The sequence below is a fragment of the Ruditapes philippinarum genome, unplaced genomic scaffold (genome assembly GCF_026571515.1).
Source record: "Ruditapes philippinarum isolate M1 unplaced genomic scaffold, ASM2657151v2 ctg670_1_1_1_1, whole genome shotgun sequence".
Taxonomy (NCBI): Eukaryota; Metazoa; Mollusca; class Bivalvia; order Venerida; family Veneridae; genus Ruditapes; species Ruditapes philippinarum.
This window is the reverse complement of record NW_026851756.1, coordinates 33,137-257,969: the sequence shown is the minus strand read 5'-3', so window position 1 is coordinate 257,969 and position 224,833 is coordinate 33,137. Positions and strand designations below refer to the sequence as shown.

Genomic DNA, 224,833 nt, shown 5'->3' with positions numbered 1-224,833 from the left:
AATAATAATTATATTTTATCTTTCCAATTTTCTGTTTCAGATGGTCGGCCTACATGCCAGATTTTTGTAAATGTGAAGAGCACGATATCGATTTTAAGGATGCTTTAGGGTCAAGGAGGATGAAATAAAATGTGAGACTGTCAATCTGACAAACTTTGCAGTGAATAAATGGTAAAATGTTTCTTTCAGTTGCATGGCATTTAAGGAAGCGTACATGATGATTTAGAAGTGGTTGTATATGATATTTCTTAATTATTATATTCTAATAGCTTTTTTTTCTTGACTTGTTTAAAGGCTGACACAGGATAGTTTATTTTAAGTCAGTGAGCTTCTGTCACTGGATAGACTATTGTCACAAAAATCCAAATTTATAAAAAGGAATTAAAGTGAATTTAAATATCATCTTATAGAATAGAAATTAAGAACAAAATTAATAACAAGAACAATTGTGACATGTAACATGTATTTAGGAATTCAGCTTTCCTTTCCTTTCCACCTCAGGAGAATTCACATTAATTTAAAATAATGAATATTTACAATAAGCACTCCGACATATCTGACATATATGATTATCTTATCTTCACTTAGCTGTCTATAGCTTATCAGAATCACTCACATTTATAAATTTAAATAATTTTGAAAAAAATGCTGCTTAGCAAGTAGATAAAATACTTGGGGTGTCTGTGGCGATTGGTTGACTTTAAACCTTTAAGCCTTGAACTGCTGTAGGTTCGTGCTCTGCAAGTGTTTACGGATCATTTCATGTGAGAAAGCTATCCAGCTCATTTATGGAACATTGATGGTACCCAGGTGCCTGAAATCATACACATAGGTGCACCAAGGTCTTCCTCAAGCAGTAAAGCTGGAAATTGTGCTTTAAATTGCCCCCACCCCCCCCCCTCTTGAAAAAAAAAAAACAACAAAAATAATGGAATTTTTATTTTGCAATTAACTTTTTCTAAACAAATATTTCAGGAAACAGTGGCGTTTGTATGATAGAACAGTAATAGCAAGAGTGATAAGGACAGATGCATGTAGATGTGTCTTCATGTCGGAAACACTAGAGAAATTGACACATTTGGGTTTTTCAAAACTTAAAGAAATTGGAATACCAGGAGACTGCTTGCCCTTTGCAATGTTGGATGATGTGATGTCGAAAGCCTCATGAATATAGTAACTTGACTTAATCTAATAAGAAAAAGAAATGACATTGAGGAGAAAACTAGTCACCAGTCTTTCACCAAGAACATGAGATAACTTTCCAATATTTGAAATATCATTATATGTATAGAACTTGAATGAGCGACATAATATGTATAGATATCGAATGAGCGACCAGTTTTTCACCAGGAAAATAAGATCACTTATCGTTTTTTGAAATATGTATGAACAGAACTCTATCAGCTTCAAGGTGAGAGTTTATCACGAAGAACATGAGATAACTTATGTATGAACAGAACCACATTTGAATATAGAGGCGCCAGTTCATCACCAAGAAGATGAGCTAACTTATCAATGTTTGAAAACTGTTATACCCCCGCACAACAAAGTTGTAAGGGGACTACACTGGAATCAGCCTGTTCGGGCGTCCGTCACTTTTTAGCTCACCTATCACAAAGTGACAGGGTGAGCTTTTGTGATCGCTTTTCGTCCGTCCGTCCGTCGTCCGTCCGTAAATTTTTGCTTTAAATGACATCTCCTCATAAACCACTGCGCCAATTTCATCCAAACTTCACAGGAATGTTCCTTTGGTGGTCACCTTTAAAAAATGTTCAAAGAATTTAATTCCATGCAGAACTCTGGTTGCCATGGCAACCGAAAGAAAAATCTTTAAATATCTTCTTTAAAACCACCCTAAGAGACAGAGCTTAGATATTTGGCATGAATCATTTTCTAATGAGTGTCTACCAAGTTTGTTCAAATAAAAGCCCTGGGGTCAAAATTGGCCCCGCCCCAGGGGGTCATTGATTTTCCCTATATGCATATAGTAAAAATTTAAAAAATCTTCTTTTAAAGAACCCAAAATGCTAGAGCTAAGATATTTGGCATGAAACATTTTTTAGTGAGTGTCTACCAAATTTCTTCAAATAAAATCCCTAGGGTCAAAATTGGCCCCGCCCCAGGGGGTCATAGATTTTCCCTATATGCATATAGTAAAACCTTAAAAAATCTTCTTTTAAAGAACCCAAAGAGCTAGAGCTAAGATATTTGGCATGAAACATCTTCTAGTGAGTGTCTACAAAGTTTGTTCAAATAAAAGCCCTGGGTTCAAAATTGGCCCCGCCCGGGGGGTCATTGATTTTCCCTATATGCATATAGTTAAAACTTAAAAATTCTTCTTTTAAAGAACCAAAAGAGTTAGAGTTAAGATATTTAGCATGAAACATCTTCTAATGAGTGTCTACCAAGTTTGTTCAAATAAAAGCCCTGGGGTCAAAATTGGCCCCACCCTGGGGGTCATTGATTTTCCCTATTGCATAAAGTAAAAACTTAAAAAAAATTCTTTTAAAGAACCCGAGGAGCTAGAGCTTAGATATTTGGCATGAAACATCTTCTAGTGAATGTCTACCAAGTTTGTTCAAATAAAAGCCCTGCGGTCAAAACTGGCCCCGCCCCAGGGGGTCATTGATTTTCCTTATATGTGTATAGCAAAAACTTAAAAATCTTCTTTGAAAAAACCCAAATGGCTAGAGTTTAGATATTAAGCATGAAACATCTTTAAGTAAATATCTACAAAGTTTGTTCAAATAAAAGCCCGGGGGTCAAAACTGGCCCTGCCCCATGGGTGTCATTGTTTTTTACTATATGTGTCTTCTTTTAAAAAACCCAATGAGCTAGAACTTAGATGTTTAGCATGAAGCATCTTCTTATGGGTGTCTACCAAGTCTGTTCAAATAAACAAATAAAAGCCCTTGGGTAAAAATTGGCCCGGGGAGAATGGGGGGGGGGGCTATATTCAGGTGAGGGACCTCAGGGCCATCATGGCCCTCTTGTTTCTTGTCCGTCCATAAAATATAAAAATAAGATTCCTTTGACCCAAAGTATACATATTTGGCATGGAGGTAAGTCATGATTAGTAGATGACCTCTATTAATTTTGAGAACACCAAGTCAAAGGTCAAGGTCACAGGGGTCTTGACTGAAGAAAGCTTTTCTGCCCAATAACTTAAGAATCCTTCGACCCAAAGTCTTCATATTTGACATGGAGGTTAGTCATGATTAGTAGATGACCCCTATTTATTTTCAGGTCTAAGGTCATGGTCACAGGGGCCTTGACTAATTAAAGCTTGTCCGCCCAATTACCTAAGAATCCTTAGACCCATAGTCTTCATATTTGGCATGAAGGTTAGTCAAGATTAGTAGAATACCCCTATTGATTTTGAGGTTACTGGGGCAAAGGTCAAGGTCACAGTGGCTTTTATTACAATTAGCTTGTCTGCTCAAATGGTCTCATATATTCATCATAAAACACCTCCAGGCAAGGCTGCATGAAATGGGTGGGGGTGTTATTGAAGTCATTCAATGGCAGTTTTAGTTTTAAGGTTAGTAGGTCCAAGGTAAAGTTCACTTTGATCTTTTCCACTAAAACATGTAGAATATATAACTTAGCAATGCACTGGCTTACTTCCCTCAGATTTGGCTGAGCTGTCAATGACTACTGTTGATTCTGACAAATTGGTATGTGGGGGTATTCACGCCATGACAATGGCAGTTATAGTTTGTACAGAAAATATCAAGGTGCAAGTTTCTTTTATTAAGAATAGACTTATTGATTAGATAACTTACAATATTTACAAACATTTATAATACCACACTCATTTAAAGTATTTCAGCTGAGAGTGTATTATCCAAAATACATGTATTGTTATAATGTACTTTATTTACTGTACTGTATATTTATTGATATATTTATTGTAAAGTTTTGATTCTATTAGATTTTAAAAACATTTAGATTTTACTAGATCTTGAAAATATTTTGTTCCATGCTCTTTCATTTAATTTTGAATAATGAATCCAATAAAAACCTATAATAAGTATAGGATTAAATTTGATAATGTTTTCTATCTTTAACTTATATAAAAAAAAGTAATGTTTAAACTGCTGGTTAGATTTCAAACATGACTAAACAGGGGTGTACAGTGCCATCCTTAGTTGTGCACATTCTTGGCATGTACTCATTGTCGGATACCCACGGCCGAACCATTAACATTCATCATTGATTGCATGTTATGTGACATGTTTATCAATTGTGGGTATCCAACGATGGCAGCCATGTTCTGTTTCTCTGCACAAAATGGCCCAAGAGTTAAAAAAAAAATCTATCACATGTAAAACTGCCAAAATTCAAAAGAGTGATCAGAACCATACACAGTTTTGGGAGACATATTTTTGTGACAAAAGCCCTTCAAGTTCATATATGACCTTGACCTTTATTTGAAATAAAATATCTTTGCAGTTAGCTGGAATTGTCATTACTTTGTTATTTTTTACAGATTTGAATCATGCTTGAACAAACAAACACAGAACCAACATGTTGAATTTTTCTGATATAACTTTGACCTTTAAATGACCATTACATCCAAGGTTAAACAATTGAAATTCACTCACATTGTCATAACTTTGTTTTTGTCTATGATTTGATTCATTCTTGGACAAAAGAACAATTATCATTCAACTATGACCTTTACTATTCAAATTTGATTTTACTTTATACATTTATATTATGTTTTCTAGGAGAACTCTAATAGATATTACAATATTCTCCTACTGCTGTGTTTGACTTCCAATGTAAGAAAAAGCCAAGCATGGCCCAAGCTAGATAGTGGCTCTTGTTTTCAATGCCAACTTGATTATAGGTATCCATTCCAATTTACATTCTCACATGTATTATCTATTGTGCTTGAAAGGTTTCTACAAAAATTAAGTTTGTTCTTACTGTCCTGGTTTTTTTTAGAAATATTTTATAGACAGTTAAATTTTCTGTTTATTTTCTATCTGCATAATCATTTCTTGGAATAAATATAGTAAGTACACTGATTTATGTGTTATACATTCACATAAGGAAGTACTTTACATGAAAATTGGTTAAACAACTATAGTTTCCCAACAAAATCCAATGTCATAATTTAAAATGTTTATTCATGATATATATGAAATCAATTATGCAATTTCCCTGGGTTTGTTAGTATGTTCTTATTACATGATTTTCAATTTTGACAAGAGTTTGGAGGCGATACTATTATATTGTGTACAAAATGAGCACTTATTCAACTTTGAAAGAAGAATGATATCACATTGGAACACCTAAAGTAGATTGCTATACAAATCTCGAATTTAGCACATATTGCGCCCCCATCAGTGCTTTCAGCACTTTGATTAATTATATGGGTTATGCCTTGTTATCTCAAGAGTATGTGTCTTTACCTGCTATGATAAAGTACTGAATGGCATTTTTTAATTTTAAGTGTTTAATATGAACGATGATCATTAAAAAGTCTATAAACAGTAAAAGTACACATTTACATATTATAACAGTTATTTTTATAATGAGCTTATATTTTTCGAATTCTGATAGGCCTAAAACATTTCGTATACTTAAGAAATAATATCGGTCTCAGCGGTGTTTATCGGCAATTCAACACAGTTTTGAGGTTTGATTCGTAGGAATTGACCATGGAGGTCGTAGACCAGAGAAGAACAAGTATACTTTCGGAATAAAACGGCAAAGAGGTATACAATAGCTGATAAACAGCGTTCATGTTTGATATGGGAATAATGTGACGCTAGTTAGAATTATTAATTCAACATAATGTTGTCGTCCCAAAACTGCATTTCCTTTTTAAATAACTTGTTCACATTAGTCTCGCAATGGTACAAAATTGTTTCTTATTTGCATGGCCCAGCAGCATGGAATTCATTTATAAATTATACAAAAACTACACACTTAATATCCTGAAGGGAACACAAACACAATTTAGCCATTCACCACAACGAGTGGCACACGTTGATGATGTTAAAGTCTTCACAACACCGAATCTGAACCGAAGCTTTATTAATAGTTAAGCAACGGAGTTAAACATAGTGTATAAGTAAAAAAAATTAGAATCTTTGAAAACCCACTTTAACTACATGATCATAGTCATAAATAGAAAGACGCAGGATATTAAGTGTGATCTTTTGATGTATTAAAACATTATTTGGAGCATGCAAATTAAAGGGACATTTTGCTCTTTTTTTCATGTTCAAGTTCAACTGGAATGACTATATATTTCAATAGCTTGAACGTTAAATGGTGATTGGCTATCAGTTAATATTAGAAAATGTTAAGGATAAAATGTACATCTGACTAAAATATAAAAAAAAACTGCCACACTTTTTTTAAATAATTTAAATTAACTTTCGATGGATTTACTGAAGTTTCCGTGAACCATCAGATTCATTTATGGTTCTAAATTACAAGGAATATTGGGAAACTTCTTTTACTTTCACCTGTCCCTTTGAATGGGCATTACGTCACTTCAAGACAATTATACAGTATTGTAGACATATTCTGACCATATTGCTTGTTATATGATGAAATAGACAAAAACCCTCAAATTTGTAGCAATACCTCATGCTGCTATTAATATGATTTACATTAAAATCAGATATTTGATGGCGTGGTATAATATGGACACTGACGCCAATTTATTTCGTACAGTATAGGTGATATCTTAAACAAATGATACCCGTTTGTTAACGAGAGTATAAATATACGTCTTTATGGTCACGCAAAAAATACACACTGTAATATAATATGTATTCATATAATTATGTCTTATTGCATTGATTACACATTGTTAGCCTTATCCTGATTTCAATTTGCGTTATGTAATTTTTATTGTAGTAATAAATTCATGCATAATTTATGATACACATGTTAAATTCAATGCCATAATATGAATATGATCACTAAAGCCCCCATCTAAGAAATCCACATTCGGATGCCAATAAACAATAACTGCATGAAAGCGGCAAGAAGATATTACAGCCCATATTGAAAACATATCTTTAGGCATAGCTTTCTACAGTCTTGAAGCACATTCTTGTTCCTACAACTAAAGTATAAAGTAAATATCGCAGTGAATAGGACATTAACAAAACTTTTTTAAATGTTTTAATGGAACCAGATTAGCAATAGGAAAAGATTTTTACCTGCATTTCCGATTATTCGGACTTTTCTCGTTACCACTTTTTATACGCCTGAAAGAATTTTAGATCAGTATGCTTATAGCGGTCCGTCATTCTGTTAGTAGTTACGTGTCAGCCCCGTATCTTTTCAACTGATGCAAGGAAACTGACTACTTGGCAGAAATGTTAACCATAGTGATGAGAAGAGCGCAGGTTTGACCTTCTTGAAGTCAAGGTCAATGCCACGTTTAGTCATTATAACTGTGTGACGTTTAGAAATTCGTGTCCGCTCTGAACCGATAGAAGAATATTAAAACTTTTTGGCATAAATGTAACTTATAATGAGACGAATTGCAGAATGCATGTTAGGCTTCCTAAAATCAGACAAAGCCAACCCCGAGGTCGCTTAATTTGTATAGACTTGTGTATAGGAAACACAATAGAGCTAAGATATTTGGCATATAGCATTGCCTTTGCGGACCTCTATCAAATTGGCATTGATTATCTCATTATATATCTAAACTTTTTGTAGAAAATTATACTATTAATACATAAAGCTTATATAAGGGCATGTAACATTTGCTTACAGACCCCTATAAAAGGAACATAAGGTCAAAAATAATTGTACCTTCTCGGGGGATGCATTAAGTGTAATATGAGTAATGTTTTTTTGTTGTTATTTTCATGTTTAATGTTTGGTGGTCCAATCCATCCCTAATTGAAAGAAATTGCTTTCATCGTGACGTATATTGACTCGCCTCACCTTTATGATATCACACTACATGGAATGAAAAGAACAGAAATAGAAACAGAGTTAAAACATATTATACGGTTTGAAACACCTTTGATTAGTTTATACAAGTTTATTTTAGTTCGATTGTGTCGGAAGTTTAGCTTATTGAAACACTCTCGAATCCGTTCCTGGAACCAACCAGTACTAAGCAAAGTTTCTTGCTCAAGGAAACACCGGCTTGCCCCTCCTTACATCTTACAACGGCTTACAACTCCTTTGATTAATACAAAAGTAACAAATTTACTAATGAAGATTTATTAAGTATGCTTTATATTTAAACATCGCTTTCTAACGCTAATCGGTTCTCCATGAAAGCATTAAAAGCGTTTTATTAATGTCCTATTTACTGCTACCGGAAGATGATACACCATGCCCCGGAAATACTTCTTATTTATTATTTTATTTTATATACTCGTTTTGATTTTAAAAAAACAAACAACATATACCATTAGTATCATTTATTTACGACCAGAAATTTGGATTAAAATACAAACTGTAATATAATATGTATTTGTTTTATTTATGAATAAGTTCTTTGCATGGACTACACATGATAAGCTTTATCCTGATTATATCGTTTTTATTGCAGTCATAAATTTATAAACAGTTTATGATAAATTCATGAATTCAATACCATAATATTAATGTGACACTTTTATAAACAAAGTGATGTAAAACACGGATTATACTTAACAATAGGGTTTGTATGTTGGTTTGATTTTTTTCTTCAAAATATGATACAAATTAACATACCTGGACAAAATCCAAGCACACGTTATAAATTTTCATGACACGGGCGCCATTTTGTCAAATTTGCAACCATTTCGTTCGCGCAACCACTTCACGTCCTGCACCTTGCTAAATACAAGGGCATATATATAACAGGACTAACTGAGGGACTGACATGTGATCAGAGAATAACAGTCTGAGTGTTTGTGTATCAAATGGTTACATTTTCAGCATATTGTAACATCTTTAATTTCCATTTTAAAACCAAAGATTTTAACAAAATGAAAGAGAACGATGGAACATGACCGTTGTGTGGTTTAGAAGATTAGTCAGTATTTTGTACATGGGATGGATGTGCGAGGGGTGGCCCCGAACATAGATTAAGAAATTTTGAAATCTGAGGTTAAAAATGGTGTTATTACCCCGAGTTTCCAATGTTTTAAATGAAAGTCTTAAATAATTAAACAACGCCATTTTTCAGTTTTGTTTATTTATTATTCACGTCATCTAGTTATCATTATGTAATTATGAATCTATTTTTGATATTTATGAGGACATTATAATCAAGATTTATTCAAGGCTAATACATAACACAGCCATATAAAAGATTAAAAACAAGTGAATCATTGCAAATGATCTCACAGAGGTTTCTTAACTTACCAATGCTGATGAAACCTAAGAGTTTAAAAGGTTGCTTGTCATGTTTACGGACATACGACCTTAAAATGAAGGAAAAACTCAAGTTAAAAGTAGTCAGTAAAGTCCTTGGTAAGAAATTCACATTCAGTTAACAATTATACTTAAATATTTTGATAGACCAATAACTGCTTGCTACGTACAGTCCTGAAGCCCAGGCTTGAATCTACAACAGAAGTATAAAGTAAATATCGCAAGTATATTGTATCAAGTTTTCGTTTACTAAGAATAAAAGCTGTTTCATAGGATGAGCTTATTTATTTTGCGTGACCATGAACACGTATAAGGAAAACATAAATGATTATACATGACCTCGCTAACACACGGGTATATAAATAAATTTGCTTAAGGGTCCATATGACACCATACAATAAAATATTTGATTTTAATGTAAACCAAGCCCATTGCAGCATTACCTATAACTACAAATTGTAGTGGTTTGTCTATTTCACCATGTGGCAGGCAATATGGTCAGTTTTCAAATACATTATTATATTTAAATTCAAATAACTTTCAGGTTTTTTTCTTAATTTTGCCTGACGTTAGCGGCTATTGTCTGTATGACTAACGATTCTATAACAGTTCGGCATTTATAAATACTTTAAACTACGAACGTCTGTTCATTGGACAGGACGTGAAATGGCTGCACACTCGGTCCAAGGGAGAGAAATGCTTGCAAACTTGACAAAATATCTATCGAGTCATGAACATTTATGTATTACGTATTTTCTCCAGGTTGGTGTGTTTGTATATTATTTTGATTTTTTTTTCATACGGCCATGCATTAAGGCAATATTCATGACACACTCGATTTTAGAATTCAGCTTCCTAGCTTCTGATTTCACGAACTAATTGAAGATATATACTGGTAATGTACATATTGTGAGATTTGAAATGCGACGTTTTAGGTCTGTTTTGAAGTTTACCAAACAAAACAATATATGTTTCTGTCAATACTATATAAATGTGTTAATTTGCATGTCCCATATTATAATGTTTTAATACACAACAATATCACAATTTACGTATTGCCCCTTGGTATTTATGACTATTATTATGTATGGATTTTCAAAGATTTAAATGTCAGAATTTTATTTTAATTCTATGATTAAACTGTTAATATGGTTTCGGTTCAGATTCAGTGTTGTGAAGACTTAAACACCATCAACTGGTGCCGTTCGATCGTTGTGGCGAATGCAAAATTGTGTTTCTTTTCCCTTCAGGATATTCATTGTGTAGTTTTTGTATAATTTGTAAATGTAACCCATGCTGCTGTGCATGTGTCATGCAAAGAAAGAAACAATTTTGTAGTGTGAACGGGATTGCATTGTTTTAGGCGACAACATTATGTTAAAATGAATTATTCCAACACGCTTCACACTATTCCCCTATCAAACAGGTATGGATGCGAGTGCCTTATTTCACGATATATATGCAGAGCATTACAAAATGCTTACACGTCATACGACGTCAGATATGAAGTCAATAAACAAAATGACGCCAGGAAAGTTTACTTCTACGCTCAATGTAGGTCAACATATTTTCTTTAATTCTCTTTTTTATTAGCATGATAGAATAAAAACATTTATCTATTTTTATTGCAAATTAGTATACAAATGCACGGTTTATCATTGAAATGCTTTGTAATTAAGCACTGAGGCCTATCGGCCTTTGTGTTAATATTCTTACGTATTTGAACCTAAACCGTGCATTATTCTGCAACAATGCATCCAAAATTGATATCTATTTCCTAAACAATGTACAAACGGATCATCAATTAATACATTTTCATGAAGCGTAACGTTTTCATTAACGAATTTTAGACATTAACCTTATTTTTCTTCTTCTTGCTTTTACTAATTAACACAAAGTTCTTTATTTAAGCACACGAGTTGGAAACTAAACCAAACAAAGCCACACTTGTAAAGCTTTATTTAGTAGAATAATAAGGGACGTGAATACTTCTTGTACGATTGTCATGGACTAAAATAATACAAATATTTGATTTAGATCATCACAGAAATCATTTATTTTATGATAAACTAACATTTTAGAAATGGTGCCAAGATGGAACATTTAAACTTGTTAGACCACTAATGTTGGATTAAAAAATTTACGAAAACATGTGTTTCTTCAGCGTTCTATAGCAGAACTTTTATTCTCAATAGAGATAAGTTCTTAGGAATAAAATTCAAACTTTACAATAACACAACTATAAGGAACTACATGTTTGTACTTTTCAATATCTGTAACGCAATGGTTTAGAAAGTGAAAGGAATCATAACGTCATAGGCAAGTTTATATAATATACTTCTAAGAAAGACAAAAAAATAGCCAAATATCATAGCTATTTTTTTTTAATACTGCACCAATCATGGCTATTCCTGGTGCCAAAACAATATCATTTCAATGCCTTTAATCATTAACAACATCAAGTTGTTGATACATCTCAGCACTACAATTTTCATTATCATACATGTTTAATCGTTCATATGTGTTGAAACATGCGCTAGCAACTTTTTCTTCTTGACTTGGGACTTGATCTGAATCTGGTAGTGTCTCTATTACTGATATATGCACTGTATGGGGAGGTTTGTCCAATTGATGCTGGCTTTCAATTTGACTTCTTAATCTGAATCCATATTTATGTTAGTCGAAACTTTTACAAATAATTTGTTATTAAGGAATGGTAATATCTGACGAAATAGGAATCAAACAAAATACATTTATTTATTACAAACACGTTTCTTTAATTTGCATTTGATAATTTTCAAGAATAAATTCATAATTTATGAATACAATTGCATCAAAGTTAGAGAAACTTCAATATAAAGATAACGCCTGACTTACAAACGGTTATTATAATCATGTATAAACCGCAGTCGATTACAAAACATTTTAAAATGTGCTTACCTTCTAATGTAAACGAGGAAACATACTATAATCACAAGCAGCATGGCACAAATCACACTTGGTATTATAATGGCTATAAAGTGGAGGGAAAACGTTGAATTATTTAAAAACAAATGACAATTAAATGTTATTTTGTGAAATTTATACTAATATTTAAATAATTGCTGTAAGATCATTCACATTAAGCAATACAATTACAAAATGTTTAATTGTCTATTTTAAAGACATAAATAATATAATACTAAAAAAAACAGTGAAAATCGGGCATTAAGTATCGGTCAAGAGTTATGGTAACATAGAGGCTCACTATGTGTTCCTTATACGAATATGAATCACATTTTTCAGTTTTCTGTAAATCTAACACTAGTCTATTTCATTACACTAGAATTTAGATGTAAATCCAACATATTTTGTAACAAAGAATACTTTACTTGTAACATTGTTTTCTCCACAATTATTGTCTGCTGAAGGCAACCCATTATCATGATTTGGCTCTAATGTTATCTCTGCTATGTCACTTCCTTGGGTAACCGTTACTGGAATTTTTGTCTCATTTGTGGCTTTCGAACAAGAAATGTTGAATCCAGTTCCATCTTCTATAATATATTTATTGTTCATTCATCACATCTATACTGCTTCTTAAATTGATTCCCACAAGTGATGTACAAGGAGACGTTTTGGCATTATTAACGTTAAAATAATTACCTCAAATTTGAAATCAATATTAAAGCGTGTGGAAAAGTATATTCTAACACGACCCGCATTTTTCCGTATTGAACATGTAGAAGGATTAAAACTATTAAAAATGCGACGCGCTGAAAACTTTTACTGAAACATCATGCTGAGTTTAGGTTGATACCAGGTATGCAGCCAGTTTTTGTTGATGTCGTGTTAGAATCGAAAAAACAAAAACAACATATACAAAGCAGTCATTTTATCGCTTTATAAAATCAATGTTTGGAGTTCGGATGCTGGAAACTATATAACGAGGACTGTGAAGGCCGAGTGATATAATGTTGCGCATCCGAACGACAAAAAGAACTTATTTAGCAACAAATTCACTGTTTGGGATTTATTATTTCTTAAAAAATGAATATACTTCTATACTAAAAGTTCACTTAAAAGAAAATATCCCAATTAAAGTATACAGGCTTAAGGAACTATGAGATTTCAAATAAAGGCAATAAATGCTCTCCTTTTGTTAAGAATCTATTGCAATGTATTGATTGAATTTTGTTGATGTGTCTTCTATCAGTATGTTTAACGGGTAAAGACAATAACAAATTGTCAATTACATATAATAGTTTTCAGTCAGTATAAGTTCAAACTGAATATTTATCAATTATAAAAAAATAGTTTTTAAGTTTTAAAATGATATAATATTTGTTAATTGTTTTTGTTTTCTTAATCGAAACACAACATACAACTATTAGAAACAAAAATGTAAATACTAGTAACCTTTGCATGTTACTATGAGGCAGTACAGAAAACACATACCTGGATAAACCAACAAGCAAACTCTGTTGGATCTATAGAAACCATTTGTAGAAAAATGAAGTTTTGTAGCTTCTGTTAAATTTACAACAGCATATGCTTGATGTCTTTTTATTGCAATATCCTTAATTTCAAATCGTGAATTGTCTGTTTCGGTGAAATGGAATGCATTGAAAACAAAATGACGTTAAGGATCGGTTTCTCATGCTGACTTTCTATATATATGTTATTGTATCATAAAATATTTTAAATGTATTTTTCCAGAAGTTAACAAAAATAAAACAATAAAATGTATAAAAATAACTGTTCATAGACACAACTACCACATATTGTTTTCTCTTACATATAGAATAAAATAGAAGAAACATGAAGTACACTAGTCCTGAAGACATGGGTGCCCAGCAATCAATGTACTTCAGCAAAAAGGTAGACCAAGAAATGAATGTTAAAAAAGGCATAACTGAGCAAATCTAAATACTATGATAACATGTCCTTTAATGGCACATGTTGTCACATGTGAAAATAGAGAACATGTATACCACATTTGATTGAAGAGCTTTGATATTTTAGAGAAATGGACTTTGATAAACGTAAGACAAATACTAAAACACAAAATCAGATCTTCTGCAGTGACTTACAAGCTAGGTTTTACAAGTGGAATATTATCTACTTATATGGTGATCATGTACAATAATTTTTAGAAACGAAATACTATCATCTATGCTTAAGTTATTGTTGCACGAGTGCCGATTGCACTTCATACTACATAACTTACATAATAACTGCAATTACCCTTTGTCATCTTCACCTTAACAAGATGCATGCGTTAAATCGCGACACATACCTTCTTATTGTGACACTGTGTAAAGTTTGAACTTCCAGCATGCAGGTTATCGACATGACACAATTATTTATCACACATACACACATTATGAACTATGCCACCATCCCATCATGTTGACATAAAAACATTTACACCATCTACATTGTTAATACATATATAACACCTTAAATATTTTCAAATATTTCGCAACAGACATGTTTAACAACAGTCCTAAGTTTAAAAAACATTAGTATAGTGACGTCCTTACAGGTAAAAAACATAGTTTTACTTTAAAGCAATGAATTTTACCTGCAACGAACCATAAAAGACAGCAAATCACATAGTTGAACAAATCCATAACTGTCGTAGTCTCTCAGTTGTTGATTTCACACTCAGATGCTTGTAAAATTTTTGCTTTTGATTAAAGATATGTTACTTCACTTTAAACTCTATATTGTGCACCAAATTGCATAGATAAATGATTATGACAGGTTCCGGTGTTCGAACAGGACGTTCAACAAGCTACTAACGTTTTATAGTAGATACCAGTTTCCTATAATTTACAAGATACTATGGAAAAGAAAGTAATTATCATTGTACGATGAAATGTACGAAAGTCCGGTAGGGCCATTTCAACTTCATGAATTCCCGTTTTTCATCTTCACGAATTCACAATAAACTTTGTTAATTCCCGATTTCAAAATACGGAATTCAGGAATTCACAATTCAGCTTCATGAATTCACGACCTCAACTTCACGAATTCACGATTTCAACTTCATGAATTCATAATTTCAACTTCACGAATTCACGTTTTCAACTTCATAAATTCACGATTTCAACTTCACAAATTCAACTTCGTGAATTCACGATTTCAACTTCATGAATTCACGATTTCAACTTCATGAATTCACGATTTCAACTTCACAAATTCACGATTTCAACTTCATTATTCGTGATAACAACTTCACGAATTCAACTTCGTGAATTCACGATTTCAACTTCGTGAATTCATGACTTCTACTTCACGAATTCGCGATTTCAACTTCATGAATTCACCATTTCAACTTCATGAATTCACCATTTCAACTTCATGAATTCACCATTTCAACTTCACGAATTCACGATTTCAACTTCATTAATTCACGAATTCAACTTTACAAATTCAACTTCGTGAATTCACGATTTCAACTTCATGAATTCACGATTTCAACTTCATGAATTCACGATTTCAACTTCACGAATTCACGATTTCAACTTCATGAATTCACGATTTCAACTTCGTGAATTCACGATTTCAACTTCACGAATTCACGATTTCAACTTCATGAATTCACGATTTTAACTTCATGAATTCACGATTTCAACTTCATGAATTCACGATTTCAACTTCACAAATTCACGATTTCAACTTCATTATTCGTGATAACAACTTCACGAATTCAACTTCGTGAATTCACGATTTCAACTTCGTGAATTCATGACTTCTACTTCACGAATTCGCGATTTCAACTTCATGAATTCACGATTTCAACTTCATGAATTCACGGTTTCAACTTCACGAATTCACGACTTCAGCTTCACGAATTCACGATTTCAACTTCATTAATTCAGGATTTAAACTTCGCAAATTCGCGATTTCAATTTCAAGACTTCACGATTTCAACTTCATGAATTCACGATTTTAACTTCACGAATTTACGATTTCAACTTCATGAATTCACGATTTCAACTTCGTGAATTCACGATTTCAACTTCACGAATTCACGATTTCAACTTCATGAATTCACGATTTTAACTTCACGAATTCACGATTTCAACTTCATTATTCGTGATTACAACTTCACGAATTCAACTTCGTGAATTCACGATTTCAACTTCGTAAATTCACGATTTCAACTTCACGAATTCACGATTTCAACTTCATGAATTCACGATTTAAACTTCACGAATTCACGATTTCAACTTCATGAAGTTGAAATCGTGAATTCGTGAAGTTGAAAAAGTTGGACACTACGCTTTCTTCTTTTGATTTCAAAAATACGCTTGCCTCTTTCGATTACATCTGACATTTCAAACATGATCAATTCTGATTTTACTTATTTCACCTTTAGTTACCATATCATCAGTTAGAATTTCACTTGGGGGGCATTAATTTTATTTACATTGCATCATTTTAAAAGGAGTATGTTGGGTCTAAGAGTGAGGTTTGGTGCACTATACCATACCAATCAATTCTTATCCTGCTGATTGTTTCAATGCCTCTTATGTTCACCTGTTTTATGTATTGTTCATTGTAGCTTTTGTGGTGACATTATTGAGCCCTTCTTGTTTCTCTCGTTTGTGATAAGTATCATGAGATCTTCCCCTTGTCGTTATTCTCATTTCCCCCCTAACTTTCCCCCTTTCCAGTCCTTCTGACCCCTTCCCCTTTGCCCTTGTCCTTTTTGTAGGCCTTTTCATAAGTTTTCTTCTTTTACTGTCTTGTAGGTTTCTATCACTTAAGCGTCGGGTGATTTAAATTGACATCCCGTCCATTGTTTGCCCGTATGCCATGTTCTGTCTCGTGTCCTGCTTGGCGACTTTCCGGTAGTCATGTGTCGAGGGATGCGTTTATTGATTGTCTCCCTTCTTTGTTGATTTTGTTGTTCATATTTCATCGTCTGTTTTTATCGGTTTGCCGTTTTGTTTGTAAACAGTTTCTTCTTAGGTTTACGGCTCGCTTGGTCAATTCATTTGCATCAAAACTCCTAAATCGGTGTTCAGTTGCCGAAAATACCGATTGGACCGATTTAATATCATAAGTATTCAAAATGTTTAGGCCTTTCAGAATGTGAAGCAATAATTGCATTGTAATTACTGTTCTTATATGTTAATAAAATAACATTTACTGTTTATACACTCAGTATTATTCTTTTATTTTATTCATATTTATTCTAGTATTCATTTTATTCTTAGTATTATTATTTTTCTTTTATTCATATAAAAATCTTAGAAATAGAAAACACCATTTAGTACTTTAATGTAGCTCTCAAGAACCATATCATTGAGAAAACCACTGTCTTCGACATAAACAACATTTGATATAAACTTTAAAAAAGACACACATGGAAATAACGGGATATAATGGCTCAATGTCAGGTATTGTATTTTCATTTATAGCTATTTTTATTTCGCAAATTTACAATGAGTTTAAAAGGGCGACAACTACAATACACTGTCAGTTGAGAAAGAAATGAAATTCATTTTATAAATTTATAAATTTAAAATAGCTTTGTACAACGGGAAGGAATCTCATTATATGATTTTAAATAAATCATGACAAACTCTTAATTTATCAACAATTTCTTAAGTACTTTCATTTAATAATTGATATATCAGCAGTTGAACAGGATGCGGAATAATTAAGTAATATATATCGTATTTGAGACAAGTTCTGACTGAAGGGCTGAGTATTGAAGATTTATAATCTAACATATTTCTTGCACCGGGATCTTTGACTTAAAATGAAACAAAGTTTCGGCATTTCAATTGTTACTTCTCTGATTCCTTCCGCTCGAAGGATCTTCCCTTTTCAGAATTTGTTTTGCGTTTCTCGATATATGACACTTGTATCAGGAAATAATAATCCAACTAATTAACACTTAAAAAGCACTTAACTTTAAACTTTCATAATTATATTTCTAAATATATGATATTAAACGTCCGCTTTATTATACAATGCAACCGAATATTTCCGAATCATTTATTTCGCAGAAGGACATACAGAAAAGATATTCCCGTGTATCGCCAAATTATAAGATAAGCATACGAGAGATGGGCTTTACATATTTTTCTTTGATTTGACGTTGTTTCTTCCAACAAATTTCAGAATTTTCAGAAATTCAGAACCGAGCCTGCAACATTTTCAACTTTGTCGTGTTTGGCTTTCTTTAGGCATTCTGTTTTTTTCCTTTATTTTAGGTAAATTCTTCATTATCATTTAGTTTTTTTACTCTAATGTTTAGACTAATGATGGGTTTTGTTACTTATATTTCGTAAAAACAAAGAGTCATATGCCGCGTGGCAGAAAAACCACCAAAAACGACATAAAAAGTTACTGCAATTAGTACATAATTAACCGCGACCACAGACAATCTGTTCGAGGAATTGCAGCAAAATCTAGAATAAGTAAAATTTAGGTTTACGACTCAGTTTTTCCCACTCAATCCACTCACTACTTATGGCCTAAACAGGCATCTAAATACAATCTACCTATTGTGATTGATTGAAATTTAGGAAGGATTCATTAACTGGGTGAATTGTCACAAGTACATGTAGTACCAAGAGGCGAAAAGAAAACTATTTTAGACAATCACCTTCAAAAACAATTTTTTATATTCAGTCTATGTCCCACAAGATATAATCTTCTACCACAACCTGTGAAACCACTTTACAATAACCACTTTGAATCATAAATCTCCAAACTATCCTCTAAGCTCCTCAAAACAAGAAAACACATTTTCCTTGACAGCAGTTTTTTAACTGAAAGGACTTTGTTTCTTCCGTAGCTTTAGAATGATTAAATTAGTGAACTCATTGATTGTGTTCTGTTGTGTTATTTTACATGAATGTGACTTTTTTTCGACACTCATTTTCCTGATGGATGGATGGATAGATCTTTGATCTCATTCACATAATCATTGACCATTCACTTATCAACTCACTCACTCACTCACTCACTCACTCACTCACTCACTCACTCACTCACTCACTCACTCACTCACTCACTCACTCACTCACTCACTCACTCACTCACTCACTCACCCACTCACACACTCGTTCACACTCGTTCACACATTCATTTACTCACTCACACACTAATCTAATTATCACTAAGGTACCCACTAATTAATTTACTGGCAAGCCAATTGCCACTTATGTTTCTCACATACAGACAGGCCTGAATCACTCACACATTTGTAGACTGACGTCACTAACATACTAACTTTATAACTCTTTCACACACCTGACCACATTTCAAATCACGTACTATTTCACATACCAACTCTTGTTACTTGTAAGACTTTTCATCACTCACTCACTCACTCACTCACTCACTCACTCACTCACTCACTCACTCACTCACTCACTCACTCACTCACTCACTCACTCACTCACTCACTCACTCACTCACTCACTCACTCACTCACTCACTCACTCACTCACTCACTCACTCACCCACTCACTCACTCACTCACTCACTTCCCTACTCACTCATTCTCTCCCTCACTTAACCACTCTCCAACTTACATATACTGCGAAAACCTGAAGAGACACTTAAATATTCTAGGAAGATGTATAATGCAATATATATTACACTACGGTAATGATAATTGAACATGTACATGTATTCGAGCCGAAACATTGAAGGAAGTTAAACTGATATTATGATAATTTTACATTGTCAAGTTGACCTAAATTGACCAAATATTATGAAGGATTGGCTGTTACAATGGTGATTTACCAACAGTTGATATTGATAAATGTTTACAATAAAAAAATAAAATCTGCCTTAAATATAAAATGACTTCCCAATTCTCTTTTATATATTGAACGTTAAAGGTATTAAAAGAAATTTTCTTGGTCAATCTGTGCTATTTATTGTATATGTGAAATGAATTTTAAAATTGAAAGGAATGATGGCAAAATGCAACTTATTTTGATTTTTATCTGTTCACTCACTTTATTCCTCTGAATGTACATAATGCCACTTAAACAATATGAATATAACTGCATCAGTTGAAATTCAGGAACAACACAAAGCTCTTGTATCAAAACCATTTTTACATCCGTAGTGAAGTCTAAATTTATATATACACATATATACAATGGGTTTCATTTGTGATAGTGGTTGACAAGGATAGCATTAATACATTTTTAAACATGTATTTTCTTCATTTGTTAGCGTTTAACATTTTGTTATTCCTGTATGGTAAGTTTATTTGATGATAATTTTATATGGAAATTTACATTTCTTTTATTTATAGATCTGTATTTTGTTCTCATATCAAGATTATGATCTTAATATAAAGACGTTTATCAGATAAAGGGGGTGTTTATATTTTTATGAAATATTCATGTGATACTTGATTAATAAGATTACTTTTTCTTTAGGATCTATTGAAAAAAAATCCATTTACATCATGGATAATTAATGGCAATGATACAGCAGCTATACTAGTATTCCCTGTAGATCATATTCTTTTGTTATTTAAATATTTGGTATCTTGAGATGACTACAATATCATTGACATAAATATGAGTGCTTGATATTGTTTAAAATTTATTTTATCACAAAGTCTCCAGGAAGAATTTTGTGGAAGTAATGAAAAAACATCGGGTAAGTAGAATATTTGTGAACGGTATGTGGAGATTCATAGAATTAAATAATCTAGTAAGTATGGTTTCAAACGTTTACATAATAACACTGGCCTGCTGTCATACCAAAAACACATCCATCAATGTCTCCGCAGTCAGTGTTATACCTTCGTGACAAACTCGTTTCCTATATTTTAACTGTTTTATCGCAATTTAATTATTTTTTGAAACAGAGGTCAGCAATAAATAAAAAGTAAATGATGAAAAAATGTTTGAAAGGTACACCTCCCAACAAAAAAGATAAATAAAATAAATAAAATTTAAAAATGAACCATTACTAACTAATGCTATCGTAAGCTGCCCTAAAGCTATATATAATGAATCAGTTTTTTCCGATATGAATTGAGGAGAAAATGAGCACTGTTTTATATCTACACAGGTTTCAAATCCTTATCAAATCCTCATTGAAGGAGTACTTAATATGAGGGGTTAGAAAGAGCAAAGAAAAATCTCCAAACCATGCGATTATACGATATATGAATGTTCATTTTAACATCAATAGATTATAGTTACAGAATCAGGATAAGCATACATATAGATAAAAAAGCATTAAAAAGCAAGTCGAGAAAAAGTAAAGACATGTTTCAAATGTATATAAAGTTTTATTTCTGCATCAAAAATTATTGGTTAAATTTTCCAAAAATGCATGTATGGAGGAAATATGATATTATATTTCCGTATGCACAAAATCATTGTTGAATGGTTAAAAACCTACTTAAGGTAACACCATAGATATTTTCATCCGGAACTCTTTACTCTTTTAACGCAAAATAGTATTATTTTTAAATCATCTGAGCGCAAAGTTTTAAGGGTGAGCTTTTTGGGACGTGCGTCGTTAATCGTGTCAAACATTTCTTAAAACAACATACATGTATCCTCATATACTAATAGGCTGATATGAGCTGGGAATGTTCCTGGATTGAAGCGTTTTAAAACTTGCTAAATTCTGGTTGCCACGGTAACCAAAAGTAAAAACGTGAAAACTCTTCTTCTAGTGTGTGTCCTAAATGTCTTCAAATAAAAGTCCTAGGGTCAAAATTGGTCCAGCCCATGGGGTTTGTTGAAAAATAAATTCGAGTCGCAAGGCTGCCAAAACTGCATAATGACCTAAATCTTGCCATAATTGCAGTAAAATACCCTAGATGTTGTTACTATATATAAAAACAACAGTATTAATTATATGTTAGAATATGTATACCTGCAAGCTTACTAGCAATTTGTGTTAAGCAAATATAAATAAAGGTTGAAAACGCACTAATACATGTGACATACATGACATTCATGTCCATTTTACTTTCATCGTTCACTTTTTACTCTGTTATTTTGAAATTTTGCTGTGGATATATTTATTTAAACAACCTTAAATTTGACATTGATATGTTGGGTATATCCTTTAAGATCGAAACTGTCCACGATTTCCTGGAACAACCCTAGCAAATCTTAATAAATTCAATGTCTTTATATCAGGAAAAAAAGTCACAATTGCTAAGATATATTTTCATAAACATTTCTACTGTAAATTATATAAAGACTAAATAAGTGTATTCTTAGAACAAGACTGGTTTATAAAATTAAAAGCGGTTTACAATTGCTTAAAAAGTACATATGAACTGAGCTACAGTAAAATTTCTATTTGCTGAGGGATGATAATTTCTACTGTAAACACTCATAACTCTAACACTAAAAGTAGATTTTGAAATATTTAATACTTTTCAGTCAGGAAAATCCATGTCTTCGTTAACTGTTTTATAAAAATTTAAGCTGTTAAACCATGATAATATGCTAAGATTTTTAGTGTAGGACAAATAAATTTCGTTTGTTTATCAACATAACATTTTCAATTACTTGTGTATTTTTAAAGCATTGCGTTTTTCAAAGCTAAATAGGATTCTGCATATTATAAAATATGCTTCATATATTTAATATGTTTAGTGATGCAGAAGTTAATTTATCACAATGTAATCAATAATTGATTATGTATCACCTCTTGAATTATCCGCTTACTAGTCTATTTCATTGCCCTCTGTAGACAATTTTCATTACTTAGCCTCTCACCAAAAATTAAATTTTTGATGGCAAAGCTTGTTGCCAATAATCTTCCTATAAACCTTACTTGCCATTAACTTATACTACTAGCATTACTCATTCGTAACCTCAACTCTTAGTCACTCACCCAGAAGTTATTGACCTCACTCACGCATTGACTCATCACTCACGCTTACAAATGTTCGCAGACTCACTGACTGACTATTCGTTCACTCATTCACTTCCCTTCCTTTTCAATCACTTACCCACTCGTTCATTCACCCACTCTCTCGCATACACACTAATTTATTTACTGGCAATCTTATAGCCACTTATGTCGTTCAGTCATTTTTTACTGACTTTACTCAATAACATACACACAAACAAACCTATATCACTGACATTTACAGACTTACCTTACAAATAGACTTATTCTCTAACTCATTAACTCACTCCCATTACGTACTCGTTCATTCACTCAACTCAACTACTCATTCACATACCCACTCACATATTTAACGCAGATAAGCCACATCATCACAATACATATGTACCTACGCAGTCACGAGCTAACACTTTCATCACGCACGATTTACTTATCTTTTCACTCGCCCCCTCTCCCACTTACATAAACGAGACACTTAAATATTATTAGTATTGAAAGATTTATAATGCAATATACTAGAGATAATATCAGGGCCATAGTATTCAAACATCTATTTGAATAATTAACAATATAGATATATTTGCATCAATTTATATCAATACTTCACTTGTGATGGTGTTTGACAAGGATACCATAAATCATTTTGAAACATGTATTTTCTTCAATTGTTAGCGTTTATCATTTTGTTTATCATGTACAGTAAGTTCATTACATGCTAATTTTAAATGCAAATGTACATGTTTGTATTGTTTCATCTTTTGAATCTTATTATCTAAATTGTTTACTTTTTTCATTAAATGAATATGTTTTATTTGATCAATAACATGAAATCTTGTAGAATAATTAAAATCAACAGGTTAAAAAGTAAAGTGTACCATCATTAAGTTTAATTATATGGCAGCTACCTGTAAAAATATTGTTTACACTTGTTATAAGCCTGATGTGTTGTTTCAATACAGTTGAATTATAATGAAAGAGCTTAATATTGTTAAACAATTACATTTGACAGACTCACATAGTTTCCCAGAAGGATTCTGTAGCGGGCCCGAGAGTACACAGAGTAAGTAGAATATATTATGTTAACAGTTTGTCTAATCTAGAAAGAAAAACGTTTATGTTTCAAACGTTTAATAAGATACATTTAAATTGATTTTAACATCATTGTTTTATTTTAAAATAATCAGGATGCTGATACATAAACATTAAAATGCATTTAAAAGCAAACTCAAAAAGCGTAGAAGTTGTGAAACATGACAGCCATATTTAAGATTTGAAATCGAAATTAAACAGCTAAATGTCTAGTATAGAAAACTGCTCTTCTATGATATACACCACCTTCTGATAAAACTGAAAGATTTGGAAAATGATTCATCTCTGTTATTTTCTTATATTTGCTACCTCGTTATTATAAAATACTTTGTTTAATATCCATAAACTTGAACATTTATAATAAAGCACATATTGTGATAAAATAATCATATTAATTTTCCTTACAGTTTTGAGAATATGTACAGAGGACTGGATGAATGATACAACGACTGCTTATATTGATACTCTCGATGCTCCTAAATTAAGAAACACATCTTGTGAATGTCACATATCACGGATTAGTCACAACGCTTTTTTGGTGTTCAAAATGAGAAATATCACTCAAGGGTCACCATTGAAATTTGAAATAAAAGGAAGAGTTCTTGATAAAATAACTAGCTCACATAAATTACGTATCGAGGAAAACACTAAGCTTATGTTTATTACTAATATAACTCGGGAACAAGAGGGAGCTTGTCTCGCCATCTATCAAAGTATGTACCGCATATACATTACAGATCATTTTGATACATTGTAGATATTGATTTTAAATTGAACATAACCCTCCAAACCGTTATCATTCAATGATTCTTGTTATATGTTTTAGGTAGGTTGTGTGTGTGCGTGTGTGTGCGTGCGTGCGCGTGCGTGTGGTGGGTGCGTGCGTGCGTGTGTTTTTTAACTTTAAATCTTGAGATGGCCAAACATTAAGCATAACAAATAAGCTTTAAATCACTTTTAAGACTTATTTTCTTTTTAGAAAACTTAAATCAAGAAGCCACTTTCAGTATTCATTGCAAAAAAGTTGTTACAACAACAACAACAACACCAACAACAACACCAACAACAACACCAACAACAACAGAATCAACAACAGAATCAACAACAGAATCAACAACAGAATCAACAACAGAAACGGTACCAGTTTCAAATTTAACAAGTCAGGTGACTGAAACAATGTCTTCTCTTTCATCATCATCTAAATATCATACATTGTCAACACAAAAACAGAAGTCAACTGCTCAAACAAAAGTCGATCCTGAAAATTCAACAGACAAAGGAAGTAATGGCATTTTAGGTATATTCTAACAAACTGAAATACAATGTGTCATTCAAATTAAAAAATCGCAGATGATTATTATCAGTTAATGTCAAGACTCCAAATTAATATGTTTAACACATTTTTTTAATAAAAAGAAACGGCATTACTTATTAATTACAATACATGTATATAATATATGTATATGATTAATAGCAACTTTTGTTAAGCAAATGCCATGTGACATGCCATGTGAAATACATGAAAACGTTGATTTTGAATTTTGTCATCCAACAATTATTACAGAGTAGTCTTTAGCAGAAAATATATTAGCTCAAACAATAAACAGATAAAATTGCCATTGTTTACATGTTTGCTGCCCGATCTTTACAGTCAAATGATTTTGTTTATTTAGACCTTGCTTTTTGTGTTTGAAATAGGACACAAACAGAGGTATATAACATTCCTCTACATATATCAATGAGCTTAAAAGTTTGAACATATTTGTTTCAGTTCCTATGGTGTCCGGATTATTGGGACTTGGATTTGGTTTAGCAATTGGCTTTCTTGGCATGTTTTTCTGCAAAAGGTATGTTGAATATTTCTATATAAATACTACGTTATTCATAAATTCGGGCAACTTTGTCATGTGTCCTTTCCTTCCCGTGTTTTATCAAATTTAAATAAAGATACTTATATACCCAATAGGATGTAAAGGTTTTAAGTGTTATCACTATATATATTTAAACTGTTTTCTTCTTTAGGTAACTCACGGTTAAGTAACCTTTTATTCTGAATGATATCTTTTAAAGAGATTTTACCCATAATGGAATGACTTCACTACTATAAATAATTAGGTTGATAATATATATACGTGGCAACAAACCACGAAATAATTACATATGGAAGGTGTTGTTAAGTGTTATATACTTGTGTAAATTGTGTATATTCTTTAAATATAAAGATAACAAATTGTTCCAAAACAAACTATTTTCATAAATATGTGTACTTAGTCACTTTAAACACTATCAACATTTTATTTATAAGAAATATTTTATATAAATATCCATGTAATGTGAATGCCTTAACAGACACAATTGGTAAATTTGTACAAATTGTGATTAAGAGAAGGGGGGGGGGGCACGGGGATTTGAAAAAGAAGGTTAGATATCAAGTGAATTAAGATGCTTTGAGAGACTTCTAATATTAATTATGGTCGATGTACTGTGCCAATCTTTTGGTTAAATACTTTTCTTGTTGTGATATATTGTATGCCATGTCTAAGTGAACATTAAATATGTATAAAAAGTGCACATACTATGATTGGGAATCTGCATTCTCTTTTACAGGTATATTTAATTTGGTTCTTATTTACAAAATTGCCAGTTTTTTTTATTGAAACTATGTATTCACACTGTGTTTACAAATAGTGTGTAGCATTTAAAACGTACGAAAATATTTTCTCTGTGTGAACTTAAATGATCTTTATTTTACATTTAAAAAAGAGAGTGTATAGCAGTTGTCATGTATCAAATATCATATTTGAGCATATATATCTTTAACTACAAACAATAATCGTTTGTGTAAGAAGGGACTTTTATAGGATTATTATCCTATTAGAAGGGGACCATAACATTTATTTTATTACAGAATTAGAAAAACACAGATGAAAGATGGATCAACTGGACAAACAAATCTAGCTGATAGTCAGGTGGTGACAGAAAGTCCAAGGAACAAAAATATTGGTGAGACGCGCATAATAGAACAAAGCACGGAAAGTTTATACAACCAAATAGAATATAATGTACATGCTATCGAGGTTCCAACATGTTCAGAAAACAAGAACCTGTCTGATAATGTATTAAACTGCAATTCAGATTATGATCACTGTGGTACTTTTCCAGCACATCAGCAAACTAAAGCTAGCACAGGAGAATACAGTGCAATTAAAAGTATCGTTGGTCAGGATAAGCAAACATCTCACCAGGATGAAGAGGATTGTTCTACATATGACAGTACTGTAAAATCGACAACCAAACATTTTCAGGAGAATAACTTATACCATCATTTGAGTCCAAACGATGTTATCATAAACAAGCCTGATGACACATAAAATATAACTGGAAGTCCAGTATAAAAGATGATAAAACGTCGTTGAAATGTCTTAAAATATGTTCCAATCGTGTCAAATCAGCTTCGTGTTATGTTTTCAATATTGTACTATTGTATTGCATTGTTAATTTGAAATATTACAAAAATCTTTTCAATGGTTACTTATGATAACATTATTTTGTAAATAACTGTCTATTTTTAGTAAACTGCTGTGGTGAAACCAAGTTCGGCATTATGTTTATATTACCTTTAAGTCATACAACGTCTATGAGATAACGGCTTGTATATAGATTGTTCTCTTCGTCGTATACAAAAAAACAAATACTTTTAAGGTCATAAACAATGTAAAATCTTTCATAATAGATGTATCCTAGACGAGAATATAAAAAGAGTATTGTATTGCCGTGGTAAAATAAAAAAAAATGTAATAAAGTATTTAACTTTTTAATTAACTTAAAATGTGTCTTGATGAAACATCTTTATATGCCGTGTCAGTGTCATTTTTAATTATCTATGCATATTTCAAAAAAGCCAAGGGTTACATTAATAATAACAGATTATAATAGTATTATAATTAATAAAGTTCACAAACATATGTCTGTTTAAACTCTTGTCGTCTTGTTTGTTTGTTTCAAATTAAGCCTTTTCTCATCAAGAGTATTTCAGTTATATAGGCGGGTAGTTTCCTAACCATCGTTCCTTGAGAGTTACACCAGTACTAGACTACCTTCCTCCACGCTTAACTACCAAAGCATCTCCCGCGGATCGAACCCACGCCAGAGAGGTTACTCGATTAGAAGTCATCAACTCTTAGCCCTCGACCAGTGGACATAAATACTCTTAAAATCGCTTGCGCAAGTGACTTCAATATAGCAACTTCGAAATCGATTGGGGCCTCATACAAGTCACCGAAAATGCCCCTAAAAAGTTAAATAATTGAAGGCTTGGATGAGTGGTAAGTTGATGACGTCAAAATGAAAAAAAAATGCATATGGTCAAAGTTAGTATTTAATTTCAATACTTCGCTTTATTAATCTGTATTATTTTCTGTCGCACTGGTCCATGCCATTGTGACCTGAAAGACGATAGGTCTCTTCTTCTAGTCATGCCCAACATACAAACGAAACCTTAACCGTTAGGTATCAGTCGAACAAGATTTCAGTGGTCAAGGTCACGATGAACTTGACATTTGACCTAATGACATCAAAATAAATAGAGGTCATCTACTAGTATTGACCAAAAGAAGTCAATGCAATTGTGACATTAACATTTGATCTATTTACCTCAAATCCGTAGTTGTCGCCGACCAAATTACATTAGAGAACTTAGGCGAAGAAAACTATTTCTAACTATTGGTCATTTTCGTGATTTACGATTTTAACTTCACATGTTCACGATTTCAAATCTTCAACTTCATAAAAATGGATCTTTGTATTTTTCAAAAGAAAACTGACTGTATTTTCATAAACACCCAATCCTTGTATAATTGTAAACCAATAACCATTAATTTGAGAGGTTTTTAGGATTTGCAGTGATCTATCCATGCGTGAAGCAATGACCTTAATGAACACTTATCAGTGCAGTTAATGAAACTTATCTCAAACGTTATGAAATAGAGAAAATAAGAAACCCTAAAGAAAGCCCAACTCGTCAACATTGAAAATGTTGCAAACTCCGTTTGATTGAGCCTGTTCATGTACGGTACTGTCACGCCCCTAGCACCGGCATAAGGAGAATTCAACATTTAAACATGAAATGGTAAAATGTAGAAACATCCGCAGATGTGTTCATACGGCGGTTATCATGGAACCTTCTATGTGACACAGTAGTGCTATTCCATTTAAAGCGGCGTATGGTTCCCAAGTAATGAAAATCTAGTGCCCTAAACGAGAAAACAATGGGCGAAACAAAACAAAATGGAATTTTGAAAGGGGATCAGAGGTTATGAAGCCTGCATATCATGTTGAAGTATGATGCCATATATAGGCAGGAGTAAACTGATACAATATGTCTATGATCATAAGATGATACACTACTATGTCTGAATACCTATAAGAATTTAAAGTGATCAAAGTTATCAATTCAAGTGCACTAATTATAAAACTAATTATTTGCCTATATATAATTACCTACATTTCCTAAAATACTGGACAGCTATATATTCAGTGTTGTTATGTTTTTCTTATCCTTCGGGATCATTGATTCAAGCACTTACAAGTGTACTCTCCTGCGCATCGGTCGAATGTTCCACTATCACTCACTTTCTTACTGACGTGAGTGTATTTAGTGAGTAGCGAAGGGAGCGTGTTTCAAGTATTGACATTTGAGTATCGCTAAGCAGGAGCTAGGGGTCGTGAGGGATGTTGAACTTTTACATTATCCCTCATGTACAGACTCAATCAAATCGAGTCTGCAATTTTCACGTTTTCTTGGAGAGATTAATGCTTCCAAGGCATCCTTTTTTTAGATTTTTACATGTAATTGCTTGCATTCAGTATACATTTGATATGCTTACATTTCATGGTATAAAAGTGTGTTGCCTAGTAGAACTGAAATACGAAAACGTATTTAACTGTCTTTTACTGCCATACTGTTTTGATATGTGGTTGATTTATGTCAAGCTGACAATAAAAAAAATTGACAAATGCGAAAGCATAAAGTTAAACTTTTTTGCATCTTCGTCCTTCCTCATTCCTACATTTTCGCCTCGAATATGGCACGAACGCTGTTACAGAAAAGCTTGACCCATTGTATGCGTTGAACTTTTTTATGACTTTGTCGTCCTTTATCATTCCCGCCTAAAATATGCAAAAACACTAATATAGACAAACTAGATCAGGCACATACCATTGCAAAATAGCGAAAATGTCACATGACCTAAATCATCTCCTTTACATCATCCGTTGTAGTGTGCTGGAAGAACAAAAAAGTAGTTTTATTTTGGATATAAAATTTTGTATTTTTCAGTGTTAACTTGTTGTTTTTGCTAAACAGGTTTCGGAACTAAAACTTTCAAATGATGTATTTCGCTTGTGGATTGCAGATCACGATGTCGTAGTAAGTCGCTGAAAATCTGAGCTTAGCAAAAATGTTGGATAAATCAATCAAAGTATCGATAATATAATTTGAAAAGTAATAAAAACTGGGTATATCAATCATATAATTTTATGCAATCGGAAATGGATTATATTTGGTAGAATATTGGAATAGATAGACATTTAATAAATATATCGAACTTTCTTTGTTGTTTCCTTTGTGTCTTCGAGTGAACGAATAACCTTTTTTGCTAACATTTATCTGTTCTATTACTTGTATCATACCTTGGATTAACATATATTGTGAACGATGGAATATTTAAAACAATCTAACGACTAAATGACACCTGATGTCAGTAGAAAAAGGAACAATATGGAGACTGTAAGTTCCCCAAATCCTGTAAGAAGGAAAGAATAGAGCTCGTCGGATGCATGCGGCGACACAAACTTTATTGTTGAATGTAAATCTTTTGATCTAAGTGAACTGGTAAAATCTGCAGTATGCAGCCAAGATGTCATGGGTGCAATTTCCGCAGCAATTGTGCCATCATTAACGGTTGTGTTTAACAAAATGCTCAAACCAATCAGTGATAAACTCGATGATCAGAGTCGTCGTTTGATAAACTGATACGAAAAGCACGAAAATCAAAAGAAAACTGTGGCAGATCTAGGATGTAAGAATCGTCAATCACGCTCCGAGCTCCATGAAGCTGATGAGAGAATAGACTTGCTAGAAAGAAGTCTCGACGATCTGGAGCAATATGGAAGAAAAACCTTCATTCGCTTCCACAGGGTTTTTTACCCTCTGGGGATTCCAACTCTTAAGTCCTGTCAGTAAAAAATCGTCTGGTAACCCTCAAGGCTCGAACCCAGGATCCAATACTAAGACTGCCAACAAGCCAGACACTGACAAAATAGTACTGGATATCTGCAATAATTTTATGAAGGTCACCCCTCCCATATCAGTGGACGACATAGAGAGGTCCAACATAATAGGTCCGGTGCGTGGCGGCTATGGACAGATTCTGTGTAAATTCAAATGCTGGAAAATAAAAACTAGGGTTTTACGGCGAATATGATAAACAAGATCAACAAGGAAAGGCGGCGTTCATTGAACGCAACCCCCATATGACCCAGCAACAAGAACCAATGGCAAGGAGCCCAGGCGGACCCAAAACAAAAACAGGACAGGGCAAAGACAGACAACGGACAGGTTAATCATTAAATGATAAATAATTTGTAACTGATTAGGAATTCAAAGAAAATAATGATAGGCCCACAAAGGGGAAGGGGACAGGAGACCGGGGGAAGGGGGGTGATAATCAAAGAAATAAAAACTAGAGGCAATGGGGAAGATACTTACCGTAGACGAGAAAACAACAAGGGACACAAGCAAAAGTGTCACCAAAACAGTATGAAACAACTTAGACATTCATCTGAGGAACACAGTGGGGCGCCGCCTTGGAACGGTCAGCAGCATAATAATGACTGCTGGAGAATTTAAACCGGTTAATGGTGCACCAAACCTCGCTCTTAGCCCCACCATGTTCCTATAAACGAGACAGTGTCAATAAAATGAATCCCGCCAAGTGAAATTCTAACAGTTGTCATGGTTACAAAAGGTTTTTTGTTTTTTTTTTGTTTTGTTTTGGGTTTTACGTCACATCGACACAGTATAGGTCATATCGCGACGTTCCAGCTTTACTGGTGGAGGAAGACCTCAGGTGCCTACAAAAGGTTTAAATAAGTAAAACACTAAAATGATCATGTAGAAACATATAAAAGTAAACCCAATGACCATAACAAATGTACTCAATGTCCTAAAGGAAGACAGAGCAACAAGAAAATCACTAACAATGGCCCGACGAAGCAAGGCAGAAGACGAACATTAAGACAATTCAGTCCCAAAGGGCTGTACGAACTATCCATTATAGAGTCTCCCACTTGGTCCGTCAGATGCAATCAAAAGAGGAAAGCGTAGTGTCCAACTGTAAAAGGGTTGAACACTAAACATGCAGTATGTCTTAAAATAGTAGGGTCATAATTTCTTTTAATAAAACGTTTAATGATTTTAGTAAAAACAGCAGAAAAATTACCATGACCCAAAATCTTACGAAGTTTGTAAATCACATCGCAATAAAAAGCAGGCTGGCTAATCCCTTGTAGCAGAAGAGTTTTTAAATCACTATTGAATTTAGAAATTAAATCAAAGTTACGATTGTAAAATTTAGTAAAATATTTCCGTAATTTATGATAGGGGTAGCCCTGTTTTAGAATATGATAAACAAAATCGACAAGGAAAGGCGGCATTCAATGAACGCAGCCCCCACCCGACCCAGCAACAAGCGCCATTGGCAAGGAGCCCAGGAGGACCCCAAAGAAAAACAGGACAGGGCACATGGCAGAGTACGGGCAGGCAAACCACTACATCAGAATACATAATTAGTAACTTATAAGGAACTAAAGCAAAACAAATAAATGATTTAATATAAGGCCCATAATGTCAAAAGGCAGGGGAAGGGGACATGAGACACGGGGAAGGGGGGGGGGATAAAATAAAAGCTTGCAGGTAGTAAGAATATTCCGCTCGTTGAAATCAAGTCGAACCTTAAACATCATAGGTCCACGGGGTTCAAAGTCTTTTTAACAGAAGATATAACAAGAAAACGACAGTTCATGGTAAAACAGCTGGACCAAGTTAGGAAAGATAAAAAGACTGACAGTTTCTGGAACTCAGATGGTCGAATTTTGTATAAAAACAATCCAAAAGACAGAGTTCGATCTATTAGATCAATGAATGACATTGACTATTTGCTCCCGGATCCGACGGACGAGATACACGGTGCGTAATCGTTCCGGGCTGATTTGGAATATTTTCCCGTTCCTGAACTGATTTGGATTTATTGGCACCGGTTGATTAAAAAAATGGATTTTTAGCTTGACAAGGTAAGAAAATATATAAAATAAACACATTTACATCTTTTAGTCTTTGAATATTCTACTTGCACGGAACATTGCAATGGTTAAGGAATTCATACACAACTTTATAAGGTTTTTTAATTGTCTTTTATGAGTTGGAATCGGAAAACAAATTTCACATGTCAGTGAAGAAGTAGCAAACATGAGCATAAAATTGCCCAAAAAGTCATTATTATCTATGATTTTCCGGGTATTTCATGATCAACTATAGAAAAAAATCATTCCGCGATGATATAATGGTTTTTGTTTAATGTTTTATCCAGTAATAAATTTGTAGTACGTATTTTTATGACATCTCTGTAGACTTATTAGGGCACCGGATTGATTCATATTAAGGTAAAACAAGGCAACGGGCTGATTTTAGACTTGAAGCTCACTGCAACTCTCAATCAATCACAGAGGCACTTCACTAAAATTTTAAAATCAAGATGTATATACATATTTAAGGTATAACTTATACATGTAGTTGCAAATACCAGTAGTCAAAGTCGAAGCAACATACGTTTATATATAAAATGATTGGCAGATTCATTGTCTTGTCAAAGTGTTTTATTATACAGAGGAATTGGAATATAAATATATAGTAAGTGTAGCGATGGTACATGTGGAACCAACGTTTATGGATGACCGTAATGTGCTTCTATAGAAAGTATTAAGGCTTCCTTTTATATATGTACATACGAATTTACAATCAATGTATGGAGCGAATTGTCGAGAAAATGAACATAAAGGTTTTCGATTTCGAGTTATGTTTACCTACAAATGAATTGGAAAATAGGAAAAAAAGTTTATTCGGCTCTTCTATATTTCATTGATAGTTAATTTTAATGTCATGGCATTTAATTATCTGATTATGACATTTGCAAATATTTGTTTTAATGGATTAAGTGAGTGTCAAAAGCAGACTCAAAACACCAAACAATCTTGAACCGTAACTGTGATATCATATATACTATATATACATGTTTTGATTTACTACTTCTGAAAGGAAATTTCAGCATAAATATTTAGCTACCAATATGTGGGAATATGCCTTAATCTAATAACGGAATATCCTATAAATTATAAACAGGAAAATGCTTTTACCTGGATATATCAATCAAATCTACCATCACTACTATATAGTTATATCCCATTCATATATTTACGTATGTTGCTTTGACTTTGCAAACTGGCATTTGCAAACTTTAAAATAATTTTTGACGTTACAGTATATATATTTAATATATAATTTAATATAATTATAGTTTTAATGTTTCAATACTTAATTACAATTTGTATTTATGTTAATACAAATTCATAGATTATAGAAAAATGTCTTTGTTAAACATGAGAATTCGACGATTGATTAAGAGTTGTAGTGAGCTCTAAGCGTAAAATCAGCCCGTTGCCTTGTTTTCCCTTAATATGAATCAATCCGGTGCCCTAAAAAAATTACAGGGTTGTCAAAAAATACGCATGACAAATTCGTTACTGGACAAAACATTTTACTAAAACCATTAAATTATCGCGGAATGATTTTTTTCTTTAGTTGATCATGGAATTCTTGAAAAATCATATATAATAATGACTTTTTTGGCAATTTTATGCTACTGTTTGCTACTACTTCACTGACATATGAAATTTGTTTTCCGATTCCAACTCATAAAAGACTATTAAAAAACCTTATAAAGTTGTATATGAATTCCTTAACCATTGCAATGTTCCGTGCAAGTAGAATATTCAAAGACTAAAAGATGTAAATGTATTTTCTTACCTTGTCAAGCTAAAAATCCATCTTATCTGAATCAATCCGGTGAAAAAAATCCAAATCAGTTCAGGAACGGGAAAATATTCCAAATCAGCCCGGAACGATTACGCACCGTGAGATAGTGGAAAACGCGTGGAGCAGGGGCAATCCATTCCTCAGATCAGCGGCGGCGAACGCAAGTGGTATGGACTTAAATTGATGTAATCATTACATGTTATTAAGGCGAGACAATCTTAGTCATTTTCTCACCATTTGTCAGATTGTCTCCCCTTATGTATCAATGTCACTTACATAGCATGTTATAATCCATCTAAATTATATTAGTACCATTATTAGCTTATTTATCGATACACTAGTACAAAAGTACTCCCTAAATAAAAAACTTTCAATAAGCCCTTAGTATGTACACTTCGTGTATAATCCTTTGTGTTTTTGTGCACGACCAATGTCCGAAATAAAAATACTCCTACACTTAGATATGCCCTTCGTATGTACATACCCAATATATATTTGTACTTATTGTCATGCACGAGTCAGCGAGCTGACCTATTCTGGTTTTAGTCAAACTGCCCCTGTTTACCGTACGCTACTTTTATTGTTATCAGTTAAACAGACAAAACGAATATTTTACATAATCATCATGTTGTATGAATAACTGGTCCCGTACATATATATGATCTTCGGGTAATGGGTTAAGTTGTTGATAAACAAACCGTCCGATTGTTTTTTGAGGAAAGCAATCTCTGAATGAAAACTGATTAATACTTCTATATATATAGTGATATCACATGTATATAATTAGAAATACGTGTTTTCCAATTTGTGTATAGTATGATTTATTTTGATTTAGTTGGTGTTTGTCTTATTATTTTAATACATAGTATACGAAAAAATTACGTTAAAGTATCCTTTGTTTCGTTTTCGATGTTATTCACACATCATGTAAACCGATTTGTGATTAAGAAGTATATAATTATCATATTATGTGCTACTTCTTTCCATGACACCAACTGCTTTGTCAATGGTGAATGATGTAGTTCATTTAAAAACCTATCACGCGTAATATAAAACAGCGTCTGTCACATGACTGCATTATCGCGAATATATGTTTGTTTACAAAATAGTTTTCTGATCCGCCCACGTATCGCGTCCATACCTATAGTCTGTTTCAAAAAAACATTCAACTTTATTTGAAATTGTTAAATGCACCGGTCGAGATATGTTTTATGTTGTTATCGTTACTGTTAATACATATATTTTTGTCATGGAAAGACGTATACATGTTTATCAGGATTTTGTTGCTGTGTATTTATGTACATGAATGTGTGTTTTACTGCTTATATGTGCATTCATTAAAAAGTATCAATGATTAAACTGTACAAATATTAGAGGCTTAAACAATTAATAATTGACTGTATTAATAATAGGTTTGACTATTTCTCATGATCTTAAATTGGCATGAAAATATCGAAAATATAATGTTATCAGCGTCAAAAGTTTTAAGTACAATGCGTGCATTAAAATTCAAACTTAATAAACGATCTACTATGAATAAAATATACATCTCTTACATGCGTCCGATTTTGGAATACGCCTTAGTAGTGTGGGACGGTTGTACATTAAACGAAAAGCAGTCACTTGAACAATTACAGTACAAAGCTGCGCGCGTCGATACTGGGTTAACTAGGTCTGTATCGATAAATCGGCTGGGTATCTCTTTCAGACTGACGTACAATTAAAAGGTAAGTCACTGTTTCCACAGCAAAAAATGGCCTTGTCCCTTATTATCTTGAAGATCTCTTCCCAAGTACTGTTTCAGAAACATCAACTATCCACTTCGAAATAATAACAATTATGCAACCGTCGTACTGAAACGTATAATAGATCTTTCTTGCCTTCTGCAACTGAACTTTGGAATTCACTCGATGCTAGTATTCGTAATGCGGAATCACTAAACATATTTAAAACTAGAATGAAAGAAACCCAATATAAAGTAAATGCACATAACAGCCTTAACGAAACCCGTAACATTTAGGGGTTGGGGGAGTAGGTGATACTGAATCCTTGGATCATCCATATTTATAAATTTATGAAATACACGAACGTTGATTTCTATCTGTTCAATTACTTTATTGTATATTGTTAAAAATCGTTTCTTACGATTCATTCCATCAGCAATTATACATGATATACACTATGTTTATGTCATATGCCATTAAGTATTGAATATAGTTTTTTTCGTTTCATTATCTACCGGGGAGGGCCGACCGCTAATGTTGTAAGAACTTGGGCCCAACCCGTTTGCTTTTGCTGTTAAGAAATTAGAATACATATGAAATTTGTATCTGTATTGTATATACATGTATATAGCAATAAAATATGATAAAACCAAAACATTAACCTTACTTATTAAAAACACAATGTGTTCCTGTTTGCATGGGCATAAGTTACGAGCAGTTTACATGTACTGTTCGCACTTACGAAATTATAATTATGCCGTTTGATAATACGCTTATTTTTAAAATCGACTTTAAATTGATAATGGTGTGTCTGTCTTTGTGATAATTTTATACAGATTTTGACGTTACTGACCGTGTATTCATAGTTATGTGTTTGTCTTTGTGAGCATCTTAGTAGAACCACCGATAAACCGTCTTTATAAACAACATCCGACTTATTAAAACGCTCGCACTACAGATGTAAATACACAAAACAAGGTGCATTTGCCCTTTCTAATGAGTGTAAAACATACTTGTTTTATCCTGTCAACTGAGTTTACTTATAACTATTTGGAAATAACGAAATTAAACGTGTACTCTTTATATATTCCATTATATCTTTGAGACAAAAAAATGAAAACAATCTTTAGAGATGTGTAAATTTTTTATCACTGAATACGTTAAATTAATTGATTAAATTAATAATACAATTTTTCATGTGTCATTACACCCATAGTTATTTTCGTACATCAACGTATAAAAATTAAAACTTCATACACAACGGCGAATTAACGTCATCCTAAGCATGCCATTGTATAGCACGCGACTCATATGGCACTCCATGACTGATTACTGATATGAAAGAAATACTCTGTCAAATCTTTTTTATAGTTTATGCTTATAAATGAAAGTCTGGGTTTCTATCTAGTAATATAAATCTCATATTACTCAGAAAATATCGCTCATAGTGTTGTAAATATAGCTTTGCCGATCTTTTGTGGCCTATATTTATGATTCCGTAAATTTCCTTATAAATGTATTGTGTATGTTGATCTTTAAGCATATTTCTCGATTCAATGACAATTACTGCACTAATATTTTTCTCTACCGCGATGATAGTTGAAACTCATTTTTTAAGTAACACTTGATATATTTTCCTTATAACGAGGAACACTTTCAGGACTCACTGACTTAAAGTAATTTAACAATAATTACATAAATTTATTCTTCTATTTTGATTTTATTTCCAGTGTCAAGATTTTTTCCAAGTATTTATACATTATGAAAACCAGAATAAACACTTATATGCAAATAGAATAAGGATGATTTTATATCCCGTGGGTATCAATGTTTAATTTAACGGACACTAAATAAGAGTATATAATTAAGAGACACTTGTTCTGCTTAGTGATTGTGTGTAAGACACTTGTAGTTGTTAAAATCCCGTCCTGCTTAGTATTAAATTTAAAGGGAAAAAATAAACTGAAATAATTATGTCTTATTTTACAATAATTATTTCTGATAAACTCTTTTATTTAAAATGCTAGTTTTGGCATATGACATTTCTTAAGTTGTGGAAAGAATCGTGAAATAGATGATAATCAGTGATACGCGCTCGTGAAAAATAATTCTCTCACTTCTTGGTGTGATATAACATGGCATACTTACTAAGAACAACTAGAAATGCTCTATTTACATGTACGCACATTTTTGTGGTAAAACATTTATAACTATTAACGTTTATTACGCCGTCGTCTTAGGACTTAGCAGATGACCCTCGTATCGATTCTAGAACAAATTCTCGAAAAGAAGACAGACATTACCGAAGCTTGACCGAGCATTAAGATTTTTTCACCATATTTCTACTGTGTAACTTACACAGCAAGGGCTAGTTTTGCATATTTGGTCCTTTTTTGGTAATTTGCATGTGTAAATTATTTTCTTTGTTCACTTCACATTATTTTACTTAAATATATGTTTTCAAAATTTTCATTTAAACTAGAGCAAAGACCTGGAGCGTGCTGCTTTAAGGAAATGCTGGTCATAGTCACACAGTATTTAAATTGTATGTTTATATCTTGTCTTGGAAATACGATGATTGTTGAATCTGTTCAAAAAGTGATATCTCACTTTTGTAATTTTCTGAAATACTAAGCTGACATTCAATCTTGACACAGCGGTTCACGACAAGCCTAACAACAAATGAGCCGTGACACGACAAAACCAACATAATGGGTTTGCGACCAGCATGGATCCATACCAGCCTGTGCATCCGCGCAGTCTGATCAGGAGCCATGCTGTACGCTTTCAAACCCTATAACAAGTAGAGAAACTGATAGCGAACAGCATGGATCCTGATCAGACTGCGCGGATGCGCAGGCTGGTCTGGATCCACGCTGGTCGCAAACGCACTATGTTGGTTTTGTCGTGACACAGCTCAAATAGTTCTTAAAACAGCTTAAAACTAGTGATTTAAAAGAAAGAAATATTTTTATTTTGTTACAACAACACGACAAATTACAACGTATTCAAAATTGAAAAGAAGCTTTTGATTATAGAATTGTCAATAAATAAACAATCACAAATTTCGCGGATGAATATAATTTTAATCAATGAAAATGCTATGTTTAGCGATATCGATCAGTACTTATTACACAAGTAAATCTGACTGTCGAGTAGTTTAATATATACATGTTGGACTGTTTGGCGAGAAGATTTTTGCTAAATTACATCAATGTTAAAAACAGGTTTATCGTGAACAAAATACCTCGAAATTAATAAGGATTACAAACCCGAAATGCAATAGAAGTTCTTAATTTAGTATTACTTGATTTTATTCAGGCTTTCTTCGGATAACCTCTCCATGGTGCAGGGGTAACGCTCTCGTTTAGTGTGTTAGAGGTTTGGGGTTCAAATCCCATTCGAGGCAACATAAAAATAAACTTATACAGGAAAATGCATACAGATATACAGTACGATTTAGATTTCAATGATCAAAAAATACCACAGAGCTTGCATCCCATTGATTTATTTATTTCTGCAGACATAAATGTTTGTCTTTCTGTGCACATTTATTACATAAGTATTAATGAAAGCCTGGCGACTTTCCAATTCTTGATTCTTTTCACATGGTCTCATTTATGAAATAATCTTGCGTAACAGCCGCGCTAACCTCATCGGTGTCACATGATCCGAATTCTGCTATAAGTAAAATAAGTATGATGCACCATGCGTTTCCAGACACGAGGTAATAAAACTTAGTACGAAACAAAAAAACGAACAAACAATAGATCGATTAATCGAACATATAAATAAATAAATAAATAAATAAATCAATTAATTAATAAAATTTGTGGATGTTGAATTTGCAAGTTATAAGAGACTATACAAGCGCGTTTACTAATTATAACATCATTCTGAGACTCCAAATGTGCATTTTTCTGTCCCAGGTTCATTAGAAGAAAAATTATAAATAGAAGATAAAACGAAAACAAGCTTAAAAACTAACTTGATTTCTGCTTATTTTGTACAGCTTTGTACCAGTGTTACAATCCGTCTATGAAACTGTCTGATTTCAACTGAAACCGTGTTTCATAAGGTTATGTTGGCAATTCTGTAACAACTTTAATGTTGAGAACCTTATCTCTTACATGCAGGCAAAATTCTGGAAACAAAGTGATCCCTCGGAAGCATTAATCACATCAAATGTGATGTAGATTCCTTGCTTGATATTATACAACCCTACCTGTCTTGTACCGCAAATGTATGCTAAGATGAACATGTTTTAACTGGAAAACATTCTTTAACAATAATTACAAACTGCTACAATGTATTGTATCATATTAGCAGTTCAGAATTCAACATATGATATACATTGTACCTGTACTGGAACCTTCTTATTGCGTTCCAATGTAGTCTATTTCTACTTACCTGTGCTACGAGGTATTTTATGTTCTTTGAATTTTTTTAATTTCTCATTGTATTTACTTGAAATAAGGAGGCATTTTTAGCCGTTTTTTCATCAATTGTAGCCCCCACAGTGTAGGTTTATTGAGTCAATTGACTTCATTTTAATGTAATCTTAATATTTTAAATTCCCTGTACTTAGTTTTCAGAACTTCATCGCGAGAAATTTTCAGTAATGCTGATGCGTACTCAAAACTATTCGTACCTTTTCTACTGTTTTTAGATTTTTTGGAAATTCTTCTTTATTTTAGAAATAATAATGCTGCAAATTATTTTTATTAAAAAATATGTGTGTAAATTCAGAACAACTGTATCTTTGTATTTTGAAACCAAGTCATTTTTATACTTTCAGTCTTTTACCACTACACTTCCACTACCACTATTCACGAATAAATGGTTAACTGACCACCTCATTGTTTTATGACTTATCCAAGACATGGGCCTGGCACAGTAAAAGAACTGTTGAAGAAAATTGCTACACTAATCCACATTTGTGATGATGTGTCCACATTTGTGAAGATTTGAGAATTATACAATTATGAATAATAGTTTAAAATGACATCTCGAATTAAAAAACATTCGGAAAAGGGCAAATCGATTTTTATGGAACAAATTGCCAAGTATAAAAGTGCTGTTTGCGTGACATGGGATGAAATAGATAACCTTAAGAACTATGAAATAGAAGGAAAGAACATAACTGAATTAAAAGAAAGAAAATATCATTTGACAAAAATAAATGATCATAGAAAGGAACTTGAAGCAGAATTTTCCAATTACCTTGAAAGGACCAACACAATTGAGAGCAATCTCGAACTCATTGAATTAAACAGAAAAATAAGAGATATTGATAACATTGTTGCCGAATTTCTATCAAAACTGAATAAAACATGTGAAGTTGATTTCAGCGACACCTGTTCCCAACGTTCAGTCATGTCAACGACATCTCGGGTATCGACGATCACCGTTAAGCTTGCCCAGGATGCCGTAGCAAAAACGAAGGCAGATTTTGCCTTAAAAGAGGTTGTTATTATCAAGAAAGAGGCTGAATTAGCAGAAAAAGAAGCAATTGAAGAAGCTGTACGGAAAGCTGCTGCAGCTAGGAGAAAAACAGAAATTGATGCAGAACTTATGTTACTAAAACCCCAAGAGGAAACCGAGACCGCAAAGGTCGCTTTTGAAATTCATGAAAACAGCTCAAGAGGATCAAATTCTTTGAAATCAAAAAAATCAATGTTAAGCACGAGTGAAAAGGTAAACAGATACCTCTCCTCTCAAGAAAAACAGACACCTAATGAAATAAATCCATATGTAACTGTTGCAACTGAACCTGAGAAAAATTGTATTGAAAATGACTTTAATAAAATGAAAGCTGGATCGTACCTCGTACCTCCAGAATTTGCTCCGCCTCCATCACAAATTATTCAAAATCAGAGTGTCAATGACCTTTCCAAATATCTGTTAAAGAAAAAACTCCTGTTAAATCGACTTTATAAGTATGATGAAAAACCAGAGAACAACCTGATGTGGAAAGCCAGTTTCCAGACTGTTATAACAGATTTAGAAGTAACTGCCTTTGAAGAGCTGGATCTTTTGATAAAATGGCTAGGTCCAGAATCTGCACGACAAGCTACCAGCATTATGGCATCTTGTGTTGGCAGTTCAGATACAGCGAGAGAACGGATTTGGTCGCGTTTGGATGACAGATATGGTATCTTTGAAACAACGCTTGGATGCCTTTCCTAAGATTGGAGTCAAAGCTTACAAATTACTTTATAGCCTTTTTGATACCGTTACTGAAATTAAATTCCTGAAAGAAAACCCAAGATACAAAGACATGTTGTCTTTCTACGACACTTTCAGTTTCTTCATGCAATTTCTAGATATCCAATGCAAAATTAAAAATGATCCAAGTTTCGTCTATGATTCGACAAATACGCCTTCCTACCCTAGACGTTCGCCAGGGGGTGTTAGAGTGAAGAAACTAGACATAGGAAGTCACAGTGATGAAGGACAATTGGTAAAAAATCAAGAAAAATCTGCTCTCAATTTCCAATCCACAAACACACACCAGTTTCCAGGACAAAAACAAATGTCTTCGAGAATTCGATTTGTGTTACAGATGTTTTGAACCATATCATGGGAGATGCTCAAAGGTGTTTGTATGCAGTGTCTGTCAAAGGAATCACCTTACATTCATGCATATCAATTCTACAGCTGCATCAAAGGACGACGGGGAGTCAGCGCAAGGATCAAACGCTTCATCTTCAGATGGTAGGGCCCCTTAAGTAGAAAACAACAGATGCACCATGCTTTGCTGGCATCCAGGGTTTAAAAGGAAATAATGCGCAAAAATTGTGTTGGAAGTCCAGCTTTGCTGGATAAATTGAATATAAAGGGTCAGCTCTTTGAATTGTCTATTACCACTTGAAACGGAGTGCTAGTAAAAAATGGAAGGCATTCAAAAAATTAATTATCCGTGCAAACCACGGCAGTGGAAAATTCTTTGTTGATGAAATGTTAGAATGCGAACTTCCGCAGAACAGAGAGGAAATCCCGACGCCAGAGTAGGCTTTGGCGTATGAACACCTTAAAGACATAGCCCAACATATCCCACCTTTAGATCAGTCATGTAGCATGGACCTCCTCATTGGTCGTGATATAATCGGAGCACATCATATCGAAGAACAACGCCTAGGTGGCAGTAGCATGCCTTACGCTCAGAAATTGCCACTTGGTTGGGTTATTGTAGGTGAAACGTGCCTTGGTGCTTCGCACATGACAAACTACATTAGTGCTTACAAAACGTATATAGGTGACGATGGAAGGGCCTCTTTGTTACCGCTCTGTCCAAGCATTTACCATGTGTCTGAAAAGGCAGACAGTGCTGATCTAGTTGATTGTGTTAAGAATAATTTCTAGTACCTACATTATTGACAATGGTAGACATACTCTGTTTAAACAATGTAATGAAACATGTACCCATGATCATAGCAAAATCTTTTGCTACGATTCTGTGTTCGCTTCTGATGTCCGTGATGATAAAGTGTCCTTGTCCATTGAAGACCGTACCTTTCTGTCCATAATGGACACTGAGTTCACCTTAGGCACAGACAGTAAATGGTCTGTTCCCCTTCCCTTTAAGGAAAATCGACCAAAACTTCCCAACAACAAGGCCCAATCACTTCAAAGAGCCAGATCCCTCAAGGTTAGCTTAAATAAAAACCCTATAAAGAAGCAGCACCTCGTAGAGTTCATGGAAAACCTGATAACCAGTGGTCATGCTGAACTTGCCCTATCGCCACCCAGTGGTAAAGAGTGTTGGTACCTAACTATCTTCGGGGTATACCACCCCAAGAAGCAAGGGAAAATCCGTGTCGTGTTTGATTCGGCTGCTCAGTTTGAAGGGTTGTCTCTGAATTCTGTATTACTTCAGGGCCCAGATCTGACAAACAGTGTCCTTGGTGTCTTACTAAGATTTCGTAAGGAACAAGTTGCGCTTTCAGGAGATACAGAACAGATGTTCTTTTGTTTTAGTATCAAAAAGTCTGAAAGGGACTATATCCGTTTTTTGTGGTTCGAAGATAACGATCCTTCAAAATCCCTAGTAGAATATCGCATGTGCAAGCATGTTTTTGGGAACAGTCTTTTACCACTACACTTCACTTCACGAATAAATGGTTACCTGACCAGCTTGTTGTTTTATGACTTATCCAAGACATGGGCCTGGCACTACCCATTTGCTACTTTTCTTTATCCCATATTTACATCTACAGTATGAAATAAACTGAATGAGACAAATGTATATATTATAATTTTTTTCTTCTAAACATAATATCATTATTTCGATATATCTTCAGTTATCGTTGTCAGGAGCACAGAAGACCATGTGTGGTAATTGAGGGAAACTCCTGATGGTGAGACACTATTACGTTACCTGGATACTGCGTGCTCTCAATTTGCTACCATTACTTTGAGGTCTCAAATGACAAACACAAAAACATACTTGTATAGGTCTATTCGTGAAATAAGCTGTTTCAAGTTCTTAAGGTGGCTTAATTTTATTCCTTAAATTATGCCTCCTCCCCGAATCTCCTATCCCTCACCCCTGTGCCCTTTTACTTAGTTGGCCTTTTTATCAATAATTTATTTGTTGTTTTTTTATTTTGATTTCATTGACTGTAACTGTTGTTTCTTTGTTGTATTATCTTAGTGATAAGCCTGTTCGTGCTCTGCCTTGCACCCTGTCCTGTGTATGTATGGATCCTCCTAGGCTCCTTGCCGATTGTTTTTGTTGCTTGGTCGTGTCGGGGATCCGTTAATTGAACGCCGCCTATCCTTGTTTATCTTTTTTACATATTTTTACTACCATTGACACGGAACTCTTGAACAATAAAAATGTTGAAAATAATTTTACGTAAGATACACACACACACACACACACACACACACATATATATATATATATATATATATATATATATATATATATATATATATATATATATATATATATATATATATATATATATATATATATATATATATATATATATATATATATATATATATATATATATATATATATATATAGGAGTATATGTCAAGCATTTAATAGCGTAGCATTTTTATTAACGTCGACATAAAAACGACGTCACTAATAATGTTCAAAAGCGTTAAAAATCAAGTTTTCTTTGTCCACAACTAATAAAATTATCTTCAATGATTTAGAAACATTGTATTTTGAGAATCTTTGAAAAAAGTAAAATATCTAATTTGACCACTTTGTTGGAAATGTCATGTCACGGCTCAATAATAATGCGTTAATAATATTTTATGCATGACATTTACCATCTAAATATTCATAAAGGCAATGGTACACGTCGAAATGCACCACAATCGCGTAGAAATGCGACAAAGAGAAGTTAGTGAGAAACAGGATAATCCACTAAATTGGTCACCACGACCCTAACAGGACCCTCTAGGAATTGAAACTCGACAACGGCGTATTTCTTCTTATATTCATACCTCTGCTGATTCTACTCAGGTTAACCGGGCGAGTACCCTTAATTTTAATTATGAAAATGTCACTCTCAGTTATTTACATTCAATAAAAATGATACCTTATTACAAAATAGTACAGTGGTCTAAATAACAAATAAGACAACGTTCTTGGTACAATACAGCAAATGAAATCTAGTTTTAACAATTTAAAGCAGGAAAATATAGATTTACAAATACAACTTTCTCAACTTCGAGAAAAATCTAACTACAAAAAACAATTTACGATTAAGTGGTACACCCAAGTGTAATAAACGAGAAATGGGAATGAACGGAACAAAAACTTGGGCTAAAATTCGGTGAACAAGATGATAATTTCGACATTGAAAGGGCACATCGAGTAAAATTAAATAACACATATATTGTGACATTATTGATTTAAGTTCATTTGACATTTTTTGCTTATGTGAAACTTGGATTAAATTTAAGGGGGAGAATGAAACAAACAAACAAACATACATATCACCTGAAAATTATGTGTACTATGTAGAATGCTTGTGAAAAATGGCGTTTTACAAATGAATGATAATATTGAGAAAATTAAATTTGATAGTCCAGAGCTTGACCTATTTTGGGGTGATTATTTCAGTTCTATGACCCGAGATTTTTTATAGATTTCATTCCTCGGCATAACAAATTACTTACTGAGCAGGACATAGTGTACATAATTATGCTTACCTTCTTCGATTAATATAAAAGTGCTCTTTGATTCTTTATCTCATTGGTCTTGATCATTGTGTTAAATTGCTTTATAGCCGGTGGCTGCACGTTCTTATATCTCACATCGTAAGATATTTAGAGCATCCTAGTGATATAAATTCAAAATACTTTTGATAAGTTACCTGGAAATTTTATTCACCAGAAAATATGTTAAATTAACTATCATATGGCTAATTAAGCAAAGTTTTTATCATGACATCTTAGAAATCTTATAACTTCCATATTTGTATTTGACATTCTACTTATACGAACTTATCTAAACTTTAAATTTGTCATATTTTCTTTTTTCATTAAACTACCCTTATAATTACTATTCAATAGACTATTCAGTCCTTAACTAAACATTACAAACCGGAAGATAAGTTTTGAGTCAAAGATAATTGATGTTATCACTTGCATTAATTGACACAAGTTTTCTTTAATACAATTCCATCAAAAAACATCATCGATTATTTGAAAGAGATAACTTTGTATTCAAGGATCTGATTGGCTCTTTTTAATTATCATTCACAAAGTTTTACATAATTTTTTAAGCCTATTATAGCATTCGGCATGATAAGGCCATTTATGTGTTGACGTGCCGTAAAATCCAAACAAACAAACAAAATCAGTTACATTTAAGTTTAAGGATCATACAAATATTCTTTATCGTTCCAGTTATTTAAATGGAAATGTACCGGTATTACATTTGCATGATACATATAGTTGATCACTTATTCTTGCATAAAAGCTACGGGCGCAGCTATACATTAACGGAGAAGAAAACAAGCATAAGCGAGCACGGGCAGTATTTGCATGTTTTTGTTTTTTGGTTTTTTTTAGACTCATGGTGCATTTAAATAGTTAAATGCAGTGATAGACCCGTTTATTTCACTTACAAAGTATAACTGTAAAATAATATCGCATATGAGAAGTATGACGAGACTGGTTTCTTTCGAAAAACAACGAAACTTGAATTTCGAACAAACGTATATTTTCATGTCAGCATAGCACCTTCTTACGTGCGAATAACACTTTCTTACACTTCTTAAGTGCATCTATAGAAGACCCTTCAAAACATTTTGTTTTTAAATCCCACCTTGGCACTGTTGGTTCGATCTTCAAATGTGTATTCATGCTGCAGCAGATGCACAAAAAGTTGCTTTAATCCTCTAATGTGGTCATTTGTTAACCCCCTTCCACGTAGCCAGGGATTATAGGAATGACTTCCGTCTGTCAGTTTGTCCGTCTGTGAGTCCATACACTTTTGTGTCCACTCCATATATTTAAACATTATGAGATGATGTGCAGGTTGCAATAATTGGAGTGCTACCCCTAAGATCATTGTCCCACTTAAAGGTCCACTGTAAAAAAGTCTACATTTCATGCCCGTTTCATAACTTTTGAACCGCTGATTTAAATAACAACAACTTGGCACAAGTGATAACCATTATGAGATGATATGCAGAGAGCAATCATTGGGTTGCTACCCCCAAGATTAAGGTCACGCTTTAAGATCAATTGGTAAAAGTGTACATTACATGTCCGCTCCATAATTTTTTTAACCGTTAAATATTTTTCAAAATGATTTGACAAAGTGATCACCATTATAAGACGATGTGCAGAACGCAATAATTAGGTTGCTTCCTATAAGATCAATCTCACACTTAAATGTCAAGTGTTAAAATGTCTACATTTCATGTCCGCTCCATAAATTTTAACTACTGAATTTGTTTTGAAATAACTTTGCACAAGTGATCATCATTATGAGACGATGTGCAGGGCACAATAATTGGATTTGTTCCCCCAAAGGTCAAGTTCACACTTAAAGGTCAAGTGTTAAAAGTGGACATGTTGTGTCTGCTCTATAACTTTTCGACCGCTGCAAAAAAAGAAAAAAGAAAAACAAAGACTTTGCTCAAGTGATCACCATTATGAAATGATGTGCAGGTTGCAATAATTGGGTTGCTATCCCTAAGGTCAATGTCACATTTAAAGGTCCAGTGTAAAAAAAGTCTACATTTCATGTCCGTTTCATAACTTTTAAACCGCTGATTTGAGACAAACAACAACTTTGCACAAGTATTATGAGATGATATGCAGAGAGCAATAATTTGGTTGCCACCCCAAAGGTTAAGGTCATCAAATGTTCTTCTCCATTACAGTTGACTTTATGGAAGATTTTAAATAACTTACACAAATAATTACTGTCAAGGTCATAGTATGTTAAAGGTCAAGAAGTACACATTCATGTCCGCTGCGGAATGTGATTTAGCTGTCCTTCAGACTGCCTTGTTTTATGTGTATATAATCTGTTATTTGCATAGCGCTAAAACATAATTATGTTGATTTATACTTTTAGGGATCTGTCTTTTCACATTATTTTTAATTGTTTTGTTGAACACAGTTATAATAGCATTGTCATTTATTTTGTTTGTTATATTTGAATTCTATTTCATGATCATTAACTTGGCAAGTGGCGTATGTTGATCTGAAAATATCAAATGAGGAAAAAAGATGTGACACATCAATATATTATCTGTGCCTCTTAATTTAAATAACATTCTCAGTTTAAGAAATTCTGCGAAAAGATTTTTCGTATAATAATGAAACAACCGCAAACGTCTCTACTATTACTGTGTTCAACAAAGTAATAAAAGATAACAATTGAAAAGTGATATTTATCATTTCGTTGTAATTCATGTTGATGACTAAGTGTACTTGAAAACAGCTAATTATCTTCCTTTCTAGATGTTTAAACAGTTGTCTAGTTTATTCGGCATATTTTATAATTCAATTAAAGTGTGAAAACAATTGTTTTATATTACTCTCAAAACAGTATGGCATTTCTAACGCGAGTCGGTGTATTGTGTCTTTTATTATGGAATATGACCGGTATGTTCATTTTTGTTAGAACGACAGCTCAAATCAAAGATTTTAATTGTTTAACTTAGAACTTTTTTATTGTTCGGCAGTTTCATTCTACTTTACCGTTACCTTTTTTATTTAAACAAATATCAACTTTGCTCTTTTAATTGCACACATGTTATTTTCAATTAAAGTCTTCCATCACCTTTTAATCATTCTTTACTAGTGAAATTCTTCTTTCATATATTCTAAGCAATTGTTAGTTTCCATGATTCTGAGTAATGTGCGTATTTTTTTTAAGTTTGAAATGTTTTTATTCTTTAATCTTTTACGAAAATCAGTAATTTGCCAATGTTCCTTTTAACTAAGAAAACAAAAAAATGTATTACAAATAATTCTTTATTTTATGAATACCATGCATTAAAATATGATAAAAGATACTATGAAACATAATGTTGGATCCCAAGTCATTTAGAAATACTAGTAGAATGAAAAAGTAGATATCGGCTCAAGAATCATTCACTTCTTATATAATTTTACGTAAGCAAGTTACAAAATTTTAGGAAATACAAGAAGATAACAAACCAATAAGCACAACACTCAGGACTATTTTCCCTTTTAATTTATACCTAAATTAGGAATTTAAATGACTCAGTGTGATTTTGACTTCAAAAAGACAAAGGAATTGTTTTGTATACCGTCTAATTATTACTAACATTTCAAAAAATTTCCCAAAACAAAAAATAATATTTTAATTCATAAATAAATGGCATTTCATAGTACAAAACGAAAACAATATCACATATTAATTGTCATGATTGTAAGCTACAACAAAAATAGCATAATAAAAATAAAAGTAATCATGACTGTAAACAAAAACCCTTAAGACAAGTGATAAGAAGAAAAATATAAACACAGTAAAATAATAATCATTTTGAAAGACTTTATATAAAAGATACCAAATACCCCAAGTTTATATTAATATAATGAAATATGTACCAGGACATTTATTAATCTACACAAAAGTTAACAAAAAGTGACAGTGAAATGACTTGTTTCCATTGTGGACCAGGATGTATAATGACATGTCCCAGGCACAAGTTCTTTGTTTTACATTCTAATTAATCAAGTTAACTCTACAGTACGCTCAGCGCGGCTTTTCCAAAACCCGCGTGACCCCGCGGATGAGGTTTACCACGGACGAAAATTTGCTCAGATATTGTCCGCGTGACCCCGCGGACAGAAAATTTTCACCACCGCGGACATAAATCGGCGGCTGAAACCGTCCCCCCCCGGAACGCAGTGGTAAATTGCGGAGGAACGCGGCGGTCAAATACCGGTCAACGCGGTGGAAACCTTAATTTTAAAAAAAAATAAACACTGTATTTAAACATCAGTATACGTACGTACTGTAACATGTACTGTACATATAACTATATGTAAAATTTGTTTGTTTGTTTTCTTTTTTGTTGTAATAAAAGTACATGTACAAATGCAGTGTATTTCTTGTTCTTCTTCTTGTTATTGTGTTGGGTAATGTATAATATGTATTCGACATCAAGATAAATAATTGTCGTTGCAATTTCATGGTAGTGAGAAACTTGAAGTCAAATAATGAAAAATTCGGCATATGACATTTATGAAAAAGATACTGCAAAAATTTATATGCCAGCTTTTGTTTCTTATTTAAAAACTTTGAAAACGTAACCCTCAACAATTCATTCAGGCAATATTCCAGGACGTCTCTTTCAATTGTCAGATGCGTTTTACTGTTTCTGTTTATTTGCATGTTGATCATAATGTCTTATACTTATTTGGAACATTAAAAGAAAGCGTTTATTTCACCAAAATATACATTAAATGATATTCTTGATTTATCTAATTACAGGTGTGAGCGTAATGTATATGTTTTAAAGTTTGTATCAACTGTTGAAGTTTATTTTCATTTTTGTTTTAGTAGTATGTTTGTTCTTTTTTATTTTTTGATAGATTTTTTTGGCAAAATTTTGTTAAACTTGACGTTATACTTTTTGTTATTTTATTATGAACAGTATGCATGTACATACATGTATATAAGGCAAACCAGCACATGGCAGTTATTTTCTAAGAACTTCCATCGACCGATCTTCAAGTTAAAATGATGATGTTAGCCACGAAACCAATTCAATCGGTTGGTCTTTCGATTACCCCCCCCCCCAATTCTCGAAAAGTATTTTCTGTAATAATAAGGGCTTTTGCGTCTATACAAGTTCTTTTGCACATAAGTGTATAAGCAGAGACGATACTGAATATGCTCGATATTTAATAGAGGCCTAATCGTTTTCAGTCCCAGCAACTCCCCCACTGTTCCTGTAACAAGGTTCTTCTCCTCGACCAGAATATTTAAGGGGCTTAGGTTCAACGTCAATTAATATAAGTTGACAGGTTACAATAAAAACGATGCTTGTTTTTATTTAATCACTGGTTTAAATTAAATTATACTGATCCAAGAGCACCAATCCAGCAGTTTTAAATAACAATTATATAAGGACAAACATTTGGCTGGATTGTCGGACCATACAAATAACAACTTATTTCCAATTTTCAATTTAATGCTGCTTGGCTCGTTCCAAAAGTCGCGGGTGCCCAATTTTTTATTTTCACCAAGTAACAGCTTAAATGAATTTATCGAACCAGTCTATTAGCATGTCTAATATGCACAATTCGACGGAGCATCCTTGGTTCAACGTATAGGAAAATATGTCTGTTGCAAAACTGGAAAAAAAATCAGCTTTTAACTTGTGTCCCTTTAAATAATATGGCCAGGTGACTTAAATCTGACTTACCTGGTACATTGTATTACCTAGTTTAAAAAAAAATATATAAATAAATAAATAAAAAAATGTTACCTCAGGGTTCCGCCTACCCCTGTTTCATTTTGAAAAATTTGTTTCTTTCTTAGATTGCCTTGTTAAAAAATGATTTTTATGGCAAACGTTAGCTTTTGAATCCTGTTTATATATTTAACGTATCCAAACACGTATGTTTAGACCTTGGGGTATCTCGATCTGCGCAGATCTATTAAAAACTATCGATTACTCGGGGGTTGAAATAAATGCGGAGAATCAAACCATTCATGTACCCGCATAAAAGCCATAGACGAGCTTTTGCGGCTTATATCTTCAAAAATGTATATCTTTGAAGGAAATTCAGTCTAAAGCATGATTACTTAACTTTATCACAAAGGCTATTCCTATTGGCAGAGCTTTCTTGCGAATATTTTATGATTCTATGTCTAAGATTAAAAAATATTTTTATTTTATGCATGTAAAGGGAAATGCGCGAATGCGCCATGACCTGGCTCTTATTTCTTACTGAAACTAATGGACTCGCAATGTTACATGGTAAGAATTGGTCAGAGAATACATTTATTGAACCCTACACCGATGCGTCTGGTAGCAGTTATTTAGGTTGTGACTGCTACTTTAAATGTCAGTGGTGTGCCTTTAAGTGGCCAGCTCAATGGGAGGAGCTTATTTTTAAGGACATCACATATCTTGAACTCGTGCTATTTTTCTAGCACTCCAGTTATGGGGCAATGAAATGAAAAACAAAAAAGGTTATGTTTCCGTCTTCTAATAAAATATTCGTAATCAATATAACACTGCCATATTCTCAAACTTTTGAAGTATAATTGGCGTATTACCAGATAGAGAAATATAGCTTTCATGTCCTTGTAACAGTACGCTTATAAGACTATAAATAGCTACACATCTGATATAACGTATGTCAATAAGCTTGCCGATATGGTTGAAAACACACGCACGCACGCACGCACACACACACAAAAGAAAAAATATTAAGGTTAAACGTATGCTTGAAGGTCTAAAATAATGACACGTCAGCCTGTAACATAACATAAAAAAGTTAATTTCAGCTTTACAAAGTTTCTGTCGCTTTCTGTAGGAATACATGTTATTTGAAGCTGCATTTTCACTCGCGTATATTTGTACTTCTTAGAGTAAGTGAATCACTTGACGGAACAAGAGGTCATCAAATCATTTCCTGTCAACACATGACATTATCATGGGTTCGAAACATGAAACATTTGAAAACTGACCAAAGAGGTCAAGGGGCTTCTCTCGATATCGAAATTAATAATAATAATAATAATAATTATTATGATAATGATAATAATAATTAACTGCTACAAGTTTTGTTATGATAATATTCACTCTTATCTGAACTATTGCCAACATAATGATGACCCCCTTTTTTCCATTTTGATGGGTCTCCTGTCTTACCAGTTCAATGTTGTTTTCAAAAAAACTGTTAAAATTCATTGGTCTGCATAACAACAGGATAGGATGAGCTTTAGGAATGTATAGAGTTGGATGTCTTATAAATACTATCAAAACACATGATAGGTGGAGGTCTGATACCTATAAGTCATATACATGTACATGTACATATTCGTTAATTTCAGACAATATTATGCAAAGTATCTCTATGGGTTTTCCTGAAGCCGATGTCGGATCATTTAATCGCCTTTGTGGCCTGTAATTCTTTAAAATGACATAAATAAGTAGTTCATAATATTGAATTCTTCTCGCTAGTTCCTCTCTGTTTTGCATTTTAAGATGTCTTTGTGCGAAATTATTTTTCGTGTTATCTAATGTGTCTTATAATAGTTGAGTCGCGGAGCTTAATTAGTCAAGTGATAGCAGTTACTTATTTTTTCTAAATTATAAAGATATTGTGAAGGATCTGCCAAATGCCAAATGATAAAGATAAAGTTGTGTGATGAAATGATAAAGATAATGATGAACTAATAAAGATAATGATACCAAATGATAAAGATAAAGTTGTGTGATGAAATGATAAAGATAATGATGAACTAATAAAGATAATGATACCAAATGATAAAGATAAAGTTGTGTGATGAAATGATAAAGATAATGATGAACTAATAAAGATAATGATACCAAATGATAAAGATAAAGTTGTGTGATGAAATGATAAAGACAATGATGAATGTTGATTAGAACATCAGAATGTTTGTGTTGTTACGATAATTATTTCAGATTAATGATTATTTGATAAAAGATAATGATGAAATGATGGTGATATCATCAGAATGTTGGTGTTGTTATGATAATGAGTTCAGAATTATAATGATAATACTATAAAGATAATGATGATGATAACATCATAATGTTTGTGTTGTTATAAAAATGATTTCAGAAAAATAATGATAATTTGTTAAGATAATGATGATATGATGATAACGACGAAATGATGATAGTCGTCGCTGTGTGATAATGATAGTTTGATAAATATAATGATGAAATGATAATATGATTTAAGAATGATAATGGTAATTTGACAAAGATAATGATAATAATAATACCAGATCGATTCGATGGTATACATATTTATGTATTATTTATGTCATAATTGGTGAGGTGATATTTGCTATAAGTCTAACAAACGCAATGTCAATTATAATGTTGTTATTGGTCGGCGATCCGCTTTTGGCAACTTAAATGTAACATTTGCTATCACAGTATAGGTAGACCGCTGGCGGATACCTTTACCTTAATATTGACGATTAAGCTCCAAATTTCCAAGTCTCTTTAAGGTATTGATAATTGGTTCCTTCTTTATACTGGTTCCTTCATTTTAAGCGGTGCATATCAGAGACTGTGTTCAACACCAGACGGTGTTAGGAACACTATTGCTGGGAACATATGGGTGGTATGAAAATCGAGGATCTCGAACAAAGTATAGCCTACTTAACGTCCTTTAAGCTAAATGAACCCAAACCTGTATTCGTATTCATTGCGGAGGCAAGGATATAGGCCTTAAAATATCTGCGGCTATTATTGCAGATCTCAAAATAATCATAGATATTATCAGAAGTAAGTTTCCATATACAAAACTAATTTGATCACATAATCTACCATGGCGATCATGGCGTTATATCACGCTGACCGAGCAAGAAAACGTATAAAACAGCTCTATAGTCACCTATGTAATAAATGGCGGGGTCACTACCTAAAATACCGGTATATAAACTCTAGCCCCAATGTTCTTTAGGTACGACGATACACACTTGTCTCCCAGTAGCTATAATATACAGTAGAATCCCTCCTTAAGACCACCCCGGAATTAAGACCACCCCGCTATTAAGACCATTTTTAAAAGAATGGAATTTTCTGTTCTTTATATCAATGGTTACATGATCCAGAATTAAGACCACCCCGCTTATCCACTTTTAAGACCACCAGATTCGGTCCTAATTCATTGTTTTATTCTTAATTTGACCTCACTATTTAGACCACTGATATTAAAGTCAGCACCTACCTAGATCTTAAATTTGTTGTCATTGTCTGCTTGAATGCTCATATGTATGACCTGATGCTAAATAATATTTCCGAGGCCATTTATTCATTCAGCCTATCTTCCCGATGTGATTTAGTGACGTAAAGACAGATTTGTCACTTTTATCAGTATTGGTTGTTAGTTATTCCTAAACAATTTATATATAAATCAGGTTTCTAATATTAACTTCTAGAGTTTTCAACGTGGCTGGGTTGAGTCGTTATGTTAAACCGCTTTGGCGGAAGGTACTCTAATTCTTCGAGTCCCTTTTTGGCTGAAATTTAACATAACGTTTTTTCTATTTGCGACCGTTGTCGGAGCAAATATGATGTGTATTTAAAGTTCCTAAATTGCTTTTATACCCAGTCATGATGGGAATTATTCGCCAAAAGGAATAAAAAAGTTATTACAAAAAAATGTTGTATTTTCTTCTTGTATAAGACTGATTTGCGATGTACAATGGCCTCTCGGGTTCGAACCAGCAACCTTCGTCCAGAACACTCTTTATTATGCATTCATTGGAAAATAATATCAAAGTTTAATCATTCAAGATTAAACTCTTTTATTTTACATGAATGACACATGTCTTAATCTATCGATCAGTTGTACTGCGTATCAATACGCATGCTCAGTCTGAGAGCTATATTTAGAACACTATATATAAGGAGCTGCGCGAGCCCGCTGCTTCCTTTTCGTTCTGGAACTCTATGAGAAAGGTAGCTGCTGATCATATTTTAAAATTTTTGTTAAAATCTTAATCTAGGTTTTTAATTTCCCGCCCTCCGCAACCCTTTTTTCTGCTGTGCTTGTTTTACATTTCAGGAGTCAGCTATCACAACGCTTCGTCATGATTGGGACACATGTTTTATGCTGGGCGACGGAGTACCTAAATATCAGTCAATTGCTAATCGAATAGACATTAGTCAATCGCTTGATGCAACCGTTGTCGGTGCTCTTGCAACACTATGATATGATTCAAAGGACATCAAAAATGTTTGTGTAATTATTGGACATACATAACACGTGAAACCGTTGTCGGTGCATTTTAATTGTATTAATTTTGCAAAATTTCCTATTTGACTACTCCTCTCAGCTGAAATTTAACATAACGTTTTTTCTATTTGCGACCGTTGTCGGAGCAAATATGATGTGTATTTAAAGTTCCTAAATTGCTTTTATACCCAGTCATGATGGAAATTATTCGCCAAAAGAAATAAAAAAGTTATTACAAAAAAATGTTGTATTTTCTTCTTGTATAAGACTGATTTGCGATGTACAATGGCCTCTCGGGTTCGAACCAGCAACCTTCGTCCAGAACACTCTTTATTATGCATTCATTGGAAAATAATAACATTTAAGGGGACGATTGTGGTCAATTTTCAAGTCATTGTGTAAAAAAGATGACGTTAAAAATAATAAAACGTCTATTATTTTTGGAGGTTAATTTATACTGACCAACTGAACATGGCGTTCCCCCGCGGGAAACGGGTGAGTGATTTTATCGATGAATGAAGAACGGTCGTCAGAATTTTGTCCGCGGTGGAAACAACTGAACACCGGGGATCGCGGGGGAAATTAGGCTTCTCATCGCGGACGAACCTCCGCGTTTGTCCGCGATAATAAAAAATCGTCCGCGGTGGTATCGCGGAAAAAGCAAAACCCGCGGTGAGTGTAATGTAGTTAAAAGATGTTGCTTTTTACAGAAACCTTTGAACAGTTGCAGATTGGTTGAATTCTTTATATCTTGTGGTAGTATATTCCATTTGGAACAACCATTGCAGAAAAATGACTTTTTACCAAACCCTTAAACTTAAGGAATTCTGAAGCAAGACTCTTTACTTTACCTGGTACTAATGATTATGTACAGAAATGGCTGAACTAAAAAGTTCATTCATATTTAAAGGGGCAGAATCATTAGGTATTTTTTTTAAAAAAAAACATGATTAAGAATGATTTGCTAGACCCTCCTTAAAACAGGTAACCGGCCTAACTTCTAAATGTGCTCTATATTGATCAAGATTAAGCACACATTTAATAATATTTTTTCTGAATAGCTTGGAGTCTGTTTTTCAGATTCTGAGAACTACCATTATACAAAACCGAGCACTCATAGTCAATATGACATGAGATTAAAGACAATATTTACATTTTCTTGGTATAAAAAAGATAAAGCATTTATTGTCAACAATGAAACTTAAATCTTGCATTTGCCTTTTAATTACTGATATAACAATAGTCTCAAAGCTCAAGCTTTAGTCTTAGGTGGTTTTAAAATATTTGACCGACTCAAAGTGTGATTAAGAAGTACCATTACCAATAATATTAAGGTTTGTTTCTTTTTTTAACATGTGACCCAGATAGAATTGATTCTGTTTCCCTAGATGTAATGACAATTTGTTATCAATAGCCACTTACTAACTTGCTCAAGGTCTTTTGTTAGACAACATTCAATTTTAGATTTATATATACCAGAAACTAAAAAAGTAAAACAATCTGCGTACAATAAAAGTGTTATTTTTTTGTTCAACATCTTCCATGTCATTGACATGTTTAAAAATATTGTGTGGTCAACAGTTTCGATAGCTTTCCTGCAAATCTAATAAAAGTACCCCATCAGTTTACAGTTTAAAAAGTACGCAGTTGTAACACAATTTCAAACTTAATTTTTAACGAAATTTATCGATAAAGGTCAAATCAAATTCCTACACATTGTATCATTACCATTAATATTTATATCAAATAATTTTGATTTCCTTCGATTGATTCAAAAGATATACAGTGGATATGAAATTGCTCACGGCTTTGCCAACGATTTTAACAATTTTTTCATCAAAATTATTTCAGGAGTATTAAAAGCAGCTATCGAAAATTAATTAACAAATTTACTTTATCACTTTTTGAAACGGTTCTGTGTACTCATTTTGATTTTACATTTCGGATGCTAAAATGATTTATGAAAATTTACTGTGAAGTAATCACTACTTCTTTGTACAAGAACTGATACCTCTACTAGTATATAAGTGATAAAAATATACTATCTATCCTTTATAGCCCAAATTGGATGTTTGATTTATAGGTAAAAAGCTAAATTTGCGATTACAACATGGGAGTTTTTATGTGAAAAATGGTTAGAAAATATTCTGGCATTAGGTAAAAGGTAAAAAGTTGAATATGACATTGTTTACAACATAGAAGTAGTGTCCTTGATATTCAAACAAAGGCACGTTCAAGTTGCCATTATCTTTGAATGATGCATGTTTTAGAAAAATGTATTCAGTAAATTTTCAACATATGTCCAACATCTTTTCATTTTCAGAAGAAATTGTTGGCACAGAGATATGTTCAAATAATGACTTTTCTTGTGGGGATGGTTTTTGTATCAGCTATGATTTTATATGTGACGATGATATAGATTGCTTGAATAGCGCTGACGAACAAAATTGTAGTAACACCTACCTCCCTATACCATTTTTTATTTCATTTGTCTTTTTTGGATAAAATTGGTTTACGTATGAATAGTACAGTTTTAAGTGAGCGTTCTAGGACCATGATAGTCTAGACACTCCACTACTTAGGAGTGATTTACTTTGGTATCTATTAAGTTATAATGGAACTTTAAAATTTACCATCATTATGTTTAAGCATATTATTCAAAACCGTTCATGTTTAACAAAGGTAAATGCATGCTTTGTGTTTGTGAGCATGATTGTTTAGACTATGTATTAGTCTATGTCATCAAATGCTCATACAAAATGTTGTCACTAGCCTAATGTATATATGTACTTACTAAACATGACATTTCATAGTTTTTTATGTTTTTTTTTTCTTTTAGTAACAATTGTATTACAATTATCTACTTCATAACATGTTTAAAATAGATTTTTATCAGAAAATCATACCATCTGTCTCCTTTGTAGCGAGTAAGCAAGTATGTACAAGTAATGAATTCAGATGTGATAATGAAACCAAATGTATTGACACCTTATGGAAATGTGATGGTGACTTCGATTGTGATGATCATACAGACGAAATTATCAAATGTACAAACATTTATCAAGTCTGCCCATCAACAGATTTTGAGTGTCTATTGTTTGGGGAATGCATTTCTTTGTTCTGGAAGTGTGATAATGACCCGGACTGTGAAGATGGCTCGGATGAAGGCGAACACTGTAAGTACATATATACAAATAATGTATAGATACATGTACAATGTATATTGTAAATATCTACTTATTTTACACGTCCTACAGTTAATTTTGATCAATTAATAATTGAAAATCAATTGCCCAACAAAGTTTGTCTTTCCCTTGTATCAAACACTCAATTCTATTTGAAAATATTATTTCGGTATACATGGGTTTTATTCAAAATGTCAGGTCATGAATATGGCAGAGATGGCCAGGTATATGTGTGAAAAAACCTTGGAATGCATATCAAGTAAGTTTTGAAAAATGTGATGGGAAAAACGATTTGTTTAGAAAGGGTCTGAATGAAAATGAAATTGTCGTAAGTTGAAGTTTTTGTGAAATTAAAGATAGATGGGTTAAATTAATGCGTATCTTTATATTGTAAGCGAATTATTTATTTGGCAATGTAACCCTCATGATTATGAAAAACTTTAATACTTAAATCAATTTATTTGGTATAGAAAATGTCCGAGCTTTTAAGGTTTAATTTTACCAAAACATCAATTATTAAAAATTTTTGCATTTTGATATTTTAAATTTAGATATCTCAGATTCTATTAAGATGAAATTTGCTATAACATATTGTTGTTAAAACCTCAGGAAAAACATTATCAATTTAACTAGAAAGATTTGTTTCTAATTGAAAAAAAGATGTTTGTACAGTTATTATTGACACTATCATGTATGATTTTTGAAATAGTGTCGTTCAAATGACCAACACAGCCCTATTACGAAATTTTAGATAATACTGGATAAAAGTGCATTTAAATACATTGTAGCTATATTGGTGTTTTTCGAACTTTTTCTTTAAACTGATGGAAAACATAGTAAACATTCGTAGATTTTAATATAACTATGCAATAATCAACATCCATATATGTTAAAACGTTTGTAAAAAAGTGATCAAATATTTATAACAAACAGAAATTTCCCATTTAAAGGGAATCATCCTCCATATTTATAATCACAATTAAAAATACGTGTAACTTCCATTATTAGAAATGCAGGCAGTACATCTCTGTCTTATCGACAACACAATACAAGTTTTTGTAATGTGTTGTTTGGCAATGTTGTTCCACACCTAAAGCAAATCTTATTGACGTTTCTATGGGCTTTTATGTCATAAATTTTAAATACCAAATAGAATCAAGGACAATGATATAGTTATGAAGTGTGTTCCATTAACTCTAACAATATCAAAAACAAAAATGATATCAATCCACCGTATGGAAGTATGAACTTTCTATAGGATGGTAGTTTGATCACGATAATGTTGTACTTAAGTAATTACAAATAATCGAATGAGTTTATAACGTATTAGTACGTCCTCTCCGTGTCCAGCAATATTCACCCTCCATCTCTTGATGTCCTGTTTGGGGTCTTTGCGGTCATCCTGTTTAGCTGAATTTCTCGGGGCTTCATTCTGTGAACGTGACATTCCTTGTCGTATTTTGAAAATTAATAGCAGTTACACTATAACCAATATTAATCTAATTAATTTAATGTGTTTCTGTATTTTGAACGGAAATAATCTTTTATTTACTATGTTTATTATTATTAATTAGAAGAGACACTTACGATATTATTTCAATGTGTACTGGCAGGCAAACTTAAACGAGTTTTTAGATAAAATGAAGTAATAATAATAAAAAGAAAACTTATTACATGAGATAACCAACTTTGGTGTTCACGTTAACAATTTTTAGAACGATATGTAACTATACAGAAGTGTTCCTATGCAGATTCTATTGCAGCAATGACAACTTTATTGTCAGACCCTGACCCAAGCTCTAGTACAAGCACGAGCAAGTTTATTGCGAACAAAGTGGATACTTATAACGACAGCAGATATAGCACCGATATGCGTGCAGATCCTGCTACTGAAATAACAACTTTATCGTCAGGCTCTGAGCCAAACTCTAGTACAAACACGAGCAAGTTTATCGAGGACAAACTGAATACAGATAACAACAGCAGATATAGCACCGATATACGTGCAGATCCTGTGGCCGAAATGACAACTTTATCGTCAGGCCCTGAGCCAAGCTCTAGTACAAACACGAGCAAGTTTATTGAGAACAAACTGAATACAGATAACGATAGCAGATATAGCACCGATATGCGTGCAGATCCTGTGGCCGAAATGACAACTTTATCGTCAGCCTCTGAGCCAAACTCTAGTACAAGCACGAGCAAGTTTTTTGAAGACAAAGTGGACAAAGACAACAAATGGATATTCAGTAATGTCATCACTTATCAATTGAAAAATAAAATCCGCAGGAAACTGCAAACAATTGTAGAGCATTAATAGATATAAAAACATATTAAAAAAATAGCTCTAGAAATATTTTTATCGTTCATAACGGATGTAGCTATGTACAAAATTAAAACATCTCAAAAAATATCAATATGAGACAGCAGAAGAGCAAAAACAACAACAACATAAAATCATATGTAAATGCACCTTTTCTAATATTTATATAAACATTTTTCTTTTATTATAGCCCTGGTTGTGTAACTTTCAGTTGGTGGCGGTTTAATCGTGATAAGTGCAGTCACTGTCGTCATTTGTATTATAAAGTTAGTTTATGTTACACGTATTTCATCTCTTAAGCTGTCTTAGTGAGATACATGACCTATACACTTTATACTGATAAACTAAGTTCTTCAAACAAGGATTGTGCCTTTTCTTTAATCTTGCAGTGAAATAATGTTCAAGCATTTCCGTATTCCATTGTGGATTTTTAACATTTCTTTGTTGCTGATTAAAACTGCATTGTCAGTACCTTAACTTATCAATGTAGTTACAAACGCATCCTTAAGTAACACGTCTTCTGCTGTAATAAAAGTAATATTACTTTATCATGTTTTGAAAAAAGCGTATGGTGTAATGTTGAATTTATAACAAGGTATTATATTTTAGGCGCCGCGCAAGAAAAAGACAAATGCCAAACAATAAAAACAATTCATACCCAATGTTGGACGTAGTACCTAACACACACAAATGTGCAAGTAATGATCCTACTTACGGCATAACTGACACAAATATGTATGAAGGCCTTGACAGGCGTGGAAAAGCTTCATCGGAAGATCTGTACCAGCAGCTTGGTTATATCAATCGAGATATTATGTCTGCACATCTAGAAAGGTAAATATACAAGAACGTGTTATCAAAAGTCGATTGTGATATAAACAGTCATCGGTTTGATTAGTATGATCATTTTTTAACAAGAACACGTGGGCTTTATATTAAATCATTTATTTGTTTTCTTTTAGTTCCTTATCAGTTACTAATTATGTATTCTAAAGAAGTGGTTTGCCTGCCCGTGCTCTGCCTTTGTGCCCTGCCCTGTTTTTCTTTGGGGTCCTCCTGGGCTCCTTGCCGCTGGGTCGGGTGGGGGCTGCGTTCATTGAATGCCGCCTTTCCTTGTCAATCTTTTTTATCATATTTTATCATTTCTTGATTGCTTCAAGGGCTCGTGAAGAATTAATTCTACAGAGCTCGTGTAAGCGATGCTGTATGCAACACCGTATATGGATCAACACCAACAAAAAATGACAATTCAAATCTTAAGAATATCTTTACTTTTATTTTATTCAATTAAGAACATAACTTAATTGTCCGCTTGTGTCGGAAATAATGCAGAGAGGTAGACTGGAGAAAACTAACTGATTACTTACTTTTACATATTTCCCGATGCGTATTATCTTTAATTCAAGCCGTTTTAGCAAACAATTTAGAAACACTTTCTGTTGATTATTTGTAACAATAACAATGGTTTGATTAATGACAAATAGTTCATTTACAAGTAATTACTGTGTTTTCTTTAGGTAACGCCTAAAAGTCCCCGGTCCAGCACCACTTTCAATAAAAGTAATATATCAGTCCTCGATATCCAATAAATAATGTTTATTATACTACATGCGGCACATAATATATTTACAAAGACGAATTCTTGTTTATCTTGATGAAGTTTTCGTATTTTTTCTTTTGTTTTTAGTCAATATGTAAATACTGGTACATGTTATTAACAATCACATACGGACAGACGAGAGTGTAGCAAAGATAACAATTATGAAAACGTAACTCAAATGCATCCATCAAATGAATATGAAAGTTTGTAAACTAATGCAATAGAGAGAATGCATCAATTGAGAAAATAGAAAAAGATAACGTAATGCTAAATACTTTCATTCTGTGGACAAAATGTTAAAGTGTAAGCCTTATCCGGTAATCACCATGTACTTGTAAAATGGATTTCATGATGTTTATTCGCTGTAAATAGATTTCCTTGTAACAAAGCTCATATTTCATCCTTTCTTTAATAAGATAAAGTTGATACAATTTAACAGTCAGGAGATTGGATAGATACGGGATGGTATTCCTTGAATATCTTTACCCGTGTGTTATTGATGTTAAGATGACGTCTTTACACTGTTATGTATGCAACATATTACATGTATATAATTTATATCTGACCAGTTGGTATTTCCAATATTATCATTGTTCTATTTTTAGAACATAAACTACATGTATGTACTAGAAGGTTCTTACCTGTTGTAGAAAAACTCATGCATTATATTTAGATAGAAACTTCTGGAATGATCTTTATTGTTGAAGTTGCTAGATTATGATTACTTGAGAACATAATAGACCTTTCTGGAAACTTCTTAGTTAATATATATAAGGAGACATTTTTCATTAATCTTACCTCTTTAAGTCATCAGTTACCATTTTAGTCATCAGTGATCTTTTAAGTCATCAATATATTTGGAGTATTATTCAACTTGTAAATTAAGTGATTTATTGGAGCTTGGATTATTAATTATTCTTGTGGATTTTATTGTGGGAATTTATTTTAAAGTGTTCTTGGATTTAACTTGGATTTAACTGTGCTATTAAAAAAAGATCATTCCAGGATCAGATTAGACATTTGTAATTTTTATTTGGACTTCAGGTATTTGTAAAGATAATTTGTTATTTTATTTTTTTTCTTTAATAATTTTTCTGTAATAAATTTGTTATTGTTAACAAGTTTGTTGCTGGCTCTTCTTTCTCGTTACGCCTGGCTCGTAACAGAAATTGGGGGCTCGTCCGGGATTGAATATTTCTTTTTTTGCTACATTATTGGAAATTATTACTGTTTATTTTACATTTTATTATTACCGTATTTACTCATCTGAGTTGATATCATAGTTGTTCTATTAAGTGTACCTTTCATTTTGAAATTTTTGAAACACATCACTTTCTGAGTTTAAAACCAGCAGCAAGCAGTCATGTCTTTTAATTTAGAAAAGTTTGTAGCTGAACCTTCCCAGGAGGTATTAGATTTGGCTAAGAAAACTGATTTGCTCGATCTTGCAAAAAAGTATAATTTATTAGAAATTAAATCTTCAATGCGTAAACAAGAAATTAAAAATCTTCTGATTCATTATTTTGTAGATGAAGATATTTTTGGACAAGATGCACTTTCTTACATTGTTGAAAAACACTCTGAAATTTCTGAAATAAAAATAAAAGAGCTTGAACTTCAATTTAAATTTGAACTAGAAAAAATGCAGTTTGAAAAAGAAAGGGAAGAAAGACAGTTAGAAAAAGAAAGGGAAGAAAGACAGATGGAAAAAGAAAGGGAAGAAAGGCAGTTTGAAAAAGAAAGAGAAGAGAGAGAATTTCAGTTTAAAATGAGAGAATTAGAAATCAAAGAGAGAGCAAATCAGTTTGAACATAGAATGAATACAAAATTTGATGTCACTAAAAATATTAGGCTTGTTCCACCTTTCCAAGAAAAAGAAGTTGATAAGTATTTTCTTCATTTTGAAAAGGTTGCTGAAAATTTAAAATGGCCAAGAGAGCACTGGACATTACTTTTACAGAGCGTTTTAATTGGTAAAGCTCGTGAAATCTATACACAACTTACTGTTGAGCAAAGCTCTAATTATGATAATGTAAAAGAATTAATTCTGAAAGGTTATGAATTAGTACCAGAGGCCTACAGGCAAAAATTTAGAAATTCTAAGAAAGAAATTGGTCAAACCCACGTCGAATTTGCTAGAGAAAAAGAACAACTTTTTGATAGGTGGTGTCTATCTAAGAAAATTAATAAAAATCATGAAAAGCTCAGACAGCTCATGTTAGTTGAAGAGTTTAAACGTTGTATTCACTCTGATGTTAAATCTTTCTTAGATGAAAAACAGGTAGAAACTTTAGAAGAAGCTGCCCGTCTAGCTGATGATTATTCTTTAACCCACAAAGTCTCATTTATAAATAAAGGGAAGTCCACACCCTCACATTTTAATTCCAAGTTCAATTCTGGTAATTTATCTGGCTCATCTAGTCAGTCAAATACTCCCAAACCAAAGTCATCTGATGAACATAAAGGTCATAATCCCTTATCTCGTCCTACATGCAATTATTGCAAGAAAACTGGACATCTTATTTCTGATTGCTTTACCTTAAAAAGGAGGCAACAACAACGTGATGAGGCCAAACCCACAGGTCTTACCACTTCAAGGTCTGAACCTCAGTCTTGTATTGATAACAATGCAATTTTGAAGGTCAAAGAACCCAAGTCTGATTCTATAATGGAGATTTATGAACCATTCCTTTCGGAAGGTTCCGTGTCACTTATCGGTGATACTTGCCCACCTACTCCTATTAAAATTTTAAGAGACACAGGAGCTTCTCAATCTCTTATTTTAGCAGATACACTGCCTTTTTCTGAGAAGACTTCTTCTGGATCTAGTGTCCTTATTCAGGGTGTAGAGTGTGGTTTTTCTAATGTCCCTCTCCATAATATTTATTTGTCCTCAGATTTGGTAACTGGGCCGGTGGCTGTAGGTATAAGATCTTTCTTACCCTTTAAAGGTGTTCATTTATTGCTAGGTAATGACTTAGCTGGAGATAAGGTAGTGGTTAATCCACTTGTAACTGACACTCCTTGCGTGGATCAGATACCTGACCCCATTGAGCAGGAAATTCCTGACCTTTACCCTTCATGTGCAGTTACTCGAGCTATGGCTAAGAAGGCCATTCAAGAAGATAATTATTGTTCAGATATTGACTTAGCTGATACTTTTATAGGTCAGTCTTTTGATAATGAAATGAATTTTTCTCTCACTCCTACTCTGCCTGAAACTCAGACAGATTTTTCAATATCTGATTTTTCTACACCAAGATCTAAAGATCAAGGTCATGATACGCTGTCAAGGTCACAGCTTATCCAGGAACAACAAAATGATCCTGAGATTTCAGTCCTTTATCAAAAGGCTTTTAGTGAAGATGAAGCTTTACAAGTCCCTGTTTGTTATTATGAAAAGAATGGGATTTTAATGAGAAAATGGCGACCGCCCGATGTCCCTGCTGAAGAGGAGTGGACTGTAAATCACCAAATTGTGGTCCCTAAATCTTATCGCCAGGAAATATTACACTTGGCTCATGAAACACCCATGGCAGGTCATTTAGGTGTTAATAAAACCTACCATAAAATTCTCAGTCATTTTTATTGGCCTGGCCTTAAAGCAGATGTATCTAGGTACTGTAAATCTTGTCATACTTGTCAGATGGTTGGAAAACCTAACCAGACAATACCTAAAGCTCATTTACAGCCTATTCCTGCATTTGATGAACCTTTTAGTAGAGTTATTATTGACTGTGTAGGTCCATTACCAAAAACTAAATCAGGTTCTCAGTACTTATTAACTATCATGTGTGCTTCTACGCGCTTCCCTGAAGCCATTCCTTTAAGGAATATTAAAGCCAAAACTATTGTTAAGGCTCTTGTGAAATTTTTCACTTTTGTTGGTTTACCTAAATCAGTACAGTCTGATCAAGGGTCAAACTTTATGTCTGGTATTTTCCAGCAGGTCATGCACGAGTTAGGAATTACTCAATATAGGTCTTCAGCCTATCACCCTGAAAGTCAAGGTGCATTAGAAAGATTTCACCAGACTCTGAAAAATATGATCAGGTCATATTGTTTTGATACTGAAAAAGACTGGGATGAAGGCATTCATTTATTGTTATTTGCTGTAAGAGAATCTGTTCAGGAATCTCTTGGCTTCAGTCCTTTTGAATTAGTATTTGGTCACACTGTCCGAGGACCCTTAAAACTTCTTAAAGAGAAATTCCTGTCTGAAGATGACATATCTTTAAATTTGCTTCAGTATGTATCAGATTTTCGAAATAGGTTGACTAATGCATGTGAGTTAGCTAGACTTAATTTAAAATCAACACAAAGTAAAATGAAATCAAGGTATGATGAGAATGCTCATGAAAGAAGTTTTAACCCTGGTGATAGAGTACTTGCTCTTTTACCTATACCTGGAAAACCATTACAGGCAAGATACTTTGGTCCTTATACTATTGAGAAGAAAGTCAGTGACCTTAATTATATTATTAATACTCCTGGGAGGCGAAAGCAAAAACAAATGTGTCACATAAATATGTTAAAAGAATATTTTGACAGAGATAGCGAAATTAGTAAACCTATATCTTTTGTAAACTCTGTTCCACAAAATCAATGTTCAATTGAATCTAATAGGTGTGAAAATTTTGAAAAGTCTGATCCTGGTTCAGCGAAGCTTGAAAACTCTGATATTCTGAAAAATCTGGATGAAAAACTTGCTCACTTAGAACCGTCGAAACGAGATGAACTGAAACAGCTTATTTATGAATATGAACACTTATTTCCTGATATTCCCACACGGACTGACAAAATACATCATGACGTCATTCTTGAAAACTCTGAACCAATAAAACAGCATCCATATAGAACAAATCCTGTAAAACAAAAGTACCTAAGACAAGAAGTTCAGTATTTATTGGATAATGACTTTATTGAACCAAGTCAAAGCAATTACAGCTCTCCATGTATTCTTGTACCGAAATCAAATGGAACATATAGAATGTGTACAGATTATCGTAAAGTGAACTCTGTAACAAAAACTGATTCATTTCCTATACCAAGAATTGATGACTGTATTGACAAAATTGGAAAAGCAAAGTATGTAACAAAGTTTGATCTTCTAAAAGGATTCTGGCAAGTTCCACTTACTGATAGAGCTAAAGAAATATCAGCCTTTGTAACACCAGACGGCTTATATCAATATAAAGTCATGCCATTTGGTATGAAAAACTCACCAGCAACTTTTCAGAGACTTATAAACATGGTAATATCTGGTCTACACGGATGTGACGCATACATTGATGACGCAATCATCTATTCTGATGAATGGGAGGAACATCTCAAAACAATAAGAGCATTCTTCGACCGACTTAGTGATGCTAAATTGACAGTTAATCTTGCAAAAGTGAATTTTGTCATGCAATTTTAACTTTTTTAAGACATGTAGTGGGACAGGGTAAAGTTAAACCAATAGAAGCTAAGGTCAAAGCTATCTCTGAATTTCCTGTGCCAACTTGTAAAAGACAACTGATGCGATTTCTTGGTATGGCAGGGTATTATCGTAAATTTTGTAATAATTTTTCGGTTATTGCAGAACCATTGACAAATTTGTTAAAGAAAAGAAACAAATTCATTTGGAATGACAAGTGTCAAATGGCATTTGACAGCCTTAAAGCCATACTTAAGAGTGCACCAGTTCTCTTGGCACCAGATTTTAATAAAAACTTTAAGTTAGCTGTAGATGCTAGTGACATAGGTGCTGGAAGTGTATTGATCCAAGAAGACAACAATGGTGTCGACCATCCTGTTTGTTACTTTTCTAAAAAGTTTAATGAACATCAGAAAAATTACTCTACTATAGAGAAAGAGTGCCTTGCTCTTATTCTTGCTATTCAGCATTTTGAAGTTTATCTAACTTCTTCAAAGTTGCCTGTTGTTGTCTTTAGTGATCACAATCCCCTCACTTTCTTGCATAAACTTAAAAACAAAAATCAAAGGTTGTTGAGGTGGAGCTTATTTTTGCAAGAATATAGTCTTGACATTAGACACATTAAAGGGAAAGATAATTTGATCCCTGATGCACTTTCACGTGTCTAAAACTGTTATTTGCAGTATTTTAAATTTAACATTTATATGATATGATTGATTATTTTTTGTTGTTGTTTGCTATTGTTTGTAATAGCATTTATATGATATGATTGGTTTTTTTTTTTTTTGTTGTTGTTTGCTATTGTTTGTAATACACATATATATGAATGTATAAAATTGTTTAACATTTCTCCTATGTTATTTGTTAGTTAATTGTTTGAATTTATGTAAAAGAAATATTCATTTCATTCATATTTCTTTTTCTTGAAGAGGGGAAGTGTTATGTATGCAACATATTACATGTATATAATTTATATCTGACCAGTTGGTATTTCCAATATTATCATTGTTCTATTTTTAGAACATAAACTACATGTATGTACTAGAAGGTTCTTACCTGTTGTAGAAAAACTCATGCATTATATTTAGATAGAAACTTCTGGAATGATCTTTATTGTTGAAGTTGCTAGATTATGATTACTTGAGAACATAATAGACCTTTCTGGAAACTTCTTAGTTAATATATATAAGGAGACATTTTTCATTAATCTTATCTTTAAGTCATCAGTTACCTTTTAAGTCATCAGTGATCTTTTAGAAATCAATATATTTGGAGTATTATTCAACTTAGAAATTAAGTGATTTATTGGAGCTTGGATTATTAATTATTCTTGTGGATTTTATTGTGGGAATTTATTTTAAAGTGTTCTTGGATTTAACTTGGATTTAACTGTGCTATTAAAAAAAGATCATTCCAGGATCAGATTAGACATTTGTAATTTTTATTTGGACTTCAGGTATTTGTAAAGATAATTTGTTATTTTATTTTTTTTCTTTAATAATTTTTCTGTAATAAATTTGTTATTGTTAACAAGTTTGTTGCTGGCTCTTCTTTCTCGTTACGCCTGGCTCGTAACAACACGCAGAAAAGATACAACTTTTGTGAATTTTCTATCAGAGGATGACTATGGAATCTTACATGTCTATGATAAAGTTATGAAATGTTCGTTCAAACGGTCAACAAAAGGAACTGACTAAAATGCCTTTTTTCTACTTTATTCACGCAATTTATTTCTAAACAATTCGAAATTTGAAAAAAAATGTTCTAGATTATGTTCAAATTGATCCATGTTGAGCTTTTGAATCATTGATGAAGCTGTACACAGATATATATTGTAAAGGATCATACTGCTAAATCTAGTATCATTATTATTGTTGTTAAAATAGACATAAAGTTATGATATTTTATATTATGTTTAGCCTGAGAGATGGTGTACACAATACATGTATATATGAATTTGAAATAAAATCAAAACAATAATCAGGGTTTTTTTATTTTTTGTATGGCCGAGTAAAATATCCCTGCTAGAGGATGTTCTGATTTTGCTGTTTTTGACTGATCTTGCATTTAACGCTGCTAGGAAGGAAGTTTTCCATATCTCAATACATATATATAAATATTTATATATATTCAAAATTATGAAATTGAAAATTTTATTAAATCAACAGTTTATAGAATGTAATGAGATAAATGAGTTTATTTTAATAGGGCGGCCCTTTCACGTATTTATTAATTTTTCTCTCTGTTTGTTGTTCCTTTATCATTAGATTAAATTATTTTGTTGTAATGGTTTTCCTTCACCCCTCTATTGTGACAAAATATGTCACACACGGCTCATACTATTATTATGTTTCTTCATGTTAAATGACATACCATGATATATTTTGCTTATATTTTCCCGGGACGTTGTGTAGGAAATAAATATCAATTTTGAGTGCATAGTTGTAGAAAAATGCACAGTAAAATTAAAAAAGTGCATTATTACAGTACAGTGCACAAACATGAATATATATTTCCATTCTAACATGCTATTAAAAAGGGAATCAATAAAGATGTTGATCTACATTAAACGTAGAATTATTTTTAGGACGTAATTTGGTATAAAGATGTCATATCTGACGTCATGTGACGTGTAACCATTCCTTTTAATGCTGCGCATAAATTTTGTCATAATGCACTTGTTACCATATCTGCTTGATAGAAGAACAGCGTGAAGCATGTTAGAATTTATAATACATGTCACACTTTCTATGAATAATCTGGACTATCTTCGTCCAACTTTATATCACACTTTGATTTGGTACGTTGTTTATTGTTTGTAAAACTTTATGTCACACTTTCTTTTGATACGTTATCAATACTTTTGACAACAGAAAATGCTTCTAACATCGGTAAGCTGTCAACTGTTCAGTCCTTACAATGTGTGAGTTTTCTCCATGAAGAGCGAATTTAAAATAATTTCCTAAAAGCTCACCCTTTCTAATTATTTTAATACACAAAAGAATATTTCAAGATACAAGGAAAGATAAATATAAGATGATAATTTATTTAATATTGCCGGCCATGTAAGGTACTATGTTGAAAGTTGCATTGATTGGAGCACTTGTTGAATCCAAACGTCATTCAGATAAATATTCTGAAAAAGGGAAATGATTCGGCAGATTTTAAAATAAAAATTCTAGCTGGATTAAATTCATCTTTTTATGAATATGAATAGGCTAGTTCTAGGTGTGTTATGTGATATATTAAAAACTTGTTTAAAACTTATTTGCACATTCAATATTGCAGTTAACGAAATAAATGTGAAAATTGAAACACACATCAAATGAAAAGCTTGTATATCACTGTGGTCGTTAATGTGTAGACACTTCAAAGATGTCGGACCGTCAAAGTGGGAAAAGTCTCATTTTACAACATTTTTATTGAAAAAAATCTGTTCTTAATACCTATAGAAAATGTGCATGAAGAACGTGCTGGGCATCGGTACCATGTAGAAATATTCATATGTTATTATGAGATATCGTGCACTAAACATTGTCATTTGGTAAAATTGAAAATTGAATCGAGTATATCGCATTGTTTTTAGTTATAATTTGTTTAAAAGACGAAAGTTTTCGGTGTTATTTGTTGTGTCTACACATTTTAACTCATTCTTTTCGATGGTTGGAGTTGTTTTTATGACTGACATTTGTGTATAAACAGTCGAAAAAATGTAGACCATATGAACAGATTCGCACACAGCGGTGTAGATACGTTATTTTCTGAATAGTTTAGACGCTATTTCTGTTGTTCTTTTTATATACAACAAAAATGTTTATTTTGACTCTTAACTTCAATGGAGTAAAATAGCGCTTTGAAAAATAGCTCTTGGTAAAATGTTACTGAATAGAAGGCTTAACACGCCGTGAAAATAAAATATAACCCTTGGGTGAAATAATTGTTTATATGTAACGTCTTATAAAATTGGAGCGTTTGCATAGCGTTATCATCCAAGATAAACCATTATTGGATACAATGTTATATTTTAAGCCTCGTTTTCATGTTCTGAGTAATAAAACAATCCATTTAAAATTTGTGTTTTGTCATCTAGCCTTTTTGTTCATGCGGGCCTCAAAAAGTCTTTATTACGTACATATTGGACTTGTAGAAACAAAGTTATGTCCAACTGTTGAAAATATTGATAGCGTGAACAAAAGAGGTAATTGCTCGAACGAATATTCGTTCTATTGGACGGTTGACAAGCGCGTCGTGCAATATTAGTTTGACAGCTTTGTAATCGTCCAAAAATATATAAACCTCAATGTCTCTGGTATATTTGCTATTTAGTGTTTTAAGGTTTATCTAGTAATGCACACAAAAACATTTACCTTTTAACTGTAAAAAGTTGTTTTAGCATTTAATTATATATCTTGTTTTCGATGTTTAGATAAGAAATATGTTATTTATTATTGTTGCCAGAGACCATGCATATAATCTTCAAAAGCAAAGACTTGACAAAAAAACTTGGAAGTATGGGACAATTAAGAAACCAACCAACCCCGTTCCAACTATTTTTAAAGCATCTGAAGCAGAGCTACTTTCCAATATTCAGGCGTTGACTGTTTCTTCTCTCTCACTTGTAATAATGGAAGAATATGTTGTTTTATTACCCTTCCAGATTTTTTCCTCGTTTTTGATTGGATATTGATCCGCCGAACGAAATTGATATAACCGAGCCAGGCGGGTAATATACACACTAAATTTCCCCGTTGGGTACCCCACATTGTAAACAATATGCGCTGTGAAGATGCGCGTACGGTTCAATTTTGCGCAATGTAAATCCCGATATTAAAGCACTTTTTAACCGTCAAATATAAACAATTACCAAGCTTAAGTAATGATAAACAATCTCATCAGCATTTAAAACAAATATAATCTCGTCAAAGCTTTATATTAATTCCAAAAAAGTGTCTTCAATAAACAACTCATTTTCTCTTGTTTACATTCGTTAGGTACCAAAGTAAATTGTACATGTATACATCTACAGACGAACTTTTGAAAATAAATAAACAAATAATTAAATTAAAATAATCTGTACTGAATGCAAATTTTAACAAAAATTCATGGCTTTCATTAAAAATCTAAATAAATTTTTCAAAATTAAATAAAAGAAATAACTTTTGGAAAACAGTAAGTGATTACAATCAGCTTTTAAACATTAATAACATTTGTAAACAAATTTACTTATATTATAAAGGGAATAAAATTTACATACTGTAATTGATGTAAGATAATTATGGAACAAACACAACAAAAGAAACGTTTTGCTACTCTTTCTGAAAATGATATAGAAAACAAAAAGCTTAAAGTAATAGCAAAGAATACAACACAATGTAACAAACTGGCAGCAAATACCTTTAAAGAATACTTGAAAGAAAAAAACATGAATGAAAATTTTGAATTATTATCAGCAGAAGAACTTGCTGAAATGTTACAACATTTTTATCTAGAGGCACGCACAAAAGATGGAGAACTGTATAAGAAAAAATCATTAGAAAGTTTACGTTACGGTATGAACAGATACCTTAAATTACCACCACACAGTAAACCTTTTGACATAATAAATAGCCCTGCTGAATTCGCAGTTGCTAATGAAGCGTACAAGGCTGCACAATGTGAAATAAAAAGACCTGGAAAAGCATCTGTCGACCATTATCCTAAAATTGAAGACAGTGACCTTGTTAACTTGTATCATAGTGTCTACCTGTCTCCGAATACTCCGACAGGTCTACTTAATCGGGTTCAAATGAACATCCGTCTCTACTTTTGCAGAAGAGCAAATGAAAACATGTATTCAATGACAAAAGATACATTCAAAATAAAAACGTATCCCAACGGGAAAAAGTATATCTGCAAGGAACTGGATGAATTAACAAAAAATCATAGAGATGACAATGAGCTCATCTCTGGCCATATGCCAGAAGACACTGACTGTGGTGATCTCTGCCCTGTTAGGTAGATACATTTATATGATAATATTCTGTTTGAGGACTATACAGTTATTTTGAATAATAAGTTCAATTACATTTACAGTTCAAGTAAACATTGTATATTAAAGCTCCGCGCCTCCAGATAAGCCAAAATATTTCAAGAAAATCAATATTTAGAAAAAATACGTTATAGATCTACTAAAATTTAAAGGAAGGTGAAAACATTCAAGATCCAAATAATATTTACATGCTATATTCTGTTTAAAACTTAATTTGCAGTATTTTATCATCATATTTGATTTCTACAGCGTTACTAACGCAATAAAGGTTGTTTTTGCACTTTTTGGTAATTTCCTTGGAATGTAAGTACCGATTGCAATATGTAAATTGCTTTTTTTGCTCACTTTACAATATTTTACTTTCAAATACAATTCCAAAATTTTTATGAAAATTAACATGAATCTGGAGGCGTGTTGCTTTAAAATTTAACTTAAAAGAGTTTTTGGTTCCTGGTCCCCCTTCATGCAATGAGAAAAGATATCTTATAATCATTTTCATGGCATGAAGTATTATCTGCTTAATTGCAGGGGTATCATTGGATGCCATCCAACTCATTGTCGCCAGGTTTAATCTAAGATTTCTATAACTAAGCAACACTACTTAACCTACCAATTAAAAATAACCATAGCCAAAGCAAACATTTGTATATTAAAGACTCTAGTGTATATTCATCATCATGCTTAAATTTTGTTTCCTTTCAATATTTCTTTTTTTTTCCCAAACAGAGTATATGAAAAGTACATATTGAAACTAAACCCTGGCACAAACCGTCTCTGGCAATATCCAAAAGAATGCTACCTAACGGATGATGATGTATGGTTCCAGAACAAGCCGATGGGAAAAGACACACTCCAGAAATTCATGACAAAACTCAGTAAAAGTGTCCCTCTATCAAAGGTATAATGCCTTTTGCCGTAAACCATACTTTATATGAATTAAATAGTTTTCCAAAAAACACTATCATATGTTGAACTCTAGTCCTATATGAATTATATCTAAAATTTTAATAATTTTCTAAAAACAAATACTGAAAATATGTTTAATTTATTGAAATATTAAAAATAATGGATAATCTAAAATTTCAACTAAGAAGTTTAATAAGTAACTTTTGCATACTTCCATGTATTAAGAAATCCTGAAAGTTTTGCCACAATCCTAAATTCGAAATACAAATTAATAAAGCCAAGATTTGAATTTTATAGAAAATACATAGTTGATGTCGGGATGGAGAAGTTTTATCCGGTGAGCGAGAAAGTGTATCTTGGCGAGCTTTAGCGAGCCAAGATTCACTTTCGCAGCGAACCGGATAAACCTTCTCCATCCCTACATCAACCATGTATTTGATTTATCCCGCTTTTTATCATGTTTTTAGAATAATTAAATGGTTTCATTCTTCTTTTTCCCCGATAAAATCATCTATATGCACCTTTGTTTTGCTGCTAAATATGTGACGTCATCATATGACGTAATGACTGGAGATAGATAAGTTTATCCGGCAAGGCTTTACCCAGCTGATAAAATAGACAGTAGCAGGATAAAAAAAAATTCATAATTAATAATGGCTGAAATTTATATTTAATGAGAAATATTCCACCACAATTAATTTTTAACAAAAAAACTTGAATAATATTCAGATTTTTCAAAAATAAACCAAGATGTATAATATATTTCGGGAAAACCTTTATATGAAAAGAAAATGGATCAAACAGAACAGTAGCTTTAGATAAGCCTAACAAAATTAATAATGTCCCTTATAAGTTATATAAATTTTCTTTCTCTGAGGAAACTTTCAGTAACAGTAGGTAGAAAAATATGAGTTTAGGTCACAGTGATTGTTCTCACTTTATTGGAAAGAGACCTTAGCCTCTTGATTTTGGGAAAAATTATTGCTAAAAATGCTGATTTGGGAAGTAAAAAAGCATGTTTCAGTTCAAATCTTTGTGAAAACTGCATGATTTTAAAGAAAATTTCAATTGGGAAGAGGCCTTTTATCGGAGTATGTTATATTAAGAGGAATTTCATTGAATCAGTACACATTTTTGTCACTTTTCAGGTTTACACTAATCACAGTGTACGTGTTACTGGTGCATCACTTCTGGGAAAATACAGCTTTTCGCCAGCACAAATTATGTCAGTAACCGGGCATAAATCTTTGTCAGTCCTTTCAGTGTACCAAAGGGTAACTGATGAAGAGAAGATAATGATGGGAGCAGCAATCGGTTCTATTACAAAAGAAAAGACAAAAAGTCTCCCTTATGGTCAGGCTGAAATAAAAGGAACAGCAACATATGCCCTTGAAATGGCACCACGCCCTTCATCATCTGCTTTGTTGCCAATACATTCAAATGTTTTACCAGGGCCCAGTATAAATGAAAGCGTATCTCAAGCTGAACTTGCTGATCTCAATTTGGATGAACTGTTCTGTGACTTTGAGTCTGATAATCACGCAATTACAAATACAATGAACTCCCAGACAAATCTCAGTGTCCGCAAGGCCCCAGTCTATATGAACTGTACCTTCAACATAACAATAAATAACAATAAGTAAAACCAGCACCACATCCTTGGTTCTGACTTCTGGCAACTTTTCTGTTTTTCAGTTTTGAAATACTTACTGTAGACCTAGATCTACTCATAATTTAAAAAAAAAAACAAACAAACAAACAAAACAAAAAAACAGATACATTATAGATCTAATTATTCTTATTAATTTAAGCTTGAAGGTGAAAAAATGATTTTCTTTCAAGATAATAAAATAAATAAATTGCTGTCCTGGATTCTGGACTAAAAAATGTTAAATAAATTTTTCATCACTTTTTAATAATGATTTTAATAAACAGTTATGAACTGTCCCTTACGATTTTCCCTTAAATTGACTGAAATTGTATATTTTTCCATCTCTTCTACAGTACATGAAATTGATGAATCATTCAATGAAAACTTAATGTGTGCCTGTTGTACATAATAAGTGTAAAACAATGTGTATAAAGTTATTTTTTTTTCTTTGAAAACTATTTAAGTTTTCGATTCTTTTGTTGAAATAATATGTGTATCAAATGTTTCATGTTTAATTTACTTGTTCACTTGTTAAATGTGTTGTTTATCAAATTATTTGTTCCCTTTTCCCCCATAAATTGGTGTATTTCCCTTGTTCAAATTTTGTAACATATCTTATCTAGATCAACTTTGATCTAGATATAAATCCATGCAGATATATTCAATAAAAAAAACATATTTAAATTGATTAACTTTACTTCGCTGCATAAACTGTGAGGATAATTGTTATTATTAACTATGTTCATTTGTTTAAAAGTTAGGTTTAAAATGAATTGAACAATGTTGAACTGTTGAAATATGAACTTGATTCACACCACAGGTATTCGGCGAGTGTCAAAGACCATAATGACCACCCCTCCCCTCTCCCACCATCCCACATGCTACAACCCAACTGCCTTATTAATTAAAAAAAAATTTTTTGTTATTGACTATATAAATTGTCAATTTATATAGTCATCAAAAAAAAATTTTTTTCCATCCCACATGCTACAACCCAACTGCCTTATTAATTAACGGCTCGGGTGATATAAAATCTTAACAGGTAATATATCCACATATATCACTCCAAAACCAAAATAACATATAATATTTATGTAGAAATGAAATAAGTAAACAACGAGTAGCATTAGATTTTCATTTATTTGTTATATTTTGTTTTCTTTAACATACTTCAAATAACAAAGATAATATGTAATTACAAAGACAAGAACATTTATATTTCAAATCACAGCCAAATCTCATACATTTTAGATGTTTATGAAATAATCTAGTAATATTAGTAAGCATTTAAACTAGGTACTATGCATTTTGACTCCTCGGGTGATTACTTACACACCAATTATAATTGAAATAGTAAGTTTTTCTTTATGATCTGGTATCCTTGATGTCTGTACAGGCTTTGAAAAATATTCATTTCAAATACTTGCATCAAATAACAAGTAAAGTAAAATAAAATATTATACCGTAGTTAGTTAAATGTTGATATATTATTATTGACTACAAAATATGTATTACATAAATACTGATTCAGTTAGTCAAGTGATAGAGTAATCAGTCCAAAATCATCTTTTCTTATATCAATATGTTTGTTACTTCGGATTCGATTTTCATCAATCGGTAAAGTGCTTTTGTGTTGCTTTTGAATTAAGTTACATTATGTTAAAATATAAAGTTCCCCTTATCTCCGATGAACTCTTACGATAGCGTCAGAGTGAACTGACATGCGATGAAGAACTAACATTTTCAAAAACTCCTTCCAAAGAATAGATACAGCTGGCGACAGGTATTGATCTGAAATAGACAGGATATATATATATATATATATATTCACACATATCTTCACTTACGGGGCCTATTTATAAGACCGAGTTGAGTGGCATTATTTCATGCAGTCAGTTTTTATATATGCCACTATGTAGGCATATAATGACATTTCCAAACAACAGAACTAAGGGGTACTAAGTTATATATATCAACTATATATTTAATTTTACCATAGGTGAAAACATATTGACCAATAACATAAAACCCCATTAAAAATATATACATTTGTGGGACATATATCATTTACTACTAAAACCGGCCTACGGGCACTATGTTAGAAGGGTAGCCTACGCCCCCATACATCGTTTTAAACATGCCAGAGTTGCGAGGCCTTATGTATGCCCCACATTAAATATAAACCCCACAAGTATGGTCTAAAAACGTTTCTACAACGCTGTGGTTTTCGTGTGGTCTACACCGCTGCATTGAATACTTGGAAAATCAATTTTATAGTGCTTATACACAAATGTCATAAAAACAACTTCAACCATCGTAAAGAATGAGTTAAAATGTTTAGACACTACAACTTACATCGAAAACATGAGCCTATTAAACAAATCATAACTAAAAAGAATGCGAGATCCTCGATTCAATTTTCAATTATACCAATTGACAATGTTTAATGCAAGATGCAAGATATCTCAAGACAAAATAACAATGGAATATTTCTACATAGTACCGAGGCCCAACACTTTCTTCATGCACATTTTGCTGTAGGTATTAAGGCCAGATATATTCAATAAAAATGTAAGAGTCGGGGAAATGAGACACCTACTTTCCCCACTGTGACAGTCCGACATCTTGGAAGTGTCTACACAAGTACGACCGTACAGCTTGTCACACAGTGTATATTGGGCTATGGGTATAAACAAAAATCGCTCAACCATTTAATATTTTAACATATAACTTAAACTTCGAGGTATGTCGTATTGGAAACAATTTTATGTGAGGTACATGTATTTTGAAATGGTTTAAAACTGTTTAAGAAAAATAGTTATATTATTTGTCGAAAGAAGGATAACATTGGTGATTTTTTTCTTTTTTGTCTTCCTTATCATATGCTGTATTTATGGTAAGTAAACTTATGTTATTTATGCCATAACTATAAAAATGGGTAATTTATTAAGTTATTCGATTCAAAATTTCCATGTGGAATAATAACTACAAAATATCCTATACAATGTTTTGGGAAATGTTTATGTATTCAAATATCATTGCATTATAATGATTGGTTTGAAATGAAAATTGTAATTAATTAACTGATAGCAAGAAAATAGTTTATACTAAACATATAGAAAAGTGGGCGTCAAATGTGACACGGAACTATTTCTATATTGCGATATGTATTTCAGATTTTTAAAACGGCAAATCGGCAGTTTGTGGTCGTCAATATAAACCAGTTACGTTAGCCATATTCTATTTCCTTTATATAAGCACAAAGATATATACATCAGCTGATTTTTACTTTTCTTTAAAAGGCCCTCTATGCCGCAGAAATGCTATCATTTTTATTTGTTAAAACTTTTTTATTGTATCTTGTTGCAATTAAAAAAAGTATATATTCATTTGCTATATAGATGAACTGCGTTTGCTTCTTTTGCTCTGTTGGCAGTATAATGGAAATAGTCAAGTGAGTATTGTGTATGGAAGTAGAAAACAACTTGTTTACAGTTTGCTACCTTTGATAACATTAACACACATTCAGTGCTAACATTCTCCAGCTGATAAACATCTAACATGCTCTAAGTAATAAAAAGAGCATCGAAACACGAGGCTATCTGATTTGTACGAGGTGGGGGCGTCCTTTTTGTATAATAAGCAAAAATAAGAACACGTTCCCTGTTGTAACAATATGAAACCCAAGAAAAAGGTGATCATAGAACGAGCATCTAAATATGATATATCTATTGATATCACTTTCCCAGTCGTCACATTAAGTTAATTTAAGAAATGAAAAAAGAGCCAGTGAATGATCATGCTCTGGAGTGCGGGCAGTAAACCCTGAATCTCCAGTTAACGCACTGTGCATGTAAATGTATATGATTTAACTCTGACATTTTCAACAGAAAAGTCCCCAAACTATTATATAAGTTATTTTAAGATCATGTTTGTTGTGATTTAGGTTGTAACCACATTTAAGTGAAATTTTATATATGTAACTATATAATTATGCTTCTAAAACAATTTTCAAACATCAAAGAATATGAAAAATATGTACTGCAAATATGTGTTCCCCTTGTAATCATTAAAAGATATGCATTCATTTCTTATTGAAAAATTTGACTTAGACTTTATAGAAAATAAATTTCATAATACCTACCTTAATATGTATGAAATGTAAATTCGTTAATATCTTTACAAATAATGCTTTTTAGAGCATACACTATTGATAAATTTTCATTTGAGCGTTACAATTATGATATTTAATCATAAAAAAATGACTAACAGGATTTTTAAACACTATTTAACACTTGTTTGACATTTCTAAAGGAGTGTTTGTTAACATTATTAAAAGACGCATACATGCTTGCTAAATAGAAAGGACACGATAAAAAAGATTATGCACAATATAATAGAGATGTATCCACTTCATTCAAATGCGTCAGTTACGACTGATGTGGAACAAGATAATAACTTGACATAATGTGCATTATTATTCATGAAATGTCCGTTAAAGAAATACAAATATTGCGTGAATCGTGGATATCAACTTTAATAGTTATTGCTAGTAGAGTGATAATTTAATCAATGATGGAGTTCAGAAAATAAGTGTGTATATAAATTCAATTAAGATCATTGTCCCCTCCAACTCTGTTTAATGCACCCAAAAGAATTTCGGCGTATAATGTCGTCTAGTCGTTATATTAGAAATTGTGTTTCCTGTCGGTATATTTAAAAAGAAGGAAAAATCGAAACTACTCCGCAGACATGTTAATCATAATGGGGCAATATTCAAAGTATAAGTTTGGATTCCTTGGTACAAATCTGATCGGCAACATTTGGCAAAAACAAAATCATAATGTCATTCAAAAGATTATTAAGTATATATCGGAGAGAGAACACAATGTACAATGTTTTCATTGTTTATGTAAATTATATTAAAAGGGATAATTTTTTGTTAGCACTCAGATTATCATTCCATACTATGTATACTCTGTCCATACAAATGATAATTACACATATGAAGGTGCTTGCTTAATCGTTTCATCAGGTATGATAATAGAGAAAGATTTACTTCTACATATTATTTCAACTTTATTTCAGTTTTGTGTAATTAGTAATAGATGTCTTGGTTATGAATTATGGAAATCACATGAAACAAAACAAAAGAGTCTTAACCATGCTCTGTGATGAGATCATGTTTCGCAAAGTAATGCAACAAGAATATTCACTGAACATTTTATACAATGACGTAATTTCTAGTATCATTTTTGCCTCGCGTAAGTAGATACCGGACGTGAATGAAATCAAGTCGTACAATATCAATCAATCAATCAATCAATCGTAAATCATATCTGCGGTGAATCGTTATATCTGACGCGTTATTCGATTATTACGATTGGTTATGTGGCGAATCATTACATTACCATTCAAAATGTTGGTTCGGTTTAGAACACCTTTGAAAAATAGAAATCTTATTCGTGTCATAAAAATCATTTCTGTGTGTTGTATTCACTTTTTATTTCTTTCCATTTTACGCTAGGCAGCATACATTTGATTCTCATCTTTGATTGTTTTAAACTTTTGAGAATAGAAAACATTTTATGAAGATCACTCAGAACTGTGTGTTCTGAACACTTTTTGATCCACCCTTTGCCATTTGCAGTATAAATTTGATTCTCATCTATTTGTATTCCTTTTCAGTATCATAATGCCTTACTATGTCATCTTCTTTTTCGTCAACAAGAGTTATTAGGAAATGTGAATTTACCCAGTGGTTATTTTTCTTACACAATGCAAACGTTATTTAAACTTTATTTCAGATATCATTTTCAATATTGTATGCGATTGTATGCCGGTAAAGTTATCAACGATCTATAGCATACGTCCATCAGTCCAATACCCTCCGTCCTAATTAGTGATTTCTCTCAGTCCCTCTCGAAACCTAATATGATTGGTAAGACACACAATATGTCACATTGAGAGTCAAACCTCTCAAGTATGTATTCACTGATAAGAGTTATTATCAGCTGAGAAAACTAGCATTTAATGTGTCATGTTTATTTCCTTATTCATATTTCAATAGTTCAGGGATAATCCTGCAAACATCAGTATTGCTTCAAGTTTTCAAGATTTTATTGTTCATTCATATACACAATGCAAGGGAATATGAGGTTAATTACAAATTACAAACAATTTACGAGGTATAATATAACCCACACACTTTCTACATAGACAGAAGACAGTAAAACATTCAGTCAAAATGGAACGAGTTATTTAAAGAAAACAATAATCAAAATTCAACACAATGTTTAAGTCAATACGTTCCTAAGAGTAGTCAACACTTTCCCAGCATGTTTATATACCACATAATTGGAAGGGTCAGTGTTCATGTTTTAATGATTTCTAATGTAAGCTCTTTTATAATTTGTTACAATTAGTTTTATTACCAAAAGTTGACATCATCATTTACGATTACTTAACTTTCATTTTTAAATGTAAAAGTATAGTAGAGTTATCTTACCCTTGAAAAAAAATCAAGAACTTTATTTAAGAAGAAATTTATCTAAGTTTCCAAGCATCACAGTAATCAGCGGAGATATTAAAAAGGTTTTGCAGTTTTTCCTGCAATATCTGTCATTAAAATGGTGTCATCTGCCTAATGTAGCATGAAAAGCTTATAAAATATATAGCAACAGTGTCGAACTCATTCTGTTGGATTGAATTTTACACCTGATAAATTATAACTGATGTTGATAAAGTCACTAAATATACAAGAGAAAAAAACAGGAGAGATAAATTTTCACCCTGTCTAATACCCACATTAGAATTTGAGTAATGTGTTTTTACTCTATTTACAAATATGCATGACTGAGCGTTTTCATACATATTTTTTATAACCTTTAAGAAAGATTCATATATTGTTAAGAATAAGTATTCCCCAACGATCATTTCTCCAAATAGTATCTAAGTGTGTATTTATACAACAATATTGAATTTATAAAGGAAAGTTTCAAAATCCATTACCAACACTGAAGTTACCACTGTATTATATTAATATATTAATTATATTCAAAATAATCATAATAGTAATGTTTTGTATTTCAGGACAAATTGTGGCTGCATGTATCGCTGCTTTCATTTGCTTGGCAGCATTTGTAATTCTTATCGGTATAATTTGCAGAAGGTTAGTTCGATAATTGTTTATATGATTTATGTTTTGTATTTTTTATATTTATATACCAACATAGGTTTATGTGTTGTTTGACAAACGAAGTAAAATAAAAGCCCATTGGAGGTAAGATCAATCAGACCTAATTAAGCTATTTCTTGCATGTTGTCAGGAGAATGACTGCCTTGATGTTATTTAATTTAAGGAAAGATTTAGTTGGAAAAAAAAGATATCGAGGCTGGGAAGCACCACCTAACTTAAAATTGAAAACATCCCAGTTGGAAAACTAGCATGTAATAGTTTAGTTAACACTATTTCTTATGTGTTTTTATCTTTTTCTATCTCAAATCCATATATACATTTAAACAACAAACTCTGATTATTATTTATGCCCTAAACAAAGAACTCTGTTCATTATTTTACACCCAAAACAAAGACACACCATTTATCAACCACTCATACACATTGTATTTTCACGTGTACGTCTTGCATTCGAAACAATACTAGACACCTGGCGAGCCCAAAGTCTTAACAACTTATGATCAAACAAAACGATAAAATATCATCAAAAACAAATCATCAACATTTTTTTGACCAGTTAGAATCACTCCATAAAACTCAACCAATATCAACAAAGTATATCTTACCAAACAGATATAGCTCAACAACCAAATATAACACAACAACCAAAACAACTTATTACAACCAATTAACCCTGTTTAATTAAGAACACCAAAATTAAATTCAACCATTTTTAACAAATCAACAAAATTCCCTAAAAAATAATTTTCTCTTCTCTTAAAAATAAACGCTACATACTATAAGTGTGCCTTCCCTAACTGATGTAATTTTCCCCAAAAATTCACATATTTGCTATCTGACATTCACATGTACATAACGTTTATACCACAAAAACAGGTTTAAAAATAAACTTTTCATTGAAATATGATACAATTCAGTGTATCGCTGTAGGAGGACATTAACTAGTTGCAAAAAGGAATTTACCGTGAAACTGTTATTATTCTGAAATATGAAGTTCTGATTATCACTATATTTGTTTTGCCTTTATTGTGATTCGGATTTCCCATGAAAGCTATTTTAGCCATACAATCAAGTTCGCTTTACAGATTGACATTAGACGAAGTATCAAAATATCGTTTTCTTTGGAAGTAAATTTTTATTTTTGTATTTGTTATATTTTTGTAAAGTTTGAAATATTTTGAAACAAATAAACTGGAAATAATAGACTCAATTTGAAACAAATAAACTGGAAATAATAGACTCAATTTCTAATGGGATGATTATTTTGCCGGCTATATGTTAAACGTTATGTGTTTGTTTTCGAAATCGTGGAAATAACCTACTCAGTATTGGCCAAAACAAAAAAAAAGAAAATGTTATAATACATCGATTTTATTAAGTCAAAATATAGATAATTATTATTATCATTATTATTTTTATCATTATTATTATTATCATTATTATTATTATTATAAATATTTCTGTATCAATACAACAAAGTAACTATAACGTCGTCGTGGAGAGAAAAAAATATTCATAAATAATGACAACATTCCAAATCTTACAGTACACTCACATAATATGAATCATGTGATTTGCGAAAACATGTTCAATACAGATTGTCTTACAGCATCAGTACATGTACCAGACTAATCCATAGGCCAGTGTTTTACAGTATTGCACATTTGTTGCCATCATCGGATGCCCTCGGCCGAACTATTCACATTCATCAGGCCGATATCCAGTCGATAAGAGGTATGTCAAAGACAGCTTTTTAATTGGTTGCCTCACGATTATAAGGCTCTTTTTATATGATTTTGGTGAGACATTATTTCTAGGAAAATTATTATAACTATTGTGGTCTCTGCTTGTGGAATAATTTAGTTGTGGGAAACTTTGCCTTTTATATTAGCAAGACATGTGACAACGTAGACATTGCTATTTTGTTTTTGATAGTTGCTTACCTCCTTGTAGAAGAATTCAAATTTTGCTGAACACGATTTCATTGGCTGATATTTTACGCGCATGTTGCTGTATATCGACGAAATTTACCAACAGATGATTACATGATGATGACTACATGGTAATTAACCGTGGGTATCCGACGATTATTACATTGTTTGTATCGTAACTGTGTAGTAACTATTTGGAATTACATTTGCACACTTGTTAATAACATAATTACTATTACAATAATTGCATGTACTAGAATGTTTTTCATTAAAATGTTATTTTCAATATTGCGTAGAAGTAAAAATTGTACACGTATTGCTAATATTAAAGTTACGACCGATTGTCGTATTGATGGATCTGGATCTAGTGTTTGATATATTTCAGGCATCGGTCTGCGAAAGACAAAAGAAACGATCAAACAAATGAAGTCACAATGTCTGACTTAGAACTTAACACAGAACAAAACGAGTGTGTTACTAACACTTACGAAATACCTGACCAAAATGTTTATGAAGGTCTAAATATAGACAAGACAATGCTCCATCGGGTGAAATGTACCAGCATCTGTATACAAAAACCAATAATTCAGATTGCGAAGTTAAATACACAATAATTCGATAGAAATAAAAGTTTTGTTAATGTCGAGTGTTATATATAACAGATCGGTATTAATTGATATAACTTCCTTTGAATAAAGAAAGAAATAAAACATACTCGTTGCATACAATAGAGATTACATTCACTATCTTCCAAGCTTGATATACAAGGTGGTAAATTTTCCGTCCTTGGAATCGCGTGAATGTACTTTGACTGTGACAAAAGACACATGGGATTTCTCCTGTAATTTTAACCAGACAATTAATACAAAACATAACGGAGTAACAAATGAATCAACAATGGAAAAAGATTTACTTCATTTCATTTTGATAAAATGTTAGTAGCTATTTTGAAAATTCCCCTGATGGTTTATTTGTAACAACACCATTTAATGGTAAATTCAAATATTGCCTTTTCTCCTATGGTTAAATTAAATAATGTACATTTGCACCACCATTCTGTTAAATTACAGTATAGGTATTTCATATTCAAAGTATATGGCAAAATATTTTTATTTCTTTTACCTTAGTCACCGACAGTCGGACACAGACAGTTTGGAAGAAGAGCATAACAATACGCCTGATCATAGTATTTGTGACCCCATTCATCGTGAGAACTCGTCAAATGAATATGAAAATTTAATTCTAACGCAACTGATCAGACGTACGAAAATATACATAAAGACAAGTGACATAAACTTAGAACTGCGTTACCTAAGATTTAGGAACATGAAGTTTTTTTCATATCTTTAAACTACAAATTACGTGAACGCTAGAACTTGTGAAACTATAGGGCTCATATACATATGTTTAAGCTAAATGTGTTGAGAAAGATGTAATCAAGAGTTTTGTTAGAAGTATTCAGCAACACCTTAAATAATCTGATAGATTCCATGCACACCTTATGAAACATCTATGATAAATTGATATGATGAAGTTGGATTTAAAATAATTATATCCTTATCTAGACAAAAAGGGAACATGTATACTTATTTTTATGACGGCCTTATGATTAAACAATGTCAAAGAAAAAGAGCAAATAATTTGTAACAAACAAAGAAAAGTACTTGTAGATCTATACAAAATTTGAAATTCTTTTTGGTTCAAACAAAAAAGTCTATGTATCTTTTTAATGTAGAGTTAAAATATTTTTATTCATTCAACCGATTGACACTTGTATTAATCATAATACTTATAGATAAACTTATTATAATAAAAATATCATCATACATAGCTTACAATTTAAGATTTGAAGTAGTTTCAGTTATCATCATATAAGAAAAAACACTTTTACGGCTGGTTTTGAAAGATAATAATGTCAAATAAGGCTTAATAGTAAAATGTTCTTTGTTCCAGACCAATGCTTAAAATACAGATAATAATTATTGGAATAATAAGTATGAGGTATATTTTTCAGTACAAATTCCTTATGAGCGATAAAGCATAAATAATGCAATTCATTGTGAGAGAAACTTACAATTTCACTACATATAGAACGATAGTTATGAGATTTATGCACCATAATTGTAGTGTAGTATTACACCCTAAAATTGAGAAAGATTTTATTTTGGTGAACGTATCGGTCGGTTAAGTTTTATTTCTATTGTTACAGAACAAATCTTGCCATTCAATGAAAATATAATAACACATTTTATTAAGATTATCAGCATATTTATGCAGAACTATTGAGTTGTTTTAGGGTATTTCATTATTGTATTGTAGATTACTTTGACAGTGTTATTTAATTCACAGTTTTTGCAGTGATAACTTTGTACAAGTTGTAACATTTTAAAGGATGTGATTGTTATATCTAAGATTTATACCAGTTCTTTCATATATCATTTTGTTCTTGGTATCAAGCCATCATCCATAATTGCTAAGAAGATACAAAATTAGTAACAGTTATTTGCGTTTCCAATCAGCGGATGACTATGGAATGTAACATTTCAATGATAAAGTTATGAAACGTTCATATAATCTACAAGAGGAACTGATTAAGATCATCATATCTCTTTAAGTACGCGATTTATTTTTGAAAAAAAAAATGAAAAGCGGCTTATTCGAAATTTGTAAATATTTTTGATGTTCTAGATCATGTTCAAATTAATTAATGTTGAGCTTTTGAATAATTGATGAGCATACATGATTAAGTTTGAAATTTTTGTAGTATGTTAAACTGCATATTGATAGCACGAATAAATTTACAACAACAATCACTTTTATTAGAAGCCACATCAAATAGTAAAAATATGACTGATTAACATAAAATAAACAGTAGGTAACATGAAACTTTATACAAATTCTACTTTAAATGTTATTTTCATCACATGGGGACAGTAATTATATTGTCACAAACTGCTGCATGTTTCGAAATATACATTTTTGATTAATTGATAAATAATAAGTACATGTACATACATGTATGTCAAAAATATATATGTATACATCTAGAAGAGGTGTAACAAAAGATAGTAATAGAGCATTACGATATTTATAAACAGTTCACAAATTTTGTTATTATTTCCTCTAACAATTGTGTATTTATTATATATTTTACCTTCATTTAGCACAGTTATACTACATATTTAGATATTGTCCTTTAAATAAAATCAGAAAACTAATCAAGGTTTTCTTTAAAAATCTTATTGCCAAGTATCCTTTCCCTGCTAGAATTGTTCTGATTCTGCTGTTTCAGACTTTAACTTGCTCTGACATCAGTTTACTGAACTTCGTTTTTACACTGCTAAGAAGGATGTTATTTTTCTCCATTAAAAATTTAAATAAAACAACAATTGATAGAATATAAAGATATAAATGAGTTTATATTTAATAGGTCGGCCCTTTCATCTTTTAATTTACTTTTCTCCCCAATCATAAGGTTTAATTAACTCCAATCGTTTTTCAATACTACACAAAAATCGCTAATTTAAAGAAATGTTTAAATTTTCTCTCTTTTATAATTTTCCTCCCTGTCACTCTTGCATTGTGACAAGTCATGTCACACACGACTCATACTGAATCTTTATTTATTACATTTCTTAATGTTAAAAGACATACCATATACATTTTGCTTATATTTTCCGGGACTTCGTTTAGGAAATTAAAAATGATGTTGAGTGCATTGTTGTAGAAAAACGCACGGTTGCATTAAAAAAACCGCTCATAATTATAGTATAATGCACGAAACATGAATATCTTTTTTCTATTCTAACATGCTAATTAAAAAGAGAAAAAATAAAAATATGTTGAACTATATTAAGCGTATAAGTAATTCTCTTGACCTCATTTGGTTTATAGATGTCATATCTGACGCCATATAACGTGAAGTCATTCCTTTCAATGCTATGCATATATCTTGTCATAACTGTTTGTCCTAAATGTTTGATAGAAGAATAGCATGAAGCTTGTAAGACCTTTTATTTTATATCACATTTTCTATGCCTATGTTTGTCCAACCTTTAAGTAACACTTAAGTTTGGAACGTTGTTTTTTGTTTGTTTGTCAAACTTTATGACAACAGTCAGTCCTTACAATGTTTTGGTATTTTCCAGGAAAGAGTAAATTCAAAATAAATTTCCTGGAAATTCACCCTTTCTAATTATTTTAATACACAAAAGGATAATTCAAGATACAATGAAAGGAATTATAAGACGATAATTATTTAATATTGCCAACCATGTAAGGTACAATATTGAAAGTTGCACTGATAGAAACATTCGTTGAATCAAAACGTCATTCAGATAAATATTCTGGGAGATGACCCGGCAGCAATAAAATGAAAAATCTAGCAGGATTTAAATTCGTCTGATTATGATGAAACAAGTAATTAATTTAACTTTATTTATTTATTTATTTTTTATGAATGTATGAATAGGCTAAGTCTAGCTGTGTTAGGTGATCTATAAACTTTTTCCTTTTTCAATGAAATGCACAGATGTTTACAAATTCAAAATTACATTTACCCGAAGTAAATGTAAAAATAGAAATACACATTAAAGGAAAGGAAGAATATAGGTATAAGCAAAAATCGCTCAACCAACCAACTATTTAAACCTTCAAACTTAAAACTCGAGTCAATTTGTTTTTCGCATAGGACACAATTTATGTTAGGTATTAAGTTATATTATATGTTGAAACAAGGATATCAATGATGAGTTTATTCTTGATCTTCCTTCTCATGTGTTGTATAGATGGTAAGTAAACTCATATAATTTATATCATGGCGAATGGGTAATTTATAAAGCTAATCGATTCAAAACTTCACTGTTTAATGTTAACTATGAACTATCCCACGAACTATTTTGGGAAATCTTTTTACATCATTGCATCATACTGACTAGTTTACTCATAATACTAAAAATTGAAATTGTAGTTAAGTAACTGATAATGAATATGGTAATACTAACTATGTAAGAAGGAACTATTATTACACTACGATATGTATTTCAGATTCAAACAGTCAATCACGACATTGTGGCGATCAATATAAACCAGGTACGTTCGCCATAAATACACCTTAGTTTATATAATTATACAGATATTACTTAAGTTTGAATCTCAATGAACATCAATAAATGTATATCTCTTGAATGTCGTAGTGTATCGAGTTTGTCTCAGGTTTTGTAAGCAGTACATTATCAAAAGACGCATACATATATGTTAAGATAGATAGGACTCGATATGGAGATAAGTCACCCGTTTACACTTGCTTTAGAATACTTACGGCATGTACATCCTTGTAATGCGTCATTTACGACAGTTGTAAAACAACATAGTTACTTATTTATAATTAGCATAATGTGTATATTTTTATGAAATGCCCGTCAAAAATATATAAATGAAAAGCCAATTTTGTATATCGACAAATATTAGGCAAGTTCAGTTAGAATTTCATAGATTTCAATAAAGTTCTGTGATTAAAATATTTTACTTAAGGATGAGCAGAGTATGTCTTTAATTAGAGTGGGAGGGGACAATGATCTATATCGATTGGACATTCACCTACATCATTAACAAAATTATCGCTCTGCTATCAATAGCTGATTTGAATAAAAGAATTAATAAACTAAGAATTGGAATCTGCGTTCCCTATTACATGTCAAGTAAAGTTGATTTTCTCTTAAAAACTGCCAGTTTTATTTAAATGATACATAATATAAATATTCATATTATATTGTGACATCCTATAGCGTATAAAAATTTAAACATATCCTCTTTGTACGAAGTCAAAACATGTATTTTTTATATTAACAAAAGGATTTTGTAGTATTTATGTTTTTTACAGAGCAAAGAATGTTAGCGTAAAATTTTATGCACTTGGTCGTCCGCCAGTCCCTTATCATGTTTGTGTCTTCACGGAATTTTTAAAACGATGGAAGGAAATCAAAACTTCTTCCCATAATACGGCAATATTCAAAGTACACAATTTAAATTTTGTTTCCGCTCTATATTTGTTAAACATTTTGCAAAAAAATTTAATCATAATGAGACAATGTCATTGAAAGGAATTTTTAAGTATATATCAAAGTGAGAATACTATGTTATCACTGTTATGTAAGTTATATAAAGGAATAATATTCTGTCAGTAACCAGATTACAATTCCATAGTATTTATAGCTATCTTTCAAATATCACAGTCCTTAGGCAGCAGATCAGGCTTAACACAGAGAAAGTTTTTTGTTGTTGTTTATGATATTATAATTGGTGTTAAATGTTTGTTTCCTTTCCTGAAAAAAAACGAGAGTGAACTTTTGCAAAAACGAATTAAATAAATAAGAATGCATAATTAATACACTACTAATATTTCTATTAGAAATACGTTTACTGCTGGATAAATTTACATTCAAAAGTATGATAACATATCGGTTGTAATATTTCTTAAACGTTTCTTGTTTTGTTACGTCTAGTTGTAGAAATATGCAGCAACGACAACTTGACGTCACAAAAACTTGCTTACATAACTACAACTAGAGTTCCAAAATTTCAACATTCACTTTGTGAGTGTTCGATGACTACAAAGACTTCAGAGGTCGATATTTCATTCTCTTTTGTTGATGATATGGTTCCTCAAAGCTTAAGCTTTGGAGTCAACGATAATGAAATAAAGTTAGAAGAGCAACATACATTGACAACAGGAGATCGAAGTCTAACGCTTTCTGTCCTTACTCATGATAATTACACATATGAAGGTGCTTGCTTGATGGTTTCGTCAGGTATGATGATAGAGTCAGATTTACTTCTGCATATTATTAAGTATATGTCAGTTGTGTGTAATAGGTGCTAGATGTCTGATTTTCTAATTATATTGAAAACGCATGAATAAAAAGTAACCACACTCTGTTATGAGATCATGTGTTGCAAAGTAAGACAACAAGAACATTCACTCAACATTGAATATAATGACGTAAATCAAGTCGTTCTAAATCAATCAATCAATCAATCAATCATTCAATCAATCAATCAATCAATCATAAATCATATCTGCGGAGCATCGTTATATGTTGCGAATCGTTTTATCGTTATTCGATTATAACAAATTGTTATGAGGCGAATCATTACATTACCATTTAAAAATGTTGGTTCGTTTTAGAACACCTTTTAAAAATAAAAATCATATTCGTGTCATGAAAATCATATCTATTTGTTATGTTCACTTTTTATTTCTTTGCATTTTACCCTCGCCAGCATACTTCCGATTCTCAGCTTTGATTTTTTTTTAACTTTTGAAAATAGAAAACATACCTGTTTTATGAGAATCACTTAGAATGGTGTGTTCTGTACACATTTTCATTTCCTCATTTTGATGTTTGCAGTATAAATTTGATTCTCAACTATTTTATATATTTTTTTAGTATCATTGTTCGTAACTATGTCATCTTCCTTTTCAATAACAAAAGGTATAAGGCAATGTGTTTATTTTTCTTACACAATGCCAATGTAATTAAAACTTTTTTTAGATACTACTTTCAACATTGTATGCGATGGTATGTCGTTTAAGTTATCAACGTCTCTAGCAACGTCATCGGCTTACCCTCATTCAAGTGTTGTTACAGACAAGTATGTCGGAAAAACACCTGACAAAGACGACCGTAACATTATTAGTAAGTATTCAATGATAAGAGTAATTATCAACGGAGAAAACTAGCATACAAAGTGTCGTGTTAATATCCTTATACCTATTTCATTAGTGCAGGAAATACCGTAAACAACATTATTGCTTCAAGTTTTCAAGATTTTATTGTTCACTCAATACACAATTCAATGGAATATGAGGTTAAAATAAATTACAATCAATTGACAAGGTAAAATGTATATAACTCACATACGCTATTTTACAATATTCTTTCTACATGGACAGGAGACAGTTAAACATTCACTCAAAATGAAACGAATATCCCAAAAACAATAATAAAAAATTAACACCGTGTTTAAGTCTATATTTATGTGATTATTTATCACAAATATATAAACATTTTTAAATACCACATAATTAAAAGGGTCAGCGTTCATTGTTTAAAAGATTTCCGTAGTAAGCTTTTTGTTATTTGTTATAGTTAGGTTTACAAAAATGACATCATCCTTATTTTAATTTCAATTGATAATGGTTTGGTACGAGCTTCACCATATTTTTTTTATGCCTAAATATGCTTTAAAACCTTAAGTTGCACTCATGTCTAAACTGTCAAATCCCCAAATTTCACAGCCATGCTAAAAGAAAAATTATTACTTGCTTCTTAGTTTGGAAATTTCTTGCTTTGTATTACAAAAATGAGCCAGACACCTGTATATTTGTATTCCTTTACAATGCCTAAACTTTCATGTTGGAATGTAAATGTATAGTAGCGCTGTCTTACCCTTGATGAAAAACTCAAGAACTTTGTTTTAGAAGAATCTAATTTAAGTTTCAAAGCATCATTGTATAGACCTTTTTACGACGCGGTCCGTTGCTATGAAAAATTGACCGGAAGTAGTATTTTCTCGCGCATGCGCAATCTGCGTAAGGCAAAAAAGCGTTTCCCTACATAGAAATGTAGTTGAATTCATAGATTATTCCGAGTTAGTTTTAGGTAAAAAATAGGAAATCATATAAAATAGTTATTTTTACACAAACATGAAAGATACATTTATAGCGTTGTGACCAAAATTGCCACAAAAAGGCACTGAAAGGACGACTGTTTAAGAATTCCCATTTACTATCACGGACATGACAATGAGATTAATGTGAAAAATTGTCGAAATATATACATTATCAAATAAAGAAGTCAATTTTATTGTTGTTGAGATTGTTCTTATACAAACTAAAGAAATTTTATAACATATAAAATAGAGGTTTATTATTATTCTGAAAGTCAGAACACGTGATAATTAATGCATTTTAGTTTTCAGCTTACCTAATATTATCCTTTATCCGACTTGACTGTGATGCTAAGCAGAAACTTTTTAAGACACATAGATATATTTAAATAATGTTTCAAACTCTTGATAGGTTAAGATGGGTTATGAAATTCCACACATTTTGTCCGGTTTCTCGTAAAACATTAAAATGCACGTCACGTACACTAAATGTCACTTCACAAAATTAATAAACATTGATGGTATGAACTTAAAAAGTAACTTAAATGACGATAATTTCATAATTTAATGTGTTTAACTGTGTCATGGTTGAATGATACTAAAAAATATAGAGCTGGCAAAAAACATTTAAGCGGTCACTCGATCACGTGTCAATCCACTTTCAAAGGAATACCGATTGTGTAATATTATGTTATACATGGGTAATAAAATTGTATCTTTAACACATTGCTGTTTCAATTTAAATAACTGATGAAAAGGTCATTGTATGATACCTTGAACAGGACTTTTGGTCATTTAATTATTAGTCCCGCTAACTTTGTATATCTGTTATAAATATCAATTAACGTTTGAAGTACTTACCGCTTTAATTCATCACAAAAATTTTGTTTTCTGGTTGACATAACTTATAATCACGTCTTTTATAGTCTTTAAGTACGCTAAATGTAGTCTATCGTTATTGCGCTTTTCAATACGAAAAATGTGCATGCGCGAAATGCAACATCGGTTGCTATGGAAAAATCATATTGTACAAAGGTCTATTCAGAGTAGAAATTTAAAGGTTTGGCAGTTTTCCTGCAATTTCTGTCATTAGAACAGTTTCATCTGTGAAAGTAGCATGAAAAGTTTAGAAATATAAAGCTACATCTTCGAACTCATGTTTGTTGCAATTTATTCCGGATGCGATATTACTGATGTTGATGAAATCATTATAAGCACTGAGAAAAAAACAGGGGACATAAATATTCACCCTGTTAGTTTCCCATATTAGAATAGGAGTAATCTGTTTTTACTCTATTTACAAAAATGCATGACTTAGCATGTTTTTAGAACATTCAAGAAAGATCAATTTATATTGTTAAAAATAAGTTTTCCCCAAAGACCATATCGTCAAATAGTATCGAAGTATGTATTTATACAACACTATTGATTTTATGAAGGGGACTTTCAAATTTTATTACTAACAATGAAGTTATCACTGTATTATCTAAACGTTCATGCAAATTATCATAATATCAATGATTTGTATTTCAGTACCAGTTGTGGCGGCCTGTATCTTCGTCTGTTTGGCAGTTGTAATAAATGTCGTTATTTTTTGCAGAAGGTTAGTTTGATAATTGTTTATATGATTTTCATTTCTTATTTGTTATGTTATATACCCCCATAGATTCATATGTTGCCTGACTAACGAAATGAAATAAAAGCCAATTGGAGGCCAAATTAATCTGACTTTAAGATCATATGTACTTAATTCTGGAAACAAAGTGATCCCTCGGAAGCATTAATCACAACAAAATAACATAAGAATTGCAGACTCGGTTTGATTGAGTCTGTATATGAGGGATAATGAATAAGTGCAACATCCCTCACGCCCCCTAGCACCGGCTTGAGCGGTACTCAATTCTCAACACTTTAAAGTGCTGAGTTATTTTAAGTTATTTCTTGAATTAAAATCTGATAAATCTGATAACTACTATATTTGTATGTCATTTATTGTGATTCGGATTTCCCGAGAAAGCTATTTTAACCATGAAATCAAGCCGTCCTTCACAGATAGACATTCGACGAAGTATCAAAATATTGTTGAATTTTATTAAAATATCTGTTTTAAAGTTTGAGGTTATTTGAAACAAATTAACTAAGAATAATACACTTAATCTTAATGTGACGATTGTTTTGCCAGTTAAGCTGCCGGTTAGACAACGCCATGTTTGTTCTTGAAATCGTGAAAATTTTCCAACTCAGTATTAGTTTTCCGGCGGTTAAAATTAAAAACCGCTTTGCTTTCAAAATTGTAAAATGCTTGTCGATGATTGGCTGTTTGAAAGGTCATCTGATCTTATGCGTAGCGTTTATTAGAAGCTTATTTTAAAAGGATTGAGGTCAGATGGTCCTACAGTTGTTGTTGTCATGTTTTTTTTTTAAACAATTTTTATTTATTACGAACTTTAAAGTAAATATGGTAACATAACGTCACAAAAAGACTTTCCAATATTTCTAAAAAAAGAAAGAAAATATTCATAGCACATCAGTTTTATTAAGTCTAAATATAGATTATTATTACATTAAATATACCTGTATCAATACAACAAACTAACAATAACGTCGTGGAAACAAAATTTATTCATAAATATTAGAATGCAACATTTTAAATCTTACAATACACTCGCAGAATATAAATCATGTGATTTGCGAAAAAATGTTCCAAAAGGAACATGCGGTACAGATTGTCTTGCAGCATTAGTACATGTACCACATAAGTGGCTTAATCCAGTGTTTTACAGTAAATTTGTATTGCACAATTATTGCCGATTATAACATTGTTTGTATTGTTATTGTTTAGTAACTCTTTTTGTATTTGTTATTACATATGCACACTTGTTAATGCATTATTACAGTTATTATTATAAATGCACGTACTAGTATTATTCTGATCAAAACGTTATTTTCAATATTTCGTAGTAGTAACAATTGTACACTTATTGCTAATAATAAAGGTACATGTCATATATTTTTTGTCATGATTCACATTAAGAACGATTATTGCAATGATGGACCTGGTGTTTGGTATATTTCAGGCATCGGTCTGTTAAAGAAAAAAGAAACAATCTATCAAATGATGTCACAATGTCTGACTTAGAACCTAATACAGAACAAAGCGAGTGTCATACTAACACTTATGAAATACCTGACCAAAATGTTTATGAAGGTCTAGATAGGCAAGGCAATGTTCCATCAAGTGAAATGTACCAGCATCTGTATACAGAAAGCAGGAATCAAGATCGCGAAAGGTAAATACACAATAATTCGATAGAAATAAAAGTTCTGTAAAGTTTGAGTGTCATATATAACACACCGGTAAATATTGAAATATTTTCTTTTGAATAAAGAAAGAATAAAACATACTCGTTGCCTACAATAGATATTACATTCACTATCTACCAAGCTTGATATACAAAGTGGTATTTTTCCGTCCTTTGAATCGCGTGAATGTACTTTGACTGTGCCAAAAGGCACATTAGATTTCTCCTGTATGTTTAACCAAACAAGTTATACAAAACATACCGGAGTTACAAATGAATCAACAATGGAATAAATTTACTTCATTTCAATTTGTATTTTATTTTGATAAAATGTTATTAGCTATTTTGAAAAATCCCCCAATTGTTTATTTGTATCAATACATTTAATGGTAAACTTGAATATTGCTTTTTCTCATATGGTTAAATTAATTGTACATTTGCACCACCATTCTGTTCAATTACATTATAGGTATGTCATATTCAAAGTATATGGCAAAAAATAATGTAATGTCTTTAAAATAAGTCACGAGTGCTTATGGTGTTTAATATAATTTATTTCGACAATTCATTTTTATTTCCTTACAGCAAAACTCAAAACCTTAGTCACCGACAGTCAGACACAAACAGTCTGGAAGTAGAGCATAACAATACGCATGATAGTATTTGTGACAGCATACATCGTGAGAACTCGTCAAATGAATATGAAAGTTATAAAACTAAGGCAACTGATCATATGTACGAAACACTACAAAAAGACAAATGACAAATATTTAGAACGGCGTTACCTAAGATTTATGACGGTTGGGGGTTGTTTTTCATATCTTTAAACTAGACATTGTTTGTGACTTAAATGAACGCTAGAACTTGTGAAACTGTAGGGCCAATATACATATGTGTTAGCTAAATGTGTTGAAAAGGATGTAATCGAGAGTTTTGTAAGAAGTATTCAGCAACACCTTAAACTTACATTAAATAAATTTCATAAAAAAGAAATAGCGACATTTCATTAATAAATTGGGTTTCATATCGACTCCAGATCTTATTTTGGTGTCCAGACAACCAAAATGAGTTTAATGAGCATACAAATGTGCAACCTCATTGTGGCGAATTCGTAAGCTACAATTTCTGTTTGCATGAGAAACTCCGCGTACATCAATATTAAATCAACAAACATGACAATAAGTAGCAGTCCTAATTTAACGGTATATTTCCGCATTGTAACGGATATTTTCATACAAATTTAATCTTTTTTATGAGATGACTATACTATGACAATAAGAAAAAATCATTTTAAGCTGGTTTTGATAGATTATAATGTCTAATAATGATATAAGGTAATTTGTTCCAGACCAATGCTATAAGAAAATTGAACCATTTGAAAAATAAGTGTGAGGTATAGTTTTCAGTACAAATTCCTTATGAGCGATTAAGCGTAAATTATGTAATTCATTGTGTGAGAAAGTTACAATTTTACTACATATAGGGCGATAGTTATGAGATTTTACACCATTATTGTAGAATGGTATTACACCCATAAATTGAGTTACATTTAATTTTGGTGAACGTATCGGTCGGTTAAGTTTTATTTCTATTGTGACAGAACAAATCTTGCCATTCCATAAAAATATAATGTGCACATTTTATTTAGATAATTAGCATATTTATGTAGAGCTATTGAGTTGTTTTAGGGTATTTCATTATTGTATTGTAGACTACTTTGACAGTGTTATTTAATTCACAGTTTTTGCACAAGTTGTAACATTTGAAAGGATTCGATTGTTATATCTAAGATTTATAACAGTTCTTCCATATATCATTTTGTTCTTTGTGTCAAGCTATCATCCCTAACTGCTGAGAAGATACAGAATTAGTAACAGTTTTGTGAGTTTCCAATCAGCGGATGACTGGGAATGTATCATTTCAATGATAAAGTTAAGAAACGTTCATATAATCTACAAGAGGAACTGACTATGATCATCTTATCTCTTCTACTTTAAGTACGCGATTTATTAAAAAAAAAAAAAAAAAGAATGAAAACGAAAGCGGCTAATTTTAAATTTGTAAATATTTTTGATGTTCTAGGTCATGTTCAAATTAATTCATGCTGAGTTTTTGAATAATTGATGTACATGCATTATTAAGTTTGAATTGAATTTTTTGTAGTATGTTAAATTGCGTATTGATAGCTCGAATTAATTTATATTTTACCTTCATTTAGCAATAATTTTACTATATATTTAGATATTGTAAATATCATACTGCTAAATCTAGATTTATGTTTTTTGTTGTACATAAAGTAATGATATGTTATGTTATATTTAGCTTAAGAGATGTTCTACACAATGTATATGTTTTATGATTCAAGTCTGTCCTTTTAATAAAATCAGAAGAATATTCAAGGTTATTTAATTTTTTAATTTCCGAGTAAACTATCCCTGTTAGAGATTGTTCTGATTCTTCTGCTGTTTCAGAATTTAACTTGCTCTGACATCAGTTGACTGAACTTCTTTTTTACACTGCTAGGATATTTCTTTTCTCCCTATCTATTGAAAAATTAAAAATTTAAATAAAACAACAATTTATAGAATATAAAGATAAAAATGAGTCTAGATTTAATAGATGGCCCCCTTTCACCTATTCATTTACTTTTCTCCACAATCATAAGGTTGAATTCATTCCAATCGTTTTTCAATACTTCACAAAAATCGCTAACTGAAAGATATGTTTAAATTTTCTCTTTTTTTACTTTCCTCGCCGTCACCCTTGAATTGTGACAAGTCATGTCACACACGGCTCATACTGAATCTTTATTATGTTTCTACATGCTAAAATACATACCATATACAGTTTGCTTATATTTTCCGGGATTTATATCGATTTTGTGTGCATTGTTGTAGTAAAATGCAAGTTTGAATTAAAAAAATAAATAAACGCACATAATAAAGTATAATGCACGAAAAATGAATGAATATCTATTTTCTATTCTAACATGCTAAAATTAAAAAGAGAATTGATAAAAAATATGTTGAACTATATAAAACGTAGAAGTAATTTTCTTGGCCTCATTTGGGTTATCTATGTCATATACGACGTCATATGACGTGTAAGCATTCCTTTTAATGCTGTGCAAATATCTTGTCATAATTCACTTGTTCACATATCTGTTTGATAGAAGAATAACATGAGGCTTGTAAGAATTTATATTTTATATCACATTTTTCTATAAATGATTTGGACTATGTTCGTCCAAATCTAGTCACACTTTGGTTTGGAACGTTGTTTTTGTTTGTCAAACTGTATGTCAAGCTTTCTTCTGATACGTTATCAATACCTTCGACAACAGGATATAAAATTTCTGACATCGGTTAGCTGTAAGCCATGTTCAGTCCTTACAATGTTTTGGTTTTTTCTCCGTGATGCAACCCAATGGAAGAGCATTTAAAGTAAATTTCTTGAAATTCACCCTTTCTAATTATTTTTAATACACAAAAGGCTAATTCAAAATACAATGAAAGAAAATATAAGATGAAAATTTATTTCATATTGCCAACCATGTAATAGGAACACTTGTTGAATCAAAACGTCATTCAGATAAATATTCTGAAAAAGGGAGAGGACTCGGCAGCAATAAAATGAAAAATCTAGCTGGATTAAAATTCGTCTGTTTATGATGAAACAAGTAATTGATTTAATTTCATTTATTTATTTATTTATCAACTTTTATGAATTGATGAATAGGCTAAGTCTAGCTGTGTAAGGTGATATATAAACTTTAACGTGTTTCCTTTTCCACTGAAATGCACAGATGTTTACAATTTCAATATTGCATTTACCCGAAGTAAATGTAAAAATAAAAATACACATTAAATGAAAAGGTAGAATATAGGTATAAACAAAAATTGCTCAACCAACCAACTATTTAAACCTTCATCTTAAAAGTCGAGTCAATTTGTTTTTCGTGTTGGAAACAATATAAGTTAGGTATTTTGAAATGGTTAATTAGTTGTATAAGCAAAAAAAGTTATATTATTTGTTGAAACAAGGATATCGATGATGATTTTATTCTTTTTCTTCCTTCTCATATGTTGTAAACATGGTAAGTAAATTCCTGTTATTTATGGCATAGGTAAATTAAACGATAGAAATGGGTAATTTATAAAGTTAATCGATTCAAAACTTCACTGTGTAATGTTTACTACAAAATATCCCATGGACTTTTTTGGGATTTCTTTTTTGTATTTCTACATCATTGCATCATAATGCCTAATTATATAAGTAAAAAAAAAGAAACTGTAATTAAGTAATTAAAAGCAAGAATATGGTAATACTTAATATGTAAAAAGCTAATAGTCGTATGTAATAAGGAACTTTTATAGTACAACGTATTTGTATACAGTGAAATGAATTACGGTGAATCACGACTTTGTAGCGATGAATATAAACCAGGTAGGCTCGTCATAAATACCCTTTTATATCAGAAAAAAGGATATATACATGTTTATACATACGATGATACCTACTATAATGTCCGCTCAATATATTTTGAACTTTTGGTAAAACAGTTAATCATTATGAGATCATATGCGCTTCCTTGAAATCTTTATGAGACAAAGCCAATCAAAGTATTTTAAGTTTATCGAAGTGAGAATATAATGTCCTATGTCATCACTATGTCAGTACTCAGATTACAATTTTACCAAATACCAACAGTCCTAAGGCCAGCAGATCAGGCCGAACACTTTTAAAGTTTTGTTTGTTTGTTGTTGTTTAAGATATTATTATGTTTTTAAATATGCATATAATTGCAGTGTGAGACGATAAGTTTTCTTCCTCTCCTTACAGAAAAGGCCAAGCGTGAACTATTTCAAAAATAAAATTTAATAATTATGCAAAATAAAAACACCATTGATATTCTATTAGAAATATGTTAACTGCTTTTTAAAAGTATAATATAGATTATAATATTTTAAGCGTTTCTTGTTTTGTTACATCTAGTTGTAGAAATATGTAAAGTCAACACCTTGACGGCACAAAAACTTTCCTACATAACAACAACAGGAGTTCAAATATTTCAACAGACACTTTGTGTGTGTTCGATGACTTCAAACACTTCAGAGGTCGATATTTCATTCTCTTTTGTTGATGGCATGGTTCCTCAAAGCTTAAGCTTTAGAGTCAACAATAATGAAATGATGTCGAGAGAGCAACATACATTCACATCAGAGGATCGAAGTCTAACGCTTTCTGTCCTTACTCATGATGATTACAAACGTGAAGGTGTTTGCTTGATGGTTTCCTCAGGTATGAAAATAAAGTCAGGTAACTTCTACATATCATTTCAACTTTTTTAGTTGTGTGTTATTATTTCTAGGTGTCTGGTTTATGAATGGTTTTCTAATTACATTGAAATCACATGAATAAAAATTTAAAAAAAGTCTTAACCATGCTCTGTGATGAGATCATGTTTTTTCTGGTCCTTCGGGATCACTGATGCCAACACTATAAAGTGTTGAGAATTGAGTACCGCTCAAGCCGGTGCTAGGGGGCGTGAGGGATGTTGCACTTATTCATTATCCCTCATGTACAGACTCAATCAAACCGGGTCTGCAATTCTTATGTTATTTTGTTGTGATTAATGCTTCCGAGGGATCATTTTGTTTCCAGAATTTTGTAAAGTATTGCAGCAACAACATATTCACTTAACATTGTATATAATACAAATTCTAGTGTGTTTTTTGTCTCGCATAAGTAGATACCAGATATGAAACTGAAATTAAAATGAAATTAAGTCTTTCCAAATCAACCAATAAATCAATCAATCGAAAATCATATATGTGTTCCTTTCTATGCCATGTTCTTGTTCGTCAACAAGAGTTATTAGGAATGTGTTTTTACCCAGTAGTTAGTGTTTATACACAATGCCAATGATAATTAAATTTTATTTTAGACACTACTTTCAACGTTGTATGCGATGGTACGTCGGTGAAAGTTTTAAAAGTCTATAGCAACGTCATCGCCATACCCTCATTCAACGGTTGTTACTGACAAATATGCAGGAAAAACAGCTGACACAGACGACCATCACGTTATTAGTATGTATTATGTATTCAATGATAGGAGTAATAATAAGTTTTGAAAACTAGAATTCAAAGTGTCAGGTTTTTTTTGCTTTTTTGTCATAATGGTACAGAAAATCCTGTAAACAACAGTTCTGCATCAAAATTCAAGATTCAAGGGCTATAATAGGATGAAAAAGTGAGGGGGGGGGTACCCTTTCGAAAAAGATATGAGAGGGGGATTGACAAAATACCTACCGTCAACGACATCCAACAAGACAGACCTCACAAAACATGCAAACATCCAAAACAAGTAACAATACAGACATTAAACACGTGAAGGAACACAGAGGGGTACCGCCTTTGAACGGTCCGTGGTAGTTAAACTACTGGAGAGTTTAAACCGGTTATAGGCGCACCAAACCTCACTCTTAGCCCCAATATGTTCCTGAATGACACAAAAATGTATATAAAATTAATCTCCGCCAAGTGAAATTCTAACAATGGTCATGGTTACATCGGACGAAATAAATAAAACACGTAAAAAAGTGTGTAAATATGTAGAAAAAGGTACAGCCTTATGACCTTACTCGATATCTTAAAGGCAGAGCAACAAGAAAATCACCTACAAGGGCCCGACGAAGCAAGGCAGAAGACGAACATTAAGACAATTCAGTCCAAAAGGGCTTTAAGAACTGTCAATCATTGAGTGTCCCACTTGGTCCGTCAGATGTAATCAAAAGAGGAAAGCGTAGCGTCCAACTGTAAAAAAAAAAGGTTGAACACCAATCATGCACAATACATGTAAATATGAGGTAAATAACAAATTACAAACAATTGACAAGGTCAATATTATATAACTCACATACGGCATCCTACAATATATTTTCTACATAGACAGGAGGCAGTATACCATTCACTCAAAATGAAACGAGTTATTCCAAAAACAATAATCAAAATTCAACTAAATATTTAAGTCAATACAATCGGATCATATTTAACAAAATGCAAACATTTTTACATACCACATAATTAGAAGGGTCAATATTCATTTTTTAATGATTTCCGTCGTAAGCTTTTTGTAATTTGTTACAATTAAGTTTGACAAAAATGACATCATCCTTACTTTAATTTCAATAAAAAACGGTTTGGTACCTTCGTCGCCATATATAAATATATTAGAGGTATTTCTCTTTAGACATAAAATATACTTTAAAAACTTAAATTGCCGTCATGTCTAAATTGTCAAATCCCCAGATTTTACAGCCATGCTAAAGTAAAGAATACTTCTTGCTTTGTAGTTTGTTTGGCAATGTCTTGCGTTGTATTACAAAAATGAGCCAGACACCTGAATATTTGTATTCATTTACTATTTCTAAAGTTTTATTTTTGAATGTTTAAGTATAGTAGCGTTGCCTTACCGTTGCAAAAATTAAGAACTTTGTTTAAGAAGAATTAATTAAGGTTTCCAAGCATCACAGTAATCAGCGTAGATGAAAGCAATTTTTTACTGTCGTCTGTCGTCTGCGTAAAGTAGTATGAAAAATTTACACAATACATAGCTACAGTTTCGAACTGATGTTTGTTGCATTTTACCCCTTTTGCGTTATTACTGATGTTGATGAAATCTTTAAGACCATTTAAGCATCAAGAAAAACACAGGGGAGTTAAATATTTACCCTGTCTGACGCCTACATTAGAAGGGAAGTAATCTGTTTTACTCTTATTACAAATATGCATGACTTAGCGTTTTAATACATGTATTTCGAGAAAGATCAGAGATGTTGCACTTATTCATTATCCCTCATGTACATACTCAATCAAACCGAGTCTGCAATTCTCTTGTGATTTTGTTGTGATTAATGCTCCCGAGGGATCACTTTATTTTTCCAGACTTTTATACTTCACAATAGCAGGTGTCAAGTGCTGTGTTGCAGCTGTAAAAAGTTGCCCCGTACTTCACTTCATAGTTGTTATATTTTTCTGGTCCTTCGGGATCACTGATGCCAGCACTATTAAGTATTGAGAATTGAGTACCACTCAAGCCGGTACTAGGGGTCGTGAGGGATGTTGCACTTATTCATTATCCCTCATGTACAGACTCAATCAAACCGAGTCTGCAATTCTCTTGTGATTTTGTTGTGTTTAATGCTCCCGAGGGATCACTTTGTTTCCAGATTTTTTTACTTTGTTAAGAATATGATCTCCCCAAACACCTTATCTCCAAATAGTATCGAAGTATGTATTTATACAACAAAATTGATTTTATGAAGGAAACTTTCAAATTTGTTACCAACAATGAAGTTACCAGTGTATTATCTAAATGTACATGCACAATTATCATAAAAGCAATGTTTTGTATTTCAGTTCCAGTTGTGGCGTCCTCTATTGCAACTTTCGTCTGCTTGGCAGTTGTAATTTTTATCGTAATAATTTGTAGAAGGTTAGTTCGATAATTGTTAATATAATTTTCATTTTTTATTTGTTACATTATATACCCACATAGATAAATGTGTTGCCTGACTAACGAAATAAAATCAAAGCTAATTTGAGGTCAGATCAATCAGATTTAAAGTTTAGATCTACTTAAGTTATTATTTGCATGTAGATCTGAAAACCATTGTATTTGTTTCTCATTTATTGTGAATCGGGTTTCCCGAGAAAGCTAATTCTAGCTATGCAATCAAGTTGTCCTTTACAGATATACTTTCGACGAAGTATCACAATTTGGTTGTCCTCGGAAGTAATTTTTGTTGTTTTTTTTATAAAAAATGTTTTAAAGTTTGTGGTAATTTGAAACAAATCATAAAAATAATACAATGTATTTTTAATGGAAAGATTTTTTTGTCAGTTATCCTGCCGGCTATATGGACAACGCTATGTTTTTTCTTGAAATCATGAACATTATCTACTTAGTATTTAGTTTTCAAGCGTTAAAATTACAAGCCGCTTCGTTTTCAAAATTGTGAAAGCTCACCGATGATTGGCTGTTTGAGAGGTCATCTGATCCTAATGCGTAGCCTTAATAAGAAGCTGGTTTTAAAACGGTTAAGGTCGGATGGTCCTGCAGTTGTTGTTATCATGTCTTTTTTTAACAATTTTGATTTGTGACAATTTTTACAGTAAATATTGTAACTTTACGTCACGTAAAAGTATTTCCAATATCTAAAAAAAAAAACAATATCCATAACAAATCAATTTTATTGAGTCAAAATATAGATTTTTATTACTTTAAATATACCTGTGTATCAATATAACAAACAAACTATAACGACGTGGAAAGAAAATTTATTCATAAATATTAGAATGCAACATTTTAAATCTTACAAGACACTCCCAGAATATAAATCATGTTCCAAAAGGACATGCGTACCGCATTAGTGGCTTAATCCAGTGTTTTACAGTACTTTTGTCTTGCTGTTATTTTCAATATTGCGTAGTAGCAACAATTGTACACGTATTGCTAATAATAAAGTTACATGTCATGTTAATATTTTTATCATGATTCACATTTAGAACGATTGTTGTAATGATGGACCTGGTGTTTGATATGTTTCAGGCATCGGTCTGTTAAAGAAAAAAGAAACAATCAATCAAATGAAGTCACAATGTCTGACTTAGAAACTAACATAGAACAAAGCGAGTAAGATACTAACACTTACGAAATACCTGACCAAAAATTTTATGAAGGTCTAGATAGGCAAGACAATACTCCATCGGGTGAAATGTACCAGCATCTGTATACAGAAACCAAGTATTGATATTGCGAAAGGTAAATACACAATAATTCTGTAGCAATAAAGTATTTGTTAATGTCCAGTGTCATATTTAGCAAATCAGTAAATATTGATATAATTTCTTTTGAGTAACGAACAAATAAAACATAATCGTTGCATACAATGCAGATTACTTTCACTATCTACCAAACTAGATATATAAAGTGGTATATTTTCCGTCCTTTGAGTCGCTTGAATGTGCTTCGAGTTTGCCAAAAGGCACATAAGGTTTTCTTCTGTAAATTTAGCCGGAAAATTAATACATAACATAATACCAATGACAGCGGAGTAAAATAATGAATCCAGAATAGAATAACTTTACTTCCTTTTACTGTGTATTTCATTTTGATTTTAGCAGCAGCTGCTGTTTTGAAAAATCCATCAACGATTTTTATATATAACAACATCATTAAGTGGTATATTCAAATATTGCGTTTAAAGTGAAGTATATGTTTCTGTCATATTCAAGTCTATCGCAAAAATAACGTATTGTCTTTAAAACAAATGCACGAGTACTTATGGTGTATATTATAAGTTATTTCGATAATAAATCGAATGTTATTAAAATTTTTTTATCTAATTTAGTGCAAGATCGAAATAAATTTCACATCGTCAACACCAAAAGTTCAAATTTCACTCGTGGCTGCGCCATTCATGAAATATATTTTGGCGCTCACTCGGTGAAATACATTTCGATCTAACACTGAAGTAAACAAATATCCTCTATATATTTACAGCCAATATCAAAACCTTAGTCACCGGCAGTCGGACACAAACAGTTTGGGAAAAGAGCGTAAACATACGTCTGAAAATGATAGTTCATGTATTGGTGACGGCATGCACCGTAAGAACTCGTCAAATGAAAGTTAAAAAACTAACGCAACTGATCAGATGTATGACGCACTTTAAAAAAATGACACCTTTCTTTAACGACGTTGCCTAGTGATTAAGGAACACGACATTGTCTTTTCATGTGGCGATAAAGGCATTAGCTCTCTTTAAACTAAGAATTGGAATTACACGTGACTTGAATGATAGTACTCGTGAAACATGGAGCTTAAATAAATTTGTTTTAGAGTTTGTCTTTTGATATAGGCATAAGGCATAAGTTCTCTTTAAAATAGAAATTTGAATCAGTAGACTTAAATGAATGCTAGAACATGCGAAACAAAAGCGCAAAGATAGATATATTTAAAATAAATGTGTTAAAAAAGCGTAAGCCAAGTTTCGTTGGAAGTTTGCAGCAACACCTTAAATAATACAATAGATTCCATGCAAAACTTATGGCATCATAGTAAATTATTGTAACGAAGTTGGATTTATAACAATAATATCATTATTTAGGGAATGTAACATACTGTGCACACAAAAGGAACATGTAGACTTATTTACCTTACGGCCTTATGATTTAACAATAACAAAGAAAAAGAAAAACATTTAATAACAAAGGAAAGTTCTTATAGGTATATACAAAATTTGAAATCGTTTTTGTTTTTCTTCTTTTTTTCGAACAAACAAAATTTCTATGTATATTTTAATGTAAAGCTCAGAATATCAATTCATTCAATCGTTTTTTTTCACTGCTAAAACGGAAGTTTTTTCTTCTTCTTCTTATTTTCTACATAATTTATGTAAAATTATTTTTTAAACAAAATAACAATTTATAGAATAAATGATATAAAGTAGATTAATTTGTTCGGAGGGCCTATTCTCTTACTATATATAAGGAGACATTTTTCATTACTCTTACCTTTTAAGTCATCAGTGATCTTTTAGAAATCAATATATTTGGAGTATTATTCAACTTGGATTTAAAGTGATTTATTGGAGCTTGGATTATTTTAAAATAGTTAAAATTATCCTTGTGGATTTTATTGTGGGAATTTATTCTTAAGTGTTCTTGGATTTAACTTGGATTTAACTGTGCTATTCAAAAAGGGATCATTCCAGGATCAGACTAGACATTTGAATTTTACATTTATATTTGGACTTCAGGTATTTGTACACATAATTTGTTGTTTTAATTTTCTTTAATAATTTTTCTGTAATAAATTTGTTATTGTTACAAGTTTGTTGCTGGCTTTACTTTCTCGTTACGCCTGGCTCGTAACAATATGATACATTACTATGTCTGTATTCCTATAAAAATTTTAAGTGATCAACATTTAGTTATCATTTCAAGTGCATCACAAGCTTATAACACTAATTATTTGCCTATTTATAATTACCTGCATTTACAAAAATACTGGACAGCTATATATTCAGTATTGTTAAATTTTTCTAATCCTTCAAGCACTTACAAGTGTACTCACATACTCATCGGTCTAATGTTCCTCTATCGCGCATTTTCGTATTCAGTAAGTTGCAAAGGTATCGTATTACAAGTGTTGAAAATTGAGTATCGCAAAGCCGGTACTAGGGGGCTTGAGGGATGAACTTTTACATTATCTCTCATGTACAGACTCAATCAAATCGAGTCTGCAATTTTCATGTATTTTGGTGTGGTTAATGCTTTTGAGGGATCTTCTATTTTTTAGATTTTTATATGTAAATAACTATTGAATTGCTTGCATTCAGTATACATTGTATATGCTTACATTTCATGGTATAAAAGTGTGTTGCCTAGTAGAACTGAAATACGAAAACGTATTTAACTGTCTTTTACTGCCATACTGTTTTGATATGTGGTTGATTTATGTCAAGCTGACAATGAAAAAATTTACAAATGCGAAAACATAAAGTTAAACTTTGTTGCATATTCGTTCTCCCGCATTCCTACAACAAAATGGTAGTTTTATTTCGGATACAAAATTTTGTGTTTTTAAGAGTTAACTTGATTGCATGGGCAAACAACGATCAGTTTATATGTAATGCTAGCACTTACGAAATAATAATTATGCCGTTTGATAATACGCTTATTTTTCTAATTGACTTTATATTGAAAATGGTGTGTCTGTGTTTGTGATAATTTTTATATAGATTTTGATGTGATAATCACCGTTATTGACTGTATAATTATAGTGATGTGTTTGTCTTTGTAAGCACCTTTGTTGAACCACAGATGTTCCGTCTTTGTAAACAACATCTGACAGCCGAGGGGTAAAGTGCCAGTTCAAGGGTTTGCCATTACCTCGATCACCCCGACAGTCGTCTCTTATCCATTTTAATATACCGAAAGATCTACAACTACAATATTTACAAAGTACAAGGAAATATATGGAATATACATCATCTCGTTTACTAATTTTGCTCAAAGAAATAAACTTAACAAAAACAGTTCAAGAATGATTAAATACGGACGTATGTAGGTGTTACATCCAAAAAGATACATTATGTAGTTATGCAAGAGTTATGTACCCTAGTGTGATATAGAAATATTCCTCGGGGAATATATCCTATGAGGGTGATATTTAATCAGAACGAGTTTTACATTGAAGGATTTAAAGGCCTTTCTCAAATTATATGCATACTTTACATTCTACCACCGGAGAGAGGCTTACAGGACATGAATGTAAACAAAAGAGTCTGACCACACGCGTGTTAAACTTACTTGGAAAATCTCATTTTCCTTGTTGTATTCCACTACGTTATTCCAATTCTAGATTTGATTATATACAGTTATTTTTTTTATAAAATACCTAAGGATATGAGTTTAATAAAGGAATGGATTGTGAAAATAAGATGGGATGAATGAGAACATTTCAATGTAAAATTCCATTGTTCTTTTCTTTTTGCGATAAGCCGCTTTTTTATAACAACTTCTAGTGAGACAGGTCATTTTGATCGAAAACAGCCAAATTACTAACTCTGATTTGCTGCTACGCAGTACAAAATAGTGCTCAAAATGTAACAAACAATTACCAATGATTTGAAGATTTTTCATGTGCTGGGCCATTATATCATAATGTAATTTTATATTTGTTTTAATAACGCGGATGAGATTATGAGAATAAACATTTTAAAAAATATTAACATATGTTTGTATAAGTACGCCCGATGTTACTTCTTTGAATTCCATAAACAATCCAAACTCCTCGCAGCGGTTACTTCCCTTTATCAGCTCAGTCTTCGCCGAAGAGTCAAGGGGAAATCACTGCGTGGTGATTGTGAACAATCGTGTTTTCGCGGTTTCGTGTGATAAGTTCGTTCGTTCAATTATTTCTATGTAGTTTACTTTACTTTACAAATGTTTTTTACGTTTTTGTGGTGAAGAAGTGAGAATTGAGAGTTAAACAGTATCGCGTATGAATACATCTGCATACATTATTTTTTCAAGACGAAGACAGCAGTTTTCAACAAACGTGCAATTTTCAATGAATAAGGTGTGATCTTACTTTTTTCAGTTTATCAATTTCATTGTTATTATATGTTTTAGATTATGCAATGCTGTTTTAGCGGTATCTGAGTGAATTAAGCCTGAACGATCACTGCCTTGTACGAGACCTACTATCGCTTGGATTGTTTACATGAAGGATAAAAGATGTTTTGATATTGTTTACATATCAGTAAAATCATATGCATATCAGATTGCATTTTTTGTTTGATACGTGGTTAGTCTGTGGCTGGTAAATGTATTTCATGCAGGTCATTTTTTCAGTTGCTGTGGCTGGAAAATGTATTTAATGCAGCCCTTTTTTCAGTTGCTGCTAGCTGTAAGTCTGTAAATTTATTTTTGAACTACCGTCTTTTCTTTATTATATAACCCAATAGACTACATTTCAAACCTTGGTCAGTATTCAGATATTCAGAGATGGACTGATTTGCAACATACTGTATTTCTTATGGTATAAATACAAATTTGATATTAAATTACAGAATTATACATGGATTTAAATTGTGTTAAATTGACATGGAATTAGATTTAAACTGAATAATACATGGAATCTGAATTGCATTGAATTTCACGTGGAATATGAAGTACACTGAATCTCATATGGAATTTGAATTGTACTGAATTTCTCTTGGAATATGAAGCACACTGCATTTCACATGGAATTTAAATGGCATTGAATTTCTCATAGCATTTGAATTGTGCTGAGTCTTCGTGGTATTTGAATAACCGATAAACAAAGTAGCAGACGACAGGCTATTCTTATCAGTTGAGTTTCAAGTAAAGTTTACCGGTTACATATCTCTCAATTGTATGTAAAATGATGTGACAGGCGGAAAGTTTAATACTTAATTTAAGTACCTTAAGTACTAGTATACATTAGTACAAAGCTAAGATCTCGATCTTTTCATTGGTGTAAGACTTTTGAAAAATCGGATAATAATTCGGCAGTTTAAACACGGTTTTAACAATAGAAAAACGATTTTACTCCAACTTAAGGGACGTAACTCGATATACCTTGGTTATTTACGTAATTCATGTAGAAATTGTTTATGAATGTACTATACTAACTGAATTTCACATTGAATATAAATTGTGCTAGTTCAATATTATGTACGTGTTTGGAGATATCCATACTTAAATATTTTTATAATGTTATTCCTATGATTGCTCATTCTCATTAAAAATATTGTTTTCAAATTGAAGTGTAAGGCAGATTATCACCAGGATGTTGCATGCTTGCCAGAACAGGCCTGTGGAAAGTAATATGTGCCTTGTTGTTTAGTTTTTCGTTTTGGTAATGAGTTGTTCGTCTGTTGAAAGACTATCAACAACAGACTTTAACAATATTCTCAGTGTTTGCAGTTTGCTGTATTGTGAATTGCTGATCTCTCATCTGATGAAAGACCGAGTGTTTTTGAGCCCCAAGAAATGCCTCAATTTATAATATACGATTAAAGAAAGTTTTGTGTACAACACAAACAGGTACAATCGGGCAACATTTTCAAGGCACGTGATGTACCAGGTATGACAACTTTAGAAATTGCTATTGTGAAAGGTTTTTCCATTTCCTTATATGGTTTTATTATTTTTAAAAGGTTGGCATTTATTATAATGGAACTGCCTTTGTTGTGTTTGGCAGTCACTCTCGCAGTGACAAGGGACTTATGATTCCTGATGGAACGTGTGTTATTGGAATTGTGCCAGATGCTAAATTACTTAGTCAATATTTATTCTACCTATGCTTTCAGTGCTTTGATTTAAACCAAACTACTTTAGTTGTGTTACTACATACCTTAAATAATCTGATTTCTCATTGTTTTAAATTTTCATTTAATTATTAACATAATGATATGTTTTGTTCTAATAATTCATTTAAATATCACACTTATATAACATTTAAACATACTTGTGTCAGAATCTAAACCATTACCATTTTTATAGTAAAAAGCAATAGCGGTTATTTTATGTACTATTCAGAAGATACTCGTTTTGAAGAATTTCACACAATAACATTATGGATCATGAACACCAATTCAAAAATGTCTGAAGAGAGTGAATGTACCCTCTTAGTTCGACTGAAGTAGTAATTAACAGACCAGTAAGATGAAAACTTAACTAGAAGATTTTGCCAAACAAAATAACACAATATTTTATTTTCACTTTACACATAAATAAAGTTCAGCCATTATAAAAAAAACATTATCTGTGCAAATAAGATATACATCGATATATTCTAGAAATGGCATAATTCTTGTTTCCGTTTCTAAATTAATTGTATTTATGTTTCAGGAATTCCATTGGTCACAGTCAATTCATGAACACAAATTGACATTTGGTATTTGAATCACCATTAATTGTAAATACCTCTTAATGGCATTGGCATAACAGTTGAAAAAGAAACTATCAAACAGTTCAAAGAAGAATTGCAGAAAATTTAAAAGACAGAAACAACCTAACAACAATTTGATATTAAACATTTGGTACAAACAAATTTTCAAATGATGACAGTTGTATATCTTTGTATTCAGGATTTCCAACATATATACAATCATGACAGTTTCAATGTTTAAAACATCAGCAAACAAAACATAAAAAGCGTTTATTCTGAAGCAAGCTTGAATGGTAGAAAGAAAGGGATGTAATCAGTTGAAAAAGTTTTTTAGTATATTTTCAAGAACCACTTGTTAGTAATTTGCGTCTGAAATTTAATAAATAAATAATTCAAAAGAAATAACTACAATACTTTGTTTTTAACATTGTCCTTTGAAATGTTAAAAGAAGTGCTGAAATTCGATGCTGCCTTTCCTTATACCCTCCGACTGCAATGGCCTGCACATGTTTTCCTTGAATATTCAGTTCCGTAAGTACATGGAATGTCTGGGTTGGTTAGTCCAGGCAATATCTTCTGGAAGTGCCTTGTACCTCAATGATTTGTCGAATACCAGCTGGTACCGGGTTCCAACAATATGGCCACATAATAATCAAGTCGGACCAACTAGACAAGTGGAATAATGTCATGATACCACAGCTTCGTCTTAAAACTGCACGCCTCCAGATGAGCCAAAATATTTCAAGAAAATCAATATTGAGAAAAATGTACCAAAATTTTAAGAAAGATAAAAGCATTCAAGATCCATGCTGAATTTCACATGTTATGTGCAGCTTAAGAATGTTTTTGCAGTATTATATCACCATATTGCATATGTTGACAATTTTTTTGGTATATTTCTTGGATTGTAAGTGCAGATTGCAATGTGTAAATTAATTTATTTGTTCAACTCACAATATTTTACTTAAATACATTTCCAAAATTTTCATGAAAATTAACATTAATCTGGAGCCGTGCTGCTTTAAGATTTGACTGATAACTGCCATTAAATGATTGTAATTGGTTTATACTAAGTATTTTATACTTTAATTAATTAAAGTAGTTGATAATATATAGGTGTTTTTGTTCCTATCTTAACATGAAATGAATTTTTATATTGCTATAAACAACACCATGTGTGATGAAACTGAAATTCCTTTGAAATGTATAAGACGGGGATGTCATGTCTAAACAAGATATTACTTTGATTTGATCAGGCTGTAGTTACTAGACAGTCTTCAAGAATATTTGACTTTCAATATATTTTTACTTTCTCCCCTTACTTCACTTCAGTGTTGTTATATTTTTCTGGTCCTATTTGATCATTGACGTTGAGAATTGAGTACCGCTCAAGCCGGTGCTAGGGGGCGTGAGAGATGTTACACGTATTCATTTTCCCTCATGTACAGACTCAATCAAACCGAATCTGCAGTTCTCTTGTAATTTTGTTGTGATTAATTCTTCTGAGGGATCACTTTGTTTCTAGATGTCAAATACAAAGTGAATAAAACTTATTCTTTTATTTTAATAACAAGAGCGATCAGTTATCACATGTGTCGCCTCATGATGGCCAATTTTATGTTGGGACAAGTTTTGTGACAGACGGACAAACAGACGGACAGTGCACATTTAGACTTGGTACTGATCATTCCTGTAAAGTTTGGATAAAATTGCACCAGTTGTTTATGAGGAGTAGTCCGGACAAGCTTTTGGGTATCTGGCAACACACAGAAAAAAATCACATTTTTATCAAAGGACAATAACTCGGCCAAAAATCATTCAACCAGAAAACCCATGCAATGTGCGCAAGGACATGAGCTACAAATCAATCCTGTAAAGTTTCATTGAAATTGCATTAGTGGTATAAGAGAAGTAGTCCGGACAAACTTTAAAAATAAAATTATTAATGGGCCATAACTCTGACAAAAAATATTGAACCGCAAAATGCTGACAATATGCACAACTAGACTTGGTACTGATCATTTCCGTAAAGTTTGGATGAAATTGCACCAGTACTTTATGAGGAGTAGTCCGGACAAGTTTTGTGACGGACGGACAGACAGACGGACGACGGAGAAGTGATCCCTATATGTCGCCACTACTCCGTAGAGGCAACACAAAAATGGTACAGAATTCAGCATCCAATTGTTAACATCTATTATCTGTAAATTGCTTGTACACTCTTAACCAACAAGAGTTAAGGTTAGCAATAAAATACTGATAACAAAGATAATGTCTGTATAAGTTACAAATAGTTGACCTGCTATTATTCCGACAAGGAATATTAGAACTTACTTGAAATTATCATAAACTTTAACGACTGGAATATATCCTTCACTGTATATAGTATAATTCAACCCGGTTCCTGATTTTTTTTCCAGAACAGATTTTGTGTTATTAAATATAGTTTTCAACTAGTATGTAGTAATTAGTACAATATGGAGACCTTTGCCACTGTAGGAAATTCGTACGGCCATATATTTGTGAAATGCTTACATAGTACAGATCCAGAAGCTTGCCCTGTAAGCCTCGTTCTAAGAAATCTATAAATATTCATGAGGTTATGTAAAGAAGGGTCTATTAAGGTATAATAGATTCATTTATTCATGTTTTCATTCCTTATCCTCTTTAAAGGAAGGCTGACTTTCAACAGTAATGAATTATCATCTATATTGCGTAACTGCTAGAAGTTCATGTAAACTATTCGTAGTATGCCCATAGCTTGCAAATGTCAATGGGTTAGATGTTGGGAACGGATCACTGAAAAAGGCCAACATATTAATGGTTGAAGATTGAATACGGCTTGAGCCAATGCAAGGGAGCGTGAGGGTTGTTGCACTTTTCCATGTTCCCTAATGACCAGACTCGATTAAACAGAATCTGCAATTTTCATGTATTTTGTTGGTTTCATTACATTCGAGGGTTCTCCTCTTTTCAGTGTTTAATATGTATAAATTGATTACTTATTTCTTACATGTGTGAAAAGTGTTTCTTTTGATATGTTTGTTTGTTTGTTTTTTACGGCACGTCAACATATAACTGGCTATAATAGGCTTAAAATGTTACGTTAAACTTTGTAAATGACAATAAAAAAGAGCCAATTAGATCCTAGAATACAAGTTTATATCTTTCAAATAATCAATGATGTTTTTTGATGGAATTGTATTAAAGAGTTCTTTGAGTGAATTTACACAATAAAATCTATAACGGGCCTGTGAAAAATCATAACATTCAAGAATAAAATGGTTGACAGTAACATTTTCATTACAAGCTACACAGAAAGGAGCCTTGTCATTCGTGAGGAGATATGAGTGGGTAATTTTAGTGTGTCCAAATCATCATCGAAGAAGAACTGTTTGATCATATGCATGGCGGTTTGACAGATATAGAGATGGTGACACATCAAGAGATGGGTTTATATCGTGAAGTTTATTAAAAACGGCATTGTCCCAATTTGCTATACATTCAGATGATACGAGTTTATTTATAGCCGGTCTAAAATCACAAGCAGGTATCTATAAGTTAGTGTTTTGAAAATTTAATGATTGTTTAGCTAAAGCATCTTCTTTTTCATTTCCTCGTATACCTTTACGACTTGGAATCCAATTAAATTTAACAGATTTTGTTTTAAGTATATCATGAAATCGTAAAAGAAATTTGCTTATCATTATATTTTCAGATTTTTTTAATATTTTCAATGATTATTAAAACAGAAAGCGAGTAAGAAAATATCACAAATTTATCATGGGTATGCTGTACTACGTATGACAATGCTAAATCTATAGCTTGTGCTTCAGCAGTAAAAATTGATGCATTATCTGATAACCTCATACTAGATGTAAAATACACATCCGCACCTACTTTGCAACCTTCTTTTGAACCGTCCGTATAAATATGTATAAAATCTTTATGTTCTCCCTTAATTGCTAGAAATTTCTCTTTTAATTGTTCAGATAAATTTGATGACTTTCTTATTTTGAAAGTTTAATAATTATTTTCGGGGAATTATATTGTCATAACTATTCTATTTAGGAATAGGAACACAAGTACAAATAGCTATATTCTATAATCCTAGGAACACTGAACTGGTCCAATATATAATGCGTTAATAATATTTTGTTTATAATTTATACTATCTGAATGATGACTTCAACATTTCGTATATTTTTTATTCGGCGGCCGCCTTTTATTAGTTTTAAAAAGCCGCATGATTTACTGCGAAAAACACTATTAATTTTACGAGTATTAGGAATTATTGCAAAGTAAATAAAAACATTCACATGCATATGCTTAACATTTTGGTACCCATTTTCTTTTTTTAATTCATTGAAAAAACATTTGTTATTTACATGTGTGTCGACCCGACGAATAATATTTTCTTATTTCGTAAACAAGTAACGGACTGCTCATGTGGTTTATTTCCTAAAATGAGGTAGTTTTTAAACTAAATAATACGGAAGCAGTCTAAAAAGCACAATGATGACGTATCGAATTCAGCTAAAAACATCTTTTATTATTATTGTCCATCTATTTAATGGGTACTGTTTGCATTAGACACTATTCTAAAATAGATTTTACCCAATCACCACTGCGTCACATGTGCTGACGTTAGATAAGTGACATTTGTTTGCACGCAATATTGTAAGAAATATATTATATAGAAGTGTAAGTGAAAAAAAAAACGAATTTAGTGTTAAAAGGAACCACTGTGCTTATGGAACATGTAGTGACTCAAGCCAGAAATGGAACTCTTTTTTTCATACAATTTGGACGCTGGAGAAGTGCAGTCACACATAAAACACATTTTGCTACTGTTATGACAAATCATTTCACATTTATCACAACTTCCTCCACATTTGACTTATTCCTTTCCATTTAACCAATTCCTTCGCAGCCATTTTACTCTAGGGTAAAACGTCACTTGTATAAACTATAAATTGTTCATACATATACTTTATCTAGTCAGTTTTAATGTTTGTAAAATGTAATACATTTTTTGATGAGTGATTTGCATGGACTTAGCTAAGGACGAGTATAACAATAACAACAATCTCAGATAACTTATGTTTATATTTTTAAGCGGTTTGTTGTAGCTTCATAAAAAAATATACACGATTCTGCTTTGAATCTAATCGTAAGAAATCCGAAATTATTTCTATATTTCAAAAAGCAACATGGTTTCAATTCAAGTAAAATGGTGTCAATTACTCGTCGGCACAATAAATTACTAACTGAGCAGAGCATATGTTACATTATTATGCAAACCTTCTTCGATAAATATAAAAGTGCTCTTTGATTCTTTGTCTCATTGGTCTTGATCATTGTGTTAAATTGCTTTATAGACGGTGGCTGCACGTTCTTATATCTCGCATCGTAAGATATTTTAGAGCATCCTAGTGATATCGGTTTAAAATATTTTTGATTAGTAACGAGGAAGTTTTATCTATCCAGAAAGTATGTTAAATTTACTATCATACGGCTAATTAACTAAAGTGTTTATTATGACATCTGCTAGAAATCTTATACTTTCCATATTGGTATTGGACATTCTACTAAAACGAACTTATCTAAAGTTTAAATTTGTCATATTCTCCTTTTTCCTTAAATAACCATTTAAACTATTATTCACGTCCTTAACTCAACAATACAAACCGGAAGTTAAGTCTTGAGTATCTCCTCGAAAGATAATTGATGTTATCACTTGCATTAATTGACACAGGTTTTCAGCTACATTTAATTTTAGGGATCATACAATATTCTTTATCGTTCCGGTTATTTCAATGAAAATGTATAACATTTACATAGTACATATAGTTAATTACTTATTCTTGCATAACAGCTGCGCGCGCAGCTATACATTAACTGAGAAGAAAACAAGCATAAGCAAGCACGGGCAGTTTCTGATTGTTTTTGCTTTACTCAGGGTGCATTTAAATAGTTAAATGCAGTGCCAGACCCGTTAATTTCACTAACAAAGTATAACAGTAAAATAACATCGTGTTCACATGTGAGAAGCATGACGAGACTGGTTTCTTTCGAAAAACAACGAAACGTGAATTTCCAACAAACGTATATTTTCATGTCAGAATAGCACCGTCTTACGTGCGAATAACACTTTCTTACCTGCAAGTGCATCTACAGAAGAAGCTTCGAAATATAAATGTTTTTAATCACTTGCACTGTTGGTTTAGTCTTCAAATGTGTTTCCATGCTGCAGCAGATGCACAAAAAATTGCATTATTCCTCTATTGGGGTCATATGTTAATTCCCTTCCACGTAGCCAGGGATTATAGGAATGACTTCCGTCTGTCAGTTTGTCCGTCTGGGAGTCCATACACTTTTGTGTCCGCACCATATATTTAATCATTATGAGATGATGTGCAGATTGCAATAATTGGGTTGCTACCCCTAAGGTCAATGTCTCACTTAAAGGTCCAGTGTAAAAAGTCTACACATCATGTCCCTTTTTATAACTTTTGAACCGCTGATTTAAAAAAAAAACAACTTTGCACAAGTGATAACTATTATGAGATGATATGAAGAAAGCAATCATTGGGTTGCTAACCCCAAGGTTAAGGTCATGTTTTAAGATCAATTGGTAAAAGTGTACATTACGTGTCCGCTCCATAATTTTTTTAACCACTAAATATTTTTTTAAATAATTTGACAAAATGAACACAATTATGCGACGATGGGCAGAACGAAATAATTAGGTTGCTTCCCATAAGATCAATCTCACACTTAAATGTCAAGTGTTAAAATGTCAACATTTCATGTCCGCTCCATAAAATTTAACTACTGAAATTGTTTTGAAATAACTTTGCACAAGTGATCAACATTATGAGACGATGTGCAGGGCACAATAATTGGGTTGCTATCCCAAAGGTCAAGTTCACACCTAAAGGTCATGTGTTAAAAGTGTACATGTTCTGTCAGCTCTATAACTTTAAGACCGCTGTAAAAAAATAGAATAACTTGGCACAAGTCATCACCATTATGAAATGAGGTACAGGTTGCAATAATTGGGTTGCTACCCCTCAGGTCAATGTCACATTTAAAGGTCCAGTGTAAAAGAAGTCTACATTTCATGTCCGTTTTGAACCACTGATTTGAAACAAACAACAACTTGGCACTAGTGATAACCATTATGAGATGATATGCAGAGAGCAATAATTGGGTTGCTACCCCCATGGTTAAGGTCAAATGTTCTCCTCCATAACTGTTGACTTTATGGAATAATTTAAATAACTTGCACAAGTAATTACTGTCAAGGTCATAGTTTTTTAAAGGTCTAGAAGTACACATTCATGTCCGCTGCTGAATGGGATTTAGCTGCCCTTCAGACTGCCTTGTTTTTCTTGTGTGTAATCTGTTATTTGTATAGCGCCAAAACATAATTATGTGAATTTATACGTGTGTTACATGCGAATTCAAGTAATAAAGGCAATACTGCTTCTTAGTTTTTTTTAAAAACTCAAAAAAGATATCTGTCTATTCACATTGTTTTTAATTGTTTTGTTGAAAACAGTAATAATAGCATTGTCGTTTATTTTGTTTGTTATATTTGAATTCTATTTCATGATCATTAACTTGGCAAGTGGCGAATGTTGATGTGAAAATATCTAATGAGGAAAAAAGATGTGACACATCAATATTTTAACTGTGCCTCTTATTTTAAACACCATTCTCAGTGAAAGAAATTCTGCGAAAAGATTTTTCGTATAACAATGAAACAATCGCAATCGTCTCTACTATGTCTGTGTTCAACAAAGTTATAAAAGAAAACAATTGAAAAGTAATATTTATAATATCAGTACGTCGTAATTCATGTTGATGACAAAGTGTACTTGAGAACAGCTAAGTATCTTCCTTTCTAAATGTTTAAGCAATTGTCTAGTTTATTTGGCATATTTTATAAATCAAATAAAGTGTGAAAAACAATTGTTTTATATTACTCTCAAAACAGTATGACATTTCTAACGCGAGTCGGTGTATTGTGTCTTTTATTATGGATTATGACCGGTATGTTCATTTTTATTTTAACGACAGCTCAAATAAAAGATTTTAATTATTTAACTATGAACTTTTTTATTGTTCGGGAGTTATGTTCGATTAATGTCTTTCTTCACCTTTTTATCACTTTTTTACTAGTGAAATTCTTCTTTCATATATTCTTAGCAATTGTTAGTTTCCATGATTCTGAGTAACGTACGTATTTTTTTTTAAGTTTGAAATGTTGTTTTATTTATTAATCTTTTAGGAAAACCAGTAATTTGCCAATGTGCCGTTTAACAAAGAAAAAAAGCATCACAAATAATTCTTCATTTTATGAAGATCTCGCATTAAAGTATGATAAAGATACTAAGAAAAGTTATGGTGGATCCCAAGCCACATAGAAAAACTAGTAAAACAATAAGTAGGTATCGGCTTAAGAATCTTTCACTACTCATATTTTTACGTAAGCAAGTTACAAATTTTCAGGAAATACAGGTAGATAACAAACCAATCAACACAACACTCTGGACTATTTTCCCTTTTAATTTATACCTAAATTAGGAATTTAAATCACTTAGTGTGATTTTGACTTCAGAAAGTCAAAGGAATTGTTTTGCATATCGTCTCATTATAAGTGACATTTCTAACAAATTTCCTAAAACAAACAAAATAATATATAAATAAATAGCATTTCATGGTACAAAACGAAAACAATATCACATATTAATTGTCATGAGTGCAACTTCAACAAGTTAAAACATAATAAAAGTAAAAGTAATCATGACTGTAAAAAATAAAACCTTAAGACAAAATATAAGAAGACAAACTAAACACAGTAAAATAATAATCAGTTTGAAAGACTTTATATAAAAGATATCGAATACCCAAAGTTAATATTACTAAAATGAAATATGTACCAGGACATTTTTTAATTTACCCAAAAGTAAAAACAAACAAAGTGGTCCAGAATGTATAATGACATTTCCCAGCAAGGCACAAGAACTTTGTTTTACATTCTAATTAATCAAGGAGACAAGAGTAAAACTTATATGTGTAATCTAGAAAAAGTGAATAAATAAGATTAAAATGGATTAAATGGTAAAAAACAACTTTTTACACTCTAGTTAAAAGTGTTTTTTTTTTTTACAGAAACATTGAACAGTTTCAGAGTGGTCGAATTCTTTATATCTTGTGCTATTTATTCCATTGGAAGCAACCATTGTAGAATTTTTTTACCAAACCCTTTAACTTAAGGAATTCTGACGCAAGACCCTTAACCTAACCTGATATTATGAACAGAACTGGCTGGAATAAAATGGTCATTAATGTAAAACGGAGCAGAATCATTATGTATTTTAAAAACCTGATTAGGAGTGATTTACTTGACTCTGCTTGCATCAGGTTACAACCCTAACTGCTGAAAGTGCTCTTAATTATTGTGACTTCTTTGATGAAGTTTAAGTACAAATTTAATTATCTTATTCTGAATGGCTTGAGGTCTGTTTTTCAGATTCTGAGAAATGCCATAATACCAAACAAAGCAGGCATAGTTAAAATAACACCGGATTAAAAACATAACTAACATTTTCTTGGTATAAAAAGATAAAACATTTCTTAAAATAGAGAAAATAAGAATCCCTACAGAAAGCAGAACACGACAAAATTGAAAATGTTGCAGGCTAGGTTTGATTGTGTCTGTTCATGGACGGTACTGTCAAGTGCAAACTACCGTCCACGCCCCCTAGCACCGGCTTAAGCAGAATTTAACATTTAACATGAATGGGTACAATTTTTAATTTTGAAACATCCGCAGATGTGTTCGTATGGCGGTTATCATGGAACCTTCAGTGTGACACGTAAGTGCCATTCCATGAAAAACGGCGTATGGTCCCCAATTAAAAAAATTGCGTGTGCCCTAAACGAGAAAACAATATGCGAAACTAAATAAAATGGAATTTTGAAATGGGATCAGAGGTTAAGAAGCCTGCATATCACAGATAAGACGTCAAAAGACAAATTTACAAGGCAGGCCAGATATCCTAAGGGTGATTTAACAGTATTCCAGTGAGGAATACTGTTCAATTGTATTCAAGTGAGAAATACTGCAACCACCTAACAAGAAAATAGCCGAATAAAATGAACTAAATAACAACAAGCACAACAATAATGTCGTGCTGAACGATCTTTAAGGATCGGAAATATTACATCTCTGGTTGAATTTACGGGCGACTTTTTACAGCCTCCACACGACACAAACAACGCTGATTTGGCGATAAAATACAGACAATAAGAATCCCTAAGTCTTGTATTTGACTGTTTTAATGACTGATGTAACTATAATCACAAAGCTCTAACTTTGGTCTTAGGTGGCTCCTAAATATTTGACCGACTCGGTGTGCTTAATAGAAATACCATTACAGCTGTACCAACAATATTAAGGTTTGGGTTTGTTTTAGCCTGAATGTTGACCCAAATAGAATTGATTCTGTTTTCCAAGTTGTAATGACAATTTGTTATCAACTAATTAGTTACTAATTTGTTGAAGGTCTTTTGTTAGCAAATTTTACATTAACATTTACTTAAAATTAAAATAGAAAAACAAACATATGTGTACAATAAAAGTTTGTTCTGTACAACATCTTCCATGTCATTGACATGAATATAAAAAAAAATGGGGAACAAAAATCGAGACTTGGGGTATGCCACATTTTTCATCAAATAATGAATACGTGTCAGATATATCAATTCATTGTTGTCAACATTGCTGTGAACCATCTGACAACATCAAACCCGACATTTTTAATTTGTCTATAAGTATAGTGTGGTCAACAGTATCGAAAGCTTTCAGCAAATCTAATTAAATACCCCGACAGTTAAAACAATTAGTAGTTGACACACAATTTCAATCTTAATTCATTCGATAAAGCATAAACAAATTTACAACACATTGTCTCAATACCGTTAATATTCTGCCAAGTAATTTTGACTTCCCTCGATCGATTAAAGAAATACAGTGGATATGAAATTGCTCACGACCTGGCGACCGATTTTAACATTTTTTTCGCAAACTTCTTTCACAGGTATTAGTAGCAGCCATGATAAATTAATAAACAACATTTACTTGATCGCTTTTTTTTCACATTTCGGATGCTAAAATGTTTTTTGAAAACTTAAGTGATCACTTCTTCTTTGTACGGGAACGGATATCTTTCTTGTAGTATATAAGTGATAAAAAATATACGATCCATACTTTATAACACAAATTGATTTATAGGGTAAAGCTAAACTAACGATAACAACATGGCAGTTTTTATTTGAAAATTGGTAAGTAATTATTCAGGCATTTACTACAAGGTAAAAAGCTGAATATAACCTTGTTTACAACATAGAAGCTGTGTCCTTGAGATTTAAATCAAAGGCACGTTCAAGTTGCCATCATCTTTGAATAATGCATGTTTTAGAAAAATGCATTCAGTGAATTTTCAACATATGTCTATCATCTTTTCATTTTCAGAAGAAATTATTGGCACAGAGAAGTGTCTAAAGAATGACTTTTCTTGTGGTGATGGAAGGTTGTATCCGCTTTGAGTGGAGATGTGACGGTGTTGTAAATTGCTGGAATGGAACTGACGAACAGAATTGTAGTAAGACCTACCTCCTTATGCCATTTTTTGTTTCAATTGTCTTTCTTTGGATAAAATATGTTTTCGTATAAACAGTGCAGTTTTAAGTGAGCAGTCTGAGGCCACCATTTCTGATCGACCGGTACAATTGGTTGTCTGCTCAATTGCAATATCATATCGCTATTATAAGCAGTGATTTACTGTTGGTATATATCAATTAAAATGGAGTTCTAAAACTTTACCATCGTTATATTAAAGCATGTTATCAAAAACCATTCATGTTCAACAAAGGTAAATGCATATTAATTTCGTGGCTTTGTGTTGGTACGCATGATTGTTTAGACATGTCAATACCACTAACTGTGATGATAAATTACAATGCCAAATGTTGTTACTATTTTAAAACATTTACTTACTATAGATGACATATGATGATTTTTCTTTGTAGTAATATTTTTATAACATTTGTTTACTTCATAACATGATTAATTGATTAACAGATACATTGGTATCAGAATACCATACCATTTGTCTTCTGTTATAGCAAAAGTATGTACGGTCATGGTCAATTCAGATGTGATAATAAAACCAAGTGTATTTCCTAGCACATGGCAATGTGATGGTGAAAGTGGATTGTGTTGATCATACAGATGAAAGTAATTGTACAAAAGTCTGCACAATCAACAGAATTAAGGTGTCTCATGTTTTGGGAATGCATTCCTTTATCCTGGAAGTGTGATAATGACCCGGACTGTACAGATGGCTCGGATGAAGGCGAACACTGTTAGTACATTTATACAAAATATGTATAGATACATGTAGTCACGTACAATGTATATTGAAAAAATCTACTTATTTTACACGTCCTACAGTTTATTTCGATCAATTAATAATTGAAAATCAGTTTCCACATTCTATTTGAAAATATTCATTTCGGTATATCATGTTTTATTTAAATGTCAGGTCACGACATATGCACAGATGGCCAGTATATGTGTGAAAACCATGTTTGCATATCAAGTAGTTTGAAATGTGATGGGAATAAGGACTGCTTAGAAGGATCTGATGAAAATGATTGTCGTAAGTTGAGTTTTTGTGATAAGATAGATGTTATACTAACATCTTGATGCGTATCCTATACAGTAAGCGATATATTTCCATGCAATGCTCGTGATTATGTAAATAATTAATACTTAAATCATTCACTGTTATAACATGTCCGAGCTTTAAAGGTTTAATTTACAACATCATCTATTAACATTTTGCGTTTTGATATTTTAGTTTAATCAATATTTATTTCTATTTTACAACATAAATATATGCAGTAAGCATATACAATCACACTGATATATTACGTGGATTGGAAAACAAGTCAAATGTGACTTATGTAAATTCCTTTCCACACATAATGTACTTGCAATAAAAAATATGCACATACTTGGTTTAGAATCATACAGAAAAGGGAAATCAGAAACAAATAATTAAAAAAGAAAAATTTGTTAGAACATTATTTTCATAGAGTAGTTAGAAATTAAAAAAAACTTCTGTTTCGAGATTATTTCATAATATTAGAAGATTACTCCAAACAATTTCTATAACAAAGAAAAAATATTGTTTTTAACTAGCATTAAATTTAAGTAAGTTTTTTTTCAATGATTTTGTTTAGAATGTTCCGAAAAAAAAAGAGACAAAAATATTTAAATAAAGTTTTGAATTAAGATAAAGAATAGAGAATATATGTCTGCACACAATTTTATCGGGAAGTGATGGACAGAAAAAAAGATGATATTAGTTAGTAAAACGTTTGGAAGCTAGGACAAACTGTTGAACTTTAAGAATGATTGTTTCGTTCGTGTTAAAGCTCAGGCGCTCGTCTCCGTACAAAAGATTGTTAATTGTCAGGGGACATGGAAGGGGACGTAAATAGATGCTTCTGGTGATATCATAACGAGGACATGAAAAGAAATAGGGATGCAAAATCTCTATTTCGCCACATAAACATAATGGAGATTGGATAATAGACTTTCTATAAAGGTCAAAGTTCAGGGAGCTACAATCTAAACGAAGACGTGTGAGCAATATTTGGTTAATACGACTTCCTACATTAAATAAAGGGGAGGCTTTTGTTTTGTTTTTATTAAGGCATCGTTTAAAGGCAGCAACAGAAGATGAATTTCTTGTATCTACAGGCAGTAAGTTCCAATCTCTTATTGCAGAAGGAAGAAAGGATGAGCTATATATTTGTGTTCTTGAGTCTACTTGTCTGAGATTTCTGAGGTGGTAGGACTCGTTGTCTTGGGGTATCAGATCAGAGGGATAGCTTGGAGTAATTCCATTGTACATTTTAAAGAATAAAACTAGGTTATGTTGTGACGACTTTCGGCCAGGGTATCCCATTTGAGGTCGTTTAGTAATTTACTTATATTGCATTATTTTGTTGCACCTGTTACTATTCTTGCTGTCTCGTTTTGAACTGCCTCAATATCATTTTTAACATGTTTGAGGAGTTACCCCATGTAGCATCGGCGTACTCAAGGATAAAAGAGTAGGCATCACGAGATCATTTAAATTTCTCCTCAATCATTCAAGCTTGAATGATTGAGGAGAAATTCAAATGATCTCGTGATGCCTACTCTCTGCCAAGCTTTTTGCAGTATTATAGATATATGAGTATCCAATTTAACATTTTCAGAAAGGGTAACACCAAGATGTGTGTGACTTTGTACACGTTTGATTGAAATTCCATTCATTTGAATTGGGGGATGGTTGACTTGTATTATTTTTCTTGAAAATATCATGGATGCTGTTTTGGACGGATTAAAGGTAACCAGCCAAGCCTTTGAACATTCGTGAATTTTTTGATGGTCGGCATTTAAATGCTTGGCTGCGTATATGGGATTCTTTTCAATGATATAAAGGCTCGTGTCGTCTGCAAAAAAGTCGTATGCTCGAATTTACATCGTTAACGATATCGTTTATATATATCAAGAAAAGCAGAGGTCCAAGGATCGAGCCCTGGGGTACGCCGGCATTATTTGATGACTAGTTAGAAGAACAATAAATATATACAACGCGTTGTTTGCGATCAGAGAGATAGGAAGTGAACAAGTTAAGAAGGGAGCCGTTTATTCAATTGAGGTAAGCTTATGTAAGAGACCTCGATGCCATACTCGGTCGAATGCTTTAGAGATACGCAAAACACAGCGCGAACCTCCAAGCCTTCGTCAAGAGCCTTGCAGATATCGTTGTATATGTATGTAATTTTATAAATGGTGGAGTCACCTTTAATGAAACCGGATTGACAAGACGTGAGGAGGTGGTTGTTAATAATATAGTTGTAAAAGTATTTGTGAAAACACCTCTCCATTAGTTTACCTATTTACCCATACAGCTTAAAAGAGAAATGGGTCGGTAGTCCGAACGCTTAGATGGGTCATTCTTTTTAAATACAGCAGTAACATTGGCTATTTTCCAGGAGGTAAGAAATGTACATATTGTAAGTTATATGTTGAAAAAGTCAGCCAAGGTTTATACAGAACAGTACCGTATAATGGTGGTTTTTTCGCGGCGACTAATTATTTCCTGGCGTTTACTATTTACCTAGTACAGCTTAAAAGAGAAATGTGGTCGGAAAGTAAGTCCGAAGGCTTATATTGAGGTCATTCTTTAATTTAAATATAGCAGTATCATTGCCTATTTTCCTGGAGGTAGGAAATGTACATATTGTAAGTTATATGTTGAAAAAGTCAGCCAAAGTCAGAACAGTACCGTATAAGTGGTTTTTTTCTGCGGCGACTTTATTTCTGCGTTTCTGCGGTCAGTTTCGGCACCGCAGAAATGATAACCGCAGAATATTTCTCTAAACTGCTACCGATATGTATCGCCCAACATTGTGAACCTGTTTCGTTCAAAAGAATGAACGAGCTAACAGATTATAGACGGTTAGCAGGTTTTTTCATGGTGTATAAAATTGCTGTCGGCTAAGTATGTAATCTGTGTTTGTAATGCTGTCCTTATTGTTACTTTATGCTAAATTTAAGAATAAAGATATTTCAAACCAATATAACCCTTATACTGCTAAATATCGTTGTATACTTTTAATTGTCATCATGATTTTCGGTAAACTCTTCATCAATTTTATTAATTCAAAGAAAACTGCATAGGGTATATTTTTCACCATCGTCACTTCAACGCTGATCAAAGATGTATACCTTTCTATTGCTGTGCATTATATTTGTTTGCAAGCAAACATATTATTGTGTGTAATTACTATAAAACAGCGCCTGAGATCGACGATAAACAAAATGCGAATGTGTTCTATGCAATATAATAGATAGGGTAATTGTGACTTAGACTTTGATAAGAACGAGTCGCAGAATTTAAATACGACTTTTTGTCCAAAGAATGTGCCGCAGAAAATAAGCCAGCAGAATAAAAAACAATGTCAAAATTTGGAAAAAACCGCAATATTTGGAGCCCCAGAAAAAAACTTATATGGTAGTTCTTCTTCTCTCAATAATCGGGGATGAATAAATCTGGCCCACAGGCTTTCGAATGGGACAATTAAACGAGATAGATATATGTCTGACATCTTCTTCTGTAATTGTAAAATTTGGGGAAGAGATGAGTTTGTTATGCAAATTCAGAATATGGGAGTATGTGTGTTTTGAGCGTCAATGTTTGATTTGTGTACAAATGAATATCATTCAATAAGTTCTACCCTTCTCTTTGTCAGTATTTGCCCAGGAATTCCGTTATCAAGGAGGACTGGGATTGCTGGTTTTGATTGTATTTGTGTGAAAGTTTTGTGCAGTTTAACCAATTTTTTGTTGAAGGTATTTGATGGTTTATTTGTTCAATTAAATTTATTTTTATATTCATTTTTATCTTTTTTCTAATTTGTTTGGAACCGCAATTCCTGATTGTTCAAATTGTTGCCAACATAACTCTTGTAATTCATCTGTTTTGCAATTTTGTGGGCCTTTTTTCGTTTTCTTATTAGTTTAACGTATTGTTTGGTCATCCATGGAATATTCAATGTGGTCATTATTGTTACTATTTTGTTAGAAAATAGTGCTGTCTGTGGCATTTATATTATGGTAACTAGTAATTCGGTTGACTGTTTCAATCTTATATCATTGTAATGATGTTATTTATGGATTGCCAGTCTGCTGAGATAAATTTCATTTATGTAGCCACGAGTAATCAGCCCCCATTCATAAAGCCCATATTTTGCGTTTGTATGTGGTAACACTTTGGTTTCGAAATTTTCATTACTGATTACGATTGGACCAATGAAAAACGAAATAAATCTGGAATAAATTGAGTCTGCACAAACTTGTTATGATATGAATTTTGTTCTTTCAAACATCATCGAGTAATGGGCAAAGAAGATTTCTGGTAAAGTGATTAGTGTAGTAATAAAGTTGTTCTGTCATTTGTAAGAGGCTATAAGATTAGACAGTTGTTGAATTAAATTTAGCATATCAATGTTTAAAATCGCAAGCAATCATGATAGTTGTCAGATCTTCAGAAAATGCTCCGATCTATATCACTGTTCAAGAAAGAAGGCCAATGCGTCTGGGGCTATAAATTACCTAGTAGAAGTTTACGACTGTTAATATCAAGCTCTACCCATACAATTCGAATTCCAACTTAAAAGATAAATCAGATCTTGTATAAAATCTTAGCCTCTCTGAATGATCGCTACTCCACCACCGACCCTGTCTGTTCTGCGCAAACGAAACCGGGCATTGGAAATGTTGGTATTCGAATGTCTAATTGTTATGCACTTCAAGGAACGCAAGCCCGGTTCAAGTAAAAATAAGGAATATCATATATGGCTGTGGTCTCGAGTTCAAGTATATCAAGCTAGTCTAAAGCTTTGAATGTTTAAACACATAATACTTTAATCCCACTATTAAATAGATCAGAAATAGAAAATGCAAAAAGATGAGTCGGTGCTAGTGGTTGCTTTCAACAGATTGGAACCAGGATTACAATGAATATCTCCAAGAACAAATTAATATAAGTGATAAGCAATTGAGGAAGTATAAATACAGAGGTAAAAAAGAGTTGATGAATATTAATGTGTATTGTCATTGCTCCATGTTCTTTCTGTGACACTGTCGTAATTTGCATGCATAAACGATATCAATATGGGGGATGTATGCAACAACATTTAAGTAAGGTATCTAGAGACAGGCACTGAGGATAATTAATGTTTTATAGTCAAATCTCACGAAATACCGTGTGCAGGTTACAATTAAAATGAAAAACTTATCAAAAAAAAGAATAAAAAATGAAATCAATGGTAAAAGTCATAATAAGAGTGTTTGGTGAGCGTTAATTATTATGATTTACTACGGAAGAAGTGTCTTGAAATTATACGAGAATTGGTATTTTGCCTTTAGTGCCGATAATATTACTTGTTACCGATAAAAATTAAATATTAAGTCTGTATCAAATGCATGATAATGAAATAATTACTGATACAAGAAGAGAACAATAACTTAACATTTACAAAATAGATGATAAGTAACAATAAAAGACAAAACAATTAGCAATTATTTAACAAGAAAAATCATAATACATGAAAACAAAATAATTACAAGAAATTGAGGTTAAGCATGGGTATTTTGAATTTTTTTTATTTTTTGAAAAAACGTTTTGTTTCTTGTTAAATTTGAATTTAAAAAAAAGATGAAAAATTAAAATTTTATGTTTTTTATGCAATTAAACAAAAAGGAGGGTGTCATTGTTTTTTTAAAAAAAAAAATTCTATTAGTTCAAAAAATATAAAGTTAAATTTTTTCAGTATTAATATAGAAAAGAAATAAAAGTTAAAAAAATGGTAAGATAAAAAAAATTTTTAACACCCTTTAAAATTAGTATTATTAAAATAATTTTTTAAAATGGGAAAAAAGTTTGGAAGAAATTTTCCCTGGTTTTGTAATTTATGATTTTTGGGGCCCCTATTTAAAAATAGCTTTACTGTAAAAGATATTTGAAAATTTTGGGAAAAAGTTTGGTTCCATATTTAAGGGGTATGAAAAAAAAGAATAGAACGAAACAAAACATGGAAGGATAAGAATTTAAAAACAAACGGTTAATTTTAAAAGTGGTTAAAAAAAAAAAAAAAAAGCATATAAAAACAAAAAAAAACAGTAAAAATGAAAATTAGATAATTGTAATCATTTACATAATTATATGAAAGGTATGTAAAGACAAGTCAATACTTTTTTACAACTGGAAAAAAAACAACAACAACAAAAAAAAGAACCGGGATTTTAAAAGTTTTGTGAAACACGAATAATGATTTGATTCTTTTCCATATGTTATATTTTCACTGGTATATAATATATAGGAAGGAACTTATGTTTACTAAAGTAGGTGGGAACATCATAAGACAGGACAATTGCGTGTAGTTGAACTAAGTACAAGGGAATGCAAATCCCAAAAAAATATAGAATAAGCAATTGGTTGTGTCCGCGCACCGTCTTTTTTTATTATACAATCAATATTTTTTCTGAAATAAACATCGTTTTTTATTTGAAATATGTTTTAAGATTATTGTTATTATATTTCCAGTGGCATTTTATTAAAGAGATATTCACTGATGAAGAAAACATATATTAAAAATTAAACTACACGTTAAAAATAGAAAGACGAGAGAAAATAAGATTATAATCTAGTTGAAGCCGAAATTCGTATTAAGGGATTCTTAACATAGGAACTCTGTAACAGGACCGCATATTGGGGCGCTATTTCCGAATCCCGTACCAGCTTTAACATATTTTTGTCCGACCTTTGAATATCTTTTTATTTATATCGAAGCGATGGTCATTAATATCTTAAATCTCAATTTAATATATCTCTGCTATTTAAAAATCAGTGCAAATTTACGGTATATTGAAAAAAACGAAAAGGAGTGACATCCGCCAAATTGCGCAAACGTTCGCCCCCCCACCCCCACTCTTGATATGCTTTGATTTTTGTTTTAATTTTTCTAGTACTCTCTTTATGTCAACTCAAAAATGGGTTTCTAATAAGGAATATATATCTATGGATCATGTTTTAAAATTTCCTTTTTTCAAGTTGGAAAATTTTTACCATATTGCTAAAGTAGACCCTGACAACGTGTTTTGGATGTGATGTCATTGAAACCCCGTTATTGGGGTGCCCAAAGGTCGGTCCTGGGCCCCCTTTTTTCCTTCTATATTAAAATTACCATCTTCTGTCCCCAAATCCCAAATAGTTTTTGCAGAGACATGCTGTTCCCCCAAAACAAATTTTCCCAACCTCCCCAAATTAACTGATTAGAATATGGGTTTTGGGGAGAAACTGGGGAATGGGTTTCCCTTAAAAATGCCAGTCTAATACCAAAATAAGACCAAAAAAAAAAATTATTCCCTGGAAAATTTGAGTCTGTTAAAAAGTTTTTGGCAGATTATCTGCTGACCCTTAAAATTAATAAATATTTGAAAATTAAAGAAAAAATTTTTTTTTTGTGTATATAAAAAAGGAAAGTAAAAAGAATAGCATAAACCCCGGGGCCCCCGGGTTTAATATGCCCCCATCTATTTTGGTCTCCATTAAACTAAACAATATTGACAAAAGTTTGAGATGATCAGAGACGTGCAATATTATGGTTAAAAGGGATTACTCCCCTCACCTCTAGTGTCACAGCCCTGTAGGAAGAACTGGGCTTGGCGATCCCTTGAACATGCAGATTGGACTGTAGACTGATAAGTTTTATAGATATACCATAACGCTAGTTGCAATGAAAATCTCCCAACTTATGTTCAAAACCCACATAGATTAACCAGACATATGCACCCTTATCCTACGTCAGATACAGGTATCCTCCGACTACCATAAGTACCTCTTTCTTCCCTCATAGCATTATACTAATGGAATAAACTTCCCTAGTTACATTGCCAAACCCTGCCCAACCTGAAGCTCAGTTCAAACAGGCAGTGGTGGGTTTGCAGTACTAGTCTTACTCCCAGTGTTTTAAACTATTTTATCTCTATAATTCATCTTGTTTCACACTATTAAATTTTAAACCATGAACTAGAATACATTTACAGTCTCACCTTCCAAGCATGTCAATGTTTGGACTTTTCTTTTTAGCTTTTCTCTTCATCTTTTACTAACAATCCGACGTGCACTAAATTCCTGCCTTTAACACTCGTAAGAGGGGTTGGCAGTATCCAGAGATAGGTAGATAGAAGTGTCTGTTTTTTTCATGTAAACAAATCATAACACGAATACGCCCGTTATAATACCGACTATACATGTCAAACACTAGTGTAAACATTTAACCGTTAAGTTACCTGATAGTGGACAACGATAACGGAAAAAATAGTAATCAAGTGTAGCCAAAGGGGGAAACTCATGCCGAACGTTGCGGCAAATGGCGGATGTCACTCCTTGTCTTTTTTATAATACCGTAAAATTTGACCCGTTTTAAAAGTAACAGATTGGGTTCAAGTGATAATATATTGTTTAAGACCATATGCTCGGATAATACTTAAAGATATTTAGATGTAGGAGAAACGTTTTTAAAAACCGTTACACGATCGAAAATATGCGCCGCAATCTGCGGTCCCGTTTTCCAGTTTCTATGGATTCTAAGGCCTTCTTTAAAGGAAAGAAAATAATAAGCTGGTATATTCGTAACGGTCAGTTTGTGAAATCTTTGACTTACTGTTATAAAAATGTAAACAACTCAACCGTTAAATGATCGCTATTACAAACACACTGGGTGATCAAAACAAAACAGACACAACGAAACAAACTACTAAAAAATACTTTTAATATATTTTACACGTTAAGCCGTCAACATTATAACTTTGACAGGAATGAGTCCAAGTCTTGAACAGTGCAGTTTTAGGACCATGAATAAGTCAACTCATAAAATTCCCAAGGGGAGGGGTTTTAATTTTGGAAATTTTAAGTAAAATTTGGATTTTTTAAATTTCCAAATCTTATTTTTAAATGTTTTTCCCAAAACCTTTTAAATTTTTAAAAAAAAAAGGTTAATGCATACAAGTGTGTGGCTTTGTGTTTGTGGCATGTTTGTTTAGCCCATGTCCTATGCCATAAAAATTTTAAATAAAAAAATTTGTCACAAAGCCTAATGTTTTATATTATTAAAAATTTTCTTTGGGTAGTTTTTTTTTGGGTTTGTTTTTTTCCCATTTAAAGGTAAAAATTTTTTATTTTTAAATCAAAACTTAATAAAAATTTTTTAAAAATTAGTTTTTTTTAGAAACATCCCATCTGTCCCCTTTTTTTAGGATAAAGAAAAAAAATTGTCAAGAATGAATTCAAATGTGATAATGAAAAAAAGGGGGGAAGGGACATTTTATGGAATTGAGGGTTGTTTCAAAATTGGGGTAAATTCATACAGAAAAGGGGGAATAAAATTGTAAAAACTTTTAATAAAGCCCTGCCCTCCCCACATTTTTTTGTGTCTCACGCCCGAGGAATGCATTCCTTTGCCCCTGGAAGTTTTTGATAATGACAGGGACTGACAGATGGCTGGAAATAAAGGGGAAAACATTGTAAGTACTTTTAAAAAAAATTTTGTAAGAAAACATGAACAATTTTTAATTGGAAAATACCCAAAAAATTTAAAAACGTCCTACATTTTAATTTTTGATCAATTAAAAAATTAAAAATCATTTTCTTTGTTTTTCCTTGAAATAAAAACCATCATTCTTTTTAAAAAATATTCATTTCGGAAACCTGTTTTTAAAAAATTCAGGTTATGAATAGAAAAAGATGCCAGAAATTTTTGGGGTTAAAAAACCAAATTTTTTGCATATAAAAGGTTTTAAAAAAGGGTGATGGGAATAAGGACTGCTTAGAAGGGTTTTGTGAAAAAAATTTGCGTAAGTTATTTTTTTGTGAAAAAAATAATGTTATACTAACTTCTTGATCCCGTACCCTTAAAACATTTAAGCGATAAAATTTCCCAAGCAATGCTCAGATTAGTAAAAAAATTAATATTTAAAAATTTTCACTTTTAAATAAAACTGTCCGAGTTTTTAAAAGGTTTTTTTAATTTAAACTTTAATTACAGTAAACTTTTTGTTTTTTTTCGAAAATTTTAAAAATTTGCTTTTTAAAAATTTTTGATCCCAAAAAAACCTTCTTTTTCAAATCAATTTAAAAGTTTAATTTTTTTTTTTAAAATGTTGTATTAAAATAACTGGGAAAGATTTTTTTCTAATTAAAATGAAATGTTTGTAAAAAATATTATTGCCATTTTTCGGGCCTGCTCTTTTTTAAACGGTTGTTTTTTTTGTTTTTTTTTTTTGTTTTTTTGTTTTTCCCAATCCCCCCAAAAGTAGCCTTGTTTCTTTGGTTTAATTGTTTGGGAAAATTTTTTGAAAAACCCCGGGAAAAATTAGTCCCTTTCAGTAAAAATAGTATCTGAAAATTTTTTTTTTTTTGTTGTTTTTTTAACTGGTGAACAAACTTTGTAAACATTCGTATTTTTTAATAAAAATTGGAATATTCCCCCAAATCCATATTTTTAAAAAAATCAAACAAAAAAAATATGTAAATTAAAATTCATTAAAAACAGATTTTTTTTTTAAAAAAGGGGTAATACCTTCAATATTTTGAAAAATCAAATTAAAAAAACGTTTTAACTGTCCATTAACTAGCAAGGGCCGGGGGGGGGTACGTCTTCCCTTATCGACCCCAACACAATACTAGAAATTTTGTAATCCGGTTGTTAGGCAAGGGTTGAATTTTAACTACCCCCACCAAAACCAAAACTTATTGACGTTTCCTAGGGGTTTTTTTAATTTTTCCATTTAATTTTAAAAATAAAAAAATTTAAGGAAATAAAGGGACATTAATGATATAGTAAATAAAAATTTTGTATCCTTTTCCCTCGAAAAAATAAAAAAAGGAAAAAATGAATAATCAACCTGTAGGGAAAAGAAAATTAAATTCAATAGGAAAGTAGTTTTGTTTCCCCAATAATTTTTGGAAAACTTTAATTAATTACAAAATGTCAAATGAGTTTTTTAAACAGAAATTTAGTTCGTTCCCCTCCGTCCCCCTGAAATTATCCCACCCCCAAATCTTTTGATGTTTCTGTTGGGTTTGCCCTATTGCAAAAAACCTGTATGGGCTGAATTTGTCGGGGCCTTCATTCTGTGAACGTGACATTCCTTGTCGTATTTTGAAAATTGATGGCACTTTAAACAATATTAATCTTATCAATTTATTGTGTTTCTGTATTTTGGACGGAAATAATCTTCTATTTACCATGTTTATTATTATCAATTAGAAGAGACACTTATGATATCACTTCAATGTGTACTTGTAGGCAAACTTAAACGAGTTTTTAGAAATGTAAATGAAATATAATGAAGCAATAATAATAAGAAAAACATTTATTACTTGAGCGAACCAACTTTTTTAAACGAAATGTAATTATACAGAATTTTTCCTATGCAGTTTCTATTGCAGCAATGACAACTTTATCGTCAGACCCAGTGCCAGGCTCTAGTACAAACACGAGCACGTTTATTGAGAACAAAGTGGATACCAATAACGACCACAGATATAGCACCGATATGCGTGCAGATGATGTAGTCGAAATGACAACTTCATCGTCAGGCTCTGACCCCAGCTCTAGTACAAACACAAGCAAGTTTATTGAGAACAAAGTGGATACCAATAACGACCACATATATAGCACCGATATGCGTGCAGATGCTATAGCCGAAATGACATCTTCATCGTCAGGCTCTGACCCAAGCTCTAGTACAAGCACGAGCATGTTTATCGAGGCCAAAGTGGATAAAGACAACAAACGGATATACAGTAATGTCATCATTCATCAATTACAAATAAAATCCGCAGGAAAGTGCAAACCACTGTAAAGAATTAATAGATATTAAAAACATATTGAGAAAAAACATAGCTCTAGAAATCTATATTTATCGTTCATAACGGATGTAGCTATGTACAAAATTAAATAATCTCAAACAATCTCAATATAAATCAATCAGCAGAAGAGCCAAAAACAAAGCATCATAAAATCACATGTAAATGTACCTTTTTTCTAATATTTGTATAAACGTTCTTCTTTTATTATAGCCCTGGTTGTGTTACTCTCAGTTGGTGGCGGTTTCATCGTGATATGTGCGGTCACTGTCGTGATTTGTATTATAAAGTTAGTATATGTTACACGTATTTCATCTCTAAAGCTGTTCTACATTTTATTTCTTAGTGAGATACATGACCTATACACTTTATAATGATAAACTAAGTTCTTCAAACAAGGATTGTGATTTTTTTCAATCTTGCGGTGAATAATGTTCAAGCATTTCCGTGTTGCATTGTGGATGTTGCATTGTGGATGTTTAACATTTCTTTGTTGCTGATTAAAACTGCATTGTCAGTACATTGACTTATCAATGTAGTCACAAACGCACCCTTAAGTAACACGTCTTCTGCTGTAATAAAAGTAATATTACTTTATTGTGTTTTTTTTTTAAAAAAACTTCTGGTGCAATGTTGGATTTATAACCTGGTATTTTATTTCAGGCGCCGCGCAAGAAAAAGACAAATGCCAAACAATAAAAACAATGCATACCCAATGTTGGACGTAGTACCTAACACACACAAATGTGCAAGTAATAATCCTACTTACGGCAAAACTGACACAAATTTGTATGAAGGGCTTGACAGGCGTGGAAATGCTTCATCGGAAGATCTGTACCAGCAGCTTGGTTATAGCAATCGAGATATAATGTCTGCACATCTAGAAAGGTAATTATACAAAAACGTGTTATCAAAAGTCGATTGTAATATAAACAGTCATTGGTTTGATAAGTATGATCAATTTTAAACAAAAACAAGTAATACTTTATCATTTCTTGATTGTTTTAAGGGCTCGTGAAGGTTCTTGAGAATGAATTCTATATAGCTCGTGTTAGCGATGCTGTATGCGACACCGTATATGATTCAACACCAACAAAAAATGACATTTAAAATCTTAGGAATATCTTAACTTTTATTTTATTTCAATTAAGAACATAACTTAATTGTCCGCTTGTGTCGGAAATAATGCAGAGAAGTCAATTGGAGACAACTAACTGATTACTTACTTTAACATATTTTCACGATGCGTATTATTTTTTATTAAAGCCGTTTTAGCACACAATTTAAAAACACTTTCTGTTGATTATTTGTAATTACTGTGTTTTCTTTAGGTAACGCCTAAATGTCCCCGGGCCAGCTGACCTTAACAAAAGTAATGTATCAGTCCTCGATATCCAATAAATAATGTTTATTATACTACATGCGGCTCACAATATCTCACAAAGACTTGTTCTTGTTTATCTTGAAGGAGTTTTCATATTTTGTTTCTTTTGTTTTTAGTCAATATGTAAATACTGGAACATGTTACCAACAATCACACACGGACAGACGAGAGTGTAGCAAAGATAACAATGATGAATATGAAAGTTTGTAAACTAATGCGATAGAGAGAATGCATCAATTAATGAAATAGAAAAATATTACGTAATTCTAAATACTTTCATTCTGTGGACAAAAGGTTAAAGCATACGCCTTATCCGGAAACCACCATGTATTTTTAAAAAGAATTTCATGCTGTTTATTTACTTTTGTAAGATTTCCTTGAAACAGAACACATATTTCATCCATTCTTTAATAAAATAAAGTTGATACAATATAACAGCCAGGAAACTAGATAGATAGATACGGGATGATAGTCATTCCTCGAAGATGTTTACCTGTGTATCAATGTGGCTTTGATGTCAACTGTCAACTTTTATACGCAGAAAAGAAACAACTTTGTTACCGTTTTTTCGAATTTTTTTATCAGAGGATGACTATGGATTCTTACATGTCTATGATAAATTTATGAAATTTTCGTTCAAACGGTCTACAAAAGGTACTGACTAAAATGACATTTTTTTCTACTTAATTCACGCGATTTATTTCTAAAAAATTCGAAATTTGTAAAAAAATACAATGTTCTAGATAATGTTGAAATTGATTCACGTTTAGCTGAATTGAATTATAGATGAAGCTGTACACAAATACACATGTTATTATGTTTATAATTTTGTATGTAAAGCTGCATATTGATAGAACGAATGATTTTTTATTGTGCGTTTAATTAGCATTTTCATACATAGATATTATAAAGGATCATAGTGCAAAAAATCTAGTTTCATGATTACTGTTGTTAAAATGGACATAAAGTTATGATATTTTGTGTTATATTTAGCTTAAGAGATGTTGTACACAATGTATCTGTTTTATTATCCAGATTTGTCTTTGAAATAAAATCAGAAGAAAAGTCAATTTTTTTTTTACTTTTTAATTGCCGACTATCCCTGCTAGAGATTGTTCTGATTTTGAGGTTTTAGCCTTAACATTGCTTTGACATCTGTTGACTGATCTTGCATTTTTACACTGCTAGGAAGTGAGTTCTTTTTTCTCTTTTTTTTCTCCATATCTTTTGTTTAACTGAAAATTTAACTAAAACAAAAATTTATATATATTTACTTTTCTTCCTGTTTGTTGTTTCTCAATCATTAGGTTGAATTAACTCCAATCTTTCTTCAACACTACACAAAGATCGCTAATTTAAAGAAATGTTAAAATGTTCTTAGTTTTTTTTTCTTTCCTCCCCGTCACCCTTTTGTGTGTCACACATGTCTCATACTGAATCTTTATTATGTTTCTTCATGTTAAGAGACATTCCATATACAGTTTGCTTATATTTTCCGAGACATTGTTTAGGAAATAATTATCAATTTTGAATGCATTGTTGATGTAACATGCACGGTTGAATTAAAAAAAATAAACGCGCATTATAACAGTATAATGCACGAAACCTGAATATCTATTTTCCATTCTGACATGCTAATTAAAACGGGAATTGATAAAAATATGTTGAACTATATAAAGCGTAGAAGTAATTTTCTTGACCTCATTTGGTTTATAGATGCCATATCTGACGCCATATGACGTGTAAGCATCCCTTTCAATGCTGTGAATACATCTTGTCATAATGCACCTGTTTCCCCTATCTGTTTGATAGAAGAATAACATAAAGGTTGTTAGAATTTATATTTTATATCACATTTTCTATAAATGATTTGGACTAAGTTTGTCCAACTTTAGGTTACACTTTGGTTTGGAACGTTGTTTTTTGTTCGTCAAACTTTATGTCAAGCTTTCTTTTGATACGTTATCAATAACTTTGACAACAGAAAATAAAACTTCTGACATCGGTTTGCTGTAAGCCATGTTCAGTCCTTACAACGTTTTGGCTTTCTCCGTGATGCAACCCCAATGAAGAGCTAATTTAAAATATATTTCCTGAAAATTCACCCTTTCTTATTATTTTAATACACAAAAGGCTAATTCAAGATACAATGAAAGAAAATATGAGATGATTTATCTAATAGTGCCAACCATGTAAGGTACAATATTGAAAGTTGCACTGTCAGGAACACTGGTTGAATCTAAACGTCATTCAGATAAATATTCGGAACAAGGGAGACGACTCGGCAGCAACAAATAGAGGATGTTGCATGAGTGTAGGTTTAATACTAAATGTATTGAACGAGTTGAATAAAATCATATTATGTGAGTCTCTGGAACAGGCCTTTCAAATGTTAGTTATAATATATAAACAGGAAAACACACACGAAAAATTGCAACAAGGACTCGAACGACGCAGTCCTTCGATTGTCGGTTCAGTATGCTCACCACTTCACCACAGGGAACATTGCATATTTTCTGCGTGCTTGTTGACATGATCGATTAAAGTTATTTTTTAACTTACATTCTGTGGGTATGTTGTAAGATTTGGCGTTGTAATTGTAATAAAGAATGCATTCTATCATTTACCAAGACGCTATAGGTATTTTGTTCTACCGATACATTTGTATTTATAATTGTCATGCTAGCTTTCATTAAATAAATCAAAATGACTTAATTAATGACTTGATTTCATTTAAATTTCAGTTTCGTCCCTGTTTTCTACGTCTGGAAGGCGAGCAACACACTTCAAGTTGAAACAATTACACATAGGAATGTAATTAAATTTCATCTTGTCAGTGACTTATAACGTCTATTCTAATCAGAATTATTTTTGATTGATCCAACGACTAAGAAAACTGAATGTTACAATAAATATTACTTCTCATTAATAAATTATTGAAATTCTTCGGTCATTTTTAAATATAAGGTGTAAGTTAACATGAATACAAAAACTAGTAAAAATATTGAATGATTCATATAATGCTATCAGACAGAAATGATCATGATAGGACTGATTTTGTTGTGTTAAGACTTTCAGTCGTCAGTAAATTATTTCTAAACCAGGCTCGCACACAACTGGTTTATATAGTTAAAATATATATAGAAATAACATGACGTTGTTTTCTTACCTGACAGAATCACCAAGCAAGCTTCTTCATTTTTGAAACTATCATTTTTAAGGACAGAAAGCATAAGATTTCGATCCTTTTGTGTGAACGTATTATGCTTGCTGACTGTACTTCATTGTCGTTGACTTTAAAGCTTAATGTTTGAGGAATCATATCATCCTTTAAAGAAACGAAATGTCGACCTCTGAAGGTATTTCAGTTATCAAACACTCACATAATATCTGCTGAAATCTTGGAACTCTAGTAATAGTTATGTAGACAAGTTAATGTGCCGTCACATTGTCGTTGCTGCATATTTCTACAAATAGATCTAACAAAACAAGAAACGTTTTAATTACATTATGATCGATTTATTTTATGCTTAAAAGTGAATTACTGATTTATCCGTGAAAATTATATTTGATAGTTTCACAGTGAAAATTATCAAAATATAATTTCACACTTTTAAAGAAACTACTTTTTAAGGACTAGCCCATGTTTTAGATCTACCTCAATTTTATTTTTGCTTACGATTCTGACATTGTCAGGACTGTTTAGAGCAAGCCAAATGTGAATTTGATAAATACATGCATGTAAAATTAAATCCCTATGAATCAAACACATTTAATTTTTTCCTCCCGTGAAAGACTCAACTTTAAATATGGCGGTCGCTGACATTTCAAAGGCTAATCTTATATAAACTTTCGCCATGTAACTTTTCTTCTCCAAGAATCGTTGTTTTAATTATCAAAACAAGCGATCATTCATTGTTTTGTATAAAACAAATATATCATCACAACTTAACGTTGATTTTTGTACTTATTTTCATGCTTAAGACTTCATGTTTTATATACGTCTGGAATTGAAGGATACCAGCGGGGAAAACATATATTTAAGTTAATATCGAGAACATTTCAGTTAAAGAATAAAATAAAAAGAAAATGTGTTTTTTTGTGTCAGATTATATTTTATTTCATCTCGTGAACTTCAAAAAACAGTATTCGCACTCGTGGTATGCTACGCCACTTGTGAGAGTACTGGTTTTAACGCTTACTCGCTCGCTGAAATCAATTTTCATCTTACACAAAAACAAATAGCCTCTTTATCATACTTTTGAATGTAAATTTATCTAGCAGTATACGCATTCCTAATAGAAATATCAATATGGTGTATTCACTCTGCATATTCATTATATTCTATTTTGAAATAATTCACACTCGGCATTTTCTTCCAAGAAAGGAAGAAACCTAGTCGTCTGAATTATGCATCAAACAACATATGTATAAAAGTAATACATGTATACGTTAGTTAACTGCTCGAGAAAATATAGACAACAATGGCACCTCAAAGACGTGGGCAATATATTTCCGTGTGCAAATTTGATTGAGTAATAAAAAATGTATCCTTCAATTAGGAAGGGATCCATTCATAAACTTTGTTCAAAACATGCTTTAACTTTATTGTCCTTATGCTAGGAGAATTACCACAATCTATGTCAAAAAAGAAGTTTTTTATTTAAGTTGTCAAGCTGATTATTGTTTCTCTGCTATTTAAGATATTATTCTATAACTCTTAATTTCAGCATCAATAAGTTTCCAAAGACCTGAGACGCATCATAATTGATTTAAAAAACACCAATTATAATAATCATTAACAACTACAACAGATCAAACGAATTATTGTGTTTTGCCTCAGGACTATGATGTTTAGTAGATTGTCCTACATAGTACGGAATGATAAATGTGTACTGACAGAAAATTATCCCTTTTATATAATTTACATAAACAGTAATCACATAGTACATTGTATTCTCACTCCGATATAAACTTTAAAAATCTTTTTGAATAACATTGTCTCATTATGATTAAATTCTTTAACCAAATATTAAACAGATATTGAGTGGACACAAAATTTGTAGTGTACCAAGGAATCCAAACGTGCAAGTTTAATATTGCTGCATTATCGTTAACATATCTACAAAGAAGTTTTTTCTATCATTTCCTATATACCGAGAGGACACAGCATTTTTTAGTATTATTAGTAAACAAGTCAGTATAATGCAATGATGTAAAAAGATTTCCCAAAATAGTTTATGGGATATTTCGTAGTTAACATTAAACAGTGAAGTTTTGAATTGATTAGCTTATTTATTTCCCATTGCTATCGTTTAATTCGCCTATGACATAAATAACATGAGTTTACTTACCATGAATACAGTATATAATAAGGAAGAAGAAGAATAAAACCATCATTGTCTCATTATAATTAAAATGTTTGCAAAATATTAAACACATATTTTGCCGAGACAATATTTGAAGTGTCCAGGAATCCAAACGTGCACATGTGCATGTATATTGCAGGAACATGGTAAACATATCTGCTATTTCCTTTGATCGTTGAAGGCATAACATTGTTAAGGGACTGGAGAACGACAAAGGGCATAACAATTTAAGCTTGAATTCTTTTGGGTGCATTAAAGAGAGTGGAAGGTGACAAGAATCTTTTTGTATTACACATGCACACTTATTATTTAATACATTATCCCTCTGCTACAAATAGCTAATACTGTCGATATTCAATATTCGCGTTACATTTATATATTTTGACGGACTTTTCGAGAGAAAAATGCACATTATCCCAAGTTTATCCATCCATCCCTCCCTCCCTCCCTCCCTGCCTCCCTCCATCCATCCATCCATCCATCCATCTATCTATCTATCTAAACAAACAAACAAAAAAACAAACAAACATGTATGCGTCATTTTATAACGTACTGTTCATAAAGCCTGAAACAAACTCGATATACTACGAGATTTAAAAGTACATGGTGTGGAAGCTCATTATTGTCAAAGAAAAGTAAATATCAGCTTATGTATACATATGTATATATCTCTATGATTATATGAATGGGTATTTATCGCAAACGTACCTGGTTTATATTCATTGCCACATCGTGATTGACTTTTATACATATGTATATATCTCTATGATTATATGAATGGGTATTTATCGCAAACGTACCTGGTTTATATTCATTGCCACATCGTGATTGACCTTTTGAACTTGAAATACATATTGTTTAATAATTATAGTTCCTAATTACATACGACGATTAGCTTTTCACATATTTAGTATTACCATATTCAATATGAGTTACTTAATTACAATTTCTTTTTTTACTATAACTAAAATATAACAAGTCAGTATAGTGCAATGATGAAAAACGATTTTCCACAATAGTTCATAGGATATTTCGTAGTGAACATGACACAGTGAAGTTTTGAATAGACTAACTTTATGAATTACCTATTTCTATCGTTAAATTGGCCTATGACATAAAATAACATGAGTTTACTTACCATGAATATAGCACATATTTAATAAGGAAGAAGAAGAATAAAATCATCATTCATATCCATGTTTCAACATATCATATAATTTTATTTCTTAAACAACTAGTTAACCATTTGTTAATACCTTCCAATACGACGTATATAAAACAGACTGACTGGACATCAAAGTTGAAGGTTTAAAAAGTTATTATAAATGGTCGAGCAGTTTTTGTATATAACAATATCCTACCTTTTAAATTAGTGTGTATTTCTATTTTTACATTTACCTCGGGTAACTGCAATTCTGAATATATAAATGTATTTTATAGATAAATAAAATATTTTATGTCATTTTTGAACATTTAGTAAATCAAACCGATTTTAAATCTAGGTCACTCTATGTATTTGACATTGGCCAATCTGAGAGCACCCTTAACATCACGTCCTCTCTAACAACCAATCAAGTAACGGCTTCAGCCTTTCTGGAAAAAACTTTTAGAGGGGGCAGGGGACATAAAAATGAACAATTTGGTATTTCCGTGTGGCCAGACACACTATTCCAAATATTTCAAAATCTGTTTCACCCATATAGTGGCTGTCATACGTTAAGATTTTTCACAAAATTTAGCCAAAAACTTGTTTGGCACCAACTGTCAAAGCTTGATTTTTAACTTTTTCATCTCCATTCGGAGAGTCACAAATACATACAAAGCTACCAAAATGCTTAGTTTCGGGTAAAAATTCAGGGCCGTCATTCGGATATATCCCCTGACCCCTTAGAATTGAAAAGCACGCTACATCTGCTCTGTCTGAATTTTACCAACACCTCCAAATTTCTTCCTCCTCAGGGTGTTTTCCCAAACGGTTATCAATAGTCAATACTTTTTTTATTTATGTAATTGTTATGTTTTCGGTATTTTTCACCAAGACATTGGAATATTATTTTATATGTAGTAATTATGTTGTTTGGCTGTATTTTTCACCCAGATATGGGTATATTATTTTTATATGTATGTAAGTGTCATGTTGTTCTCGGCAAAATAAATTTGCCCGTTTTCAATCATCATGATTTTGTTTATGAATTTTCCCATACACAGTTCACAGGGTCATTGCTACGCTAAAATCAGATGCACATAAATAATTTTAGCATTTCAGCGACATGTATCGTGTTCGTTTATTATTGTTTGTATGTTTTATGCCGATTTCGGCAATTGTTTTGGACGGTCCTTCCTACCGACTTTCCTTGATAACAAATACGAAATTACCATTTTGTTCCCGCACGTGAACTAATACTTATACAACCATCGGGCGTAAGCGGTCCCTGATATACAAATATGATGTTCTTCCTATTGTGTTAGGCTGGCGGACCATTGTATGATTGCAATACTCTGTTGTATGGTTTGAGTAAATATAGAAAAAAGGTTGCAATAAGAACATTACAAATTGAAAAGAAGGTTGTTGTAGGTCGGACAGTTTAGATTAAATTGATCATAAGTTAGCTAGTTTGTTAAATGAGCAGATCATTTTGACACCAAGCTATCATACTGTCCTGCACGATGAATAATTAACTGCAAAACTGCCAGTAACACTAAAGTTATGATAAACACCGGTATTTTTTTCAGGATCTGTCTGAAATTTTAATTTAATTAAATAATTTCATTTACTATATACCTATATTTTGCGCAAAATTGTACAAATTAAATGTACAATATACATATAGACTGAATGTCTCCATTTTCTCTTCTTTTTGAAAATATTCAATTTTGTAATAAATGCGTTGTTAGTGTAACCATGTTTAATCTCATAAAATTTGTTGACAGCATTTTTTGTATGCTTCAGTTTATTTCAAATTGCATTATTCTAGTAACAAACGTATGTTAATTTAGCCGTCCGTTTTCATACAACAATGCACTCAAAATTGAAACAAAGTCCCGAAAATATAAGCAATATATAACATGATATACAGTATGCCATTAGACCTGAAGAAACATAATCAAGATTCGGTATGAGCCAAATGTCACATGATTTTTCTCAAAAGAAAGGTGATGGAGAGAAAATAAGAAACACAGAAAAAAACATCTCTGAATGAAAAAGTTAAAAAACGACACCAGCGAATTCAGCCCAATGCTTGAGTAATAACAACCTAAAGTAGAGTAAGGGAATATTTGAATAGGCCCTCCTAACGAAAAGAAACTAACTCATTCATTGCATTCTGAAGATTGTTAATTTATTTGAAATTTCAATTTAACAATAAATATGGAGGAAAGATGCAAACAAACTTGACGTTCTTGCCGAGTACAACTGCAAGAACAGTCAATTTATGTCTAAGCAAGGTAGATACTAAAACAGCAAAATTAGAAAAATCTCTAGAAGGATCGGCTTTTAAAATAGTAAAAATCTTGTTTTTCTGATTTTATTTCAAAGACACACATAGATAATAAAACATATCTACATCTCTTGCGCTCAATATGGCATCAAATATCAAAACTTTATGTCCATTGTAACACCGGTAATCATGAGATTTAGCAGCATGATATTTTACAATATCTAAATATAGCCTAAGAGCCAAGGGCAATTTAATCAAAATTTTTGTCCAAATCTGAAACTTACACCAGAGTAAGTATATAGACTCTCCTTTACAAAAATTCAAATCTTACAAAATTTTGCTTTCACAACGCTTCAGAATCCAAGATGGCGTCAAAGATGGCCGCCGATTTTATGCAAAACAGGTATATATCTTATTATGGTAAATTTTACAGCAAAGATTATGACGTGTTTGGGTAAAAAGGTGTGCAAACATTTCAGAAATAATCAAGTTATGATTAAATAACAATGAAATATATAGCTTTTCAGGTTTTTGTCTTAAAATTTTCAAAATATCAAAGAAAAAAGCCTATTTTTTGCAGATTTTTCTAATATGGTTACCTAGAAATAACAAAAATATTCCAAGTAGCTACTTAAATTCTAATATTGTTTTGTTTTTCGTAAATACTATGTGATTTTAAGTATTTATCATTAAAAAAACGAAAGGAATTGCATAATTTGTAAGTTTTATACTTGGTTAAAGTGGGTGGGGTAATTTCACCCCAAAATCGGAAAAATACAAAATTCGCCGAAATATGTAAATTTTATTTCTCTTCTTTTTTCATTTTACTTTACATGTCATTTAATGCAGCATTTTTTCTCTTTTTTCATGTATTTTTATTGTTTTCAAGTACTTTTCAAATTTTGTAGGGACGGTTGGTGGGGTTAAATAAAAAAAACAACTGAATGTGTGTAGAATTACAGAAATCTATCGCAAATATTGAAATATACTTATTATCATAAATTCTCTTTAGTTAACGTTAAAGGAAATATGAATTAGTAATTTTCAGCAAATTAATATCATAAACCATTTTTTTTTCAAATACGTAGGTATATTTTGTTGCATAAATTTGGACCTTAATTAATATTTTTTGCTACACTTCAATACGAATATTAGCATGATTGTTTGTGTTTCAAAGTGGCAATCTAAATTATTGCAAGTTTATCACTTGTATAACATGACTATGTTTTAAGTGAAACATAATTTCTTCAAGTTAATGGTGAATGAAATATTTCAAAATGGCTTGAATGGCATTTGTTGTTTCACAGAAAAAGACAAAACTGCACAAGTATGTAAATTTGTAATGACTATTCTTTTTGCTGATAGATTTACAACATTTATTACAATATACATGATTGTATTATAATATTCTAAGGCTTAGGGTATAATATTTACATTAATAATGTTACAATTTGTATCACAGTGCAACAATGAATACAAATATAGTGTCTACTTTTGAAAATTTTCAACATTCTTTTGTATGGAAAGTTATTTATTATAAAGATATTCTAAGTAGACTAACTTATCAAGAAAACATACCTTACAGAAGTTTATTTCTGCTAGCCTTAAAGGCGTTCACTTTTCTTTCATTATTTAAAGTATCAATAAAACCAAAGAACCATGCAAATATAACTACACTAAATGTAAGGTACACCAGGCCAACAAAATGTATCACTTTAAAACAAAAAATTAGTTTGAACAAAAATGTTATTGTTTTAATATGATGATTAAACAAACATCTGATCTTATTTAAGAAAAATATCAGACTATTGAGAGGCCTGAATGATGGAATTTTCTGGTTTTGCATAGCATAAAAAAGTCAACATTAATTAAGGCATTTTAGTAATGAACAAATTGATATGCCGTTGATTAAAATAGGTGAACAAATGGCAGGTATTATTTTAATGTTATAATTTGATGTTTGAAAAAGGTATACGAGATAAAAGACATTTCTTGTTTACAGCAAACTTCGAACAGTCGCCAGATTTATTGTAAATGCACAAACGAGAAAATATCTTCAGATAATTAAATAAATATTTTATATGATAACCTTATTATATGATATTATTATCTTATTATTTATTATATGATTTTCCAAATATTTCACTTGTGATCCATATGGTGACATGAAGGCCCATTGACAAGGGTGTGTTGATTTTGTTCATATCAGTTTGACTTATGGCATGATTTCTTAAAACCAATTGAAGGCTTCAGTTGTATTTATTGTCAAAGTCCAACAAAATAATGTTTATATAATAATACATATTCGCAATTTAAAGATATAATTTTTTTTTGGTAAATTCATAACATTATTCTGTTAAAGTGTGGCTTGAAATAACACATGTATTTTTACATTTTATGTTTGAGACATGTAAAAGAAAAAATATTACCTAGCTATATTTTTTATAACAAGTTCAGTTTTATACTACTCCTTTGCTTCATGTAATAAATACTTTTGCTGAGAGAACATTAAAAGTGATGACCCATGAATTGAATTTGTAATCCAGGGGTAGCTGGTTCAATCATACGCGTAATTTCTCAATGACAATTAGTTTTTCGGACTGAAAATTTAATGGTCATTTGCCTTTTACTGTTGAATAGAAATCAATGGGGATGAGTAAGGTCATTTTCTGTCATTAATGGTTAGTTTTCTAAATTGGCCCTCACACAAACAAAAAAGTAATTCAATTCATTTGTCCACCTAAACAAGGAAAGATGTTGCGAAGATAAAATGTCAGAGAGCCATTAGTCTACAGTGTTCCGTTAGAGCAAGCATATTTTCTCTGAAAGCGATAAGTACAAAGAACAACAGTGACAGTACGACAGCAAAACGCGACAATACGACAGAACAATGGTCTTCCACCATTTTAATATCGTGCTTCACCATCGTACTGTCGATTGTCACTATCGTACTGCGCGCTTCACCATTTAACTGCCTTCTTCTTGTCAAGCATACGCAAATATTTCACTCAGCATGACGTCAGTTGAAGAAACATGCCTTTTAAGCTATTGCGTTCTTATGACATCGTCAACGTCTTCCTCCGTGTTGATATTTTGTTTTGAAAATGGTATGTGACAGTACGATGGTGACAGTACAACAGTACAATAATGACAATATGACAGTATGATTGTGATAGTACGATGGTGACAGTATAATGGTGGCAGTATGATTGTGACAGTACGATGATGACGGTATGATGGTGACGATACGATTGTGACAGTATGATGATATGATAGTGACAATAGGACAGTACGATGGTGACAGTACATTGGTGGCAAAACGATAGTGACAGTATGATTGTGACAGTACGATGGTGACAGTACGATTGTGACATAACGGTGGTGGCAATACGCTGGTGACAGTACAATGGTGACAATATGATTGTGACAGTACAATAGTGATAGTATGATTGTGACAATACGATGGTGACGGTATGATGGTGACAGTACGATTGTGACAGTATGATTGTGACAGTACGATGGTGATAGTATGATTGTGACAATACGACTGTGACGGTATGATGGTGACAGTACGATTGTGACAGTATGATTGTATGATAGTGACAATAGGACAGTACGACTGTGACAGTACGGTGATGGCAATACGATTGTGACAGTACGAAATGTGAAGTATGATTGTGACAGTACTCCATCATTGTACTGTTATCATCATACTGTCTTGCTTTGCGCTTATTATTCTCAGAGGAAACGCGCTGGTCGTAACGGAAAACAGTAATTGTCGGACAACTGTTACTCTTTCTGTCCTAAAATACTTAAACCTTGAAAACCTATCTTAAAACTGGGCTAAAATATGTATCTATCTCAGCAAGACAATGCATATTACCAATGCCGTCGCTGTACTGACTAAAGGTAAAAAGGTAATGGTCACATCTGGAGGTCAGATGTTAGACAATTTCGTGTCTGCTCTATAACCAATATTACCCCTTAAATAAATAAGTTCAATCATGGCTCAGGTGGTGTGGTGGTGTGTAGTGCAGAACCTATGCTTCTCCGCTCATTTTATGTTATCTTCATCAGTTTAGAAGTCAAATTTCTGACAATTTTGTGCCCATATTATGCCTCGATTTGTCTTTCTACTTTGTCTGTCAATAAAATAATTCAGTCAGTTGTGTCATTAATAGCAGCTTCTCAAAAAATACATTAACTCTTACTGTATGAATATATAGGGTATTTGTGTTCTTACTTTGTTTTACCCTTTAATGAATTTCTTCAGTTGTTATTCCCAAACTAAACAAGTGTGATAGGATGGTTTATCTGTACATATGTCTGAACTCCTCTTACGTACATCTTTATTCTTGTCCAAGCAATGACTTGGAAAGGAATAAGCCAAGCCGTGGTTAAGGTCCGAGGATGACATTTTTAAATATTGAAGTTAAAGGTAATTAAAGGTACAAAAATACTCCTTTGTATGACAATTTTGCTGTATGTCATCTTCGTTTGATATAAATGGGCCGTCATTCGGATATATCCCCTGACCCCTTAGAATTGAAAAGCACGCTACATCTGCTCAGTCTGAATTTTACCAACACCTCCAAATTTCTTCCTCCTCAGGGTGTTTTCCCAAACGGTTATCAATAGTCAATACTTTTTTTTATTTATGTAATTGTTATGTTTTCGGTATTTTTCACCAAGACATTGGAATATTATTTTATATGTAGTAATTATGTTGTTTGGCTGTATTTTTCACCCAGATATGGGTATATTATTTTTATATGTAACATATATACATCTCTTGCGCTAAATATGAAATAAAATATCATAACTTTATGTCCATTATAACACCAGTAATCATGAGATTTAGCAGGATGATATCTTTTAATATCTTAATATGTAAATGCTAAATGAAGGTAAAATATAAATTTATTCGTGCTATCAATATGCAGTTTAACATAATACAAAATTTCAATTTAAACTTAATCATGCATGTGCATCTCTTATTCTAAAGCTCAAAATTGATCAATTTGAACATGACGTAAAACATCAAAAATATTTACAAATTTCGAATTGGCCGCTTCCTTTTCTTTCTTTTGTTTTACAAAAATCGCGTACATAAAGTAGAAGTGATAAGATAATATAAGTCAGTGCCTTTTGTAGATTATATGAACGTTTCATAACTTTATCATTGAAATCTTACATTCCGGCATGGTCATCCGCTGATTGAAAACTCGCAAAACTGAAATTTTGTATCTTCTTCATCGTTAAGGGATGATAGCTTGACACCAAGAACAACACAATGATATATAGAAGAACACAGTTATAAATATTAGATATCACAAATCGCATCCTTTAAAATGTTACAACTTGTACAAAGTTATCACTGCAAAAACTGTGAATTAAATAAACACTGTCAAAGTAATCTACAATACAATAATGAAATACCCTAAAACAACTCAATAGTTTTGCATAAATATGCTGATTATCTTAAAAAAATATGTTCATTATATTTTTATGGAATGGCAAGATTAGTTATGTTACAATAGAAATAATACCTAACCGACCGATGCGTTCACCAAAATTAAATCTTTCTCAATTTAGGGTTACCACATTACAATTATGGTTATAAAATCTCATAACTATCGTTCGATATGTAGTGAAATTGTAAGTTTCTCTCTAAAAACTATACCTCAAGCTTTTATTATTTCCAATGATTTTTTCTTATTTAAGCATTAGTCTGGAAGCATTATTGTTCATTATAATCTTTCAAAACCAGCTGTAAAAATTATCTATTTATATAAGATACATGATGACAACTAAAACCACTTTATATTGGCAAGCTATTTACGTTGATTTTTGAATTATAATGAAACAATGGATAAATACGGGGTGTCAGTTTTTTGAATGAATAAAAATATCTTAGCTCTACATAAACAAAAATACATACAATTTTTGTTTAAACGAAAAAAAATAGATTTCAAACTTTTGTGTAGATCTAAATGTACTTTTCTTTGTTAAAAATGATTTGTCTTTTTCTTTGTTATTGTTAAATCATAAAGCCTTAATGAAAATAAGTATACGTTTCCTTTTTGTAAACTCTGTATTTTATTTTCTCTAGATAAGGATATTATTTTTATAAGTCCAACTTCATCATATCAATTTATTATAGATGCTTCATAGGTGTGCATGGAATCAGATTTATTTAAGGTGTTGCCGAACGCTTCCAAGAAACCTCTTGATTACACTTTTTTCAACTCATGTAGCTTTAGCTATATTGTTTCGCAAGTTCTAGCATTCATTTAAGTCTAACGTAATTCCGATGCCTAGTATAAAGAGAGCTTATGCCTACATGAAAAGACAAACTCGTGTTCCTTAATCTTAGATAACGTCGTTCTTAGTATGTATCATTTGTCTTTTTGTAGTGTTTCGTACATATGATCAGTTGCCTTAGTTTTATAACTTTCATATTCATTTGACGAGTTCACATGATATATGCTGTCACAAATACTATCATGCGTATTGTTATGCTCTTTTTCCAAACTGTATGTGTCCGAACAGTCGGTGACTAAGGTTTTTGCGTTTTGCTATATAAAGAAATAAAGATGAATTAATCAACATAGTATGACAATAAACACCCTAAGGACTCGTGGCGAATTTTAAAGACGGTACAGTTATTTTTTGCGATATACTTTTAATATATGACATACATATTCTGTAACTTATAAGAATGGGATGGTGCATTAATTGTATTAATTGTACATTAATTGATTTAACCATAGGAGAAAAAAGCAATATTTGAATTAACCACTTTAATGATGTTGTTACAAAATAAACCATTTGAGGAATTTTATAAATAGCTGCTAATATTTTATCAAAATAAATACAAACTGAAATGAAGTAAAATTATTCCATTGTTGATTCATTTGTTACTCCTTTATACTTTGTATTAATTGTCTGGCTAAAATAACAGGAGACATCTCATGAGCACAGCCAAAGTACATTCACGCGATTCAAAGGACGGAAAATATACAACTTTGTATATCAAGCTTAGTAGATAGTAAATGTAATCTGTATTGTATGTAACGATTATGTTTTACTCTTTCTTTATTCAAAAGAAATTATATCAATATATACCGATGTGTTATATATGACACTCGACATTTATAAAACTTTTATTGCTTTCTAATTATTGTGTACTTACATTTCGCAATCTAGATTCTGGGTTTCTGTATATAGATGTTGGTACGTTTCATCCGATAGAGCATTGTCTTGCCTATCTAGACCTTCATAAACATTTTGGTCAGGTATTTCGTAAGTGTTAGTATCATACTCGGTTTGTTCTGTGTTAGGTTCTAAGACAGACACTGCGACCTCATTTGATTGATTGTTTCTTTTTTCTTTAACAGACCGATCCCTGAAATATACCAAACACTAGATCCATCATTACAACAATCGCTTTAAGATGTCAATTATGATAAGAAAAATTGTATCAATATTTACCGATGTGTTATATATGACATTTATAAAAGTTTTATTCCTTTCTAATTATTGTGTACTTACATTTCGCAATCTGGATTCTTGGTTTCTGTATACAGATGCTGGTACATTTCACTCGATGAAACATTGTCTTGCCTATCTAGACCTTCATAAACATTTTGGTCAGGTATTTCGTAAGTGTTAGTATCACACTCACTTTGTCCTGTGTTAGGGTCTAAGTCAGACATTGTGACTTCATTTGATTGATTGTTTTTTTTCTTTAAAAGACCGATGCCTTAAATATACAAACACTAGATCCATCATTACAACAATCGTTCCAAATGTGAGTTATGATAATACTATTTAAGGAACTCCATTGAGGTTTTTTTGACATGATGGGACTGAAAATATTTTTCCAGATAAATGTTCAATTTTATGTAGGTTGAGACAAATAAACTTTGTGCAAAATTTCAGATCATTCCCGCACATCGTTTTTCCAGAATAATTATTCAAATTGTAAAAGAATGACCCAAAATGAAAAGCGTTTAAACGCTTTTCACTCAAATTAGGCTTAGAAAAACATAGAAATACGATTTTCAATTTATTTCAAAGTATATTTCTTAACTGTCTTTGCAAATATTTCTGTTTAAAGTGCCCCAGCTCATTTATGTAAGAAATTCAAATGTTTTGTTTATAGGATTTTAAACCTCAGTGGAGTCTCTTTAAGATGACATGTTACCTTTTCATAAGCATCACGTGTACAATTGATATTACTACTACGCAATATTGAAAATAACATTTCAATCAGAAAATACTAGTACATGCAACTATACTTTTAATTATATTATTAACAAGTGTGCAACTGTAATAACAAATCAGCAACAAATCATCTTCGGATACCTACGGCTGATTTTACATGTAATATAACATGTTATCACTTGTTGTTAAATTGTGTCGATAAACAGCATCATGTACGTAAGATATAAACCAATGAAATCGTGTTTAGCAAAATTCATATTCTCCGAGATGAAAGTCAAACAACTATCAGAAACAAAATAGCAGTGTCCACGATGTAAACCTGTTTCACGTGTCTTCCAATATTAAAGGCAAAACTATCCCGAAACAAAATAATTCCACAAGCAGAGACCACAGTTGTTATATATTTTCTAGAATTAACTTCTCATCAAACGTCGTATAGAACGAGCGTTTTGATTGGTTTTAATCGTCTCAAAAAATTATGAGGCAACCAATGAAAAGTTGTCTTTGGCACACCTCTTATCGATTCGATATCGGCGAAATAATATGACCAATGTGAATGGTTCGGCCGTAGGTATCCAATGTGCAATACTATAAAACACTGGATTAAATCACCAATGTGGTACATGTACAGATGCTGCAAGACATTCTGTACCGTATGTTCGTAATTGAACTTTTTTTCGCAAATCACAAGATTTATATTCTGTTAGTGTATTTTAAGATTTGGAATGTTGTATTTTATCTTTGATGAATATTTTTTCCTTCCACGATGCTATAGTTAGTTTGTTGTATTGATACAGGTATATTATAATAATAATAATCTATTATCTTTAAAAATTTTTATTTTCTCTATTTGATTGCATGGCTAAAATAGCTTTCTTGGGAAATCCGAATCACAATAAAGGCAAAACAAATGCAGAGGAATGCAAGAAATAGCTTAAATAGATCTAAACTATGAGTCTGATTGCTCTGATTTCCAATTGGCTTTAATTTTATTTCGTTTGTCAAGCAACACATCAACATATGTTGGTATATAAATATAACAAATACAAAACAAAAATCATATTAACAATTATAGAACAAACCTTCTGCAAATTATAACGATAAGAATTACAAAACCTGCTGAGCATATGAAAGCAGCGATACATGCAGCCACAATTGGTACTGAAAAACAAACATTACTATTATGATTTTTTTAATATACGTGTAGATAATACAGTGGTAACTTCATTGTTGGTAATGAAATTGATAACTTAACTTTTTCTTTATAAATTCATTATTGTTTTATAAATACACACTTCGAAATTATTTGGCGAGATGTTTTTTGGGTAAAAGTTATTCTTAACAATATACGGATCTTTCTTAAATCTTATGAAAATATGTATGAAAACGCTAAGTCATGCATTTTTGTAAATAGAGTAAAAACTGATTATTTCCCTTGACATGTGGGCGTCCGACAGGGTGGAAATTTATCTCCCCTGCTTTTTTCTGTATGTTTAAATGATATTAGTGATTTCATGAACATCAGTAAGAACACATTAGGGTTGAAATTCAACATAATGAGTTCGAAACTGTTGCTGTATATTTTGTAAACTTTCCATGCTACTTTGCGCAGACAGAACTGTTTCAATGACAGAAATTGCAGGAAAAACTGCAAAACATTTTAAATATCTCCTCTGATTACTGTGATGCTTGAAAACTTAAATTTAATACTTCTAAAATAAAGTTCTAAATTTATTCAAGGGTAAAATACTCTACTATACTGTTACATTCAAAAATCAAAAACTTTAGATATCGTAAAGGAATACAAATATACAGGTGTCTATTTCATATTTTTCATAACAAAGCAAGAAATTGCAAAACATGTTATAGAGGAATGTATTTTCAATAAAAAAAGTCCGAACATCTCTGCTAAACCTATGAATGTTCAAATAAATCTTTTCTTGCAACTTCGCAGTGAAGGTATTATGCTACACACACAAAACTTCAAACTTCATTAAAATGTACTCACAATTCATTTCAAAGTAGATCATGTCTCAAATAAAACAAATTCATTTATGTCAAATAAAATACCTTCTTTGATAGAATAACTTTACAATTATAAGACATTTTTGTAAACATATAAATATCTAATACTGAACCATAGGGCCATGATGGCCCTAGATCGCTCCCCTGACCCATCAACCGCATTTAAGCAATGTCTAAGACAGCATCCAGACCACGTTTGATGACAATTGAATCAAAAATATGACCTCTAGTGTGTTAAAAAGGTTTTTCCGAATTTTGGCAATGTGACGTAGTTTTTGACCGGACACCACCCATATTCAAACTTGACCTAGAAATCTTGAAAATAACCTTCCTGAAAGATCAAAACTGCAGCTACTAGAGTGTTAACAAGCTTTTTCTATTTTTAGCTCCTGTGACCTAGTTTTTGACCGGAGATTACCCATCTTCGAAATTGACCTAGAAATCATCAAAACAACCTTCCTGACAAATTTCCAGCATATTTATATCAAAACTTCAGCCACTAGAATGTTAACAAGATTTTGCTACTCTTAGCTCCTGTGACCTAGTATTCGACTGACCAGAGATGCCCCATCTTCAAACTTGACCTAGAAATCATCAAAACCACCTTCCTGACAAATATTCAGACTATTTGGAACAAAACTGCAGCCACTAGAGAGTTAATATTTTATTTTTATTTTTAGCTCCTGTGACCTAGTTTTTTACCGGAGATGACTCATCTTCTAACTTGACCTAGAAATCATCAAAACAAACATCCCTGATTGATTTTCAGAATATTTAGATCAAAACTGTAGCCACTAGACTGCTAACAAGCTTTGTCTATTTTTAGCCCCTGTGACCTAGTTTTTGACCCGAGATAACCCATCTTTTAACTCGATCTGTATTTCATTGAGACAAATATTCCTACAAAGTTTAATGTTGATCCAATTAAAACTGTGACTGCTAGACTGTTAACAACCCAATTGTTGACGACGAACGACGCATGACGACGGACGCCGGACAGAGCCCCATCACTATACCTCACCTTGACCACTTCGTGGTCAGGTGAGCTAAAAATAAGACCCAAGACCGTATTTACAAATGAATCACATCGACAAGTGCAGCACCTAGACCTCTAGAAAAATACTAAAAAAAGGAAAAATTTTAACGTACATAACATGCTCTTTATGTATTGATTCTTTTTTATTTGTATATTAAAATATATTTTAGCTAAAAAAAATTATAAAGCCTATTTTGAAATAAACGTTGAATGAAAAAATCAAAATCAACATATTTATGTATGTAACAAGCAGTTTTCAGTTAAAAAAATTCTACTAAATGTCATTTGCGTCACAAAAGTTGTTATCAATCATATACATGTATACATATTGTTTTAATAAATAAGTAATGCCGTTTCTTTTTATATTAAAATGAGCCAAACAATTGAATTTGGAATCTTTACATTAACTGATAAAAAAACCTTCTGCGACTTTTGAATTTGAATGATACATTGTTTTTCAATTTGTTAGAATATACCTTTAATGCCACTACTTCCGTTGTCTGTTGTATTTTCAGGACCGACTTTTGTTTGAGCAGTTGACTTCTGTTTTTTTGTTGAAAATGTGTGGGATTTAGATATTGATGACAGAGAAGACATGGTTTCAGTCATTTGACTAGTTGAATTTGATACTGGCATCGTTCCTGTTGTTGTTGTTGTTGTAACAACATTTTTGCAATTAATACTGAATGTGCCTTCTTGACTTGGTTTTCCTAAACAGAAAATAAATCTTTACCTAACTTAAAGCTTATTTATTATGCTTAATGTTTGGTCATCTCGAAATCAAAATTAAAGAACACTCACACGCACGCACGCACGCACCAACACACGCACACACGCACACACACACACACACACACACACACGCAACCCACCTAAAACATAAAACAAGAATCATTAAATGATTACGGTCTGGAGACTTATGTTCAATTTAAAATCAATATCTACAATGTATCAAAATGATCTGTAATTGAAATATAAATGTGGTACGTACTTGGATAGATGGCGAGACAAGCTCCCTCTTGTTTCCGAGTTGTTTGAGTAATAAACTTAAGCTTAGTGTTTTCCTCGATACGTACTATATGTGCGCTAGTTTTTTTATCAAGAACTTTTCCCTTTATTTCAAATTTCAATGGTGACCCTTGAGTGATAATTATCATCTTAAACACCAAAATAGTGTAGTGACTAGAAGGTAAGATGTGACATTCACAAGATGTGTTTCTAAATTTAGAAGCCTCAAAAGTATCAATATAAGCAGTCGTTGCATCTTGCATCCGGTCCTCTGTACATATTCTTAAAACTGTAAGAAAAATTAATATGATTATTTTATCACACAATATATGCTTTATTATAAATGTTCAAGTTTATGGGTATTAAATAAGTATTTAATAATTACAAGCTAGCAAATATAACAAAATTATTATTAAGAAAAAAAAACAGTGATGAAGCATTTTCCAAAACTCTCAGTTCTATCAGAATGTGGTTTATATCATAGAAGAGCTGATTTCTAGACTAGGAATTTTAGCTGTTTAAGTTTCAAAATCTTAAATATGGCTGTATTGTTTCACAATTTCTGTAGTATATGGGTCTGCAAGTTCATAAGAATATCTTGCGCGTTAGATTCATATGTTCATCTTTTAAAGGATAGATTGGCAAGTTCCTAAGGAACAGTACCATCTTCACTAATGAATAATCAGCATCCTGATTATCTTAAAATAGTATATCTTAGCTGTTTAAGTTAGAGTTCAAAATCTTAAATATGGGTGTCCTGTTTCACAATTTCTACGCTTTTTGAGCTTCGGGTGACAAATTGATTCAGTACCATCTTCATTAATGAATAATAGTGATATGATTTGCTTTCAAATGCCTTTTAAAGCTGCATGCCTCCAGATGACCCAAAATAATTCAAGAAAATTAAACTTGGAAAAACCATACTAAAACTTTGAGAAAAGAAAACAAATTAAAGATTCAAGTGATAATTTATATCTTATCTGCAATTAATGACTGTACTTTGTAGTATTTCTCACAATATTTTAATTGCGTTACTAACGCAGTAGGGGCTATTGATGCATATTTTGACCACTTTTTGGTAATTTACGTGGATTTTAAGTGCCGATTGTAAAGTGTCAAGTACTTTCTTTGTTCATTTCACAATATTTTACCTTTAAATACATTTTCAAAATTTTCATGAAAATTAGGATGAATCTGGGGGCGTGCTGCTTTAACGTATATGTATCAGCATCCTGATTATCTTAAATAAAATAATGATGTTAAAATTAATCTAAATGTATTAAACGTCTGAAACGAATACATTTTTCTTTTTAGATTAGACAAACTGTTCACATAATATATTCTACTTACTCTGTTGACTTTCAGCCCTGTTACAGAATCCTTCTGGGAGACTATGTGATTCTGTCAAATGTAAATTTTTTTAACAATATCAAGCTCTATCATTACAATTCAATTGTATTGAAACAACTGGTCAACACATCAGGCTAATACAAAATATCAACAATATTTTAACAGGTAGCTGCCATATAAATAAACTTCACGATTGTCAAATAAAACAGAATTATTTCATTAAAAAGATAAACATTTTGTCAAATCTTGCTCTTAATTATCATATTCAAATGATGAAAAAATACAAACATATAAACAGAACAAATGTGCATTTGCATATAAAATTAACTACAATAAACTTACTGTGCATGAACAACAAAATGATAAACGCTGACAATTGAAGAAAATACATGTTTCAAAATATATTTATGCTATCCTTGTCAAGCACTTTCACAAGTGAAGTATTGATATAAATTGATGCAAATATATGTATATTGTTAATAATTCAAATAGATGTTTAAATGTTATTGTCCTAATATTATCTCTAGTATATTACATTATAAATCTTTTAATACTAAGAATTTTGAAGTGTCTCATCACCATGTTGTATGTAAGTGGGTGAGGGGGCGAATTAAATGATAAGTTAATCTTACGTGGTGAAAGTGTAAGTTCGTGTCTGCGTAAGTACATATGTATTGTGATGAAGTGTCTTATCTGCGTTAAATATGTGATAGGCCAGTCATAATAAAAATATGGTAAAACTAATTCCTTCACAAATGTTTTCACGATTAAATAAATGATAAAGATAATCTACATTTTGAGAAAAAAGTCCTAAAAATAACTCTCTGTAAAATCCTGAAAAATCGATCATTAAGTTGAGAAAAAATCGATATTCAAACGTATCTCTTAAATTACACCATACTTTGATGTTATGCACTTCTGGCGACGTTTATTATATTTTCGTGGAAAGATCGGAAGTATACGGTGGCACAAAGGTGACATGTGTGTGTTTTTATTTATCTTGTGGCCACGAGATACTATGTCGTGGCCACGAGTTACTAAGTTTGGCCACGAGATAGCTAAGTCGTGGCCACGAGATAAATAACCAAAAATCAGATTACACCATTAATATGAATTTCCCTAATTAACTAGACATGTGCTACAGTACAAGGATGCCCCTATTTCACCAGCCTATGAAAGTGCCTTTTATACAACTTATTGACTGGTCAATAATTTTACATTTAGCGTCACTGTGACACTGATTTTTAACCCAATAACCTCAAAATTATTAGATGTCATCAACTGATCAGGTGCAATCATCTTTCTGGGTTATATAAACCATGGCTTATCCCTTCTAAATTATTCATCAGACAAGGATTTTACCTTATATGCTATCTACTGTCCATGGGCAATATCCTTTCCAAATAAAATAAACCAGGATATATTCCTTCTCATGTTATCGTATAAACAAGGTAAATAGGCCGTTGTACGACTTAACTCACCCATATGATATGAGGCCTGCTTTTTAAATTAGTTTTTTGACGTTATATCTGTGATATGCAGGCTTCATAACCTCAGATCCCCGTTCAAAATTCCATTTTATTTAGTTCCGCCTATTGTTTTCTCTTTAAGGGCATACGATTTTTTTACTTAGGGACCATATGCCACTTTTCATGGAATGGCACTAACGTGTCACATTGAAGGTTCCATGATAACCGCAATATGAACACATCTGCGGATGTTTTAAAATTCTAAATTTTACCAGTTCATGTTAAATGTTAAATCCAGCTTAAGCCGGTGCTAGGGGATGAGGATGTAGTTTGCACTTGATAGTACCGTCCATGAAAAAGCTCAATCAAACCGAGCCTGCAACATTTTCAATTTTGGGCTTTCTTTCATGATTCTTATATCTCTCTATTTTATCGCCACATCAGCGTTGTTTGTGCCGTGTGGAGGCTGTTAAAAGTCACCCCGTACATTCAATCAGGGATCCCCGATCCCCGGGAGATGCTTTGGTTGTTTAGCGCGGAGGAAGGTAGTCAAGTACTGGTATAACTCTCCAGGAACGATGGTTAGGAAACTACCCGCCTATATGACTGAAATACTGTTGAAAAAGGGCGTAAAAAATGAAACAAACAGACAAACAAAACAAAGTTTTATATCTTACATGTCTTATGTTTTTAACTATTCTTTATTCTTCCAATCTGGACAATTTGGACTAGTCTGATAATCTTATTATATTGCACTAGTTTTCACTTACCAAAATGGCTTTTAAAACACAAAATTTACATAAATACTAGGATGACATATTCGGAGAGGAAAAATGAGGTGTTAACAGACCAGACTTAAAATTGCATTTGATATAGATTTTAAAACTTGAACCATTTTATTCTTTTTAAAAGCAAAAAATATTATATTTGTTTCGATTGTTTTCTTTCCGAATGCTGTCTAAAATTCATAATCTACCCTTATGATACCAGAGTCAGTAATATGTATATTTAATAAATGTTTCCCATTTTTTTCAACAATTAAGAACAGTTGTTGCATAATTAGCTAGAAGATGGATGGGCACGATCCTTCTACACCATGGGAGATGGTATGTGATTTTTAGATACATTTATATCTTATTGAAAGAATGAAAACTAAACAATTGGATGTCTATACAACAGATATTTATATATCTACACAAATTCAAATCATTTTATAGCATGATTATAATAAATGTACATACAAAAGGGTTTGCTGATACCAACATTATCTTGGGCGTTTCCCTATTATATCATTTTAATACTATATTTTGATAATGTTTTGGGACTTTTATACCTTATTTTCAGAGGAAGGGCTTAACATTATATTCAGAAGACAATATTTAGCGAGAGATAACAGCCTGAAGCATACGTTTTGTCGAACATAAATCAATCCGTTGATTGGATGTGGCACGAGTTTTCCATTTCCTAGTTGAGATGGCTAAATGAGCTCTGTTTGAAAAGGTCAAGCATTTCTTTAAAAACACAAACAGGTAAATCAAAGAAAAACAATCTATATTTTTAACCTGGTTAAATTTTGATTTAACGATATAGTTTGTATGAGAATTGAGACCTCATTTGTTGTCATTATTTATAATTATAAATCTGTGGTGCTAGATTGTGTATCAGTCTGTGAGATTTTAGTATGGTAACCTTGTCAACGGTTATCTTCATAAATTCTGGACAAGTGGCCTGCAATAGATCTTTTTAGGTAACTCATTAATAGGTTACCATCATAAATATTCTAGGAATCAGTCGGTTTGATTTTAGTAACACTTGTCGTCATAAATATAGATGGCTTAGGTTTGTCATTTAACACTAGGGTAACCTCCAAATATGGAGAGATAGAGTATTTACTGTAAATACTGACTGGTAGAAAATTTCCAAAGGGAATTCAAGAGTGACAGTCAAGATACTAAAGTTTTGAGAGTTAACATATTATTTTGGGAAATAAAATATTCAGTGACTGGTCAAATATATGTAAGAAAGAAAAACACTGACTGTAAATTTAAGGCTGCATTAAATAAAATGTGAAACTATTTTGTTGTCGGCCTACCTAAAAACCAAGCATTCAACAGTTTTATTAACCTTTAAAACAGTTTTAATGTAAAACCCCGCTGTAACACTAAAGTTTTTAACATATAATCAGCTCATGTATGCGCTATGTCACAGTGTTATATTTGCTATCTGAAACACAACAAATATGGGATGTTCTTGTGCAAACACACCTCAACCGTATTAGCTTCATAGTGCATAAGACCTGGCGTTCAGAAAAAAAGTAGTCATTGCACGAAAAAGATTAAATTTGTATGAAAACATCCATCACAATGCGGAAATATTCCGTTAAATTAGGACTGCTACTTGAAGCCATGTGCAGGTGTGTTTTTTTGCTTGTAAAACTCATTTTGACTGGACACCAAAATAAGATCTGGAGTCAATATGAAACCCAATTTATCGATGAAATGTCCCTTTTTCTGTTTTAATGAAATTTATTTAATGCAGCTTTTAGTACTAATTTTAGATTAGAAATTTAGAAACATTATCAACAAATAAACGATGGAAGGAAATCAAGAATAGTTATTTGAGTATTGTGTTATATGTGGAATTAACGAAGTAGAAATTATAACATTATGGAAGTTTAGGTGCCATTTTGTTCATTGTTCCTACCTATATGGCACATTATAATATTTCACAGTAAGGGTTCCTTAAATTGTTATGATTAACAGTATTACATGATGTAAGATGAAAGATGTATTCACTGCTGAGGCTAAAAGTGTCTCATTAATGTATGAATTATTTGTAGACAATTCAGTATAGAATTATAATTCTAAAAACAAAATCCAAGCATGCTGCACTATAGTACCTACATTTTCAATTTTACATTAAATTGTTTCATTTTAAAAGCAGAATGCAAAGTTTGCCTTTTAATTATCATATTATGTTGTAACATTTTTACAGATGCGGAACAATATATCTCTGTGAGAAGGGAAGGTTTAAGAGATCAATAGCACTGGGCACAAAAATTACAGAAGATATAATTTCAGCGTTGTACATGGGCTTTGTAATATGTACATGTGTAGTAGTGTTGTTGACAATATGGATAGTCGGGCCTCGGTCACAAAATGAAATAACATTGTGTTTTTCCAGTGTTTTAATTTTCATTTTATTTTAAAATGTCTTTCTTAAATAAATTTTATAAAAAATGCAGTTTAACATTGGTAAAATATTAACCCATTGCGAAGGATTGGTTTTCAGAACCGAAATGCAAATACAATGTAAAAAAAATCATAATTATTTGTGTAAAATGCATTTAAATTCTGAATTATAATATCAATTTAGAAAGATTCATACAATTACGTTTCTTTGTAGAGCTAAATTACAATAATATTAAATGTTATCTGACTTAAAGTAAAAAAAAAATATTGTTAGTGGGTGGGGTAATGTTTTATACCAGTCTGATTGGTAATGTAAAAATTATGCAGTGTTGCGACTATTTGAATGTTATAAACTTTGTTTAAGTGTTTAAGATTAAATTAAGCATGTTTGTGTTTTATTGTGTTACTTTGTCCAGGACCATATGCGTTAAGTCACTTCACAGATTTTTCCAATTAAAAGCTCACATGATTTCAATACATGACATTTATAGCATTTTAAAATTAGATCTTTTTAGGACTTTTTTCCTGTAGCAACACATATATAGTAGATAACAAATATATAAATATCTTTTCTCAAGGAATTTGTTTGAGGTTGGGTCTTATTTTTGGCTAAAATGGCTAGCCTGGTGAGTGGGTATGCGAATGAGTACGTGAGTTGAGTAAATGAACAAGTTCGTAATGTCAGTGAGTTAATGAGTTAGAGGATTAGTCTATTTGTAAGGTGAGTCTGTAAATGTAAGTGATTCAGGTTTGTGTGTATGTGAGTGAGTAAATTGAGTAGAAAAATTAGTAAGTGACATAAGTGGCCATAAGATTGCCAGTAAATCAATTACAAATGGAGTTGCGTTAGTGCGTATGTGAGAGAATGGGTGATTGAATGGGTGGATAAGTGATAGAAAAGAAAGGGAAGTGAATTAGTGAATCAGTCAAGGAGTCTGCGAACATTTGTAAGCGTGACTGAATGCGTGAGCAAGGTCAACAAGTTTTGGGTGAGTGACTCATAATTGAGGAATCGATGAGTAAGCTAGTCAGTAAGTATGCAAGTAAGGTTATAGAAAGATTATTGGCAACAAGCTTGCCATCAATTTTTTTTGTGAGAGGCTAAGTAATGATTTAATGTCTGACAGAGTGACAATAATACCAACTAGTAAGCGAATCAAATTTCAAGTACATGAACATAACTGATGATTACATTTGTGATAATTAACTTCCTGCATTATCTAAAGATAGATAGATAGATAGATAGATAGATAGATAGATAGATAGATAGATAGATAGATAGATAGATAGATAGATAGATAGATAGATAGATAGATAGATAGATAGATAGATAGATAGATAGATAGATAGATAGATAGATAGATAGATAGATAGATAGATAGATAGATAGATAGATAGATAGATAGATAGATAGATAGATAGATAGATAGATAGATAGATAGATAGATAGATAGATAGATAGATAGATAGATAGATAGATAGATAGATAGATAGATAGATAGATAGATAGATAGATAGATAGATAGATAGATAGATAGATAGATAGATAGATAGATAGATAGATAGATAGATAGATAGATAGATAGATAGATAGATAGATAGATAGATAGATAGATAGATAGATAGATAGATAGATAGATAGAGATAGATAGATAGATAGATAGATAGATAGATAGATAGATAGATAGATAGATAGATAGATAGATAGATAGAGATAGATAGATAGATAGATAGATAGATAGATAGATAGATAGATAGATAGATAGATAGATAGATAGATAGATAGATAGATAGATAGATAGATAGATAGATAGATAGATAGATAGATAGATAGATAGATAGATAGATAGATAGATAGATAGATAGATAGATAGATAGATAGATAGATAGATAGATAGATAGATAGATAGATAGATAGATAGATAGATAGATAGATAGATAGATAGATAGATAGATAGATAGATAGATAGATAGATAGATAGATAGATAGATAGATAGATAGATAGATAGATAGATAGATAGATAGATAGAATAGATAGATAGATAGATAGATAGATAGATAGATAGATAGATAGATAGATAGATAGATAGATAGATAGATAGATAGATAGATAGATAGATAGATAGATAGATAGATAGATAGATAGATAGATAGATAGATAGATAGATAGATAGATAGATAGATAGATAGATAGATAGATAGATAGCTAGATAGATAGATCGATCGATCGATCGATCGATCGATCGATCGATCGATATATAGATAGATCGATCGATATATAGATTGAGAAACTATATACATGCATCTACATGTATAATCAGTTGCAAAAGAAAGTGTGCTCTTGGTTATGTGAAAAATATGTGTACGTGTATAACCTTGTGAAAAACGTAGCTTATTTGGTATCAAAATTTGCTTTCAATACTAAGAGTATTTAAGTGTCTCGTCAATGTTGTAATTTATGTAAGTTGGTGAGGGGCGAGTGAAAAGATAAGTAAAACGTGCGTGATGAAAGTGTTAGTTAGTGTCTGCGTAATTACATAATTATGTCATGTGATGAAGTGTCTTATCTGCGTTAAATATATGAGTGGGTATGCGAATGAGTACGTGAGTTGAGTGAATGAACGAGTACGTAATGTGAGTGAGTTAATGAGTAAGAGAATAAGTCTATTTGTAAGGTGAGTCTGTAAATATTAGTGATTCAGGTTTGTTTGCAGGGTAGTGCGTAAACTTCAGTAAAGTGAGTAGAAAAATGAGTAAGTGACATAAATGGCTATAAGATTGCCAGTAAATCAATTAGCTTCGAAAGTGCGTATGCGAGAGAGTGGGTGATTGAACAAGTTGCTAAGTGATTGAAAAGAAGTGAATGAGTAAATGAGTGAACGAAGTAGTCAGTCAATGAGTATGCGAACATTTGTAAGCGTGAGAGTTAAGTTAATGCATGAGTGATGTTAATAGGTTTTGGGTGAGTGACTAATAGTTTAGGAAACGAGTGAGGTACCTAGTCAGTAAGTATGCAAGTAAGGTAATAGAAAGATTATTGGCAACAAGCTTGCCATCAATTTTTTTGTGAGAGGATAAGTAATGATTAAATGTCTGACAGAGTGACAATAAAATAGCAACTAGTAAGCTGATCCAATTTCAATTACATTCGTGATAATTAACTTCCTGCATCATCTAAACATATTTAAATATATGAAGCATATTTTATAAAATGCAGGGTCCTAATGAACTTTAAAAACGCAATGCTTTAAAAACACAGAAGTTATTGAAAATGTAATGTTGATAAACAAACGAAATTTATTTGTCCTACACTCAAAAATCTTAGCATATTATCAGCTGCTTTGATTTTTGTTAACGAAGACATGGACATTCCTGACTGAAAAAAATATTTCAAAATCTATTTTAAGTGTTAGATTTATGAGTGTTAACAGTGGAAATTATCATCCCTCAGCAAATAGAAATTTTACTGTAGCTCAGTTCATACACTCAGAGGCACTTATAATCCGACACTTACATTTTTCGGTTAAAATATTCAACATATCATACTTATAACTTAGAATTTTATTTACAATTCATTGAAAAGAAAATAGAGACAATTACAAAACAAATATGCTACTGCAAAATGAAAAATCACAAAATGGCTGTAAATATCGTAACAAAATGAAAAGTATCTAAATCCCACTTAACATGTATGTTAACCAGTTCTTATACTTTGTGTGTCCTCTCATGGCTATAACATGTCTCATGGAAATGACGTTGTTTCTCATAAAAGCTTGGGGAAAATTCTCCATTACTGAATAAGGGCTTCCTTGAGTTCCAGCAGCTCCTGCAGCTCAAGTCACCAGATCTAAACATCACACTTGTCGGCTGAATTGAACAGGCGTGTGAGAAAACGACAAAAAGCCCCTCGCAATTGGCTGAAATTCGAGCAAGCCCTTGTTAAGGAATAGAGGACTGTGAGGCAGAGGTGTTTACGTTGTTATAGTCAATTGGGAGGACATTCAGAATGTTAGAACTGGTTAACATACAGATTTAGTGGGATTCAAAGACTGTTCATTTTGTTAGAATTTTAAGTCATTCTGTGATTTTTCATTGTACAGTAGCCTATTTGTTTTGTTATTTTTTCTATTTTCTTTTCGATGAATTGTAAATATTATTCTAAGTAGTAAATATAATGTGTTGAATTTTGTATGGTCCAAATATGAACATAATCCGTCCACAAATAACCTATTTATACTGCACAATGTAAGTGTCGGGTTATAAGTGCCTCTAAGTGTATGTACTTTTTAAGCAATTGTAAAACGTGTGCTTAAAAAAATAATAAAAAAACTTTAAATTTTATAAACCAGTCTTGTTCTAAGAATACACTTATTTAGTCTTTATATAATTTACAGTATAAATGTTTATGAAAATACATTTTAGCAATTGTGACTTTCTTCCCTGATATAAAGACATTGACTTATAAAGATGTGCTAGGGTTGTTCCAGGAAATCATGGACTGTTTCCATCTTAAAGGATATACACAACATATCAATGCCAAATTTAACTTTCTTTAAATAAATATATCCCGAGCAATATTTCAAATAACAGAGGAAAAGGTGAACGATAAAAGTAAAATGGACATTTATGTCATTTATGTCAACATGTAGTTGTGCGTTTTTAAAATCTTCTCATGATATTTGCTTAACAAAAATTGCTAGTAAGATTAAAGGTATACATATTCTAACAAATAGTTCATACCTTTGCTTTTATATATAGTAACAACATCTAGGGTATTTTAATGCCATTATGGCAAGATTTAGGTCATTATGCAATTTTGGCAGCCTTACGACTCGGATTTAATTTTTTCCATTTCAGGCTAGTGAATGAGCGCACGTGCAAAATGACGTTTTGAAGTTATTTTTAAAAAATTCTGGGGGTCATGTTTGTCTTGATTACAGTTTTTTTTTTCTTCTTGAGATGATGAATCTTCAACGCTTTGTTGTTTGCAACTGATTATGTCAACTCGCCCTTAAAATATAATGCCGAGTTTCAAGGCGGCCAACATTGCATAATGACCTAAATATATCCATAATGGCATTGGAATACCCTAGATAATAATTGTAATTATATATATATTAACATAGGTATTATGATATAATTTTCATTTGGGGTATTCTAAGTCGAATAATACATTGTATTTTAGTTTGTTAGAATATACGATAAATACGAATATGCTGATAAGATTTCATTACAGTAACGCTGACATTCAAGAGATATTTGAAAAGTCCACGAATATTTAGATAACCCCTCTTACCTAAAATGCCACTACCTCCGTTGTATGTTGAATTTTCAGGATCGACTTTTGTTTTAGCAGTAGACTTCTGTTTGTTTGTTGACAATGTTTGAGATTTAGATATTGATGACAGAGAAGCCATTGTTCCAATCACTTGACTTGCTGTATTTAAAACTTGCATCGATTCTGTTGCTGTTCCTGTTGCTGCAACCTTTATGCAGTCAATACTGAATTTGACTTCTTGATGTGGGTTTTCTAAAAAAAATAAAAACCTTATACCCTGGTCACATGTTCACGGAAGACGACCACGGAAGAGCCACGGATTAATTCCGACATCGTCCGTAGCTACCCGTACTTGTCAGTAGCTCTCCATATTGTTATCGTCATCAATCGTAACAGTCCTTGTATAACCGTAGTGATCCTTGTCAATTTTTTGAACATGCACACACATTTGCCACGTAAATATCAACCGTAGCGTATCCCTACTAGTCCGTATTAAACCGTGCTGATACATACTGGTCCGTAGGAAAACCCTAACCGTACTAGTCCGTACTGATTCGTAGGCCCCATCTTGTCAAGGACTTCCACGGTTTGATACGGATTGTACGGTTACCCTACGCATAAGCTACGGTTTAAATACTAATTAATACGGCATTGTCACGGAAAGCCACGATCGTTATACGTTGTTATACGAAGAGGCAGGGATTAGCAAGGTCTTATACGGTTTATTGCCTTGCAACACGAAACAGTACGGGATTATTCGGTCCACCACTGTTTAGAATGGATAAAATGAGTATCATGTACTTTTTCAAGGGTATGAATACTACATTCTTGTTAAAAACAGACATATTTGCGTTTTCATGTTGCGAACATAATCATGAACATTCAATAGAAGATAGTTGCCATTAACTGACTGCATTTGTATATGAGTTGGCTCAGAATGAGGAGGCAGTGGTCGAGCTGCTTGATGACTTGCATAGAGGTATAAAATATATCAATATCGTAGTACAATGCATTAGTAATAGAATAACATTTAAGGTTACATGTTTTGGCTCCTTGCCATTGGTTCTTGTTGCTGGGTCATATGGGGGTTGCGTTCATTGAACGCCGCCTTTCCTTGTTGATCTTGTTTTTCATATTTTACAAAACATTGGATTGTGAAATTGTAGTAAAAATGTTCATAAAACGAAGTTTTTCATAAGCTTTGGACGCAGACCCTTAAGTGATCAGTAACAAGGTTTTTTACTTATTCTTAAAACACAAACATTAACGATTATTAATGTAATTGCAAAATGAACAGCCAATTTCAAAATCAAAACAGAAACAGTATTGATCAACATTTTTTATTAATGATTACATATTTAATCAGATAAGAGCAGACAGAGGAGTTGGTGGACTAGATATTGGCTTTTACGAGGACCCCTTCATGGCCAGTATGAGGCTCTCATGACCGAATTGTTGCTGAGGATCCGGCGTCCTACAAGAAATTCACTTGAATCGGATCTGATATGTCTCGGGGGTCGGACGCCATGAGGCCGAATCCTCTCCGCCAGAATCATTGAACTCTGCAATATCCGTTTTCTAGATGTTCTTTTCTTGTAAGGCATTTTGAAATGAGCATGCAAGTGGTTGCGAACGGATATAATAGGTCCGTATAGATCCGTGACGATTCGTTCTTCTCCGTATCAGACCGTACTTATTCGTAATAACTCGTGCTTATACCGTAGCAGACCGTAGTGAATCCGTAGTTTGTCCGTCCTGATTCGTGTCGCTCCGTATCAAACCGTGTCGGTCCGTAACAATCCGTGTCTCTTTTGGGGTTTTTTACCTACATTTTGGCGGTAAATACGTCGAACTCCGTACTCATACCGTTGTGTTTCCGTATTGGAACCATAGCGGACTACGGATTTTCACCATTCCCTAGTAATCCGAGAACGATTAGACAATAGCTCTTCCGTAGCTCTTCCGTAGCGTTACCCGTGAATATGTGACCGGGGCATTATGAAACTGAAGTTGAGACTGATAAGCATCGACTTACATTTACCTTATCATGCCCTCGCCATGACGCCAGGGGACATGTAGTATAACTACTGTCCATCTGCCTGTCCGTGCGCTAGGTGCATGCGTTTGTTTCTAAACCATGTCCGGCCCATAACTCTATCAGGTTTCTAGGGCTTTGAAATATATTGGCACAAATGTTAAGCATGATGAGAGAGCTTGGCATGCGCAAGTTCAATGTCACACTTCAATATCAAAGATGAGCAGTCAGAAAATCTTGTCCGTCCTATAACTCTGTCATCCATCAAGGGATTTTTTTTAAAACTTGACACAAATGTAGTGCAAGATGAAACAGTGTGTCGTACGCAAGAACTTCAAGGTCAAGGTCGCACGCTGAGACCGTATTTGGCCAATAACTATGTCATGCATTAAGAGATTTAAAACAATTGGCACACATATTAAACACGATAGGAACTGTGCCATGCGCAAGACTAAGACCCCTTCCCTTGCACACTTAGGTGGTCAAAGGCCAGCAGCTAGACATTTGTGTCCGGTTCATAAATTTATGAATAAATTTATTTTGAAACAAATTTACACAGCCATTAAACATTATTAAATAGTGCAATACTAAGACCTATGGCTCCAAGTTCACACTAAGAAGTCGAAGGTCACACTTCAATGTCAAATGTCTGCAATTAGATAATGTTGTCTGTCCTATAACTCTGTCATACGTGAAGGGATTTTGAAATTACTGGGTTCAAATGGTAAGCAAACTGAGTCGGCGTGTAACGTGCAAGACCTAGATCACTAGCTCTAAGGTCAAGGTCACGCTAAGAGGATAAAATTCAACAGTTTTAAGTCATTGTCCGGCCGATCACTCATGCAACAAGGGAATTTGAAATAACTTGGCAGAAATATAGTCTGAATAGAAAACGTGTCCTGCGCAGGACGTAGACCCCTAGGTTCAATGTCAAGGTAACATTTAAAGGTGAAAGTTCAGCAGTCAGACACTCTTGTTCGACCAAATTCTTTTTCATGCATCGACGGATTTTGAAATAACGCGGCACAAATGTGAATCATGAGGCAGCTGTAAATGATCAAGACATAGGCTTTTACTTAAAAGGTCAAAATATGATAAACAAGATCATCAAGGAAAGGCGGCGTTTAATGAAAGACATATTTAAATGTCATATATTAGCATTGAGAAAATATTGTCTGGTTCATAACTCTGTTGTCATGCATCAAGAAATTTAACGTCATTAGGCAAAACATCTGAACTGTCATAACATCTACATTCATATTTGTGTTGTCCTAACATAATTATGTAGATGTATTAAATAGTTTTGACCTGACCCTCCGGGATAACTGATTGCAGCACATAAAGTGATGAAAAGTGAGTACCGCTAAAGCCGTTACTAGGGGACGTGTGGGATGTTGTACTTTTAGCTGTCTCTCATACACAGGCTCAATCAAACCGAGTTTGCATTTTACGTGAAATTTTGTTGTTGTCATGCCCCCGATGGATAACTTTTTCAGATTTTAAAAAACAATACAAGATCAATTTGTATCATAGTTTGTGTACCTTTCTGTTGAAAATGTGCCAGAGTTAAATCGTATACATAAACATGCACAGTGCTTTAATTGGAGTGCAGGTTAAAGTTACCCGCACTCCAGAGCATGCCCACTGATTGGTTCATTTTTGCTGGGGTTTACTTATTGTAACGGCAGAGAAAGGGAACGTGACAGAAATATCATATTCAGATGCTCGTTCATTGGTTACTTTTTTCTGGGGTTTAAAATTGTGACAACAGGGAACGTGTTTTTATGTTTGACTATGATACAAAAGAGAAAGAACAAGACAAAACACTCGCCCCTCGTATAAATGCGGTACGTACTTGGATAGATGAAGAGACAAGCTCCCTTTTGTTTCCGAGTTGTATTAGTAATAAACTTAAGCTTAGTGTTTTCCTGGATACGTACTGAACGTGATCTAGTTTTTTTGTCAAACACTTTTCCCTTTATTTCAAATTTCAATTGTGACCCTTGAGTGATATCTATCATTTTAAACACCAAATTTTCACTGTTTCTAGAGGGGTATATGCGACATTCACAAGATATGTTTCTAAATTTGGGAGCTTCGATAGTATCAATATAAGCACTCGTTGTATCTTGCATCTGTTCCTCTGTACATATTCTCAAAACTGTAAGGAAAATTAATATGATTATTTTATCATAATATATGCTTTATTATAAATGTTCAAGCTAAAGAATTCTAAAACTATATTAATGATACTACTAAATCAAAGATAAACAAGATGGCCATGATCGCCCTTATATCGCTCACGAGAATATATATTTATACTCCCCATGAACAAGTGATATTGTAAACTTTAAACGAAAGCAGATATAAAATCTAAATCTTTAACTGATATCACAAAATTCTTTTTTTCTGAACAATATTTCACACCAAATATATAAGCAAAAGCCTCTATAGGAAAATAGCAGAAGATATTTTCACTATACACATATTTGAAAAAATCAATGACCTACTTTCGTGTGGGGCCAATTTTGACCTAAATGCTGTAATTTGAACTTAGTAGACAACCACTAGATAATAATTCATGACAAATAACAAAACTTTAGCTCTTGTAGTTTTACAGAAGACTTTTTTACTATATAGATATATGGAAAATCTATGTTCCCCAAGGGCTTGGCCAATTTTGACCCCAGATCTATAGTTTGACCAATTTTTGGAAAAGGTCCACCTAACAATGTTACAAACTAAATTATTAAGCTGAAGCCTCTATAGTACCCCCAGTGGAAGATTTCATGAGCGACAATTTAAATTGATCGAGCTTTTTTTCATGCTATGTATATTGTAGTTGTTGTAAAGCCGGTTGCAATAAAGCAGATTAAGACATCTACTTTAAATTAGTTTATATAAATATTTCTCTATATATTAAGTCATCGTTCTTTTTCGAAGATAATAATTAAAAATCTCATTTATTTCCTTGGAATGAATGCAAACTTTACTTTACCTCATTAAAGGGAAATAATAAAGTCAGGATTAAATAATCTGTAATGCATATATGTAAAGTCTATGTAAAATGAGTGATCTAGACATTTTTTCTATTTAAATATTTTCTTGATATATTAAGTCATCATAAATTCAAAGATAAAAAATCTAAATAATCAAATTTCTAATTTATTTTCTTTCTAGGCATTGGCACTTTTCTTTAGCTTAGTCTGTTCTGTTCTGTCTATGAAAAATAAGTGACCCCTGAGGTAGTGTTAAATTTTACCCCAGGGCTATAATTTGAACAAAATTGAAGAGGTTCATTAGAAAATGTCTCATACCAAATATCTAAGCTAAAGCCTCTTTAGTGTAAAAGAAGAAAATATAATATAAATATATATCTATATAATATAATTATAAAAAAAATCAGTGCACCCCTGGGACAGACCCAATTTGGGGCCGAGGGTTTTTATTTGAACAAACTTGGTAGTCACCTGCTAGAAAATGTTTCATGTTAAATATCAAAGCTCTAGCTCTTTGCGTATTTAGATTTTTTTACTATAATTATTCATATCAGGAAAATAATTTTGAACCTAGGACTTTTATTTGAAGACATTTGGAAGACACACACTAGAAGATGAGTCATGCTGAATATCTAAGCTCTATTCTTTGAGTTGTTTAGAAGAAGAGTTTTCACGTTTTTACTTTTGGTTACCGTGGCAACCAGAATTTAGCAAGTAAACGAAATCTTTGAACAACGCTTCTTGCCAGGAACATTCCCAGCTCATATTGGCCTATTAGTATATGAGTATATGAGGGTATGTTGTTTTAAGAAATGTTTGACACGATTATTGACTCACGTCCCAAAAAGCTCACCCTTTATAACTTTGCGCTCAGATGATTTAAAAATAATAATATTTTGCGTTAAAAGAGTAAAAAGTTCCGGATGAAAATATTTATGTTGTTTCCTCGAGTAGGTTTTTAACCATTCAGCAATGATTTCGTGAATACGGAAATATAATATCATATTTCCTTCATACATGCATTTTTGGAAAATTTAACCAATAACTTTTGATGCTTTATATACATTTTTAACATGTCTTTACTTTTCTTCGACTTGCTTTTTAATGCCTTTTTAAGTTTTTATCTATATGTATGCTTATCCTGATTCTGTAACTATAATATATTGATGTTAAAAAGAACATACATATATAGTATAATCGCCTGGTTTGGAGATTTTTCTTTGCTCTCTCTAACCCCTCATATTAAGTACTCCTTCAATAAGGATTTGATAAGGATTTGAAACCTGTGTAGATATAAAACAGTGCTCATTTTCTCCTCATTTCATTTCGGAAAAACTTTTCTTTTTATCGTGACGGCGACAACAAAATCAACTGAACAAAACATCTGCATTTACTCATTGAAGGAACGCACACAACTGATTTATTGTATATCGCTGTAGGGCAGCTTACGATAGCATTTGCTAGTAATGGTTCATTTTTAAATGTTTTTTTTTAAATTTTATTTATATTTTTGCTAGGAGGGGTACCTTTGAAAAGCTTTTTATCATTTTCTTTTTATTTATTGCTGATTTCTGTTTAAAAAAATCAAATTGCAATTAAACAGTTATAATATATGAAAAGAGTTTTTAACGAGGGTATAATACTGACTGGGGAGACATTGATGGATTTTTTTTTGCTATGACAGCAAGCCATTGTTTTTCCATTAACGTTTGAAACCAGAGTAACTAGATTATATAATTTTAATAATCTATACATACCGTTCACAAATATTCCACTTACCCGATGTCTTTTCAACACTTTCACAAAATCCTTCTTGGAGACTTTGTGATTCTGTTAAAGTAAATTTTAAACAATATCAAGCACTCACATTTATGTCAATGATACTGTAGTCATCTAAAGATACTAAATATCTAAATAACAAAAGAATATGATCTACAGGGAATATAGCTGCCGTATCAGTGCTATTAACTATATCTTACGTAATTGGACCTTTTTCCATTTATGAAAAACATACAGATTTATTAATAAAAGGTATGACAATTTCCATATAAAATTAACATCAAATAAACTTACCGTACAGGAACAACAAAATGATAAACGCGAACAAATGAAGAAAAAACATGTTTCAAAATGTATTGATGCTATCCACCACTAACACAAATGAAACCCATTGTCTATGTATAATATATAAATTTAGACTTTACTACGGATGTAAAAATGGTTTTGATACACGAACTATGACAATGTTCTTCCTGGCTTACTAATTTACTTACTTTGCTGATGAGGTTATATGCATATTGTTTAAGTGGAGTTATGTACATTCAGAGGAATAAAGTGAGTGAACAGATAAAAATCCAAATAAGTTTACATTTAGCCATAATTCCTTTCAATTTTAAAATTTATTTTACATTTACAACAAATAACACACGTAGACCAAGATATTTTTGGAAATACCTTTAACGTTCAATTTATGAAAAAGAATTGGGAAGTCTTTCTATATTTAAGGCAGATTTATATCTTATTGTAAACATTTACCAATATCAACTGGTTGTCAAGCCACTCTTTGAAAATATATGATCAATTCAGGTCAACTTGAAAATGAAAAATTATTATAATGTCACTTTAACTTCAATGTTTCGGCTCGAATACATGTCAATTATTATTGACGTGGTGCTATATGTTGCATTATACATCTTTCTATAGTAAGAATATTTAAGTATCTCATCATTTTATCGCAGTAAATGTAAATTGGAGAGTGGGTAAGTGAGGGAGAGAGTGAGGAGATTAATCATTAAGTACGTGAGTAAAGAGTGATGAAGAGTCTTACCAGTAACAGGAGTGGGTATGTGAAATAGTACGTGAGGTGAGGTGTGATCAGGTGTGTGAGTGAATTATAGAGATAGTATGTAAGTGATGTGAGTCTATAAATGTGAGTGATTCAGGCCTGTCTGAATGTGAGTGACATAATTGGCAATAAACCTGCTAGTAAATTAATTAGTGAGTTCCAAAAGTGATGATTAGATGCAAGTTCAAAGAGTGAGTTGGTGAGTGATTGAGTGAGTGAGTGAGTGAGTGAGTGAGTGAGTTTGTGAGTGAGCGAGTGAGTGAGTGAAGGAGGGAGGGAGGGAGGTATGTAGGGTGGGAGAGAGGTAGGTAAGGCGGGAAAAAGTTGGTTTGGGTGGGTAAGTTGGTTGGTGGGTCGGTTGGTGGGTGTGCGTGTGTGTTTGAGTGAGTGATTGATTGATTGAGTGAGTGAGTGAGTGATTGGGTGGGTGGGATGGTTTGGGTGAGTGAGTGATTGAGTGAGTCCGTGAGTAAGTGGATAAGTCTGCATTAAAAGATAATGTCGGACGCGTATTAAACTCGTTCTGTTATTTCAGTATTGAAACGTTGTCTTGTTTTGACTGAACATCTAGATTATTCTGTCACAGCGAAATGCGTTGCTTAGCCTGCCGCAAGGGTCTTATGTTTGCTTATAGCAAGAGCACGCTCAGTTTGTGGATTTCAATATCAAGCCTTTACCGAACTTTATGAATCAACTATTGTACAAATTATTACATATGGCTCTGGTTTATGGGCTATTGAAGACTGTGCATAAATGTTATCCAGCATAGAGCAGCTGCAAGAAACTTTTTGAACGTTAGTAAATATACTTATTAATAAATGCTGCTGTAAATGGTGATATTGGGTGGCATCCAATGACCTTAAGAATTACAAAAAGCAGTTGTTCATTTATGGTCAAGATTAGTTAATATGTCAAGTGAAAAAAATAAACAGAAAAGTGTCTGTTTTGTCAAATAATGAAAGTAGTAGAACTGTAAAATTTGGAATTTTAAAGCTGTTTACATGTTTCTGAAGTATGATTTAAATGAACATGCACATATAAGCAGGTTTGCATCTAAGCATAAAATATGTGGAATACTTGTCATGGGGAGACATGGATGGTTATGTCATGGCATGCCAATGCTAATAGAGGAAATGGTAGAAATAAACTAAGGTTCTACCGATTATTCAAAGCTTATTTTCCTGTAAATTAGTATTAAAACGATCACTTATAGATGCACTTGCAATTTAAGCGGTAAGTCCCAAACAACGTTGAGATTTGGAGATATAATAATATTTTGTTTGAGAAAAAAAATGTTCATTTTGTCACAATATTGGAATAAATGAAGTTGAAGATGAGTAACATGTGTTACTACACTGTCCTCTGATTTAAGACAACAGCTATGTTTTAAAGCATGTCGAAATTTTATTAATTTTGATAGTGTAGACGAAGTTTAAAAGATAAGGATACTTCTGAATGAGGAGGTCATTGTTAATTGTTGTGCCAAAACCTGCTTTCAAATGTTAGAAAAGCGTCATGATAGTTTGAATACTGGGTAATCGGAATCTGTACTATATTCTTATTCTATATAAACATTGTTTGAGCATACAAGCATCTAACTCTAGAAAAACCTTGTTAATAATTTGTATGTCTGATGAGATTAGTCATGTGCTTTAACTGTTTAGACCATTTTGTAATGTCGAGAATTTGAAAAGTATATTATTTTTTTAACAGTATTAAAAGTTTAAATCTTATAAAAGCATTAGATTAACAAGAATGTTTTATAGGTCATAGCATTTAGAATATATGTACATATATAGTCAAGGAATTAATATAGTTAAGAACCGTAAAAAAGGACAGTTTGTTTATTGTTATACAAATCAATGCCAAGTCATCAAGATGCATCAATGCTTAAGGCGGAAAATTCAGTCCATGTCCAATGTTTGACAAAAGGCATTTTCCCGTTAAAGAAGAATTCTTCACTGATTCAGTTATTTTATTAAAATGCATTGTAATGAGATTCGACACCAACTAGCATCATAATCAAATGAATACGAAAAATAAAAATCCAGTGAAAACCATATTTGAAACCACGAGATGATGCATAGCAATTGTTTGTCCTATTGATACGTTACAAGTTGCACTTCGACCTCGTATAAGGCTATTGTTTAAAAACAAACCAGGAAGTTTTTGATTGAATGTAAGTTTGTTTTTTAATGAAAATTAACTAAACTATCTTTTCTGTGTTTTCAGTGTGCTGTTAGCCTAAAACGTATACTGCACGTATTATATTTATTGAAGATTTAATGTAGGGATTGACCTTCCGGTGAAATATGCTTGTTTTTGTGGCGTGTCTAATGTTTTCACTCAATGTGATACTTTGCTTTTCTACAGGTATTTTCACTTATTTTACTTTCTTTACGAAACAGTTCTCTGAAATTGCTCAAATGAATTTTGTAACTTGTCTGTTTTGTAGGCTTATTTTTAAATCAAGCTTTTTTGTAACATCCATTTTATGACAGAGAAGAAGACATGACGTCCTGAAAACTGATGTTTACCATAATATGAACTACCAGAAACCTACATCACTTTCCAATCGCAGTTATTTTTTGGTAGGTTTTTCGTCGCTCCAATACTGTAAAGGTCATAAGACGACTTCCGAGCTTTACTGGTGAAGGAAACCTCATGAGCCTCCATGTATTATTTAAAGCGCAAGAGTAAACAACCGACTTTCCGTTTGGTAGCTTGGTAGCTTCAAGTCCATGTCCCTTGTGGGATTCGAGCCCACAGCAATGAGGGGTGGAACCTAGTGATGTGCTTGTTTAATTAACCCTTATGGGTCGCCATAAAGAAAACTCCTGAACCATATAATGTGTATTTTGACTGGTCCCTGTGATATGGATGATGTTTAACTCTCATTTCGACCAGCAAAATACCCCTCATATAAATGGAAGGCTGATATATGAGGGTTGGTTCCCTAGTGTGTATTATAAATGAGATAAAAGGAAATAATTTGGTTTCAAGCACTTTAGATCAATGTTCGGACCTATACATATGGTTTAAACCATGATTCACTTTGTTAACAAGATACGTTTGTAAAACATGTATGCCCCCTATCGGCAGCCAATAAGTCATGTGATCAGGTTATTATGCATGACTTCTGACCCATTGAACAAACAATTAATAAGGGTTGTCTAGTATCTACTGGTCATGACTAGTCACAAGGTAATAATTATTGTGACCTCATAGGTTGTGTGCAGCAATTTAAGTTATTACAAATCTTACCAAATAATTATGCATAAATTTTATGAATCATGTAGGCCTCATTAATGACGGCCAAGTTGTTATATTACATAAGACCTTCAAATGTGTATACCAAAAGCATTTTTAGTTTGATATTAAAAAGCAACCAAAGCAACGAGTTATTGGTCAGAAACAGTCATTAAGTACAAGGTCAATATGACATTGACCCCTTGACCCCAAAATCAATAGGGGTCATCTACTGGTCATGACCAATCATCATACAAAGTTTAAAGTTCCTAGGCCTAAGCGTTCTTTAGTTATTGACCGTTTTTACCTACAAGGTCAATGTGACCTTGACCTTGGACCCCTTGACACCAAAATCAAAAGGGGTTATCTGCTGGCAATGACCAATTATCATACCAAGTTTGAAGTTCTTAGGCCTAAGTGTTCTTTAGTTATTATCGGAAACCGTTTTTATCTACAAGGTCAATGTGACCTTGACATTTGACCCCTTAACCCCAAAATCAATAGGGGCCATCTGCTGGTCATATCCAATCACCATACCAAGTTTGAAGTTCCTAGGCCTAAGGGTTCTTTAGTTATTGATCGGAAACCATTTTTACCTAAGAGGTCAATGTGACCTTGACCTATGACCCCTTGACCCCAAAATTAATAGGGGTCATCTACTGATCATGACCAATCACCATACCAAGATTGAAGTTCCTAGTCCTTAAAGTTCTTTAGTTATTGATCGGAAACCGTTTTTGCTTACAAGGTCAGTGTGACCTTGACCTTTGACCCCTTGACCCAAAATCAATAGGGGTCATCTGCTGGTCATGACCAATCACCATACCAAGTTTGAAGTTCCTAGGCCAAAGCGTTCTTTAGTTATTGATCAGAAACCGTTTTTACTTACAAGGTCAATGTGACCTTGACCCCTTGACCCAAAACTCAATGGGGGTCATCTGCTGGTCATGACCAATCATCATACAAAGTTTGAAGTTCCTAGGCCTTAGCGTTATAGTTAATTGATTGGAAACCGTTTTTACCTACAAGGTCAATGTGACCTTGACCTTTGACCACTTGACCCCAAAATCAATAGGGGTCATCTGCTGGTCATGACCAATCATCATACCAAGTTTGAAGTTCCTAGGCCTAAGGGTTCTTTAGTTATTGATCGGAAACCGTTTTTACCTAAGAGGTCAATGTGACCTTAACCTTTGACCCATTGACCCCAAAATCAATAGGGGTCATCAACTGATCATGACCAATCCCCATATCAAGTTTAAAGTCCCTAGGCCTAAGGGTTCTTTAGTTATTGATCGGAAACCGTTTTTACCTAAAAGGTCAATGTGACCTTGACCTTTAACCCCTTAACCATAAAATCAATAGGGGTCATCTGCTGGTCATAACCAATCACCATACCAAGTTTAAAATTCTTAGGCCTAAGGGTTCTTTAGTTATTGATCGGAAACCGTTTTTACCCAAGAGATCAATGTGACCTTGACCTTTGACCCCTTGACCCCAAAATCAATAGGAGTCATCAACTGATCATGACCAATCACCATACCAAGTTTGAAGTTCCTAACCCTTAAGGTTTTTTAGTTATTGATCGGAAACTGTTTTTGCTTACAAGATCAATATGACCTTGACCTTTGACCCCTTGACCCCAAAATCAATAGGGGTCATCTACTGGTCATGAATAATCACCATACCAAGTTTGAAGTTCCTAGGCCTAAGAGTTCTTTAGTTATCACTGGGAAACCATTTGGTCTACAGACCGACGGACCGACGGACGGGACGGACCGACAAGTGCAAAGCAATATACCCCCTCTTCTTCGAAGTGGGGGCATAATAAGATCTACAGTTGCAAAGAAACGTGTGAAAAAGGAGATTTTGTACACTTATTTCAGTAAAATATTGGCATTTTGGTATCAAAATTTTCAGACCTTTGGTTACATGAAAACAGCAGAGGGTGAAAAGCAAATATTGCATAATTGTGCTTTCTGGAAATGCCGATTTTGCTTTTTGAAAACTTAAAAATCATCAAATTCCAACTATAATTGACGTTACGTCAGGTCCTTGCAATCTTGAAAGATTTCGTTGATCGATTGATGAGATGAAAGCAACAAAAAAAAAAAAAAACTTCTGCGACTTAAACTTTGGCAATACTATTTAAACATCTATTTGAATAATTAACAATATACATATATTTGCATCAATTGATATCAATACTTCACTTGTGAAAGTGGTTGACAAGGATAACATTAATACATTTTGAAACATGTATTTTTTCAATTGTTAGCGTTAATCATTGTGTTGTTCATGTACAGTAACATTATTGCATGTTAATTTTATATGCAAATGTACATTTGTTCTGTTTATATGTTTGAATTGTTTCATCATTTGAATATTATTATCTAAATATTAAGAGCAAGATTGTTTACCTTTTTCATTAAATAATTCTGTATAATTTAATCAATAACATGAAATCATGTTAAATAATTAAAATCAACAGGTTAACAAGTAAAGTGTACCATCATTAAGTTTACTTTTATGGCAGCTACCTGTAAAAGCATTTTTTGACATTTAGTTTAAGCCTGATGTGTTGACCAGTTGTTTCAATATAGTTGAATTATAATGATAGAGCTTGATATTGTTTAAAAATTTTACATTTGACAGAATCAAATAGTCTCCAAGAAGGATTCTGTAGCAGGACTGATAGTAAACAGAGTAAGCAGAATATATTATGTGAACAGTTGTCTAATCTAGAAAGAAAAACGCATACGTTTCAAACGTTTAATACAATACATTTAGATTCATTATAATATTATTTAATATTATGTTTAAATAATCGCGGATACATATACACTAAAAGGCATTTAAAAGCAAGTGATATGACTATTATTCATTAGTGAAGGTGGTAGTGAAACCATTTGTCACCCGAAAATCAAAAAGCGTAGAACTTTTGAAACAGGACAGCCGTATTTAAGATTTTTAAATCGAACTTTTCTAACAGCTAACAGTTCTTGTCTACAAATCTGCACTTCTAATATATACACCACATTCTAATAAAACTGAGATTTTTGGAAAATGCTTCATCTCTGTTACTTTTATTTGCTTCCTTGTTATTATAAACTACTTTATTTCGTATCCATAAATTTGAACATTTATAATAAAGCATAATTATATTGTGATAAAATAATCATATTAATTTTCCTTACAGTTTTGAGAATATGTACAGAGGACCGGATGCTAGATACAACGACTGCTTATATCGATACTCTCAAGGCTCCTAAATTAAGAAACACATTTTGTGAATGTTTTTTAAATTCTTCTATTCCCAACGCTTTTTTGATTTTTAATTTATATAATTGCACTCATGGGTCACCATTGAAATTTGAAATAGATGAGAATATTCTTGATAAAACGTCTAGCTCTCTTAAAGTACGTGCCCAAAAAAATACTGAGCTTAAGTTTATTTCTCAAATTGATCGGAAAAAAGAGGGAGCTTGTCTTGCCATCTATACAGGTACGTACCGCATTTATATTTCAATTACCGTACATTTGGATTTTAAAAATTGATCTAGTGTTGTTTATAGAAATCAATACAAAGTAATCCATCGGGGCTGCATGTAAATTGCAAACTCGGTTGGGCTTTCTTTAGGGATTCTTGTATTCTCTATTTTATCGCCACATCAGCGTTGTTTATGCCGTGTGGAGGCTGTAAAATGTCGCCCCGTACATTCAATTAGGGATGTTATATTTCCGATCCTTAAAGATCGTTCAGCACGACATTATTGTTGTGCTTGTGGTAATTTAGATATTTCTATTTGGCAATTTTCTTGTTGGGTGGTTGCGGTATTCCTTCATTGAATACCGTTGAATCACCCTTAGGATATGTGGCCTGCTTTTTAAATTTGTCTTTTGACGTCTTATCTGTGATATGCAGGCTTCATAACATCTGATCCCCTTTGAAAATTCTATTTTATTTAGTTCCACCCATTGTTTTCTCGTTGAGAACAAGGGCATTTTACTACTTGGGGACCGTATGCCGCTTTTCATGGAATGGCACTTACGTGTTACATTGAAAGTTCCATGATAACTGCAGATGTTTCAAAGTTCAAAATTGTACCAGTTCCTGTTAAATGTTGAATTATGCTTAAGCCGGTGCTAGGAGGCGTGGACGGTAGTTTGCACTTGACAGTACATTCCATGAAAAGGCTCAATCAAACCGAGCCTGCAACACTTTCAATTCTGCCGTGTTTGGCTTTCTTTAGGGATTCTTGTTTTCTCTATAAGATTGAGTCTGTTCATGAGGGACAAAGAAAAAATGAAACATCCCTCACGTATCCAATGTTTTCTAACTGCTAATATACGACATTTCAATATGTTTTTGACTCTATGTCTCGTGCATGACAGCTGTCTCATGCTTCACATTTGTGCCGCGTTATTTCAAATTTTCCATTGATGCATGACAAATAATTTGGTCGAACGAGATTTTCTAACTGCTGTACTTTCACCTTTATGTGTGACCTTGACATTAAACCTAGGGTTGTACGTCCTATGCATAGCACACTGTCTCATAAGACTACAATTCTACAAAGTTATCTCAAATTCCCTTGTTTCATGAGTAATGAGCCGGACAATGTATCAAAACTGCTGACGTTTGAACTCTTATTGTGACCTTGATCTTGGAGCTAGTGATCTAGACCTTACGTGTTACACACCGACCTAATTTGTTTAACATTTATGCCTAGTTAGTTTAAAATCCCCTTATGTATGACAGAGTTATAGGACAGACAAGATTGTCAAATTGCGGACATTTGACGTTCAAGTGTAACATTGACATTGGAGTTAGGGGTCTACGTCTTGCACATGTTTCATTGCCCCATCATCCAAGTTTTTATAAAACCCTTAACGAATGACAGAGTAATTGACCGGTCAATATTTTCTACTTCTGACCATTGACTTCTAAGTGTGATCTTGGGACCAAAGGTCAAAGTCTTGCACCTGGTACACTGTCTTAAAATGTTTAATTTCTGTGCCAATGAGTTTCAAATGCTGTGAAGCATAATCAAATTATAAAACGGATAAGATTTTTTTTGTTTGCTGACCTTTGACAACTTCAGTATGACATTTAGGCAAAGGGGTCTAAGTCTTGCGCATGACACACTTCCCTTCATGTTGAATATTTATCTTAGTGTTTTAAATCTCTTAATGCATGACATAGTTATTGGCCGGATACGACTTTAACGTGCGACCTTGACCTTGGATGTAGGGGTACTGTTCTTTCACACGATTCACTATTTTATCATGCTTTACATTTGTGTCAATCTTTTTTCAAAATCCATTGATGCATGACAGAGTTATAGGACGGACAAGATTTTCTAACATCTAAGTGTTACCTTGACCATGATGTTAAGGGTATAGGACTTGCGCATGTCACGCTCTCTTGTCATATTCAATATTTGTGCAAATATATTCAAAAGCCCTGAATGCCTGACAGAGTTATAGGCCGGACATAGTTTTAATAAACACACACATGCCAACGCACGGACGGACAGTAGTTATTCTACATACTCCCTGGCCATAATCATGGCGGAGGCGTAATGAGGTATAAGTTAGTCAACTTTTTTTTTCTTTTTAGAAAACAGTTACCAACGTAAAAATGTCAAATTCAATATTGATTGCAAAAAGGTTGCAGCAACAACAACAACAGAAACGATGCCAATTTCAAAATAAACAAGTCAGGTGACTGAAGCAATGTCTTTTTCATTATCAATATCTAAATCTCATACATTGTCAACACAAAAGGAGATGTTTACTGGTCAAACAAAAGTCTCTTCTGAAAATACAACAGACAACCGAAGTAGTGGCATTATAGGTATTTTCTAGCAAACTGAAATACAATGTAACATTCAAATTTAAAAATTGCAGATGTTTTTTATGAGTTAATGTAGCGATTTAAAATTCATTTGTTTAGCACATTTTTATAATAAAAAGAAGCGCCATAACGTATTTATTACAATATATAACGTGAAGATTTTTCCTAAAGTTTTTTTAGCGGTCTAGTTGTATTGGTCGATCGTCTTCATTTGTAAATACTTACTTGCAGTAATAAATTTAAGATTAATTCAAGTTTGGTTCTTTTTTAGTATATCCCTACACAATTGTCTTTTATTTGTTAAGTTATTCTCACAAAGAAGGTATATCATGTGACATCAATGTATATGTTTTACTTAAGACAAAATATACTTTGAAATGAATTGTGAGTGAAGTTTAATGAAGTACAAAGTTTTTATGTGTAAAATAATACTTATCTGCGATGTTGTACAAATGAGTATTTTTTCTCGAGGATAAAATTCTTTAAGTTAAATGTGTTTAGGCTTGTTAATCTGGACAACGATAACTTGCCCAGAACAGTAATTTATAACAGAGTAGCAAGTTATGGCATATCAATTTACTTTAAGAACTGTATTACCTTAAATGTATTATTATACTGTGCTCTTCTTAGTTCACGGTACTTAACACTTTAAAACAGCAAAGAACACAAACAATAAACTTACACTACAAAAACTGTCATAAACTGTATCATTTAGTCCTTTTTCTGCTATTTGACACAAGGAAACAACAATAATTCAATCAAAATTAGTTTTAATTTGTCAGATGTAGACAGTGTGTCGGCCATTTTGAAAACAGTATGTCATCATTTAACTCGCGATAATGGTGTTTTATTTCAGTTTTTTCATGTTTCAGTTAAAATTTCTTTATGTTATTTTGCATAGTTTTAAATATTAAAAGTTTCTTTACATTGTAACACAAAATTTATTTTTTCAACAAACAAGAACATTTAGAAATTGATGATTGTTTCAGACGTATGCACAAATTTAATGGACTATTGTTGTTTTTTGCAGAAGTTTGTAAAATGTTGTTCAGTTTTACGTAAAAATCTATAGATTTATACAATTTTGCACAAAAACTTTGTTGTTAAGGTGTTTGAATAAAATATGTCAATTCTGACCAATTTTAACACTGGTCACATGAAAATATGCCATTACCGTGAGATAAGTGATGACGCGGAATTAGTGATGTTGAGTATACTATTTTTTATACAAATACAGGGTTATTGCTTGCTTCAGCAATCAAGCATAATAATATTATTGTAAAAGTACATGCTTTTATCGTTTGAAACGATCAGTACCTGTACTGGTACAAGTCATGAATCTGTAATATGATGTATACTTTGTTGTTATGTGCCGGTGGCTAATATCAACAGATAAATTGTTATTGGCATGGTCAACGTACTTGTTTGCTTCTCGATCTTCAAAGTCAAATAAAGTTGTTTATTTAAACCTTGCTTCTTGTGCCTGAAATAGGAAACAAACAGAGGTTTATAACATATCTCCCTATATATCAAAAATTTGAACATATTTTTTCAGCTCCTACGGTGTCCGAATTATCAGGACTTGTATTTGGTTTAGCAATTGGCTTCCTTGGCATGTTTTTCTGCAAAAGGTATGTTGAGTATGTATCTTTATATAATACGTTGATCGCGAATTTGGGCATGTTTTTCATGTGTCCTTAGATATCTAGTTAATTAAGTTTCTTTGAGATAATTATATTATTAATTGTGGTCGATGTGATGTGTCAATCTTTTGGTTAAATACTTTTCATGTAGAGATTTATAGTAGGTCAGGTCTTACTAAACATTAAATATGTATAAAAATGTACATACTATGATTGGGAACTTGCATTTTCTTTTACAGGTCAATTTAATTTGGTTCTTATTTTCACAACTGCAAGGTGTTTTTTTTAATGAATCTATGTATTCACACTCTGTTTACAAATAGTGTGTAGAGTTCAAACGTACGACAATATTTTCTCTGTGGGAACTCAAATGATGTTTATTTTACATTTAAAAAAGAGACTGTATAGCAGATATAAGTTATTAAATATCATATTTGAGCATTATTTATCTTAAGCTACAAACAATGGTCGTTTGTGTAAGAAGGGACTTTTTAGGATTATAATTCTTTTAGAAAGTGATCATTACATTTATTTGATTGGCAGAATAAGAAAAACACAGACGGGAGATGGGTCAACTGAACAAACAAATCTGGCTAATAGTCAGGCGATGACAGAAATTCCAAGGAACAAAAATATTGGTGAGACGCGTATAATAGAACAAAGCACGGAAAAGTTATACAACCAAATAGAATATGATGTACATGTTATCGGGGTTCCAACATGTTCGGAAAAGGAGAACCTGTCTGATAATGTATTAAACTACAAGTCAGATTATGATCACTGTGGTACTTTTCCAGCACCCCAGCAACCTAAAGGTTGCACTGGAGAATACAGTGCAATTAAAAGTATCGTTGGTCAGGATAAGCAAACATCTCTTCAGGATGAAGAGGATTGTTCTACATATGACAGTACTGTAAAAACTACAACCAAACATTTTCAGGAGAATAACTTATACCATCATTTGAGTCCAAATGATGTAAACATCAACAAGCCTGATGACACATAAAATATAACTGGAAGTCCAGTATAAAAGATGATAAAACGTCTTTGTACAGTCTTAAAATATGTATCAGCTTCGTGTTATGTTTTAAATGTTATACTATTGCATAACAATTGTTAATTTGCTACATTTTCAAAAACATTTAAATGGTTACTTATGATTACATTATTTCATAAATAACTGTCTATTTTTGGCCGGGTTGCACTGGTGCAAACCCGGGTTATAGTATGGTGAATGTCGGGCGGCGGGCGTTCGGGCAGTGGGTGGCGGGCGGTCGGGGAAAAACTTTCGTTACAGTTTTCTCAGTAAATACTTATCACAGCCCCTTGATATTTGGCATACAGCATTGACACGTGGTTCCATACCGTGGGATTCGATTTTAGGTCTGTCGCTCATCCACTTCCTGTTTATCGACTTAGTTAAATATTCAACATAAATGGTCAACGGTAGGAAATTTTCGTAACAGTTTTCTCAGCAACTACTTATCACAGCCTTTTGATATTTGGTATACAGCATTAACACATGATCCCATACCATGGGATTTGATTTCAGGTCTGTCGCTCATCCACTTCCTGTTTGCCAACTTAGTTAAATTTTCAACATTAATGGTCAATGATAGGAAATTTTTCGTAACAGTTTCCTCAGTAAGTACTTATTACAGCCTTTTGATATTTGGCATACATCATTGACACATGGTTCCATACCGTGGGGTTTGATTTCAGGTCTGTCGCTCATCTTCTTCCTGCTTATCGACTTAGTTAAAATTTCAACATTAATGGTCAATGGTGGGAAATTTTCGTAACAGTTTTCTCAGCAAGTAAATATCACAGCCTCTTGATATTTGGCATACAGCATTGACACAGGGTTACATACGGTTGAATTAGATTTCAAGTATGTCGCTCATCCTTTTCCTGTTAATCGACTTAGGTAAATTTCCGACATTAATGGACAATGGTAGGAGGAAATTTTTGTGACAGTTTTCTCAGCAACTACTTATCACAGCTTCTTGATATTTGACATACAGCATTGACACATGGTTCCATATTGTGGGATTTGATTTCAGGTCTGTCGCTCATCCGCTTCCTGTTTACCGACTTAGTTACATTTTTGACATTAATGGTCAATGGTAAACATTTTTTGTAACATCACAGCCTCATGCTATTTAGTATATGAATGCAACCGGGCCTTTTCTGTCTTTGACCCATTTTTAATAAACTGCTGTGGTGTAATCAAGTTCGGCAGTATTTTATATTACCTTTCAGTCATATAAAGAATACGGCTTGTACATTGATTGTTCTCTTTGTAGTATACAAAAGAAATTTCAAATACTTGAAAGGTCATAAACAATGTATAATCTTTCATAATAGATGTATCCTAGCCGAGGATATAAAAAAGAGATAAATAATATCCCAAAATGTTCTCCAATATTGTACTGCCGTGGGAAAGCTAAAATTGTAATAAATTATTCATCTTTTTAGTTAACTTAAAATGTGTCTTGATGAAACATCTTCATATGCTGTGTCAGTGGCATTTTTTAAATACTTATGCGTATTTCAAAAAAGGAAAGTGTTACATTAATAATAAAAGATTATAAAAGTATTATAGTATTATAATTAATAAAGTTCACAAAAAAACTCTTGTTGTCAGTAGACATAAATAGCTTGCGCAAGTGACTTCAATATAACAACTTCAAAATCGATAGGGGCCTCATACATGCCACGGAAAATGCCCCTAGAAAGTTTAATAATTGAAGAATTGACTCTATCACCTATTCAGTTAGTGGTAAGTAAATGACGTCAAAAAAAAAATCTGCACATGGTCTAAGTTCGTATTTAATTTCAAAACTGAGCATTATTTTTCTTTATTTTTTTCTGTCGAACACTCTTTTACTGGTCCATGTCATTGTGACCTGAAATACAATAGGTCTCTTCTTCTAGCCATGGCCAACATCCAAACGAAACCTTAACCGTTAGGTATTAGTCGAACAAGATTTCAGTGGTCAAGGTCACGATGAACTTGACATTTAACCTAATGACATCAAAATAAATAGAGGTCATCTACTAGTATTGACCAAAAGTAGTCAATGCAATTGTGACATTAACATTTGATCTATTGACCTAAAATCCGTAGTTGTCATCTATCTATTAGTCAAGACCAAATTACAAAAGAGAACATAAGCGAAGAAAACTATTTCTAACTATTGGTCGTCTACGTGAATTTACGACTTCAACTTCACGAATTCACGATTTCAGATTTTCAACTTCATGAAAATGGATCTTTGTATTTCTCAAAAGAAAACTAACTGTATTTTCATAAACAACCATATCCCTGTATAATTGTAAACCAATTACCATTAATTTTAGATGTTGTAAGAAAGTGCAGTTATTCCCCGACGCGTGAAGCAATGACCTTATTGAACACTTAGCAGTCCAGTTAATATAACTTTCAAGGTTAAACTAATTGCAAATGTTATGAAAGTCACTCAACACGTTGAAGTATGATGCCATATATAGGCAGGAGAAAACTGATGATCATAAGATGATATATTACTATAAGAGTGCAAGTGCATTACAAGCTTATAACACTAATTATTTGTCTATTCATAATTACCAGCATTTACTAAAATGCGGAACAGCTATATAATAAATGTTCATTCTAATCCTTCGGGATCATTGATTCTAGCACTTACAAGTGTACTCTCCTTCGCATCGGTCGAATGTTCCACTATTGCTCACTTTCTAACTAACGTGAGTGTATTCAGTGAGTTGCGAAGGAACCGTTTTTCAAGAATTGACATTTGAGTATCGCTAGGTGCTAGGGGCGTGAGGGATGTTGATTTTTACATTATCTCTCATGTACAGACTCAATCAAATCGTGTCTGCAATTTTCATGTAATTTGTTGTGATTTATGCTTCCGAGGGATCATCCTTTTTCCAGATTTTCATATGTAATCAACCATTGAATTTTTTGCATGCAGTATACATCGTATATGCTTACATTTCATGTTATAAAAGTGTGTTGCCTAGTAGAACTGAAATACGAAAAAAGTATGAAACTGTCGTTTACTGTTTTATTTTATGGATTTTGATTACTCGAATGAGATTGTGACAATAAACATTTTAAAATATATATACATAATTTATGCTTGTATAAGTACGCTTGATGTAATTCCTGAATTCCGTGAACAATCCAAACTCCTCACAGCGGTTTCTTCCCTTTATCAGAACAGTCTACGCCGAAGAATTAAGGGGAGATCACCGCGTGGAGATTGTAAACAATCGTGTTTTCGCGGTTTCGTGTGATTAGGTCTGTTATTTCATTTTGTTTCAGGCTTGACTGTATGTAAATATATTTCATGCAGGCCCTTTTTCAGTTGATGTGGCTGGTAAATGTATTTCATGCAGGCCTTTTTTCAGTTGCTGCTAGTTGTAAGTATGTAAATTCATTTTTGGACTGCCGTCTTTTCCATATTACAAAACCCAAATGCCTACATTTCAAACCTTGTTCAGTATTCATATATTCAGAGATGTATTGATTTGCAACATACTGAATTTCTCATGGTATAAATACAAATTTGATATTAAATTACAGAATTGTACATGGATTGAAATTGTGTTGAATTTACATGGAATTAGATTTACACTGAATAATACATGGAATATGAATTGCACTGAATTTGACATGGAATTTGAAGCACACTAAATCCCACATGGAATTCGAATTGTAATGAATTTCTCATGGCATATGAAACACACTGAATTTCACATGGAATATGAATGGCACTGAATTCCTCATAGCATTTGAATTGTGCATCTGAATAACCGATAAACTAGCAGACGACAGGCTATTCTTATCAGTTGAGTTTCAAGTAAAGTTAACCGGTTTCAAATATCTCAGTAAAATTTGTATGTAAAATGATGAGACAGGTGGTAGGTTTAACAGTTAATTAAAGTACTTTCGGTGTCAAAAGATATTTTGAAGTATATAGTAGTACAATGCTAAGATCTCGATCTTTTCATTGGTTAAGACTTTTGAAAATTGGATAATTATTCGGATTAAACCGGCAGTTTAAAAACACAGCACAACATGTATTGTTTTAACAATAGAAAAGCGATTTTACTCCAAGTTAAGGGACATAACTCGATATACCTTGGTTATTTACGTAGTTCATATAGAAAGTGTTTATGGATGTATTTTGTACTTACTGAATTTCACCTTGAATATAAATTGTGCTAGTTCAATATAAAATTCGTTTGACACACGTTCTTAGCGTGAATTTGATGATACCCAATAGTTTAATATTACTTAAAAATATGAAATAAAGTTATATATATATATATTTATGTCCATGTTTGGAGGTGTCCATACTTAAATATTTTTTATAATGTTATTTCTATAATTGCTCATTCTCATTAGAAGTATTGTTTTCAAATGGAAGTGTAAGGCAGATTATCCCCAGGGTGCTGCATGCTTGCCAGAACAAGCCTGTTGAAAGCAATATTTGCCTTGTTGTTTAGTTTTTTCTTTTGGTAATTAGTTGTTCGTCTGTTGAAACACTATCAACACCAGACTTTAACAATATTCTCAGTGCTGGCAGTTTGCTGTATAGTGAATTGCTAAACTCTCATGTGATGAAAGACCACGTGTTCTTTGAACCCCAAGAAATGTTAAAATTTATGATCTACAATAAAAGAAAGTGTTGTGTAAAACACAAACAGGTAAAATCTGGCCAAATTTAAAAGACACATGATATACCAGGGATGGGAAACTTAGAAATTGCTATTGTGTAAGGTTTTTCCATTTCCTTATATGCTATTTTTTTTAAAAGGTTGCATTTAAAACAATGGAATTTATTACAGCCTTTGTTGTGTTTGACAGACACTCTCGAAGTGACAAAGGACTTATGATTCCTGATTGAACGTGTGTTATTGGAATCGTGCCACATTCTTACGGCGTCCAAAAAAATTCAGAACGCCGAGGTGAGCGCAGTAAAACCCCTGTCACACTAGGACAGCGTTTTCACGGCGTCCAAAGAAAATTAAGAACGCTAAAGTGAGCGCTGTAACATCGCAAACATCGCCACAGCATCGTCGTAGCATCGTAGAGACATCGCATAGAACGCCGACCAACGGCCCGCATTTTGAACATGCTCAAAACAAACGCCGTCACTCGGCGTTCTAAAATGAGCGCAGTAGCATCGCAGTAGGGACGCAGTAGCAACTCAGTAGCATCTCCTACAACGCAGCAGGAGCGCCGCGAAAGCGCAAAAGAAACGCCAAATGAACGCCATGGTTATCCACGGCGCTTGTACGGAGGTTGTGCAACGTCTTTACCGCGCTTTAACTGCGTGTGCACGGACCTGTTACGGAGCTTTACGATTTCAACGCAGTGTGAGCGCCGCGAGAGCGTCGTATGAGCGCCGTAAATGCGCAATGAAAGCGCAAAGAACGTCATAGAAGCGCAGTCCGAACGTTAACAATCGCCAACTAAAACGCAGTCGAAGCTCCGTAGCATCGCCATAATCGCCGTGAGGACGCCGTGAAGCCGCCGTGAAGTCTTCGTGACATCAACAATGTCACATTATTTATTGCGATCTCGCGACGCTTTGTTAAATTTAACAACGCCGTGCAAACGCAGTGAAAGCGCATTCTAGTGTGACAGGGCCTTAAGATTGCAAACATCGCCGTAGTATCGCCGCAGCATCGATGTGACATCGCATAGAACGCCGATCGACGGCACACATTTTGAGCATACCCAAAACAAGCGCCGCCACTCGGCGTTGTGATAATAGTGTAGTGGGAACGTAGTAAGGACGCTGTAGCAACTCAGTAGTAACTCACTTACAACGCAACAGAAGCGCCGTGAAAGGGCAGCATAAGTGCCAAAAGAACAACATGGTTAGCCAGGGCGCTTTTACAGGGAATGTTCGGCGTCTCTACCGCGCCTTTACTGCGTGTGTACGACGCTTGTTCGAGCTTTTATTTTCTCAAACGCTCTTTTTGAGACTCTACGACGCTGTCACGGCGACCATTGCGCTCTCAAGGCGATTCTACTGCGTCTTTCTGAAATTTCAGAATACAGTACAGTACTCCCTACTGAAGACCACTCCGGAATGAAGATCACCCCTGTACTAAGACCAGTTTAGCATTGTCCACAATTAAGACCACACCACTTATCTACTTTTAAGAACGCCAGTTCAGTTCCATTTCATTGTTTTATTTATCTTACCCCACTATTAAGACCACTGATATTCCAGTCAATAGCTATTCAGATCACAAGTTTGTGCTTGAATTCTCTAAAGCATGACACTTGATGAAACAAGGTGTTACAACTGTTATGATTGGAAAATTTTATAAAGGTGCAAAAATAAACTATCAATGTTAGTGGTTAAATGTTATTTTCTGCAAATTTATTTTGTGAAGAATTAATTTCTTTATTAATAAGGTGAATTATGTACATGAAACAAGACCTATGAAAATCAATCTTTAATATTACATATCTTTAGACTTCAGTTCTTATTAGGATTAAATATAATAACATCAAAGTATAGTAAATTAAAGGTTTTAATATGATTGTTTAAACAAGTTTACACATAAAAATTCAAATAGAGTGGTGATGAAATATATACGCCCTGATAAGTATAGACTTTATTAAGACCATCCGCAATAAAGATCATTGTGATTTTAGTCCAGTACTTTTGTTGGTTTTAATAGAGGGTTTCCAATTTATATATAAAACGTGTTAACAAGTAAATATCCTTTTAACAATGGGTGATGAACGGCAGCAAGCTGGAATATTGCTTGCATGAAGCTGCAGTAGGTACACGATTATTCAGAAGGAGTAATTGCTGGGATATGAAGCACAATATAAGCGCAGTGTGAACACCGTGAGAGCGCCGCGAAAGCGCAGTGGAAGCGCAAAGAACGCAGTAGAAGCGCAGTCTAAACGCAGACAATCACCAATTAAAACGCGTTATAACCCCGTGGAAGCTCTGCAGCAACACTATGATCGCCGTGAGCAAGCCGTGAAATCAAAATGTCATCAAAAATATCAGAGTTTTCTTGCAATCGCGCGGCGTTTAGTAAATTTATCAACGCCGTGCAAACGCAGTAAAATCGCAGTCTTGTGTGACAGGGCATTTTGTCAATATTTATTCTACCTATGCTTACTGCATACAGCACTTTCATTGCTTTGATTTAAACCAAACTACTTTAGTTGAGTTACTACATACCTTAAATAATCTCATTGTTTTAAATTTTCATTTAATTATTAACATATACTAATATGTTTTGTTCTAATAATTCATTTAAATATCACACTTATATAACATTTAAACATAATTGTGTCAGAATCTAAACCATTACCATTTGTATACTTAAACGCAATAACGGTTATTTTATGTACTATTTCAGATCAATATGACAACAGTTACTCGTTTTGAAGAATTTCACACAATAACATTATGGATATGAACACTTTCAAAAATGTCTGATGATAATAAATGTACCCTCTTGGTTCGACAAGAGTAGTAATGAACAGACCAGTAAGATGAAAACTAAAGAATATTTTGCCAAATGAAATGTGAAGCACAAGATTTTATTTTCAACTTCACACATAAATAAAGGTCAGCTATTGTAAAAAAACATTATCTGTGCAAATAAAATATATATCGATATATTCTAGAAATGGTTTTATTCTTGTTTCAGGAATTCCGTTTGTAATGTTCAGTTAATTCATGAACACAAATTGACATTTTGGTTTATGAATCACCTTTAATTGTAAATACCTCTTTATGGCATTGGCATGTGAGTTGAAAAAGAAACTATCAAACAGTTTAAAGGAGAATTACAGAAAACAAACTAACATCAATATGATGGTACAAACAAATTTTCAAATGATGATAGGTGTATATCTTTTATTCAGGATTTCCAACATATATATATATATATATATATATATTCATTACAGTTTTCAATTGTTTAAAACGTCAACAAAAACATAAAAAGCGTTTATTATGAAACAAGCAAACCAATCAGCTTGACTGGTAAAAAGAGGGGGATGCAATCAGTTGAAAGATTTTTAGCATATTTTCAAGAACACTTGTTAAGTCCTTTGCGCCTGAAATTTAAATAAATAATTAAAAAGAAATTACTGCAATACTTTCTTTTTAAAGTATTCTTTGTTACATATATGGTACAGCTTGAAATGTTAAAATAAGTGCTGAAACTCGATGCTGCCTTTCCTTATACCCTCCGACTGCAATGGCCTGCTCAGGTTTTCCTTGATTGTTCAGTCCCGTAAGTACATGGAATGTCTGGGTTGGTTAGTCCAGGCAATATCGTCTTGAAGTGCCTTGTACCTCGATGAATTGTTAAATACCAGCTGGTACATGGTTCCAACAATATGGCCATATATTAATCAAGTCGTACCAACTGGACAAGTGGAATAATGTAATGATACCACAGTTTCGTCTTAAAACTGCACGCTTCAAGATGATTCAACATATTTCAAGTAAATCAATATTGAGAAACATGTACCACTATTTTAAGAAAGATAAAAGCATTCAAGATCCATGTTCAATTTTACATGTTATGTGCAGCTTAAGATTGACTTTGCAGTATGAAATAACCATATTGCATATATTGACAACTTTTTGGTATTTTTTCTTGGATTGTAAGTGCCGATTGCCATATGTAAATAACTTTATTTGTTCACCTCACAATATTTTTCTTATATACATTTCCAAAATTTTCATAAGAATTACCATGAATCTGGAGGCGTGCTGCTTTAAAATTTGACTGATATCTGCAATTAAATGATTGTGATTGGTTTATATTAAGTATTTTATACTGTACTTTATCAAAGAAGTTGATAATATTTAGTTTTTATTTCGTTCCTTAACTTACCAACGACATTGTCCCAATTTGCTTTCCATTCAGATGATACGAGTTTATTTATAGCATGTCTAAAACACAAGCAGGTAACAATAAGTGTTTTGAAAATTTAATGATTGTTTAGCTAAAGCATCTACTTTTTCATTTCCTCGTATACCTACACGACTTGGAATCCAATATAATTTAACAGATTTTGTCTTTAAGTATATCATTAAATCGTAAAAGAAGTTTCCTTATCATGATATTGTCAGATTTTTTATTTTTAATGGATATTAAAACAGAAAGCGAGTCAGAAAATATCACAAATTTATCATGGGTATGCTATACTATGTATGACAATGCTAAATCTATAGCTTGTGCTTCAGCAGTAAAAATTGATGCATTATCTGGTAATCTCATACTAGATGTAAAATTATTTTCAGCCGCAACACAGCGGCAAACAGTCGCAACACAGCCGCACCTACCTGCAACCTTCTTTTTAACCGTCCGTTTAAATATGTATAAAATCTTCATGTTCTCCCTTAATTGCTAGAAACTTCTCTTTTAAATGTTCAGGTAAATTTGATGACTTTTTTACATTTGAAAGGTTAATATTTATTTTCGGGGAATTATATTGTCATAACTATTCTATTTAGGAATAGGAACACAAGTACAAATAGCTATATTCTATAATCTTACGAACACTGAACTAGTCGAATATATAATGCGTTAATAATATTTTGTTTATAATTTATACTATCCAAATGATAACTTCAACATTTCGTCTATTTTTTATTCGGCTGCAAAGCAGCCGAGTCTTTAATTAGTTTGAAAAAGTCGCACGATTTACTGCAAATGACACTTTTAATTTTACGAGTATTAAGAATTATTGCAAAGTAAATAAAAACATTCACATGCATATGCTAAACATTTTTGGTACCCATTTTGTTTTTGTTTTTCAATTAATTGCAAAAACATTTGTTATTTACATTTTTGTCCATTCGACGAATAATATATTCTTATTCGTACACAAGTAATGGACTGCTCATCTGGTTTATTTCCTAAAATGAGGTTGTTTTTCAAACTTCATAATACGGAAGGAGTCTAAAAAGCACAGAAAATGATGACGTATCGAATTCAGCTTAAAACACGTTACGTTGTCCATCTATGTAAAGGGGTACAGTTTTGCATTGGACAAAAATGCATCAGCGTAGGGACTGTATATGGTTATAGTATATTCAAGATCGTTGTTATTTCAATTGCTTTACATATATTTTCCCTCGCTATTACCCGCACAGAGGTATTTTCGAATTTAAACTCGCGTTTAACCTTTTACCCCATGAGCATATTGCAAAAAATGGCCATTTTCACTGAAAACTTAAGCCTCCTGTAACAAGTTCAAATTGCTATGAAAGTATGAAAAATGCTTCAATACTAATGAAACTTGGCACAAATGTTGACTACACCATAGCCTCTGTAACAGCATGCTCAATAGTAAATTTCCTGTTACCATGGCAACGGGGGGACGTCTCAAAATTGCCAAAAATCACTATTTTGCTTTGTTTTTTTCCATCAAATCTGATTTCAAAGTGCTGCAACTTCTCAATGAATTGAGATAGAGTAAAAGGCTTTTCAGCGTCGGTTACTAGCTACCCTAAGATCGACCTGAGGCCACTTTTAGCCTGTCACATGTCCAAAATTTTCTTGGAGATGAGGGGGACTACGCCCCCCTTCAAACCCCCCAAACAGAAGGGGGCACATACCCCTTCTGGCAACCCCCTGATGTAATATTTGGATGGGGGACGGCGCCGAAAAAGTGGTCATTTTTTTAACAACATTTCTCAAACAAAAACAGGGTTTGGGGCTTAAAAAGGGCTTTTTTCACTGTTTGAGGCCTCATAAGGGGGGGGGCAAAAAGCCGTCGAAACACGCTTATATAAGGGAAAATGTTAAAAGATATACATCGAATAAAGAAATGGAACGACGACCACTGCGTCGTTACTGAATTTAGCTATGTATGATAACGCCTACCCTTTAACACCATTTTAAAATAGATTTTACCCAATCACCACTGCGTCACATTGGCTGACGTGACAAGTGACATTTGTTTACACGCAATATTGTAAGAAATAAATTATATAGAACTGTATTTTAGTTAAAAGGAAACACTGTGCTTATGGAACATGTAAAAGTGACTCAAGATACCCTGACAGGCCAGAAACTTTCTTTTCATACGATTTGGAACCGTTTGGTAAATAAAAAAAGAAATACACACGCACACACACACAACACATTTTGCTACTTTTATGACAAATCATTTCACATTTATCACAACTTCCTCCATGTAACATTTGACTTATTCCTTTCCATTTTACCAAATTTACTCTTGCGTAAAACGTCACTTGTATATACTATAAAATGTTCATACATTTACTTTATCTAGCCAGTTTGAATGTATGTAAAATGTAATAATTTTTTTTTTGATGAGTGACATGCATGGACTTAGCTAAGGACGAGAATAACAATAACAACAATCTCAGATAACTTATATCTATATTTTAAAGCGGTATGTCGTAGCTTCATAAGAATAGATACAGGATTCCGATTTTGAATCTAATCTTATCTATATTTGAAAAAGCAACATGGTTTCAATTCAAGTAAAATACTGTCAATTATGCGTCGGCACAATAAATTTCTTACTGAGCAGAGCATATGCTACACAATTATGCTTATCTTCTTCGATTAATATAAAAGTGCTCTTTGATTCTTTTCTCAGTAGTCTTGATCATTGTGTTAGACTACTTTATAGCCGGTGGCTGCACGTTCTTATATCTCACATCGTAAGATATTTTTCCCATCCTAGTGTTATAAGTGTAAAATATTTTTGATTAGTAACGAGGAAGTTTTATCTATCCAGAAAGTATGATAAATTTACTATCATATGGCTAATTAAGCAAAGTGCTTATCATGACATCTTAAAAATCTTATAACTTCCATATTTGTATTTGACATTCTACTAAAACGAACTTATCTAAACTTTAAATTTGTCATATTTACTTTTTTCATTAAAATACCCTTTTAATTACTATATTCAATAGACTATTCACGTCCTTAACTAAACAATACAAACCGGAAGATAAGTTTTGAGTTTTCCTCGAAAGATAATTGATGTTATTACTTGCATTAATTTACACAGGTTTTCAGTTACATTTGATTTTAAGGATCATACAAGTATTCCTTAACGTTCCGGTTATTGAAATGGAAATTTATTACATAACACATATAATTAAACACTTTTTCTTGATTTAGAGGTGCACGCGCAGCTATACATTAACGGAGAAGAAAACATGCATGAACGGATAAAAGAACGGGAACACGGAAATGTTTCGCATGTTTTTGTAATGTGCGTGACTCAGGGTGCAATGTTAAGATAGTTGAATGGAATGACAGATCCGTTTATTTCACTTACAAAGCATAAATGTAAACATCGTATTCGCATGTGAAAAGCATGACAAAACTGGTTTCTTTAGAAAAACAACAAGAAGTGAATTCTCGAACAAACGTTTACTTTCATGCAATAATAGCACATTATGTTGTGCAATTGCATCTACAGAAGACCCCTCGAAATGTTTATGTTTTAACTCTACTGTTGGTTCGGTCTTCAAATGTTTATCCATGCTTCAGCAGATGCACAAAAAAGTTTCATTAACCCTGTAATATGGTCATTTGTTTATCTTCTTCGACGTAGCGAGAGATTATAGGAATGGCTTCCGTCTGTCAGTTTGTCCGAACGAACATCCAATAGTCGATGAGCTTCATTTCGTCTACAACTTTAGTTTAAAAAAAGAAGGAAATCCGAAAAACTGATTGGTTTATGTAGTAATTTTATTGGTTTATGGGGGAAAATGCCACATAAAGATCAAAGAAAAAGCACATAAACCCAGAATGTTGGCACGTCTGTCCGTCCGTACGTCCGTAACACTCTCGTGTTCGCTCCATAACTTTTAAACTGCTATGCACAAATGATCACCACTATGAGATGATGTGCAGAGCGCAATAATTGGGTTGATACCCCAAGGTCATGGTCAAACTTAAAGGTCAAGTGAAATGTAAAGTGTTAAAAGTTTACATTTCGTGTCCGCTACATAACTTTTAAACGGCTGATTTTTTTTAATTACTTGGCACAAGTGATCACCATTATAATACGATGTGCAGAGCCCAATAATTGGGTAGCTATCCCTAAGGTCAATGTCTCACTTAAAGGACAAGTGTTAAAAGTTTAGATTTCGTGTCTGTTCCATAACTTTTAAACCGCTGAAAATCTTCTGAAATTACTTGGCACAAGTAATCACTATTATGAGATAATGTTCAGAGCCCAATAATTAGGTTGCTACCCCGAAGGTCAAAGTCACACTTAAAGGTCAAGTGCTAAAAACTCTATATTTCATTTCCGTTAATGTCCAATTTCATGTCCAATTACTTTAATACCGTTGAATTAAAAAAAAAACACAACTTGGCACAAGTGATCACCATTATGTATTGATATGCAACGAGCAATAATTGGGTTGCTACCCCCATCAGGTCAAACTCAGACTTTTACAAGTGTTAAAATGTCTGCATTTCATGTCCGCTCCATTTTTAAATTATTGAATTTGTTTTGAAATAACTTTGCGCAAGTGATCACGTTTAAAAGACGATGTGCAGGGAGCAAAAATTGGGTTGCCACCCCAAGGTCAATGTCACACTGAAAGGTCAAGTGTTAAACGTGTACATGTTGTGTCTGCTCTATAACTTTTAAACTACTTTAAAATAAATTGGCACAAGTAATCACTTGTATGAGATGATGTGCAAAGTGCAATAATCGGGTTGCTACCTCCAAGGTCAAAGTAACACTTAAATGTCCATATCATTTAAAACCCTGCAATATTTTTAAGATGACGCACAAATAATTACTATGGTTTGTTAAAAGTCAAGAAGTACACATTCATGTCCGCTGCTGAAGGGAAATTAGCTGTCCTTCAAACTGCCTTGTTTTATTTATGAGTAATGTGATGTGTGCAAAGCGCCAAAATATACTTATGTGGATAAATACTTGTGTAATATACATTCTCAATCAATTATTAAAGGCAATACTGTTTCTCGTTTTTTTTTTCACAAACTTGAAAAGACGAGTCTTTGTTTTCACATTGTTTTCTTGAAAACATAGCATTGTCGTTCATTTTGTCTATTGTATTTTAATTCTATTTCTCAATCATTAACGCGAAAATTGGTGAATGTTACTTAAATATACAATTACTAATAATGAAAGGGAAAAAGCAAATTTCGTTGATATGAAAATATCTTATGAAGTAAAAAGATGTGACACTTCAACAGATAAACAGTGCCACTTATTTTATATAACATTTTCAGTTTAAGAAATTCTGCGAAAAGATTTTTTTTATAAAATATAGAAACAACCGCAAACGTTTCTACTATTACTGTGTTAAACAAAACAATTAAAAACCAATTGAAGAGGGATAGTTATCAGTACATGCGTAATTCATGAAAAGTGTAATTGATAATAGCTAATTACCTTCCTTTCTAAATGTTAAGGCAGTTGTCTAGTTCATTTGAAATATTAAATAACTCAAAAAAGTTGAAAACAATTGTTTTATATAACTTTCAAAACAGTATGGCATTTCTAACGCGAGTCGGTGTGTTGTGTCTTTTATTGTGGAATATGACAGGTATGCTTCATGTTTATTATAACATCACAATTCAAAGATTTAAATTGTTTAACTTAGGACATTTTTATTGTTTTGCAGTTTCATTCTTCTTTACCTTTACCTTTTTTATTTAAACAAGTATCAATTTTGCTCATTCAGTTGCACACATGTTATTTTCAGTTAATGTCTCCCTTCATCTTTTACTCACTTTGTCTAGTGAAATTTTTCTTTCATATATTTATAGCAACTATTAGTTTCCATGATTCTGACTAACGTACGTATTTAAATTTAGTTTTAAATGTTTTTATTTATAAATCCTTTACGAAAACCAGATATTTGCCAATGTGCCGAGTAACGAATAAAAAGAAAAAATGTATGATAGATAATTCTTCATGTAAGAAGATCACACATTAAAGTATGATAAAGATACTAAGAAAAATTATTTCTATCTCAAGCCACATAGAAATACTAGTTAAATGAAAAAGTAGATGTCGGATTGCGCTCAAGACGGTGCTAAGGGGCATGAAAGATGTTGAACCTATTCATTATCCCTCATGTACAGACTCAATCAAACCGAGTCTGCAATTCTTATGTTATTTTTTTGTGATTAATGCTTCCGAGGGATCACTTTGTTTCCAGAATTTTGAGAATCTTTCACTACTCATATCTTACGTTAGCAAGTTACAAGTTTTCAGGAAATACAGGGAGATAACAAACCAATAAAGACAACAATCCGGACTATTTTCCTTTTAATTTATACCTTTATAATGAATTTAAATGACTTAGTGTGACTTTTACTTCAGAAAGTCAAAGGAATTGTTTTGTATACCGTCTCATTATAATTAACATTTTTCCTGAAACAAAAACAAAACATCAATATGTAAATATTGTTTCATATAACTTTCAAAACAGTAACTTTCAAAACAGTATGGCATTTCTAACGCGAGTCGGTACAAAACGAAAACAATATCACATGTTAATCGTCATGAGTTAACTACAACAAATAAAAAGCATAATGAAATAAAGGTAATCATGATTGTAAAAGATAAAACCTTTAGACAAAAGATAAGAAGACAAACTACGCACAGTAAAATAATAATCAGTTATAAAAGATACCAAACACCCCAAGTTAATATTTCTAAAATGAAATATGTACCAGGACATTTATTAATATACCCAAAATTAAACAAAAAAGTGACTGTGAATTCACTTGCTTCCATTGTGCTCCAGGATGTATAATGACATTTCCCAGTAAGGCACAAGAACTTTGTTTTACATTCTAATTAACCAAGGAGACAAGAGTAAAACGTTTATGTGTAATCTAAATAAAGTGAACAAATAAGATGAAAATGGATTAAATGGGAAAAGAACTAAACTTTAAACACTTTAGTTAAAAGATGTTGTTTTTTTACAAAAACATTGAACAGTTTCAGAATGATCGAATTCCTTAGATTGAAGTTTACGTAGTAAACGCGATTTATGCAAGATCTAAATTAATTCTACTTTCGATTTTATGTTAACATTGTCAGTACTTGACCTATATCCGGTTTCTAATACCACGTGACTTAATCTAGCTCCTTTATCAATAAAGCAGGACCCGCATCAGCAGCTTATACGTATGGAGCCTCTCGATTTTCACAGCGCTTTGTTTACACGTACATTAATTTAGAAAAATAATTTTACACCACCATCACCACCACTATCTCACCTTGAAGAGCAATGCCTTCTTGTTAAGATCTTGTCAGTATGCCTCTAATGGGGATTAGGCTCGTTAGCCAATACCAAGAAAGAAGGAGGCTTACTGGCTACACCAGACTTAATGGTTTTAACATATTTTATGTCTTATTTCCAGTGTTAGTTATATTTATCATATAATCATTCAATTGATGCCAGTTATGCAAAAGAATAAAGAAGTCTATCACTTGTTTCGTGGTTTTAATTTGATTGAGTATAAATCCTGTGTAATTTTATTCCATTGGAAGCAACCATTGTAGGAATAAGACTTTTCACCAAACCCTTTAACTTAAGGAATTCTGACGCAAGACCCTTAACATAACCTGGTATTATGAACAGAACTGGGTGGAATAAAATGGTCATTAATGTAAAAAGGAGCAGAATCATTATGTATTTTAAAAGCCTGATAAAGAGAGATTTGCTCGATTCTGCTTGAAACAGGTAACAAGCCTAACGGCTGAAAATGCTCTAAACTAATGTGACTTCTTTGATTTAGTTTAAGAACAAATTTTATAATAATATTCTGAATGGCTTGAGGTCTTTTTTTCAGATTCTGAGAAATACCATAATACCAAACAGAGCAGGCATAGTTAAAATAACATTGAATTAAGAACATTACTAACATTTTCTTGGTATAAAAAGATAAAGCATTTCTTAAAATAGAGAAAATAAGAATCCCTGAAAAAGCCAAACACGGCAAAAATGGAAATGTTGCAGGTTCGGTTTGATTGAGTCTATAAGGACGGTACTGTCAAGTGCAAACTACCGTCCACGCCCACTAGCACCGGCTTATGCATAATTAAACATGATTTGTACAATTTTGAATTTTGAACATCCGCAGGTGTGTTCATATGGTGGTTATCATGGAACCTTCAATGTGACACAGTAGTGCCATTCCATGAAAGGCGGCATATGGTCCCCAATTTAAAAAAAAATGCGTGTGCCCTAAACGAGCAAACAATGGGTAAAACTAAATAAAATGGGATTTTAAAATTGGATTACAGGTTATGAAGCCTGCATATCACACATAAGACGCCAAACGACAAATTTAAAAGGCAGGCTGCATATCCTAAGGGCGATTCAACAGTATTCAAGTGAGGAATACTGGAACCACCTAACAAGAAAATAACCGAATAGAAAGAACTAAATACCACAAGCACAACAATTATGTCGTGCTGAACGATCTTTAAGGATCGGAAATATAACATTTCTGATTGAATGTACGGGGCTACTTTTTACAACCTCCACACGGCACAAACAACGCTGATATGGCGATAATTTAGAGAAAATTAGAATCCCTAAGTCTTGTAGTTGATTGTTTTAGCGACTGATGTAACCATCATCACAAAGCTCAAACTTTGGTCTTAGGTGGCTCCTAAATATTTGACCGACTCAGTGTGCTTAATAGAAATACCATTACCAACAATATTAAGGTTTGATTTATTGTGCCCCTACTTTAGGAGGGGGCATTTAGATTTACCCTTGTCGGTCCGTCAATCCGTTCTCTTTTGTGTCGCACATAACTCAAAAGAATTTGACCTACATTAATGAAACTTATCAGGAATGTTGATCAGCATGTGCAGTTGTGCACCTGGGTATTTTCGTGTAGATTTATTCAGTATTTTTAGAGTTATTGACCTTGACTTAGAAATTGTTTGCAATTTTCAACTTGTGTCGCATGTAATTCAAAAAGGATTTGACATAAAGTCATGAAACTTTACAGGAATGTTGATCAGCATGTGTAGTTGTGCACCTGTGTATTTTTGTGTGGATTTATATAGTATTTTTAGAGTTATTGCCCTTGACGTAGTAAAATTTTGCAAATTTCAACTTGTATCGCATGTAAGTCAAAAAGGATTTGACAAAGAGTCATAATACTTTACAGGAATGTCGATCAGCATGTGTAGTTGTGCACCTGGGTATTTCATGTGGATTTATTCAGTTTTTTAGAGTTATTGGCCTTGACTTAGAAATTTTTTGGAATTTTCAACTTGTGTCGCATGTAACTCAAGAAGGATTTGACATAAAGTCATGAAACCTTACGGGAATGTTGCTCAGCCTTTGTAGTTGTGTACCTTGGGTTTCGCTGGTGGATTTATGCATAGCTTAAAAAGTATTTGACTTTTAGGCCTGAAAGTTTACAAGAATGTTAGTCAGCATGTGTACTTGGGGGTTGCTTGTGGATTTATTCAGTATTTGTAAAGTTCTTGCCCTTTACTTAGTAAAAGATTTTTAGTTTTCCACTTGTGGCACATGTAGTCCAAAAAATATTTGATCAGAGTCACAGGATTGACAGAACAGTAGCGTGTGAGGGCACCCGTGTCCTATGGACACATTTTTAGTTTTAACCTGAATGTTGACCCAAATAGAATTGATTCTGTTTCCCAAGATGTAATGACAATTTGTTAGTAACTAGTTACTAACTTGTTGAAGGTCTTTTGTTAACAAACATTCATTATTACAGTTACATTAATTTAAAACTAAAATAGAAATAGAATAATCTGTGTACAATAAAAGTTTGTTTTGTACAACATCTTCCATGTCATTGACATGAATAAAAAAAACTGGGGAACAAAAATCGAGTCTTGAGGTATGCCACATTTTACTTCTTCAAATGATGAATAAGTGTCAGATACTCGTATGTCAATACATTGTTGTCTACTTGATAAATAAGAATGGAACCATCTGACAACATCAAACCCGACATTTTTAATTTGTCTAAAAGTATAGTGTGATCAACAGTATCGAAAGCTTTCAGCAAATCTTATAAAATGCCCCGACAGTTCAAAACGTTAGTAGTTGACACACAATTTCAAACTTTATTCATAACGACATTGATTCGATAAAGCTCAAACAAATGTCCTACATATTGTCTCATTACCGTAAATATTTCTACCAAGTAATTTTGACTTCCTTTGATCGATTAAAAAAATACAGTGGATATGAAATTGCTCACAATCTGGCGACCGATTTTAACAATTTATACGCAATTTAACTTCTTTCAGGGGTATTAGTAGCAGCTATGATGAATTAATTAACAAAATTTACATACAGGTATTGTTTTGTCATTTTGATTTCACATTTCGGATGCTAAAATGATTCATGAAAACTTCCTGTGAAGTGATCACTTCTTTTTTGTACTGGAACGGTAGTGGTATATAAGTTATGCAAAATATACGATCTATCATTTATAACATATGGTGGCTGATTTGTCCATTCGTGTTTTCGCCCCGCGACCCAGCCAAGCGAAATGTCGAGAATAAACAAGTTAAAACGACGGGGCTGCGGGACAAAAACACGCTTATTAGCGGGGCGTGAGGCGAAATTAATTAAATAAAACTTCGACCCGCGGGGGCGCGGGACAAAATTTAAGAAATAAAACGGCGGAGACGCGGTACGAGAACACGCTAGTTAGTCCCCGCTAATAAGCGTGTTTCCGCTCTGCGCCCCCGCCATTTTAATTGTTTATTATCGACTTTTCGCTTGGCGGGTTCGCATAACGAAAACACACTGATAAGCGGCGCGCGCGGCAAAGTTTTATTTTTTCAAGATTTGCCCCGCGCCCCAAGTAATTAGTGTGTTTTCGTTCCGCGACCCCGCCGTTTTGTTGCTTAAATGTCGGTCCGTGTCCCCGGGGGACGAAGTTTTATCTATTAAACTTCGCCCCGCACCCTTGCTAATGAGCGTGTTTTCGCTTCGCGCTTCCACCATTTTAACTTGTTTATTCTCGACTTTTCGCTTGGCGCGGTCGCGGGGCGAAAACACGAATGGCACAAATCAGCCACCATAATAACATAAATTTAATGTTTGATTCAAAGGGTAAAGCTAAACTTACGATAACAACATGGCAGTTTTTATTTGAAAATTGGTAAGAAATTATTCAGACATTTACTGCAAGGTAAAAAGCTGAATATAACCTTGTTTACAACATAGAAGCTGTGTCCTGGATATTCAAACAAATGCACGTTCAAGTTCTCATCATCTTTGAATGATGCATGTTTTAGAAAAAAAATGCTTTCAGTGAATTTTCAACATATGTCCAACATCTTTTCATTTCATTTTCAGAAGAAATTATTGGCACAGAGATGTGTCCAAAGAATGACTTTTCTTGTGGTGATGGTAAGTGTATCCGCTTTGAGTGGAGATGTGACACTGTTGAAGATTGCTTGAATGGCGCTGACGAACAGAATTGTAGTAAGACCTACCTCCCTATGCCATTATTTGTTTCATTTGTCTTTCTTTGGATGTAATTGGTTTTCGTATGAACAGTGCAGTTTTAAGTGAGCAGTCTGAGGCCACCATTACTAACCGACCGGTACAATTGGTAGTCTACTCAGTTTCAATATCATGTCGCTACTAAGCAGTGATTAACTGTTGGCATCTATCAAATTATAAAAATTTACCATCGTTATATAAAAGAATGTTATCCCAAACCAATTACGTTAAACAAAGGTAATTGCATATCAAGTGTGTGGCTTTGTATTTGTGAGCATGATTGTTTACACAGGTCTATGTCACCAAATGTTAATGCAAAATGTTGTCACTAGCCTAATGTATACATGTACCTTCTATATATGGCATTTGATAGTTGTTATTTTGTTTGTTTGTTTTCATTTTAGGCTCAATTATCTACTTCATAACATGTTTAAAATATATTTTTATCAGAAAACCATACCATCTGTCTCCTTTGTAGCGAAGCAAATATGTGCAAGTAATGAATTCAGATGTGATAATAAAACCAAATGTATTCACATCTCATGGAAATGTGATGGTGTCTTCGATTGTGATGATCATACAGATGAAAGTATCAATTGTATTAATCAAGTCTGCCTATCAACAGAATTTGAGTGTCTCACGTCCGAGGAATGCATTCCTTGGTTCCGGAAGTGTAATAATAAAACGGACTGCACAGATGGCTCGGATGAAGGCCCATACTGTAAGTACATATACAAATATTGTATAGATACATATACATGTATATTGTAAATATTTACTTATTTTACACGTCCTACAATTAATTTTGATCAATTAATAATTGAAAATCAGTTTGCACAAAGTTTATCTTTCCTTTTATCAAACACTCATTCTATTTGAAAATATTCATTTCGGTATACCATGTTTTATTTAAATATCAGGTCATGACATATGCAGAAATGACCAGTATATGTGCGAAAACCATGATTGCATATCAAGTAATTTGAAATGTGATGGGAATAAGGACTGCTTAGAAGGGTCTGATGAAAATGATTGTCGTAAGTTGAGTTTTTGTGATAAAATATATGTTATACTAACTTCTTGATGCGTATCTTATACAGTAAGCGATATATGTTCATGCAATGCTCATGATTATGTAAATAATTAATACTTAAATCATTCACTATTATAGCATATCCGAGCTTTAAAGGTTTAATTTACAAACATTATCTATTAACATTTTGCGTTTCGATATTTTGAATTGGCGTTGTAATATTTTGATACCATAGACTCTATTCAGATTAAGTTAAAAGGTTTAATTTGTTTTTAAATGTTCCTGTTTATAGCTGAAGAAAAGAATTTTAATTTAACCAGAACGATTTGTTCCTAAGATGTTTGTACAGTTATTATTGCCATCATCTGGCTGCATCTTTATACCGGTTGTGTTTTTTTTTAATTATTGTCTTTCAATCGTCCGACGTAGCCTTGTTTCTTAGGTATATTGATGCCGTAAATATTTTAATATTAGATAATCCCTGGACAATAGTGCCTTTCAGTAAATAGCAGCTGTATTTCTGTTTTCGTTGTTTTTTAACTGGTGAACAAACATAGTAAACATTCGTATATTTTAATGGAACTTGGCAATATTCAACATCCATATATGTTAAAAAGTCGAACATAAAAAAATGTGATTTCATATTCATTCTAACACTATCAGAATTTTTTCTATATAAACAAGGAAGGCCCGAAGCGTGCATTATTCTGCAACAATGCACTCGCCGTTCTTATTATCTCTCTGTGTATTTTCACATTGAGGGCGCCATTTTGTTTGAAAAATCTGATAAATAAAAACAATTTTTTGTCGAATTTTGTTGTGAAAACTATCGAGAATGAAAGAAAATGGTCTAACTAAGAAAATAAATCCGAACACCAATATCTTTAATTCAGTCGTTAACGCTGTACAGACGTTTAAAGTGTTGTTTACGTGACGTCACAATGTAGCGCCAAACAGCACGTGCAAAACAATGAAAATCAAGTACGCTATTTTAACGTCGCAAACGAGTTAAGTTTTACATTTATTTCACTTTAATTTAATAATTTGTATTTCGCTTGGAAAATTATAGACTGAAATAAAATAAACAAACAAAGTTTTATCAACTTTTTCAAAATTCGTTATTCTCAAAATGTTTCTACACACGGTAGATTTAACGACAGTTTTTTTTCAACCCACTGAAACGGTCTTTAAAGAACGTTTCTATTGGAAACTCTGAGGCGAAAACAAATTTAACCGCCAAACATAAATACCAACTTTACAATAATAATTATATTTTGTCTTGACGTGTTAGAATGGAAATAGATATTAATTCTTCGTGCATTATTGTATAATAATGCACGTTTTTCGTTCAAATGCTTTGTAATTAATCACTCAGGCCTATCGGCCTTCGTGATTATTTTACTACCATTTGAACTCAAACGTGCATTATTCTACAACAATACACTCAGAATTAATATCTATTTCCTAATTAGAAACAGATTTGTTTTATTTTTATTTTAAAGGGAATCACCCTCAATATTGATAATCACAATTAGTAATACGTGTAACTTCCATTACTAGCAATGCAGGAGGTACACCTTGCCTCTTCGTCAACGCAATCCAAGTATTTGTAATGCGTTGTAAGGCAATGTTGTTCCACACCTCAATCAATACTTGAGAAAGGTCATTGACGTTTATATGGGCTTTAATATCATTAAGTTTGAATACCAAATAAAATCAATGAATTGTGTTCCATTTTCTCTAAAAATATCAAAATCAAAATTGATATCAATTCAACTTTATGGAAGGACGAACTTGCCAAAGGATAATAGTTTGATCCCGATAATGTTGTACTTAAATAATTACAAATGATCATATGAGTTTATAACGTATTTGTTCGTCCTCTCCGTGTCCGGCAATATACACCCTCCATCTTTTGATGTCCTGTTGGGTGTCTTTTCGGTAATGCTGTATAGCTAAATTTGTCGGGGCTTCATTCTGTGAACGTGACATTCCTTGTCGTATTTTGAAAACTAATAGCTGTTACACTTTAAACAATATTAATCTAATCAATTTAATGTGTTTCTCTATTTTGAACGGAAATAATCTTTTATTTACTATGTTTATTATGATCAATTAGAAGAGACACTTATGATATTATTTCAATGTGTACTTGTAGGCAAACTTAAACGAGTTTTTAGATATAATAAAGCAATAATAATAAAAAGAAAACTTTTATTACATGAGAGAACCAACTTTGGTCTTCACGTAAACGGTTTTTAGAACGATATGTAACTAAACAGAAGTGTTCCTATGCAGTTTCTATTGCAGCAATGACAATTTTATCACCAGACCTTGAGCCAAGCGCTAGTACAAGCACTATCAAGTTTATTGAGAATAAAGTGGAAACCAATAACGACAGCAGATATAGCATCAATATGCTTGCAGATTATGTAGCCGAAATGACAACTTCATCGTCAGGCTCTGAGCCAAGCTCTAGTACGAGCAAGTTTATCGAGGACAAAGTGGACAAAGACAACAAACGGATATTCAGTAATGTCATCACTTATCAATTGAAAAATATAAAATCCGCTGTAAAGTGCAAACAATTGTAGAGCATTAATAGATATTAAAAAAAAATTTGAAAAAGAAAAAAAAAACCTAGAAAAAAAAATGTATAGTTCATAACGGACTTAGCTATATACAAAATTTAAAAATCTCAAACAATCTCAATTTAAGACAGCAGAAGAGGAAAAACAAAACAACATAAAATACCTTTTTTCTAATATATATATATATATATATATATATATATATATATATATATATATATATATATATATATATATATATATATATATATATATATATATATAAATATATATATAAATATATATATATATATATATATATATATATATATATATATATATATATATATATATATATATATATATATATATATATACATATATATATAAATTTTCTTCTTTTATTATAGCCCTGGTTGTGTCACTCTCACTTGGTGGCAGTTTCGTCGTGATAAGTGTGGTCACTGTCGTAATTTGTGTAATAAGGTTAGTTTGTGTTACACGTATTTCATCTCTTTAACTGTTCTACGTTTTATTTCTTAGTGAGATACATGACCTTTACACTTAATAACGATAAACTAAGTTCTTCAAACAAAGATTATGATTTGCTTTTCAATCTTGTGAAATAATGTTCAAGCATTTCCGTATTGTATTGTGGATGTTTAACATTTCCTTGTTGCTGATTAAAACTGCATTGTCAGTACCTTAACTTCTCAATGTAGTTACAAACGCATCCTTAAGTTACATGTCTTCTGCTGTAATAAATGTAATATTACTTTATTCTGCTTTTTAAAAAAACGAATGGTGTAATGTTGGATTTATTATAAGGTATTATATTGCAGGCGCCGGGCAAGAAAAAGACAAATGTCAAACAATGAAAACAATCAATACCCAATGTTGGAAGTAGTACCTAGCACACACAAATGTGCAGTTAATCATCCTACTAACAGCATAACTGACACAAATATGTATGAAGGGCTTGACAGGCGTGGAAATGCTTCACCTGAAGATCTGTATCAGCAGCTTGGTTATAGCAATCGAGATATCATGTCTGCACATTTAGAAAGGTAAATATACAAGAACGTGTTATCAAAAGTCGATTGTTATATTAACAGTCATCGGTTTGATTAGTATGGTCAGTTTTTAACAAGAACAAGTAATACTTTATCATTTCTTGATTGCTTCAATGGCGCGTGAAGGTTATTAAGAATTATTTCTATCTATCTCGTGTTAGCGATGCTGTATGCGACACCATATATGGATCAACACCAACAAAAAATGACAATTACAATCTTAGGAATATCTTTACTTTTATTTTATTTCAATTAAGAACATAACTAAAGTGTCCGCTGGTGTCGGAAATAATGCAGAGAGGTCAACTGGAGAAAACTAACTGATTACTTACTTTTACATATTTTTACGATGCGTATTATTTTTATTAAAGCCGTTTTAGCACACAATTTAGAAACACTTTCTGTTGATTTTTTGTAACAATAACAATGGTTTGATTAATGACAAATAGTTCATTTACAAGTAATTACTGTGTTTTCTTTAAGTAACGGTTAAAAGTCCCCGGGCCAGCACCACTTTCAAAAAAAGTAATAAATTGGTCCTCGATATCCAATAAATAATGTTTATTATACTGCATATGGCACATAATATATCACAAAGACGAATTTATGTTTATCTTGATGAAATTTTCATATTTTTTTGTTTTGTTTTTAGTAAAAATGTAAATACTGGTACATGTTATCAACAATCACACACGAACAGACGAGAGTGTAGCAAAGATAACAATGATGAAAACGTAACTCAAATGCATCCAACAAATGAATATGAAAGTTTGTAAACTAATGCAATAGAGAGAATGCATCAATTGAGAAAATAGAAAAAGATTACGTAATGCTAAATACTTTCATTTTGTGGACAAAAGGTTAAAGTGTAAGCCTTATCCGGTAACCACCATGTATTTCTCAAATGGATTTCATGATGTTTATAATTGTACTTGTATTTTCTTGTATTAAAGCTCATATTTCATCCCTTCTTTAAAAGATGAAGTTGATAAAATATAACGGTCAGGAGATTGGATGGATACGGGATGGTATTCCTCGAAGATCTGCACCCGTGTGGTATTGATGTTAAGATGTCATCTTAAGATGCAGAAAAGAAACAACCTTTTCTGCCGTCTTCACTAAAATTATCAAACGGTTTATTAGAAGAGGTTATGGCCCAATTATTTTAAGGCATACCGCATGCTTGGTGTTCAACCCTTTTACAGTTGGACGCTACGCTTTCCTCTTTTGATTGCATCTGACGAACCAAGTGGGAGACTCTATGATGGACAGTTCTTAAAGCCTTTTGGGGCTGAATTGTCTTAATGTTTGTCTTCTGCCTTGCTTCGTCGGGTCCTTGTAGGTGATTTTCTTGTTGCTCTGCCTTCCTTTAAGGCATCGAGTACTTAGGTAATGGTCATAGGTAATAGGCAGTAACTTTTTCTACATATTTACATAATTTTGTATGTGTTTTATTTATTTCGTCTAATGTAACCATGACAATTGTTAGAATTTCACTTGGCGGGAAATAATTTTATATACATTTTCGTGTCATTCAGGAACATATCGGGGCTAAGAGTGAGGTTTGGCGCGCCTAAAACCGGTTGAAACTCCCAAGTGGTTTAACTACCACTGACCGTTCCAAGGCGGTACCCCTTTGTGTTCCTTTACGTGTTTTTCTTGTCAGTATTATTACTTGTTTTTTGATGTTTACATGTTTTGTGATGTCTGTCTTGTTGGATTGTCGTTGACAGTAGGTATTTTCTCCCCCCCCCCCCCTCTTCCATATTTAATCCCCTCCCCAACCTGTTCACCCGTATAGCCTTTTTCCCTTTAAATCCCTTATGGACCTGTTTTTGTTTATATTATTTCACATTATATGTCCCGCTCCTTTCGCCCTTGTGCCCACTCCAGGTACTTGTTTGGTGCCTTCTGGGTGTCCTGCTTGGGTGTGTCTGGGGGCAGCGTCCTGTGAACGTTGTATTTGCCTTTTTGATCTTTATTCTTATTATTTGTTACCGTTTTGTGAATTTTCTATCAGAGGATGACCATGGATCTTACATGTCTATGATAAAGATAGGATATGTTCATCCAAACTGTCTACAAAAGGAACTAACTAAAATGACATTTTTTCTACTTTATTCACGCGTTATGTTTCTAAACAATTCGAAATTTGTATAAAAAACACAATATTCTAGATAATGATCAAATTGATTCGTGTTGGACTTTTGAATTATTGATGAAGCTGTACAAATATACACGTGTAATTATGTTTATATTAAGTATGTTAAACTGCGTTATGAATAGAACGAATGGTTTTTTATTGTGCTTTTTTATAAGCATGTACATACATAGATATTGTAAAGGATCATATTGCTAAATCTAGTATCATGAATACTGTTGTTAAAATGGACATAAATTTATGATATTTTATATAATGTTTAGCCTGATAGATGCTGTACACACTGTATCTGTTTTATTATCCAGATTTGTCTTTGAAATAAAAATCAGAAGAATAGTCAATGTTTTTTTTTTACTTTTTTAATTGTCGAGTAAACTATCCCTGCTAGAGATTGTTCCGATTTTGCAGTTTTAGACTACATTGCTTTGACATCTGTTGACTGATCTTGCATTTTTACACTGCTAGGAAAACAACTTCAACCACCGTAAAGAATGAGTTAAAATGTTTAGACACTACAAATTACATCGAAAACATGAGCCTATTAAACAAATCATAACTAAAAAGAATGCGAGATCCTCGATTCGATTTTCAATTCTACCAATTCACAATGTTTAATGCAAGATATCTCTAGACAGAATAGCAATGGAATATTTCTACATAGTACCGAGGCCCAACACTTTCTTCTTCAGATATATTCAATAAAAATGTAAGAGTCGTGGAAATGAGACACCTATTTTCCCCACTGTGACAGTCCGACATCTTGGAAGTGTCTACACAATTACGACCGTACAGCTTGTCACACAGTGTATATATGACTATGGGTATATACAAAAATCGCTCAACCATTTAATATTTTAACATTCAACTTAAACGTCGAGGTATGTCGTATTGGAAACAATTTTATGTGAGGTACATGTATTTTGAAATGGTTTAAAACTCTTTAAGAAAAATAGTTATATTATTTGTCGAAAGAAGGATAACATTGGTGATTTTTTTCTTTTTTTTTTTGTCTTCCTTATCATATGCTGTATTTATGGTAAGTAAACTTATGTCATTTATGCCATAACTATAAAAATGGGTAATTTATTAAGTTATTCGATTCAAAACTTCCATGTGGAATAAAAACTACAAGATATCCTATACAATGTTTTGGGAAATGTTTATATATTCAAACATCATTGCATTATAATGATTGATATAAATTGAAATTGTAGATTAATAAACTGATAGCAAGAAAATAGTTTATACTAAACATATAGAAAAGTGGGCGTCAAATGTGACACGGTACTATTTCTATATTGCGATAGTATTTCAGAATTTTTAAAACGGCAAATCGGCAGTTTGCGGTCGTCAATATAAACCAGTTACGTTCGCCAAATTCTATTTCCTTTATATAAGCACAAAGATATATACATCAGCTGATTTTTACTTTTCTTTAAAAGGCCCTCTATGCCGCAGAAATGCTATCATTTTTATTTGTAAAAACTTTCTTTTTTTGTATCTTGTTGCATATAAAAAAAGTATATATTCATTTGTTATATAGATGAACTGTGTTTGCTTCTTTTGCTCTGTTGGTAGTATAATAGTTATAATATAATAGTTATAATAGTTATAGTCATGTGAGTATTGTGTACGGAAGTAAAAAAACATCTTGTTTACAATTTGCTACCTTTGATAACATTAGCACACATTCAGTGCTACTTTCTCCAGCTGATAAACATCTAACATGCTCTAAGTAATAAAAAGAGCATCGAAACAAGAGCTACCTGATTTGTACCAAGGGGGGGGGGGGCGTCCTTTTGGTTTAATAAGCAAAAGTAAAAACACGTTCCCTGTTGTAACAATATGAAACCCAAGAAAAAGGTGACCATAGAACGAGCATCTTAATATGATATATCTATTGATATCACTTTCCCAGTCGTCACCTTAAGGTAATTTAAGAAAGGAAAAAAGAGCCAGTGAATGATCAAGCTCTGGAGTTCGGGCAAGTAAACCCTTAATCTCCATTTAACGCACTGTGCATGAAAATGTATATGATTTAACTCTGACTTTTTCAACAGAAAAGTCCCCAAACTGTTATATAAGTTATTTAAAGATCTTGTTTGTTAAGATTAAGGTTGTAACGACATTTAAGTGAAATTTTATATATGTAACTATATAATTATGCTTCTAAAACAATTTTCAAACATCAAAGAATATGAAAAATATGTACTTCAAATATTTGTTCACCTTATATGTAATCATTAAAATATATGCATTCATTTCTTATTGAAAAATTTGACTTAGACTTTATAGAAAATAAATTTCAAATTACCTACTTTTATATGTATGAAATGTAAATTCGGTAATATCTTTACAAATAATGCTTTTTCGAACATACAATATTGATAAATCTTCATTTGAGCATTACATTTATGTTATAAAACCATAAAAAATTGAGAACAGGATGTTTAAACATTATTTAACACTTGTTTGACATTTCTAAAGAAGTGTTTGTTAACATTATTTAAAGACGCATACATGCATGCTAAATAGATAGGACTCGATATAGAGATCGTGCACTTTAGAAATACTTTAGAGATGTACCCACTTCATTCAAATGCGTCAGTTACGACTGATGTGAAACAAGATAATAATTTGACATAATGTGCATTATTATTCATGAAATGTCCGTTAAAGATATACAAATATTGCGTGAATCGTGGATATTAACTTTAATAGTTATTTATAGTAGAGTGATATTTTAATCAATGATGTACTGAAGTAAATAAGTGTGTATATAAAGTCAATTAAGATCATTGTCCCCTCCAACTCTGTTTAATGCGCCCAAAAGAATTTTGGCGTATGATGTCGACTAGTCGTCCGATTGTTCGTTAAAAATTGTGTTTCCTGTCGGTATATTTGAAAAGATGGAAAAAATCGAAACTACTCCGCAGACATGTTAATCATAATGAGGCAATATTCAAAGTATACGTTTGGATTCCTTGGTACAAATCTGCTCGGCAACATTTGGCAAAAAAATCATAATGTCATTCAAAAGATTATTAAGTATAAATCGGAGAGAGAATACAATGTAGGGGTCTACAATGTTTTCATTGTTTATGTAAATTATATTAAAAGGGATAATTTTTTGTTAGCACTCAGATTATCATTCCATACTATGT

The 224,833-nt window shown here is 32.3% G+C and overlaps 4 protein-coding genes and 2 long non-coding RNA genes across 13 annotated transcripts; 5 read left to right on the top strand and 1 right to left on the bottom strand.

Annotated features, from left to right (window-relative positions):
* Positions 1–20,458: 20,458 nt before the first annotated feature.
* On the top strand, positions 20,459–196,506 carry LOC132738903 (location of vulva defective 1-like). Of its 5 annotated transcripts, none has more exons than XM_060726548.1 (6): positions 20,459–20,589; positions 24,236–24,286; positions 24,723–25,028; positions 25,295–25,597; positions 26,087–26,162; positions 193,849–196,506. In XM_060726548.1, the coding sequence occupies exons 1-6, from the start codon at positions 20,541–20,543 to the stop codon at positions 194,309–194,311; spliced, it is 1,248 nt and encodes a 415-aa protein (XP_060582531.1). In that variant the 5' UTR covers positions 20,459–20,540; the 3' UTR covers positions 194,312–196,506. The 5 variants fall into 5 exon arrangements, with proteins under 5 accessions (XP_060582531.1, XP_060582507.1, XP_060582523.1 ...); XM_060726524.1 differs by having other exon boundaries at positions 20,464–20,589; positions 25,295–25,612; XM_060726540.1 differs by lacking the exon at positions 193,849–196,506 and adding an exon at positions 27,224–28,172 and having other exon boundaries at positions 20,467–20,589.
* LOC132738934 (uncharacterized) lies at positions 62,547–143,345 on the top strand. Of its 3 annotated transcripts, XM_060726568.1 has the most exons (7): positions 124,232–124,383; positions 127,871–128,000; positions 128,943–129,059; positions 140,478–140,834; positions 141,111–141,186; positions 141,561–141,785; positions 142,398–143,345. In XM_060726568.1, exons 2-7 carry the CDS (start codon positions 127,904–127,906, stop codon positions 142,489–142,491), a joined length of 966 nt encoding a protein of 321 aa, XP_060582551.1. In that variant the 5' UTR covers positions 124,232–124,383; positions 127,871–127,903; the 3' UTR covers positions 142,492–143,345. The 3 variants fall into 3 exon arrangements, with proteins under 3 accessions (XP_060582558.1, XP_060582551.1, XP_060582541.1); XM_060726558.1 differs by lacking the exons at positions 124,232–124,383; positions 127,871–128,000 and adding an exon at positions 128,610–128,762; XM_060726575.1 differs by lacking the exons at positions 124,232–124,383; positions 127,871–128,000; positions 128,943–129,059; positions 140,478–140,834 and adding an exon at positions 62,547–63,049.
* On the top strand, positions 63,266–65,239 carry LOC132738897 (uncharacterized). The gene is made up of 3 exons (XR_009626933.1): positions 63,266–63,389; positions 63,733–63,957; positions 64,811–65,239. It is a non-coding gene; the product is annotated as an uncharacterized LOC132738897 (long non-coding RNA).
* On the top strand, positions 105,021–109,638 carry LOC132738878 (uncharacterized). The gene is made up of 4 exons (XM_060726491.1): positions 105,021–105,119; positions 105,827–105,920; positions 108,252–108,327; positions 109,444–109,638. Exons 1-4 carry the CDS (start codon positions 105,021–105,023, stop codon positions 109,529–109,531), a joined length of 357 nt encoding a protein of 118 aa, XP_060582474.1. The 3' UTR covers positions 109,532–109,638.
* Positions 158,289–165,252, bottom strand: LOC132738886 (uncharacterized). Its single transcript, XM_060726500.1, has 6 exons — positions 165,078–165,252; positions 164,736–164,786; positions 163,369–163,674; positions 162,854–163,087; positions 158,642–160,477; positions 158,289–158,495 (listed from the first exon to the last, which is right to left on the bottom strand). The coding sequence occupies exons 1-5, from the start codon at positions 165,124–165,126 to the stop codon at positions 160,386–160,388; spliced, it is 732 nt and encodes a 243-aa protein (XP_060582483.1). The 5' UTR covers positions 165,127–165,252; the 3' UTR covers positions 158,289–158,495; positions 158,642–160,385.
* On the top strand, positions 184,781–189,878 carry LOC132738955 (uncharacterized). Of its 2 annotated transcripts, none has more exons than XR_009626937.1 (3): positions 184,781–184,926; positions 188,458–188,508; positions 189,002–189,878. It is a non-coding gene; the product is annotated as an uncharacterized LOC132738955 (long non-coding RNA). The 2 variants fall into 2 exon arrangements; XR_009626938.1 differs by lacking the exon at positions 184,781–184,926 and adding an exon at positions 184,969–185,144.
* Positions 196,507–224,833: the final 28,327 nt, after the last annotated feature.

Bases quoted from the DNA above. Each gene is read 5' to 3' on its own strand.
- LOC132738886 (XM_060726500.1), bottom strand. From the start codon at position 165,126: ATGTATTTTCTTCAATTGTCAGCGTTTATCATTTTGTTGTTCATGCAC. The intron at 163,675-164,735 runs GTAAGTAGAATA...TTTTTCTTACAG, and splicing joins CAGGGCTGAAAGTCAACAGA to TTTTAAGAATATGTACAGAG. The intron at 163,088-163,368 runs GTACGTACCACA...TTTTCTGTTTAG, and splicing joins TTGTCTCGCCATCTATCCAA to GAAAACCAAGTCAAGAAGGC.
- LOC132738903 (XM_060726524.1), top strand. From the start codon at position 20,541: ATGTATTTTCTTCATTTGTTAGCGTTTAACATTTTGTTATTCCTGTAT. The intron at 25,613-26,086 runs GTATATTCTAAC...TATTTGTTTCAG, and splicing joins AGGAAGTAATGGCATTTTAG to TTCCTATGGTGTCCGGATTA. The intron at 26,163-193,848 runs GTATGTTGAATA...TTTGATTGGCAG, and splicing joins GGCATGTTTTTCTGCAAAAG to AATAAGAAAAACACAGACGG.
- LOC132738934 (XM_060726558.1), top strand. From the start codon at position 128,630: ATGAAAGTAATTGTACAAAAGTCTGCACAATCAACAGAATTAAGGTGT. The intron at 129,060-140,477 runs GTAAGTTGAGTT...TTTCTATTGCAG, and splicing joins ATCTGATGAAAATGATTGTC to CAATGACAACTTTATCGTCA. The intron at 140,835-141,110 runs GTAATGTCATCA...CTTTTATTATAG, and splicing joins AGACAACAAACGGATATACA to CCCTGGTTGTGTTACTCTCA.
- LOC132738878 (XM_060726491.1), top strand. From the start codon at position 105,021: ATGTCGAGAGAGCAACATACATTCACATCAGAGGATCGAAGTCTAACG. The intron at 105,120-105,826 runs GTTTCCTCAGGT...AAGTTTTAAAAG, and splicing joins GTGAAGGTGTTTGCTTGATG to TCTATAGCAACGTCATCGCC. The intron at 105,921-108,251 runs GTATGTATTATG...TTTGTATTTCAG, and splicing joins AGACGACCATCACGTTATTA to TTCCAGTTGTGGCGTCCTCT.